The sequence below is a fragment of the Tinamus guttatus genome, unplaced genomic scaffold (genome assembly GCF_059628265.1).
Source record: "Tinamus guttatus ecotype Peru unplaced genomic scaffold, ASM5962826v1 Tinamus_guttatus_pri_ptg000227l, whole genome shotgun sequence".
In the NCBI taxonomy this organism is placed as follows: domain Eukaryota; kingdom Metazoa; phylum Chordata; class Aves; order Tinamiformes; family Tinamidae; genus Tinamus; species Tinamus guttatus.
This window is the reverse complement of record NW_028288761.1, coordinates 3760940-4049297: the sequence shown is the minus strand read 5'-3', so window position 1 is coordinate 4049297 and position 288358 is coordinate 3760940. Positions and strand designations below refer to the sequence as shown.

Genomic DNA, 288358 nt, shown 5'->3' with positions numbered 1-288358 from the left:
GACTTATCATTTATACATGGTAGATTCATACTCATTTCAGAAGTACAGAAAAAAGCAAAAATATGCTCAAATTAGTTTTTTAAAAATTCTTTAAAAATTCTTCTCTATGAGAAAAAAAGTCAATAGACCTGCATTAGTACATCAGGTACTTGGTAACCAGAATTCTCCTTAGATATCAGAAGAAATTTAAGGCTGGTTAGAATATTCATATAACGTAAGGTGATGGTATTTTTTCACTAGGAAGATAAGCATCTATTCTTCTGGGTTTTATTAGTCATTTGAAAGATATAGGGACACATTCACAGTTCAGGAGCTTAAGAGTGGTTCAAGGATAAAAGTTGTCTCATTGCCTGTTTTGAGCATTAATAAATAACTATTCTGTAACCATATATCAACATTCAATTACAGAAACTGAATTCTGACAGGAAAACATTCTCATGTAATGCTATTCACACTGATAGGTTCTAAAGTCAGGATTAGATACATATTATATTCAAACTATCTCCACCAGACAGGGAGAAAAAAAAATTTCAGGTAGAAAGCTCCAAAATAGAGCCTATTTCAACACCAATTAGCACAACAGGATTCTGATCTTCGGTGGCATTTCTGTTGTAGGCATTGCCATGCTACAACTAACAAATGCCATTTATAACCTGGCGAGTGACGTCTCTGCAGGTGATCTCAGCTATTTTCAAAGATTCTTTTCCATCATTGCTGAAGAATAGCAGAGCTAGGCTTGAAGAGAAATTCATGTCTTTGAAGGGCTACCCATGGCATTTCTCCTCTGGCAGGATTTCAAAGAAAAATAACTGCTTCCCTCTAAGGCCCCACAGCTCTTTGGAGAGGGGAAGGCTACTCTAAAGTATGTTAATCCTGAAGCATGTAGTGTTCTGGACTCTGAAAAATCAAGACAAAGTGAAAGGTCTTGTAGGATCTCATAAAAATAGGATGACTTACTCCTGTTCCTCCAAAATTTTTACCTTATCTTTTATCTAGAACCACCAACATATGACTGCTTCCTAAGGTTTCAGAGGGTTTGCGCTACTGATAGTTGGAAGTTGCAAGAGACTTCCTCTTTCCCACAAAATACAGAAAGAAGCTGACAGTTGATGGACTTATTCCATTTATTGCCAACAACATTGTATGCTCTAAACAGTCAGCTAGTGATCTGTTTAGCTTTCTCTCTTTTATGATGGTAAAAAGTAGGATCACAGCTTAGCTAAGGTAGGAGGATAACAAATATTACTTGGCAAGAACAAAGAAAGAGTATAGTCCAAATCCATCAATATTTTTCCCTCTCAACTTTGCTTATTTCCAGCATTAGCTTACAAAAAAAGTTTCTAACTAGACAGTTGCTGACAAGTCCCAGCATTGGCTACTTTTCCTTTGCAGATTATTGCTCCACTGACCAATTTCACTTACCTTCATTCTTGCTCTGATATAGATAGAAGAAATATCTTCAGCTCTGGACCTAGTTCTCTTAATTAACCTTCCTTTCTTACATACATGGTTCTCACTTTCGCCAGATATTAAACATTTCCATAAACAGGTTAGATTTTTGGGCTTGCTACGGAGAAGGCAAGAGCTCCTACTAGGAGCATTTCCTCAGCCCTGACCCAGTGGGTCACAGTGTATCCCAGAGACATACCCACACTGTTTATCATTCTGCTCAAAGCTGCTGTCACAGCAATTAACCACCAAAAAGAGGAAAATTCTGAGACATTCAACATTATAATTACTTAGATACATATGGATTATGTGTAAGAGTCCAGCACTAGACTAAAGTAACATACAGCAGGCAATTTTGCAAACATCCTCAAGCAGAGAAGTGGTAACACTTTGCAAGATACTGCATGCAAATTTTGGTATTATCTTTCTCAGTAAATGAGTTTGACAAAAAAAGTGTCAGTTTAGAGTCTATTTTGTTAGATACATTGTTAAATATATATGCAAACTAAAGGTAGAAAATAATATTTATCTCTAGTGAAATGTCCTGAATATGTTATTGCAACTACTCTGTCTATTGTGGATTGAATTTCAGCCTCCTTACTGTAGCTTGTATGTCTTCAAAATAGGACTGCAAATCTGTGCAGTCTTATGTTATTTACAAAACTGCAGTCCAAACCTTGTGATTATCATCCCTTTTTCCATCCCTCACCCCTGCTGAAAGAAAGTAGGACTGCTTGCACCATATCCCTTAGACAAAATAAACAGGGCAAGAGCATCCTCAAGAGTCCATCTGTGAAAAAAGACAGACCACTGCAGACTAATTCCATTTCTCCTCATCCATTGGCATATCTATAAAATCCAATGATTCAATACCAAAAGCTTCTGACAAACTAGAGAACAAGGCTAGTCAATGATGGTGTCACTAGGATATCAACCACCAGTGACCTTAACCTGTTGATTCCTACCCTGAACACCACATGGCCTGGAGGCTTTTCAGTCACTGGAAGGTGGTCTCAGCTACTTTAAAACTGTTCACTGGGATTAGGTGAGAGGAAAACACACTCGTATATGTTTAAAATTTGACACCAACATCAAGATAGTGTCATTATTATCAATTAAGGTGTCATGTCTCAACTCAGGTGGAAAAAAGGAAATCAAGTAGTACAATAGCATTTAACAGCTGATAATAGTGTTTCTGCCTGATTTGCTCTAATTACACAGATTGAACATACTCTGTGCTAGAGACAACCAGTAATTATTTGTTCTATATACCAAGTATATATTTTTTCCTCAGATTTTTAAGGCTAAGGTCCAAATAAGAGAATTTTATGTAAGAGCTGAATAAGTAGCCTTCCTTCCACACCTGAAAATTTTAGTTTTTGCTTCATTTAGAGCAGATAATTAATTTCAGTGCCAGCTTATTTAAAAGTAACTAAATTGCTTCTAATAGAAGCCCTGAGTGAAATATCAAATTCTTTATCAGGACATTTAATAACTATATATTTTAAATTGCATCCAAATACATTTTGTGGCACAACTGCTGTTTTTCACATTGATTAGTAGACATTTGATGATATTAAATTATTCAAGGGCAATATAATGAGAATTTAATTTTTCATCTATAATATTTCACTTATAAATATATTAAAGGCTATTAAAAATTCTGTGCCTTCTTCAGCCTTTTGGGGGTCTGGGGGTTCTTCCCTCCCATCTCGCAACCACTGCATTTCAGAAATTTTACTTGATCACATTCTATAGTCCCTGAATCATACATAACGCAGCTAACCTTATTCATCCTTTATATATTTATCATCCTCCAGCAGTCCAAATCTTGAAAAGGACTTGAAACAAAGGCAGGTTTTGAACTGTTTTTTACTATCTAGTTGCAATAACTATTTATGTCTCTAGAGCATATAGCTTCTTTTCTCTGAAAATTATCTTGACAGAAGGAGGCCTGTGTGTGGTTTTATGAAAAATATTAATCTGCATTACATTTATATGATACAATGAATCCAGACAAAGCTATTTAGAACACAAGACACTAATTCAGGCCTTTAAAGGTAAGGAACACTTTGGACCTCTTTTACTTGACAGAGTAGTTGTGATGGATAACTGAATAATTTGTGTTAGACAGCAGGGGTAACTACATAAAACAGTTCTGAAAGCCCTCTTACAGAAATGTACACATTCACTTATTAGGAGTAACGAGCTAACTATAAAAACAAATAATGGTGAACCTTCTAATGGAGAATCTGGCTTTAAAACAATTCCATGATTTAGCTCAAGATCTCTCTTGCTTATAAAAGTGTTTTGGAAACTAAATCTTGATTTTTAAGAAGGGTGCGAGCTATATGCAGCTTCCACAAAGAGGCCCCTTAACGTAACTGGCCTGAAGTACAAACCCATGTGCTCCACAGTACTGGATCTGAATCTCCTTTTATTTCTCTGTATGAGAAGCAGACATAATAATATGCCAAGATTTAAAATATGCACAATCTGTCACCACTGTAACTTGAAGGTAAATAAACATTTATGAACAATATTAAACATTCACACTGTGAAATTACTAGAGTGATATCTAAATCTGGAGCAGTGAGAATACTACAAACAAGAAAATAAAGTGTATTTCCATCCATATCCAGTGCAAAGACAAGGAGTCTACACTGCAAACTGCAGTTAAATACACTGCACTTACAGAAATAAAAGCATTGCACTGCAGATCTCATAAAGGCATATTGCAGCTTTGACAGGCCAGGAACCCACCTGCATCCTGAAAACAACTCTTTATTTTTAACATCTGTTATGGAAGTCTTGTACATACCACCTCTACCTGCTGTTGCAGTTATTACATGCTGAAGCCATTTCATGTTGTTGACGATCACAATGAAATGAAGATGACAAATAAAGATACACCAGTAAGTCAACCAACAAGAACTGCTAACTACTTCACTCAGAGGAAATGCACCTTTTTCAGCCTTTATATCAAAGTATTGAGCAGGTTACAAGGTTTCTATCAGGTAACTGGCAACCCAGATTTAATTTGCTATTCTGAAATCTTTAGTTTAAGATGACCCCACACCAAGATGAGGAACATGACAAAAATGAAATTAGGATGGTCTTACCAAAAGGAGTTTCCTGCAGGGAAACTTCATGATCCCCCTGTCTCTCCTAGTGGTCCTCATTGGAAGGGAGGGCACCTGCAAGGCTATTCCACTTCCTAGAAAAAAGTTTGATTTTACTGTAGGAATGGAAACTTTTTCCTGCATTAATGTAAAATAGACACTCAACTTGGCAACTGCTGCCGAAGGATTTTGTTTCTACCCCGGCAGTTCACTGCCCTGACAAGAACGCTCAAGCAGGCAACGTGATGCTGTGTTTTTGTGCTGCACATTCCAGTACTTCTCATATCACCCAATTTTGGCCTCTTTTGCCTGACATCTGAGCTCCTCGCACTCTTAGGCATGCTATGGCTTTAATACGCTACATATTCTTACCGATTAACTCAAATAATTGCAAAGGGAAGGAAATACTTTACTCAAGATTCTCTTCACAAATCACACTTATGTTTATGTAAAAGGTCACAGTCTAGTTCCCTGGGTTCTTAAGTACTTCCAAAGTTTACTTTCTTCCTTTCTTTCCCCGCCTCTTATTTCACTAGTATTTATTAGTCTTTAAAGAAGAATGATCCCCTCTTACCAGTTTTTTCCTTAGTCATCTTGAACAAATAAAAAGTCATTCCTTTTCCTTAGACACTCAGCTAAGATTAGTATGTCTCCTTAAACAGGTGAAATGTCATCTCTTACACCATTCACCCAACAGAAAAAAAAAACACCTGCAATCTCGTGTATGTAACAAGAGACTTAATATTGGCCTTCTTTCTTCATATTGACCTTCTTTTCACAGCAAAAAAGCAACATTGCTCAGTTTTTTGTTCAAAAACTGAGAAATGCTTTTCAGAGGCTCAGCTTGGTCTCCACATAACTTCAAAGGACATGATTTTCCTCATCCAGTCAGACCAAAAACAGCATTCCTGCCTGAATGGCTTGTTCTCTACCATCTACCTCCTGGTGTACGTACGTAGCTCCTGGAAGCACGTCTGCTCAAACTGAACACCAACTGAGGAAAAGTTATCCATCTACCAGCAATGTAAGCTGTTTGCCTCCCTAAGAACACGCTTCCCTCTAGTCACTTGCAATTTATTCTTAGTAAAACACAGTAACAGCTTTCCATCAATATTCTCAGGCCCCCAAAAGCTCTCCATGACATTGTGCTTCCCTTGGATCTAAATCTGCACTCCTATAGAGATTTAACACCTGAACTTGGAGTCCTTTAAAGTCTCACTCAGGGTGATATTCAATAGCCAGCTGTATGCTGGAAAGGGTCTGTTGGTTGCTTGCCTCACCCATTTACAGCAGTAGAATTTTTTTCTGGACTGTTTAAAGAATTGAAGAATATTGCCTCTTTCTCAGCAGAGGACTCTGCCAGCCATGTTTACATTGCACTAATTAAGAACTCAAAAATACGCTCTTTGGTTTAACCTATTTAAGGATATGCATGCTCAGAGAGTGAAAGATTGATCTGAAAATTACAAATGGCAGGCCTGCCTTTAAATTAATTTCAGATAATATAAACCCAAAGTTGCTACTGCCTGATCCTCAGCTTCTCTATACCTTAAATTTGTAGAAATTTCCTAGTTTGAGTGCTTTGCATAATAAATAATTCTGCTACAGCATCTACTATTCTCCCTGGCTTCCAGTTTCTATGAAAACTAGATAACATTCTCCATTTAAAAAAAAAAAAAGCAAAACAAATCACCCACCCAACTCTTTCTTTATTCTTACTTGAATCTTTCAGGATTCAACTTTCAAGCCTTTCTCTTTGTGATTTAAGAAGTAATTTTTAAATTTAAGTGAAGCTTTTATCTTTCCATGACAGAAATTCACCACCTTAGAGGCTTCTTTAAAGTATTGGATTGACTTCAGTACTCCCAAAACAATAACATATCTCCTGTCCATAGATTATTTTTTCTAGATCTTTTGTAGACTTTTTTCCCCCCATTTTTGTCCATACTTTATTCCAGTATTTGCCTCGCTACTCAGACTGCAACTCTCAGAATTTTGTATTTGCACACAAAGAGTATTGGTCACCAAACCACATCTACCTACACTATCATTTTCAATGAAGTTTACTGCAGTAAACACAAGGCTGAGTTACTTAATACATCAGCCAAAATCCCCTGCAGGACAGGCACTATTAATTCAACATTGACTCTGCTTTCTATCCCATGTTAAAAAGTGGATTCTATTTTTCCTGTGTTTTACAAACTTGAGTTAAGCTAGACAGCATTTTCTGTGACACTGCAGAATCCAATTTTGTTGTGTACAGCTAAAAGCTGCAATAACCCTGTTATCACAGTGCAAGTAAACAGCCACTTCTGCTACAGACAGGCTCAAGGCTTCGACATCATTAGCACAGCAATTGCCAGCAATTGCTCCAGCACAGAGTCACTATCTCCAGCTATGTCTGAACATTCTTCAACATTATGTTTCACGTTTTTTAATATAATGTAAAATAATTACAAAGAGAGATTTTTGTTCCATCAGGCAGATACATTTACATACAGATACATTTACATGTATCCAGGCAGATACATTTGAAGAGCTAAGTGAGGAAAAATCCTAAAACATGCATGCAAAATAGGCAGATCTCCAAACTTGTTAAACATAAAATTTTTCAAAACAGCAGTTTTTGAAATTCAGTAGAAATATCATATTTCACCTTCCTGTCTAACTATTTTCATTCTCTGACTCTATTCATTTAAGTATCACATGAGTCTGAATTACAGCCTAGCTAAAAGGCTTCAGTCTTCCCAGAAACTCAGTAGTGACCACACACATTTTGAAATGAGAACTATAGAACAATAGAGCCAACAAGAACCATTTAATATCAATATTCTCCTCAACTCTGCACAGATTTCTACCTGACTTTTCTAACATGATGGGTAAAAGCACTGATTGTTCATTAATTCTTACATCTGATTACACAGTCATTACTTATGTAGGTCTTGCCTTGTTAATTTTTTTCAATCAAATTAAAATTAAAGTAAATTACATAATTCTCCTACTAATGGTAAGGGTTTTTAATTTAACAGCCCTGAGCTGCACATAGCAAAGGAACACTGTTCCACTGCTCAGTTTGCTATTGAAATATCTAGATCAGAAGTTGACACTAGTCAGATTTTTGGAGTGGAGATGTTGAGGGGAGGGTGGAGTCTTTTCTTTTGTTGAATTAAACAAAACATCATTTCTTGTCCACAGTTAAAGATAGGATACTAGCCCAGAGAGATACTGGGCTGAAATGACCATTTTCATGCATTTATGAAAATAAAATCAGATCATAAAAATCACAAATTAGTCTTGTTTTACACAGATAACCTACTTTTCATTCCAGACCACTATACTGACATTTGGAAACATAAAATACATAGGCATATGGAGTTTGTTATTTCGCTTTTCAAGTCACAAACATGATCTCAAAAGAAAACAAGTTAAGATTAATTGCAGCTGATGGCAGTGGCTTGTATAACTTTAAGATGAGGACACTGAAAAATGTGCTTCCTTGGCATTGGGGAGGAGGATGTGCGGACAAATCACATAAGCTGATGAATATCCCTGCTTTAGAAGGTAGCTCTTCTGCCAAGTCATGTTTGTTTGTTTTTAATTTAATTAAGAAAACATAATGCCATTTAGTTTACTACTTTTTTTTCTGAATCAATTACCCATATGACAGACATTTGTAGCTGCATACACAACAAATCTCAGGAGAGACAGTTCAGTACTTCATGATCACTCCCAGGAAAAAGGCAAGCCCGGACTCTATAAAATCTGTCCTCCTGTTCATCAATAAGTGGCATAATATTAAAAAAATAAAATAAAAAACCACAATATATTACAATACTTTGTAGGCATTAATTGGAATAGTATCACCCTTATGGAAACCACAGCAATAATATGAGACAAAGTTTATCACAAAAGATTCAATTTAGTGCAGTCTTATGTAACTATATCTTAGTTTTTCCAATATTCAGGTACTAAAAATGATTTATGCTATCAGTCAGTACACAAAAGTACAATGAATGAGAATTAAGGAAGAATAGAGCATGTTGCTCACATGCAATCATAAAAGTGCAGATTTTGGAGGTAATTATCTCTACACTCTGAGGCCTGAAGGAAGTTAAGAAAATAAAAATGGTAATCTAATTACTTGATCTGAATTATAACAGTGCCATAAGGCATGTTTTTATGCAGAAAAGATTTCTTCAAGATGACAAACTAAGCCCAAAATTCTTCTTTAAGCTATAAATTACATTTCAGAGGACTGTTGTATGGGTACATTGCGCTACAGAGGGAAAAATCTAATATTTACAGAGATGCAATCTCAAAATGGTCACTGAGACCAGAACTGGACATTCACACAAAGGCAAAAGTCCCATAAATTTAACAGACCTTGCCTGGTATCCTAGAGGCAGAGCTGACTTCATAACTCAGAGTCAAAAAAAAGATAAACTGGGGGCAATATTCAGTGTTAGTAACAGTCAGAAGCTAAGAATAAAGAAGAACATTGCATCTCTCAACAGCAATAAAATTTGTCCAGCATCCCAGTGTCTCGCTTTGGAAACTCTGCGCTCTCCCAGCGAATTCACAAGGACTTGTGTAAATCAGTTCATCCAGAGAAGCCAGCATGGAGATGCCAACACACAGATCTTTTAATCTATATGATCAATGAAAACAAGAAATGGACACATAGTATCAATGTATGCCATGACTTTTCATAAGAAAAAACTGTTCCACCAACAATCAGTTTCAGAAAGATGAAAAGATATCCAGAATTGCTTTAAGAAAAACTCCTTTTGGCAATTTAAGGTCACAAGGTGACCAAAATATTTACTAAATAGAAGTAGCAGGACCATACATTCAGTTCTCAACCAATTATATTCATGAAGAAAATAAATGCTTTTAAAAATATTTGGGAGAAAGTCCACTGTTAAGTCCCCACAGTTGTGCCCTAAGGTGAAAACATTAACAACACTTAACTTTGCCAAGAAATATCAGACGACTGTAGGCACAGAACGCATGGCTGAAATTGTTTATTTAGCTACCCTGTTTGCATTGCTGTTTGCCTCCGAGTAAAGCGCTATAAATCCTTGCTCTGCAACTCCCACCCCTCTGATTTTCCCTTTTTAGGGCAAGATGCAGCACAGCGGGCAGGGAGGGCTGTGCGACAACCGCGCGGATCCGCGCGGAGCGCGGGGAGGCCGCACGCACCCGTTGTGAGGAGCCCCGGGTGTTGGATGCGCTCCGTCAATTCACCTTCATCCCGGCAAATCCAACAAAGATGCTATTTTCTTCATTTCAGAAGTGATTGACATTTTAATTATTCTACAGCTGGAAGTGTTAATCACACTATGTAGTGAGGCGATAATTCACAGCTAGTAAAATTTCCTGCAATGATTTTACAAGCATCAATATACAGTTTACATCATTAAAATAAAAAAAACCACACACAACAACAACAAAAAACCACACATATGCAACACACTCCCAGGAAACCTTTCTTAGCATAGATTGTTATCCCTTTCAATCAGATTATGTAAATTGATGATGAGTTACTTCAAGGGGTTCAAACACAGTAACTTTACTTTTTGTTCTTATGTTGATTCATTAATAAGGATACACGCATAGTAAGTAGTCCAGAGCCTTCCTCAGTCCACTGATAACATTTTTTCCACCTATTCTACAAAAGAAGAGAATTTCTCTGGCAGGTTGGGGGGCTTCCCTCGTGCAAGTTTTATAAAGAAAAGCTGTGGTTGCTTTAAAAAACAAAGAAGAAAACAAACAAAAAAAGTCCTTAACAGGATTTCACATGCTATTATCCTTGTCATATACTGACACATGTTTAAGTGCATGCTGTACATCAGGCACTTGCTCTTCCAAGGAAAGGTTTATGAAAAATCATCTCTAATACTCTCTGGTTGCAGACAGTACCACAGATTTTCACAGGTATGCAAGGAGAGATCTCCCACTATGGGATTTCACAGTCCACACACACGTTCTGTGGCATAAGCTGAGGAAGAACATCTTATAGTTGGAGTGACATATTTCTGGCACACAACAGCAAAGTTACTGGGAGGTGCTGGGCCAGAGAGGCCAATGCGAGCCAAAAGGCTTTGGCAGGAGGGAGAAGTGACAAGGCTGCTGCAAACCCCCTGCTGCACAGAAGTGGCAGAAGCCGGTCTCCTAAAATGGGACACGGCATAGACATTCCGGACACCAGCAAATGTGAGCACTGATGTCCAAATAACTACCTATACGCCAGAATATTCTGTTACTGCATAGCAGCTGGGGATAAGAAATCTGAAGTCAGGAGAGTTTCTATGTTTCCACCCTATTTTCTAAAGTACTAAGAAATTAGAATATCATTTTTAAAAGTAAATTGAAAGACCTATGAAATCCAGGCTCCCAAGAGTCACCTTGTCAGTTTTGAGAAGATTAATGTGTCCTTGGCACATTTATGGATGTGCTCTGCTCATCAAGAAGTGTTATAGTCCAGGATAGATAGTAGCCAACCAGATAACAACAGTAGCCAACCAAAGATCATCTCCTACAGAACTATCAATACAAAAAGCTGAAATGAAGCAGCAATACATATATATATATATATACACACACACACACCCCTAATGAATTACTTAAAGAATGTAATCGCTTCACAAGAAACATTTTAAAATCAATCATTCATTTGCTTATTTATTTGGGGTGTGCAAGATGATTTATCTTTTGCAAAACTCAGTCAGTTGGCTGCTGAGAAATTCTCAAAGAAAAACATGCTAAAAACAAATGGCAAAAAGATTCCATTAATTTTCTAAGGAATATTATGGGTGTGGTGAGACTGCTCTGGCAGCCTGCACACGCACGGGTTCAGCACAGGATGGCTGTAACATATCATCATCTATTTCAGAGATAAGAGTTCTTCACTTATTGGATACAACAATCCTACCACACGCTCACAGGTCCACTGTTCTCTCTGAATAAAATGTAAAAAGGTAGTTTTTCCAAGTTTAAGATGGCCCTGTATACAGATGTATCTCAGTTTCTGAGGTTAATAAACGTATCTATCAGATACAGACATTAAAATGAACTTCATTACCATAATAAGCAGTGTTCAAAAAGTTTCATATTTAAGTTACTACTAAATTTAAAATACTATGTTTACATAGCATTTCTTTGGAAAAAGTTTTTATTTATACATGGGGGAGGGGGAGCAGGGAGAGAATGTCAGGGGTTTTCGGTTTGTTTTTTAAACACGGGCCCATAAATGACTTCACCAACCAGCCACACCTGTGAATCAGTCTAACAAAAGGCTAACACAGGGTATCATCTGAAACAACACAGAATTCTCCCCTGTAATGCTTATTTCCTGAATCTGTGGATATCTTTAATACATCAAAGCATAACAAATGTTCTTACATCTTCAGGTGTGTGAATTTTGAAGGAAATCAAGCAAATCATTTCAAAGTCTATGTGTCAGAAAAGCAAATTACCTAAAATTTCACATATTTGTCTCTTATTGAAGTCAGCAAGAATACTTAGATCCTTGTCAATAATTTGCTTATGCAATGATTTGTTATGAACATCTTACCAAAGACCTTGTAATTTATATACTTCTTTTATCCTTTGCTGGATACACATATCACAAAGTATTTTATCTTAGACTAAACACTGATCTTTGAATGTAGTAAAACACACTAATAACAAATAAACTGATGTTCAAACAAATATAGCTCAGGCAATTTGTTAGTAACGCTAACTTTTCACATTAATGGATAAAAGACAAGAAAAGGAGAAAGTTCATAAGTATCATTTTCACACAAGTCATTAAAACTTGTGGCTTAAGAAATGGGTCAGGAGTAGCTTCAAATCAGGCTCGCATGGTGTTTCATTTTCCTTGTGTAAGATGTGGATCTTGGATCCATAAGTGTTCCTCTGAGCCAAAACAAAAGGAGGAGGAAAAAGAGATTGACTGCAGGCCAAAAAGAGGCGGGTGTGATCGTGGGTATATGATTAAGCAGGCCCACACATTTTTTGGTTCTGAAAGTGTATCAAGATCACACTTTTCTTGGCCAAGAAGTATGAAGCTATTGCATTACTGTCTCCTCAGTTAGCGGGATAAGTTCCATGCTCAAACTTATTGATTTATGGCTAGGATTAGTATGTGGGGTGGAACATATCAGTCATACCATTTCATTCCCATTTCATATCAGGAATGACTAAAAAAATAAGTTCTTTCAGATTAATCTACCCAACCAAAGCTACAGAACAGAACTGTTGGCAGGATAAAGGCAGTAAGGACCAGTGGTCTTTAATTTTTAGTACTAATCTGTAGGCTAACTAGGGAAGTTATTTGTAACACCTACCAAGGACTTGACAACAAGTAGTTTAGAAACATATCTAGCATGACATTGTTATTCTTTGTTCACAGAGCAACTAGCAGATTAGGATCACATTCCATGAACATGCCTACTAAGAATGTACTAAAACACAAATTCAAAAAGAAACTTCCCTACCCTGGAGAAGAATGAAGCACTTTTAAACAAAGCTACTTGCTTTAATCCATACAAGTTACAATGGTTAGCAGAACAGACTAACCCATAGGCAAAAAGAAGGAAAAATAACAGAATTAAAAGATAACAGAGAAAATAACAAAAAAAAAAAAAAAGTGAGAAGGAAGCTGAAAGAATATGGGCAGAGAAATAGAATTGCCACCTGATAGGCGATTCAAAGCCAATGCTGCCCTGAAACTTGCACTAACTGTAGAAAAGATCATGAGATCCTTGGGCTGCTTAGCCCAAGCACATGAGCTCTGCAAAGAGATAAGCCATTTCCGTGGTGCTTAAGCAATAGACAAGCCAAGTTCTGTGCTTGTTTCTGTAATTCTCAGTTCCATTTTAAAAGCGAAACTGCCAGCATTGTGTACTGTACAACAGAGAAAATACTTTCTCCCACCCTTTTGCTTCCATATAACAAGTAACTTCATTGTATTTTTCCTCGCATGCTCTCAAATTCATCAAATTCATCAAATGTACAGCTACAAAAGAACATTTTCAGATCGGGTAATTGCTAGAGGATAAAAAGCTTAGCTAATGGCTCTTAGTCTTATCAAAACTTTGCTAATAACGTTTATGTGATCTTCTTGATCTTCTCCTATTTCCAAGAATCAGAAAAATGCCCTTCTGTTCAGATAATCAATTTTAAGAGTATCACTGCCTGTACCCAGGAAGGACACATACATCTTTGTCATCTTGGGCATTATAATAGCAGAGAATAAGTCTCGTATTTGTATATATAGCTATGTATAATGGATAGCTATATTTCAATTACGAAAAGATATTTCTTCGCTTATGGGAAAATCAACTATTTCATTTTATCCATTTCTTTTTTTATTTAAACATGTTATCCAAAGGGTAAAATCTTAGTTGCATTAGTATTAATAATAAAAAGAACATAAATCTAGGAATCCTACTGGAATCAGCTCCAACAGGGTTTATGCTTTGGATGAAGTACAAATTTTCAAAGGGTTTCAAAAGTTTCAGATATATTGTCAAAAATCTGACCTGAAGCGATATAATAAAGATCAGATTTAAATGCAGCAGAAAATAACTCGGTACATAAGTAGTCATATATCATTTATATATCTATCACATCCTCAAAACTAACATATTCTTCAACATACTTGGAAAAAAATACATAGTTGGCCATTTAGTTATTGTCTAAGCATCATAATATCTATAAATACTTACAAAAGATGTTACATTCAGAGCTCTAACAGGGTAATAAAGCTTGCCTTGGATACCCAAAGGTTACTCAACTTTTCACAGTTGACTAAGATTTATAAACCAAATCAGAAAGGTCTTTCATAAATTAGGTGACTCTGTAACTAAGCAAGTAGAACGTAGCTCCAGCCATGGAAATACGGCATAGTATTCACACAACTCTTGTAAATAAGGCACAATGGGGTAGCAACATTACGAATCCAAAATGCCAGGGAAAACAAAACCATAGGGGAAAAAATAACTGGGAAATATGATAAAACAGATTTTGTTCCACTAAAAAGTGACTGAAGCCGCATGCTTGTAGAAAAACAAGATAGAAATTCATCTTCGCCCAAACAGAACCAAGAACAGAAAGCAATATCAGCAAAGTACAAGACAAAAATCATGAAACAAATCCACAAAGCAACTTGAAAATTCACCCAGATTTGAAAGGTTTTCTTCTTTATCATTCTTTAAAGAAAAAAAAGTGACAGAAGAAGAGATCAGAACTCTCAGACTTTAGGATTCTAGATGATTAGAAATTGATTTCTCACCATGATTAGCGAAACAGCAGTTTCTTCTAGATTTGACAGAATACCAATGTAATATTGGCATTCTTTGAGTGCCCTGAAATGCAGATATCAGGCTCATATATAGCTAGAAATTCCTGAAGAGCTTTTAACTTTCACATGGCAAGCTCAGAAAATATGAAACTTGAAAATTCTGAAAAAATTATTTACCATAATTTAATACTCCAACATAAACTGGGAAGGAAGGAAAAGATTGTTGAGGACACAGTAACTGTTGGAAAAGGGTTTTATTTGTTTGTTAGTTTTAATCTAGGTGTAAAATGTAAATCATGCTTAAATTTCCTGCTAAGCATCAATCTAGAAAGTCCTGATTTATTTTTTAATTTTTAAAAGATCAAAAATAGTACAACAGATTACATTTGGAGACTTTCATGACCTAATGGCTGGCAAGATAATAAATAATGCATCTTCATCTGAAATGCAGATTAGACCGTTCTTAAGTGATTAGCAATTTTTAAATAATATACATGAATGGAATGCATACATAACATACAAGACTCCATGGACAGTATTTATAGTTCACCAGTTTAAAGAGACAAAAAGCATCGCAGTTATTCTTCATAGCATGACATTAGAGAAAAATTATTGCTACAATAAATCTGTCTTAATACTTCAACAACTGTGGGGGTTTTTTCCCCCCTACAGTTTTCCTCCTATTCAAAACAGTCCATGAATAGTGGATGTCCTATAACTAAGTTGAAATCATTCAGTGATATTCAAATAATCGTGAATTTTTGAACCAATATCACTGCAAAACATCTGCAAATAATTTGCTTCAAGTATGTACATTGAAACATGCATCACCTTACCAAATTGGCAAAGTTGCATGCTGTCTTTATCTAGCTGAATTACTTCTTTAAATACTACAAGAAAAAAAAAAATCCTCAACTTGGAATTTTACAATAGGATAAGCACAAATAGAACAACTTTCTGCTGATGAAATAATTTGTCCATACAAAATTCAAACACTCTGAAATTAATATTGAAGACAAGCTGAGAATCTAAGAAGCCAACAAAGTTTCAACAGTTTTCAATATGCCTTTTGCATTTTCTTCAGAGTTAAATTTTATATTATGATGAAAGAGAATCAATCTGTAGTTACAGCAGGTACAGATTAATCTCATACTACACCAGACACACCAGAGGATACACCAGGACTGAAATAATATGGGAAACGCGTTGGAACAAATCCTATTACAACATACCAAAGCCATTTACTTAACTGTAGTAAAGAAAAGGGACAGCAAGGGAGTTTTGACTTAATAAATTTTCATTATGATCATAATAAGGCCAAGCAAATCAAGGAGAAAGAGAAAACTCTGCATATAACTGCTGGCAGTACAAACCCTCCCTGCAGGAGGGATCCTGTGCTCCCACTTGCTTCTCCCTATAGAATTTTCAGGCTCTTGCCTTGTCTCAGCATTAGTCTTCCTACGCTGACAGCTTTCATCTTCTTTCACATCCCTTACACTCCTCAGCATTTTTCTTAAGATCTACCACACACATCCCCAAAACTGCTATGCAAAAAAATACACGGTTCAGCGTATTTCCTTTTATAGGTCTCCACAGACATAAGAGCAGCAGCAATCCTACCCCTAAAACTGTTTTTTGTACTTTGGTAAGAGAATCAACTTGCATTTAGTTGTATGTGCTTTCTGTTGTAACATCCCAGCAAAAACAGTAGAAGGAAAAAAGCTTTTCAAAACATTATTGACAAGATGCAGAAAGACTTCCAACATAACAAGAGCTAGTAAAATTAAGAGATACTTCATAAACTCTAACCGTCCAGGGAACAGAAACGTAGCATCCTCCACAAACGCAATTACTGATCTTTGACCAAACTCTGGAATCACTCACAAACAGTTTACACTTCTTTAATCAACACGTGAATGCTTTTCCGTGGGCAGCCAGGCACCACGTTCGGATCTGGAAGGCTGGATAGTTCTACAGCACTGCTCCAAGCACAGAGTTAAAGATATGAACAGTGATGGGTTTTCCTGCTTTTCTGCACAAGCAGAAAGATCAACACTTCCTGAGAATTCACCCTCTGGGCCACATCTGCGCCCTAGAGCACGCAGCCGAGGGACAAGCCATCTCCACCTTGACATCAGCTGGAAATCTTGCCTTACTTGGGGAAAAACAACCCAAACTACAGAAAAACAAAACAAAAAAAGCCCGGGCATATGATCTTCCACACCCAAAATAAAACATGAGCTTTAGAGTCAGGTGTAGCTGATTTAGTCCAGGTCACAACGCAATATAATAGAGTCTGCCTGCAAGCAGAACTCGCTCAGCAAGGGACCCCCAGCACAGGCTGAGCTCCAGCATCCCCACGTGTCCCGCTCCCTCCGGGCTCTTCACATTCCACAGATTGCTCAGGCTGGGCTGCAGCTCAACGTTCATGGGGGTTCAACATGCCGCACGACACCCGCTATGAATCTAGTCTGGAATGTACTCCTTAGCCATTAAAAAAGGAGAGTGGGAGGGGAAAGAGGGCAACAAACCATGATTGATACCATGTTTTTATTGCAGAACTGTTAATGTTACACATGCTGCAAAGAATTTTTCTCTTAGCATTAAATATACAAATGTGACTTTTTTTTTCTCCCCACTCCCCCAAAAGTGAAAGCTCTTTCTACTTGTAAAGCTTTTTCAGTAAAGAGTTATTAAATTACAAGCTTTCCCAAGTGTGTACTACATTTGTACTACATTTTGAAGAAAATATTATCCCATTTTTTCATTCCTATGCCCCTTTCATATAATCAACGGCACAGATATTGTTTACAGCCCATTTTTTTCTCCAGTTTTCCTTATTCTACCTTTTCAATACAGGACTTTTATTCTCCTCCCTTTTTTCATTATGTTTCCTAGAAGAAGCATGTTCAAGAGCACACAGGAGAAGGCAGTAGCACATTTCTTAACACATGGGGTTCAGTATGTGAAGCATTCGCCCATGTCTGCATCACACGGCACGTGCTGAAAGCGCCCTGACTGCAGCAAACTGAACTGCTGCCAAGCAGCCCAGCACAGCTGAGAAGCACATACTTTCTTTCAACAGCCACTTTAAAGCCTATTTTAATGTTTCTTCAAGTGCTGAAAAATAAAGTAAAATCTTGCTCAGATAAATATTATGCTTACTACATATGAAAAGTAACAGAGAAATCCAAATATAAATTTCTTTCTCCTCCACAGAGTATATTTGATACACATTTACTGCCATGAAAAATAATTTCTCAGTAGGAAAAAAATTTAAAAAGGGGGATGGAGGATCTTATACAAAACATAAATTCAGCACTGGTTGCAAACCTGTAATCAACACTACATGACCTTCCTGAAGGGATTACTGCTCCAGCTTTCCTCATTAAATTGTGAGGGGCTGGCTGCCATCAGCTGCTACCTGATGATGATAGGAGGATTTTCCCAGCACATTATAGCAACCAAGCAACTTGACAAACTTCCTACAAAACTGGAATATTGTATCTCTGCAGTATGCAATGGAGTTTTGCCAAAAGCTTAACAGCCCTATTATTTCTCCCTGACAGGCTGTTTTACAGAAGATAATACTTTTTGATTATAGTAAGTCAAAGTGGGAGGTCGCTGGACAGAAAAAAAAGGATATTTACATTGGACCTTTGGCATCATTATAACTAGATAAATGGCAAATACAATGCTTCACTTGGAGTGACACTGCAATTGTTATACTGTACATTTAAAAGATAAAGATAACTTAGCCCTTATCAAAATACTACGCTTTTTTTTTTAAACAGTAAAGACACTAAAAAACAAGAAAAAGAAGCAAGAGGGAAATACTCTCCACAACACTGCATGTGAGTGGGATGAATGCAGCATAAATAGGGCTGTGACAATTCAGACCAGCTGAAGATCTAGTCTTAGCCAAATAAGCCCATTATAAATGATTAACCATGGAGACACAATAGCATATACACTAGCAAATTGGGAGACAAAGGTATTTTAACAAGTAAGATGTACACTGGTAACAAACCCCTCATCACCTATAAATAAATTTTAGACTAAACTTTCCCTCCAAGTTTTTTATCCTAAATAGTCATCTATCTGATCTCTTCAGCGTGTAGAAGGGAGCAAGCAGCACCGGGGTCCTATGAAAAGCAATCCCCATGGAGAGACGATCTATGAGATTCTGTCTAATAATTCATGTTCTCTCCAGAACCACTCAGCTGGACAGAGAGACAGAAAATAGATGCAGAAAGAGCAGGGCTGAGGAGAGGAAATCTAAGAGGAAACAACAGTGCAAACAACTATTTCTTTCAGACAAGGAAGGAGTAGGAGATTGTTTTTCTGTTTGGCATGTCTTCTGTGGGGAGAAGAGTTACAAGTGTTCAGTATACAGAACTCTTCGTTCATATGTCAATATGTACAGCAAATCACTAATTAAAAAAACAATGATTTTAAAGTGGAATTAAGACTTCATAATTATTCTAGACCCACTTCTATTACCAAGAAAGTTAAATCTTCACATTTGAAGTTTCCAAAAACATAGCAAAATAAAACTGCACAGGAAAGAAACAGTGCTTATATCTGTTATTTTAACTATGGGAAAAGAAGAATGGCACATATGTTATAGCTTAACTCTGATCAAATTACATAGGAAATCTGGGCTCATAGTAATGCAAAAGATGAGGAAACAGAAAAATCTATCAAAGGTCGTATGTGAAATGCAAGAGGAAGAACATAATAACCTTTCTGTGTCAGTCTCCAAAGCATCGTGCTGAAGAATTCCTACAGGGAACAGAAATTCCCACAGGGCACCAGATATAGAAGTCAAAAGTGTTGTTTTCGTGGCTGAACCTCCTGTGCTGGCTTTAGTGGTTATAAAATCCATTTGATATCAGCAGAAATGCTTCTGGTTTGCACCAGAATAGCATGTTTACTTGAAAAGTAGTTGCAGGAATTTGTTACTGCAACTCCATTTGCTAGCACCCTCATCCGGATGCTACCACCCACACCACAGACAGCACAAGGAAACATGTTCTTAGCCAGAAGCTTAACTACATTTATTGGTAAAATGCAACTCCCGGCAACAAACTTAGGAATCCAGACTTGGCCTAGAGAAAACTTTACTGTTGTGTCTGTTTACAACTAAATGAGAAGCAGTCATAGGCAAAATGAAAGCATTAAGTTTAAAAGTGTAGAAAAGTCCATAGCGAATGCTCTTACTTTATAGGTCTAAACAAAACCAGCAAGGTTCATGTTCAACTAAAGGACTTAAGCACCACCTCATCGGTGAGATTCCTGAGGATTTTAAATAGAAAACGCTGCTGGGCCTTTCCAGGCCGGGAGGCCTGAGCCGACAGAGCGCCCTCCCGAGCTGGATGGGACCATTTTGAGCTCCAGCATTGGTGTTGGACACGTACAGGCTGCCTGCAGGATCCCCAGGGCCACCTAGACTAGTTCAGACTTTCATCTTGCTCAGAGACACAAACCATGGAAGCTGAAATTAAATTCCTCTAAACGGTTTTCCAGACAGTGCTTTAGAACGGATGAGCCACAAGGTCCTCCTGCCCTGGAGACTCTTTCATCGCAAGAATCAGAAGGGTCCTGACATCTTTAAACAATTTCTTTTCTGTCCCTAAAATATAGTGTTTCTCATACTGTGGCAAATGCACATTGTATATCACTTGCGATGAGAACCAAAATCAAACATCTGCCTTGCAAATTGCTGTACATGTCACACAGCAATTCTGAATATATATTTCATGGTACAGCCCTGACAGATGTAATGGATGATATACTGGTACACAGATAGCATAAAAGATTACTGAACACTATTCATAAGAATAAAAATCAGCTTACACAGAGAATATTCTCTTACTATTCAGATGCCTACTGAATACAACTTTGTTAAAATAATATTTTTATAAAAAAGAAAAATTGTAATTTTACCTGGGAACAATACTCAGGTATCTATTTCACTAATTTTCTTTTAAGTTTGCTTTTACAGTATGTTTTCCACCATGATTACTCTTTAAACACACTACTCACTTTTCAATGATACTTTCAGAGTTATGATAATGCAAAAATAAATAAGCTTAACAGGTAAAGACTTCCTAAAGTTAGGAATTTATAAAGCCTGAACTGCAGAAGGGAAATACCAATTTAGACGATCTTTAAAAAAAAAAAAAAAAAAAGCCACGCTTTCAAAAAAGCCAAGCTTTCAACAGTTCTATAAAAACCAAATTAAAAAGAAAAATCAGTATTTAGAACAGCATAAACACACACATGCCAGGAGAACATGCCACCAAAAGCCCCACATTGTCCTAGTGTCCTGTCTTAAGTTTGTTTCTCCAACTTTGCCCACTTCCTTTAAGTCAGACAGATTTACTTTAGAAAACAATCTTTTGACTAAAAATAGAGTTGAGCATTAAAATGTATTCTGTGAGTCTCAGTTCTTACTGACTGCAGTTTGTCTGAGCATAGACAGTTAAGTTCAGAAATTGTTACCCAAGGCTGACAGTTCTCAGCACGCACTTGCTGAGCCGTAGCTCATTCCTGACCTATACTGCAAGATCAGTCAAGTGTTACTTCTTTTGGGAATACACGGGATGGTTTCCTAAAAAGCAAGTAATCTTTACATGGCAAAGGAAACACATTTTGAGAACTGTTTTAAGTTATGTACTCTGATTAATTTGTGAAGAAAAATTAAATTTAAAGTTATGCCTATACATTCAGATCACATTTTCTTTTTAAAGAAAATTCACCTGCATAAAAACAGCACAAGTGACATGACATGCAGAGCACTGTGTGTTTTCTCTAGATTTTGAAAGTGGTTTGAATTTCACAAACTAGTGAAGTTTGGTCAGTAGTGCATTCATAAAAAGCAAAAGACAGAAAATGTCCTGTTTTCAAGACTCAATTAATATTTTGGTTTCTCTTCTGTCACAGAAGCCACTCCAAGCAGCCATTCAAACTTTGATGGTAACATGCCAAAAATACCAGGAGAGCTGACCACAACTGGCATGTTCTGAAAGGGAAATTGTTTTCTTCAAATCACACTGAACTAAGTCATTGGTTTCTCCACATATACTACTGAATTCTCAATAAATAAATAAAAACATAACCACAGTAATAAAGGGTTTCAAAATAGCACCTGTGTCCACAAAGAGGCAGCTAGATCAGAGACATGCAACTGATCCAAATATTACATACAAGGAGTGAAAGAGTCAAGGTGAGGACCTTCTCACAGACCAGAAACTGAAATTACATCCATCAGGATTAAGTATTTGTCCAAATATTTTTAAAAATTTATTTCCATATGAATAAGTTATTTTTTCTCCTTAAACTGTTCTACTTCACTGCTAAATATCAAGTAAATGATCTTTCCTGAGCCACTAATATTCTATTATTTCGGTCTTCAAGGCTGTCCAACTTTCTACTTTATAACATAATCTGCCTTTGTCTTTATGCTCCCTCCCACATTTTTGTCCTCAGTAAACTTCATTGGCATAATTTGTTTATGCTGAAGTTGATAATAAAAACAAGCAAAAAGACGACACATACACACACAAAAAATCTCTTCAACCTAATCCTCAAGGAATTAGGTGCAACCTCCATCCAAACAATCCTTCATAGTTATTCATCGCTGACATATTTTTAACACATTTCTTATGTACTGTGTACATTCTCTACCAAGGACTATAATTTTTAACCACAGGAAATTAGTAAAGTTGCACTTCGAAGAATGGCTGAGGATAATGTATTTAAAAGTTCTTCTAAATTCCTGTACTGCAACTGCTAACTCATATTCGACCTATAGGAGATAAATTTTCTCTTTTCCCTCAGGCAAACACAGACCAAGTTTCCAGTTGCAGGAAGATTTTGAAATCAAAAAGAAAAAACAACTATTGAAACAGAACCTGCAAAAGTAATTAAAGCATCCCTTTAAAGCATTTAAAGTCGAGTAGAAAGCCAAAGAGCTCCAGTGGGAAACTTCTGTAACACAGAGTTATTGAAGTCAAAAACATCTCCATACTTCTTAATCCGTGCTCTACTTTTTCCACACCTGAACAGAATGCTATTTTGTCAAAAACTGTTTCTTTTCTCCTCACTTTTTTTTCCTTTCTGATCTGGAGATGGCTCAAATCAGAATATGAGAATATTCTTCATAGCTTCATCTTTTCTCTCTATTTGAGTCTCTTCTTTGGCTATAATCTTCTTTCCATAGCAAAACATTCTTCCTGTTTGTACCACTTCTTTATGATGCTAATCTTATATTCAAATTCTTTTCAAAATAAAATCAGGACAGTCACATAAATATGTTTAAACTTATTTTCTTCACTGACACAAGTAACACTACTAGGAAAACAACCTCAGCAAATATCCATCATCCAATTGCCCTGACAGGCTCAGATTCAACATTTTACCTCTCCTTAGGGACAGAGGGCTTCTTAGGAGCCAGGAGGTGGCCTAATTAAAACCATTCAGGACAACTGAGAAGCTGGGATACTCTTATCCATTCACAGAGCCTGTATACACTTCTAAAAATTTGCTTTTTGACCAGAGACCTGAGTGTTTGTAAGAAAAGTTTAATCTGACCCTAATTTAACACAGCACTGTGCTGCTGAATAACTGCTTTGGTAAAGTGAGAAAGGGAACAGCATTATTGTGCATCCAAAGTCAGCATAGGACCAGACAGATTTTCAGCTAATATAAAACAGCATTCATCTCATTAACTTCTTTGGCCCAGAATCATCTTTAGCTTAAAAGTACACACATTGCACACACTTTCCACTACAGAGTTTTTCCACAAGCTGAATCTCTGCCTCATCCACCTCCTTCTCCTGCTCCTCGCGGTCACATCCTGTTGCTGCCCCAGCTGGTCTTCATTATTTCATCCTCAGCAACAGTATGCAAGCACGTCCTGCCCAAAGCTAAGAAGCCTTTTCCTTTTGCTACTTTCCTAGTGCTAGAGAAGACTGAAAGCACCACCTAATGGTATAAATAATATCCTGAATATTAGATATTAAGAAGTGTTTCTTAACTACCTTAAGGAGTTATGGGTCCATATAACAAATTTTACTGGCCATGTTGCCTAGATTGTCAAGTACAAAAACAGGGAATGTTATTTTATTCCACATACAGGACAAGTTGTCCAATATAACTAAGCCATATTTATATAAGGGCAAATCCTTCTATATCGTGTATATTTCACAAACATTCTCATTTTCCAAAAGAGCTTAAGTAAGGAGATCTCTAGTACAGTGGCCACAATTCCGCATCTGCATTCTGAAGAAAACAGAGATCTGTATTGGAGACCAGTAAACAAGGACACCTCTAGTGCTACGTGCATCAAAAACAAAAACATTCTGCTTCATACAGCAATGCAAGAGCCCATCTGTGGGTTGCCTTATATCATCAGCACACATTAATCAGAAATTGAAGTAACTAGAAAGCTGTCTGTTTTCTTACTTTATCCAGATATTACTACTTGGCTTCTGCAGTGTTCCTTGCTACTTTCAAGAGTACAAATGAAATAAATAAATAAAAAGCATGATTTCATTCACAATAGCTTGGATTCAGTTTTGGCAGGACACTGCAAATTGCTGGAGTTGACCTCTGACTCTGAAGCAAGCTGTGTGTTATTTAATTCAGGCCTGAACAGAATCACTGCAAGGCTCTTCCTGCCTTCGTTCCAAGAGTTAGTGATCTGGGCACGTCTACTATTGGTGACCAATAAAACTGACTCTTTTCTAGCATTTGTCAATATATTTTTCCTTACTAAAAGAATCATGCAAGATAACCTGATGATTCTTTTTCACTAAGACTAATAAGAATTCTATCTTCCGATTTAGAATGTTTCTTTATAACAAAGATGATCTTAACACTATTTCAGTAAGTAAAGAAATTGAGACAACAAACAATAAAAGCTTCGGCCATATTTTGCAGCAGGTCCACAGCAGATATAGGAAAAAAATGCAGGTTCTTAGACCTGTTCCAAATGTCTGTTCGTTGGGCAGCTTTGTTTCTCTGTATATGACATATCATCTGATTACTTTAATCAGAACAATAGCAAAATCATAGACCATCTTCATTATTTCCAAGCCTTTGTCTGCCACCCTAAAATTCCAGCAATACCATTCTTATGGTTCTAGCTCCTGGACTTGATCTTAAGACATCTCTTTCCTCTGTGAAGATGAATATGCAGAAAGTAGGTCTCCCTCAATGGCCAGGAACCTGCTCTGCTTGCACAGTGCTTGCTTTAGAGGTTGGAAATATGACACAAAATTATTGAGAGATGCTAACAAGAAAATTTTTCTTCAACTATAAGAGCACCAACAATAAAATTGTTTTAACGTCCTCATGCTTATCATACATGTTAAATTGTGTTCTACAGAACTTACAGCTCCCAGCAGGCTATAACTTTAAATACTGAATGCATGGCAACCAAGGATTCAGACATCATATGCCTCCACAAACACAAAGCAACAGCAGTAGCATTTTTTTTCCTACAAATGTGTTCAAGTAAAATGTGGATCCAAACATGAAAGTACCAGTAGAGTCTTTAATACCAGTTCTTCTAAATGTTGGTATACTAATGTTGACTCTAGGCACTTTCAGGCCTATTTTTTGATTATGTGGGCTTTTTGTTTTGCTTTGTTTTTAGATTTTATACATTAACTCTCTCATTCTGATCCTAGTTTAAGTTTCCAGTGTTTTCTGATATAAGATGAGTCTTTCTTTGATGAGTCTCAACCAGATGAAGCGTGTTTTTTTTGTTGTTTTATTTATTTATTTTAAATGAGGAAAATCTCTCCTGAAATAAACTGGCACGGATTTTTTTTCTCCAGAAGCTAGGAAAAAAAAAGCCTGTGGACTTTTATTACTTGCAACCTACCTAGAAGCCCATTTACATGGCTTTACTTGCAGCCTTTATTTGCACTTTATTAGCCAAGTGATGATTTTTCCATCTCTTTTCTGGCAGATTCATTCCTCTTTGGAATGTCAGTGTCCTTTTTCTAAGACCTGATCCAAGCCAGTTTCAAGTTTTACTAAGGCTTTGCAGTTTATGATGAAAGATATCTCCATGCAACCTACACAAAACTGATCAGTCTCATATTTGTTTATACTTTCTCTTATTCTGATGCTGTAGAGGAAATAGGAAATATTCATGACAGCTAAATGAATAGAGGACTAATTTAAGCTTGGGATCATCCATAAATAGTCAGTGAATTTCATTTATTACACATTATAATATATTTTAAGTATATACTCTGACATTTCTGATTGCTGATATATCATATTGCATACATGCACTAAACCACAGTAATGTTTAGCATACTTAGGACTACTTGTGTATCTTGTAATATATAGAAGTGCTTGCTGTGTTTATATTTAAAGCAGATAACACAGATGGTTTCCCCCTCCACAACTGTATAATAAATCTAAATTGTAAATCTCTATTCATTCTGGTTGTCTTGACAAGGCTCCTTTGAAATTATCACTTTTTTCATTCAAAGATTTTTTTTTCCCCATTTTCCCATGTCAAAAGGAATCTCTTGGGGGACATGGTGGTGGGGGGAAAGTCATTTTAAAAACAAAAATTCCATTCATAAAAAATATTTGTTGATGATAAAAACAGAGATCATCCAGAACTTAGTTTTTTTGGTCTACAAGTGGTGTTTGAACATATATGTTTCTTCCCCTCATTTTAAAATATTTTAAATTAATATAAATTAGGGTAGTGAAACATATTTGATTCATTCTGTAATTATAGCACAAACTGTAAGAGAGATGTTTGAATATTATGGTGTGTTTTCCTTTCAGCCATATCAGTTAATCTGATTGTATGAGATGATTTACAGAATAGAGGAGTGCAAAAGTCTTCTACATTTGGGATCTGCCACAGTCTATTGCTCCACTCCCTTGCCGTTTCCCTAAAAGTCCCAGTCACTACACTTTTTACATTTTGCCTGCTCAAACTTCACAATAAAATACCACAACGCTTCCAGGGATACACAAAGGCAAACAAGGTCTTTGCCTATACAAAGTTAAGCATGACAAGTCAAATGATTAAGACAAAGTGCTCAACTTTGGTCAGGGGTATATCAGAGTAGGAGATATTGGACAGAAACAGCAGTGCTACAGAAATATAGTATGATTAGATGCAGATTGGCATTGCCAATTAAATAAAACTAGGAAGCATAATGGAGCAGATAAATATCAAACCATAAATACACAGAAATATCAGTCTGAAAATACACTAGTCAAAGCTTCAAAAGCTGCATTCACCACAAGCATACTTCTACCCTACTTGTCACTGTATTCTAACTTGAAATCTAGCCTGATCACCATATAGTAACTTTTCTAGAGTTTCTTGATTTGCCAAGCTCAAAGAAATTTACACATTTGGAAAGGTATAAACCAGTTTCTGTTTGTAGATGAGACAACTACAGGGCAAAAAAAGAAAAAAGAAAAAAAAATGCTAACCACCAACACACAACACTACTACAGCTGTGAGTTAAAATGCTCACACAATTTAGATTTCAAAAGCAGAGACACACTTGGTCCTTTGATTGCCCTCCCATGGCCTGGGTGGTACGCATATCCTTACGATTTTACTTGCAACAGATGTGAAACTCAAAACCACAAAATGAGAAGAATACAGTCGTTAGAACACAGGTTTGGCAGACCTGAAAGCATATCAAGGCTGCTGCAAAGAGGAGCTTAGTGGACAAAAAAAAAACAGAAGGAAAACACTTTTCTGACTGGCTTATCATGTCAGTCCTTCCTAACGATGCTTTCTCCTAGAGCATACTGTCCAAATTCAACATAACTTGTCAGAAGAGTGTACATCTCAGACACAAAGGTCCTACACCAGATGCCCAGGAGCATCTGCCCCGTGCTGTCTCTTAAACTGCTCATGTTGTCTGCATCAGCCAACAGCCAGGGGTTTCCATAGACCTTCCAAGCACTCGAGAGGAGCAGCAGGCTCCAGACAGGACACTGGCAAGTCAGTCTTCACCCACACAGCTCTGCCAGCATCTCTCGTCCAGCCAGAATGCCAAACATGCACAGAAAGAACAAATACGGTACCATATCTGATAACCTAGGGAAATCAAGCTACATTATTTATATTACTCATAAGCTATATAGAGAGATAAAAATCCTTAGAAGAACACCAAGAGATATATTACACTTTTTATTGTTTATATTGATGAGTGTCCTATTTCCTTTAAACTAATATTGAATTCAGCCAAGCCTCTCTCAACCTTGAAAACTGGTTATTGTATTATAATGTTTCCTAATAGTAATTTCAGGAAATCTACAGCAGAAATTTTAGTAGATCTATACTCAGAAGTTAATGTCTACATATGTGCACCCACCTCCAACACCCCATACTACCATGTTGCCGGTGAAACAGACATTCACCTCTTGTGAACTGATGCTTACCAAGCAAAAAAAAAAAAACCACCACCACCACACACACACACACACCCCACACACACATCTCACACACTATAATGTCAACGTTTAATGCTGGATTTAAAAGCAAAGTTTCTGAAACACTAAAACTTTCTCAAATTCGCATACTCTGAACTAAGCAATCTACTCTTCAGGTTGCTCTGCTTTTCAGCATCATCAGGGGAGTCTTTTCCATGAGTTTGAAGAAAGCAGGATTTAACTCTCATAGAGGTTCAGCATTAAATTCATTAACACACAAAGAAGAGAACAGTGGAGCGTGTTTATACTAAACATGCTCCATAGAAACCCCTTTTGGGCTAAGTAAACCTCAGGCAGGAAAGAGACAGTGAGGGAGGAGGAAGATACAGAAACATATTCCTAGAAGCATATATTTGGTTCCAGCCTGGCAAATTTTGTCCAAAAACACATTTCTTTTTGAAATATGCCAAAATAGTTCTTTAGCTCATTGGCTAACATTTAACTGTAAGGATTGCAAAATAAAAAGAATTTTGATTTTGTTCACAAAAACTTAAAAAATAATAATCCTTTTGCAAGCATTAAACCATCTGTTATCACGCAGCTGCAGCAGAAGGGATTTGCACCTTTCTCTTATTTAGATTCAGGCTTCATGGTGGGTGTCTTATCCTACAGGTCTACAGTCCCAGGATACTACTGGGCAGGCCATTGCCTTTTCTATGAAACCAAATTGTTCAAATGAAATGAAACCAGAAAAAAAAAAAAAAAAAAAAAAAGAGAGAGAGAGAGAGAGAGAGAGAAATAAATAAGTAGACTTTATCTTAAAAAAAAAAAAAAAAAACACACACACAAAGCTGCCATTAACTTTTATTAATAAAAGTGAAACACTGCCTACACTGATCCAGAAAACATAGTTCACCAAGAGCTCCATTTGTAAATAACTCCAAGATCTCTTTGGCCAAGAAGGAAAGCACTTTCTTTCAGAGTTGCCTGGGTCTGTAGAATACAAGTCTGAATTGACGTCAACAGCATAGGAAGAACGACATCTCGAGCCTGTTAGAAGAACAGCACTGTTAAAGCGTCCACTTTGCACACTTGAGGATACCAACGATGTGCTCAGGAGGGAGCTGGCTGAGCACTGTGGGTGCAGCCTCACGGCACTGCTCCAAGAGCTCCATCTTGAAGATCTGAGGAACATCACCATGCTTGACCCCAACACTCTGCAAAGGAGGAACTTCTTAAATGGAAAACTGCAGGATGAGGATGTCAATAAAGTTACAATATGCAAGTAATTTTTTTCCTGATGAACTCTTAACAATTTTTTCCATGGATATCTCACAATATTTTACAGGCGTATGGCAAAACCTCTACAAACAGAGTTAGGTTAGTGATAGAAGATAGTAAAACACAAAGCCAGATACAATATATTTAGCTTGTTTCAGTTGAGTTTATGGATTTTAAGGTTTACTACTAGAATTTATTGCACAGCAACAAGGATTAAGACACAAAGCATACTATATATGAATCCTTTCACAGGAGACTGAATATACCATTCAATTCCATTTCTCTACTGCCTTAGTTTTAAAAAGAAAAAAAAAAAAAAGAGAAAGAATATAGGTTGCACTACGTGAAGATATGTGCCATTACAAGTTGCTTTAATGATTCCATACTGAGACAGACTGTGAAAGGTCTCCTCACCAGCAAAACATGTAGATGAATTGTTATGGACAGAATACACCTTCCTGTACTCTACATATAAGCCTCTTCTTTCTAGAGCTGGTATATAACTTTCATATACTTTAACCAGTCCATCTTCAAAAGAAGAGTACAGCTAGGGTTTTCCTCTGGGAAAGATGATTTTGACCAATGCAATATTTATAGAATCAAGCTTCTGGGAAGTTTTATTATTGACTACATTCCCAGAAAGAGTAGCAACTTTATATTTTCTGCTAGAGCTGAATCAAAGCTAATACACCAAACTGCCACTCTTCTTCCCAATGTTTACTGGACTGCTTTACAAAACCAGACCAAAGAATTGATAGAAGCAGTTGAAAGCTTTCTTTCTGTAACACCTTTGGTTAGTGAAGTTGGCAGCTTTTCAAGTCATCAGCTAACAAAGTATTTGGTCATCATATTCGACTTCCAGATTAACTGGGCTAAGAGTGGTTCATGGATCACAAAACAAAACCCCAGTTGCCCAACAAGGCATAATTCAAGGTTAAATTAAAAAAAATCGTTATATTCACAATGTTTGTCAATAATTACATATAAGTAAAACATACAACATTTAAAAATTGTCCTTCCAGCTATCTGTCACTGCATGAATCACCTCTATTGCAACCCAGCACCACACTTACTGAGGAGAGTTGCTGTCCTGCTACACCAAGAGTCTCGTATTTGGTAAATTAGTAACAAAATGTTCTCTGTTCAGTGCGTTTATTAAAATTTGCTAATGGAAATCTACCTTTTAAATGGAAAGACTGCCTTTTAAAGCATTTCTTTATCATATGAGTCATGACCCATATGACTGACTTTTCCCTGTGTTTAAATGTGTGTTCTGTTGCTATGATCAATGCAATATGTATGAGAAAAAAAAAATCCATGAACCTTTGCATAACTGATTTTAGTTTCAAGTCCTTTAGCTTCACTCAGGTAGGAATTGGAAACCAGTGGAGATCTTTGCGCATAGCTGTGAAAATTCCATCCGTTCTCTAGTTTTCAAAGATAATTTTAAATAATTTTCCCAATAAAGAACATCCGACTAAAAAAGAAGGAATCTTGAAATCCAAAATATATCAATGTGGCCTCTATCCAAAGCTAATTTTAAGTGGTCTTTTAAAGCTTAACTCTAATATATTATCCTTTCTAACACCCCAGGAGAGAAAATAAAGTCAATCTTGAGCTCACAGCATAACAAAGTCATTGCCTTGACCCAACACTCTATAGTCCCTGAGCTTAAGCCCTGTGTTAATATCCACATCAACCCAGTGGGGAAAGAGTCTTTTGTTTAGTAGTCTATTTTTTACACAGAGGAAACTAACACTTACAGTTTGAGGCCAAAGTGCCTACAAATTTTTGCGCAATGTTGAATATGCTTTTGAAATGATATTTTTCCACGTATTTGTTAGGTATTCAATATCACCTTTTCTACTGTCTCCAAGAACTCTCTTGCCAATGAAGCACTATTTCAGATTGAACATTTGTGGAAGGACAAGAGAATCAGTGTTTCTTCAAACTTCAATTCAAGATGCCATACCGCAGACAAGCCTTGCAGGACAGGCAGGGACAGAATCCAGCCCTCCAAGTTGGATTCTCTGTCATTCTTTTTACCAGGAGACTATTCATTTTGATGCAGCCTCCCATCTCATTTACTCCACACCTCCCTGCCTCTGTAGCACAGGAGGCAGAAGGTCTACAGACAAAAGGTAGCAGTGCTTCATTTCTATAGCAGCTCTACCTTTAGCAGGAAAAAAAAAAAAAAAAAAAAAAAAGGGCTAGGGATGTTTGATGAGGTAAGTTATGATCATGTAATTAAACACTGTATCATAAGCCGTCACCAAAAAGGAAGAATTAGGGCACAAGAGGCGATTTGAATACTCCCACTTTCTAAATTCTTCTTGCTTGACATTGTAACCTGCCCTTCCTCAAATACATCCTTCACATAATCTTGAAGGGATTTTAAAAGCAGAATGAAAGCAACAAGAAATCCATCATGACAAGGCTTGGAATTTGCAGGTCCCCAGAGATCTATATCACTTGAGCTGATGACTGATAGTTGTAATACTCATGGTCTCCTTGCCCTAGCCATGAAGCATCAGAACACAGGTTTCCTGCCTTTCAGTCCCTGTGAGCAAATGCAAGGTGGCAGACATGAGGAATTATGAGGAGGAAGGTTTTGTTTTGTTTTTGTTTTCCTTTCTCAGAAAATAGCATGTACAAAGAGTGGTAAAAGCCATCTTTCCGCCAAGAACTTGAATACTCCTGCTCCAAAGCACAAGACTGCTAGAGCCTTTAATATAAAACCTTTAAAAACAAACAGAAGCATTTTGAAAAACTGTTCTCTCAAAATTCCCTACACATTTATAACTGAAACCTTGCAGAAATGCTCAACCTCAGACAAGCAACCTTTACGGAAAACAGCAGCCTCCCTATCCAAAATGCAACGTTGTAGACATTGAAATTGGTATAGAGGAAGGGGGGGAAATGGAAGCAAATAGAAAAACACTCTAGCTCTCAGTCTGTGTAGTATAACACTCAAGAACAACATACAGCTTCAGCTCACAAGTGATTAATTTTCTGCTCAGTGTCAATTGAGGTAAAATCTTCACCCTGTTGAAACCAGTGACAGAAGTCCACAGGCATTGTTCATTAAATGCTCTCTGGCCCCAGTACAGGTAGGGGTTTTGATTTGTTAAAAAGTATTTTGAATCCTTCAAAACCACCTAATCTTTGCAAAACACAAGGCATTTTATAGTATACTTCTCCTAAATATAATATCTGGAATTAAAAACAAAATAGTTTACCGCCTATACTCCTCCAGGAGGTATGTGGTTTACCTCAGAAATACTGCTTTTATTCTACTATGGAGTTAAGAAAAAAGCCATAAAATATTAGCTTTTGAATTGAATTGAGACAGTTTCTGAAATGAAACCTCATCTCCCTTACTGAATTTAAACATCTATTTTTCTTCTGACCCAGACAGAGATAACAAGTGCACTGAATCATCCCACTTGTTTGTCCATTTTTCACACATTTAAACTTAAATCTCAGAGCCATTTAGCTGTGACGCCAAGGGGAAATGACTGCACAACTCTGATTCTCCAAGAAAAAAAGAAAAAGCAGTCTTCAACTTTACAGTGATTTTTGAGATCATTCTCTCCTTCAAAGATTTTAACAAAAGTCATTTTATAGGATGAATATAGGAAAAGGAGAAATGTACTTAAATTGTTAATAACAGTCACAGACTTTTCCACTATGATTACAGGGGAAAACCAATCATATCAGGTTTTCTTTCAGGTAAGAACTCTCCTTAGGTGAGTCACAGCAATTATTTTAGGACTCTAACAGAAATCAAAAGATCAGAGAACACTCCTTCTGGAAAATAGCTGTATTTTGCTTCATTATACAAGACAACAAAATATTTCCTTACCATCATTAAAGCGCCCAGTCATATTGCAGCTCAAATTGGGTTACTGGAAAAAAATGTCTAAAAAATTTTTGTGACATATTGATGTATTACAGGCATAAGATTGTCCTTCCAATTATAGCCAAGAAAATGTGAATGACTGACCTAATCCACAAAACATAAAAGGAAGAATCTCTTTTCTCAAGCAACAAAATATTTTGCACCTAAGTGTATTGAGTTAAGACCTTATTTCTGCATAAACTTCTAATGCAAACCAAATTGCTAAAGAAATATGGTACAGTATACTTCAATTTCAAAGCTCATTGAGAACTTTCACTACTACTTTGTTTTGTATATCCTCACTTTTGTTTTGTACCTTAAAATGAAGCTGAAAATAGAGGGAATTGGAAATGTCCTTAAAGAAACATGGACTCAATTCAGATGTGACTCATGAATACCCTACCTGTACATGAGTAATTTCAACTGCCAGCACAAGCTGCAAAGAGCAGATGTGCAATAGCCTTTTAAATCACATGAAAGATTGACTGAGGATTTTCTTCCAACCTTAACTTTTTATGTCTAATATGCAACTGTTCTCCACCGTTACACAGCCTAAGCAGAGAAACCCCCAAACTGGTTCCCATACATGTATGGAAGTTATACCACGCTTAGGGTATTGTAAACAAAACAGGAAATTCAAAGACTCTTAAGCTTTCTCCTTTCTGAACAATAAATTTGCAACCTCTTTAAAAAGTAGTCTTGGCAGGCAGCTTACATTATTCCTTTAATGCCACTGGCCTTTGCTTCTAAATCATTAACAGTATCACTGTTCTCAACCATATTACTGGCATTTAATACTTATGGGAGATGGAAAAGTCATGACCTCTTCCATGAGGAAGTTGTTCATCACTGGGTTTTATCCAAGGGGAATGTTAACGATGATACAGAAAAATAGTCAAGCATTTTTCATAAATATAAAAGCCTCTCCTGTTAAAGGATATGTTTCCGGTTTACTATGGGAATTACAGTCAGAGGTGACATATTAACCCTGGTTTGTTTGCATGAACTCTTATTTTCAAATACAGAAAAATAGCTTCAAAATTATTCTACCTGAGGGACAGCTGAGGAACTGCTCCAGCTCGGTCATGCAAGTCAACAGTAAAATCTAAGCTGAACATGAGGGATTGACCAGGCCATGTATTTTAATTTTGCTCTGCAAACTTCCTTTGAGTGGTAGGACTTCTCTTTGCAAGATTCTGGTGAGTAAATACATTACAGGAATTATCAAAATAAGGTTACCCTGGATCGGACCTGAGCTCGTCACACACACTGCCTCAGCAGTGGCAGGAGGAGACACTTAAGTGTCAGCTAAATGAAAAGCTGCTCTCTGAATTATTTGGAGAGGAAAAAAAAAAAAAAGGGAGGGGGGCAAAATGTAATAAAATCTCCTCCTTTGCCGTACTGGAAATGAATTCATTTTCTGCATCTAAAGTGATCACCAATTTTATAGGTGTTCAACAAAGTTAAATCCTTATATATCAATGTAGCTGTTCATGCAAATAGAGACTGATTGCACAATAAGAGCTTCCTGAGTTATATGACTGATGCCCAATTACCTTTGGACATTTGGCTTTGCTGTTTGGGAAATATTTTGCAGAATGCTGACTACTGTATTACAGTATATCCTTCATTTCCATAAATTTTAATGCCTATTTCATCCAGTGCTGTCTGCTCTATTTCAGAATGACCACAATAATATTGAATTATTTAGCAATCAGATTCTGCCTTGGGTACAGTAATTTAAATCTAGCATAACATATGATAGAAGGTACTCTGGTCACTGGCATTTATGTTGCTTCACAAATTAAGGCAAACATGTTCTGCCCAATTTTATTGAGGAGTCTTGGGTGGGTTTTTCTGTAATTTTATATAAATATTAGCTGTCAGGTTGCATCACAAATGAATTTGTGTATGCATTCATCGAAGGTACATTTGTTTACATACATACACACACATGTTTATATACATCACATAGGGCGTATATGTGCGTGCATGCATACACACACACACAAAGCATATAAGCTGCTTCTGCTTTGGTTACTTTTTCCATGACTGGTCTATGAGGTACGATTTAGGGCTAACTATTCAACTAGCACAAAGCCAGTTTATCAGCCTTGTCAAATACACAACACTTTTATTGTTAATGTAAATCATTCACTCTTGTGAGTTGCACTGCAAAGGTAAATATGATTAGACAGTCACCATGCAGTACATTGCAAGTGAGAACAAATGAACAAACCCTAAAATAAATGCAGCGGAACATGGACCTCACACTCCTCATAATTGTGTGGCAGGACACCACACTATCCTCAGAGATAATGACACTCACATCTACCCAAGAACAGAGCACATGCCAGTTCCAGGGATTCCCACAATCAAGATCTTGCTTCACAAGAGGCTTCACTTTGGGCTACAGGAAGCTGGGGAGCAATCATTCCTACAGCAATAACAATCTCCTGAGCTAGGTGGCAAAGTAGTATTGATTTTATATTGATTATTGTGCAAGTGGTTACTGTTGATTTAATAGTATATTCTTCCTTGGTTTAATTAGATATTTCAAAAGTATATTTAAATTCCTTTTCTGGCCTCTTTTGGAATAACAACATATTTACTTTAACTGGAGGAAAGGAAAAAAAAAAAATGAATAGACCTCTTATTTATCAGCAAGAAGCCACTGTGATTGCTGATAAGGAAACAGAGCAGTGAAACAAAGCTGGGATGAGTAAGCAAGAGCAGAGCAAGACCACTGAGAGCTTGTGGTAGAGTATAAGAGAATGAGACCTGCAAATAAACTTCACTCCCAACAGACTATTCCAACATGCTGACAAGGGCAAGTACCCAGAAAGTTCTTTTCATTATTTCTATTATCCCTTCTCTCTGGTGAACTCTTTCTGAAAAGAGCCACCAGAAAAATATGCAAACCTAGCAAAGACCATAATCACCTACAGAAGTGCGCTCGCTTCTCATGAGCGCTCTCCTCCAGGCAGGCTTTGCATGTGCTCCCTGCGCACAAGAACCAACCTGTCAGGAGAGAGGACGGGACACAGCTGCCTAGTTCACTGCACAAGGACCTGTCCTGTTACGTGACGGGGAACGCGCTACTCAGCTCAACTGAGGCCTCCTCTCTTTGTGCAGCATTGCTGAGACTGGCCAGGTCAGTGAAGAGAAATCACCTCTTCCCTCTGCACTCCATCTTGGTCACCACTGAGTCTCATCTCCTGCAAGGACAAACTCTGCCATCTCGTGCAGTTAAGGAGTGCAAGGCAACGGTCACCAAAATAGGTCTCTGATTCACCCTCTCTACCAAAGGTCAGTAGGGAGCTACATTACTTCACAAGCAGAAGTAAACTGTTTGCATTTCCATATAATCACCTATTTCATAGGTGAAAGTATCAATAATAAAAGTTCTTGATTAAAAAAAAAAAGTTGTCTTGGATAACTTGAGGGAGGTTATTTGTGATCTCATAAAATATTACTTTCTATTGCAACACAAGAAATAGAAAAGACAACCACAGACAGATGTCTTTATCACAGATACTACCTGGCTGTTTATGAATGGACACCACTGCCAAAAGATTCAAGTTATCCATACACACAAGCTGAATATCATGCGAAGTCAACATTTGATTATACACAGATCAGACCCACAGTCCTTACTCATAAGAATGGACAACTAAAAAGACCAGTATATGCTAATATTATGGAAGTGTAATGCACTTTTAAATAAAAACACACTCTATGCAAGGTATGCAGAGGCAGTAGCAACTGCTTAACTGGCTAGACAATGCCAAAGGGTGGCCAAAAGTAATTCTTATTAGGGCCATTATCTCTTCCTCCATTTGAAGAAAAGTTCTCATGATATATGATAAACAGATTTAGAGTTGACACTCGGGTAGTGCTTTCATCTGATAAAAGTAAAACCTGGATAAAATAAATCTAAGTTATATTCAGGCACTTCTTAATCCTTGCATGAATCAGAAGAGCTGATAAGAAACCTGCTTTGAACATTTGCCATCCTAATTTTCAGCTACAAGTCCTCTGTGTTAGCCTTCATCCGTGATCTCTAATACAGCAACACTAGTATGTCATATTCCAGGGTAAACTATATGCACTGTTAAGAAAACAATAGACATTACCAACAACATCACAAGGTAGAAGTCTTCAGCACCTGCTGTCAAGGATATGCATGGGAAGGAGGACATATCTGGAGAATGCTAAAGGGGTAATTTGTTTACAAGGGTTTTATTTATTTATTTTAAGCAGATGTAATCTAATAAACAATTTGCCCAGAACACAGTCTGATCCACTTTGAAACCAAGTGACATTTTAAAACTATTGATCATGCTAACCTCCAATATAATTAACATTTATCAACACTTATTATATATTCATTAAGTGTCGTGTTCAGAGTACTTATACTTCAGGGCAACTGTCCTTCAGTCAATGCAGCAAGATGTGCGAGGGCTAATAAAAACAACCAGAAGATGATTTAGTACACAGGATGCAGCAAGATTAGTAAGGCAGACATTTATTACTATGCAAGAAAATCACATTGCAGATTGTGGTTCTTTGAAAGCCAATTCCAGAAGAATTAGCTTGCCTGAAGGAAGTCAAGTTTGTCTCAGATCAGGAACTTCTTTATACACAGCTGCAAACACTGCACAGTTCTACCTGACAGCTACAGCAATAATTTACCATACTTAGAGAAGCAGAAGAGAAAAGCAGCATCAAAGTGAGATAGCATCACAAGGGGAACAATGGAAACTGGATAAATTCTTTTTTGCACATAGATTCCTGGATATAAGAAAAGAGAAACTAGCTCCCTGGGTAAGGGAACTGAAGAGGGGACAAAAGTGTAAGCAGAGGCCTCCTTCCACCTGCAGGGCACAGTTCTGCTGGAGAAGGGGCCCAAACATTTTCCTGGAGCAACATCAATGCAGAGTTGAAGAGCAAGCGGCAGCTTGAACTCCATGGTACATACACCTCCACAGGCTGTTAGATCTGTGTTAGATCAGGCAAAGCTGGCATCCACAATGGTCAGATTTTCATTTATTCATCTTTTTAAGCCAACCCAGTTAAATGACCACTAGCAAGAGGATGTCCAGGATGAGATTACATTGTGACTGAAGAAAGATGACTGGTCAAGGGTGAAGAGAGAGACTGGTGAGACAAAAATAGGATAGGTGATTAACCAAAGCAGCCACCCCAGAGACTGTAGCCAGACAGGAAGGAGGACTCCAGGGAGAGAAGGAAAGCCTAAATGAAACACTGAACATGGCTACAGGCAGAAAGGCGACCTTGAGCAAAACTTTCATAACTTATAGTACAACACCTAGTTAACACAAGGTACTGTGCTCTACATTGGAAAAATACTTTTGTCTAACTTGCAGCAGTGTTTTCAAAGACAACAAATTATCAGATAAGAATGATTCAGCACAGCAGGCTCCAAAAGCATAGAATTAAATACACAGGTATGGATCCCTGGCTAAAACCCAGGTGTGGTAGACTAACATAGTAACACACAGACACATAACAAAAGACAATAGAATTAGAACTAATATATTTTCTGTGCAAAAGGTTGTAGAGGAGCAGGATGCCTTTTGGCCATCCCAAATTGAATAGATTTTCAGGAGAACACTGTAAAAGGGGCATCTTCAAATAAAACTAGTTCCATAAGTGAGAAGTATTTTTCCTACTGCTTTATCATTTCGAGAAGCATTCAGCATCAAAGCAAAGGTCTGGAGAAGATTTAGCCATAACCTGTGATATTCTGTAGAAAATCGCTTTCCACAGAAGTGATTTCCTTTTACAGTATATCCAAATACACTTTTTGCACAGGGGACAGTATTCACTGCAGTGAATCACAGTCATTCAATTATCAAGGCCAAGTACTAATTTTCAGAGAAGAACAGAACAGAGAAAACACTGTTCATGCATTTCTACTCTTTTGTGAAGCTCACTGGAACTCTCTTGGAACTTGTTAGCATTTCTGGAAGGCCAGCTAGCCCTGCTGGATCAGTTTTATTTTGCCCCTAAGTCTTCCTGGTTATACCATGGGCCTCCTTGGTGACCACACTCCTGATACTGTACATTTAAAGAATATTTAACGCAATGCATGTTTTGGCAAAATGGTTGTAAGAGAAATCTTGTACTAATTATGCAGTAACTACCATAATTAAAACTAGATAATGTGCATCCTTTACACATTTTAATTAGAAAGCTTTGAAAAAAATTACATGAGGTCAAAATCAAGGACACTGACAAAAAATTTGGTTATCACTTGCTGTAAAATAAACAGATGTGCACTTTGTATGCACTTTGGCATGCTCAAAAATTTTCTTTTTTTAAAATGTACACAACAGGGTGAGACTCTTCCTGTATTCCAACCTGCTTCTTAGATACACAGTGTATTTCTTCAAAGCATTAAGTAAAATAGAACAGAATTTTGTTAATATTGAGTTAGGATATGAACTAAAAATACCAACAGCTGACCATAGGGCAACTTGGAAAAGGACCAAAAAAATACCACTTAGGGAAAGGATCATTTTAGTAACTGAAATAGCAACACTTGCAAGAAGATAGGAGGGTAAAATAGAAAAGATGTTTAGAAATATCAGTCTGCCTAGTATCCATTGCTTCCTTTTTTTTTTTTTTTTAATGGGAATATTTAACAGAAAGTCACAATCTCACAACATAATCAAGCAGTGAGAAAATAAGCTGCTTTCTTGCTGTTGCTTTCTTTCCCACACCTTTAAACTTCATGCAATTTCCATAGGTACAAATGCATGTGTAAATGAAAAAAATCAGTTACTTGATCAGGCAAGCTTTTCCTCTAAGAGGGGCTTTCAGTAAGAGTCCCACCTTTTCTCATAAAAATAAAGTCAAAACATCCATGATTTCATTTCCTAGGCAGTTCTGCAGATTTCATTATGTCCAAGTTTCATCACGAGAAGAGATGCCAAGGAAAGCTTATATAAATTGGGGAAAAGAAATGCAGATTTCGCTATTCACCCTCAATAAACACCACCTCTCATCTTCACAAATGAAGCAAATCAAATTATGAAAAAACAAAATGCTGATTTCCTCACAAGTAGTAAAAACATAAGAAAAACATAACTGTGGAAGAAATTGCATTTAAGTAGTATACTATATACCTTATACAGCATGTTTTACAAGTCGTCTTTCATTTTACTTCTGCCTCCCTTATGTCCCCCTTCTTGCTGCCAATGGCACACAGGGCTTTTTCTCTTCCATACCAGCACTTAGATGAAGTGTAAAGTCCCCAAGTAGAGCAAGGCAAGGCTAACCCCAATGAACAACTTCACCTTTCTAATGAGACAGCATCCCCTGCCTGCAGGTCTAAAGGCCCTGAGACACCAGGTTTGCGAGTGAGGAATTTCTGGCTGAAGGTTACAAAGACTGGGAAGCAGCCTGGGCAAAGACAAGTACAGAACATTTAATCACAATTAACATTTCTGCCAGCAGGGTTAATTTCAATGTTCTGGCACACCGCAAGGCCGCACTATGATCCGATTGCGAGATGCTCAATACTCTAGCTGCACCCAGCCACATTTATAACCTCCCAGCTCGCTAATGAGCCAAGTGACATTTAAAATAAACAAATAAACAAACCAGCAGACTAAGAAAAAAAGAAACCTACCTGCTCCTCTGAGCTGGGGCTAACTAGATTATAGCACTTGTCTCACCTCAGCCTCCACCTGTGTTTGGCATCTCTCACAGGTGGGGCAGGCAGAGGCTAACAGCCCTCTCAGCTCCTCATTAGCCCCATGGGGGCTGTCATCATTCCGAGGCTGCTTCCAATATTCAAGTATTTTTAATCATATGCTATCTCCATCAATCACAATCACTGCGAGTGCCTTGAAGCCCTTTTCAAATTGATAGTGCTTTTCCAAGATCGACTTGTAAATGTATTTTAGAGCAAATGAGCAACAGCTAGCCAAATGTGACACATTAACCCTGATTTGGGGAAAGAAGAAAGATATGGAGTTGAAAGGATAAACATCTGCTAGTCAAATTGATGCAAAATAAATCCACTGCTATATTCCTATATGCTTTAGAGAACTCTTACATTCCTTTTTAACTGGGAATATTCATATAAAACAGAGCATAAAAGTGTATGCTCTGGTCTCTCAAATCTCTTAAGGTATGTAAAGATTGATTAGAGTAACTAAATATATTTAAGCATCAGTCTCCATCCCTGTGAGCTCTGCAATAAGACAACTGTCAGAAACAAGTTACACATCTTAAGCTGCAGGCATCAAAATTAATTATTTCACAGCAGCGCTTGGCTCAGAAGGGCCCACTGTAATTAGGATAATAAGCATTAGCACATATTGTGATTATTATATCTTTTTTTTTATTTTTTAGATAAAAATTAAAAATAGCAAAGCAATTGTATTTCAATCTTATTAAAATGCATAATTTTAAGTATATTGTAAAGTATATGCACAATCCTCCCACAATTTCAAACTTTGTGAGTATCTACTCCTCTTAATCCTTACACTAATCATGTTGATTCTAAATACAATTAATATTCATTCAATATTGTTTTTCCATAGAGCTTTTAGCTAAGATTAGGAACTTTTGGAAACAAAATGTATTATGCAGGGAAGATAATCATAATATTTGATTTTTAAATGATATGAATGTATTAACATGAAAGGGAAAAAAAAAAAATCAGCTAATATTGCTTTTAGCATTGGGGGCCTGGCCCAGAGCTCACATAAATTAAAATCAGTTCCTCCACCGATAGCAAACTGCAGATCTGTCTGCAAGTGAGATGGGGCCCCAGCTGGGATATAGTTCACTACATGCTGCACATTTACTGCTGCATGGGAGGTGTGAGCTAATGTACCTGTCACATTCTCATCACCTTATCTGAGGCCCCTAACTAAGAGAGCGAACAGATGCTGAGGTGGAAGCAGACACTTCATTAATTGCTTTTTTTAGGATTAGCAATAAAGCGTGCAACATATAACATTTAACCTCTGTGCTCACAAAATACCCTCTGCTCCTGTATCTTTTGATCAGCCACTAGCAACCTGCTTTCCTTCATCTCACTGCACAAAGATGGGAAAGAAGGATTTTGCTTCATGCCAAAAGAACATTTGTAATCACCAGACTTCATGCCAATTTTTAAATGTGATGGTTGTTTGCTTTAGAAAGTCCTAGGAGACAACACTGTCTTCTGGTGCTGGGTGCCATATTTATAATTACGTCTCAGAGTCAATTTATGAAACAATTCATTGACATACAAAAATGGTTTTTTGGCAAGAGGGAAGCTTCTGAAGAACATTCTGCATGTTGTCATTATGCATATCCTGGTACTTTCTATGATATTTATGGTTGTTAACCCTACACTCCAACCATTTTCTCCCCCAAAACGCACAGTTTCTTCCCTCAGATTATACTAAAACATTAGAATTATTTTTAAAACAGCTACCATTTTCCGCTCAGAACTTAGTATGCTTTGAAAGTGAACAAAATCTTTTCCTACTTTCAGAGCTGTTGTAAAGGCTAATTAACATCTCTGATGTACTCTGGTACCTTAGCTAGTGGCAAAAGTCACCGTGAAAAAGATAATTATTACAATCGTCCATGAATTTCCTCAGAAAAATGCGGTAAGGAGTCTTACAAAACAAATTCTTTACAGGTTTCTAATAGGAACACTGCACATTATATGACATAAAATTTGAAGAAAAGAATAATGATTTTCTTGCTAAGAGCTGCAATATGTATTCACTGAATTATTCCCTTTAGAGAGAGAAAGCACACACGGCAAATGTTGCCCGAAAGAAGAAAGGAAAATTCCACTGAGAATTTAATCTGCTGCTTACAATTGCTGGAGTAACAGCTGATAACGCAAATCACACTAACTAATGACACTGTTAACAACTCTTTTGGCATTGGTTTACCCTATTCCTATCTGTGAACTGGTGCTGTATGCATCTTAGTTCTTTATGGATATTACAGATATGCCCTTCAGGACACAAGATCTAAAGCTAAATTAGATCTATTGAATCTAAAGCTAAAGGGAATCTTTTCATTAGTGTCAGTGATCTGTGGACAAGACCTTCTGGCCCAAGACAAGAAAAAAATATACACATGGGCTGGCTGATAGCAGCAGCTCCAGTCCTCCTCCTGAAAAATGAAAAAGAGAATTCTTACAAAGATTGTGTTTCAGAATGGGTACAGAAGGGATGTAAGATCAACTTTAACAGGCTTATATGCTGCAAAATCAGAGCATTTTAATTTAGAAAATTTAAAAGCATATCTTCTTTAAAGCAAAAAATATGAAAGGTCCATGAAGACCCACAGAAGACTTACTTCATTCTATAGTCTGTATGAGAGGAAAGAGGAAGCAAATCAAGAGTCAGATTATGGACACTCAGAATGATGAGATGTCAAGAATTTAAGCTTTACTGCATTGATTCTATTCAACAAAATGAGTGTTTTTAGATTTCTCCACACCGAGTAGGCTGAGGCTGGCTTATGGCAAGCCTTGTACTCTAAATAGTTAGGATAAGTATCTGATGATCAAACTCTGATGTGTTTAGAAATGGTCACTGGAAAGTTCTGAACAATTTTGCTCTAATAAAATTTAATATATTAACTATGATCTTTTTTTGGAATTGGGTTGTAGCCTTGACACAGAATCCATACATAGCAAAGAGTAGCTGAATATTCCAAACCTTGCTCTGATATCTGAATGAATTGGAGCACCACCTACTGTCTTCCCATTCCTTACAAGTTACCAGTCATTCTCCTGACATACCTGTCTTTCAGATGCACCTCCCTTTGCTCTCCTGCCTAGAATATGTGCTTATAGCAGTCTTTCTTGGACTACCTTTTGAAAGCACAGCTATGGTCACAGCACCTTAGATTCTTTTCCACATTTCTTACCTGGATCACCACTCCCATATATCTTCATATGCTTTCACACCACCCAAACTTTTTTTAAAAAAAAATAAATAAATAATAGACTGTATTACAGGAGGGACCTCTCATATTTCTGCATGTCAGCCCTGTGTTTTAATGACTTTATGTTTCACTGTGAAAGAGTTGTGCCTTCCCCCACCAAAAGCATTATGAACATGGCAGTCAAATACACATCTACTTTTTCCTCCAGTCCCTGGTATGTTTTCATATACACTGCTTATTTATTTTTGCTCTGTACAAGTTGCATTTCATAGTCTCACCTCCCATTAAGCTCTTCCCACCGCAGAATCTTGATCTCCATGTTATGCTTTTGTTGCTTCTCTCTGTCAGCCAAGTTTTGCAGTTCCAGCTTATCTCTGTCCAGATGGACTTTGGCCAGTTCCAGCCCCTCGTGAGTTTGTGAGCTGGACTTAGCTAACTTCTCACAATGTATCTCCCTCTCCCACTTTTCTAGGGCTGTATCAGCTCCTTCCTCAGGGTACCTACTATTTCCATTCCTTCTTTCATAAAATATCTTTCATAAAAGAAACCAATTCTCACTGCTACCTCTTAAGCACTCACATCACACTTTTTATCACTTTCAAAAGAAAACGGTTACATTCAGCAATTCCACCAGCTGGGACTCTTCCCTTTGCGTAAGGGAGCATTCAGTCCCTAGCACTATGCAATCCCTAATGGTTAACTAAGAGGATCTGAGCACTTAGCTCTCCCGAACAGGAGCTCCAGTAGTCATAAAAACAGATTCAAGCATCAAAAAAGTTCTGTACATGACTTAGGAACTTTTAACTTCTGTTTGTGCATTTGAGCAGTCACAGGGTGGGAAGAGTGAGCCTGCTCCAACTCTATCCAAGTGCCTGCTGTTGAGTCCCTATCAATATCATCTTCCAGAGCCCTTTCTGTAACCTTTTATGCATTTCAAACATTTTTGTTCCCCAGGTGCCATCTCTCTTTCCTCTCATCATATTTAGACAGCAAAGGTTTACTCTGGATCTATGAACAGCACTTCAGCTTGAGGAAAGGTTCGAGCAAAATCTACCATGTGAATTGGCTTTTATCTGTGATAACCGAGTTACATCTGTTCTTTGCTCACACTCACCCCTAGGGTCAACAGCAGTCCTGGCACAATGTAATGTCTTTAGTCCAAGGAGACGCCAGCACACTATCAAACCACTAACCTGAGGCACATTAAAAATGCTACAGAAGCCTCCTGCATTCTCCATGAAGAAGTACCTAGAAAAGGAGAAAAGAAAACAAAACAATGAGCCCTGATTTGCAGCTACAGGAATCTCAGAGAAAACACAGAGCAGCATGAAAACACAGCAGGTAGTAGTTCACCTATTCTTTAGGCTTATGCCATAAGAAAAGGGAACTTGGAGAATTCAGCTTTGTTTAACATTTGTATTTGATTTCAAAGACAGGAGAATTGATAGCATTGGGGCTAACAAATGGCTAATGTACCAGTCCTGAAATAGGCAGCCTTCTAGTAATAGTTGGTTTTTCTGAAGAGTTCTTTTTCATTTGTATTTTATTCCTGGCCAGTTTTATCACTTTTTTAATAAAATAACATTTTTAAACAAAATCCTATTGCTATTTGTTTCTGCCAATTTTGTTCTACCAAATTTAATTTTGCCTACAGCAATATTAAGTATATGACTTTCACTAGGTAAGGCTAGCATTGTTTCCCATGACATCACTTTCTCTTAATCTAACCAGAATTAAAGAGCTTCCCCAAAGCAGATTTCTTTCTCCCAAGCTGTATTTCAGGTGTTGAAGGAATGTCAAAAAGGGGAATACAAGTTACAAATCAGAAAGTGTTCAATTCCACCACACCTGCAGGCACTAGCAATTTTAACAGAAGTAGCCCCAAGAAAGGTTCAGAATAAGCCTTGGAGATACTGAGGATAAAGTGAAATAAGCATTGATAGGATTTCAGGAAAAGAAAATAAAAAAAAGAAAAAGAAAAAAAAGACAGAAAGGAAAAAAAAATCTAGCTTATGGAACTTCTAACCAGTTTCTCTGTCCTGTTTGCATGAATAGTACAGTGCCTTAAACTTCTGCCATGAGTCCCTGCTATTGATATTCTACAACACCCAGCTGAATTCTTATCTTTAACTAACAAGTTATTAGCACATATCTCTAAGAACAAGGAGAAACATCCCAAATAAAAATTGAGTCCTCTTATTTTACTTACCTTTTCTTCAGTCTCTGAGATCAACAAGAATAGCAGAGAAAACACATCTCAAAGACAGCAGCTTACCACTCAGGCAGAAAAAGATCAAGCTGCCCCCTTCCCCTCCCAGGGATTTTGCCTAATTTAAGACACCTGGGGGTAAAGTTGTTCCAGGCCTTCCACATTGCTTCAGTAATAGGACAATGTTCCAGCTGAGCTTCATCAGCATCTCCTTCAGAGAACAGGTATCCAAAGCCCTTGCAAATTCACCAAGAAAACACACTCTGGAGTGAAACTGAGAATGGGAGAAAAACATTATGTTCCCTCACCTTTTAAAAAAATTGACCTAAGTGATCGAATGCCTTTGTAAATGCAGCTTTTGTCCCTGCTTGCAAGTAGCAAATACCTATATTTCACCTAGTACATTTCTTAAAGGATACATTCTAAAGGGATTTCAACATGTTGAAATTACCCTTTAGATGATTTCAACATCTAACAATTGCTGGCTGGGCAACATGGAATGATCCAGATTTTTTTAGGTTTATTTCAGAAGAGCAAATCAAGAACATCAGTAATTATGATGAGAACTGTTCACCTAAGCCCAGTACTCCAAGCTCCTGCTATCACAGGTAACCACATCAAGAAGACAGATATGTCCTTTGGATAAAATTGTAATATACGGCATGCCATTTTTTACATTTACACCTGAGCATATAGAGAATGTATGTGAATGCACAGATACATTTATACTTAACAACCGTATGTGTCTTTGCATGTATACTCAAGGGACGCTTTACAAAACCATCATTTACTTTCAGGAATTCATATTTTCTAAAGATCCAAGCCTTCTAAATACTATTTGGGTTTTAACAACTCTTAACAGGATAAATCCACCCAATACAAACTCTTTAAAAATAGGAGGAAAAAAATAAATCTGATAATTATGGTACATTCCCCTTTTGTTGCTGGCTTGTTGTTCTCATCCGTGTCTGAACACAATAACAAACCAACCCAGTGCAATAAACCAAACATTACTGTAAACGAGCCAAGGTCATCTAAATTATGAACAAACACGTTCTTGTCATTCATTAAGGTTGCCTAGGAACTAGTTTTACTTTTCTGAAAAAAACAGGCAGCGTTACTGGATAAACAACCCAGCCTCTCCAAACACGCAGTGAGAACCAGAGCTCTGAAACAGGGGTAGCAGAGGCACCTCGACCTGCCAGGCTCACTGAGGGCACTGCGAGACCCCCCCAGGGGTGGCAGGGTGTCCGGCCAAGACTTAAATCAAACCAGCAGCCACCTAAATTAGTTTTTTTAATCATGTGTAGTCATATAAAGAAATATCCCAATTCTCTGAACCATTAAGAAAAAAATTTGTAGAAACAGCTAGGTCTTCTAGACATAGGTTACTCCTGGGAAAAGATGACTCCAATACAGAGTCAGCCTCGCTCATTAGCCTCTTTCTCCCACAGTCCGTTACAGCAATGTCCTCCGTCTCCTTGGGGCAATGACTCAAAGTGTCTTGAGACCCATTTCTGTGCCAGAGACTGGAGGAAAAGACAGAAAAAATGGAGAAGTGTCTTTTTCCTCAGCCATAGCCCTGTACGAGGCTATGCAGAAGGTAAAAAAAAAGGGGAAAGTCTGTCGTTTGGGAAATACAGAGGGAGCAGACTCATCCCACAGCATGTTCATCTAGGTGCTCTGCCAAGCCTACAAGCTGGGGACTTCAAAACACATGTTAGAGTTTAGCCACTTCAAGCTGGACCAAACCCCAAGTTCTGTCTCCAATGCAAACACTCCAAACTGTGCGAGTGTTTGAAAACTGGAAGCTGATAGAGATTCACAGGTTCCGGGAAAATAAATTTGCAGACATCATTACGACATGCTGAGAAGTTGTTTTTTGAAATATTTTGTAGAGGAATAGTTTTTCAGAGGAGTCAAAGTGTCCAGGACCACTACAAAACCATTAAGATGTTAATGATCTACGGTGACTAAAATTCATCTCATATTCAAAGTTCATATTTTTATGCTACAGCTGCATGTGTCATTTAAACCAAGTAAAAGATCCTTCACATGCACTGAAATACCAAAAGAGAAGTTCTCATTAATGTTCTTGGTACAGCAGTAGGATCATTCTAATAGTTATGTTGCTTCAATAAACAGTGTGTTTTTAAAAGGTAGAAATGATCCTTAGTTTTCAATCCTGTCCTAAATAACACTGCTTACTATTGTATAATATATTTACTACAGCATGTATAAGATATTGAATATTATTACCTTTCAAATAAATCAATCCGATCATTCTAGGCCATTTTTTTTCCCCAGATTTTCCCACCAGAGCAGTGACCACCTTTTGCTTCAGTTAGGACTAACATTTTGCAAGGTGGGAATTTCTGGCCAAATGGTAGTTCCCATTTTTCTAGCCATTTACACATGTGCATATTGGGTATTAATTGTTTCCTGCTTCATTCTGGCAGGATGTTACACCTAGTTCTTACAGGTGCGAGTAGTGCCACAAGGCAATGAGGAGTCAGGGTCTTTGGTTCTGCAGCTCATACACACCTTTTAAATAGCACACTGGGTACTTTGATTAGATTTTGATTAAACTGAATGATTTGAGAGGAAGAATTACTTCTGTAATAACATAGGTAACATTCCACTTTTGGAAACCAGCACTTATTTTTAGCAATACCAGCTTAGGAGTGCTTGAACTTGGCTACTCTTTATCTTACTTCATAAAACTGTGTTTGCTATTATTTATAACAACATGATTAGGAGGTGGTGATTCTGCAGTGCTTTGCAGATAGCACTGCTCTGGGCCTAGGGGCAAGGTATAGGGAATAGGTACAGCTCTTGCTTTGCCATAAGCTTCCTCAGGACCTCCATGAAATTACTGAGCAAATAAGTAGCCTAATTCCCCTGCGAGATGCAGATAATAGAACCTCTGCCCTAACCATTTTTATCCTGTGGGAACGGGGCTGGGTTAAGTTGATGACTGCCTGGAATGACTGGGCCTTCAGCCACAACCATCATCCTCACCCCTTAATGTCCTAGGGAGGAGAAACTCATGTTTCTCTGTAAGGGACCAAAGGAAGGTGTTTAATATTGCTCTGTGTTAAAAATACCAGCTTTTACTCACCTGTTGGTTACATTTTTTTCAGAAACAGCAAAAATTCTCTATAACTACAACACAGTGTTTCTTACAAACCATCTTTCCAGAAAACCGGATTCATCTTTTTTGCTTATGTCTAAGAAAAAGTAAGCAACTAAGAAGGACTTAGTGTAATTTGCTATGTAAATTTAAGGGAATTACAGACGTAAAAACTGACTTAACACAATTAGGTTGAAGAGGACAGTTTTTGACACGAGCATTATCATTCGTAAAACCACACACTTTTGAGCCACTTTTAATCACAATGATTAGCTTCAACAAGAAGTAGAGACCCACGCACAAACCTGTTTTTCTTTGTCCTCTTCTTCCAAAATACAGATTTGTTTTTTTAGTATGTAATACATACAGTATTGAAATTTACCACAATGAGAAGTCTTGTTTATTGTTTTGAGAAAAGACATTTTAAAAATTACTAATAACGCATTAGTCCAAACCCATTTTTCAGAGATGATTAAGCAAGCTTTTTGTATTTTCATAACCACAGTCTCTTCCAGAAAATGATATTTTTACGATCAGTAAAAAAATTAAATGAGATTGTTTTTAGTATTTTGTAATTCATAAGAACTTTCATATGTCAACAGCAGGTTTCCAAACCACTCTGTATTATTGCACAGGAAAAGAGTCAGAATACAGAAAGGAGCTTTACAACTTAGATCATTCTATTTCAATATTTAATATACTGCTTTCAAATTTTAACTCGTTTGTACACTGAACATCATTTTCACACACATTTTGCTTCAGAGGGAATGAATTTATTCAAAGGAAGAGTAATTAAGGGCTACATTTATTCAAGAATAAATCACACAGCCTCGCCATGGTCCCAAAGCACACTTTGCCACCATTATCACTGTTTCCAGCTCTAAGGAATTTATGCATAATTCCTTCTACAGAAATACTGTTTTTATCTCAAATTCTATCCTTGTACTACCTGAAAAACAAATGATGCCAACAGCGTGGTAATGTGTGGAAAAGTTTGGAGCAATTGCAACATGCTAATAGAAATGGGAGCCAAACTAGCTGATGATCACAACTGTGTGTTTAATTTTGCAAAAAAACATAGCTTAAATAGCATTTTGGAAAAACATTTAAAATATAATGCTTTGCTTCTAGTTCTCAGAAAGAATCTAGATCCCAGAAAGATCATTGCCCTGATCTTGCAGGATGGTGTAACTTCCACGGGGTAGATTCAATCGACAAAGCCAAGCTAGGAGAATAAAATACCACAATGAAGCAGTATTAAAACCTAAAGCCTGTAAAGTTGAGGAGAAAAGCTTTTAGGGGGTTAAAGAGAGACTGTCTCTCATTCTGTGTGGAAATTCAGAAAATCATCATTGTACTCAAAGGTGAAAAAGAGCAAAACGACACAGCACCACAGCCACAGCGAGGCTGCCCGAACAGAGCGGGTCTCGTCCAGGTGACCTGCGTTACCTGCGAAGCTCTGAGCACCGCCAGGAAGCCGGACCCCAGCGCCACGAGCCCCTTTGGCTGCTGTGTCTGCCCGTGAACTCCACAGTCCAAAGCCGCCGCTGCTGTGGCTGAGCCAGCGAGGAGCAAAACCCAACGCAGGCACTAAACTAACGCTCTGCGTTAGCAACTTTAAAAAGCAAGGGCATGTCATGCCCTTCTCATTCAGTCCAGCTTCCTAAACTCACAGTACATACTGTCAAAATAATCCACCACTTATCTGTCAAAATAAAACCAGTTAAACTTTACAGTGTTGAGGCAATGATTTGAAACGTGGGCTTTTTTGGACTCTTCAGATTTCTCAGCCTCCTCTTTTGCCGTATGCCATGACCATTATAAGCGGTACAATTAAAGCATAGCAGTTGAGGAAGACTAGGATTAACGCATATAGCTTCCTGTAAAGAGATTAACTACCTTAATTATTCAAAGACCTGAAGAGGAAAAAAAAAATGTACATTTCCATAGCTCTGCGCAGGCAGACCTTGCAGATACTAGCACCACAAATGTCTAAAAATGACCTCCTTCACCTGTCACAAAAGACATCTCCCACTCCTGTTTTCTCCTCGACTCACACACACTAATACATATTGCTCTTAGCAGATTGTTCTAGCCTTAGCAAAGACAGTGGATGACAGCAGCAATATACATTCCACTCCTCCAAGACAAGCTGCCAGCACTTTTCCTACAGCTGAACATGTTCGGGATCAGCAAGAATAACCACGTTTGCTTTTTCTTCCATTTTTCTTTTCCTTAACAATTTCCAGTCACTTTTAGCTCTGGTAGATAGATAGAAACAAAACACATACTGTAAATGCAGCGCATTGACAAAAGAGAAGGAAAAAAAAAAGCCTAAATAATAGATGCAGTGAATTGATAATGACTCCTGGTCCCTTTTCTCAGGAGAGGTCTAAATGTATAAACAGGATGTGACTGAAATACTCATGGGAGAAAGAGCGTCTTTGGAAGATAAGTGTTTCTAAAGAACCTTCAGTTAATTCTCTCATCCTTAGGCAACTCCTCAGCCTGCTCAGATCCATGTGGCACAAGGACTTGTAAAACCTTCCGGTACAGGGAAGACCTACTGAATTACTCATTTTATGTTAGACAAATGCATAGCTATATTCTATGCACAATTAGCTATTTTCTGAAAGAAGCAGCAGCAGGAAAGTGTATCAGAACTATACGGCAGAAAAGAAGCAGCACGAAACAAATCTTACAAACTACAGTGTTTTTCTTAAACCTGGCTCGTGAAGTCCAGTGGCATGGGGATGTATCAGCTCTCAACAAAGAAAATAATTCTACATCTCATTCTTGCAGAAGAAAATCTTGAAAAGATATTAAAAAAAAATGTCCAGATGTAAAATATTACTTACTAAAAATGAAAGGTTTTTAAAGGGAATGTTCTTTTGAAGTCCCAGTGAAGATACTCTAAATAATTTACTCTGCATATACTACAAGTGATTATTTTAATAAACATAATTACTGAAAAAGCTATCTATTGTATATGATAGCAAATAAGTTGCTGAGCCAGTCACTTTCTGAATGGTAGATGTTTGACCTAACACAGGCAGTGGAAAGAAACTTGCTTTTCTAAGCCCTTTCTGCATGACAGACAACTCAATTAATTTTTGTGCGAATTTATTTCCAGTAGTTCAATTAAAACAGAATTCTAGTCATTAAGTGTATTATTTATTGGATGTTCCCATAAATCACATTTCTACAGTGACTGCATGTTTCAGTGCTCATCGTGTCAAATTTCTGCTATCAGTATTCTGAGGATTCCAGACACAACTCCTGATAATGATACTTTCCCCAAATTCCCCAAATTACATGAAACATGTGAACATCCACCACAGATAAACAGAAATCAACAGAAAGTGCAGCCAATTCAGCCTTACCTGCATCTTAAAAACAAATAAATAAAGCATTTTTTTTTCATGTCATTCAAGTACAGTCATGTCAGTACAATTATCCACTTTCCTTTTTTGAGGGAAAGGGATGATGAAAGCAATAAAGGAAACAACTGGTCCCAGGCAGTGATTAACACTTTCAGAGTCATTTGGTGCCTCCAGGGAGCCCATGTTTCTCTAAATCTAGCTTTGTGATTTGGCTTCAGTTCCTTTAGCCCAGTTCTAGCAGGCTTGAGAGGCTGCTAGAGGATAAACCCCTGCACACATCCCCTCAGCCCGGCCTGCTCTCCATCAGCTCCATCCTGCAGGCTTTACCACAGAAGAGACTGAGGCAGAATCACTCCCAATGCACTGGCAATATCTCCCAAACACACTGATACTCAGTAGAGTTTTGTGATCAGTGACACACGTAGAGAGAAACTTTGGGGTACACTGTGTGCCATATGTCAGGAGTCCTACGTACAACAACTTATACATCCAAGGGAGTAGAAGAACAAACTTCAGGAGTAGGCTCACGGTCTGCAGAGGCCTGAGCAGCATTTAGTGGCAGTCCCTGTAATGGTAAACTTGTGCACACACGTGTAGCTCATCATTAGACGGTATCTCAGCACCATCGTCAGAGGAGGAGCCATTTACACACTAACCAAGTAGCCCGAGGGCAGAGAGCTGCCAGGAAGACTACTTAGATCATGAGCTCTGTTCTGATGAAAATGCAGATGCTTTTCCTTGACAGCACAGAGCGAGCAAGAGATTCTGCTAGAGGTGAATTCTTGTCTCCATGTAACCCACTCATGGTCCAAATGTGGGACAACAAAGTTCACGTAAAGCTCCTCAGTTCTGTATTTCTGCTTGAATCTCTGATTAACAGTCATGTTAAGCACGTCTCAAGTCCAGATGTTTTCTGTTGATTTACATTTTCTCATCTCTAAGGTTGCTATGGATCCTAACAACTATTACTTTCAATAAAGGTACCCTCCTTATCCTTAAAGGATATTACTGCCGCACTGTCTTCCTTACAAGGGCCTTTGCAAACACACTGGGTGTGTAAGAACAGCCTGGAGAACACTCTGCTGTCATGTAGTTCCCATTGCAAGCATTGGCGCTGCCCGTAACTACGGACAGATGGCTCTAACATAAAACAAGATTCCTCAAATCCTGTTCCTGGCGAGCCGCATAATGGCAGCCTCAGAAATCCTGCCTGAGAAGTTGCTTCATGTCCCGTTTACCAGATGCAGATTAAGAAAAAAAAGAGAGAAACAGAAAAACCCCTCATACACAGAGTGCTATTTTCCTTGCACCAGCGCTGACGTGGAGCAAAGAGGTACCAGGACACTTGCTCCAGAGCGGCCTGTTCCCTTCTGCCCCCTGCTCCCACGGAGCAAATCAAGTTGGCAGCCCGAGGCTCCTGCACGTCCTGGCGCTGAGCGGGCCCCCATCCCGCCAACATCGGCGCGGCCCTCGCGGCGCCCACGAGCCGCGGCGCCCACGAGCCCTCCCCGCGCGTGGGCGGGCGGGGGGCTGCGGGGCCGGGCGGGGGGACGCGCGGAGGGGGCGGCGGGGGGTCTCTCCCGGGGGCGGGCGGGAGGCGGGCGAGCCGCGCTCCGCAGCGACGCCCCTCGCTATAAACGCGGCGGCCGCGGCGCGGAGCGAGAGGCGCCGCGCGGCCGGGGCAGGAGCCGGAACGAGTCCAGCCTGGTGCGGAGCGGAGCGGAGCGGAGCCGTCGGGCCGGGTAAGCGCGGGCAGCGCGGTGCCCCAGCCCTGCTGCCCGAGCGCGGGACGGGGCGCTCCGAGTTTTGGGGGGGCGGGTATCGTTCCCCATAGGCTCCGGCGGGGCTTAGACAGGGTTGGCATGAAGTTGGCAAGGACAAGTCCTTCTCCTGGGCAAAGCGCAGGCATCGAGATGCTGCTCCCCGGCTCGCTGCGCTCTCAGCCCCCCTTGCTTACCTTCAAGACAGCTAAAGGGTCCCAGCTCACAAACTCCTGGCCAGGTCCTGTGCATGAGCTGTGTCTGCTGCCTTGTCACCAGGCTCAAGCTGCAGAAGACCATTTGACAGCAGGCATGGCCCTTGGAGCAGTAGCCCCTTAGACATCAGCCGCTTCCTGACAGCCTGTGCAGCCACCCTCTCACCTCTACTTGGGGCCAGAGGAGCCCCTCACATCACAGTTAATTCACTAAATCCATGATAGAAACTAATTTAAAGCATCCCCCCCCTAAAGCAGGGGATACTGAGTGTTTTTTGACTTGTACAAACACCTCTCAAAGTACAATTTTTAAACTTTAGCCACTGCTTTCTTCTAAATTTTGTAGCAAGCACTGTCCCTAATGAGACTGTATGCCATTTCTACAGGAATGGAGTAATCTGCACTCAGATTTTTTTTTTTTTTAATCACCAGAAGTTAAAATCCAGCTTCCAAACTCATCTTGGATGCTCAAAAATGAAGCAGGGCTAGAGTTCTTCAGCAAGTCCAGGTCAGTTTCTGCAACTTACTATTCTCCTGCTTTCCATACTTTGAAGTGCTTAGATTTTATCAGTTACCTACATCCACAGACCATATATATTCTTATGACATACCAGTAAGTAGGTAAATCAATCAGTTCATAGTATGCACAAACAGTAATTTGCAGGATTAGATTACGCCTATTTTTATATTCCCGCTACCTCCCTGGATTTAGTGAGCTATATGGAAACAAATGACAGCCGGATTCTGTCCAGAGTGTGCTACAGTTCCCTGTAAATTTCCATCACTTAGATGACTTGTTTAGGTTTTCCTGTGTTGTGTAGCATGGGGCTGTCTCCAAATCGGGTTCAGTAAAATTGCAAGCCTTAAAAAGTGATAATACTACGGATTTTTTTTATATATATTGTTATTTTTGGAGCATTTGCCATTTTCTTTTCACTTAGTTCTAGGAACCTGTACCACTAACATGATTAGATTTTGCCTGAACAAGGAATATTGGGTATGGCCTGAAGCAGGTAATTACCGGGGTGATGTAAAAAGGCTCTCACAGCTCTGTTTGTGAGACACAAATGTTGCATGCTCCTCACTATGGCAGTCCCTTCTGTTTGTTTCCATCATAGTCTTTCAAATCACTGCATCTTTTAAAAACTGAGTCCACAAAGTAATTTTTTTGTTCATTTCTTAATTTTAACTTCCTGCCTTTCCAGCAGAATCATGGCATTTCCATACATTTTTTTTCTCTATACAACTGAACTACATAGCAGTCAAAATATCAGTTATGTCTTCACAGCGTATGTTACTAAACTGGGAAAGCAAACTGGTCCTGTACAATTTAGGAAGACAAAATCGTGTTTATCATGAAAATTGGATATAGTTGCTGCGATCCTCCTCTTTTGTCCAGCTAGGAGATGCAAACATAGTTCTTTGCTCACTGGAGGAGGGCACAAGCAACCCTTTCCCAACGGTGCAAGATGCCCTGTGTTCTGCTGGGTACCAGTGCCCTGTGTGGGCTGGACAGCACCTGGAAAGGGTAGCTAGAAAATTACCCTTTTGAAGCCAGAAAAGACCAGCCAGAAGAGCTAGTATCTGCAGCACTGCCCGAATGAGGAGTGTGCTACCTCTCTGTTTAAAATATCACAGCAGCACAACCTGTTTCTATACTTCTCTTAGAACAGGAAAAACATCTGTATTCTTGTCTTATCTCTTGGTTGAATTATACTCAATATCTGATATATTCAATTTCTTTTTGTCACTATTGGTAGTATTCTAAAAAGAGGCAGATACAAAAGATGGAGGTAGTGATTTAACTACATATTCCAGACCAATTCTGTTGAAGTGTAGGGACTGCATATGCACACATGGACATGTTGGAGAGCCTCACACTGAAAGTTTTATTTCAGAGGCAGTTACAGCATTTTCCTACACTTCTAAGTTTCCTGCACTGTGGTAAACTTATCCTCTGTGTTTGTTAAAGGAAAACATTTCAGGGATCCTTTTCGCTGGTACTTTTACAGCTCCACTAATTAATAGGGTAACTTAAAGTTATACAAACTTTCACTACACTGTCCCGGTTAAATTCTTATTATGCAAAACGCGTAGTCTGTTGGAAGTGTTTTAAATAGTCACAAATTATCCTCATTTGGTCACTCCTTTTTTTCCTCCAAACCTTCTTGAGATACAGAGCCAATAGTGTCACCTGGAATATTCATAATGTGTTTTAGTGGTATGACTGCACACATTTTAAGGCATCTAATCAAACTGTGAAAAACCTCCATTTTATTCCTGAGGCCCTGAACGTACAAATCCAACAACTTATCTTGTTTTCTCTCCTGATGATTTCATAAGAGGTCAAGTTCTATCCTGGGTTCAAAAGAGATCATGGATTTTAATGCACTATTACAATCAAATATTACATTTGATTGAGTTTATATTGTACTTTTTTTGGCCAAATCTGGTTATCGTCTTTCAAGAGACACCTCAGTAAGAGAAGAAATAGGCTAAAGCTTAATCTGAATATATTACACCTAAAGCTGAGTTGGAGGAATGGACTATCAAGATTCACTAACATACAAATATATCCACCTGCACAGAATATTAGATATGCCGAAAAAGTGGCCAAATGGCATATTTGGAGAGAAAAATAAATAATAATAAAAAAAACCACAAAAAACTTGCAAAAACTATTTGTGACAAGAAAATTGGCAACCAAGCAACAGAGCACTTCTAGCGCCCTAAGTGCTACCTAAAGAGAAGTCTGGAAGTTTTTTTAAAAAATGGCTGTCTCCTTATCCAGAATGTAGACAGCTCAGGCACATAAATAAAACTGCATGGATGTAGCAAAAAAGATTTATTTTATGGGGGGTAGATCTGTATGACTGAGATCAGAAACAGGGGGGAAAAAAAGCAAACAAAATGAACGCTTAGTTCATCTAGACTATTCATAGCACTTAATACATCTAGATTCTAATCCCAATTAAATAGTAGTTACACTTACTATTACACTTTAGCCCTCTTGCAAATTCTGGGAACTATTTTCCATCCTACAATTTTAAACCATCATGTTACCACGAAGTGTGATCTCAGAATCCTTTCGAAGTTGCCAGGGATGTGCTTACCTCTGGGAACTGCACAGGGTACAGCCTGGCTGCTACGGCCGTAGCAGCTGAGTGGCATGGGCTCCTTTCTGTGCAGGGAAGGGAAAAGTGGTCCATGATCTTGAAGTATATAGCAAGGAGCTAAGGAATTATTAGTTCAGTGCTGTGCTATGCAGGCATGCTGTAAAACTCCCAGTCTTGTTATCTGGTTTTGAACACTTTATATTTTTACATATATTGTAGAGTTTTACATGTTTACTCAAAGACTAGAGATTTAGCTAATCTTGTTTCAGTCTTCAGCCTTATCTAGCTTGCTGTCCATGTTCGTGCCTCGCACTCTTAGTTGTGCAACAGTTTCCTCAGAAATGGTCCTTTGTGCTAATGCTGTTACTGTGTTCTGCCATATGCTCCCCCCAAATAAAAAAATAACAGTTTTGCAGTGTTCCTGAATAGCATCTGCAATCTGTGGACAGTTCCTACTCATGAAAGCTATGTGATTTTTAAAATGCCAGCCTCTGCATTGTTAGGATCTCGTTTAAGAAACTAGGTGAGATAACTGCAGAGCATCACTAAAAGTTTTAGAAATATTGCAGAGTTCTAAAGACAAAGTTGGAAATATGGATCACTGGTAAAGACAGGTAAGAGGGAAAACTTATCCTCCAATCCCCATAGCACCCATAGTGTTGGTTTCTACCAGGCTAATGGGAATAAGCAGAGGCTAATTTCTATTGCTGAGAGTTTTGAATGCCAGCTACTTATGTGGGGTTATAGGTTTCATTGTAGAAGTGCAATCCTGTTTTCAAGGATCTGTTTTCAGTTCTGTAACTAACACTTTATGCAAAGTAGAGATTTTTGCATGTAGCACAGGTTGAGTTCAACCACATTGGAGAAATGAGTGTGCTGCAACATAACTTACCTGCGGAACTTAAGGATGCATCGACCTTGTGCAGGAGGCCCAGACACAGCAATCTGCTGAGTGCCAAGGCCAGAAAGGTTGTTTTCTTGTATACCACTGCTATTGCACAGAAAGTTACTCATCATCTTCTTTCAAATCTCTTCCCTGGGGTCTCAAAAATGCTGCAAGATAGAAAAGTCAGTAAGCTTTTGCTAACCACAATTTTTTTTTTTTAGTTCACTTTTCATCAAGAGGTTTGTCTCATAAAATCTCTTTTACCAAAACACATTATCTACCCACAAGTCTTTGTACTCAAAGCATTTATACTGTATTTTATATCATCTTCTAAAAATCATCTTTTGGCAAAGCAAACAATGAAAGATGTACCTGAGACAAATCTGTGTTTTTTTTAAACATTGCAAGAAATTTAACCAATCTGGCAAATAATAGAAATTATGATACTCATACTCTGCTTTTTACCTCAACTGTAACAAGTAAGTTAAGATGTTATCTTTATTGTAAATCCTAACAGCTGTGGTTGTTTGAGGCAAAGTGCATATGAAATAGAATGGCTGGTCTAATCATTTACTGACTTATCTTCAGATAAATGATAGATTAGACTAAAATTACTTTGGGATTTCAACTGGATCGTAACCAGGGGTAGGAAAATTTAAAGCTCGGAATGGCATGCTGTTACTGTTTGCTGTTGCCCCATCATCTAAAAGTACTGGAAATTTGAGGCTCTCAGATGCCTTTTACAATTTTCATTCCATTTGGTTTGCGCTCGATAGCAAAACTGTCCAGGTATCCACTACATATAAAAATGCTAGCAAGAACACTTGGTTACTATTTGTGGTGTTTATCTGCTTTTATTGTAGTTGAGTAGCGTTTCTCTTATAGGGACGGAAAATGGGTAATAACCGAAGATAACCTCACAGCAGGACAGAGAGATCAGACCGGCAGCGCGTCAGTGAGTGGCATGATTGAAGACGAAGCAAAAAGCAAGCTACAGCAAAAGGTAACATTAGCAATAGCTAAAGAAATTGTTATTGAATTTGGACAAGACGAAGATTTAGCTGGTATTTCACTGTTAGAGAGCAAGGCTTAAAAAGGTCTCTAAAAGGCCAGAAAAAACCCAATGATTTAACCAAACGACCAATTTTAACCAAGTCTTTTCTTACTGCTTGATTCTTCATTCCTCTCTATTTCTGGAGTGTACAAATTTGCTAGCTACTGATACATTGTTGGCTAATGGAATATAAAAATCAATAGATTTAGTATAAGAACATAAATAGAATATAAAACAGCATTCCTGAGTTCCCTCAGTTGGTGGAAAACTGAGGGATACACTGAATGAAAGTACTGTGCCTCAGTGTTTCTAGCTCAGAGACACCCGTGCAAGTAGTAAAACATTCCAGAAAACCACTGAACAGCTGGGTCTTTCTTGATAAATGCAGGAGCTGACTTCCCTAAAAATGTCCTGTTGGCAGTTATCCTCCAGTTAACCCTGCTTGAGCATCCTCACAGCCTGGCCAGACCCTGTGCTCGAAGCAGTCAGCACAGAATGTACAAAAATGCCTGGACTTTTTTTTTTTTTTTTTTTTTTTAGAAACCATGTACAACCCTCTCTGCCAGGGATTACAGCATGGGTTTCTCCTTTTCATCTTATTCTTGATAAAATCCTACTCTTTCTCACCTTATCTTCTTTCTCTCTTCATTTCTTTCCTGCTCCTCTTAGCCCTGCCTAAAAGTTCACAACAATTTTCCTTTTTTTTTTTTTTTCCCCTCCCTCTCTGAGTACAAGAGCTGCTGGGGATAGAGATGTTTCTGACAGCCCTGAGGTGTTGGCAGTTGGTTAGGATTTTCTCTGTCCGCAGGTTTTCTCCTTGGTGTAGGATAATCAGAAGTGACACAGGGAGGGCATAAATAGTTATTTTCAAAGCAGGACTCTAGCTACTGTTGATTTCTCTATGATTTTACTATTAGCTTTATTAACAGCTTTCCTTGATAAAATAATTATAGTTTTCCTCAAACCAGGCCTTAATTCAGGTTTCTCAACAGACAGGCCTTCTAGAGAGCACTTTATGGAGAAGGGTTCAAGAATACTTTAAGTTTAAACACCTTTTATCGCGCTCTTCCATTTTTACCACCTATCTTATAAAAAAGGCATATCAGTACAGGACAGTTGCAGATCCAAGCATCCTCTCAGGTCAATTAGTAATTTTCACAATTAAAATTTCACAAGTAAAGCTCACATAAGACCTTTCAGACTGCACCGTGCTACCTTTTCCATGCATTTGTACCATTGAATTTGCTTGAGAACCAAGACTCTGCCTGATCCAAGATGCGCTGGTCACAGCACCACAGATGAGCTCACACTCCACCTATAACAGTTAGGCACCTGCTGTCTAGCCACTAGGAAAGTTATTTTCTTCAGTAATCTATTGCAACTGGAAAGTGTAAGTGTAAAGTGCTTGGAATGGTCATTAAAAAGAAAACACAAGGACCTTTCACTTCTTGGGTTGTCCCATCCTTCTTGATTTGGCCACCTCTATTGCTGGTCCTCAGTACCTGCAAAGAGTATCTGGGGGTGGACAGGACAGTAAAGGGTTCACAGGTTACCAAATTTATTTTCAAATCAACTAATAAATTTTACTTTGGGGAAAAAAAAAAAACAGGAAACAAGCTGTACAAATTTGGCAGAGTATCTGTTTTGTTGTAATTCCACTAGGTGTGCTGCCTTCCAGACAAAGCACTGGGGATCAGGGTGTCTGTTTTATCATGGGTGATAATGGCTTTCACACTGGCTTGGATTAAGGCGTCTATATTTGACCTCCATTCTTTTTGATTAACCCCTTAGCACCATTCCAGTCCCACTAAATTACATAAACCTAAATACATCGCTTGTATTTATACTTGGCTAAATATCAAATTTCCTTGTAGCCCTCATATGATCTGCCTTAAATAAAAGCTCTGTGCACGTGAAAGCACAATCAGGCCTATATTTGCTAACCTTTACTATGCTACTATTTTCTGTTGGGCTCAGCTGTATTACTGTTTTAAAGTTTTTTTTTTTTTTTTTTTTTGGTCTGTACTTTATTAGTTACCCGTACTGTTTTCTGTTCTGCCTTTGGTTTCCCTTTCCCAACCGTAATGAGGCATTCATTAAGAAGCTTCCATGCTGGTCCCGTGCTTTTAATCTTTTAACTTTTCCCTCCAGGCTGTTACTAATATGCTCATTTAAGGGGAAAAAAATAGTCCTCTTGGAACTGTATTGCTTTAGTGCAAAATTTTCCCACTGTAGGAATATCTAAATAATTATATCTATATATGCATATGTAAAATAATGAAGTGTCTCAGTCATCCTTGTACACTGAATTAAGTCCTGTTACAGAGTTCTGAATGAAGACACATTGAAGATCAAGCTTTTTTTTGAATCAGAAAATCAAAATATCACAATTCTTTCTTTGCACCTAAATTCATGGTGCATTTGTTTTCACTTTAAATCTTGTGCAGTAAGACAAATATTATTTTTCAGAATAAGGCAAGGGGGCATATATATATATCTCAACAAGAAGTTTGTTTTTCATCAGGGGCAAAACACATTGGCCAGCAGGGAGTTATGGGGAACATGGTGCTAAAACTTGCACATTAGTTGGTTTGGTTAACATGAGAGATACTTTAATGATACAGTACTAGTACGTGTCTGTGTCCACATGTAAATACCATACCTGCAAGAGTAAGTATTAGATTTTCAGCTAATTAGCATTACTCAAAGCAAAAATTTCTGCCAGTGATTTTAACCAGAGTGGATAAGTAAGAAACAGGGATGTGATTTGTTAGAGTATTTTAGTGGTGGGGGAGTCTTTTTAGATATCATAGCATGTAACATAGGCTACTCAAAGACATAATAACACATTTATTTCTAAAGCTTGAAAACCTCTGCTGCTCATTAATTATCACTTGTATATGTTTGCAGCAGGGGAAAAAGAAAAGCCCCACCTGCAGAAGGGACTGTATTTTACCCTTGCAAAACTTTCAGATACATCATGGCCCAGCCCTGGTGGTTTAGCTTAAAGAAAAGCATAACTAAGGCCTCACACATCAGAAATTTCTGTTTTGCTGAATAACTCACATTAAGTATATGTGCATAAAATCTTGTAGCACTTTTCTTATTTTTTAAAAAAAGAAAATTTTACAGAAAGACTCTTCCTTGTATCAGAAATGTATAAGAAACTATCCTGTAGAATTCATCACTCATCATGTTTATTATCTGACTTTTAACTAGGGAAGGCTCTTGAGAAGCTTATTTTAAGCATTTGATATGAACTTTCACTTCTGCATCTTCTAGCTTTGCAGAAGAGTAACGTGGTTGTAAGAATGTAGGTAAACGATGCTATGGTTTCTGGATCAATTAAACTACAAGAAGAAGAGGGAAGCCTCTGTTTGGACTAACTTGCAATTGCATGAAGAATCCTTATAATCTCTTACATTTGTCAAAAGTAGCTGTGTCCCCTGGCAGCTGCAGACAGCCTTCTGAGGAAGCAACTGAAGTTTTAAGCATCTTTTATACTAGTAACACCACTGACTTTGTTGGAGCTGCTTACTTCACAGTAAAATGAAACTAGAACAAGGCCTAAGAACCTGTACCTAGATTCTCAGAAAAATCCCTTCCTCCCAAGAACAAGTGATTTGGCTCACAAGGAGCCATTAGCTTTGGTCTTTCCATTCCACTTTCTACCATGATCTCTAATAGCGACAGGAAATACCCCAACAATTATTGCATTTTGCTGTGAGCATATCACTCATGAATTAATCATTTCAGAACATTACGATTCCTAGGTTAGATGCACAACATCCTATTTTCTGCTAAATTATCAACCACTAATATAATAAAGACACTGGAATTGTTCAGCCTTTATCTATTTTTATTCATAGGCTGGCATCTGTATACTTATTCACATCACTCTTGCTGGGCTTTCACAGACTAGACTGTAACAGCCGTATTATTTAGATGTGCAACACTGTAAAACCCCTCTGGCCATACCAAATGTTTTTATCAACCTCCCTATACTATTCCCTATTTTGTCCTCTCACGATCATTGCATTTGGTAGTTTCCACATTCGCAGCAGAATTTTTAAGGCCATTTTATCCTTTTCCACATATTTTCTGCAAGGATTGAAAAGCAAACACACATCATGCATTACACTTCAATACAACTAGCCTCAACAAACTCTGTAAGAGATATGACCATTTACCTTTGTCATCAACTCATCCAAAATAACAAAAGTTGAGGGTGATGGGAGAATTTTCAGTGTCTGAGACAGGAAAGCCCAGAAGAAAAACCACCTATGTGCTTGTCACTTCCTCACAGGTGTTCTGCAGGAGTAGCATTACTTTCCTGTAAAAAAAAAATAATAAAACAACACTCGATGCAAATTTATAACATTTTAATTTGAAGGCAGCTAAAAAGTCTTGGAGTTTTACATGTTGCATGATGTGTGAAGAAGAGCCTTTACACGTGTGTGACCTCTCATGTACTGGGGTCAGCATGGGAATAATAGTTTGTGAGCAAAGAAATAAGAAAGACCAGAGCTCAATGATTTTCAAAACCACAGTGTCTTGTAACTCCTTGTTAAGTTCTGCATGCTCTGAACTACCCTACTTTTTCTCCTGTGAGATGGGAAGGAAGAATAATTGTTGATATTGCTATTTTTATATACTCTGAAGGCATCCAGAAGCTTCAGTAAGGAGGACCACATAACTTTAAAGACAGAGACAGATTAATAGGTCTATAAAATACCCAATAAGTCAAACTGCCATTTAAAATTTGTTCTGAGAAGAATTAAACATCTCATATGTGGCATATGATCTCTGTCCTGTGAGAAAAGGGCTTTCAGCAGTGCTTTCCCTCCCTCTAGCCTTGCCTCTCCACAACTTTTAAAGTAGGACTGAAAATAATTCTAGCAGGAAATAATGCTAAAAGATCCATATCCAGATGCAAACTCCACCAGATGACTGTCAGACTGGAAGAATTCACAGTAGAAGCTTATGGCCCATTCACCTATGTAAATAATGCTGACTCAAATTTTAGGTCTATAAGATAGACCTTAGGCTCTTGTCTCTTGTTTAAGGGTTCTCTTAGATAAGACCTTTAAGTCTTATATATCCAAAAGTTACACATCATCTTTCACAGCTCAAACTAATCTCAATCTTTTTTGTTTTTAAGATTTGATGGCTTAACCTTGTTGATTTCAATTCTCTTGGGTACTTCTAAATACCCAGAAGATAATACATAAACAGGCATCAAAGCTGAAGTTTTCCTATGCATGTATTTCCTCTTTAATGATGGTTTCCTGTTTTAGCACAGGATTTCCAAACTGAGAAAGCAGATCAGTTCCCTTAACCTGAACCTGTATGTTCTTCACAAGACAATGACACTTATGCACTAAAATGTTTTGCTGAAAGTTAACAGTAGTACTGCTTTGGCTGACCATAATAAGGGTTCTGTAGATCAGCCAGCAATAAAGCTCTGGACAGACACATGTAACAACCACCACAGCGCCAAATGAACATTCACTAAATCATTAAGCACTAGTCAAGTTGAGCAATTCTTCTTTGGCAATAATGCCTCTGAATAAAATTTCATAGAAATGTGTATGTCAGGATTTTGCAACCTCTGGGGAGAAAGAAATGAAAACAGAACAGCAGCAAAACAAAAACAACAAAAATGCAAAAAAAGGAAAAAAGAAAGAAAGAAAGAAAAAAAAGCAGAGAAGGATATTGGTAGAGCTAATTTTGTCCAAAGAACTAAGTATTGTGAAAAAATATTTCCAAAGTTCCTGGACTCTCAGTACTACCAGAGCCTAGGCAAAAGAAGTCCACATTGCTAGGGTGTTTTTTTGTTTGGTATTTTTTGTTTTGTTCTTTAAACACAGCTTACAATTCTAGCTGTGAAATTATTACACTGTAGGTTGTTAAAAAGCAAAAGTAGAAAACTTGTCACACCTACACATTGTGGAATTATGAAGCATGGTTTGAAAATGTTATGTTCTTAAAGCCAACACATTTTTGCTTTAAAGAGTTTGTTAGAACTTGCCTTGTTCTTCATTCCACAGTCTGCTCATATCAATGACATCTTCCCTCCACAATGAACTTTGCTTCAGGCCCTTGGATTTAGGAACTTTGACTGGGTCACTGTGTCCCAAAGCTAGTGATCTCTCACATTTCCTGCAGAATGGAGCAGATCAACTCCTCCAAAATCTTGGGATCAGAGAACCCTCAGACCTGCCTGAGAGCAGAGGCAGCAGCAACAGGACTGGCCTTGGGAGAATGCTGTGTTTTCCAAGCCAGTTCCCTACAGATCAGTAGAATAACTTACTGATGCTCCAGATGGTTTTTCTCTCCCCTTTTAAACACAGTTGGTAAAGAGGGGCCCTGGAGACCTCAGCCTACAGTCGGAGTGTCCACTCATTGAAGTCTTAAAGAATTTTATGAGTTCTGAAAACAAAACAAAAGCATATTTTGTAATATTGCATTATCTTCCAATAGTGCCAGTTCAGGGAAGAGCAACAGAAAGTATCCAGAAGTTTAATCTTAGTTACTGTACAACCACAGAATACTTGTGGTTAAAGGGTGGCCTTTCACTTGCACCAACTTTTGCCACAATCCACTGTACAGATGAAAGATTATTCTTTATTTTACATGTTTAAAATTAGCAATCAGCTGGCTAAATATCTCTAAAGTCAAGCTTTAGCCATTCAGCGTGAACTTTATACCACATGTAGAAATGTTCTCCATTTCTACAGAGTACTTGTATTCCCTCCGAATATCTTTAGCAGCTTCAAGATATAACCCTCGTGTGCTTGTACAGTGTTTCCTTTAAATATCCCTTCAATGCACTGGGATTCATTGACACTGTATAACCCTTGGTTGACATAAATATAGGACAAGATACTGATTATTTCTGCTTATCTGGCAAAAAAGGGATATAGTTCATTTTGAGTTCATGGTTCTACTTCACTCAACTACTCCTCTCAATAAAATAAATACCACTATAGCAATCACAGCCATGTTAGAATTTTTTTTCCCACATAGATCAAGATGTTTGGAAGAGTGGATGAAAGCTTCTAAGAGCTTTTGCACTTACTGGTGTTAACAAACCCCTTGGCTAAATAGATCATTTGAAGCAGAGCAACTCCACGATGCCTTGTCAGTGTCCAAACGGGTAATAAGAAACGAGGGCATTATCTGAACAGGCAGAAAGGAATAAAATGGAAAGGATAGTTAGGGTTTCACTATTGTTTTTATTATGTAATTGTTTACACTTCATGAAACAAAGCAGTTGAGGCAGTCAAAAAATACACCCCCTGAATGGTAAAATCTGTGTAGACTCATATTGTCATGTAATTTTACAAAATTCCTCAAAACTCCTTTAGGAAAAAAAAGAAGAGATTAAAAATGGTTCTGAAGTGGTATTTTTAAAAATAAAACATCTCCCTTTAAATAGAAAAATACATGTTTGAGTCAAGATAGCCAAAAAGTGAAGTTAACCTAGAGTTAGTAAAATTATTTTTAATCATTCTGGTTGGTATTGGGGAGAAAAAAAAAATGTAGACTACATCTACATTTCTAAAGTAAACTATAATTTTACTTTCCCTCTAAGCCTTTTTTCCCTTCATTTGTCTCAGAAACCTTACAAAGTTTAAGATGCATGTCTTCTTTGAAAAAAATAAAACATCAGAACATTCTCCATGACTTACTAGCACCAGAATTGGGCTGAGGTTAGCAGAACCAGGAGCGTACTAGGATCAAAATAGGCAGTTGCTATTAGATACTATTATAAAAACTTAAAATTGTTCACTCTGGTACATTATATTTAAATGGAGAAGTCACATTAAGACATTTGTTTTGTGTTTGCATCTTAAAGAAATAGCATTGAAGGAAGAAGATAGAAAAAGCTAAGCAACAACCTCTGAATACAAAACAAAGCAAATATTATTTTAAAATAGGAAATACAGACCTCTAGTGGTCAAAACGTGTAGGATATGAATTAAACTTCAGAGCATCACAGTGGCTAACTGTGGTACTTCATTTTATTCCCCCTGCCTCTACCCCCGCCCCCCCCCCCCAAAAAAAAGAAACAAATAATTTCAAAATAACACCCCCAATTCCTCTATCTAATCATTCTGCATGCATTGATTTTTCCTGGGGAAAGAGTCTTTTCATCTGTCCTTTTCTCATATAAATTTTATGACTAAAAATAGAGCAAAGCTGAAAGCTACTTAGGAAGTAAATGGAAAATTAATGAGAGTTGTCTATGAAAACAAGCAGAAGAGAGATGTTCACGCTTTTCAGAATAAACTGTGAAGACCATCACAAAAAAGGACCGACTTTATGGAAGTATGCTGGGGGAAATAAATACAGAAGTTCAAGGTCAAAGTATATAAACAGAGCTTACATGGAAGGAGTAACTGGGCCACTGCTGGCACAAAGCAAGTAACGAGCAATTTGGAGTTTGGATGTAAAAGGAGCAGCATGTCCTAGAAAGATTACAGCTTGCCAGTTAGCACAGATGAAGCAGCCCAGTTCCAATTGGTGCAAGTTAAAAGCTAAAAGAACCCATGGAGAGACTGGGGATTTAAAAAGATAATTGTTTTGCAAAATAACTTAAAAATACAATTTTATAATCTTAGATTGTCAAGGAAACACCAAAACACTGCCTTTCATCTAGATGATTCATGTTTACAATAGTTAAATTTTAATTAACTTATTTCATTTTGTTTTTCTTACTTTACATAGCAAATAACTATTGTAATTGCTGCTTACTAAAAAAATGTTTTTCAGATCACGACCCTACTCTTGCCAAAATCTTGAGCATAGAGGACATTTCACTTAACTTATGGAGCAATTGAAAGAAACAATTAACTGGCAGTAATACAACTACACAGAAATATATTGGCATAAGTCATGCAGATATATGTTTATATGTTTGTGCTTCAAAAATATCAAAGCATATTTCTGGAGGATCAAGTTAAGCACCTTAACGTAACTCAGAAGAAAGAAAAGCACTCACCACAAAATTGACATAATTTCCACTAATTATGGCAGTTTTGTGAAAGACTGAATAGGAGGCCAGCCATACAAAATGGAATACAAAATAGTAATAAAAACAAACAAAAAAAAGAAAACAAACCAAAAAAGGTCTCTACTGAGCTCCTGCACTTCCTGTTTGCTCTCCTGTCATGCCACCTTTTGATCCAAAATTTGCAAAAGCAGCAACCACTTTCACACTTTTGGATAGGGGTTTTGAAGCTTGCTGGGAACATACTGTCCTTCCAGCATAGCATTAAACACTGGTTGTTATTACAGGAGTATCTCCAAAGCTAAGGAATTTAAAATGTTCCTTAGAGTTCTACATGACACTTAAGGACTTGTGTCCTGCCCGGACCATGAACAGATGCTGTCCATAAGTTTCACTGACTGAACTGTGTTGGAGCCACAAAACCAGGGAGAGGCCCATGTGAAACCCTGCAGCAAGCTGAGCTTTCCCACGTCAGCACAAACCTGCGTATTGAGATGCCCGACGTCAGGCACAGGGCTCCCAAAGCAGCCCTTGCCCTTGCTCTGCAAGCACGGGCTTGTCATAAATACATGAGCACAGGTTTTCTGCCAGAGTATCTGATCAGAGAGGAGCAGCACTGGACAGATTGTTATTCTATTTGATGCAGAGAATATAACCTTATTGCTAAATGAAATGAACAGCAGTGCTAACAAAAAGAGGGAAGAGACTGAACTAGGCAGAGGAATTGGAAGAAGAGATTATTTGCTGCGGCAATAAGCATAAAGAATGGATGGGTGGAATTGCTGTATAGGATAAAAGGCAGTGAAGTAAAGCATTTGGAAACCATCATTAGTTTTCAAAAAAAAATTGAAAAAAGGCAAATTAAGTTCTTGTGATAAAGGAAAAAATATTATGCTGACAGTAAAAAGTGTGTGTAGTATACTGAGCATATCGTACCAAAACATTACACAGCCTCTCTTCTTCCTATGTAATGATTTTGCATAAAAATAAAGTGTATCTTCCTTTTAAATGTGGTTTGTATGAAAAGCAAATAATCCACCCAGCAGATGGAGAAGACAAAAAAAAAAAAAAAAACCACCCTTACATTACCTAATGGTGAGGTGCCTAATTAGTCACAGTTAAGTCAGCCTGAATTTATTTAGCCAGTGTCAAAGCAAATATCAAAAACACATTTCCATTCACTGGTGACGTCTGCTTACCCGTTTCCAGCACTGAGGCTCCCCCAGGAAGCCGCGGCCGGTGCTGGTGTATCCGGGCTCCCGCGCTCCTCGGTGTTTCGCCAGGCAGCGTAACGCGGATCCGCACGCGCCCTGCGGAAGCCAGGAATGGAGCAGTACATAATGGAATGCTTCAGACTGCTCTACCAACTATTATCAGTGACTTATTATGATCATTGTAATTAAAAAAGATAAAAGGTCAAACAAGACAGTAACATACAACAGGGGTTTGCTGCTCACCAGATAATTTGCTTTGAGATTGATGTTGCTACACCATTCACAGTCGCATCAGTTCAATCCTCTTAGAAAAAGCTCCATGTGTATCAGCCGTAAAATTATCTAATTATCGTTACGTTAATTCAGGTCATTCGAGGTATCTTAAATGGAATTATCAATGTGCACAGTTTTGATACTTGCATTTAACTGGCCAGTGGTTTAACCAGCCCTAGTGAATTCTGGCAGCATAGGGTTGTATTAGCCACCTCTTTCTGTGCAGTTCCTAAGAAAGCTCCCGTACTTCACCAGGGGAAGCATTTACTTTGTCTGAATATATAACCATGGCCCTGGGACAAGCAAGTGAACTTCAGCAAGGGATAATGACAGCAAAAATAAGGGTTTAAAATAATAATACATAATAATAAAAGAATAAAATAGAGGAGTAATTCTTCTTCAACCTGAATGGGGCCTTTATCTACTTTACTGTAGGTCTGATTTGCACAGATAGTTTTCTTTTCTAGAAATTACACTATGGTTTCTTACTGCTGTTTTTCTGCTGTAATTTCAATGGGTGCATAAGTGAGCAAAGGAAGTGATAACAAAAAGACCATGCAGCACCGGCATGTAGCTGGGACAAGGCAAATATTTGCAGACCTTGATGCTTCAGAATCTATCAGTTACTGTCAAAACTTCTTGGTCACTTCCACGACCCAGGGCTGAGATAAGAGGACTTCTTTATCTTGCAATCTTTTTATATTGGCTCTCCCTGTCCTACAGATAACACGACCTTCCACAGAGCCAACCCCCATTCACTCTAGCTTTGGCATGGTTTAAAAGTCAGGAAGTTGAGCTCAGGATGCAGAGTACCACACATGGCCAGAATGACATCCATTTTTTTTGTGCCAGCTGTGTTTGCTTGAGTATTTCCACTTCCTTAATATGGTAAAAATAAGCAATGTTGTTTTCAGGCACCTGTTATTATTGAGGTAACTAGACTTAACTCACAGAATGAATTGGAGAGACTGGGAAGAATTAAATGGCAGCTCCTGACAGAAGTTTTGTCTTCAGTTGCATTTAATTACCTATTCCATTCTTAATAAAATTCCCAAGAAACTAAATCTTGAAATAACCCTGTTATCTTTATTGAAATGAATCAGGTTATTAATGCAAGAATTATTCCCAGTCCAGGAAAACATATAGGACATTAGTGACGATAAAGATGCACTGAGCCTGTTAAGAGCATAAACTAATAAAATGGGAGCCAAAGGGTGATCTTGCCCAGAGGCTGGCTGCAGTTCACGCACTTCGGTTCCTGCTCTGCCTCACACGTCCTGCGTGGGCTTTGCCAACACATATCCATGCCTCACTTCTCTATTTAAAAGAAACAATCCATTTGGATGCCAATTTTCCTTAATCTGTTTCAGGCAGCACAAATTTCATTTCAACAAATTTCAACTGTCGGGATGCTGCAGGTAGACATAAACACTAATCTGCAGTAGTAACTGCAATTTTTTCAAACCTCCACTATTCATTGAGAAAAAAAAATCTTCTCTATAGACCTTGCAAAGACTTAATATCCAAGTCAGTTTATTACCTGCTTTCTAAAGTCATAACTAATTAATGAAGTCATTTTGGAGCACAAAGTCCTGAAAAACCCAACAGATGTCCTGTAAAACTGATTTTGTACCATTTTTAGACATCCTTTTTTTTTTTTTTTTTTTTTTTTGGTAATACGCAAAATACTTTAAATAAGCTTTAAATCTCAGGAGCAAAAGTTTTTGTCACTAGCAAATGGCAATACGAATTGATGTTCTCACAGCATCTTTCTTAAATTCTTTTCGTAGATATACCTGCGAAAAAAAATTAGTACAGGCCTGGATTTTCATGCTATATTTTTTCACATTATTATCTAAAATATAATTCCAAGCGCATCATTTTCTACAGAATAGCCAAACTTATGAAAAAGGCAACTACAGAGTTTCAGAATGAAACAGCAATGACGTTAGGAGCTAGTATAGACAACATATTTGTTTTCTCAGTTTTGTGGACCGAGAGTCAGTATACCCTTTGGCTGAGATTGGTATAGGATTTATTTATTGCTTTACTCATATGCCCTGCATTCGTTAACTGTGGTTTATTTGCAACTCCCTATAAAGGGGATGAAAAAGCTCCTACATGCTGCTATAGGTGTTGTATCAAGGCTGTAATGAATAATCTCCTCTTTATACCCATTCCAAATCAGAGAAGATCAAAGGTAAAGGAACTAGTGATTCATATTAGGGCAAATATTTGGCCAGATAAGATCTGGCTCTATCTACTTACCTTCCACATAGAAATGATTCAACAGAAACACACAGTGTGAAATTCCCAGTGAAGATAATGCAAGTTCCAAATAAAAAACAGAATTTTATAATTGAGCCAGTCAATATCTGTAGTTTTGTGCTAAAACAGAATAAACTGCAAGATTACACTTGCAGATTTGAGACTAGGTTACCCCTTCTATTCCAGCCGAAGAGAACACCCTATCCCCATGGATCAGGAACATAGTTCTGTTTTCATGGACAGTGAGGGCAGGATTCTGCCCCAGACTTCTCAAAGGCATGGAAGAAACAGGCAGAGCTAGCAAATGGATCAGAGGATGTTTATGAAGAAAAGCTAATTAAAAGTTTCTATTGTTTTCCATTAAAAGTTTTCCTGAATAAGTAGCAATTAAGGCTTTGGCCTACAAGCCATTTTTTTCAAGTGAAAGCAATAGGTAATGGTTGGTTAATGACAGATGAAATTCTTAATTTACTCTACAATTCCTATGAATTGGAGGTGAAAATGCCTTACGATGATGTAGACTCCCAAGTAGGCACAAAGTATGAAGTTTAATTGAAAACTTTTCCTAAATTAATCTTCTTTTTGTATAATATTTCCTTCCTTTCCCCCTGCCTCCACCCACACCAGGTGTGAACTTCATGTTCTTCTCTGAAAGCAGGCTGTAGAGGAAGAGATCAAAATGGTCCCAAACTATTCTACCGAAGAAACCGTGAAAAGAATCTACGTCGACTGCCCAGTTTCGGGAAGGCACAGTTACATCTACATTATGGTCCCAACTGTTTACAGCATCATCTTCATCATAGGCATATTTGGGAACAGCCTGGTCGTTATTGTCATTTACTGCTACATGAAGTTAAAAACAGTAGCCAGCATCTTTCTGCTGAACCTGGCCCTGGCCGACCTGTGCTTCCTCATAACCCTGCCGCTCTGGGCGGCCTACACGGCCATGGAGTATCAGTGGCCCTTCGGCAACTGCCTGTGCAAGCTCGCGTCAGCGGGGATCAGTTTTAATTTGTACGCCAGCGTGTTCCTGCTCACGTGCCTCAGCATCGACCGCTACCTGGCCATCGTGCACCCCGTGAAGTCCCGGATCCGGCGCACCATGTTCGTTGCCAGAATAACTTGCATTGCCATCTGGCTCCTAGCCGGGGTGGCCAGTCTGCCCGTCATCATTCACCGCAATATTTTCTTTGCCGAGAACTTGAACATGACGGTCTGTGGGTTTCGGTATGACAACAATAACACGACACTGCGGGTTGGGCTAGGTTTATCTAAAAATTTGCTGGGCTTTTTAGTACCATTTCTGATCATATTAACAAGCTATACCTTAATTTGGAAGACCCTGAAGAAAGCCTATCAAATACAAAGAAATAAGACCAGAAATGATGATATTTTTAAGATGATTGTGGCAATAGTATTTTTCTTCTTCTTTTCCTGGATTCCTCACCAAGTGTTCACTTTTCTGGATGTATTAATTCAACTACATGTAATAACAGACTGCAAAATCACTGATATTGTGGATACAGCTATGCCCTTCACCATCTGCATTGCTTACTTTAACAACTGCTTGAATCCCTTTTTCTATGTCTTTTTTGGAAAAAACTTTAAAAAATATTTCCTTCAGCTAATAAAATACATCCCACCAAATGTCAGTGCACATCCCAGTCTGACAACGAAAATGAGCTCCCTCTCCTATCGACCACCAGAAAACATACACTGACCTGCTAAAAAGACTGCTGGGTCTTTTGACACAGCGCGATGTGTTTGGCAATATCCTGTTCCAGAACAGCCTTGTGAACCGAGCAGCAAGAGGGACAGAATTCATCTGCAGTCCTGAACACACAGCTTACTGCTAAAACATTAAACCACTTCAGAGAAAACATGCTCTGTATCTGTAAACTCCTACTGTAATCTGTCAAATCATACTGTAAGGATTTATCAGCGGCCTTTCGTTTTATATTGTGAAGAGGACCGCTAGGTTTCCAGTTTGTGCTTCTTTACTGGGAGCAACGTAAATGGTGGACAGGTACAGGGGGTCTCCCCCAGCATCCTGCCGTTTACTTCGGAGAGGATAGGTAAAACTGAAAAGATTTCTGGACTGGAGTTAAAGGAAAAGCATGTATGACATTGCATGAATTCAGAAAGACCTGCTTTGCACATACCTGAGCCATTTTAGTGTAAGTATCCAGAATTTTGTTCAAGGAGTCAGAACAGGTGCGCTGCCTTTTTTTTTTTTCCCCTCTGTAATTACATACATCATTATATTTATATTATAACTTGTTATTCAAGTGTATGTTACATCTAAAAGCCCAATGTGAAATTTGGATAGAAATTTAAGGACTGTAAAATTGATCCAATTCCCCCTTATGTTATTGTTTTTTCATTTTAAAGTGGCAAAAGTTTATAATATATGCAATAAAATGCAGATTTATTTATTAAGTATAGAAGAAATATATTTCTAGATTTATATTCAAACTTAAAGTTATCAAATAGTTTAACTAGTATGCTCTCACCACTAAACATCTGAGACCAAACTTTGTTCTTGACTTTTATGGAGTTATTCTGTATTTGTAGAAAACCAATCCTAGAATAAGGAATATTTACTCCCAATAAGACTCTATTTGACTTGTATTGAATTACTTCTAATTTACACGAGCATAAAGCAAAACAAAGTCTGGCTCAAACTTATTTTAAAGATAATTTCCTGAAGTTAAAATAATCTTAAGTCAAAATCCAACAAGAGGAGTTATTTCTATAGTTTTATACTTTAAAAAGGAGCTGGGATCAGGTCTGAGAACACCATGCTTTTTTCTGCTCTTTCATTCATTTACTTTAAGGCAGTTTCTTGAATTGTGGCTTTGTTCTTCCAGATGCAAAATGGGAGCAGTCTCTACATATCTACTTTACAAGACCATGGTGAGGATTCAGTAGAACTTCTAAAGCACTATGTGAGCTTTAAGTATAAGCAACATTATTTCAGTATTTTAATGGCAGACAAATAGCTCAGAGCTTGAAGCCTGGATAAGTGTCATTGAAAGAAGCAGGTAAATTATTCTGATATAATGTTTTACATTTAGCTTGCATCTGTCAATGGATGTTCATGCAAGGCAGGCAGTAGAAGTGAGTATGACAACGGTCCTCTGCATTATGAAGAGCACCTAGAGCAGTGAGAGCGCCTCAGCACACAGTGCTGGCACGGAGGGATGACAGAGCTTGCCATGTGGCACGGAGGGATGACGGAGCTTGCCATGTACCTGCAGGACCCGGTTGGCTCGCGCGCAGTCCCCGCTCCGAGCACCACCGTGATCCTTCCCTGGCAGACGTAGCCCTTCCTTAGACATAGTTCAACGTGCTGTGCTTGCCACCTGCTGGATGCAGCCAAAAACGTTGTGGTGTCTCTTTCTACGACAACTTTAAGATGAAAGAGGGCTTTTTGTCTCCTGATCTCCTGCAGGTCCTTGCTCGTGACGCAGCTCCTACAGAAAGAGCTGCTTGCTGGAGGGACAAGTTAGTTATTAAACTTCCTTAGAAGACACTATTCAGGCTTTATTCCCTCTCATCTGCCGATTTGTTTGGTCACCCACACCAGTGTACCAGACAGTCACAGTAATGGTGAATGAGTTACTGCAAAAGCCAGCCATCCCAGCAGAAAATAAAAAGTGTACTTGTGCAAGTGGTATCTAAGTATTTAATTGAAAGGATTCATCCATCACCTGGAAGGAAAACAGACTGGATTACAGCAGAAAACAAACATTAGTAACCTTGATTGCATCAAGCCCGCTCCTGCGCTTTTAGGCGATCGGGCGTCCTACCTGCTGGTGCCACCTGTGCCCATGGGGAGGCCAAGGTGGCCGCGGGGAAGGGCAGGGACCAGCAGCTGCTGCCGTTCCAGCAGGAGACCGGCCTTGAGCTGATAGACAGAGGAAGCAGAGAGCTAAGCTGCTGTGAAATATCGTTGGAAATTTTTTGCTCTCCTAAGGGCAAAGAGATTGGTCATTGGCTGCCAAACACAGTGGGTCAGGGGTTACTGTTTGCCAAAACTAAAAGCAAATTAGTAGGTACAGAAAATTAACCACCTCCATCTACAGATAAGATACAGCAAAGTGAACTCCTGTAGGGAACAGAGTCAATGCTCTGGGTTAAGCCACATACTGCAGCTCAAGGTACCCCACAAAGCCCCAAGCTGGTAGCTACCCAAAGAGCCCTTAAGTCTCTAAGGCTCGAGTCTAAGGCTTGTTTTCTGTATGTATTTCAAATATAAGTAGCAGAGGAGCAAAGAGATCATCTCACTTCGGGTAGCCATTACAGGCATTGGCCACTGTTGTGCAGCCTTGGCCACAGTGACACGTACAGGGGGGCAGACAGGAGAGAGCCAGAGCAGCCTTCAGTGCATGATCCTGCTCTTCACCTGCAGGAAGGAGCAAGACATGGCTCTCTAATACAAAAATTAAGAACTTTATTAGCTATATGTGCTTAAGAACAAACTGTCACTAGCTTAAAGAACACACGAATTAAGAAATGTGATGTTATTTTAAAAGAAATATCCAAGCACTTTTCATTCTCAGGATAACCCAAACAAGATACTTGACAAACTTTGACTCCTTCCCTGTGCTATTCAGGTGGGAGGAACTCAAGCCAATGTTCACAGGGACAGCAAACAGCCCAAAACACAGAAACTGCTTTGTCTGCTCCTATTCTGTCACAATTATATTCTGTTGGCTTGTTTGAATGCAAACTTCCTCTCTGCTGGCAGAATAGTTTCTAAATCACATTGTGTTTGACATAGATAAATAATATTTATTTCTATTTATTGTGAAAGAGTACTTAATATGACTAAAGTTTTATATTATACTCTCTACTTGCTTGCCTATTATGGCCTATCCTGAATCGTGTCTTTTATATACATACACACACATAAAATGTCTGCACTGATTAGCCTGAATTCCAGCAAAATCATTACAGACAGAATGGAGATTAATTTGTTTTTTTTAGCCTAAAAATTTCCTCAGGCTTATACTTCAAGATATTTCAGAGTAAATATCAAGGCAAAAATCCCTTTTCCTTTTTTTTAAACCAAAATCATTATTTAGATGATGATTCTCATAGCCTGCTTGAAACTGTGATGACAGCAGAGAATGCAGTGCGATTCCCAAGTTTGGTTTAGTTTTGCCTGCTTAGCTTCAGCAATGATTTATCTTACTGACCCCCTTTCTAAATATACTCCCAGAGATATTCCCAGAGAGAAGTTCGCCATAGAAAGGGGACAGAAATACTGGAAAAAAAGGAAAGAGAAAAGAAAAAGAAATGGGAAATCCTGAGGCAGGAACTCATCCACTTTGAAAATATCTAGTGTTGTGCTGTATATAAATATTCAAATTTATATTTGCATCGGATTAAGAACGCCTCAAAAACTTCCTTAGTACTTAACAGAAAGATTTCTTTTCAGTTTTTTTCATTTCTTTAAAGCGTCCTGTCCAGTTTGGAGCTTATCGGCCGGTTCCTCCTCGCCTGGCCAGGTCGGGGTCCGCAGCTCTGCTCCTCCAGGTCGCCCGGTGCAGAGCCGCGGGCTGCAGTGCCGGTCAGTGAGCGCACGGCACCGGCCCTGCTGCCACGGCTCAACTAACACACTAACTAACTAACTAACTAACTAACTAACTAGCGCTGGCGGCCGAGCTCAGGCCCCTTGTCACTGGCCTCTGCTGCAGGCAGGGCTAGACACTCACACAGGGCCACACCATGGCAGGGATCCTTTTGGTAGACCCCTGGAGCAAAATGCTTGGCAAGTTCAGCAACAAGAACTAGATTTTTTCTTTTAAATATTTTCATGCAGTCACAATCTACAAAGTGGTGAATGCGAGCGTTTTCTGTTTCAATAGAAATAGAATAGAAATAGCTTGATATTGTAATTGTCTTACTGCTGTTGTTTAAGAGCATAACTTCTGTCTGAAGCATTCCTACAAGCACTCGTCATCAATAGATAATAGCTTTCACAAAAGCGTCTCCGCTGCTGTACTAATCCACCAAAGTAAAGACAAATGTTTCACTGTAAGTACTCAGGCATTATCGGTTTATCTGTAGCTATTCATCTTCGGCAATATCATCCACACCGAAGCACCCACTTTATTAAATGGCTACGTTTCTTATAAAGAGCTTTGAGTCTAAAGGCAGAATGTAAGAAGTTTAACTTTAGAAACTAAATGAAGTTGTCTTAGGGAGAGATTCATCTAGAATAGAGAGTGTCAGAATAGTTAAAACAGGAGAGAAGACCGACTGTTACAGAACAAAAGGAGAAAGTGGCAAATTTATTTTCAGTATGCATTTTTGTTGTTTTTTTTATAGGTACTGAAAAGTCTTATATTAGGAGCTTATGCAAAGATAATAGAGAGAATGCTCCCGCCCATTATTTTTAAATATCTCAAATATTCTCAAGAAAAATGTAAACTCAGCTATTTTTCTTAAATTGAATGAATAACCAAAAAGTGTTTTAGCCAATGCCTCTATGTGAGATACTAGCAGCTGATTTACCACTATAGACATTTCTTTAAGGAAAAAATGTTACACTAGCCTTTGTAACCCCCATCAGATACTGTATGTCCAGAAGAGGAAGACAGTATACTCCATATAGACTTAAATCAACTTTATCTACCTAACCTGAACTTGTCTTCCTGCTTAGTTTACTACACAGTATATAAATACAGAAAACAACCAAAAATATAAAATAAGTTCAAAATTTCTATGTTATACTACTAAATATATTAATGTATAATTTTGAACAGTTATGGAATTGTAAGGGATCTAAATAAGTTTGTTTTCACAAGTTTATTCATTTATCAAAGAGCTTTTATGTGTATAGCTTTTGTAAGATTTCAGTTTTTAAATGTAAAAAACTCAACAATTTGCAGACCTGGAACCCTCTTTCTGTAGGGGGGGATACCTATAAATTGAGGGAACATGTATGATTTGCAGGCTACGTTTCAGGGACAGAACATAAGTACATGTGTACATGAGATGCAGTTTTTTGTGAAATTGAATTATATGATTACTCTAAATGGAAATGCAAAGCAGCATGTAGAAATGCATACTTTGTTGCACACTGGACTGTGTAAGAGTACAGTGTATGTATATGTTCAACATAGGGATATTTCTGATATTCTTGAATTTCTCTGGGTGACTTTCTATATGACTTCAATTTTTACATAAGAGTGTATAATAAACGTCACTGCACTGTTTTAGAAAGACTTACAAGTTTTAGGCAGGTTTATGTCTAATGATGATTCTGCAAGAAAGTAACAATTTTTTTTCTCCACAAAAGCGTTATCTGTAAGAGAGTGATATTTTGAAGTGTCGAAAATATTAAACAACCTAAAATACATTTTAACAAGTGGTGGTTCAATTTAATCTTCACAGCACATGGTTGGCTTGTTTTGTTTCTCACTAACCTCAAGGTAAAGGTGATTTTAGCTTGAGCACCCAGCACAGGTAAGAGCCGAGAAGGAAGGTGGCCTGATGGGACTGCTGGATCCCACTGGGGACAAGGTCCCTTCCCTGGTCAGCTCATACCCCAGAAGCCTGAAGCTGCAACGTGATTTGGTTTTCTTCAACTAGGTGAATCCATTTTCTGTTATTAAAGAAAACTTTGAACGTTTATTGAAGAAGCACACTGTACTTATGGCCCGAGTCTAGACAACATCCTGCCAGGGGATTCACTCCTACATGCTTTCCCCTATGCTTTCTTTAAGCATCCGACTTCAGCATTCCTATGGGACTCGCTGCTAATGTGCTTATCAAGTAAGAGCAGTGCAAAAACAGCCTTAACGCTCACTGCTCATCGCTCATTACTGTGACACATGGGTAGGTGTTGGATTTAAATGGGAAACCTGACTCATGATATTTGCAAGACATTAGAAATATATACAGTGCATTAACAAATAAAAGAGCACAACAACGGCAATCTAAAGACACTTCCGTTTTGACTTCTTGCCTTCAGTTCAGAGGACTTTACTAAACTTCAGTACAAAGTGCAAACTTCGGTATAGATTACATGCAAAATAACTTTTTCCTTACACTTCACTGCTTATCTTGGAGCTGTTTAAAGGCTAAATTTTCTGCCAAGCTAAGTCAAATACTTTAACAAGGATATTCCATGACGGAATACACCTTTATCTCTCCTGTGATATTCTTTGATTGATTCATGATCTGCTTATGTGACAGGAAAAGCTAATAGATAGGGCAAAGCTCCCGAACTCCTGGCCGCAAGGAGATAACCGCGGCCGCGCTCGCATGGAGCAGCCCTGCCCTGAGCACACAGCTGCGCCAGCCCGTTGCACCTACTGCAAATAGAGTTGATTCCTGAGGCCCATAGACACAGAGGCAGTAAAATCCTGCCTGAACACTGCTGTGTATAGGGACTTCCCTAGATTTCACCTACAGTCATACCCATATTATTTGATTTCCTGATGATATGTTATGCTGACTGCTATCTAGCATGCTTCATCCTTGTGTCACTGCTGCACACCCCTGTGCTGCAAATACGCACCAAAATGCAGCATGGCTTCTTTTTAGGATTGTCAGAGGCTCATATTTAACTTACTGCATTTATAATTTACTTATTTTCCCTCTCATATGCTTATTCCCTAATCTGCAGAGAATCTTTCATGTATAGCTATAACTTTGCTGCAACAACAGTATTAAGGACGTGATCTATAGCATGTTCGTTTTAATGTGGAATTCCACAGAACACAAAGGAATCTAAGGCTTTCTTGGTATGTTTTAAATCTGGAAAACATTTGATTTCCCAAAAGTGCTGTTGTGCATTTCTTCCAGGAGGTCACTATCATGTTACAACAAATAAGCATTCTTATGCACAAACTAATCATAATTTAATCACAATTTAAAAAATATAAACTAGTTTCTTTCTATATCTCTGTCTGCTGACAGCCTTTTGCTGGCAGACTCTTCAGCGGCTCTTTCTCCTCCAGCAGGCTCCTCTCAGTAACAGGAGATAACATTTTTTAAACAGAAGAGGAAAAAGGCAAAAAAAAAAAAAAAAGAAAACCCAAAAAAACAAAAAGAAAACTGAGGAAAGATCAGTTACAAACGAAGTCGCTAGAATTGCAGGGCACGCTGATATTTTCAATACATTGAAAATTAGTAGACTTTAAATTAAGAACCTGTCATAATTCCTCTTAAAAAAAAAGCAGAAAAGCCTGTCTGGACTAAAATAAGCTCAACGTTACGTCAGGCCATTGGAAAAGCATAATCAAAGAGGAAACATGCATTTAAGTACACTTCAAATCCTTTAATATTGTACACTTAGCCTTTAAGATTCCTCCCTTTAATAGCAAGCCTTGCATAGATGAGGTGTCAAAGCAGTTCTGAAAACATTAGCCATAACCAAATGAAACTTGTTCTACCGAGCAAGCCAAACTGTCCCAACATTGCTCCCAGAATTTCTGTACTGTTGTACTGAAGTCTATTTGCTTTATTTCCCTCTGAAAGTGGTATTGCAGTATGGATATGGTTATCACTTTCCAGCCTATAAAATGAGACCTTATGCTTAGGGTTATGGGGAAACAGGAAAGAATGCAATCACCTGCAGTACACAATGCAGGAGAGATTTACCTCTATGGGGACTGCTGCTTGGGCTTGGGAAAAAATTATTTAAAAAAGTTATGAATGCCATTTCAACCCTGTTCTCATTGATATCAATGTTGCTAAGCTTGAAAATAATACATACATATTACACACACACTCAAGCTTGTAAAACTATTCATCTCATCATGGCACATGCACTGGGCAATCACCCAGGCTGCTCCACACTAAGGGGTTCAAGGTGAAATGGTGGAAGCAGGAAAGGAGGCATTGGACACAGGTGTGGCAATCCATGAAATAGAGTTATATCAACTGGTTTATTCCCTTGTGCACTTTCTAGCCATCCTCTTTGTTTTTCAGAATGCACAGCATATATTCTTTGTAGCGTATACTAATCAGGAAATTAACCTGATGTTATTCTGTCTCACTACCAGAGAGTTTGAAGTGATTTGCATTAACACCATGTACAGGGTTGCTTAGTAACAGAGACAGCTGAATAAAGCCATAAATTGGGAGAAGGAAGATGAGGCAGGAGGAAATCATAGCAGCATAAAAAACTTTTATTGGCACTTAAGCATATTTTTCCCTGATTGAAGCAGAATTCATGAAACAATTACAATCCCATGACAAAGGCTGGTAATGATTAGCCCTCCAGAACTACTGTTATTTTCTGACAGTTCAGAAGCTGTTTTTGTTTATTTCAGGAAACAAAACATAAAATCTTTTTTGGATAGTCCAAAAATGAAGGCACAGATTAGTGCTGGCTAATTATCCAGTGCCAACATTTTGTTAAAACTCCCACTGCACAATAAGGGACTTGTGCATTAGTTTAGAACTCTAATGAATTCTTGTCACCCAAGCAGAGTTTTTAAAAGCAATAATATGCACTTTGGTACCCATTACTTACATTATGCTGTAGAAAGGCAGAAAACATATAACTCAATTATAGTGAAGGAATTATTAGGGAAAATATAGTTTTTTGTCTAGTAACTAAACACTATTTCTACTCAGTCAAGGAATGTGAAGCATTGTTCCTCGTAGATTAAGGTCATACAACAAGACTTGCACAGAAGGAAGAACATCTACAATTTTTCATAGCAGGGACTATTTCTGACACATCATCACATCATTCAAGTCCTTCTGTGGTCATCAGCTAAGTCCAAAAACCAACCAATCAAACAAAAAAAATCCTTGTAGCAGCTATCTCAAGTATATCTTGTAAATGCTTAATGCACAAGAGCCACATTGAGAAATAGCCTGCGAAGTTTGCTTTTTTTCCCCACCACCCTCTCCTTTTATTACAATTGTTTTCTCATTTAGAAGACACAGAAACCTCATGGTCTTTTTGTTCTCCACTTCACACACCCTTCCCAATTAATCCATGCTTTTCTTCGTCCAGGCACATACTCTTTTTGTTCCCAAAACAAGGCCTTTGATCTTTGTAGTACCATTAGAATCTTGGCCTTCACTTCATCACGTTATTTCAGTTAGACGTATTCCAGCCTGAACTCGAACTCTAACCTCACTAATAACTTGCTCAAAGCTTCAGTCAGTGCCTTGCTCCAAGCCCTTTCAGAGCCTCCCACCCACATGCAACTCCAAATCCAGGTCCTTTTCTATCCAGCAAGCAGATAGATCTATCAAACAGGTAAATATTGCGGATCCCTTCCTCCAGAAAGCAGACCGGAGGTAGGACCTGTGCTCTCAGGAGTGCCCAGTTCCTGGCATCAGCCCCAGGCCCATTGCAGGTGGTATTGGCATCTTTCATTAGCATGAGGCTGAACTCCTTCTCAATCCAAGTGCCTGAACTTGTTCTGTTCAGAACCAGGACACTAAGACAAGTCCTTCTTTATGCATTTTCAACTTCAACTCACCTTAATTCTTCTGAAAGATCCTCTGCACCCTATTACCTCACTCTTTTTTTTTTATTTTCCCCTCCAGGGGCAAGCATACACTAAAATGAGGAACAACAACTAGGTTTTAAAATTTGTGGATATGGGTTCAATTCAATTAACTTCATCCTTTCTGTCTTTAAAAAACTCAATTATTTTATCTAATGTGAGACTTCCCCATCCTCTTTCATGGTATAATTCATCCACTTCCTCTGCTTTGTTGCTGACATTATGTCTAATCTTACACTGGAAAAATCACATAGTCTTGTCTCTTACCATGCATTTGCCCTGTAAGATCCAGGGTACATTTATGATGCTAGATAAGCAGCAAAACTGTAAGCTGGCATTTACTTAATTAAGAAACCCAAAACCAAGACAGCATATGTTTGAAAATCCTGTTTCAGATTTACCAGAATCACTGAACCATCAGAAAACTATATAAAAAAAAATGTGAGTTTATTTTTAGAATAGCATCTGACCTTATCTCAGAATCTGATTATCTACCTTTGAAGATGTCTTTCATGTTTAAAAAGAAAAATCACCACAGCTTAAACATCCTTTCGAATAACCATTTTACAACCTTTCCTTCATGTCATCTCAAGAACAGGAAAAACAGAAAGGCTATAGCTTCCTCTCTCCAAGGTTTGTTGTCTGTCAACTGAAATATGCATTTAGAAGCAAGGATAGAAAAGTACTGCAGAAATGCAATGAACTGGAGAAGTAAGACAACCTTGTCCAGACGAATCCCGCTTGGTTATAAACATGTTGTATGCCCTGCACTACTTGCTACTAAAATACATTTCCTCTCAGGTTTTTTCGAGGCTGTTTCGAAATAACATAAACATTTTGACCACAGATCCTTAGAATAGCTATTTACTATATCACACCCAACACATGGTATCAAGTGCATCTAAAGTCACAACAAATTTGAATTAAATTTCACTGATAAATATAGAGTACTCCACAGTTTGCCACATTTTCCAAGAAATACAAGTTTCCATTAAGAACATTGCTGTGAAAGACACTTCTCTGCAAAGCCAGATACGCAAGCACAAATTAATCAAGCTAAGACAACATCCCATGCAGTGGCCTGAGGGAGAAAACCCCAGAGGATTTCCTAAGCTGGGAACAAAACAATAAGAGTAAATCTGTGAACTAACGCTCAAATCCAAACATAAGGGTTTCATAGACTGAAGATTCACTTCTTCCCCCCTCTAGAACTTTTCAAACAACGCGAGCGCTCTTATTTATCTGCTCCCTGTTGAAAAATACTTGTGGTTTTCCTTTATTTAAGGAAGGAGTGAAACATGCTGCAGCAGGAGGGCTGGGAGGCAACGGGGAGCAGTCCTGCCATCCCCAGGGGCAGGAGGCTCCTCAGGACGGGCACGGAGCCAGGCTGGGCCTCGCTGACCACGTGCGGTTGAGATCAGGGTTTGGCCGTGTCCGTCCTCCCAGCCCCACGAGCAGCGCAAACCCTGGCAGATGCATGAGGAGGACGGACAGGCAGGGGCACACGCTCCCTGCTCAGCACTGCTCACCAGTGTCACACCGTCACCACCATCAGGACAACAGGTACAAGATGGTACCTGCTCGCACGGTTGATCAGCCTGCATTAAGGGAAAGTAATTCAGCCATGCTCACCAGGTTATAAGCTGACAGCACACACATCACCTTCCCACCAATGCCCTACTCACTCTCCAGGCCATAGTGCCTCAGGACCTCACCGTCTGCTTCAGGCCCTTGCACCAGCCCACCATTGCCCAGAGCTCCTCCTTGGGCTGCCATAACCATCTGTCCTTGTCCTCCCACCCCGGGGCTGCTGCTCAGGGCTGCCACCTCCCCCACAGGCCTCCAGCGGCCACCTGAACCCCTGCCAAGGCCCTGCAGGTGCTGACAGCCCTGAGCAGCCCCACCTGGGGCCTCCCAGGCTCAGCCCCACGGCAGCACAGCCGGATCATCGGGCTGAGAGTTCCAAACCTTAGGGAAAATACAGGAAATTTTGGCATCACCAACACTGAAAAATGTTAGGAATACGTAGTTCAAACTGCTGCCAGAAATTACACGGTTTATCCAGCGTGACAGACTGGCTGACTTGGGAGAACTTCTTGCCAGTGTTGAGGGCTTCCTCTCAGATAGAAGATAGTTAGATGGAGTAAGAAATCGTTAGATGTCAGATTCAGGTCTCTCAACTCCTGCAGAAGTCCATAGTGGCAGTCATGCCACTGCTTCACCTAAAATTAAGAAACAGTGCTGGCCTTGTGCTCAGGTTGCAATTTGTGATACCTATGACATAATTTTATAGTGGACAAGAATAAACGTTGTGAATAAACTCAAAAAAAAATAGAAAATGCCTTGGCAGAGCTTCAGTTCAGTTTGAGTCAAGATTTTTGGCTTTTGTACTTCGGTATATTATTACTCCAATAGGTGTTGCTTCCAATAGGCAATCGATACGCTCTTGAACTATGTTAAGATACATTTACTCTCCATCAGATACCGTTTGGTATAGTGGATCCCAGGAGAAAGCTAAGGTGTTATCCTGCCATCTAAGTCTCTGAATATGTGTGGAACTCACAATTCCTCCCCAAAAAATAGCTTGCAAAATCAGATGGTGGAATTTGCAGTTCAAAGAGGTCAGGAGAAACTGCTTTCTGCTGTTCATTACTACATTCTCAAAGAGGGATGAGTCATGGTGACACATTTATGATACATCCCTTGTGTTTTGGACACATGTGCATTACAAAGTTCATCATCTTCCCTGCACAAAGTTAATCCTCTTCCCTGCAGAGCTTGTAAAACCCTTCAAGTCTGATAAACTATTTGGATTCTACAATAGAGAAGTTGTAAAAATTACAAAACCTGCCATTTAATTGACCCTCTATGTAAAATCAAATTCCCTCCTCTCTGCCAGCATCAAAAACGTGGCTCAGCTGCCAGACTCTTTTAGTTTGAATGATATTGAAAAAAGCTTAGGAGAAGCTAAATCAAAAAGAAAAAAAAATCACTTCTTTTTTTTCCTAAAGAAACTTTTTTTTCAGCATTGGACTACTTCAGAACACCTGAAATACATTTTTACTAAAAAAGCATAAACCTTAAACAGCTATTTTATTCATTTTCAATTTGGGGTAACTGGAAAACAAAGTAAATGAACATCTGAAATAGTATTAAAGAAGCTTGAAAAGTCCCATGCAGCTTTCATAACATTCTACTTCCAAAAATATAATGTAACCTATTCTGTAATATGTATTATATAGATTCAGTTACATCCTTGTGACTGCATGGTATTGAGGCCCAAGTCGGCATTTCTCAAATATGGTCCCTAGGAAGCAGACTGTTTCCTCTAAGTTTCCAGATGTTAAACTGCATTAAAGGAAGTACAACATACATTAAACACTTTTTCACATAAGTAATTGCTGCAGTAATGCTAGGAAATTATGTAAGGAATGAAGGTCAGCACAATTTCTGAATAGGCAGAAACATACTACACAAGGCAATCTTTCTCTAACCATGTGGCCTATTGCAGAAATGAGCTTAAGAACTCCTTATGCAAGCCTATTTGAAATGCAGATTTTTATTTTCCTAATACTTTGTGTTTGTCAGGTTGCTTATATATGCTTGTATATTTTGTCTGCGTTGTTCCAATCTCCTAGCCTTTTGCTTGACTGTAGTTCCTCAAGGCAGATTGAATTATAAAAGAAAAATGACACAAATCAAAAGTGTTTGTAGATTACACTGTGGAAAAAAAAATACAAAGAAACAAAACACACCTACTTCCTAACTCTCAATTATAGAAAAATAACATCAGTGAGAAATTGCTACTTTCATAATTAGTTGTCTGAGTAACTAGCTTTTGAAATCCCATGAAAAGCTTTCAGAGTGCATTTGAAATTTGAAACAGTGAAGTAGGTCAAAGTAGATGTGTGTTTAGTCTCTATTATTAAGGAAGCAGGATGGTAGTTGACAGCCACAGAGGACGTCAGTTGTGTGAAACTTGCAGGCTCGTAGCAGTAATACACCATGTAGCAGTGTGTGTCCTGCTAGGTTTGAATGCAAGATATGTCACCAGTTAAATGGACTGTGCTGGTTTTTTCTCTCCTTCTTGGCCAAGCATGGAGTGTTTTGGCCAAGAAACAATAAAAAATACATAGTTAGAAAGAAAAATGATATTCCCGTTAGTCACAAAGATTGTGACTTCATACATTTTTACAGACCCGTATTTGAGAAAAGCAGTGTTTAAAACAAATCTTGAATTAAACAGACGGTAGATAGGATATGCTTAAAATGGATTAGATTATCTCTGGAATAGCAAAATTCTCCAGGAGCATATGTATTGCTAGACACACTATCTCCAAATCCTTAGTACAGAAATATTTCTACAGATAAATGTAAATCAGAAGGAAACTTAACATCTGACAGTACCTTCTTTAACTGTGGGAGCAATTACAGAGATCAAGAACACTTTTTCCTCCCTTTTTCAGTTTCCTGAACAATGAGTCCTTCAGCATATCTGGTTATAAGGCAAGATTTGCTAGAGCTAGATCTGGAAAGAACGTGGCCTCTTAATATCACTGGCCCAGCCTTTGGCACAGAAAAGTATATCCAGGAAGATGTTGTGACTGAAAGCACAAATTCATCCGCCAATATCCATCCTTTGCTTTGTCAGTTTTCCAACAACAGCTGCTAGTTATCTGTCATATTAATATGCTTTCAATATACTGTGCTTGAAGCAGCTGGACTGACTTGAAACCAATTTGAAAAACATGTTTATAGAAAAAGGCGAAGGAAATGACCTGTAACATTGTAGACACAATATGTTCCACATGGGAGTTCCATCAGTCTGGTCTTTACCAACTCAGTTATTTTACTATCATTCATGGTCTCCAGTTTTCATATTGCTGCTGTTAGTAGGGTGTGGGATGTCTCTGACTTCCCATCTACCTCCTGCAAATTTTCAGTGTTCTTTGATGCACAGAGAGGAACATGAAGTAAAGCAACTTCAAGTGAGCAGCTTCACCCCACATTTCTGTGTCTGAAGCGGAGTGCGAGGCCTGGGATGTGGTTACTTAGTAGGGGAAGGAGAGGAAGGAGCGAGCAGGTATTTCCTTTTGCTGCTATAAAGAGACAAGAAAGAGCTTCTTTAAAGGATTGGTATTACTAAACGGTCCAAAAGATACTGATTTTTTTTCTAAGTAACTTCCTCTAATATGGGATGAAGCCTCTCTAACAAAATGATCTGCCTCCCAGCCAATGCTCTTTCAAGTCAGAATTTAGTGAAATATGGTAGTTAGAAAGATTACAGTTTAACACTATTGGGTATTAGGGAGGCATCTCAGAATGTATAGGAGAAGAAGCTGATGAAAAGAAACCATTTTCTCATCTTCCATTCTGCATAAAATTCATATTTGAACTTGAGCCAGAACTCAACCTCTGCAGCAGTGCACAAACCAAGGCACTTCTTGTGTTTACTGCCATTTATCTTTCATTCTCTAAATTTTTGCACAGTAAATTTTATATACTTCCAGTGCCAGTAAACCAAGCTAATCGCCTTAGTTTCATGAAGCTTTGAGACTCAAAAAGTATACCCAAAAGTGCCAAAAGAAAAAAAAAAGAGCAATAATTATCCTTACAACTACTGTATCTTGTCATTCCTCCACAAAGTAATCCTTTAAACAGGTATTTGAGGAGAAAAATATTGTAAGCCTATCGCTGACACTTGGTTCCTCTTTTTTTGAGCACTTTAATTTTTTTGCAGTTAAATTCTCAAGGTAATCCCAATATTTATAGGAAATGTGCTTTAATAGCAAAGTCTCTAGTGGGACTTCCTCTGAAATGCTGGGAACAAGGTTGGTTAGCCATGGCTGGAAGCAACTTCAGACTGGAATAGCATAGAGAGAGAGAGGAATGAACGGAGTACATGCCCACCTCACTGAAAAAAGAAAAAAGGTTTATTTTATCCAGCAAATTGTTTGGCTTGTTTAATCTATCAAAATAAAAACTAGGAAGAGATAGGATTAGTTCTCATAAATACATGGCGGGAAGGAAAGTGAAGCCCTTCTTAAGCTAATGGGTAATTCTGGTACATGAATAATTGACTATCAGCTTACCATGAACAAATTAAGGCCATAAATTAATAAGCAGTTTCTAAACATCATAAGAATGACAACTGGGAACACTTTTCCAATAGGAATAGTGGGAGCAACAGGCTGAACAGCCTGAAGGTGGCACTTGGTATGTCTGTGAACAGGATAACACAGTGTGGGGCCTGAGAAAACAAGGAACAAGGTCGGTTTTGAGGCCCAAGTCCCCTGTTCCAGCTGGGGAACTGCATTACACAGCGTTTCTGACATGGAGGCACATTAGTCTGTGACATCAAAGGTAATAGATACAAGGCCAAATTGTCATGTATACTGAACTCCCTGGGTTTGTAAATTACATTTCTCCTGCTTTTACTCTGCTCAGGCAGCTTAAGGGGGTTTTATCTAAGCTGTACTTAGATCTACACTGAGTAAATGTGAGCACATGCATCTCACAGGGTCATCTAAGCAGGCAAAGATAAAACTTTCATTAATGGCAGCCACAGGTTTCTAGGCAGAACTGCATGCCCTAATGAACTACAAGCAGAGACAGGATGAGGTCTCCCTAGACTAAGTGTCCCTGTCACCTCTCGGGCTCAAACTGGCTTGTTACTTCTCAGGCCAAAAGGAAGCCACATGGGAGGAACGGCACCCCTCCATGAGCTACCAGCTTAGCAACGATGGAATATATTCTTAGTCATGTTCGGAACTAGATGCCTCCAAAATTTCTTCTCTCGAGTTCACAACAGATCAGCCAAAGAATAAAGCAATTTCAGCTGGAACGCAGCAGCTTGTTTTTAAAGACTATTTTAAAGACCATTTCTAACTTTTCTGTTCATCATGTTGGCTGAATTACTCTGTCACCCAGTTTCAACCATGAACCAGTTGACACATTTATCCCAGACCTTACAAATATGTTGTATATACATAAATATGTTGTAACAAATATGTTGAAGCCAATGCACAAACTTTTTAGCCTCTGGCATCTCTATGCCCTGCTCTTGTCTGTACAGAGTATACCTAAGAGACTTAGCACACATTGAAGCATCAAGGTAGAGATCTTAAAGTAGCTGAAGGGGAAAGTTTCCTGCTTCTCAAGGGGGTTGGGGTATGGATGAAAACTTTATTGGGTTTCATTTTTATTCTTTAGCTCTAACAAAACACCACAGTTCAAGCCCAGGTAGCTTGTTTTTCAGTGAGGCAATATTGCACATCATGGCCTGTTCTTGTTTTCCTCGACTGAATAACAGAATCACCATTTTCTTCAAAATAGCAGTATTTACGCTCCTTTACCTCATTCTGAAAATAGGCTGGGAAGAAGACAGCATACAGAGAGCAAAAACAGCTAATAATAATATATATATATATATATATGAATCAGAAACTAGCTGAATCCTATACTTCATTTATTCTGTTTCAAGCCTTCCAGTTAGACAGCAAAGACAAATGTGAGCAACATACTGAACTATCTAACTTAGACAGGAAAACCTTTGGCAGTGAAAGGGGAGGGCAAAACTCCCCAAGCCTTCCCCGAGCACTCTGCTGCTGAGAAGCAGGCAAAACCCAGCTAGCCACAGCAGAGAAGGAGCCCCATTTTCCCTATGGAATATGTCAGGACATGGGTAATAAATTTTCCCCCTGTACACATTCAGACCTGGGCAAGCTTCCTCACGAGGCACTGACCCCACGGGTGACAAGCCGCCACACTGTGTGACCCGCGTCCTTGGTCACCAGCGGCACGGGAGTCACATGCCAGCTGTAGCATCCACCATGGGGCCTTGGGATGCCTTTCCCACCATTCCCATAAAGTACTGCAATATTTCCACATCAAAATGCATCTTTTTTTGAGAATATATTTTAAACACTTCACAGACAATGCAAGGATTTCTGGTAGCTGTGATGTTTCGGGAGGCAGTGGATCAAAGTGCGGCCTCTCCTCCTGCCTCACCACTTCCCAGCAAATCTGCTTTCGGGGTAGGAGCTCAGAAATGCAGAGAAATGTAAATAGGAAGCAGAGATAAATTAGTACCAAAAAAGCCTCTATCTGAAACAGGGCCTGCATGGTCCCAGGATTTCAGATGGTGTCTGTATTACAAGGTAGAATTTTATAAACTGCTTCTAACACAATTGGTAAAAATGATAGTTTCATTTATACCAAGCAATAAAGCAAAATGACTCAATTTAAACACCCAGGTCTGCAAGGATGCAATAAACCAGAAACCAGACACTGAATTTAAGGCAGTTATTTTGACATGTCTGATGCCTAAATATTTCCACACAAAAGGACCAAAATATTTCCAAAAAATGTTGCTTTCTCATGTTCTGCAGCTTGCTTTTTTTCTCTTTTCAAAGTTTTGCAGAGGTATATGTCCAACCAAATTAATTTTAGATACATTCATGAAAATTAGATTTCAGAGAGATTATTTATGTGATTAAAACATGGCTCCATGGTGGAGTTGTTTGCATTTCATATGTTTTTTGTTTGTTCTGTGAAGTCTATTAGTTCTTGAAAAACAGCAAACTAATAACTTCTTCCGAAGTCCAGCATTATTTTTAGACACTAGATTACATCTATGAATACAAGGAATGTTTCTTCTGCAGAAAAATCCATCCTTTAGACAGACTTCAATGGCTTGAATTTGATTCTTGACATGCTTCCCTTATGATGTTTCGCAAGCAGCTAATATGAGTGTCAGACAGGTTCTCCTCTGAATTTGATCGTTGTTTACTTACAGGCTCACAAAGGAGAAGAGGGCCTAGAATAATTCATCCAGGTTGATTTGCTACATCATATCCTTATGTGAACTATAATTACGATTTTTGTAATTAGTCTGTTTGAATAATGTCCAAATATAGATTATTAGTCTAATTAATTGCTTTGGAAAGAGTTTTATGAACATTTCTGATCAATTAAGAACTATGAGTTCTCACTCATGGATACTCAGAGATAATATTGTTGAATTAACAAATTGATGTGCAGAATGCCCAATTTGCAATAATTGGTCTTTTTGGCTTGGTGTTTTTCACATGAATTTTTTTTTTTCTTTTGACAATATGATATAGCAAACCTAACTCCTGACACCGGTGGAAAGTAAGAAGGGAAGTAATTTTACTGATATTTAATGTATGCTTTCTTCTGGCGAGGAATACAAGGAATAGCTGAAAATTCACTAATTCCAACGGAGTTACGCTTTCTTCTGCAGCATATGAATTTGGCTTATTTTAACAAATGAAGAGGAGGAAAGGTTTTTCAGTTTGCAAGTGTTTCCTTATTTCTTTTTCAATGATCTCCCTGACCTTTGCCGTGGCCTAACAGCGCTCGATCCAGCCTGCCTCTTAGCAAAGGTCACCAGATTTCATAATTCACAGCTGAAGGCAACCACTGAAACACTGAGCTTCAAACCTTATCAAGTCTGTGGATCACAAACAAGAGATACAGAATGAGAATGCTGGTGATTTACATCGTTCATGAAGGTCAATCCATACAAAAAGCAAAACAGAACAGTAAATTACCCAGCAATTTTGAAATAGAAATTCTAGTTAAGCCAAAGTATGGAATCATAGCTATCAAAACTGCAGAATATGGATATGTCCCAAGACATTAGGCATGAATGCACTAAGCATATGATGAATTAAAGAATGCAATATTACTAATATATAAATAGAAAGTAAATACCAACAAAGCCTGGGGCACATGCTTGAAAGCAGATTCTGCCGATCCTGACATCTTCAAAGTACTCTGAAAGGTCTCCAGAATATTTTCAATAATATCACATTTCAAAACTAAGATTAGCCAAAGTTCATATATCACCTTGACAAATAAGTGAAGATAAGAGAGTCCCCAGAATTCAGAAACAAGTCATTGGTCTAGGACACATGGAAGGGCTTTGCTACTTTACATACATGAGCTGTGTTAAGATTTGAGCCTTGAGGAATTTCTCTGTGATCTTTTGCAACACAATAAACAACAAATACAATATTAAGAAGATAATAAATTTGTGAATCAGGGATTATAAGAATTCACAATATTTTGTCACTAAAAGATACTAGATTTTTTTAAAGTATAATTGAACAAACTGATTCATGAAATCTGTATCTACTGAGAGCCCATAGAAAAAAATATATTATTTACACTCAGGCTGTTCGACTCATTTTGACAACAAACGGGATGAAAGACTTCATAAGAAAAAAGATGCTTGTGAAATGCTAACACCGATATGTATTTTTTCCTTTTATCCATCTGTGCTTTGCTTTCATAAGCTTTTTCAAAGTGGAGTACCACAGTATTTCTATTCCTGAAACTGAAATAAGAAATTACTAGGAAAATGAATTTCAGCTGGAATACAGCCAATTACTAGCATCAAAAGTTTCTTTAGAGCTCATGTCACTAAATACAGGGAATGGTCTCTATGAGTGACAACATCATACAAGGCTTGATTTTTAGATGATCAAAAAAGAGAAAATCATAACAAAATTGCAATAAATGATAGCCACTTTTTTCAGTTGTTCTCATCATTATGTATTAGAAAAAAACATGGTCTGATAGAAATTACTATACACTTCCCTACTTTCCTTTTGGGCATCAGTTGTTTTTGTTGTTGTTGTTGTTTGATTAAAAATAAATAAATCCTCTTTGTTAATAGTTTCAAAAGAGAACTAACACTAGCCTTTGCATTCAGTATTATGTAGTAAAGGCCAAGGTTTACTCAGCCATGGCCAACTGATGTGCTGTTGGCTTGTAATCAGACAATAAAAGGAACAGATGGCTTAACTAAATTTAATTTACTATTTTATTTATCCTTATGCTGCCCTGTTATCACACAAATATTGAACATTTATATAATATAGTTAGAAAACAAGACAGTGTTTAGAGCTAGATTATGAGCTAATCTGACACAAAATCATCAGTCTTGAGATGCAACATGAACCACTTCAGAAAGATTCCAGATTGCTTTTTCCTGACGGAGTCTGTGATGGAAACAGCAAAGACAGCCATCAGAAATTGTAGTACTCTGCAAAGCATGCCAGCTCAGTAGTAATTGATGGCAGCAATGCTGTGTTAGTGATTGTTTAGAGAAAAAAAAAATATCTCCAACTGCATGAAAAGGCACAAAGAATCTCTTAAAAGTAAATTCAAGCATTGAAATCTGGCAGTCTTCTATTTCCAAGATGCTTCTCAGAGCTCAACAGGGAATGATGACATCTGCAATTTGTTTGATTACTTCTTGTGATCATTTATTCTTTGGAAGTTCTGGGCTTGATCATCTCCACATTATTGTCTTAGAGTGTTCATAGGACCAGACTATTTTATCTAATATCATAGATCTCATCATCTTAAAATTAAAACTTCTGAAGACTTTGCAGTATTGCTTTGGCACTCTGTCAGAATAACCCCTGCTGTCATCCTTCTTTGGAGACTAGACTCTAAATAAGGTTATTGCCGGGCAAGAGCCTGCAGTGCTACAAATTAGGTCATTAATTGTAAAGTAAGTTCAAACCCTGTGATTTGGTAAACATGGCTTTTGAATAAATAGGCTCAGTGCAATTCTGGAATCTTAGGAACATATTCATCACGGGTTATACGGCTAAGCATAGACTCTTGCATTTGTTTAAAAAATATAGGATGTTCTGTATATAAAGTGATATTTTGTTATATCATTAAGCATAGCCTCCTACATTTATTAATATACAAAGATACAAGATGTTCTGTATATAGGGTTGCTGCAGCTTTGCTAAGCTGATTCCAGAAAAACCTCATAAAAGCCAAGTGCTCTCTGATGCCACCTTAATTCTTAAAACAGTCAACAATTCTATTTTCTCCACTTTGAAACTGTCACTTTTCTGAGAAGTATATACTTATTTTGTAATTTTTTTACTTATTATGTGGTATGCGTATATGCAGATTTCTTGCTCAGAGCCCAAATGCAGTTATTTTGGGGTCGAAGAATATGTTCAAGAGCATCTGTGTCCAAACCCCTGGAATTTGGCCACTCAGGCATAGCAAAGGACAGAACCGAACTCCTAAATTCTGTTCTTCATATATTTATACACTATTATATTTAGGAACCCCCTGTCAAAAACATCAATCACCTGAGGACACAGCATCAACAGACAATTAATGTTACATTTAATGCCAAGAACATATTAACAAAAAGTAAACAGATGGAAGTGCAGCGAGGCAAGTACACTATTGTTGTGTAAATAGTTGAAGCACATGAGAGGCAAATCTGAAAATGTTTTTGTATGACCACATTTCATTTAATCTTCTCTGTATATAATTTAATGTGCATTTAAGCTCCAATCTTTACATGATTTGCTTGGATGATATGCAGGAATCAATGATTTATGTACAACCCCACTATGACAATGAATTTCTGTGCCTTCAGTTCCTTATAAATCTGGCTTACTCAGGACTTTGAATAAAATGACTTGAGTAAAGAACAAGTTCAGTACCTTTCTTTGATGGGAAAAAAAGAGTGATAATTCATACATACCAGCTGCATTTCCTCACCCTTGTGAGAGTTTGAGCCAGACTACTCAGGACAGTGACAACCTTGTGTCATTGAAATGACCAGTCAAACAGCAACTATACTTGACAGATATCTGCCTTCACATAAGGCAACCATAAACTATTACAAAGCAAAGCTTGTAATCCAGCAACCAAATGATTGCAAAAAATGACAACTGAAATTGTTTTTTTTTCTGTCTGTGAATTTTGATGAACAAAGTAAATTAATTTCACTTTTTGATAAAAAGCATTTATCCAGTTCAGGAAGTAATATTTCTTAACTACCCCTGAGACTTGCAACTGTTTTCACAGGTGTGGAGTAAAAACACATTATAAATAGCACAGAGAAGGTCATCAGTTGATCAGTGGTTTTTTTTTTTTTTTCTAGTGTATAATCAATAAAGCAGTACAGAACAGATTATAAAAGCAGCCTAGAAGAGCTGAAAGCACTTGATTTTCTTAAAAAAATAATAATGTGGGCGCTTTTGGTTCTCATAGGTACTGCAGCTGTTTCTGCTCAGCTGCAGGATCTTGCCTTTGATGGGTAAGAATAGACATCAAGTTTATATTTATAAATCTCGCTTTGCAAGAACAAAATCCTTTCAATTGACCTGCCTGTTTCAAATTCAATCTTCCTCTCTCCTTTCAGCCAGAAGGTGTTTCGTGTGATTCCACAGAATGAAGAACAGGTGGAAATCATCAGTGCCCTTGCCAGCAGAATGCAGGTAAAGAACTTGGGCAAGGGGCTACACTACATTTGCAAGGAATCTTTCTTCTTTTGTTTCACTAATGGATTTCTCAAAAAAAACCAAACAGTTATGCTGCTGAATTACAGCCCCAATCTCGATTTTGTTCAACTCAGCTGGAGTATCTCTCCAGAAGGAACTGAACAGGGTGATAAGGCCACTCAAACACACTCCAATTCCTTCCTAGAAAGAGCAACTAACTAACTTGGTCTGCATGTCAAAGTGCTTACCAGTTTTTATTAACTAGAAAGAAAAAATCCGAAATGATATATTCAGTAGGGAGTACTTTCAATAATGGATTAGAGGAAACATAGACATTCTGAGTAGCAGCACTTTTTCCATTATAGGCAAAACATTTTGCTCAAGTAAATCCTCTAAAAATCCATGCACTCAGCAAACTGAACTTTTCTCTAGCCTTTAGTCTCGCATGCCATCTTTTCTTCCCTGACGATCCTTTAAAGCTTTTTCTCCCCAGTCAAGCTGCATGTCTCTTAATGGCCTTGATGTAGATATATGATGACACAGTGACATGAGAAAAAACAATAAAGACAGCAAATGTGTTTTCAATATCCTCTTAAGCTTTGATGTTGCAAAATAGCTGTTGGTGAAAAAGACACCATTATCTGTAGGATGAAAGGATAGTATTTTAAATGAATACAGATGTGGAGGACTATTATCAACAGTATAGCATGCTGGAAGAGTATTCTATAGAAAAATATGTTATTGGCATGTTACTGCCTCCTTATCCTAACTCAGAAAATTAACAAACCATGCTTACTTTTACGTGAATACTATAAAGAAATTCAGCTGAAGGACTGTTCATTTTTCTTTTCTTTTAAACAAAGAAAAGGTCTCTAAACAACCATTGTTACACAAAGCAATCCGTCAGGACTGACTTAATAATATATCCTGGAATGGTCGTCTTGCTTGAAAACACATAGTTTGTAGCTATGCCCCCTCATCCTTACATTCATGAGGTGAAAAGCTGAGAAGGCATTAGGTTGGCAAAACAGCTTTACTTTCACCTGTAATATGGACTTTGAACACAGGGGATTTGAAGCTGACTTGAGCAAAAATAGGGGAAATTCTAGCAGTGTTGTCCACTTGTGCACCACCCTCTGAAGGCACAGTTCCCTTAGAGCAACATCAGTGATCAGAGTTGGCTCAGAGTCCTAAACACACTTGCAGAAGCAACAGTCTCTCCTAGTTGATTTATGTACTCCAACTTTATGTTGGGAGTCCAGTGTTGTCTAATACCTATAGGCTAAAAACTTCAATCAAACCTGTAAAATGAATGAAAAAGGCTGTAAAAGATAGGGTTTTTATTATTATTATTATTTTGCATATCATTCATAAATCCGTATCTGTTTGACATGCTGCAGTCATAGAAAAAAATGTACAGGGTATGCAGAGCAGACCTGCTCATTAAGAACGGGTAAAACTGACTATACAGTGTTCAAAACTCCAGTCATCTTTGCATCAAAAAGTCTCTTTCAAATGAACTTCAGAATATTTTTACTGAGAGCTACCTGCAAGTTGATTTAGGCTGATGCCTTTTTTTTCTCTCTCTATTTAAATTTTAAAATGAAAAGGTAACTTTATGTCACACTTGAGATAACAGATTACGATGAAACCATATTTTAAGCAGCGTCCTATTTAAGTAACGGCATGGTACTTAGTATGATCAAGATGTAAAAAAAGAACAGATTAAAAGAAGGCAATTAAAACATAAAAGAGGCTAATTATCTCAATTGTAAGAAAAGAAACCGCTCGTTGCTTAAACTGGGAATATCAATTTATTATAGTATATGTAGATATCTGTGCTGCCTGTTTATATTATTATAATCCTGAGGTAATAATTTTATGCTGAGTGCTGAGATACCATGGAGAAAGTATATTTAAATATTTTTTTCTCAGATTAGTAACATTTATACATGCAAAGTACGCCTTTTTAGACTCAGGAAAACATACACCCTTTATATATGCATTCACTTGCTACTTAAGCCTGCTAGCAGCAGCTCAGAGGTGGATCTCAATATCTGTGCAGCATAAATAGTGCTCTAGTTACGCTCATTCTGGGCCTGCAATTAACTGTGATGCCCCAGCTATCATCCTTAAACACATAACCCTTACAAAGAAATCAAGGAAGTGGACTTTTACCTGTCAGAGCATCCCAAGACTGTAAAATGAGCACTGTGCAAGATCAAAGTAGTGTCCATTAAGTAAAATGGAAACTCCAAATCGAGACAGTCCAAAGAAAAAATGAGAGTTAATACTTGGCATTTATGCATTATTCTTTGAGTGGACTTACAAACTTTCTGGATCCTGTCTTCAAGTCACTGTGTGCTGCTCCCTCTTGATGCCTCGGTTCGTTCAAAGCTCATAAGCATGAACTTCAATGCTTTACATTGGGACCTTCATGAAAATGTCCCTGCCATCTCCAGAAACGTGGTTGCAGGGCCTGACCAAGTTTTCTTGAATGATTTCCAATGACACGTTGCACTGATACTTCTGGCAAGCAAGATCAGATCACTGCAATATGACGGGAAATAAATTTGGTATATTAATCGCAATCACACATACATCCACCTAAAAAAATCTCAGTTTTTATATATATATTCATTTGGCCTCTTTCAGGTTGACTTTTGGCAGCCAGACTCTGTCACACAGGTAAAGCCAAAAATGAAGGTTGACTTCCAAGTTGAAGCTGACAAGACTTTTGAAGTTGAAAGTCTTTTGGCACAAAACAAAATGGAGTATAGGTAAGTTTGTTCTCACTGCTGTATTTTAAATAGAAGGAGATTAAATGCTGGGAATCTTTTCACAGTTGATAGTTCATCATCCTGTCACAACCTTCCTGCCTCCTGCAGATGCCTCTTCTGGCATCAGCTTTCCTATGATTTTTCCAAACAGAGGGTAGCTGCTCTGTTTTAAGGGGAGAGGTGAAACATTGATGGTGAGAGGAAACTGGAAACAAAGACATATTGCCCAGAAATCTTCTCTGAGTGAAAGCCCACTGCAGTATGTTGGGCTGGGACAGAGTGGCACAAGAAACCTTTTCCAGTGAAGATAAAATGCAGCAGAGGACTAGAAAGAGCACCGGAAAGGTTCGCACAGGGAACACTGAGGATTCGAAGCTAGAAAATCTCAAGGGCCAGCATGAGAGACTCCCCACAGAGATCTCTAAGCTGGAAAGCAATAGCTGGAGCAGCAAAAGAAACCAGTGACAAGGAAAAGTCAGCTGCCAGGTGAAGGGAGTGGTGAGATCAGATTCCTAGGACAGCTATTGGCTTACTCAAGTCACACAGCAGCTCCATGGCAGGCGTTTCTCCAGAGAGAAAGCTTTTAATTGCCTTAAATACTGCTTTAGTAGAACCACAGCATAAGCAGAAGGAACAGACCACACTGCCATTACACACATGCCTAACAACAGCAGTGCTGTAGCAAGTAGCACTGATGAGAGAGTACGGAGAAGAGAGGGGAACCAGGCAACAGCTCACCCTTGATATCCTCCAGTAACTGTGCAGCCGTTAATCCTGGATGAACAGTTGACTTTGGGCCAGTGTGGGGAAAGGAGGACTGGCTTTCTTCATTATTTTTTTAACCCCATTGAGCATTACAAATTGGCTTGGTCCAGCTTGATTAGCAGGCTCCTTCCATGTGCAATTGATATTCTTTCAACATCACAATTTCCAAGTCAGTGATAGTTCGTTAGATTGTCACGACTTCATTTGGCAGACAGAGTGGGAAGTTTTTGGCTCTCAGCCCCAGGTTGTTGCCACTAGATCAAACTCCTTTGTCCTACATCATGGAATTGTTATTAGACATAGCTTTTATGATCTACTAAATCTAAAGATAATCTATCTCTAAAATTACCAGTTTAACATTGTGTTAAACATGTCAGATTTGGATCCCACTCAGGGGAGGAAGTCTAGAAACATAGTACAAGAGATTGTTTTCAGCAGAGCCACAGCCCACATAGCGCATGAGACTCCAATTTCAGTGGAATTTCCTTTTTGGCAAAGGAGGAGTTACTCTACATGTGCTAATATTTCCTATAATTTTCAGAAACTCCCTCAGGTCCATGCACAAATCTTTCACTTGCAAAGGCCATAATGTCTGTAAGGTGTCCCTGACAAACTTGAGCAGAGTGTCCTTGTGGCAGCCCCAGTAGTTACAACGCTTTTGAAGTGTAGCTGCAATGCCTCAACATCATGTCAATGTAGTTGTTTGCACTGTTTGTTCTGAAAGCTGGTAGTGCCTCACAAATTGGCCTCCCGCTCTTACATCCAAATCACAAGTGATCAAGGACGTATCCTGAAGCTAGGAGTAAGTTCTGCAAGAACATTAAGCACTGGAAAAACAAGAGAACTTCACTTTTTTATAGACAAGGTTGAAATATAAGCAAAACGTCCTCTCAAATATGCTTGCCAATGAGCTGTGTCTTTGTTTCAATCTCTGGGAAAGGCTCATGGGAGAGATTAATTCAATGGCACACAGGATATTGCGGTTACTTGCTGTGGTACTTTGCTACTTTAATAGCTCATATCACATCCAATCTGCAACAGAGCTAACAAACCACTCCCAAACTCTGGAAGCTTGGCTTGACAGGGAAGTTTCATCAGGCAAACATCTGCATGTTGCTCCCCAAGGTTGTTACATTGCTGCAACACAGTTGTCCTTCAGGGCCTCTGGTTCAAGAGAAGGTCCTTTCCCCCTTGCAGACAGAGACAGCCCGGCAGCATGAGGTCGGTATGAGGTAAAACAAGGCTGATTTCATATGCAGATCCATCTTTGTACACACATGATCACTTAGCATTGCCGCTCTTTCTAAACCAAACCATCACCATCCTGAAGGTCTGTTAGTATCAAAGTAAGTAGATGCTAGTTCAGAGGAACCTATTGCTCCTTGATCATTCTGGCAACAAGGATGAAGCAAGAAGTAGGTTGAAACTTGAACCTAATACATATTATTTTCAACTGCATAATTCAAATCCTTTACATCTCACTTCACAATCCCTGTGGCCATAATTCTGGAAATGAAGCCCTAAAATATCTACCTTGTGCTTGCTCTTTTGCTAATAAATGCTATGATTCTCTTCACACTTTTTGTGGTGCCTTATTGCAGAGTTTTGATTGACAATCTGCAGACTGCAATGGAAGCTCAATTTGACAGCAAAGTTCGTGCTTCTGGTCACAGCTATGAGAAGTACAATGAATGGGAAACGGTAAGGTCGGAGTTTGCCACCTGTTTGACTCTCTTCTTAGCTTGTGCAACCAAGATGGCTTCTGATATGCTTCCATCCTTCTCTCTTCTTCCTCTGTTTCATCTATTAATATGACTCCTCTAAACTTTTCTTTCTCTTCCATTAGTTTTATGACTCATCATAGGGACATAAAAAAAAAAGTATGAGATTTTCCCTCTCACATCTTTTCTTCCAAAAATACTCAGTTTTTGTGTTAATCCTTGTTCTACTGACCACCTGATTTTTCAAAAAGAACATTTGCGCTTCTTCTCTTGGTGGTATTTATATATATTTATATAAATCCTACAAGAACTAATCAATTTTCCTTCTCCAGAACTCTTCTAGGAACAAAACAAACAAAACAAACAAACAAACAAACCCCAACAAACTCTCCTTTTTCAAGGCTATATAAAAATAAGGCTATATAAAAACCTCCTTTGATTCTGCCTAAGTTATTGGCATGCTTAACCCCACCAACACTGACAATGTTGACCGCTATTTCTATTATTGCCTTGCCAGTCTACGTGCCTCTTTCTGCTGTCTCTTGTCTTTTTTAGATCATAGATCTTTGAGCAGAAAACACTTTGTGTGTATGTAACCACTTTTTGTGAGCTTCCGAAGGCACATGAAGCAAAAGAAAATACCAAGTTCCCATAACAAGACATTAAATGATACTTATACTTCCCTTAATATGCAAACAGGACAATAATTAATTAATTGAAGGAGATTTTTGTCTCTTCTATAATTGGCATTGGCAGCTGATCCTACAAATTCCTTTCCAGTACTTCTGTCAACAGTTCAAGGATGAAGAGAAACCATGAAAATGAAAAACATGACAGCATGTAGAAGATTTAAGGAACACAATCTATTTTACTTAACAAGGAAAACTGTCGTCTTTAAGGGCTGACAAGGTCATCATCTATAAGAACTATACAGGATCAACATTCACTACTGGAAGGCTTTTTTGATTCACCAGCCATACTCCAGTGGCTGAAATTGGATTTAGACAAATTCATATTAGGAAAAATCTTAATTCAGGCAATCGATCGATGGAATAGCTTAATGAGGTCTGTAATGGGGCACTATCACTGAAATAAAATTAAGAGAGGATATATTTCAAATAACATAGTTTTAGTACAAGAAGGATTTAATTCTTGGAGGTCTACAAACTGTATTAAATATTGGTAAGGTTTTAGATACGCAGAAGGACCTTCTGACTTAAAGCCTGTGCATTAGTTTTTCTGAACCTGAGAATAGAGACATCTGTAAGTTTAAATTCCGTATTAAACAGATTGCTGCCTGGACTGCTGATATTGCTGCTGAGAACCCAGACCTTGTCTCTCGCAGTGTAATTGGGGAAACATATGAAGGACGGCAACTGTACCTTCTCAAAGTAAGTGTGCCAGACTCTTTTCTCCTACTAACCTCCTTAAGATTTTGATGTTTATTAAATCATCACTAAGGCTAGCATATAATATAAATGTAAACATATAATATAAACTTTGTATAAAATCAAATATATTTTGTGCACTACTTCTACTGTGATTTTTCTCACCTTACAGTTTAAGATATAAATTTAAAAAGAAAAGCACGATGCATTAAGTGCAAGTTTAAGCACATTCCTGTGAGCAGTGTAAATTATCAACTTTTATATTCCCTCCGTGTGTTGTTTGCAAAACTATTTACTCTAAAAGGATAGATGAATGTCAAACTCTCTCACAATTGGCAACATTTTTTTTTTGTATTTTCACCAGATAATTTTTGGCATAACTCTTACGAATAAATGAAATATCATTAATTAAACAAAGATGAAAGGATAAAGAACCTGCACAAATTTACAGAAGCATTTACTATGATTTTACTATAATTTAGCATCCAACAAAACAGGATCAACAATTAGAGCTATTACTGGAAATATGTAAATAGTACAGAATAATCAATAATCAAACTGCATTATTAAAAAAATATATGTTAGGGTTGGTTTTAGTTGGAACATCATGGTCAGCTACAGCTGACAGCAACCCAAAGTTTTACTCTTTAGGTCAATAGTCTGACCAATAGTCTGTTCTGCAAACAAAATATTTTGTTCAAGACCTTTTTTGTTGTTTTGTTTTTACCTAGGTGGGAAAAAGTGGTACAAACAAGCAGGCCATCTTTATAGATTGTGGTTTCCATGCAAGAGAGTGGATCTCCCCTGCTTTCTGCCAGTGGTTTGTGAAAGAAGTCAGTAAGCTTAATAATGAAAAAATATTTTACAAAACTCAACTATTTTGAAGAGACTCTTAAGTGAGAGTCAAGGGCTGAAGCCACCACAGATTGCTTGCCTTTTTTTTTTTTTTTTTTGTTCTCTTAATACATACCTTCACATCCCTTTTCTCACCTCAGATGATCTTAACTGCTGCCCCTTTAATCTGAGAATTTTAAGACTCCTTTAGCTTGTGTAACTAAAAGGGTTATCTATAGATAACACTTAATATATAGATTTCTCGTTGCAGTTGTAGTCAGAGAAAGGCTGGAGACAAGCTAACAGCTCTAGCAACATTATAAATCAAGTCATACTCTTTACAGAATCGTAAGGCATAAAGAATAAGACAATTGAGGGCAATTTCAGGAGGTAATGGATTGTATGCTGGGAAGGCTCCATAGCTTCATGTCCTCTTCTGCCAGCGGTCAGGCTTGCACAGCAAAACAGTTGAGAGGATGGGATCCTACCCGGGAAGCAAAGGCAGGGTGCACTAAGGGAACACATCCAAGAGACAAAAATAGCATCCATTTACATCCCTTTGAGCTGTCACTTTAGGTTGCACAGAACAGTTTCTAAAACTTGGATTGGTATATTTTTAAAAAGACTCATAGGTAGAGAAATTAGCTGGGGCACTTCAGCCTTTGAATGAATCAGTTTTACAAACAGTCTAAAGCTTTGTAAGAATTCCTGCTTGAAGTTTAAAAAAAAAAAGAAGCAGCACCTGGCATTTAAAACCTGAGTAAAGGGAAGCTAAAGTACTTGAGTGAGCCACGCTGGCACAGAAACTGGGGGCAAGCGTAATCTCTGTCTTTTCAGACAGCCATGAGGTTTCATGTAAGGAGCAGGGGAAATTGAAAGTGGCATTTCAGTGGAGTCAATGGGGATGTGATTTCATTACCTCCCAATCAAGCTGCAGACAGTATGTGTTATCATTTTTCTCTTAGCAATTCACGTCACCACAGCTGACATTTTCTCTGTCTGGCCGCTTAATTCATGGATGTACCTGACACCAGCAGTGGCTTTGCACAGTGGTTCCAAGCAGGGCTAGGCAGAAGTGCTTTATGAGTAAAGTCCTCTTAGATTCACCTGAAGGTCAGAGAGGACTTCTAGATCTGAAAGTCAAAAAGCAGAAAAATAAGACACCTCCCTTCAAAAACAAACAAACAAACAAAAAAAAAAAACAAGCAACCCCCCCCCTTCGCTTCTAGTGTTCAAAACCCACTTTTTGCACCATCACATTACTTAATAACTGATCCAGACCCAGGCCTCTTGATACACAGAGTAGCTATTTTGTTTTGGTTCTATGCAGGTGTCACCTCTGTCTTCTTCTTTCCAACTAGGCCGTTGAGACCTATGGAAAAGATAGTGTCTTGACCAACCTTCTTGACAGGTTGGACTTCTACATCCTGCCTGTTCTAAATATTGATGGCTATGTTTACACTTGGACAACTGTAAGTATATTTTTATTTCTCAAAAGTATTGCTGACCTAATAAACTGCTAGAACTGTCTCTTGATTTTGATACGCACTTAACCATTCTATTTCAGAACCGCATGTGGAGAAAGACACGCTCTAAAAATGCTGGCAGCTCCTGCATTGGTACTGATCTCAACAGGAACTTCGATGCCGGATGGTGCAGTAAGTGTCTCCTAACAGAAGGTGTAAACTTCCACTCAGAGGTACAACAGTCAGGATACTTACATACGGACTTTCACTGCATATGGTCTCTCTCAAGCTCCAGTATAGTGTTATGGAGAAGCTTATCTTCGATTTTGGGCAAAAATCAGACTTGGTTACAAGGGTCATTAGTAAAATTATTTCTCCAAACACTGCTTTATTTTGATTGGTTTCAGTCCTTGGGAGAGGGGTTTCTCTTAACTGCTTCCAGCTGGCTGGTTCCTGGGAACATCCTAGAAATGGGGAAAACTCACAAGGAAAGGATTGTTCAAGTGCTCAAGTGCTTGGCTCATATGCCAAGTGACCTAGATAATAGAGGAATTTACATCAATAGTCATGTCCTTCCAGGTATGCCTGCAGTACAGGAAATATTTCTTGAACACTACCCAGCATCTTAACTATCCAATAAAATATTCTCTCCCCAAAAATGGCATGTGTGCCATCTTTTGCATAATTTGGTAGACTTTTCAAGGCTTAGCCATGAATTTGGTATACCATCACCACACTCCCAAAAAACAGTTCTTGTCTCATTAAATATGCATTAAATTCATCCATTTTTTTTTCCCCCCTCCAGCTATTGGGGCCTCATATAACCCTTGTGCTTCTACCTACTGTGGCAGTGCACCTGAGTCTGAAAAAGAGACCAAGGCCTTGGCTGATTTTATTCGTGAACATCTTTCTTCCATCAAGGCATACTTCACTATTCACTCCTATTCCCAGCTGCTTCTGTTTCCTTATTCATATACTTACCAATACCCATCGAATTTTCAGGAACTGGTAAGTAGAAGCTCTTTGTCGTTTTGATATAATGAAAAGAACAAGTAAAAATCATCACTTGCTCTTTAGGTCAGTATAACTTGATGCAATTTTTTGCACATCTGGAAAAAATGTGTATTGCCAGTTATTGGAAATACTTTAGATTTTTCACAGCAAGAGAATCCCTTAAAGCTTCGAGATATTTCAAGTATGGATAAACTCAAGAGCCTTCTTCAATTTCTACACACAGAATGAATTTGCCCTAAGGACAGGCTTAGCTATACAGAAAGCTACTGCTCTACTGTACTGCTCCTTCCCAATTCAAGAGGTTGTTGTGTATGGGGCTCCAATACATTACACAGATATATTATGCTTTAAGTCAGAATCACAGCTTGATAGGTAACAACTATGCAGAAAGGATCAAATTAGTATCAAAAACACATAATAATCTCTGCCTAACAGTTCCTATTGTACCTTAGCTCAGTAAAAAGGTGCAACTCCTACTGAACAGAATGATGCTGTTTGAGGCAGTTTTTGTCAAAAGTAAGATGAACCAGCTAGATACACACAACAGATGGAGAAAGTTTCAGTTCTGAGGCCTTTCCAGAAAAGCTTACACGTAAATACATGCAAAAGGGAAGCATGAACTTGTTGCTTTAAATAACAATAACTTTCCTATCCATTCAAGCTGAATGCCATAACTTAAAGCCACTAAGAAAGAAAGGCAGTTTGGTATTTGATTTCTTTTTTATTTAAATCCTTCAAAACAGAAGTTAAGAATTATTGAATGTGTGTAAAAGTTGTAAACATTTTATAAGGCCAAAAATCAACAATCATAAATAATAAAATGACTTCAGTTCTCTGGCATATTAGCAATTAGGAGCTGTTGGCAAGGAAAACAACACAACAAAACAAATCTTAGTTCTCTCTGTTTCCTGGATTCTGCCAGAAGTCCAAGACAACAACACTCAGTTTGCTGTGGAGGTTTGACAGATTTATGAGCGCTCCCAAATAAATGTCATGATTCTGAAGCATAAATGCAAATTGGGGCCAACAATCATAGAATCATAGAATGGTTAAGGTTGGAAGGGACCTCTAGAGGTCATCTAGTCCAACCCCCCTGCATAGGCAGGGCCACCTAGAGCACAGGCAATGAAGTTTCTTGTTACATTTTTCTGCAGTTTGAAAGAGAGAATGAAATTTTGTTTTCTTAATTTATATGTTCCAGAAAATTTTAACTGTAATGATTTCAGGGAACTGTAGCAATTTTCTGTCTTCAGTTTTTATGAAAGCTTCATATTTCACACACTAGTTCAATCTAAAGTAATAAGCAACTATTGAGCAGCTTCATTGTTAAAATCAAAAAAATCCCCCTGTTTGATACTCGCATGACTTTCTGCCCAATTTTCTGAATCAAGAATAAATGTGGTGAAACATAACAAAAAGGACAGCAATATTAAATAGAAAAAAGTATATACTGAAAGCTTGTACATATAAACATATAATGACAGTATTAAAGACAGTAATACAGTAAATATACGCTTACATGTTTTTGAATTTTGATTAAACTAAAATTATCCATTAGCAATTTTCTGTTTCAAAAATAGTAAAAGGTAAATAATCATCCAATTCTGCAATTTTTACCAATAACAAGCTCTCTTTTCTTAGCATAGAGCATAAGTCTCCCATTACCCCTCAATCTAAAAAAAAATAATAGTAGGTCAAGAATACAAGCTATACAAGCCTCTTCAATCATTTGATTTTACTTCATGTGAGTTAATCTTTCCATTGTCACTTTACCTCATATTTTAAACCTGGTACAATGATTCCAAAGAGAGTCCTATCATTTTCTACTGCAAAGCAATCACTGATCTCACCACCAGTGAAAGGTGACCTGATGAGAATACTCATGTCCTAATTGAAGGAAAATATTCCCTCTAAACATTCCCTCTTTTGGTGATCCCAACAAAAAGACAGCAGGATCTCAAAGATACTTGATTTCTGCAGTACCTGATTTTAACAAGGGGAGAATTTTTGCCAAAGATTCTTCTTTTGGAGAGCAAGATCACAGTATCATCCAATCAACATTGCCTGTAGTTGGGATAATTAAGCTAAAAGGACTCAATCTAAGCCTCAGTGAATTAAATAGAAAGACTGACTTCACTGGCCTCTGGGTCAAGTTCAAGTGCAGCTTTTTAGGTTACTTCAAATAACTAAGACATTCATTTGAGCTGTGACTAAAGAAATTTGAGATTTTCCATTAGCAGTTGTATTTAAAATGAGACAGCTGAAAAGGCAGCATTATATTGTGGGCCAATGACTGTCCTTCTCAGAACTTTAAAACATGAATTTAAAGAAATGCCGGTGAGTTGGAGTCTCAATCATGAAAGAAATTGTTTTGACAAATAAAAGGATTTAAAATCACTCTGTAAATTAAGAAGCAAAATTTATAGTGCCGCTATCTTATCTTAGAGGTTATTTTTACTTTGACAGATCTAATAAATTAAAGGAAATATAGTTGTGATTTCTTATCTTAGTGAGCAATTGGACATGTGGTTAAACAAAACTTTATAAGTTTGCTTATCATTAACAACATATTGTTCCACTGTATTTAATTAAGGTAAAGCAATACCATAGAGCTAATGTTGAATTCCAGTGTCTGAGACACAGAAGGGCAAAAAAATTGAGTAATTTGAGATTGAAAATATTTAATTTATCAAGAGGGAAAGAGAAGGCTTGCACATTTCTTGCTTACAAAGCCAGTGAACTGCATGTCCTTGGGGCAAAACAAACAAACAAACAAAAAACTCTTTCTGCCAATAGCCTCAGAAAGTTAAAAAAAAAAAAAAAAAATCACCGAAGGCATAAAATTGTTTCTGGTTTGTCAGGTAGAAAAGGGTATTCTAGGAATCCCGGAGGTCCTATACTCTCCACTCCACTGCTATGGCAGAGCAGAACAACCTCAAAGTTACTGTAATTTACTTTGAGTAAATTACTTAGGGAGGATTAGAACTATCCCTCAACCAGCGCCTCTCTCTGTAAGAGAGTGGAAAAAGTAAACAGAATTTTTAAAAAGAGTAAAAAAAGAGGGTAAAAGTCATGCATGTCCCTTCTCCTCACATGCAAGAGCAGCTTTGGGATCCTCACGAGAATTTCCACAAAACTTTTCTGCATGTGTGCAGGGATTTTCTTTTTCTCTCCTGGGAAGTTGCACACAAACTTTCGCTGTTATCCAAACAACACTTGAACAACAATAAACACCCAAGACAGAAGAATCTAGGTCATGAATTTCTCAGAAGTTACACAATATACCCATGATGACTCCCTGAAAGAAATAAGTGATTCACCACAAAAAAAGTACATTTTGCCTGCTTCACAATCCTCTGACTCATTTTTTTTTAAACTATACCCTTGGGTGTTACTCTGCACAGAGAAAGCATACTTGAATCCATCTCCTAGAGAGAACAGAAGCATTAGTGCTTCACAATTAAACAATTCTGCCAAGACTAGCATCTCTCTGCACCCAGCAAAATTCTTTTCCTTTACTATTTTTGTTTTCTTCCTCTTGGAATGAAGTCCTTTCTACCTAATAACATTTTTGATAAACAGTTCAGCCATATTTTTAATTATTTCATATTTTGGCTTTAGTTTCCTATTAGGTCACTCTATGCTTTCCTAATTTTCTGCCAAAATAAATCTATTTTTCTCAGTTCTTGCTTGTATTGGAATTGGCTCTTAACTATGACTGGATAGAGGAAAACACATCATGCTCTTCCCTTCTTTCCAGATTCAATTACATCTCTCAGTTAAACAACAAACTCAGTGCCAAATACACCTCTGCAGCTAGTTCATTCGCATTGTTAATTATATATTAGCATTGTAACTGTTGGATAAACTACAGAATATTATTAATTTGCAACCCAGGATAATTTGTTGGATACAGGATTTCGGTCTGTGCTACTTTAAGCATACTGTCCGCATTGGTTATTGCTTAAGATAACTGAAACTCACCTTCTGTACTGGGTTGATCTATCATTTCATTTCCTCTTGGGCCTTTAAAATAGAACATGGGATAAATCAGAAACATGCCCAGAGTCTGTGCAGCCTGCAGGAAAGGTGAATTTTAAACATACTGCACAACTGACTATTAGTCTGATTATTTAACTCAATGCCTGGGAGCAAAGTCCTTTCGCTCTTGATTTTATCCTTGAATGCCTTAAGATATATGAATACCTTCAGTAAGGAACTTTTGAATAGCAAAAATTCTATCATCCAAGAGACACAGAAAAGCAAATGAAGAGTTGTGGTCGTATCTCTGCTGCTTCCAACTCCTTCCCAATTGCATTACTTGCTGCAAGTAAATAGAGTCATCAAACTGCATCATCAATAATAATCATAGCAAACACTGAAGCAGATAGAAAGACGATGTTTAGAAACAGGCTTGCAAGAAAGCAGGATAGCACTCCAGAAACAGTCATCCTGTTGGCTGGTTTCTTTAGACTCCTGGGACAGATGCTTAACAACAGAATAGGGAACTAAATTAACCATCACATGCACTCCTTGGAGGTGCATCTGTCTTTACTGGCAGCACAAGAAGCCTCAGAAAACTCACTTCGCTGAAGGTAAAGCAAGACAAGTAGAGTTTTCAGCCTTAGGCAATTTAGTTTGCAATCCAAAGAGGAGAAGAGACCGAGAGCAGGATAGTTCCAGCCAGTCAGTAACCACACTCCTCCAGTGCCTGCCAGAGTATGATGGCAAAGGGAGTTGCCTGCATGCAGCAGACACATAATCAAGGTCCCTGGGGTGTTTCTAAACAGCTGCAATTTTCTGGGGCAAATACAAAGACCAGAGAGCTGCTCCGCAAAAAAAAAAAAAAAAAAAAAAAAACCTATTAACAGTCAGAAGATGGTTAGATGGATAAAATATCTTATTAGCTCAAACCTCCAGATATGGTGTGAAAAATACATACTGGCCTGCTCTATTAAAAGTTTGCAACTAAAAAGATAGGTTTAAAGGGTGAAAATTATGTAAAACAATGACATCTGAGAACATGACTCTACTGTCTCCCTGGCCAGTGCACTTGGTACACAAGATTAAGCAAAATTTTAGGAACTGCTGTATAAACACAAATCATCAGCCCAGGGAATACTACCTTCTGCGGAAACAACCAGCTCTGCAAGTTCAGCTGCAAGTCAGAAGCTGAAAAGCCATTTCTGCTCCCAGTTAAAAGGCATTAACTTGGAGTTGCTTCTAGGGCTTTAGGATGCCAGTTGGCTCTTTGCTAGTTTAAGTCTCTGCAGAATTTCCCTCACAAAAGGATTTCTTGACAGTCAAAAAAGCTCCAAAACATAAAACTAGCTAAACTAGTTACACACAGGGATTTTGAAAATCAGTCAGGAGTAAAGAGTATCTTCACAGGTCAAGAAGATAGACATGACTCTCCTTGCAGCTGTTTTCTAAATAATATTCAGGCATGAGAGTCCAAATTGTGTCTCAAAGGATAAACAGCACTTTTTGGAAAATGATGGATATTACTTGGATACCTCTACAAAAGTCTCCATGTAATTTCCTCTGTAAGGATGACTTTGCACTATTTTTCATTGCACCACTTTTTTTTTTTTTTTTTTTTTTTTTTTTTTTTTTTTTACATTTTGCATTGAGACTGGGTAGTATTTACTCCCTTTTTATTATTTCAGCTGTTTTATATTGTGAAGAAAAGGTAACTTTAGTTCCTAGAAAGCCAACTTGACTTTGGGTCATAAGTTTTGAACTATAAATAAATTCAGAAACTATTTGGGATAGAGTCACATAATAAAAGAAGAGATCAGATATCAAAACTCAAGCTCATTTCATAATGAAGTCATGAACATACAGTCACATCTTTCACTTATTGGAAGGGGTCATTTCCAATATCATCGCAAATCCCCAACCTGGAGACCTTAAGGAAGCTGTTTATTTGGATTCCAGGGTCTTAACAGCTGGAAATTTCAACTCCCCTCTCTCTACAAATCTTTCTTTTTACAACTTCCTGGCCCAAAACAAAAAATCCCTCAGGTAAAAAGATTTCCTGACATACACTTTCCGGTATCCATTCTTCTAAATTTGGCAGAGAAAGTAACAAATGATTTAAAGCTGTCCCTTGGCATACCACTTTTTTTGCCTAAAAGCAACTCTGCTGTTCCCAAGATACAATTTACGAAGTAGAGAACAACTACTATTCATGAAGTCCCAGCATAGTATGAGGGTATTTTTCCAAGTTTAATTTCCATTTTGCCTAAATTTGAAAGAGAAAGAATCAGTTTGCATATTTAAAAAGGGATTTACTATTGAGAAGAAATTTTACTCTTAATCTCAGTGACTGATTAAAGAGTATATATAAATAGATAGAAAATGAAAACATGGTATCGCTAATAGATACCAGTTTCCAACCTCTGCAATTCCCTCAACATGTGTTGAAAACTATTATGGATTTAAAAAGACTCACCTTGCTAAAGTTTTTTTTTTTTGTTGTTTGTTTTTTTTAATGAGAGTGGAGAGAGCTCAACTATCCCCACTGCTCTGAATCCAAGATTGTGAAACGTGCAGTAACAGCTTTCCTCCTACAGCCATCATTTGTGTTCGGACAATAGAGAGGACAGGAACAAATCCAGCAGCCAGATACAGACAGTTTTAGAGATGCAAGGATAAGCTTCAAACACACTGTGGCCAGCCTTGCTTAAGTATTCTTTATATGAAAAATTGCCCACATTCCTCAAAGCAGCTCCCAGAATGCTGGCTGTTCAAAATCCAATAGGAATACTGTGCGTCTCCATTATTTGGGAATGGGGAAACATGTGCAACCCTGTGATAACTAGGCTTCCAGTGTTAATCCAACATATTTGTGTTTTCTAAAATCCAGGAAAGCCTTCTCAGTAAACTGCAATTTTGCTAAACACATTGCCCAATACCTTCTTGAGTAATTCACACAAACACTCAAAACCAAAGGAGAAATAGAGAATATTTTACAATATCTCAGCCACTGGGAAGTAATCCAGCACATAATTACAGAAGGGGCTTGAGGAAATTCCTGGAATAGTACACCGTTCAGCTGTAAGTGATAAAGAGATGGGACAATCCATTCCTTATTTCTATACTGAACATCTGTTTTCAAAAATCATTCATATTTATCATCTGTTAGTAATAGTTTTTACGTTTTATTACCAACATGCTATACTATGAAGAACTGGAAAAGCCACATGTTCCAAAGAAAAGTCTGTAATTATCCTTAATGCAAGCATACAAAGTTCCATAGTGCCAACGATGGGCCTGATCCAACCCTCAATGAAATCAGTGGGAGTTGGATGAGTCCCTCTATGCACAGGAAATGAATTGAAATTAATGAGACTACACATGGTTTCAAGGTAATTTATTCTTTTCTGCCTATTTATAAGACCTTAATCTGTTTCCACGGGTATCAACGTTCAACTTCACTGACTAAACTGGCTCTGCTCTGAATTTATAGCTGCATGCATAGGAGGAACAGAAGGCCTGTTGTGAGTCCACATTTAATGTACTGAGTTACCACTATTTTATAGATTTCTTGTTTAGTCTTAGTTTTGTACAAGTTTCTTCTAAAACGTGGAAGCTCCTGTTTTCCACCCGCCTTAGCTCTGCAGGCTGGGTACCTCTCCATGAGAGTTGGAGAGCGAGCTCTTTGCTGAGCACTGTTCTCACAGCAACAGAACAAGCTGTGCCTTGGTAGCTACCAACATCCAGGTCATTCCAAGAGGCAGACAACAGCTTCAAAACAACAACTTCTCAAATATGGCTATTCAATTTATTCATCAATGCACTTGCTTAAATTCACTCAGAAAGCTTCTGCAAAGCTGCATTTACCACTTTTCTTTCCCTACAGAATTCCATTTCTGCAACTGCAGCCAAACAGCTGGCTAGTTTGTATAACACCGAATATATATACGGCCCAGGAGCTGAAACTATCTGTAAGTACTGGCCTAAATATATTAGTAAGTTCTACTAATTGCTACTAGGGCTATTAAATGCAATTTTCCAGTGGCTACTGTTACTCTTGCTAAGCAGATGGTTTCATTTTTCATAAGCATTCCCAGAGATATGTAGGCAAACTCAGTTCTAATATATAGCCTGGTATATACGCCTTTAGGATCATGGAGATGAGTGATCCCTATAAGGCAGTGATGTGCATAGATGGAATTCTTAAAACACACACAGTTTAGATTAAAACATAAAAGTCTTGAGCTTATTCAGGCTTGTTCAACCTGAGGTTTTGTGCATGACCAGTGTCTTCAAGTCAAAGCAAAAACACAATGTGAATTCTAAAGACCGCCTTTGACACAGATAATTATTTCTTTTATTTTGCATAATGGTCTGAGCCATCTACTGATCACAATTCAATTCTTGTACTGTTCTTGGAAGTCAGCTGCCAAATTGTGCCTTTTGCTATCACAGCAGCTGAGTTGAGATTGCCAAATCTAGTTTTCTAGAGCTTTTCTCTCTCCTATATTTAGGATTTCTTATTTTCCATATACACAAAACCCAATTTCTTTCCCCATTCCTTTTTCTTTTTAAGAACCTAAAAAAAGCACTTTATGTGTGTATATATATATATATACACACACACACACACACACACATATATATATATATATAAATAAATCAGATTTGAGGAGCAAATCCTCTCAAAATGTTTTAGTGATGCTTAGCAATGCTGGAGACACTACAGTTAGCAAAAGAGACTGCTTTCATTGCACTAAAATTCTGGAAAAGGAGGAGACCATTCTTTCTGAAGAAAAAGGTGGAGTACCAGAAGCCAGTGAGACAGTATTTGCTCTGTGACCAACCTTCCCTGAGCAGTTCCATGCAAACTTGCCATTCTCCCGTTTCTCTGGTTGCTTGCATCTATCATTAGCTGGAACAGAGCTCTCAAGCGGCCTAAATCATGGAAGCTTTCCATGAGTAGAAGAAATCAACAGCTCCTGGAATATTTCTGTTCATCTGTCCTTTCTGTTTTTCTCACTAAGCAACTTGGCTCTTAGAGATATCACATTTATGTGATAGTTAAGTTTTTCCAACTAAGTTTTATTTCCATTCTTTATCTATAGATCCTGCTGCCGGGGGCTCTGACGACTGGGCTTTTGACCAAGGCATCAAGTACTCTTTCACCTTTGAGCTCCGAGACACTGGAAGATACGGTTTTCTTCTTCCTGAATCTCAGATAAAGCCAACCTGTGAGGAAACTCTTCTTGCTGTTAAATATCTTGCCAATTACGTCCTTGACCACTTGTACTAGAATGGAGTTCTAAAAAACTATTAAAGCTTTCTCAGAGAGGCATCTTCTTTATTCCTTCCTAACAATGGGGTTTTATTTCTGCTTTACTTGGTACTTAAGACATATCTTAAGTCCATCATATACTAAAAAATAAAACTCAATAAAACTGCTTAATAAAACTGTAAATGGGTTGAGAGAAATTATATATTTCATTAAAGCAACTGATATAGTCAAGAAGAAAAGCCAGATAAATCATTCTAAAAAAGTACGCCTGTCTATCCACTTGCCTACTTTTTCAGATCCAGGTCCTTAAATGTAAGTTTTAAATTATTTCTCCTCACAAGATTTGACTCAATATTTGTTTTTTATATGTAATCATCTGGGTATTTCACTGCTAATGACTCGCAAAGTGCTTGAAAAATTACTCCCATGATTGCATTAAACAATAAATAAGCCTACACATCTGTTGACTGCATCATCAGCACAACATTGAGAAAAACAGAGGCACAGAAAGGCATTTACCCCAGCAGATTGTACTACTGCTCTCCAGAAAACTAAAATGAACCACATCTTGTCTAAAATAGTGAGACCATGTAGAGTTTAATGCTCTCTGCCTTTCGAGGGAACTGAAATGGATAACACTTGAATTAATGTGCGCAGTTAGTAAATTTAGAGGAAAAAAAAAAATGAACACAGTTACAAGTTAGCAGAGAGAATCAGCAAATATTTTCCACTGCATAATCAATCACAATAAAAATCTAAATTCTACTTAAAAGAAGCTGTGTGAAAAGACCAGTGTTTTCAGAAAGCCTCCTGTAGGCCACATTCTTCCCTGCCGCAGCTCATTTAGATCAATGTGACCATGTGCTTTGATCCAGGAGATTAACTTACCTTTCAAGAGTGGTGATGTATATAAAACTTGCAGTATGAAGACTTTACCTTCCTTTATTAAAAAGAAAACTCAAAATCTACCAGAAGAGAGATGAAAACTCTTTAAGTGCATATCTCAGTAATGAATACGGCACAGAAGACATAAATGTTAAATGAAACATTTAATTGTAAAATGGATCTAGGACATACAACTGGAGGCGTGGGGGACAAGGAGGCATGACCAATTTCATCTCCAGATTCAAGTAATCTGCACAAGCATCTTAATCAAGGTTAAGGTTGCTTTAATGATTCAAATGATCTTTATACAGACTTGATAGGCAGAGCACTAGTGCTTACATAGCCTGAATGCGAAGCAGAATCATCCAACAATTCATTGCCTTAAAGACCATGGTAAAAAGAAAAAGTTCCTTCATGTTTTTCCAAAATAGCTTATACGTTCTTATAAACTTCTTCAAATCACACACTGCCAATTCCTTGATCTATCCATTACTGAAAATTCCTAGTTTGCAGCCAAGGTCACCACTAGTCCTAAATGAACTCATTATTTAAGCTGGATATTTATAAATCCTGAACATTGAAGACCAAGACATGATAAATCAAATGAAGTGCTATAAACTACCCTCTAAGTGAGAGTTTAAGGTGCTCTCACTCACCACAGGAGTATTTCCCCAAATATTCTCAGAGTCCTGCTACTTCTTAGAGCCCCACATTTTTCTACTGTCATCAGCAGGTGCATAATAAACAGTCATAAAGACCAAGCTCAGCAATAAATGATTCAATACTTCCTTTGAGAGAAGCTGTGCAAAATGATTCCCTTATGACCAGTTTGTTGTACAGGTAATGTGGGTCTCATTGGGTCACACAGAGAGAGTGATAAACAGCCACCAGGCAGCCTTCTTGTGCAGCTGCAGAAAATGTGCCTGGCATTTGTTAATGCTGTTTAGCATCTGGAACACGGTCTGCAGAAAGATGGGAAAAAAAACCCCAAAAACTCTTACGTCAAGATGGTGCCTGGCTGATGGCCCTGCTGTTGCTGGAAGCTCTGCCTAGGGACTTCCTCTGTCCATTGGCACCCCTGGAATAATGCTAGAGCTGACAGGTCCCTAAGTGAGGCACTCAAAGCAGAGTTCATCTTACAGAGAAAAGGTTTCTCCGAGAAAATCACTAAATTCAAACCATCTTAGCGCCGAGCTAAGCACTCTCCTCCTTGTCTCTGTGGAAGGGAACAGAAGTGTCTGTTCTTGGCAAATACACACGCACTGTATTAACATTGCTTCCATTTAGTCAAATCCCTGCAACCCACTCACACTGGTACACTGCCTGAGAACAAGCAAGAAGCCAGAAGGTAAGTGTAACAACTAGCAGAAGGGGCTAGGTTCAACTTAAAATTTTGATATTTAGAAAAGAAAAAGAAAGGAAGGTGACTACTAGCCCACTCTGATTAGCCCAGCAGCAGTCACATTAAACTAGACCTCAAGACATGCGACTGATCCATCTGTTCCTGATCGGTGATGAAACAGTGCCTGTGTGTGAAAGTAGCACGTACCAGCGAAGACAAAGGGCATCCTGTATGGAAACCAAAGTGGGGCAGGATCAGCAACACTACTAATAATAAACAGAACAGGATGCAAGCAGAACATCCTGACCAGAGCCAAACATGTCGCATGAGACAGGAAAATAAATCACCCAGAGGATAAAATATTTTAGGTGATTTCAACTAATAACAACCAAGAAATTCTCCCAACTAAAACAATTGTCTAATACTGGAAATCATTATAGGCCTTAGCTGATTACAAGGTGAATGGTTAATGCCCAGCACTATTCATTTCTAAGAAGATTCCATGTAAGAGTCCAAGCAACCAAAGAAATACAATTTAGGAGTAGGTCTGCACTGCAGTCATTTCACCCAGGAAGTCCAGCAATGTTATTGTCACCCCAGATAACTTAAAACTGTGACCCACTTAGGCAGGACGTGGCAGGCACTTGCTATATTAGCAAAGCCAAATCCCAGTAAACCAGTGATATGCAACTTCTCTGTGCCTCTTGCACAAAAGGCACTCACTACCACTGCTAGGCAACTACACAGAGGCAGGAAGTAAAAGCAACTAAAAGTGATATATCATCTGTGCAACCAGAAACACAAAACAAAGAATATATGGGAGAATTTTATGTATGAAAGAACATTCTGGTAGCAGGTAGGCTGTTAGGACGTGTTAAAAACAAAAAATAAACAAAAAAACCCCCACACACTCAATGAGCGGAAGCAAAGGTTCAGCCACAAGTCACATGCTCATATTGCAGCATCATTTTCAGAAATGCTGAAACTCCAACGCGCAAAATTGACTGATGATACGTTTTCAAAGACAGCATTACAATTGCTTACCTTGAACCAGTTTCTCAGTCTGAACCAGTGCTTACAGAGAACCAGATGAGACACGGAAAGAAATAAAAATCCACTATATGGATAATACGGGTGCATTTGTTAACGTGTTTAAAAGGTGGGCGTTTTAGTAACTTGAAAGAAAAGTTTTCAGTGTTCTCCAAACAGAATCTTTTTCCTGTTTTCTAACAACAAAATTACCCACAATGGAACAGTATATATTTTACAGATGTAAAAATATAAATAGAACCAACCTCACAGATGATCTGTGATTTTTCTTTAATTGCACAGTGTAAACCAAGTCTTCACTTTGAACACTTATAAACCCACACCACAATTCTGTAGCATATGAGAATATTTTTAACCATAACCACGTTTGTAGGAAAAAAAAAAGAAAGAAAAAAAAAAGACTCTGCAGCCCTGGCATACTCCCTACTAGGTCACTAAAGCAGAGGGAATGGGAGTCCTTTCCCCCCACTTCCTTAAGAAAGGAAGGATCCATCTTTCCTAAGAGGGAAGGATGTGCCCTCTTAGAGAGGGGAAACTTTTCCCTCTCTGCTTGATTCAGGTCAACCAGGGACTGAGATTTAATATCTCCAACCAGAGATATCAGCTCATTTATGGAGGGAATCACGGTTCACACGGATCACGGTTACAAGGGTCTGACAAAGGCAGCACTACACAAATTCCAGATTCTTTAACATACAAGGCAGGTAACTATACACACAAGAACAAATTGTGGTGCAGTCCCAGCAGCTGTGAGAGTTAAATACCCGCCTCTGGGGCAGATATTTCCCCTTGCTCAAGTTATCAAACAGCTACTGACACACAGCGGTAAGCCAGAGCACGACACTTCTGTTCTTGATGCTCTATGCTCAACTGCATCAAAACTCACGCTTAAATTAAGCCAGAGCTGCCCTTCCTGCCCTGGCAGCTGTGTGGCTAACGGGCGGTCTCTACACGTGCCCAAGGACTGTGCTGCTCCACGGACAGATAACTGCTCTTACCCTTGTTCTCACATGAATGGAAATACTGTTCACAACCTACAGGCTTCAGGGTACAAAAACAGAACATCTTCTTTTCAAATTGAACTAGAATTTCTAATGACACAGAGATGTTTTATGCTTTCCCTCTTTCAGAATGTATCCTTGAATCATGTCTGAAAAGCAACAATATAATCCTTACAAATGAGGCATACCTTTCCTTCATTTAAAAAGAAGACTGAACAGAAAATGATGCTTTATTTCTGGCCTTTGCCACCACCCTTTCTCTACAGTCGCACTCTCATATGTCTACTATAAGTTATACCGTCAAAGCAGTGGCGGCTACAACACATTCATCAATGTTAGGTAATAATGACTATTTTAAAAGAGATTTTTAGAATAGTTTTACAAGGTATGTCTGTACATTTATGAAACATTAAATTCTCATAATTTAATGAAATCCTCCTCCCAAACAGGCTCTATGTGCCAATCACACCCATAGGAGAAAGGAAAATTGTGACACTATAACTATTGTAACAGTGTTGAGGTGTGCAAGGAAAAGCATCCCGACTAAGCTAATGTGCAGACTGTTTGGGGCATTTGCGGATGTAATGCGTAAAAGCTCCCTCCAGTCCTTGGGAAAACACTTCTCTTTCTGGAATAAAAGAATCAGAAGGGGGAGAAAAATCCACAAACAAACAAAAAGTGCATCCTCTGTGATCTAAAAAAACTGCACACAGAGCTTCTTGGTTCTGCAGTGCTTTGGATACAAGGCAGCTACACCAAAGCAACCTCAAGCTGTTTGACCATTTTCTCTCTAGAGAAGACTTTAGAAGACTTAACTCTGTGACACAAAACACTGTTTCCTCCAGAAATTGCAGCACTGCACTAGCTACATGGTGAAATGACATTCTTCGAGCAGCTTTGCAGATTAACCACTTGGCTTAACTGATTGCCAAGATGCACGCAGCACACTCATCTGGAAGCGAGACACGGCTTCTCATGACATCTTGTGGCAGTGTGACAAGCTGACAAGCCTTCTGTTCTATTTTCATAAAAAACAACCAAAGCTCTTGCAAAACAGTGATATTATAGATACTCAAACACACAAAAAACACCAATTTGTAATCAAATGGCAATGATCAAAGTAGCAACCTTTTATTCCACTTAAAGTAGAAACATTGTTCACCCTGAAAATGTACAAATACACTTAAAGGATAAAACAACTGGAGCGTTATTTTAGACTAATGAAAGAAAACTGGAAAACAACAAAAGTTCACCATGTTGCAGTTCAAACTGCAAGTAACCTATATCTTTAAGACAGTATCTAATAATATAATAATGCCTATACTGATAGGAATGAAACAAAGTTTGCTGAAATCTTTTCCTCTTTCCTCTTTTCCATGTAAGTCGATGGAAGAGAGGAATTTTTGCCACCAAATATGTTTCAGAAAGAGCTTCAAAGTAATTAAAAATAACGGAGCACATTTTTTCAAAAAGAGAAAATATGCACTTTAGACTCTCACACATCTCTCTCAATTAAAGCCCTGCTCTTGTTCCAATTAGGAAAATCAGTATCATAGAATCATAGAATCATAGAATGCTTAGGGTTGGAAGGGACCTCTAGAGATCATCTAGTCCAATCCCCCTGCACACGCAGGGACACCTAAAGCACGTGGCACAGGACTGCATCCAAGCGGGTTTTGAAGATCTCCAGAGAAGGAGACTCCACAACCTCTCTGGGCAGCCTGTTCCAGTGCTCTGTCACCCTCACTGTTAAGAAATTTTTCCTTAAGTTCCTATGGAATTTTTGATGTTTCAGTTTCCGGCCATTTCCTCTAGTCCTATCAGTGGCCACCACTGATATCTCCAGCTTAAATTGAAACTGCAGGGGAAGACTGGCGTGAGAGGGAAAAGCTTCACTGTCCAGAAACTTTACTACAAGCAGATTCAATTAAGCTAATTTATGTTGCATGTAAGCAGAGAGATACCAAAATAGCAGATTTTATTTCCCATTCGTTTTCAAAGGAACTCTTCTGAGGGAATATAGCCTTTTAATAGTTAAAAGACTATAAGTGTAACTACATGGTTATAACTATGTAATAGCTAAAAGAACATAAAATGTGGTTCAATATCATCCTTATTAAAAAAGGTCAGTTTCAGAAGACTTAATCAATAGGCCACTTCACAAAACAACAACAAAAACCACACACACACCAGCAACAACTCAAAACACAGGGATGGCTCTAATTACAAACAAACAAACAAAAGACTGAAGATATGGTCTTATATGTGGAAATATACTCAGCCTCAAGGCCCTGAATAACGTGGTTTTCTCAAGCATTCACTCAGGCTTAACGCAAACATGCACTGTTTTGGACTGAAAATAATTCAATTTCTCTCTGTGCAGTTTGGCTTATCACATCCTGACTCAACCCCTTCCACAACCCTTGGGACAGTGGTAGATTTTGCTATGAGGGCTGACCTTCTTGAAAGAGAACAAATCAAAATGCAGCCAGTAGAGAGCACTAGAGAGCAAACAGAAAGCTGTTGGGAGGCCAAGAAACTTTCAGTCAGAACTACTGCTCTTAAGCAATCAAGAAGGGGTTTTCAAAAGTGTTTGTCTCCTGTAAGATTCTGAAAGCAGTAAAACCCTAGAGCAAGAATAATTCATACTTGACCTTTATATGTGCACATATCTACATGTCTTTCAGATTGTGCACTCTTAGGTTACTTTTTTGGCCAAATTTAATCACAGTAAAAGAACCGATAAGCAGCCAAGACCCTTCAGTCGCCAAGTGATTCACGTATTAAGCCATGGAGTTATGGAGCACCTCAATACATGAACTCATCACTGCTTTACACACCTGCATGGCAATTCCTTGCACGTGTTCCCCGAAGAAGCTTGTGGTATTGCCCAGAGCCTGTACCGAGCCCCAAAAGATCCATTACAATCCAGAACTGAGTCTAGGAAGCAAAGTTCTTTATGCTGCAGCAAGGAGGAAAAAAAAAAAAAAAGCTATGTTGCAAACATTAACAGGTACAAAACAACAAAAGCCACCATCATCAGTCTCAATCACCTTCTACTTACAGAGAGTAGAAAGGCCAGGAGTTCCTCACACACTTGGAAGAATTTGCAACAGCAGTGACTTTTTTATTCTTCTTTTTACACCTTTCCAGGAAGGTGTAGAAATTATGCAGCTGTAAGAAGTTGAAAGCAAGTCAGAGGTGATTCCAAAGACACCTCAACCCATCTAACAACTGACTTTGTAGGAAAGGTAGTTACTACCCACCCTTTCATCTCCTTTACATTCCAGTCTGCACAGACCAGCTGCCATTTGAGGGCATCAGATGGTGCAGAGAGATTAAGGAGAAGGAAATCCCAGAGCATCTATCTCTGAGGTACTTCATGCAACATAATCATTACACATTTTTCCATATAGCTATATACTACATAGAACAATCTGACTACATGCTAGGAGATGCTAGACTCTTAGCTAGCTCTGAAGTTGCTTGTCAAGAAATGACTATCTCTCATGGGGATCTTTAACCTAAGAGGGGAGGTTCTGGAGACTGCCCCAGCAGTGTGGCTGCTGGTAGGTAGTTATATAATTAATCTGCCTCGGTTTCCCTTGCAGAATAACAAATGCAAAGGGGAATGTGGCTTTTTGATGCTTGCAGAGATTACTTTCAAGACTTACCCCTAGAGTCTGGTTTGTTGGTCTGCACAATTTACAGAAAGCTTTTCGTTATAGTACTAACTGACAGGAGCAGTTTTCTCAAAGGATTTACCTTTGTGAAGTGACCTCCTTTGTGTGTACCCGGCGTTGAATGAAGCAGGTGGTCGGGCTACAGCTGATATCCATCACTTCAGTTCTGGGTGATGCTGTCTTTAAAGGTAAAGGTTAAATGTTCTGACTAGCCCTGTGAGGTAACATTGTTCTTTTGCAATATTTGTGGTGCTTGGATAATCACTTAGGAGGAGGGTTAATTTTTAATTATTTTAAAAACTAGTTCCATGACTTAATCTCAGGAGAGTGTGGCACCAGTAAGTTGCCTCATTTCTACAGTTACAGGGATAGGTACATAAAAAAAAAAAAAAAAAATCCTTGCTGTTTAAATCAGTTCTAATGACAGACAGCTTGTCTTTGCTAAGTATGCTGAGTGTGAACAGCCAAAAAAAAACACAACCAACCAACCAAAAGTGGGAAAACTCCACTACTGCATCACTGCCAAGACACCATTTAATATGAGAATGACTGTCTTGCAACACTCACAATGAAAAATAACTTTAAATCTCATTGTTGTAACAAAGCACATCTTGAAAACTACTTGCCCCACATGAGGGACTTCTACATCAGCTTAAATACTAGTAACTAATTCAATTTCTGTTCTGTAATTCAAAAGTAACAAAAAGGAGCAGCATTACACAAACAGCTTTCAAAATGTTTCAAGACTGAAAATCTGGTCAAAGCAAAGGACTATTCACACTCTCCAAATTAAAAGACACTGGAATAAGGGATATGGTCAAGAATCCAAATACAGCTTTTTTCTCTCAACACTTCAATGAAAACAAAACTGAAACCCATCCATTTTACTGTTGCAACTTTATTTGAAAGTGACTTAGGAGTTTTTGAGACAAGGCAAGTTTGCATACAAAATCTGATACAGTGAAAAATAAACTTCACAGGTTTCCTAAAGCAGATTACAGGCTGTAAACTCATCATCAAATGCACCGTGCAGGGAAAAAAAAAAAAAAAAAAAAAAAAAAAAAAAAAAAAAAAACTTTGCCAACTCTTGTTTGCAAACTAGGATCAAGCAATCCAGAAAAACCTAATTTTACTCTACATCTTTGTGATAAATGTACAAAAAAACCTCAACATAAGCAAAGTCTTTTTGCAAATATCTTATGGCGTTTCCAACTTAAAGTAACAATTGTGACAGTTGTATGCAAGAAATGCATCAATATTTCCAAAAATATCCCCAAGGAGAAAAGATCAAGTTTTATATACCTGATATTTTAAGAAGAAATAAACAATAAAATATTTGGAAAACCTTTGTGAATTGCAGTTTCAAAAGAACTAAGAATTCTATAAAAACAAACAACCCATAGCAGCTCCATTCCAACTCTATCTTCCAGCAGGCCAATTTCACAGATATTATGAGCACAGATTATTCTTCCTATGTCTACAGTACAACAGAATCCAATCACTGACAGTGGTGACAGGATCCAAGGTGGGGGGGAATCCTGCAATTATTTCATAATTCTCACCACATGCTCAGGAGAAAGCAAGGCTCTCAAAAGCGGGTTATTATTATTATTATACCTTCACCTGCAATCAAGCTACTTTCAACTAGAAAAATCTCTTCTGAGAACCGTTATCTCTGTTCTACATACATGGTTCCTCAAACACTCCATTTTCAGGGGTAACTGTAAAAATCGGCTCTATGACACCTTTGTAGGTACATAGAAGATATCGTTCCTCAAACACAACGGCTGTAGAGAACTACCAGACTAGCACTGTAACTTAAAAATTTCCTGTTCTTCGCATTCCACAAAGTCAAATGGATTAACAAATGACATGCAATTCCATTTTACTCTGTAGAAGACTCTGATGATCTGTCTTCTGCTATCTGCTACGGTTGCTTCTTACTTTATGGTTCCTGGACTCATTCTGTTCTGCAGCTTGCTTTGTTGTGACCCTCCTACATATGTACTAGCTCCACAAAGAAAGTGCACCCATTGACATAACTGCTCTAATCCAGTAACCTTAATAAAATCTGCAACTTTAAGTTTTCCCTAGAATTTGCTCTTCTATCCCCTTCAGACTCCTTAAATATTCCTTTCATCTTTGAAACATAGAGAAACCTTCTTCTGTACTCTGTGATACTAATGTAAACAAAATCCAGTGACAGAATGATCAAGTTTTCACCAGTGGAAGAAAGCACCATAGTGTTGAATCTTGGTTCTATTTTCAGGAGTTAAAGCAGCAGTTAGAAACTAAAGTCTTGTGCATATCAATGCTTAAAACCCTGTTCAAGTCCTCTGTACTAATGCACTTCTGCAATACTTTGGATCCTGATAGTGTAATTAGGCTTTAAAACGGAAGAAATATTGAACACCCTAAGTGACCACAGCAACACTGACAGTAGTTTCTGTGAATTGCTAGTTACTTAAATTTGTGTGCAACAGATCTATTTCATGGCTCATGACATTTACAGTGCAGCTTTAGTTCTCCTGTGAGGCTGAGGAGTCATTCACTGGCATTGAACAGTTTTGCCATAGCCGCCTCTTCCTGCATCATAGTCTTGCCGATACTCATCCCGGACCTTACAAAGGAGGAGGAAAAAAAAATCCAGTAAAGACATCAAGAAAAACAATTCAGAACATATCAGACAAAAGATAAAACACATCACACAGCATCCTAGAAGACTATACAAAGCTAATTTGTGTTTTAACAGAGCCCCAAAGGATTCTTTACCAAGACAGATGATGAAACAGGGAGAGCTTTACGCTGTAGCAGTGAAAGCGACTGCTACCTGCTCTGCTCCGGGCAAGCTAAGTGTTACCCTCGTGTTCATGACAGCCTTGTACTTTCTGGGATTATTTATCAGCATTTCCTCCCCAAAAGAGCAAACACTATTTCTGAAAACAGTCCGAGTGTGAGGAGAAAGCATGGAAAGGAAAAGTAAGATTAGCTCTTGTTCTTCACGGGTAACATTATAATTGAGTATAGCTCTCAGAAGTAATTACTTAATTTATACAGCTAACTTTAACAGTAAATCTTAAGTTACTATTTCCTAAGGTGTTTTGAGTTTGTTCATTCAAAAGCAAGGGTTTTGACAGAGTCACCAGTGTCTTAAAAACTAAGGCTGTTCCACAACCTACCTGGCCCCCTGATCTTCCACGACCATACTGTCTACCCTCCTTAAATCCTGCATCCCAGTCTGTCCTTATGATCCTGTCATCAAGCCTGGTTCCATTGATGTATCGCATTGCATTTTCAGCATCTCCTCTTGCATAGTACCTTAGACATATGTTAAAGAAAAGAACTAGGCTTCTATTTTCAAAACATGAAAATAAAGTTTATACCAAATACTCTCCAAAAGCAAGTGATTGCTTGTACCAAGTTCTTCCTCACTCACTTTTAAAAGCAATTGCTTTTCTAAAGATACGGCGCTTGAAGGAAAAAAAAAAGAAAAAAAGCAAGTAATTTGCAAGTGTCCAAGCATACTAGAAACACAGGTCTTACATAGTTCTTTGCATCATGCTGATCTCTAATAGCATGAAAATCTATGATCAAAGACGGCACAGGAAGCCCTGGATGCTCTACTCAGGGCCCCCTTTTGCCACTCCATTAAGCTCACTTGGCAAAATGACTTTCAAGAAGACATACGCATTACGAAATCAGTGCTTCACAGGTCTGCAGAATTACAGACACTTTTCACAGGTGTTTCCACAAAAAAAGAGCTGCTCGCTGGGGCATTTTGAATACACTTATGCTGTGGATACCAACCACCCAGATAAGTGCCTAGCTTACACTTCTGGACTGACAGAAACTTACCAGAAGCAGCCCCTCCACCTAGTAGCCCATGTTCACCCCTTCCCACCCAGGCCACGCACAGGCCCTTCAGTGACTGGGCACTTGGGGCAGGACCCCGGCTCAGCCCCCTCCTCGCAAGGATACTCCACGAAGCAGAAGCCGCAGGCGGTTTTCTTCACTTTGTCCAGTCCCATGATGATCTTCTTCACGTCGCCGCTCTTGCCGAACAGCTCGTGGATCTGCTCCTCCGTGGTGTAGAACGAGAGGTTCCCCACGTAGAGCGTGCAGCTCTTGCGCAGCAGCCGCTCCTGCTCGTACCGCGTGCCCTGCGCGCCAACACCGACGGCTCCGGCACCCGCAACGACTGCGCCAACGGCTCCAACGGCCGCAACGGCTCCAACGGCCGCGCCGCCACCCCCGCCCCGCTCACCCGGAAGTGCTGGTCCCGGTACTGGCTGAGGTCCGCGTACGAGTCACTGCGAAGGATGCTCAGTGTCCCCCCCGAGCACATCTTCCTCTTCCTCTTCTGCTACTGCTGCTGCTCTTCCTCTTCCTCTTCCCCTTCCCCTTCCTCCTCCTCGCCGCCTCCCCGCTCTCAGCGGCGCCCGCCAGTGACGCAGCGACGCGCGCGAGTCTCGCGAGAGGCGGGCGGCCGAACGGGAGGGTCTCGCGAGAGGCGGGCGGGGCGGCGCGCAGCTCTCGCGAGAGGCGCGCGGGCGGCGCGGGGATGGTGCTGCGGCGGGTGCTGTGGGCGCTGCTGGGCAACGCGCGGCTCGTGGAGAAGCTCTCGGAGTCGCGGCCCGTGCGCGCGGCCGCCCGCCTCGCCGCCGCCGCCATCGTGCGCGCACAGCTCGGCGGCCGCCGCGCGGCGCGGGAGCTGCTGGGCGGCGAGGAGCTGTCCCGCCGCCTGTCCCGCCTGCGCGACACCTTCCGCCGGGAGCTGGAGGAGGGCGCCCGCCGGCGGGGCTGGCCGCGGCCTCCCGGCAACGGGCCGGGCCGCCCCGGGGCCGAGCCGTGAGGCCACAGCGGTGGGAGGAGGCGGCCCCGGGTCACAGCGCATCGGCCGGAGAGCCCGGCGAGGCCCGCGCCGGGAGGAGAGCGGCGACCTGGGGACGGGACGAGGCCCGACAGCGCCGCGAGCTCGGAGGAGCCCAGCTGCACCCCCTGCAACGCGCCGTGAGGTGCCCGTCGTGCTGCCTTCTTCACAGCCAGAGCCCCGAGCCGAGGATGGAGAGGCAAAGCTGCCTTCTGACATGACAGATTTTCATTTCACAACTGGTTTACACTTGCACGAAACGCGGTAACAGAGAAAATACATTGACACACCGCTCTGGCTACCGGCAATTGACACTTTAAAGTCATGATTAAAGAACTTAAAATAAAAACAGTTCCTCGTGGGCATTGTCTTCAGAGTCGCTGTCTGTACAATGGTAATATTCTACCTTGACGTTGCAATCTTCACACCAAGAGAGCTTTAAAAATCTTGATGATGTTGCTGGTGGTGGATAGGATGACAGTCCATTTGACAGGTAGGTGAAGAAAAATCAGAAACGGAGTAGCTGGCTTAAAGGCCTGTCTTGGATCAGTGTTAGCAAGGAGTGGTGCCTTTTAGGTCTGAATTGGTGATCTGTTGATCTACCACAGATTATCTGCAATGGCATAGAAGTCATCATGCCATAGGAATGATTCTGCACCAAGCACTCCTCTTATACTGCCAGAGATGATGGGGTTCATGGAAGCAATTTTCCATGAGGACAGGAACAGGAAACTTTTAACAGAGGGAAGCGCAAAGTCCTGCACCTAGGGAGATATAACCCTATACACAAGCACAGAAAATAATAGTGCAGAGAAGAACCTGGGGTCCTGGGGGACAAGAAGTTGACCATGAGCCAGCAATGTGCCATGGTGGCCAAGAAGGCTGATGGCATCGGGAAGAGGCGAAGGTAGGAGATCCATTGCCTCAGCCCTGGTGAGACATGGAGCGGTGTGTCCAGTGCGAGGCTCCATAGCACGAGGGAGACATGGACTCCTGGAGCGAATCCAGCAAAGAACAGCTAAGAGGATTAAGGGCCTGGAGCCCCTGTCATATGAGGAAGGGCTGAGAGCGCACGGATCATTTAGGCTCTGTAGGAAAGGCTCAGGGAGAGAGATCTTATTGCTATTTATAAATATCTGAGGGGGAAGGAATAAAGAAGATGGCCCTAACTCTTTTCAGTGGGGCCCAGTGACCAGATGAGAGGCAACAAGTAGATACGAAAACCAGGAAAATACATCTGAATCCAAGGAAAACTTTTAAACTGTGAGGGTGACTGAGCAGTAGAACAGCTTATCCAGAGAGGCTGTGAGGTTACTGTCCTCTGAGAGATGCTCCAGAGTCAGCTGGACACGGTCCTGGGCAACCCGTTCTAGATTACTCTGCCTGAAAGGGGGGATTGGACTAAATGATCCCCAAAAGCCCCTTCCAACCTCACCCATTCTGATTTTTGTAGTCAAAAACATAAAAAGATCAAATCCTGTAAGTTTTCTGATTGCTTAGCTCCTTAACTGAGCTCTGTGCACCACTGCTTGTGGCAGGGCTGTGAAAAGCAGAGAGAGCAGTACCAAAGGGAAGCAGTGCCAAAGGGAAGCAGTGCCAAAGGGAAGTACTGCTCCATCTGCAGCTACACAACAGGCTTCATGCTCCGAAACAGCAGCCTCAGCTTGCAAGGTGCGGCACCTCTGTCCACACAAAGGGAACTGGGGCAGTAAACATTCACCAGGCAAAACAGCACTCAGATTTTAGGATGTATCACAAGTGCCTGTGCTGAAGTTTCTTATGTATTCCAAATCAAATTCTTTCTTGAAAAGGGCTACCCAAGAGTAGCATCAGACAATACTGCAGTACTGCTAGGTGCATTATGACTGCAGTTGGTCTAATCACTGAGAGTGACTGATTTTTTAAGAGCCTAAAAGTATAACAATTTGGGTCAGAGCAACTTCCGTCTAGTTTGGACTTCTCTCTCCAGCAGCTTAGTTAATGCAAATTTGCAACAAAAACAAAAACACAACCCACAAACCCTCTAGCAGAGGATCTAAGATACACAAAAATACAGTTGCATGTAGAGAACTGAGCTCAAATCAGTGTTTTGGCGAGTTCTAACTTCCTCTTTCATTAGGAAAGTTAAAAATGCTCGTAAGACTTCACAAGAACTGAGTGACCCTCAGATTTTTAGCAGGTTCTACCCAGAATTGACAACACTGGTGAATATTAAGAGCAAGAAGAAAAAGAATAAAGACAATAAGGGGAGTTCACAGTGTGAATGTGCGTTTGTGAAGAGGAAGATCTCATAGCACTTTTGGTCACAACCAAAGTGAAGCAAAAAACTAGGACCTAGTTCTCTTGAGGTCTAAAGATTCTGTTGAGCTCTGTCTAGTTGCAGGATGTATAGTCCTAACTGACTTCTCCAATTTTCACTAAGTAGAAAGGATAATTGGGGTGGATCTTCCATTGATAAGTGTGGAAATATTAAAGTCTCATTCTTGAACGAGACACCACATTTTGTAATTGTGGATCTGACTGTACCAGGAATTATAATAAAAAAATGGCAATCACTGCAGGTAAAATTGTTTGCTTGCTGCCGTACTGTTTGGCAGAGTTTTTCTTCTTCAGACCCAGCCAGATCAATTATTTCTATATTTGTATCTCCCTTCTTGATATTGAGCAGAGACCTTGGAGGCATGTAGGTGTGAGCAAAGAGGAGAATATAGCGTCCTGGATGGTTTGAGGACTCCGGAGAATGCATGAGCTGCTCCAGGTGAAACAGGCATGGGATGAGGCCTCCCTGGTGTAAGCATCCAAACAGCAGAGCCCCAAGAACATTGAAAACAATAATGACAGCTTTCCACCTCACAGCTCTGCTCTGTGAGGCACCGAACAGGACTAATGGTAAGATAAGAGGAAGCAGAAATCGAGGTTCTTGGTGACTGAAGAGGGAGAGGAATGCCAAAGGAAAAAAGTAAAACAACAACAACAACACTGAGTTGCCATCAGAATGCACTAATATCCTAGACGACCCATGGTAATATGACCTGACCTGCGGTAATATACAGACATATTTCTTTATCATCTTAAAACCAGCACCAATGGCCAGAATATGTAGGATCCCAAAGAGCATTATCCCATTGACCATAAAATGTGTAACTCGTGGGTGACTTCCATGTTGTGCGAGATTATGAGGATTAAGATTATAGTGCAGAAAATTTAGAGGGGTCACTATTATTTTCTGATTTAACTGAGCTATTATATCAAATAGACTGTTATTTTCAAAGCTGTAGATGTTGTCTAATCTCATGGAGGTAAAATACCAAGTGTCAGCCATTACGAAAAAAGCAGCAGTAAAGCAAGCACATGGGACTAGCTTCAGAAAGTGGTTTATGCCAGCTTTGATGCTCTTTTGAGAGCCAATATTTAAACCTACCCAATAAAGTAGCGGCATTAGAGCAAATGCTAGAAAAGTTGGCCTGTTGAAAAACCCAGCAACAGTTACAATTCCTATAAGATGGTTACTTGTAGGCTCTGCTGAGCTGCCACCAGACCTTCTTGAGGAAACCAAAACCATCAGAAGAGCAAACAAAAGTCCTTCGAGCGTATTGGCAAAAGTCCTCGTATAAAACACCAGTGTGACATGTGATCCAGCAAGAAGTACCAGCGCTTTCCATGGATCTGCTTCCCAGAAAGGAGCTAATCGATACACACTATAGTCAAGTATGAAAGAAAAGACTGTGAAGAGAAGGCGAGGTGATACAAGAAGGGTGTAGCTGTTGATGCAACCTGACCATACGTCCAGCTGCTGCAAACACTTGATCACCCAGTAGGTAACTCCAGAGGTCATTAATGGGAAAACAACTGTTCTGCAAGGAGAGCTGGAAAGGAACTCCCAGGGGTAATAGACGTGCAGGTTTAAAATATCTCCTACAGAGAGAGGGAGGAAAAAAGAAAAAAAGAATATAATAGATTTTATTCAGTGAGCAATCATGTGTAGTAGGGATACAGAGGAGGTGAGATAAGAGGCATCATGATGCAGAGCAGTCTCTAAACTTTTGAGACTATCAGCCCTAAACTTTTTAGGAGTGTTCCATTAATATTTATAAAGTTTCAAGGAAAAAAAAAAACAAGGTCAAACAGCCCTAGGCACCACTTACTAAGGTAACAGCAACAGAAGCAGTCACCTAGAATTTTAGATCAGCTACAAGGTTCACAAGAACCACTTTGTAACTAAAAGGGAGTATAAACGAGGCTTGTCAGTTCTTCAAGTTACCCATTTTCTAAGCAAATTTCTGCTTGATATTTGCAGTGTGGGACTGCAGGTGTGTCTAACATATGATGCTATGTGGTGGTTATATGGTTACATATTTCAAAATACAGCGTTATACTCTGCCCAGCACACGTGCTACAAGGGCTGCCAGTGCAAATGTGGTCCCAGAGTGGGTCTGTTGAGCAGCTCCCCTGCACGCGGGACACGTGTGCCCGCCACACGTGCTGAGTAAGGGCACGGGGCAAGCGTGCTGGCTGCATGGACCAGGGAAGCTCCCTGGAAGTATGTTCTGGCTCCGCGCGCTCGCTGTGTGTCCTGGACACACCTGCCAGGTAAGCAGGATGGTTGTGAGCACCAGGCTGAGTGCACTGGCCACGTACACCAGCTGTTTGCACCGAGCAGGTGTAGGTGGTAAGTGCACCAGCTGTGTGTAGTGGCTCGGTGCTGCTGTGCACGTGTATTCCCCAACCCCAGCAGGCGAGCACGCGGGCTGTGTGCACGGCCAGGAGCACCATGAGTGCGCGGCTACACACACCGGAGCAGCGTGAGGGCTGCGCATGAGCACACACCCGCCGTGCATCCGCCGAGCGCGCGGCTACGCACACCGGAGCACCGTGCTGCTCTGTGCACCCCCTGAGCACGCAGCTACGCGCAGCGGTGCAGCATGAGGGCTGCACATGAGCTGTGTGTCCCCTGAACATGCAGCTACGCGCACCGGAGCAGCGTGAGGGCTGCACATGAGCTGTGCGTCCCCTGAACATGCAGCTACCGGAGCAGCGTGAGGGCTCTATGCACTCACTGGTGCATCCCCACGAGCGCGTAGCTACACGCACCAGCGCGGCTCTGCACGCCCGCTCTGCACCTCTCTGAGCGCGCAGCTCCGCGCACGGGCAGCGCATCCCCCGAGCGCGCGGCTCCGCGCAGCCGCCCCCCGCCGAGCGCGCGCCGCTGCCGTCCCGAGCGGTGCTCGCCCCGCGCCGCCCCTCGCTCCCCGCCGCGGTACCTGCCATGACCTCGGGCGCCTGGAAGAACTCGTCGGGGTGCAGGTAGGCGGCCTGCGGCAGGAGGCACCAGCCCAGCCGCAGCGCCGCCAGCAGCGCCCACAGCGCCGCCATGGCCGCCATGGCCCCGCCGCGCCGCCAGGGGGCGCCCGCCTGGCCGAGCCGGCCCCGCGGGGAGGGCTGAGGGGAGAGCTGAGGGGAGAGCTGAGGGGAGAGCTGAGGGGAGAGCTGAGGGCAGCGGGGCAGCGCCACGAACCCCGCGGGTCGGCTGTCAGGCAAAGTCCGAACAACTCTCCTTTCCTTTCGTTACATCTCCTTTATTTACACAGCATTTGGTTTTACCAGCCCCTTACATTGCAGTGACTCTTCATCACGAGGTAGTGGCTGCAGTGAGGAGGACAGTGCCAGCCAGCAGCAGGGCAGCACGGGCTGTACCAGCAGCTGTGGATAGAAACACAAACCGAATGCTACCAGCGGGACGCGAAACGGTTAATCAAAACTTTAGTACCGCTTCGCTAATATCAAAAACATGTTCCATGCACACACTAACAGATTATCCTATGCAGAAGGAGCACCACCAAATGTTTCTTATAGACTGCATCAAATTAAAAAAAAAGTGTTGAAGTTGACCTCTCCCTGAAGCAACCCACAGACAGTGTGCTGCTTGGGGAAAAGGTCGGCAAACGCAGAGGATGGACATCGTCTTGGCTCTTTAGCAATAGCCAGTCCCTCCACATCTTCCCAGCCTTTCTTTTCCTCCAGTAATTTCAGATATTCCCCCTACTTTCCCCTGCTGGAAGGTGGAGGACCTTGCTGCATTCTGGAATGCAAACGGCATCTCCCTGACAACAGCCTGTCCATCTTGGCACACTTACCTCTTCTGACAGCTGAGCTCAGGAGAAACTGCTGCCCACAGCAAGGGAGATAAGCAGGGATGGAGCAGTGGGCGTCAAAGCGCTCCCCACAAGAAGGCCAGATTCACTAGGCAAGATTTCTGATGCAGAAAGTCTTCCACAGATCAGAAATCCAGTAACCACCTAACAGCACCCGCGAATCATCCAGCCCAGGAGGAGATTCCATTTTGGGGAGCACACATACACAGTGTGGATGGTTGCTGTTCCAAATTTCAACCTAGCCACATGGACAGGGCGCTTCCAGCCCCAGCCCGCTCCCCTGATGAGCAGATGCTGTTAGCACATGGAAGAAGCGTTCAAACGTGAGCACAGCATGTTGTCCAAACAGCAGCTTCTCTCAGGAAACGGTGGGAGCCTGGCCTAGAAGCCTCCAATTTGGGCCATGCTAATTCAACCCTTGCAATTGACAGAATATCAGGAGGGTGATGCCAGTAGCCACTAACAGGTGTCTTATTACCTGCCCGAGAGCATGATGGTGTTTGCATCCCTTCAAGGGACTCGATGTATTCACTGCCCAGCCATTCTGCATACGTCCTTCTCTCCTTTACTGGCACAATCCCAACAGCAGAATCCTTAAAGATCAAGTCTTTTCCTTCAAAAGCTGAAGAATCAAACATTTCGAATCCATTTTCATTGCTGCTATTTCCAAAAAATTCCTAAAAGTAATGCAAAATTTTCAGTACTTTGCAAGACTAAATGCCACGCTTCTCTAGTACAGCAAAGACAACAGTGAGAACTGCTTCACAGAGGAGAGTTCAAGCACAGCTGCAGAATTCAGGTGTTTGCTTTCAGAAACTCCACTGGATTAGCTACAGAATCTGCTCTTGGCAAGTACAAGAGCAGCATTTGGGTTTTTGGTCCTTGTCGCTATATATAAGGTGCTGTATGTTTAAAAATCCTTGTGTTAAAGTGTGATTATGTAACATAGGACCTGGCTTCATGCAAATTACAGAAATGACTGAAGCCTGGCACGGAGACAGATAATTTAAAAGAAATCCTGGGCAACTTCAGCACTGAAAAAGCTCTCGCTTGAGGTTGCCAGCCATGATCTGCCTGGATGCTTTACCACGTACATTACTGCAGCACAAATATACCCAGTCATGTTCTGTTCCCATACACTGTTGCATTCCTTAAAAAAAAATAAATAAAGGTTGAAAAAGTGTTAATGTACCTTATTTTAGATTTTAAAGTCAGGCAACTTGGGAGAACACTTTAGGCTAGGCAGAAACCAGTGGCTAGGCAAAAAGTTGAAATCTCTTTTGCAGGAGGGTGGTTTTCTCGGGGGATTGCAGGGCTTGCACTTCACCTTTTCTTCCCCCTCCAACAACATAGCTTCCCAGACATGCCCCACACATGCTGCCAGTCCCATGACTGAGGGGATGCAGTGTGGCTCTGTCATCTTCACTCTTGGTCTGTATTACATCTTATTTAACTACCACATAAGTTAATACCTGAGCTTTGTCCAGTAGTCCGTATATAGCAAAAACGTTGGTGTCCGGGTGTACCATAATGGCCTGTGCTGGCACCTGACCCAGGTGGCACTCAGCAAACTGAGTGACTTCAGCACGGGCACCATTTAGACACAACAACTGGAAGTCACTGGACTTCAAGTTCTGGGCCCAACTGTCAGTATTCTTACCTGAAAGAAGAAACTAGTTACTGTGACTTAATGCTTTACAGCAAAACAGTTCAGGAAAAACAACTGAATGTAATAGAGACATGTAAAGCTGAGTACCATCCGTGTTCTCAAACACTGTCGAGTGTTTCACAAAGGCCACATCCCCATCGTTCTCTGCCAAGCACCTTTAGGAAACGAGAGAAAGTGCAATTCAAAGCATCTTTATTTCAACCACATCTTCACTAGTAACTGGAATTGCATTTTTTGCCTGTACACTCTCCCAAAGAAATACACTGGACGCTGTTACAGTCTGCTTCCCTGCAGGAGGAGGGCTCTGCTGCACACACCACTACCTTGGGGGTGAAGGTCAGGAAAAGTAATTGCTACTTACACACTCAGGGGTTTCTAAGTCCCAGCTTTTTGGGTATGGCTCCATATGTAGGTATCAGCTGTTACACAAAGCATTTATTCAATTTTACACTGTTTCTCTCTATACTTCTAATAAATCTTGCTTGGTAGAGGTCTTTGAAATGTGAGCACTGGTCATAGTTTGTACTGCTCAGAAAGTTGCCATTACACAGAGCCACCAACGGGGAAGGACAGCGGGGACCCGGCCCCAGCCCCGTTACCCGCATGCCACTCACAGCACAAACTCACGGGCACCAGATCCTGGCTCCAGGCCGCCCGCTTCCCTGCCTGGGCTCTGCAGGGGTGACGAGGCTCTTGGGAGGCTCTGCCACACCACATTAAAGCGAGGCTGGAGCCCAGTGACAATCCGCTTGCTCCTCGCTAGGCAGGTGGCTCTGCCAGCAGGCGCATGGATTGGGCTGTAGGTCGCCTGGTTGGCTTTGGGCCAGGGCACTGGCAAAAGGCTTTGGCAAACAGCACTGCGTGGTGGCGAGGGCCGTGTCGGAGTTAACTCTTGTCTTTGAGGCTTTGGGTTTATTTACGATGGAAGGACAAGGCTATGAGACAGCTCCAAGCAGGTGGCCGTGCACGAGGAGTCCCTCGGCAGCCAGCATGCCCGAAACCCAACCACCACGTGCTCACGTGGTTCTTCCCAACCCAGCAATGCCAACCACATCTATTAATTACCTGAAGGCTCCGCTGTAGCTATAATAACGTTCTTGGCTACTTGCGCTGCATATATTTTTCCCATTATCATCTCCAATGCAGAGCTGACAGAGTTTTGATGGGTAATTGTCCAGGTTAGCAGAAGGAACACAGCTAGCGGAGAAAAACTCACTCACAGCTGCAGAAAACAGACAAACAAAATAAGCAAAAAGCACAAAAAGGGGTAGTTATGCTGTCCTGAAGTTACAAACTCGTAGAGGTTGTAACTTCTTTTGTAACCACATTTTCAATGTGACGCCTCCATTTGTGTACCCCGGCAATACAAAATATAAAATTTCAAGGAATTAAATTAAAAATACAACACATCATTACACATAAAAACAGATAGGCTTAATACAGAGCTATGACATATCAGAATTTACTTCTTTAATTGAAGTATATAATTAGAATGTTACTGTGCTTTTGATATGCCATTTTGCTATCTTACCTTGAGGAATATCACAGTCTCTGGGCCTAATAATTCCCCTTTTAATTAGCACGCCAATGGGGATGTTCCAGCCCGCGGTTCTGCCCAGCCCCGTGTGACAGGACTTCTTCCCTTTCAGGTCACCGATGGTGAAAGCATTGGAAGAATTTCGTTTCACTAGGGCCACGGCGTAGTATGTGTTGCTGCTGTCATCGGCTTGGGGAAACGAACAACCAGCATTAGAGTCCTCCTTAAGTATTCCTGCTGCTCAATGGCAACGTGCACTGCACTTACCCAGCGCCAGATTCCCAGCTCGTGCAATATGAAGGAAAACAACACCAACCAGCTGGCTATGAAGTCTGAGCACATATGGAATTTTTCTTTACTTCTAATACTCTAAAATGTTGCATTCACATACAGCCTGTATACTGGTACTGCCATGCACTTGAACTAAATAATCTAGAGATGAACACCAATACTTTAAATGCCATGAAAGAGCTTTTATTAATAACTTAAGCACATCCGTCTTAAAATGATACTTGAATCACTAGTGACATGGCAAAACTGTTTTAAGCAGCGAGCTATTTTACACACCAATTGTTTCTAACTAGAAACATAAACATTCTAGGAACTAGAAAATACAGAAGTGCTACTTCTGTATTTTTGCTTCTGCTAAATCTTGTGCATGAATGTGCATTTTTCCATTGCAAGTAATGTTTGTGGAATTGAAAAAAATAAAAAGGTGAAGGATTCATCAGCTGTCACACCAAGCTTGCCCAGTGTCAGGACAGACAAAAGTTGGTACAAACCCACTGTAGAAACCCACTCCATATTCATTTTCCTCCTATATTCATGATGAGAGAATAATCCTTGGCAAACAACTTTCCAATCAGGCTCGGAGGTGGTGGTTTTTGAACCCTTACTATTTTTTCTTTTATTTTTTTTTAATCCTGAAAAAATAAGGTGTATGTTTATGTTTCCTGACCTTACCAGAGTAACTTTCTCCAGCAGCTGGTACAAGGCCATATTTCTTCCCAGCTGTATAAATATCAGCTCCACTCAGAGCTACAGCATCAACTTCCTTTTTCTGAAAAATCAAATAAAATTTAGGGCTTTTGTGCTTCCCTGCTACAACGATGACACCTCTAACATCAATGCATGTCACATCTCAGAGGACAAGGCTGGTAGCAAAAGAGCTACCATCTGCCGAAGAAAACATGAGAAACGGACAGGAAGCCTCATTAGATTTCAGACACAGTGGTTTGAGCTAGACGAACAAAGATGTTCTTTACACAACTGAAGAGCTTTGGAGGGCTCCACCTCACCCGTACCACGTGAGCTGCAGATCCCCTCCTGAATATCCAAATATTGTCCACCACTTGCCTAAATTCCCAGGCCTCTGACCCCACCTACCCAGCAGAGAGCAGCTTGTGTCGATTTGCTCACTGCACTCCTACCTGGATCAGCTCCATGCACTCTTCTTTTGTCTCAGCTGAAAAGCACTGGATTAATGGATTCAAATTCTTTTTCTGAAAGGCAACACCCATTTCACTGCATTTCCAAATCTCCTCAGTGGATACAACACACCAGTTCATGCTCTCTGGCAATGCTGCACAAAATTGGAAAGCAAATATTAGAGTTTACTTCCTTTGAGGCAGACAAGGAGGCATCCCCCCGCCCACTGTTTCTCTCCATTTCTTCAGCACAGACTTGCATCTTCTCCAGGAGCCACAGAGGTCTCCAAATTAGTGCTGTGTCCATAGTGCACACCTATGCGGAGCGAAGGAACCAGAACTGCTGCTATTGCTGAGCCGCAGCCGCAAGGTGCTCCCTGTTTGCAGTCTGCTCCCTCAAGAGCGCAGCCCCCCTGAGCAGACTCAGCAACCTCAGAAAAAGCAAGTCCTGGAGATACCGGCTTTGTCCCAGCCCAGAGCAGGTCTGGGAGACTCAGCTGCCATCACTATGAAGCTTCTTCACACAGGGATTCTTACAACCTGTGTTTCTATGTCTGTCAAATCACGTGCCAAGTCACCTCCACATTCTTCCGACTGTGAAACACTTCCAAGGGCAACAGAGGGTTTCTCCACCTTGGGAAAAGGATCCCCTTCATCCTTTTATCTACACACACTATCTGAGGATTCACACAGCAACTAATTGCTATTTGCCCTCTTTAACAGGTATCCAGAAAGAGTATCCACCAGGCAGGAGCAGCCGCTTACTACCAAACGCAAGGCTTGTGTACACAAGAGTGGGCAGAATATGCACGTATCTCACAACGCTGGAAACGTGCCAGCTGCACAGGAAACCATTCTACAACGTGACACTGATTCTGGGTCACAGAGCGCCCTTCCTCTGAGCTATGAGATGAAGATGGCATCTCCCAGTAACTCTCCAAGAACCAGAAGACGATGAAGAAGAATAAAGAGGGTTTCTGTTATCAGCTATCTTTGTTCACTGGTACAGAGAGGAATCTAAAGACAACTTACAGCTGGGGTCACAGCTCAGGGCTCGCATGGCGTAAAGATACTCATCCCCCAGCCAAGCCTGGTAACTCTGAGCCGTGATCTCAACGAGCTCGGTGGTGGCGTCTCGGAACAGAAGATTCTGGGCACCGTAGGCTGCCGAGTCAAACAGCTGAAACTCGGCATCTGTACCACTAAATCTTTGCTGTTATGGTAAAGGAACAAAAAGGTCATGTCAGGTACGTGTCCCTGTATGCAGGTGTCACATGGGAAGTCTCTGACAATATTAGCTTTGGGAAGGGGAAACCATCTCCTGCCTCCAGGAAGGACAAGCAACAAGCAACTAGGATTTTCTTCATGGAGGACTCACCACCTAAAAATGAGTGAAAAAATACTCCCCCAACAAAGTTTTTTTTTTCCATGTCCCAGACTCTGTGAGGGCCAAATACAGCCTTCAGCCCCACTGTGCATAACCCCCTTCAGGACTCTCCACCCAGAGACTGAGTTCTCCCTATCCCCTATCAAACTCCTCGCAGAGCAGGGGGTGCCCATCACCTCTTCACTTTGACCCAGTTGGGTGGGAGGATCCACCTAAAGTGCAAGTCACTGAGGAAAAAAACAGTGTCCTACTTGTCCCTGGTTCAGGAGCTCGAAGATAGCGGTGCCATCTGTGTCCGGCCGCACAACCACGGCGCGCGCTGGGACTCGGGCCAGGTGGCAGGTTCTCCACTCAGTCACATCAGCTGTGCTGCCATTGCGGCACAGAAGCTGGAAGTCACTGGAGCGAAGCTTCTGAGCCCACGGAGAAGAGGCTTTTCCTGAAATCAAACAGAAGATACTTATCAGGCTGGTGCTCATGATGGGCGCCAAGTCTGTGCTAAGCACTGCATGTGCACATGGAGCAGAATAGGGCTCTCCTGAACATCCTTGAGCTATTCCTGCTGCTCAGTGTATCCTGTGCATCTGTGTGGTCCCGTAGGCTTGCACCTCTGATAAGGTAAGTGGCTGAACATTTATCAGACGCACGGAACTGCACTGGGGTCCACAGCAGCATCAAAAGTGTCTCCGAGTCTAGGACCATATAGGACACTTCCCCCACCCCCAGCAGTTAATGACAGTCCGACAGGCTCATGATATTTAAATGATATTATGTTCAAGGCAGAGTTCAACAAAACAGGGCCTGCCCTTTCTCCTGGTCTCTGCTGAAACCTCTAGGTAGGAATAAGCAATCTCTATGCTTATAGCAGCCCCGGCCTGTATAAAACCCAGAGTTTAAGGGCTGATGAATCTCCTTCCAGAGGAAATTAAAGATCCCACCTCTAACCTAGACTGAAAGTAAAAAAAAAAAAAAAAAAAAGTGGAAAAAGGGCTCACCTATCTTCCAGGCACATACATATGTGGACACATCTACTTCTATTATAACAGCGTTTTTGCTCACTCTTCAATTCCAAATAGCTCCAACATTTGACATTGCACTGTCTTTCCAGCCACTGTACTGCAATGGTAGTTGCCATTTACTGCAGCGCTCGCAGCTGGGCTGCTAAAACGGCCCCTGCCTTCAGCTTACTCACCGTCCGTGTTGTCAGGCACGGTGCTGTGCTTCACGAAGGCAACTTCTCCCGCACCCTCAGCCAGGCACCTGGAGGAAGCGCAAAGCCGAGGCCGGTTGGGCACTGCCGGCGCTGCTCCCGTGCCCCGGGATTCGCTGCGGCAGCTGCTGACCTCCTTCCTACCCGTGTGGGGAGTTTAGCTCAAGGCAGGGGCTAGTGGCTGCCAGAGCATGAAGTAACTATCACTGTCATTTGCTGAACGTGGACAACATGCTCAGGGCTGCTGAGGAGGGACAAGGAGCTCTGAAGGGTCACCAGGCTTCACCTGCAGATACAAGCTGCTGAAGCGAACAGCCAGGCTCGTGTCCACGAGCGCTGGGCAGAGTGAACAGCAGCAGGACTTCCCTGCCCAGCACAAGCATTAGGTACCCAGTTAGCTTTAATACTCAGGTATTAATTCCTGAGATAGTGGTTCGTGATTACTGGTGTACAGTCCCTAGGCTTAAATCACGACTGTGCTAACAAGCTAGCAGATTATCTGCTGGAATCCAGTGCGAGTTCCCTGCCTTCAAGTTCCTGCCAGAGAGACCCAGACACTGTGATAATGGATATAGCATAGAGATAAAAAGTTACACCCTATAAAATACATAATGTATGTACATTAATACAAGCTTTTAACATTTTACTGCTGTTAGAGACAACAGTTCGCTTTGTTCTGTTGATCGGGGACTTGCAGTGAGTTCCATCATGCATTTCAAATAAAGCCCAAGAAATCAAATCTTGATTTCCTGGGGTTTAAGTAAATTTCTTAGCATCACTGTTATAAATGTATGTTTGTGAATGCATACCATTTGTACCATCTCATTTCCTAACACTTAATACAGCTGAAAGTCACAATATGCCTGTCTTAGTAGCAGTAGTGATTACTAGCAGTGGTATTTAGTCAATTAAATACTATACAAGCAGAGAGATTTCCAAAGGTTTCAATTTTTGAATTCTATTAAATCAAATACTACTTGTGTAAAGAACAATGGCAGTCCCACTAGGTCTGCACTTTTAGAGTATTGTTTTTCTTATGCTATGGATGAAGAAACATCAGGATATTACACATTTATTCATTTCAGCAAAACTGCAGCAAAGAGCCAAGGACCAAGAGCAGAACCCACGATTCCCACGAGCCAAACCCTTGGCATGTAACTGCCAAGGCCTTCTCTTCTCAACAAGTTTCCCCAAAGGTGGTTGTGCAGGATTTTTACCTGAAAGCCCCACTGTAGTCATAGTATTGCTCCTGCGCATTTGCTTCACAAATGTTCTGCCCAGACGCATCTCCCTTACAGAGCTGACAGAGGGATTCCGTGTAATTTGTGTTCTTTGCTCCAGGAACGCAACTTGCACTGAAATACTCACTAACAGCTACAAGTGAAAGCAGAGTGAGATGTTTTTAGCAACAGGTAAACAAGATCCTACAATCCCATTTTAGCACATTTATACGCTACATGTCTAAACATTAAAAGGGATAATTCAGTCTGTTTTTAAAAGATGACTTCCAGGTTAACAAAGCTTGCACTCTGCATTGGCTCCGTGCTGGATCTGCTCCATCTTACACAGAGCATGGGCACCAAGAACCAAACAGCTCTCATCCCCCCCCGGCCCCTGTCCCCATCAGTACTCCCAGGACACACACGGAGGCTGCGCTGAGGAGCAGCCTGGCCCTTCCATTCCCACCTTTGGGCAGGTCACATCCCACTGCCGCCAGGTGTCCGCTGTCCATGAGATAACCCACGGGCACGTTCCAGCCTGCCGTCCTGTTGATGCCCGTGTGGCACGAGCGGACACCCCGCAGGCTGCCGATGGTGATGTTGGAGCTCTTCCTTACAACGGCCACGGCGTAGTAGGAAGTTCCAATCTCTGCGGCAGAGGGAGAAACAGGAGCAAAGGAGCCTAGAGGCAGCACTACAGTGTGATGCACTGACTTGGGGCGTCTCTTGGCTCTGCTCATCGAGAAGACACATTGTTCGCATCCTTGGGGAGAACCGGCTGACCTTGGGTATCACTATTGACTTTGCTGTGTGAATTGTCCTTTCTAAAACGCCACAGTAAGCTGCTCTAACTTTGAAGTTTGCCCTGTAAATTAACACCAAGTAGATTTAATTGTAAAAAGAATTCCCATATTGTCTATTAATTTGATCTTTCAACATAGCTGTCACTGCAGCATCACATATGATTTCATTTTCATTTTCTTACTGCGGGACATAATTCATACAGGCAAGGGTTTATAGTCAGAAGTGAACATAAGCTCCTTTAATCTGACACAGGCCACTGAATTTCATTCGGTTGTCCCCGACTGGAGCTCGCAGCTTGACTGACAAAGCTGTGGGTCACGCGGCCCGCAGGAGGCTGCGCGGAGGGACACCTGAGGCCACAGGGCGTGAGGCAGCGGGCGGCGCCGGGGCTGCTCCCCCAGCCCCGCTCCCTCTCCCAACGGAGCGGTGCGGCACCCGGAGACCCCATGTCATTTGTGCAGTTTATAGGATTGAGACACAGCCCTGGTAACAGTTTACCTTCGTATTTTGTATTTCATTGATTTACGTGCAAAGTTTGGAATAGGGAAGACAGTAAGCAGTAAGACAGTAAAGAAGTATTACAGAAAGAGCTGTTTTGACCTAAGCATTTCACAGACAGCCCTTGGTCTCCCATTTCCCTTCCAGTCTGTTATGACAAGAACATCCGAGAGGGAATGTGACCATAACCTCACGTTTATGTTCTTCAAGAGGACCTTAAAATAACACGGAAACAGTGAAAATGCATAGGAAAAAAAGCTTATATAACAAATCCAGAAGTTATTATGTCTGAATATACCTTGGTCATACACTTCCCCAACCACAGGTTTCAGCCCATGCTCCTTTCCAGCCTGGTAAATTGAAAGACCACCCAGTGTCACTGCATCTGCCAAATCATCCTGTGCAAAACAGAAGGTTAAGATAAATGTTGAAACACAGTTATTAATATTTCTCAATAGTCAGAGGCAGTGTATTCATGAATTTGAGAGAATAGGCCATGGGATGCAATCAGTCTCTATTTGTGAACTTCTCTGTCTCCAAAGTCCTTTCTAGGGCACTCAATTTACTAATGAACACTTAAGTATGGATTTAAACACCAAAATCCGCTTCCTTCAAAAAATAATGCAGCCCGACCGCTCTAGCCGCCTCACTAGGCTTCACAGTTTGAAGGAATCTTAGGAATGGATCCTTATTTTCTTCCTCCAGCTCTGTGACAAGTCTGGAGGCTCATCAAAGAAGCAAAGGAGTTTTGTTTTGTTTTTTTTTTCTCTAGCTAGTGCCCCAAAGCTTGAAGATTTAAATAAAAAAAATATACATATTTCTGAGCTCACACACAGACATTCTGAAGTGGTGTCTTCTAGAGCTGTAAAACACAAATGCCAAAGGGCATTTTCAAGACAACACTAAACAGGCCAGCTTGTTCCCCGAGAGATCAGCAGCCATACACCTTTGGGGCAAGGCGAAAGGGGACGTGGAGACATGGACGTTCCCTTGTAATACATTGTCTGAACAAGTTTATATTAACACTAAGTAGAGCTGTAGCAAACAAAAATTCTGCTCTCCTCTGATATTTTCCTCCCTTTAGATTAGTATTTATTACAAGCAATATTTACTCTGCTGAATTGCTTGTTCCTAAAAAACACAATTTTATTCTGCACAGCAGAAAATTTTTTTGTTATAAGTAAAACAGCAGTAAAGAGGAACCAGAGCACATGTTCCTGCAACAGGATTTACAAATTCCTTAGTGCAATAAATAGCTAACGTAGGCAGAAATCAAGGATCATCTGCACGTGATAAAATGAAGAACTAAAGGAGGAAATTACAGGCCCAAAAGTATCCCAAGGAAACAAGGAGAGAACAGTGTAGATAAAACCCTACTGCTGACTAATGCAACCAAGTAGCCTTGGTTGTGCCTTTCAGAAAAGAAGCATCTGAAAGGACTGTCAAAAGAGAAAGAGGGGTAATCTGGGCATCCACTGCTGCGAAGGTGCCCAATGACCTTATTTTTTCAGCCGACTAACATGGAGCCGCCTGGAATACTGCTACAGACGTAGGATTACACTGGATTTTAACTAGCGTTGGCCAGGCCTGCCCGCAGCAGCAGGGGTTAGGGAGCTACTAACACATCTCTGATGGCCAAACCCGGCTCTCCCTGTGCACTGGGCCAGGGCAGGGCAACGGGCAGAGAGACAAGTTACTGCTGAGAAAGTCCAGAGCAAGTCACCGCTCTGCAGTTCTAGGCTGACACCAAGTTTCTTACCAGTTTGCTTAACCTCTAGAGCTCAGCACTGCAGGGCCATGATTTACCCCACACCCTTGGCAGCTTCCTGAGCGTGGGCTCAGGTGGGGTAGGACTCTGCTCCCCAGGTGTCCTGCAGCAATTCCCTGCAGGCAGAGTCGCACCAAATGCTTGCCAAGGCTTTAAAGGATTACCCCAGAGGGCAGATGTTGGTATTGATGCTGGTACCTAAATCAGCTTCAAAGCTGTAGTTTTAGCACAGCTCGGCAATTATTGCTTTTGTACTCAGCAACTGCAGAGTATTTTTTTGTAACAAGCTTTTAACTAGCAAACCACGGGTTCCAGATAAGATTTTTGACAGACACACATGCACTGGTAACAGTGTTTGTTAACTATTTTCAGAATGGCTCAGTTTCTGTGTGAATTGCACAGGGAAGTCTAACGAGCTGCTGAAGAATAGCTTTGCTCAAATTAAATATTGAAAGGCTCTTCAGGTTAAATTTTACAGCATTTCTCAATTTTTAAACATCTTGAAAGAAATGACTGTGTACTTTACCCACACGCAAACACAGCTCACAGAACTAAGTCCAAGCTACGGGGCTATAAACGGTGTATCCGCATCCTCCACTGCTGAATCCCATCCCCTTTCTGTCCTCAGGGAGCAGAGTTCAGCACAGAGGCGGATCGGGGTCTGCGCGGGGAGCCTCAGGCATCCAGCACCATCAGCAGCGAGGAGCGCAGCCCAAGGCCAGGCCCCTACCTGAAGGGTTACTGACTGTCAAGCTTTAGCCCAGCAGCTGTGGACACATTCCGAGCACTCCGAGTTCAGCTCATCAGGAGTTTTAGCAATTTCCCTGCTTTCTGCAGCGGATGACAAATGCAATTCTGTGCATGCTGTGTTTCAGAGGCAGTCACTCATCAGATCTTTCTGTAACTTATCTTGCAGAGTCTAACACATCCTTTTCTGGGGAATGCAGCAATCAGCCAAGTGGTTTTAGGAAACATAAGTCATTAAAAAGTATTTCCTATCCAAGCCTCATACACTGATATCTACTCTCCAAGTTCTTTAATACTGTCTTGATTCCTTCAGTCAAAAATGGTACTTATCAAGTGTTTATTACTTAACAGGCAAGCCGCCTACTTTTCCTACAAAACATTACAACACAGCAATTTTAGAAATTCATCCTCTTTTCTGGCCACATCAGTACCTGCCACATCTCCCTCCAAACCAATAGGCCAGGCCTATTTTCCTGGCCACAATCCCCTTGTCCTTGACTGCGTCTCCCTCACTGATTCCTGACTCTGGGACACGTCCACAAAGGAGGACCGTTTATTAGCAGATCCAGCCATCCTCCCCTGCCACCCTCTGCCAGAGACTCCCTTCCAAACCCTGGGTGCCCCGGCACTGGGGAGGAGGGGGACAGGGCCGCGCGGCGGGAGGCCAAGGCCCGCGGAGCCTGCTGCGGAGCTGCTCGGATGCGCGCGGAGCTGCGCGCGTTGCCCGGCACGTGCAGAAAGGAGCGCGGCGCTGCCGGCCTCCCCGCAGCAGCTCACCTCGACCATGCGCGTGCAGTCAGCGGCCGACTCGCCCTCCACGCACAGCAGCGGGGGAAGGATGGCAGCCCCGGCAAAGGCCGCGCTCATGTCCCTGCACTTGGACAGCTCCTGCTGGGACACCGTGCACCACCGGACACGTTCCAGGCTGGCAGCTGGGAACAGAGCATCAGGAGAAAATAATTAAAAACAAACCAACAAAGCTTTGTGTAAATAAATAAATTAATTAATTAAAAGCTTATTTAAAAATTACTGGAGATCCAGACTTTCACTCCCCTCCTCCGTCCAAAACAAGTCAGGCTTGTTCTACACTGAGATTGGAGAGAAGGCTTCTCCTTTCACTCAGATTAACAGTAACAGGAGCAATGAATTTAATTGGATTAGAAACAGGATAGGTTCCAATTTAGATATAAAAACAAGACGGATCTGTTACTAGCTAAGCATAAGTGACACAGAACAAGTTAGAGCAGCCAGACCATTCTTAAAACTTGGTAAAATCTGGTATCATCATATACGTCCCAGGGAGCTGCGGATATGGCCAAGGTTTTGAGCTATGAAGCTGCTCTGTGGCACACAAGGCAGAGCCCTGGCCCCGAGCAGCTTCTCAGGGTTGTTTTCTGGAGCTACCCTGCAGATGCGTACAGCACCAAAGGCAAAATGTGGTCAAAATTGAAGAAAAACACACTACCATTAATTCTAACTGGTCAGAATCCTCCTGACCAGATTATAGGGTCTGACTTATCGTGCAGACAGATGGGGACACACAAACAATAGACTCTGCTACAGGACACTCCTTAGAGAGCATCATTCACGGTGAGAGCTACTGCACCCCGCTGTCTGCCCCAGCCCTGTCTCCTGGCATACGCATAGAATGCTTTCTGCTGAGTAAAACATGTTCAAAATATTTAAAACGATGCACTAAGAGAGCAAGGATCATCCAGAAATGACTCTGTATCAGCAGGACCAGCCCTTCCTGGAGCCGTGCCCCAACACATGCAGTCCTAAGCACTTAAAAACCTTCTCGCTGGGTTATTCTGAAAACTAGAGAAGTAAGAGTGTCCCCTTCAAAACACTTAAGATAACAGACCCTCCCACAGCCACTAGAAGGAATGTGCAGCTTCCTACAGGTTAAGTAGGGGGGGGCTCCATGAGTCAGTGGGAAAGGTGTTTTCCAGGAAGCCAAAGCAGGACTCTGAGCTGCACCTTGTTGCTTGCACAAGCATATACCAATCACCACGTGCAAACGCTGCAGCTGTGCATAAAACGTGGGTGCAAGATGTTTATGCTGATCAATAAATATGGATGATTTTTGTAATCAGTTGGCAGGAAATTCCAGGGCTTTGCTTTCTTGTTTGCTTGCTTCCTAAACTGGATTCTTCTCTATGTTACTTTTCACACTGTGCTTTTCTCCTGACTCTAACTGGCCCTCTGCTTCCCCACTATTGCCATGCAGTCAAAACACCACATCAAATTTTGCTAGTTAACATTACTTCACTTGTATAGCAGTGTGGGGTAGTAAAGGGCATCTCTTTCAACCTGAAACACCCAGGGACCGCAGGCCAAGCAACATCATTGATGCCACAAACCTTGTTTTGCACCAGATCCTGAGGCAGAGAGTTGGGCTGGCTGTTCCACTGCAGCTCAGAGCCACCTCCGCTGCTCTCAACAAGCCCAGGTCTCACCTGGCCTGCAGGAAGCTTCACGGAACGTGCTCATAGAGGAAAAATGGCTTCTCACTTCTTTTATTTTTTTTTTGTGCTGCAGCAATGCCAAAATGCATGGCAGAGTTATGGTAAACAGGAAACTCATGGAAGCTTAACATCTACCTTATCATCCTGTCTGAGATTGTATTCACTATTCATTTCTTGGGAGCAGAAGGAATGTAGCTTTTCGGAGATAAAGGTGTTTTTTGGTTTGTTTTTCCCTCTCCAGAACACAAGCATTGGGAAACTGAATTGCTTTCTGAGCATCGTGGCACGCATGGCAAGGTATCATCCTTCACCTTCAGCTCTCTGCAGAAGCAGATAATGTAGGAACTGCAGGAGGACTTGCAGTCATGCAAGTCTGACATATATGATCATACACCTTCATTTTGAATTGGTTCTGATTTTCCTCACATCATCAAGCGACCAACCGCCAAGGCAGCAAGCCACAACCAATACTTTCCAGAGGACACTTACCAGCATGGAAGAAGAGAAGGCAGAAGACACTCCTGGAGCTCTTCATGGTGAAAGCTGGGGGTTTTATGCTTTTTTTTCAGCCTTCAAAACACCCAAATGCCAGTGCTGTGCACGCCTGCTCTCCCCAGTCTGCTCCGTGGTGGAAGGCAGCAGCAGGCAAGGGGTGAATGCACTTTGCTCCACGGTTTATCTTGCTCGCTCTGGCACACGTCACCTCCATCACATGGGAGGGGAAAAAAAAAAGGATCTACCTCTCTTCGTGCCAACTCTAAACTTGAAAGAAAACAAAACAAAAAGACTAGCATATGACAAAATACCCAAGTCACAAGTGAGGTTGTCACTGCTTTATCACCACCACCAGACTTGGATCAACAGCTACACCCCAACTCACAGCAGCAAGGCAGGGCTGCATAACGAAGTCCTCATCTTAAGCAAGGGCTGTGTGTCGTCTCTCTGCGATGGAAGCTCAGGAAACAAAAACGGGTCCAGCTAAGCCAGAGCTGACAGTCACTTTTGTCCACGTTCTCAGTGTTGTCATGAATCACATAAAGCCATAATGAGAAATGCAGGCTTTTATAATAATGAAGTCTGTGAACTCTGCAGGTGCTAGGGACACATCTCCTGAGATGTAATAGCAAATGCTGGGAAAGAACCCAAGTAGCTAGATTAAAAAAAAAAATAAATAAATAAGTTTTAATGAAGAGTCAGGAAGGTTTCCCTCTCCCAGGAAACGTAAACCCTCCTGACGAGATCTCTATTCGAAGCTGCCGTGGCTTTCGGCCTGGCTTCAACTGAGTCACGTGTTCGTTGCTCAACGCACTGCAGCTCCCTCTAACACCCCGTTCAGGCAGAGGCGCCTCCTGCGCTCGCCACAGCTCCTCAGAGCAGCACCAGGAACCCAGGGGCTACCACGGCCACCACCGACCCCACACGCACCTTGACCACCTCGTCCTTCAGCCTCCTATGGAGCCATTAATTTACCTGCTGCTTTCAGGAATAACTGACTCAGCTCCTGGCTGGGATTTGGCCAGGGTACTATGTTTACTGTCTAGCACCTCTAAGACAACACCTGAATCTAATTCAATTAATTGCTGTTTCACAGAAATTAATATAAAATTAACAGCAATTAATATAAAATCTCTAAGATCACAAAATACAGTCAAACAGATGCCTCAGGGACATCAACGTTTTTGCCAGGGTCCCAGGGAAAAATAAAAGCAATCAAAGAGCAGACAATCCGGAGTTCTCTGGGTTTGTTGCTCTCTACCCAGGACTACTTTTCACTCTAGCACGATAACCACACAAGATAAGTGTGGCGGACTTTAGCCTGAGAGTAAAGTAGAATTGGTGGCAACTAGCTAATACTTGAGAAATGTTTGAAAGAAAAGTGTTATGGAAATTATTCAGCCAATCCTACCTATGGAAGAATAATGCCTCACAGATCTCTTCAGCAAAACAGGAACTAAAACACTTTTTGACAGGCTAAAAGAAGAGGTAGGAAAAATAAAAATGCATACTATGTAAAAATCTCCAACATGATTATGGTTTGCAGATTTCTCAATATATAGACATTTCAGCAAAATTTACCAAATGAATGGAATAACTGGTCTTCAAAGTATTTCATTGCACACCTCGAATGACTGGTCTTCTGAAGCAGCAGCCTGCAGTGCACAGTATTATCTGCAAAAACTTCCAGCAGTGCCACACTCCTGGCAGTTCCAGAGGCGGAAGGATTCTCCGAAACGCAGCACACGCCGTCTGCACTAGTCCAGGGAAACACAAACGGCTTGGGCCCTACCTGAGCAGCCTGTACTTACTGCTCCACAGAACACCAGAGGATTTGTCCAGAGTCCAAACCTGCATCTAACATAACAACTTCACTAGCCCCATGTGGTCAGTTCTTTTCTACCACATTATTTCCTTTTACAGTCTTGACTCCTGCATCACCTGTATTTCTTATAATTAAAAACACATTTGACAACCATATTGTACAATAAAGTTTATTAGCTGTTCTCCTCTTTCTAACAAATGGAATGGATAGGGTGGATTATTCTTTACAAACCAAAGCTAATTTGGTTGAGTGACAGCACCGTGCCTGCCATTAAGTACATCCCTCTTACAACCACCAGTCTGAAATAAGCCATGGCAGGTACCAAATAACACGGAATTCAGAGTTTCCTTACTGAAGTTCAAACCACATGTTGCTACAATGTATTTATAACATTCAGCACAGAAGTCTGTGCTTTGCAAATGGAAGTTCTTGTACCTATGCAATCCGTGAATAAACACAGAAAAATAAAATGTAGTGCTGAGTCTGACTTCTCCCTTTGGTTAAAACATGCATATTACAAGAAAAAAGTACAAACATCTGAAATTTTGTAGAAAAGAGGAGAACTTGCACATATTTTGTTCTTTTAGCTAATATTCCCTGGACTTTTTTGCCCAGCCACCATAGCCCACTTAATTTCATGTGATTAAGGAAGGTAAACTCTAATCTGCATTTTTTAGCTAAAACAAAAAGCTAGGAGTAGGTGGTAAAAGAAAAATATATATTTTTATATATATATATTTATACGTGTGTGCAACTATGTAAAGAAAATAATTCCCATAGTTACAGAGTTTAGTTAAAGAAAGTTTAATATATATATATATTTATTATAACAAAATAGGCAGTTATTGTGGGTAAAATATTCATTAAAATCTGACCCCTAAGAACACACACATTTTTAGGCTACGAATCACACTCTCATTGACCTAAGATCATCTCTGCAGCTGTTTTCTGTATTACTGCCAATGGAAACTTGGCATTCCTTTGTAAAATACAAGGTTTCCTAGCACCTAACATGTTTTAGGCTCCAAAGTGTGATGACCATTATCTATAAACAATTTTTTAAGACACTATAAATAGTGTTGCATGAGGAAGATTAAAAATGTTACACATCTTTGTCCCTAGCAATTTTATTGGCAAAAAAATGAAAAAATAGATTATAAGAATATCCATATGAAATTATGAAAATGAATATCCCTTGAGAAGTAGTAATGGGAGTTAATGAAAATGTTAACTCAAGATTTAAAAGTTTCTCTTTAACTGCCTGGAAAGAAAAAAATATCATGACAAAAAAAAAACAAAACTCAGAAAATAAACCTGAAATTGATTGCCCTGACCGAACCATGCTATTAAAGGTAAGCGTGCAAAGTGGCTCATGATTTACAACTTCCATGAGTACAACTCTTCTTGCAATTGTTATGAAATTTTAAAAGAATGTCTACAAAGCTTTTTTGAAAAAATCTTTGAAAGTTACTCTCCCTTAAACATTAAGGAATTTTATCAAGTAATTCCCTACCCCCCGACCCACCCCAAACTAATAGCTGGTCAGGCCATTCCACTGTCTTCTTTGAAAAATGGCAAACCAACAACACACAATACAAATTATCTGAACTAAGAGAGACACCAGATGTAAGCGTTATGGGAACTGCAGAATGCAATGGTTAGGACATGAACCACGCTGGAGAGAACTAGAGGCAGGCTCCACTGGAAGGACTTAAGAGTTGTCAGATGTAGTGGTGGATGTCAGTTAGAAAATGCAAAATAAAAATCCATTTTCATAATTTTTCCTTTGCTGGAACCCAGATATAAGGGCCAGACTGTTCCTCTATGATCTGTTTCACTTGGTTGTAGATCTCCTCCAGGGTGTCTCCTTGGACAATAGCTGTAAAACAGAACAGAGCAAATGAGCAACCATCTTCTCCAGCTGCGCAGAGCCACCACGACCTTCCAGGCTCTTCTCCCTCCACAGAAACGAAAGGATTTTAGACAGCTGAAGGAATGGATGCCCAGTGGGATCTCGGGGTTCTGGTGGGACCCAAGCAACTTGCTGATGCTATTACAGGACGCCCAGAGCACTCTGCTCAGAGGCCTGGGGTTCAACAGTGACCTGTACTGCAAATCTACAGGGTTTTTTGCCCTTCTAACTTCATGTTAGAGTTGGTCTAAGTCAATTCCTGTCTTCCAGCACTCTTTTCGGTGCAGCTTCCACACACGCTTCCAACCTAAGCAGGCAGCACAGAGTGCAGGGCTGTGTCCTCATGCAGCCAAGCAGCACGAAGCTGCCTTTGTGGGTGGGAGACGGGCGAACTCCTCGGCTGTGCTCCGAACTGCCACAGAAGCTGGGGGACTCGACGGTTTTGTCTCTGCTTGGACTAGCTTTGATCTTGGCCAGAAAGAGGAATAACTCCTAGAGTTAAGTTTTCCAGTCAGTAGATTCTAGTTTTACAGGCAACAGGCCTTCCTTACACAGTTTCTATTCAGATTGTGCAAGTTGCACGCATGTTCTCCAAGGCCAGAAAATAATTAGAAACGAGCCACTATGGATACGTTCTGACATATCAGAGTAAAGTACAGCCTGGTGAGAATGAGGATAAAGTCTGAGCTGTTCATACAACACTTCAGTCTGAAATAGCAACCATCATGAGATAACTGCTTCTTTTTAATTATGATTGCCACCTCAGTGTTCATAATCCAAGAAATAATCTTCAGCAAGAAAGTTAATTTGGGATGCGCACCAGACGCGCTCTTTCATGCATTATTACTGATGCTTCCGAGATTGGCTTTCATGCAAATTGCTTCCTTTTTGTTCCTAGTCATCATTCCCATCTCTGAAGAACTTCCTCCCCGTCTGCAGCCTGTTGTCGCGGGGCCGGGGGAGGCGGTGGCTGTTCAGTCACCACAGCTCAAGAGCACAAGAGCCCACGGGGACGCTCAGAGCTGCCTTGCCAGGGCGGGAGGCCCTAAGCTTCAGGATCTGGCTTCTCTCTATTGCACTTCACTATCCCTCCTCCAAAGCCTAATGCAAAGCTGGACACGCTCTTCATATGCTTCAGTGCAAAGCCTCAATGTATTTAACCCTACTGTGCTCAGGAAGTGGATTTCAGTTATCCCACATGATGTGGTATTTTTAAGAGACTAGAGATTATTCACACATTCTGTTTTACCAGTGGAGTCATATGAGCAGCAGCCTCCACATGCTAAGCAGTAGGTGGGAATGGAATATCTTCAAGAACCTCAAATCAGAAAAAGGACTTTTACCCTAAAGTGGATTATCAAGGACAGAAACCTGCCCATGGGATGTTGCTATCTGCCTTTGTCAACAAAGCTTTATACCTCTGACAAGCAAGAAACATGGCCCTGAGCAGAGGAGCTCATAAAAAGGTCCCAACTTGAAAACATCTTGAATTATGTCCCTTAATTTCCTGAAGAACTGCTAGCCAAGATATCACTGAGACAACCTGGCAGAACACCAGTAACTAACTACTAAATATTTAATTAATATCTATTAAAATGAGATCATTCGATGGGAAGTAGACACAAAATCGTATTTGCTTCCTGAAAACAAACCTGCCATCCTAGTAAGTCATTTGGAAAGGACCTCTATAAAAGGAAGAATTTGCAATATACTTTGAGAACCTCAGATTTTGGGGCACATGCAGATGAAGAGCTCTGGGAGGAGTAGGACAGACAGCAACAGCACTGGGGGAGAGAGGTGGCCAGAAAGGGAAGGACTCGTTTAAGGGGGGGTGCAGGATGCAGAGAACAGGGAGGCCGGGGCACGAGTCTATGGGCTCCTCCATCTCCCCCTCCCAAGAGGAGCTGCCAGCCTCTCCCGTATCTCTGCCCAGGGAGAGCAGATGGATCACGGAGAAGCTCTGCATTCACAGCTCTGCCCACATGAGAAGTGGGAGAAGGAACTGGGAAAGGGAGACATGTCACAAAAGGAGGTAAATGGGGCAGCAAGTTCTGCAATACTACAGGAGAATGCACCAGGGAGGAATGGTGTCTAGGACAGGAAGAGACAAGGCCTATTGCTGCTCTCCCCATGATCAAGCTCAACCGTCCCCACTCTCAGCCTTCTCCTGATACTGCAAGTCACAATGCAAAAATTTAGCACGGCTCAAGTGCTTGCAGCTGATCCCTTGTTGTTCCTGTTAGGACCAGGCATGCACATATCTGATCTGCTGGAGTACCATCATGCTGTACCATCCCATTTCCAGAATGTTAATTACCAAAATTCTTTGCTTCCTGGATTCAAAAATTAGAAAGTAATATCATTTGACAGAGAGTTTTTCTGGGCAACTAAAAAAGCTTTAAGCGCTCGGTAGATCAAAAAAGCAAATAATTACATTTCAATAACTAGAAAAATAGTAAAATTCTCATGATTTTAAGACCTTGATTAAGCTGCAGATAAAGTTTTACATTTACTGAATTCACCAAACTGATTCCAATGTAGAAGTATGAGGACTGCTCAGTGCCTCAAAGCAATCACAGACCAGACTGTAAGCAAGATTCAGCCTTATCTTAATGCCCTGGCAATTATAGTGCAGCAAGCAATAAAATTTCAATTTGCAGAAGAGAACAGTCTCAAACAAAACAAACCTGTGAAGTGTTCAGTAAATTCTTGTTCCAGTTTCATGGCTCTCTCAAATGTCTTCCTGGCTTGGTCTTCTGTTAAGCGTTTATTCATTTCCCTGAGATTAAAAACATTACACATAAAAAACTACTCTCAAGTATTTGGCATCTTTAGAAGTAAAATTTAAAATTGCTCTCAAAGCACTAAACCTAGTAAAAACAGTCTTCCAAGAAACCTAAGTAGACACTCAGTGGGAATGAGTTTTTCTGGTGTTAAGTTGCCTAGAATTCTTCGTAGACAGTGGGATTCATTCTCAAGGACCCTTGATTTGGATTTGAAACCCAATCTGTAAGTCTCAAGAAATTCAACTCAAGAAGTCACATGAACAAAGCTAATAATAAAATGTTGTTTAAAATGCAAACGTTATTTTTTTTCCAGCTTGCTTTTCTTCTGCAAGCTGGCTTTGAAGTACACTGACAGTTTCATACAATTTAGCCTGAAGTGCTTGCTTTTACTCACATGATGTTTTCCACTGTTTTGGGTTTAATAAAAATGGAGATAGGGTACAGCTGGGCAATCTGCAACCTTTTGATCGCATTACCAGAAACATCAAGAATGCAATGTTTACCCTAGAAAGCAAGAACGAGAAGGGAAAATGCCATTAAGCAGATTTCAAGTCACAGCCATGCATAGTACAAGAATTCAGAAGTGAAAATGTGACTCCACTGAAGCCAGTGAAATTGGAGCATCCACATTAACATTATCACGATTTCACTGCACTGCTCTGGGTGCTGGGATCATCCAGCATGTGAGATGTTCTCAACTCTTCATCCTTCCTTTCTCCAGAGGTTGCAGCCCAATCAACAACACTGATTCATTCAAAGGACCAGCTGTATTTCAAACCACTATCTTTTAAGGATGTGGCCATCTCACAGACTCACTTTAGACCAGAGCCAGATGACTAAATGGCATATCTGAGTGAATGACCATCATTGGTGCCACAGGAATTTGCCACTATCAGAATATTTAGACAGATCTTAATACAACTCCTTTCCTTCCCCCAAGTATCATGCTGTATAACAACAGATTTGATATGGTGAATGTTTGGACTGATTTTTTCTAATTTTTCAAAAGATAAAATCAGAACCCTTCCAGGGGCAGCTGGAACAGAACGCAGCTGCTTTCCTCTTTCCTTCCACACTCCCACTACAAGCAATTCTCTGGCCCTCAGGGGATTTTCATGCCACAAGCTCTCTTTACACAGCTCCTTGTATCTTGACATCATTATCTCCTTTTCCTCCAAACCTGTTTCTTTTCTTTCTTGGCAGCACATGAGTGATTTGGGCGAAATTCCTCCTAAAGAGGAAAGAGAATGGGGAAGAGGGGAAATAAGAGAAGACAGCCCTTGGGTGACTAAAATCAGAAAAGCCTTTTCTTTAGTAGGAGATCTAGTACAAATGGCAGAATTTGTGAGCCAGGACATAAACCCACAGGCACCATAAAACCACATATCATGAAACACTCTTCTTGAACCTCTGCAAGTGCAATCCTTCGAAGACACAGCAAAGAGCAAGGAAGTAGAAGCAATCTGAAATGACTGAAATATTTCTGTTTCAAAGCAGACGGAATCACTAGAATCATTTAGCTCTGATCTCTCGCACAGTTAATTCCAGCAGCTCTTACAGAGTTATTTTCCAGCATAAACAATGCACAGCTGCTTGCATTCAGCTGGGGATTAACTGTTTCCCAGTTCCATGGGAATCATGTCCATGGATCAGGATACTAACTGATACCATCTAAGGTGTTAGTATGTTCTAGCAGCGTTTTACTACATTTGCTCGCCTGTCCACATCTTCCATATATTAACTCTTCTTTAAAAGCGGCAAATGCCCTGAGAAATGAAGAATGAATAACACAGCCTGGTCCATTTTCCATTCTGGGCACTTAGTATTTAAGGCACTGAAAAAATCCAAATAAAACCAGCACTGATTTACCTTTTCTGCTACTTCTCGCACTGATTGCACACTCGTTCCATAAAGATGATTATTGTACTGGCCAGCTTCAATGAATTTGTGATCCTGAATATCCTTCTCCATTTGCTCTCGAGAAGTGACAAAATGGTAATCACGTCCATCCACCTCATAATCTCGTTTTGGTCTTGTAGTATCTTTAGAGACAAAATACTATTTTTTAAAGAAGAGCAAAAAGACTTTTCCCCCTGTAATAGGCAAAAACAGTCTTCCATTTATACTGCAAAACTGTTATTAACTGATAAAGGACAAGTGGTCCTACAAAGCTTAGACAATAAAGCTTTAACATTTTTTTAACTCAACATAGAGAGGATAAGTAACAAGAATAATCCACTTAGAATTACTTTAGTATTTGCTGACACTTACGTGGAACACACGAGCCAAATTTGTCTGGGAATTCTGAGATCAGATCATCATTTATCCTGTCTTTCATGGGTCCCAAAACAATCACAGGTCGAGTGTAATTGACTATTAGACACAGAACAGCAATATCAGTTACATTAGAGCAGATTGCAAAGCTTTAAGTTTCAGCAAAACAAGTTTTAATCTTGTTAAAGATTTACAAGATCGATACTCTTGGGATGTAGGGAGGAGGGAAATCAAATAAAAAAAAGAAACACTGAAGGATATACAACAATTAATACCAAAGTCAAGGTGAGATACTAGATTTTCACCCTCAAAACACTACTCTAGGCGTTGACTAAAACTACACTGACTGCACTAGTGACTACACTAGATGTGACTAAAAATCAGTTTTGCATTACGAGATCTTTGAAAAATCCTGTTTACAAGTAACAGACTTGATTTGAACAAAAGTAGCAAAAGGAAAAAATCTGAAAATCTTTACACTTCAGCAAGGCACCAAAACAGAAGCAGAGTTCTTGAAATTCTAGTTCTCTATTGGGAAAATATATATATATATTTTTTGCTTCTAAAACAACTTAAGCTTAAACATCCATGCATGACGATATTCAGCTGCAACTTCTGTAGCTACTAACAATCTTTTTAAAGGAGCTTAAGTTGTTTGAAAGCTATAAATGGTTTTGGTTGTATTTAAGAAGTCAAAGATATCTAATTATCATGTATTAGCCTACAGGAAGGCAGTAACATCCAAGTAACTAAGCCTTAGAATACAATTTCAGCTCTACACATTTTATTTTTAGGTTGAATATGTCATTACTGCAGAAAAAACCCAAATTATATAAAGTTTGACCTATAAAATGTTTTCATACGACTTCTGAAAAACAGTGCTCTTCGATACTAACATATTGATTAAAAATGTCTTGGATACAGTAACTGTCAATTTATTAATTCAATAACAAATATCTTTGCATGAAGGCTTAGGGTGGCTCACTAGTGTCATCCATGATTTTATCGAAAGCCTGTCAAAATCACAATTCATACGACCTAAATAATTTAGTTGCTATTAGTCTTGTGTAACAAGTTACTGATGAAGTGGAGCCCAGGCAATAAGCTTAACAAAGTGGAGCAGAAAGTCTGTACATGCATGTTCAGTAACAGTATTAAAGGCAACTGGGCCAGATCACTCATGGCATGAAACCAAAATGAAGCTGCAACCATTAAGAGACGTAGACACGACAGGTATTTACTTCAATTGCCACAGTATTTTATATGGAATATATATCAATTATTCTCAAAAGACATCCCTTTTACAGATTAGCTAAAAATATATGAGGTATGTATCATGCCATGAAAATCAACTGTTCACATCTCTGAAGATCAATAGGAGTAGTAAAAATACTACACCCCTTTATACATAGTGCAGCAAAATCAGATAGAAGTGACAAGATCCCATCAGAAATTACTGAAAAGTATCTTATTATAATGTGTGACAAAATAAATTATTTTTTCCTACCAATTTCCATTTTGATTTTATCTCATTAGACATGTATCAGCCGAAATATTTTGATAATTCAGAGAGTGTTTATTTTATACTAAATGAGATCGACAAACCTTCTTGTTGATTGACTGGTTCGTATGACAAAACATATTCCTCTTGGCCGCCTAGAAATGTAAATGCAAAGAAATACCCATGTGTTATTTTCTAAGCCAATATATGTAAATAGATTCTTTTAATGAACCATAATGAGATACAGGCATCGCGTAGTAAAATATACATAATAATGATGCAGGACGTTTTCCAAGAGCAATGAATTATAAAAAATCACACAGAGAAGCCAAACAAAAATGGCAAAGCATAAGCCACATACAGCAAAAATAATTTCTTTGGATGTGTTAGCATGTCAAGCTGACGTCAAGCACAAGAACTTTAAAGCATTACTCAAAAGCTGTTATAAATTTCTCCCTGAACAGATGCATGCATACTATCATTCACTGCTAGAGGCAAAGCCACCTTCATCACAAGCATTTTCCATACTAGGACGTCAGTATTTAAAATAACATTTTTATACTTTTTATACTAATCTGAAAATCATGTTTGGCAAGGTATGCAATGTTTTACGACCTTTTTCACTAAATGCCACTCATACAAGAACCTCTGAGCACTCTAATTCTACAAAATCTCCAAACTGTGATTATGTTTACTAAATAACTACGACTTCTTAAAGATGAACTTAGAAACAGAGAATGCTTTGTATTACTCTCAGCTTCAGAAAGTAGGTAAGCAGTGAATGAAACTAAGTAAGTTTTGACCCTTTGAGAGCTGCAAGCTTTTCAAAAGCTGGTGAAAGCATCTGAAATATACCTCAGTTGCCATCTCTCTAAAAAACATTTTTAGTCCAACAAAATGTCTCAAAGTAAGATTTTTTGAATCCTAAAAGTAAATCCCATGATAGCAAAGAATTTAGAATTGAAGATGCAAGTTCAAATTCTATGTCATCACTGTGAACTTTGAATAGCGTCCCAATAACTCATTTGAGTAATTTTTGGAATGTACTTTGGAATTTGAGAGCCATACTCATAACAAGTAAAGGAATGTTATCCCACTCTAATACAGAAATAGATGGAGGGAAAATCTTTTATAAATGCAAAAACTATTTATATGTATTTTCCTTATTCCAAGGCAAAGACTACGGATATTTTAATTCTGAATTTTACAATCTCATTAAGAATAATGAGATCTGTGTTATATGAAATAAATCTGCATTCAAACTCATCACAGCAATACAGTAGCGAACATTTTTTTTTTCCCCAATTATTGCAAGTGAGGAATACATTAAGACAGACATGAAAACATGCAACCTGTATACCTTAATATCTCAAGAAGTCACTCATGCAAATGGATTTCAGAAAGACAGTATATACTTTCAGAACCTCTTTTGAGCTAGGGAGAGGAGTAGTGGATCACTCAACTATCAACTCATCTACAAAAGATCCTGCTGACATGTAAATAACTACTTTTGGGGGTAACATCACCGCAAGATCAGCAATTCATTAAGCAAAATGTTAAAGAGATAATACAAGTATATAGCATTCCCTGATTGAGGGCAAAAAGTATATATTGTCACTGCTTATCAATACTTTGGAAAAACGAAGATTAATAGAATGAACCTTTTGAACAACCGTACTCATCTGTAATCAAGATAACTTTCATAATAGACAGCAGTAAGAAGAAATTAAAAGAATCATTTTAATAAAAGATGCTTAAAATTACACATTCAAGTAAGAAACTACATGACATTCATAATAAATTACGGCTTCTCAAGCAATAACGCCAAAAAACCCCTACCTAGAACTGGCAATAATGAGCTTTAAAGATAACTAAAACAAGCTCTGACAGAAACCTAAAGAAAAATACTAGTAAAGCCATAAATTTAAGAAGAAACTGTCACGGTGAAACAGTTTTAATGATATGTTCTTACATAAATGACTAACTTAGAAATTTGAACAGAGGTGCGTGTATATATATATATACATGCATTTTTAATGACAATTACAGTCTACAACACTATCAGCATTGTGAACACCAGGGAATTTTTGTGCTTATAAATCCTCTCCTCAAGTGTATTCATCAGTATGGAAAATTCTGCTGCACAGCTCCTTGTCTCCGAGCAGATCGACAGCTCCCAAACAAATACGGCCGCTGGAGAAGGCTCTCCTCATCACCCCCAGAACAACAGCCTCCCAACAGTCGTTTCTGCAGCAGCGGAAGCAGGAGCTGAGCACCAAGCCACCACCGGCGCCACGCGGCGGGGATGTCACTGCTCTTTCACCCGCCACCTCCTCCACCTTCTCCTCATCCTGCTCTGCTCCATCCTGGCTTCCTTGCTGAGAAGCTGGCTGGAGCTCAGCAGCAGAATGGCAGTTCACATTTGGTCCAAGACAGGACAATTTCTCCCTCTTTTTTAAGGCATTGCATAGAGGTATCACACAGCAAATTACCCAGTGTGAACATGTAGTACTGCTGCCGTTTGGGTAATAAAATAGCCAATTCAGTCCAGAAGTTAAAAAGATACTATGCCTTCAAAATGAGAGAGTCCACCGTGCTAATCTGTCATAACTGACTCTAGCACTGAATGTGTTACATTCTTTGAAGACAATTCAAAGCATCCATACTCAATAAAATTGGTTAAGTGAAAACTGAAAAGCAAGGGTAACACATTTGCTCATTTCTCTTTCACGTATTAAACGTGAATATCAGCTGTGAAAAGTTGTAGGCAGATAGGTTACAGGTTATAGGTTACACAGTTTTGTTACAATCCCAGTATTAGCTTAACTAAATAGAATTATGCTTGTCAGAATTATATCAGTTTTAGTGAACACACAAATACAGAGAAAAGACAGGCAAACAAAACCAAAGGAAGAGGTACTAAACAAGGGTTCTAAATAAACAAAGAACTTAAAAACACTTACGGTAACTACTTTCACTATCGCTGGCATTAGAGGTTACATGCTCTGAAATTGCAACACAATGGAAAAATAAGGAACACACATTGATGGCATGAGTCCAAAAGAAAACAAATTGACAAAAATAATTCAGATGAAAGACAATACTGATACCATTGAAATGCTGAAATCAATACATACTGCACATAAATGTTTTAAGGTACTTCTCATACCTCTCAGGATCAAGCTTAATTTCATACAAAAGGAATGGATGTTAATAAAAAGGAAAAAAAAAACATTAAATAGCACATCAAAATAAGATTATGAAAAGTACACTACTTCATATTTCATATGCAACCCTGTAATTTTGGTGTTTCCACTTCAAGATGATTTTGGTTATGCAAAAAACATGAGATTACATATTTAAACTATATTATTTAAGTAAGCAACTAAGATAATTTTATGAAGACTCAAGGAGCAGAAAAAAACGGAATATATTTTAGTCAATTCAATAGCAGATACTATTTTATGGTATATTTAATAATTTATTTAAATTGTAGTGCAAAAATTTTTTTTTTCTGATTGTTTAACTTTTTCCTCCCAATAATGCTTTAATTCTCAAAAGTTCCTGCCTTCTACTCTGGTGCATAAATATAAATCTCTCAGCTCTTGCAAACTAATTAAAAAATTTCACAAGCTAAAGGATGCTTGTATTTACACACTTTTTTGGGTGGGTTGTGTTTATAATACTACATGATAAATGAACATTTCAGTTATTTATGATAATTTAATGCAATTGAAGTATTTTCTGGTATCAATCTATTCTGTCATCTGAAAATTGTACAAGTCTAGGTGACCAATACAGACTTAGATATTCTTGAACCTTATTGTAATGAAGCAATTTTCTTGCCACAAAATGACTCTATTTCTATTGATAAACAGAAGCATTTGCAGGCTGAGACTGCATAAAATAAACATGTGTTGATATACAAACTGAATACATAGTATCTTAAATTCAGTATGGTTCTTCCACTACAAGATTGAAGAGAAGGAAGCAAAGGGACCCTGAAGGAAGGAATACAGGTATGAAAAAAGTATACTTTTAGTGATTAATAAGCATAATAAAATTGTTACAGGTATTGTAAGTAAATTAATTAACCTTTTAGTTTTATTTTTTTAATTGAACCAATATGATTAAAAGGCAAATCTTTGACTTGACTGAACTCTTGTTTCCATGACGGAAAGGCAAAGAAATGTTTTCCGGCATTTGTGAGCAGCAGCAACTTGGATCTACTGTCATTTCATCTGCAGGTCTTAGACAAACACCCACATTGGTGTGGAGAAGGGAAACAGAGCTGTTTAAAAGCCTGGTGGCAGAACATGAAGGAATTGTCTTCCAAGGAAGACAGTGGGCTAGTCAACTAAAAATAATAAGTGCTGCAATGATCTCATAACAGGCACGACTTATGAGTATGCAAGACTGAAACCTGAGCGCCAAAAATAGCACTGGTCATGAACAGCCCAAGTAATATTAAGCAAGATTAAGGCAGTTTTAAGAAGTCTGGGCTGAAAATAAAGACTAGAAGCAAACATTTGTTTTTACAGCAGAATCATCACCAGGTGAAATTTTTAGATCATGCTGTAAAGGAGTTCAAAGTAGACAGGATCATAAGGCTGTAAAGCTTGGTTATGGTTGGTTCTGCTCCAGATCAAGAAATCTAATTGCAACCAGCCTCAGTATCAGTACTTCGGTTCAGTGACTGAGACCAGTATAGAAGTGGGCCACTTATTCCAGGCAACTTCAGGAACATTGTGCGTAACAGAGGACAAGAATGAGGACCTATGCAGAATATTATCTTTAGTGGCATTTCTGCTGGTATCCCATTAACACAGGACACATTTAACATCTGTGATCAAAGCAAGATCTTAGCATCTTTACTTGGCCTGCTCTTTTAGGACAGTAGTGGTGTTTGTGAGCACAAACAGGTCTGCTGGAGTCCTCAGCAGCTTTCAATCTTATGGCGTTCAATGGGACAGAAACACATAGTTCTGCAGCAAATATAACTAGTGCTTACTGTCACCTTCCCAGGGGATCAACAGTGGTTTAAGAGTACTCTAAGAGTTCAGATAAGTCAGAAAAGCCTTTAACTCTTCTGTTAAAAGTTTTAATAGCTGTAAACATCAGTCACCTAAACAGAGTGTTGAAAACAGAAACTAGTTAAAATATTATGTCAGTGCTAACATTATTGTAAAAAGACATAGGTTATTTATAAAAATAAAAACACAAACCAATGTAAAAATGACATCCAAAGCATATCAACAAATTTACAATCACAGGTTTTTACAAGGACAAACAGGTGAGCATTAGTAAGCTTCAGAACAAAAAAAAAAAAAAAAAACATTTATGTGATAACATGAACTCAAAGATGTTCTTGAAAGCAAAAATCCCCAGAACATGACAAACTAGAAAAAGCTTATGAAACATTTTTAGAGTTAACCTCCTTATGCCTGTAGAGCACCAGTCTCAAAGAGATCTGCTAAAAAAAAAAAAATATCAGATGGAGGTTAAAATAACTTGGGAGTATTTGGATCACTTACTCAGGCCTTTTGATCCCATGTCGTCAGGGACCTCCTGCAGAGTAGTCCCCAGAGGGCAAGCAATAAAAAGACAATCACAAAGAAAATAATTGTCAGTAATATATAAAATTGGCGCTACGACAGGAGACAGTTCCCTGAACATCACAGGAGAAGAAACACCTATCGGGTTTACACAGACCGGCACGTGAAGTGCAGTCACTGAGGCACGTGACACAGAAGGCAGCTTGGAGTCTGCACTTCCCAACTGAGGCAACTGCAATTGGAAAACTTTTTTTTTTTTCCAGAATGGCCTGCCTTTTGCACAACCACTCGGAGATGCCAGCTTAGCAAATTCTTTTCTTGGATGCTGCGTGCCCTCCTCAGAGGCCACCATGAGACACCATCACTGACAGCATCGCACAGCGATCATCTCCACCAGTGCAGTGTGTGCCACCACCACACACCGTTATCCAGTTTATGCCCAACTGGGAGGCTCTTGGGTTGGAATTTCCTTTGCCAGCACAGGTGCTTGGTTGCCTGGACGGATGTGGGCTGTCAAGCGCACCTCGGGTCCGTTGGCCTGTTGCAGCTCGTGAAACTGTCTCCATGGTAACACCCTACTGCATCTAGTCGGCCCTTCTACGTGCGTGTGTCTGTCCGTGGGTTCCACATACTTACGGTCAATATCACTGGTTTCCTGCTCACTCTGGTCCTTGTTCTTGTAGAAGGGAAATTTTCGGGAAAAGAGGTTCTTTTTACGCTTGTCATTGAATGACTGCTGAAGAAGAGAAGGAGGGGCAAAACAGAGGATGTCTAATGGCTGTGTGAACAAAGGCCCAGGCCCAGCCCTGGGGAACTGACTCCTACAACCGCCTTCTGCAGCGCACACCGCGACTCAACAGCTCACGAGAGACAGAGACGGGGACCAAGGACTGGCTCACCCCCTCTTTCACATGCTCACGACCAAGGCAACTGGCAAGCTGCCTTCGCCTATAGGGTCTGCCCTATATTGCACAAATTTTAGCCTTTTGTGAGTGCAAAGAGAGGTAAATAATTAGGCTGCTAAGACAGCCAAAGTATAATGAGCTCCAAAAAAACCCAACTAAATCATTGATATGTTCTAAAGGAAGGGTTAATAATTAAAAACAAGCAAAAAAAAAATCCCAAAACGCCAAGGCTTTACACAGGCTTTTGCAAACAGCTGACATGGTAACAGCACAACAAAAGTATTTCCCAGCATTGCCTGTATGCAAAGGCAAAACTGTAAATACTTTGGTGATAACTAATACATAACATACCATACAGTAAGGAAAAAGAAAGTTAAGAGCTGCCATTGCACCAAATTACCTTAGGGTAAAACTAAAGAAAGTAAGAGTGAAATAGGAAAAAAAGAAAATAAAGCACGTCTAGCAATTAAAAAACTGTTTTTTTGCATTTGTTTCAGTCTCAGTTGCAATTCATTACAAATTCATCAGAAGAAAAGATTTTGCTCTAGGAAAGTCTGTATCCCAATACCAACTTTCAAAAGATACCAACTTATTTCATTCATTCACTGTGGTAATTATTTTTCAGGAGTACATTAAAGGAGAACTATCACAGGAAAAAAAAGATTTTATTCAGCCTCATCTGATACTGACTATTATAACTGCTGAAGAACTTCTCTAAGCGGATAGGAATTTTTCTCAAGTCATGTGCGTATTTGAATTTAAGCTATTATCAGGTTCCTTGCCTGAGCAATGAAGAATTATGACATATATATACATAAATGTATGTATACAGGTGTAAGTAAGCCAAATTTTAGTAGTATTTGTCATGTCTTCTCCTGACAACATTATATGACTGCATCACCTTTAGCTTGCAGTTTTATGAGAAGTAAATAAAAAGAACCTTAATGCATAAATAAATCAGTAACACCTTTTTATTGTAATGAGGCACAGCACTAACACAGCTAACCTGAAGCTAGCTGAAATCTCTTTTATATCTAGGCATAAGTGAATCATCCCACCAGCTTTGCCAGCACATGAAGTCTGAAGTAGTTGTGGCATCTGGCTTGCAGAAATGCTGTTATTGGAGGGGATGGCAGAAGAAAGTGCCCACCTTGGTTCTGAGACCCTACGCTGCACAGGGAATGTTTACTTCTAAGCCAAGTACATCTGACATCCAGCAGGAAGTAATAAAACTTCCACAGAATCATTTTTTTCAATAGCTGCTTTTTAAAAGAATCAAGATACTTTGCAATCATAAGGACTGTACTAACAGCTATTTCTAAAATATGCAGCATGATACTTTTCAAACAATTGCGTGTCTTGTTTAATGCTGTGTGACCTCACCTTTCCCCTGTTATACACAATATGGTTGCAGAAAGTTATACTTGCTGCCTTTCCTGCCAGCATTTAGCATGGAATGACATACAACAGCAAGCAGGAGTGGCAGAGGACTAAACATTTTCAAATGGTTGGAGGTGTCTCCAGTGGAGTACAAAATTAGCACTGGGTCCTCCTAAAGAGATGCCCACGGTGCAACACCCAGGTTGCATCCTACTACAGTATTAACATCCTTCGGGCCATCAGTTTTAATAGAGACTTGCATGGAAACACTGGATCCTGAAAAAATATCCAGTGATACTTTTACCATTGCTGTTTAAAATATTTATTTAAAATAACCAGGTGTTGAAGAGGAACATGGTACAATGAGAGCTTGAGGGGTGACAACACTATTGAGCTCTGGAAACAGCAGTACTGGGTTAAATAGGAAATCCATAAAGCCTTTAATTGGCTAGTATCTGTGTTTGACTAACCTTGGCACCCTACTGAATGAGCTGCTGAAAGAAGTTTTAAACCTGACATATGGACAAAAAAAAAGTGTCAAGCCAGGAATTATGGTTGGCAAAGGGAAGATTTAGGATTCTGGCCCTCTTGTACCTCTACCTGACATCAAAATACCATTGCAACTCATTTCTCACACTCACAAACATCACAGTAATCTACAGAATAAAGGCAACAAGGAAGTATGCCCAAAGGAGAAGGTTTCTGCTGAGTATATTGAGAGACCCTGTAATGTGAATTTCAATAGCTAAATGTCTTGCATCTGTCCCATAATTGTCCCATAAAGACAAGTACCTCAGTTCAGGCAAAAGAATAGAGGTGACAAGTGCAACTAAATTGAAATGGCACAGTTTAACTAAGTTTCTGCAATTTGGAAGACTAAAATTAATGGAACGGCCAATTTATTGTACTTCATAAAACACAAACAGATTTATCTTAGTTTTGAAAGTGGTTTACCACACTTATTCTTCATTTTTAACTTTCTGCAGAGCAAAACTTAAAACTTAACTGAAATAACACTTATTTTTATATACTGCATGTATAATGGTTAGTCAGTTCCAATGAAAAAAGAGAAATTAGCAGAAATATTGTACTGACTTTGAAAAAAAGATTAGCCAAAAGATTATTTATAAAAGATACCAGGATTATAAAAAGATAGAGAACTGCGTATTAGCTGAAAACGCATACTAATTGTACTAAATTTTTCATTAGGCCACTGCAAATCATGAAAGGCATCATAAGCAAGAATACATTAAAACAGAGCAGCACATAACGCAGTTAAATGTGCATAAGAAAGGGAAAAACAAGAAAGAAAGATAGCCATCCAATTTCCTAAGTATTATTTAAAGTGAAGGAAACATGGATTTTAATTATATTTGGGGTTATACTTTAAGGTTTAATGTAGAAATTTTGAAGAACTGTTCAGAGTTAGTATTTTATATTGTCCATGGAGTACAATCACAGGCAGACACTGGAACACAGAGAGTCCATGAAAACATGTATGTCAGACAGCTTACAGCAAACAACATCAACATGACAAAACCAGGAAGAATATTTTAGAAAAGAAATGATAATGTTAAAACATTTACAGCTGAAGCAAAAGATTGTGAAGAGCATAAGCGTGTTTGCAAAACGAAGTGCTACTGAAGACACGGAACTGCAGTTGTGCATCAATGGCAAGCGTAGTTGCTTTTCCACTCCATATTCCAGGCATTTTTGGTGCTATGTTAGTACACAGCAATTGTGTACTACCACTGCTATTGTCAATAGGCTACTCCAAATAAATATTTAACTGTTTACAGTTCAGTGGGGGACAAGGTATAAAAACATGCAGTTATGCTTCAAAGGACATTAAAACATTTCATTAATTATTTAATGTCATTGAAATAATCTCAGATATTTAATGCATTTTCCTTTATGTGACTTTCATCTATTGGGCATGCCAGGTAACACGCAAGTTTACCACTGTAATAAAAGTAATTTGTGAAATGCAAAAAGGTTACATCCTATAAAATAAAGACTGAATTCAAATATGTATATGACCAGCTTAAAAATTATCACATCAGTTGATAAAGGTAATTTACTGCAGTATAAATATATGAATGTACTAGGACACAAAAAAACAAAAAGCAAGTGATCCAAAGGAATCATGAAGGCTATACTAAAACTGTACACCAGAAAAAGTCACTGAAGGTACTGGTTTCCCTTTTAGTGAATACTTATATAAGAATACTTAAAATTTTATTAATTTATTAAACTAAAGAGGGATGCAAATATGAATCTAAGTATCTTTTAAAGTATATCAAGATTAAAAATTGAAGCTTTAAAACTTTATCTATATAACGTTGTGATTTTTAGATTTATGAAATCAATATAAATAAACTAAGGGACAAAAAGGAATCCCTAGAGTTTACAGTAGTTACTAATGTTACCACATCAGTGCTATTGGAAAAGTACCTATTTAAAAAATGGCTTCCTAAAGAGCTGAAAGCATATCTTAAAATTTGGACTCCTTTACCATTATAAAATTGCTATAATTTACGTTACAGACATGCCCAGCGCCACGCAAGTTGTTACCCTGCCCTCTCTCTTTACCACTGACCTATCACACGTACTGGGACAGGCTTTCTGAACCATGCAGTAAACTGGACTATGAAATTAAAATTAAAAATCAAAAATTTAACTCAGATTTGTTTTGGAATTGGTTCTTTTTTCACCTGAATTGGTTACTTCATATGATTTGGGAACAGCCACATCACTACCTGTCTGAATAGGGAAAAGGGTGGAAAAGGTAACACACTACCCTCTCTTCCCCTTGAAGAGGGAAAAAAAAAACCCAAAACAAACAAAAACCACAATTTGGCAGAATTTAATTTTACTACTAAAAAGTGAAATTGAGCTTCCACATAAACCATGAAAAATGTTACCACTGACAGCAGCAAATGTAATGAGCACTTCATAAACTCACCCCTTTATCTCCTCTTGTCTTGGAATTGAATTTCACTGTCTTTAACCGGGCTCGTTCTTTTTTCTCAACTCTACCAGAAAAGGACAAAAGTTGAATTAGCAAAATTCCATCTTGAATCTCCAAGTGAATCTTGGACTAATGGAAGACAACAGGAGCTGACCAGTAACTTCATCAAGAAAGTTGCTTATGTTCTACTACTGGCTATTCTTACAGCTACCTCAAACAACGTCTGTGTCAGCAATCAGCTGGCAATTAATGCATTCCAGCCATCTACAGTTGTGGGATATGATCCTGGTCACTAAAGTAATTGTGGGGTAAGTTACAGATGTGTAAAAGGAAATGTCAACGAGATAGTTTGTATTCATAAGCTTTGCTTTCCCCCTAGAAATTCAGATTAGGTATGTCTGACAGCAGGTTTGCACTCCTCTCCTAGGACATCCTGCGCGATTGTAAGGGGGAAGAAAGCCTCAAGTTCTTGAGGCCGGACTCAGGCAACAAGATCACACTGGTAAGACCTTTATAGTGCTCTTTTAAATCAGATTTTATCAAACTATCAGGATAAATGGAAAGAATACGTCCAATGCTGAAGTCAAAATTTAATAGCAAACATCTCAAAGCCAATATAAATATCGTCACGCACCTGCGTTTGCTTGGGATAACTCCAATTTCATCACTTTCGCCATCTGGAGTTACCTGCCGGGCCTGCCACCATTCATCATCAGAAGCATTAATGACATGGAGAATATCGCCGAATTTAAAGTTCAGTCCTTGACTTGGAAGGCCACTGTCTTTAGTCTTGTCATAATCAAAGAGAGCTCTATATTGAAAATAAAATAAAATAAATAAAATAGAGGAGCGTCAATTAGGGAAAATTTGAAGTAAGCTGTGTTGTTTAAAAGTGGCTGTATCATTTGGACAGTTGCTTAAGACGCAAATGCTGAATACTCCCTCTCTATAACATATAGAGACTATAACTATATAGTATTTTATAATATGCATATACATATACACACACACAACATGTATGTTTTTCATACTGTACAGAAAATCAAGAAGAATAGATACCTTCTGCAATTTAAAGGTGTACTTGCATAAGAAAAATCACACATTTTCTTGGGGAAGGCAGCATGAGACAAGTATTTTAAGTATATACTATTGTCAAAAGTTCTACCACATTTGTCAATTTATATTGAATCATAAATTAGAATTATTTTAGTTAAAATACATGGTTTCCATTTAAAGCAAAAGTCCATCTCTTGCCCATAGAGTTGCAGGAAAAAAAGCAGAGAAATACAATCTGAGCACAGCTTAGCCTCTATGGTACAAAAAGGTAACTGTAGATCACCCTATGTGCAGCTTTTTGGAAGATTTCCTACCATTTGTTAGAGAATCTCAATTTTCTAAGGTCAGACTCCATTTGCAAATAATGGGCACTAGCAGTACCCGAGCACCAGATGTCTGGCGACTCTTTTAGCACCATTTCTTTTTCTTTCGCTAGCAAGGCTGGTTTCTGCAGCTTCCATGTTAGCCACAGCCACATTCCTTCAGCCTCCTACTGCTTCCTTTTTAGTTATGATAGCACAACTGTCTGGAAAGGCATGTGGTAAGGCATACTGGGGAACTAATGTGGGTTCAGACTATTTCTTTTCTCCCTGCTGGGTTATTTTAAATCTGGATCAGTTCCCTGAAGAGGTCTACAGCACATTTGTCTCAGCACAACAGAGAGTTTAGCAAGGATGTGGAACAAACAATGACAGGAACCCTTTTTAATCAAACCCTGCAACCATACGAGATGCTCCTAAAACTGTACCTTACATAGGAGTCTTATTTTATCCTTGCAACTAGTACAATAACAAATTTTAAACTGAGAAGTGCCTACCTGACACAGGGCAAAGAAAATTCCTTAATTTGTTATTTTAGCAGGGAGCTTTGGCAGTGACACACTTCCTAAAGGGCATCCTATCTGCATGGAGAGACCTACTAGGCCTATGTATCCTTTTCTCCTATACTTTCAAACTCTCAGAATTTCTTTTATGCATATAACTATCTGCAAGTCAAAACTGTTCGCACCAAACTCTATTACAGTTTTGTCAATTTTGTCTTTCTAAAGCACTGAACTGTGTTCCTTTAGATTGAGACTTTATTTGTTCAAAACCTAAAATAATTGCATGCTTACACTGAGATAACTGAGCATTTTCAGCTCAATCAATTCATCTGTCCACATTAGCATACAGTCTACTGCAGAATCAGAGTTGGTTGTGATCCCATGTCTTTTGGGGGTCACAAGAAGTCTCAAAAGTTCTTGACTGCATTTTCATTTTAATGAATTACTTTAATGCATCATGAAAACTAATTATTTCATGAGTTATTCTGTTAGCATTCAAGCAACGATTTGTCCCAGCACTGCTTTTAAGATTAGTTTCAATATAAACTTGTAAGAGCTCTGCTCTGCAGCAAAAACCATTCCTCCGCCTGCTTACTACGTGAGAAGATAAGAAAATTATACAAGAGTGAAATGTCAGAACAACACAAAATATAAAAAGCACTTAATATTAGAAATTGCGTCATGCTGTTTTATAGTTCCGCTTTCTTCTGGCCTCATTTATGCTTAATTCTATATGAATAAATTAATGAGGAATATTTATATTAAAGGTTTTGCTTTTTCTAATGCAATTTCTCTCTTGGTTATCAAGGAAATTATACCATAAGAAAATGCTATCAGCTGTAGAAATAATATTAGTTAATATAAGCTGTGAAAGGCAACTAAATCAAGTTTAGAGATGATTATAAATATGGACTGATGAACTGAAGAAAGGTTAAAATATGAAAAAAACAGAAAGACAAACTGGCATAAGCAAGTTATTAAAACTTCATTCACTCAGTAATAAAAACACTTTTTTTTTTTTTTTAATTTTAAGAGAGGGCAAAAAGCAAATAACAGCACAGCTCTTCAAAGTTCTTACAGTGCTCTCAAGGGATATTACTACTTTTTTCAACTATATTACATTAATCATAAACCAAATTAAGTTTAATTTTTAATATATATCCATCATAATTTTTAATAAATTCTAGTCAAATTGGTTAAGTTCAGTAAGCGGTTAAAAACTTGAACACAGAAATAGGCAGTCTCTCAGAAAGCAGACAAACACACATCATGGGCAAGAGGTTGACTACCTGACATAAAGGGATCTCTTCTGGCTGGTTCGCAAAGATCCTGATCCAGAACTAATGCTACTGTTCATCATTTGCTCCCGTAAATCATGTATTTTAGCTTCAAAACGACTGTATTCTGTAAGAAGGGGAAACACTGAAATTAATTTTTTGATTTCTGATTAATTTCCTGCAATTAAATGCTTGAATTTCAGCAATGATAGTACTCACACAAATGTTGAAAATATAAGAAAATAAACATGTTACTGTTGTAATTCAAGAAAATCTTTCAAAAACCAAGGACTACAACTATCGTTTGCAATTATAAAAAAAATCTGAGTCTTTCCATTTACCAACATTAACTGAAATGGAATTTGAAAGAACTCTGAAGAAACATAAATAACACAGCAAAATATCCATCAAAGACTTCACGTTTTTCAATATATAGTTTACAGTGACTACATTTTTCATAACTAAAAAAAGTTAGCTTTACGTGAATTATCACATTCAAAGTAACAAAATGACTGATGTGGATACATTTTAACTCATTACAAAAGAATATAGCAGAAGATATTTGAAACACATGTTTATCACAGAGAATTATGTACTTTAAACATAAAAAGTGGGAGTTAAGACCTGAAAAACAGCGCTCAATAGAAACCTTGGTCTTTAATCAGATAAAGAATTTAATGCTAAAGGTGGGAAATATGCAAAACATTTTTTGAATAAGACAATATTCTCATGGGATCCTAAAAAAAGATAGAAACACGGAATTCTGGCATGAGTCTCAATCCATCTGTAAAAGGCATTAGACATTCAAACTCCTTTTACATGCTTATGTACAGTGCTAATCCTGGAAAAACGGATTGTGTCCTTAAGCAGCACTGTGCACTAATAAAACTAACCTAAACACATTTGACTTGAGATACAAAGGCAGTAAAAGAGTAAGAGCTTCTTCAGGAAAAACATTTCCTGAAGGGAGGTACTTACATGCTGTCAGCATAACATAGGAACTCAAAACAAGTAAATTTTTCCTTCAGTTGACTAGCTTAGACTTCAGGATCAACAGATCTACTTCTCAAAGCTTTCTAGTTACAGAAACGCTCTACAGCCACCACCTTCTCGAGGAGCCCACGTGACACGAGATTATAACGAGTGAACACGGAGAGCCTGGGTGTGAGCACCAAGCAGCTGCTCAACAGGATCCGCTTGCACCGTCCTTTCTGCTGCACCCTCATTCTCTGTGGGCATCGAACTTGCCCTGGGAATGTAGGACTGAAAGAGAGCCTTAAACTACAAAAATCTCAAGGAAATTTCTGAATTAACTTTCTTTTGACAGTCATGATGAGCACGACAAGTGTGGTGCTTTAACACCATGAATGATTGATCACATCACACTCTGTAGTATTTTCTCCCCATAAATTCAGACAATGACTACAAGGATTTGTAGACCAACCAGAGGGGGGGAAAAAAATCCAATATTCCATATGTTATAGATAAGTATGCCACAGACTAGTTTCTGGCATACCATTTTATTGATCAGCTATAAAGCTAAATAACTTAGCAGTAACTGTAGCAGTAACAGTTATAATGAAGCCTATCCAAATTATGGCAATCTGAAGTTCCTTCAGTTATCCCGACTTCGGTCCTTCAATATCAAAGGGTAGCAGTTTTTAAGACATTACCTCAGTTTTTCAAAATACTGTCAAATGTTTTGAACTAATGAAGTCCAGATGAAATATTTTATACCATCACTAATAAAGATAGATGTAGGTGAGGGAAAAAAAAAATGAAAATGTTTCCACCACTATTGATGCTATCACCACTAGCAGAAGAATTCAAGATGACAGGATGGTACCCAAAGAGGCAAGTGAGAAAGTCGCAATCTTTAGAAGGCAACATCCCAAAGAGGAAGGGCCCAGACACAGAGAGAACAGATCTGTTCTTCCCTTGCTGCTGCAGCACCACAAGGCCTTGGGCAAGGCACTGCATTTCACTGTGCTTCTCCCCCTTCCCCACAGCAGCTGGTCTTGATTACTTAGATGGTAAATCCTCAGAGACAGACTCTGTTTTTATGAAAATAATCTGACCAGGATTTCAGACAGCACTTGCATACCTCCAGCTAATTTGTACAAATGTGTATGTTCATATTATAACCCTGCTTAACAGCTGTTACCTCCTGTTCACAGCTGAATGTTGTGTAACAATGACTAAAAGGAAAGCAATTTCATCTTCAGATGACAACAAAGCTACCTGCTTATCAGGAAACATGTACCAAAATATCATCCACATACAGGAAGAAGTTAGGCAATACAAAAAACTTTCATAAAGTTGGAGATACTACAGGTAAAGCAAGTAAGAATAAAGACACTTATCCTTAGTCTCTCTTTCCAAGCAAGAAGCACCCATATCTGAAAAGAGCTCGAAGCCTGATCCCCTAAGGTAAAGGAGAAAGTGGTGTCTGTCCTTATGATTAAACTGAATACTGGCTCAAACTTGGTCTTCTAAGCACCACCACCCTAAGCAATAGCACGTATTGTGGATGGGACAGACATTTATTAGTTTTTAACCTATAAATTCACTAGCAGTAATTCAGTGCATCACAAGAAAAATCTTCACTTTTTAACATGCTAATATTTTCTGACTAAGACTCAGTGTGCCCCAAAATCCTTAATCTGTTCTAATCATATATAACATATAATCTAAATTAGTTAACAACGTAAAATATTAATGGTTTCCAATTCTCAAGCTACATCACAGCAAAATTAAAAATATGTATATATACATATACTGATTTTGCAGTATATGTTCTCCTTCATTTCTCACAGGCGCATATACACCACTTCTTACATGCATGTTTGTCTTAATTTAAATCTTCCTATTGATCACCAAAACACCCAACACATGAACCTATAATGGAGACATCTGCTCATTTTGAGTGCAGCTCGGCAAATGGTCTGGGTTTTACTCAGGGGCTCAGAAGACCAGAATTTAAAACCCTGCAGTGACTTTTTTTTTTCTTGTGATATTGGCCACACTTCATTTTCTTTCCTGTTAGCAAAACCATAATAGCTCTATTCTATAAAAGCTCTTAAACAGCACAGATGTAAACAACATCAGTCACACTAATACTGCTAACATTCACTTCCCTTTGCCCAGTATCTCTCAAAAGATACAGACAAGTTTGCATTTATGAAGACCTCCAGACCCCTTTGCTGTTTAATTTACATGGTTACATTGCTCTGTTCATTAAAGAAGTTATTGTCAAAACATCTTGTCAGGAGCTGGAGGTGGTTGTGCGTTCAAAAGTTATTTGGTTCTTGGGGAAGTTCTCAAACTGGCTGCCAGGAAAGCTCTGTTGTGTGAATGTGAACTGTCACAGTAAAGAACTGCATTTCACTTGAGAAATGATCTTTTAAGAAAAAAAAAAAAAGCGAAAGACTTAAGTGCTAAGTTCTAAACATTCTACAAGAATGGTAGTGTGGATTCTAACATATGAGGTTTTTTTTCCAGTATGAAAGAAAAGTAAGGATGGAAAACATTAGGTAATCCAAGCATTTTCTTGTGCTACCACCTGTTCACACTCTAAAATATCTGTAGTTCTTCACACCAACTGTCAGAAAAGACTTGTAAGTTTCAGTTAAGAAAGTTGTCTCATCTTGCAAGAATCAGATTTTCTCCAGTACAGTAGGTAAAGCAGCACTTACAGGGGAAACTATTGCTTAGTACTGCTCTATTCTATTTCATTGTAAATATTACCTGCACGTTGCTGCTGCTGCTTTCTAGAGTAACTCAATTTCTCTCATCAGACCTCCTGGGAAATAAGTGATAAATAAGAGACAGGGGCATCTATAGCAGTAAGCAGGAGAGTACTTTCTACAGAGAGGCTCCTGACATAGCAGAAAAAAAAAATCAAAAGAAACTAATAGGGCTGCAACATAGAAGGTTCTAATGTTCAAGAAAAAAGGGTACCAAGAAGTGCCGCATTCAGAAGCTTAAAACCCTGCACAGTTGGAACGTGCCGAGTCCCTTCACAGTTTACTGATGGAGAACAAACTGAGAATTTGAACTCTGCTTCTGTTTCCAAGAACTTGTGTAAGAACTGGATGGACAAGTGCGTCAAACCATCACCAAGTCTAGAGCCAAAAAGTAGGCCTTTAAAGTCCTGAAAAGTTTGATATTAAACAGAGTGAAACTGAAACGAATGCTGGAAATGGAAAACCAGACAAGACTCTTGATAGCATCAGAAGACCAGCCAGGGTGGCATGCAGAGGATCAGCACCACCCCTGCTGACCAACAGACACGTGGCCTAATCAGCCATGGTTGAGCTTGGGCACTGCAAAGCGAAGTGGGGGCTCCGTGTAGCTCTGTGATTAGGAAGAGTTGGACAGTAGTTGTCTTCAGCACCTTCCATTAAAGAACAGTGATGTCATGTGACAGCATATGAAATGTAGAAAAATAGTTGCAGGAGAACAGGCAGAAAAGTGACCACAGCTGCTCTGCCTTATGTGCTCTGCAGCAGAGGACAGGGACAGCCAGCAGCTGGTAGCAAGACTGGAATTCCCCACAGGAGGCTTGTACCAGATATGTGACCCATGTGAAGTAAAACAGTATTTCCTTTTACAGAAACACACCTAAGAATGTAATGTTTTGAAACAATCTCTTCAGTAATACCTTACTGTCCTTCCTGTTTATTAAACACAGAAAAGATGCAAAGAAATTGCAGAGAAAGAGTATCAAAGTATGAAGAAAGATCAGAAGAACAATGGTAATGTTTTAGTTTAGTGAGATTTTTCCAAAGTTTCCAACAAGTTTACTGGTGGGATAGCACTTACAGTCATAACACGAAGCCACGGCAAGCAGAGGATGTGCTGCTTCAGTTAACAACATTCACACAGCAGCAATACTCCCCCACTCCTCCAAGCAAAAATAAACTCAATTCTGATTTGCATCTATTTGATTGTTAGGAATGTCAGGTACTTACATCTAGGTTCAAGTCTATATCCTAAAATTACCGTTGATAAGCAGATGCTGCAGAACTAGGTAAAAAAAACTGTTTTTTTCTGTCTGCAGGTATACCAAGCAGCAGAAAAAAAGAGGAGGGATTGATTCAGAAATCTCGGAAGGCTCCTCTGCTGCACAATCCCTAAAGTGATATTGCCTAGAAAACTACAAATACTTCCAAATAACTTCTACTTTAACAGAATCCAAATTTTAAGAGAAAAGGTCTGAGCAGTGAAATACTCATGACCATCTATCTCATGAGCAAAATAAGGACAGCGCTAGACAGACGTACAGGCATTAGTCTATATAGAAGGGAAGGACAATCCATTTGGTATGGACCACACATCCTAGCAAAGAGGAGCAAAGGAGTAGCAGACTACCACAAGGGATGGAAATTTAAGAGGCAAGAGCACAGAAGGAAAAAAAAAAAGTCACAGAAAGGAGGAGGTGGGAGTCACAAGAAACAGATGGCAGCAAGGCACTGAGAAACAGAGATTCTCATATATACTGAGCTGCTAAGAGCCTGAAAATGTTCCCTTCAATTAAAAAAAAAAAAAATATATATATATATATATATACACACTCCTTGCTTCCCTTCTTCCCATCTGTCTGTGGGAAGCCCTCTTTCAGCAGGCCTCGGTAGGATCTGTCAAAGCAGGTCTCCTATGATGAGAGCTGTCTACTGTTCTTCTTTTTTACTCTCAAGATATTCAAAATTTTCTGTCATGCTGCCTACAGACCATGAGAAACGGAGCCCTGCAGTCAGTTATGACGACCATCACACTGATCTAGTATTGATCTTCCATCTGTTTTCAGGTCTAGGCTTATGTAGCAAGACTGGCTCATTTGATGTCTAGCATGGCACATAGCAAAGCAAAATGTATTTGAGCTTTAGTTTTGCGTCTCTTGATTACTTATAACATTTTTGACAAATCCATAGGTACCACTCATGTTTTGCACACCCCTTTCTGCCAAAGGGCTACACGAATCTTTGCACAGAGGCTGTGGTGTATACCACGCTTAGCACAATTACACTAAAAAAGAAAATATTAAAATGTATGGATTAAAAAGCAGTCATGAAACATTCTAGAGGAGCAATTCATCTGCTTCATGGCTAGTCTCTTTATACTAACATGAACCAAGAGAGACTGCAATACATTGCACACACTTCTGGTGGCTTTTACACATCCTGGTGTGTAATGAGCTTTTACTTCATTCATCACTTGAAAAGACCAGGCCGCAGAATTTCAAAACAGTCAGAAAAATAGTATTTAATTGAGAATGCTTTACACAAACATGGCAAAATTCACAATGAGAATAGGTCTAGTCACTGCTGAAGACTTTTTCCCCTGCTCTCTTAAGAGCTGAAGTGAAGTTTTAAAGGATTAAAAACATGTCTAAATCGCCTTATGGTAATGTCTGGCAACACTATTTATAACAGAAGCCTTTTTATAATCTTAATGGGACAGATTTTAAAGGTACTTTAACTAGCTAACCTGGATTACTTACAAAAGAGTAGATCCAGGTACAAAACAAGCAAAAAAAAAAAAAAAAAAAAAAAAAAAAAAGGAACACGTAAGATGGCCTTCCCCATAATAGGGTAAACTGAGATATTCCGGGAGTTTTCCATTTTGTGAAACCAGGGTGCTCTGATCTTATCAATCACTCTTGGTTAGGATCCACATTCTCAGCTAAAAGCAAATCAAGCTCATTATTAGATACGAAGCAAAAACAAAACCTTAGTTTTGTAAAGAAGCCATTATTGGTTACTCTGGCTGGAGTTCTATAAAAGCAGAACTTAGAAGACAGTTCAGGAAAAATGCTCAGAAAATAATCTTAGCTTGTATGTATGAAAGTGGTAGCAGTTTCCAGAGATTAAGTTATTTCAGTTGTTTCAAGTGTCACCAGAAAACAGTGCAGAGATGAAATGACACGAACAGAAAAACTGACCCAATACTGGCCAATGAAAACAAGATCCAACAAAGCTTTTTCTTTTTAACTTTTTCTTTTAAGAGTCATTTTTTTCTTTAAGAGACAAGCATGTAAAATGTTAAGTTGTTATACTGGAATCTTTTTCAGTAGATACATTCCTCCAAAAGAAAAATACATCATTTGGTTTACAGAGCATCAGGAATTTTGATTAAACTATTGTACTGTATTGAATACATTTTCCACAGAGAATTATTTACAAAACTCTCAGTTTAACAAATCTGAGAAAGCATGCATAAGCTGCATGCATATGAACAATACAATCTCCGAAGCAGCATTTCTACAAAAAACTTCAATCTTCTCTGGAGGACTTGGCTTCACTTTTTCCCGATTTCACTGATCTGCCCAGTCACTTAAGGGGCCGGGCTAATCCGATCGCCTGCCTCGCTTCCCTTTCGAAAGGCAGAGCAGATGTACCACGATGGGATTCATCAGCTGAACTACAAAAGGAAGATGAATGCTGATTTTAAATTCCAAACAGGCACCTGAAAACCCACACTAGGAAAGACTGCAATCTTCATTACAACTATGCTTTTATTGTGATACATCAAGTGGATCCTAGAGAAAAGGAAGGTGCTGCTACCCCTTCCTATCATGACATGTCTATCTGAATTTTGCCTCGGTTTTGGGAAAAGTCTCAGGTGAACCATGAATGAACACTGATGACAACACTTGCTGCCTACAACCACATGTTTTCTCTTCCAAGATTGCTCAATTAACATAAATGTAATTAGCAGTATATAAAATGGGTACTTAACTACCCAGTTCTAATCTGGAATAACTAAGGAAAAATTAATTTTGCAGGTAAAACTAACGCCTGGCCCAAGCAGGAGAAACAGACTCAAACTAAGACAATGAAATAAGAACAACTGCAAGTTCCCCAGCACTTCTGCAAAGTGCCCCCACCTCCCAGGCTCCTGTTCTCCCAAAATGGACGTTGCTCTGCAGCACCCAGCCCTAGCAGGTCCATCAAACCTACTGGTCTCTGCTACTACTGAGATGTATTTATATCTGTATTATATATGTATATATAGATATATAGATAGATCTATATGTATATTTATATATAAAAACATTTATATACAAATTATAAATAAATATACATATGTACCACAAAAGTATGTATAGGTACAACTTAGTCCATGAAAAACAATTTACAGTAATAGATCTCAGGTCTCGTACGTTATATGCTGTATTATGCAGCAGAAGTCAAACAGCTCCAGAAGTCGTATCTGATGAGAGGCTCTTCTGTAAACAGAAAAATGCCTTCACATTTCCTATTTGGCATTTAGCTATGCCAAAGAGGGGTGGTAAGTTGCTGAAATTTCATTTAGTATAATAGAAAACTTTTGTAAACTATCTACAAATATAATTAGAATTCTTCAGCGAAAACTAAACATGCCCAAAAGGACAATCTTAGAAATGAGACTGCAGCTGTTTTAAATTCATTCTGTAACTAAGAAAGACTTCTGATACTTTAGGGAAAAAGACTGGCCATTATGTGATTTGAACTCTGGTATAATGAAAGTAGTATCATTTATTAGCCTACTTTGAGTCCAGCAGGTACTATTTGGTAAAGCATGTTATCTCCCTGGATTTGAGGAGACTGAGATACAGAAAACACCATCCTTGGCACGGCGGGGTTTCATCCTCCCCTCATCCCCAAATATTAATGTTTTTCCCAGATTATTTGGACTTTTCTGTGAATCTTTTCCAAGATCCTCTCTTCCCAGAGCCCGCAGGTAAAAGACAAGCAGGGAATTTCTGATACAATTAATGTGGTAGAATGTTACAGCATAAATCAGCATTCCCATCAAATCTATGAACATAAAAGCTGTCATGTGCAATTTCCAGGAGTGATGTGAGATGGTCCCAAATGTCTTCCAAATGCTCTTATCATAGTGAATCTATTTACTCAGTTATAATGAGCACTGATGGATGTCTAGAGTCTCCTTGATCTGTCCTAGCTGTCAGCATCTTTTACTAAAACCCTCCTGGAACCGTGCACATAAGGAACACACATGAACGATGCAAGCAGTTATAGCTGACGCTCAAATCAACTGACGTATTCCCTCTTTGCAAAGGTATCTGGGAAACACTGAAGATGAACAATAATTTTATGAACTGCACTTGCTTACTTTTTTTTATTTTTCAACCTTTACTTGAATGGCATAAAATTAGATATACATAGATCACTTCCTAAGGTAACTGAAAAAAGTGAGAGGAAAAACATGAGTAGCTATAACTTAGAAAATCTGAAGACCTACTACATGCATATTTACCAAATACATTCAACATGAAGATTAGCAGGATAATAATTTTTATTTAGAAAATCCAATAAACTAGACTGAGTTGCTTGCCTCTAATGGATACAAATCTTTAAGGAAATAATCTTTCTTTACTGCTCCCTAAGTTATGAATAGTAAGTATTTGATCCAAGTTACTTTCCACACCAGACCCAAAAGAAGCTGATAGCTGAAGGTACCCTCATCTTCTCTCCCTGACTGAAAGTCAGATATTAGTAGAGCTCTAGAGACACGCTGTCCGTGTGCCGAAAATGAGCTAATATCATTTGGCGTCTGCAGAACCCACAAAGATTAGGATATTCAGTATTAACTGCAGGCTAATCTGATCAGAAGAAATTACTGGATAAACACCAGCTCAGAATGAAACAGAGGAACAAAATCCTGACTGTTTCCTTAGGCAGCTAAATCAATGCAACAGAAAAGATACTAATCTTTTATCTTTCTGCTGCCAAGAAGGGAAAAAGAAAATACCCAAACAACAATGGGAAGATGAAGACAATAACAGAAACCACAACGATGTTTCTCTGAAGTTCTGGATTTTCTGGCCTGTTTTTCACTGGCATTACAGTGTGTTGACTTTTACCAAAAAAGTCTAACTTCTGAAGATGACCAAAGCAAGCACAAAAATGAACAAGTTGCGGCATCAACTCTGGCAGATGTGTCTATCTGGTCACTTGTAATTATGCTAAGAGAGGCTATATATATAGGACCTATATATATTGTATGATACAGTTTCTTCTTTCCTTTGAACAGGGATTAGGCAATGGCAGGTGGAGGACACTACAGCTCCTCTTCCCTCGAGTTTCAAATCCTAAAAGTGAAACTCGAACACGCACAGAAACTCTCTTACCTTCTGGACGGTACTGAGCAACAATAGTTACTGCTTGGCCTGCATTCTTCAGGGCTGCTGCTGCTTGTTCATGGGTTGCTGCTTTGAGGTCTACCCCATTTACCTACGAATAATACCAAAAAACCCTTTTTTTAAATTTATCATTAACATGGAATATAGCCACATGAACAAGAATTAACTGAATAAAAATCAGTTTCCATGACACATGAGATCCCCCCCTTTACAACATTACAATCCAGTTAACGCAAACAAGGATTATTGATCCAAATAAACCATCACAAGAAACCACTGCAACACACCTAACATAGCACTTCACAAATTTGTATGATTACACCCAATCATCTTGCTTAAGACCTCCATTCTTTTTAACAACACACACAGAAAAATACTCTGTGGTCACCCTCTCTACTTTCCTTAACAGCCCCTTAGGAAATTCCTGAGCCAAATCTTAGCTACAGACCACTAGATTCAAAAGACAGAGACAACCCTCATCTTCCATGGAATTGCCTAGCATCATTTTCAGTGTATCAGATATAAAAATGTTGCGGGGGGGAGGGGGAGGGAAGAAAAAGAAACCACAAAAAGAAAATCCCCACACACAAAGCAGAACCACCCCCCAAAACACAGACCAACCTCAGTATCAGCATTTTAACAGTAGCAGAGCCAATTTTTTTTTCCTCTTAAATAGCTACCAAATCACATCTTTATTCTTCATAAACTAAATCATTTTAAGAAAAACAAAATGTGTAAAAGCTTTACACATCTCGGTACGAGCAAACAGAACAGGCTCTCAGGCAGGGCGAGAAGGGTCTTGCTGTGCTTACCAGGGAGCTCAGCAGCTACTGCAGAGAGCAGAGCACCATCTTTCCCACACTACTGACAAATATCTCTACCTTGTTAAAAGGTTTGTTTCTAAAGGCTGAAACCTCTTAATTTAGGCATATGCACCCTGACTACCAGACTTGGAACAAACATCTTTGAGGTAGGAAAGTGCTATTTTCATCAAGTTATAGATAAAAGATATAGACAGACAAAAGCTTCAAAGATAGCTTGAAATATAGCGGTTACTGTTCCATTGTCCCAAATTTAGCATAGTTAATGAGATTCTTCTGCATATAATCCATCTTAATATGCAGGAAGAGGGTGATTTTTCTAAGTAATAAAGAAGCAGCAGCAAGGAATCCTACTGAAATTATACGATCTCCTTTCCTAAGCTCTCCACTCAGGTCAGCAGGCCCTCCAGCAAGGATGAAAGAGATGAAAATTCCTTCTCCATCTTCTCCTCCAACAATGTTGAAACCAAGACCTGTTGATCCTCGATGAAGGACAACTTTTCTAGGCTCCCTGGAGTAAAAAAATAAAAATAAAATAAAATAAAAACACATACACACACACACAGAGTCTTGGTCACTAGTTATGAATAAAATAATGAATTAACAGCTCAAGAGCCTTATTATAGCTTGGTATTACTCTTCCGGGCACTGTTCATCATCTTTCCCCCTCCAAAGTGACATGGGGCAGAGCTATAACATGGCTATGACCCAACAGAAGAAGTGTGCGACTACCTCACACCTGTAGAAAACTCCAGACCCACATTCTTTCCCATAATATCATAGAAGGTTTGGCCTAGATGCCTTTATCTCAATTTCCTCCCTTGTACAATACTTAAAGAGGTACTACAACTCTAATCTCATTATTCATACAGCATTTTAACTCCAAAGGGAGAATTTTACAGTCTAAAATTAGCATGACATGCATCATTTGTTTAGTGTTCACCAAGACAAACTTCTTACATAACTCATGTACACTGAATAATCTTAAATAGATTTAAAAACTTAAAAAGTGAAGCTACTCCTATTATTTAATATTGATTATAGAAGCAAAGCACTCATACAATTTTAATGACAGCCTCAAGTTCACTGCATATGCATATCTCAATGCCACATGAAATGATGCATTATTTCTCAGTTCATTAAAGTACACTAAGCCACTACAGAATTCCCTGTCAAGTGAATGATACATATAAGCATAACAACCAATAAAAATTCCTTTCTAAAACTTAAAGAAAGGATTATTTTGGAAAAGCATGTCCTTGTCCGTTTCATTACGGTTGATCAAGCAGTAAATATAGCCAACAAAAGTTGAAGAACTACACATACACTCTTTCCAATATCAGAATTTACTGCTTTCCTAAATACATTTGCAACTTATTTACAGCAACTGCAGCTGAAAAATAAACAAAAGACTTAAACCAAGTTGTTTGATTTATTTTATAAAATCCCTGCCTGCCCTGGATGAGGAAAGGAAAGAAAAAATACTCAAGAGGCTAAATCATTAGGTAAGTTCACCTTCAGTGGAGAAAATGAAAAATATCTAACCTGCTACTCCATCCACTGAATGAAAAGCATGGATAGTTCTGGAAGCCAATGAACAATTTCTAATATTTAACCACAGTAACTGTGTACTGCATTTAAAAAAGCACTGGAGAGCACTAAAGAACAACTGAGACATTAATTATTACTTTTTAGGATGTGCTAAAAGGTCCGCAATAAACAGAACAATCACATCCATACCTTAGTTTGATCTTTGAAAATATTTTTAAAGTGTTTGAAATGTTTTTAAAGTGACTCTTTGATCAGCATTCCCACACAAGGAAGGTGAGAAAGTATTTAAGGGAAAAACACCTGAAGCCTTCTCCAGGTAGCTCTAGATTCCAGAAGAAACCTAAAGGGTTTCTTTACAGCAGTTTTAGAAGAATGAAATAAACTCAAGCTCAGTAACGCTGTCAGCAGGACTGAGTCACCTTGGCTAATGTGTCCGCCTACCCACAAGGGTAAAATAACTATGAAAACCCATATCCAAGCCTTTCTCATCTCCCAACACACTAGAAATAATCCTCTAAATTATCAGGCCATGTATATTCCAAGCTTGGGCAGATCCTGCCTCAAACTTGACTGTTATCTGTATCAGATGGCAGTAGGACACTGTTTAGTTACCACATTCTGAAAATGCAGCTTAACATCTCTATACTTAGAGAACAGAGGGGTAACAAAATTAGAAAAACCTCACTTGAACAGTGATGGTAAACAAAAGATTAATACAATCTCCTATCAAATCAGTGAAGGAAGAGTCTACTAATAGAAAAAGATTAAGAGCTTTCCAGCCTTTTTGGATTTAATAATCCATCAAAATAAAACCCCTTCTGTAACAACAAAAAAATCTCTTGATTTAAATTAAGCAGTAATCATTAACCCGCGATAAATTCAGAACACAAATGCCTCATTTCTGGCCTGAACCAAACTGCTTAGAGGGCGCCCTCCTGAATGGAGCTAGGAGCTTTGTGGAATGACCCCACAGTCAGCACCACACTACCTGAAGTCACAGCTATCATTTCTGCTCTGGTCACCCCAAAAATCTCAGTCAACTCTTGAAGCACTTGGGCAACGTCTTCTGGCTTTAATCTTATTCTCAGGATCATATCATATACAAAAAGAGTTTTCCTCCTTTGATCCGTACTTGTGCTAGGAGACCACAGATTTACATTTATTTCTTCTTTAGCATCTTGCCCACAGACGCAAATTGGGAGCTTTTCTGGCCGAGGAGTCCGACGGGCAGCTCGTGGCTCCTTACCTGGTGATCTCCTCGTCGCCGAGCATGCCCTTGGGAATGGGGGAGTAGCGTCCCGGCGACGCCGGCGGCAGCGGCTGCCCCAGGTAGGCGGATGACGCGATGTGGTTGTCCACTGGCTGCGAGTAGGCTTCAAAAGGGCAGGGGGACAGACAGGCAGGGAGAAAAACAGTGAAAAAGAACTCGAGGAAGTGTAAAACAGTCTCAAACTGCATCTCACTTGCAGATGGAATGTAAACATTTAAATGATACGTTAAAAATACCATATTTTTAAGATACTCTATCACGCTGCACATTCTACGTTCTCCTCGCACTTGAAATCAGCAAGCAAATTTTGAGGTCTGACTATGCTTTATACAGAAGAGATGTTTTTTTGAAATGAGAAACGCTAAATATTTGCAGGAGAACAAAGACTGGAAAGTTAATCGGTTTTTCAATTATGTTTAACTTAACTGAATTTAATTTAAAATTTCATTTTCTCAGAGTGTTGTCACAGCTTCAAAAAAAATTTAAAAAAATTTTAAAGCCTCTTCCTTTGCAATGCTTTGGTACAGACAAGGCAGACAGGTTTTGCACCTTAAAGACTCCAGCTGATGCAAAGCACACTACAGTGCCAGGCAGGACAAGTGTGGAAGCAGCTAGGAGGGTGCAGGTTATTTCTGGGTTGGACACATCCATGCTTTGCAGCTATTCAGACCTAGTCATAGTGTGACAGGTCACACTATCTCCTAACACAAAGTGTATCGTACAACTGAAAATCGGTGTGGGTGCTTCAGGCCAAGACTGCATTAGACAAGAACAGAACAGAGCAAGTCTGTGGAATTAAATAGCTGGTCTTGACAACTTGCTAGGTAGACTGTTGGGCTGGAGGAGGAAGGGCTACTGAAGGCCTGTTAGGGATTGTAATGCTCCCAGGTTGCATTTTCTAGCTTAGTTTCATCTAAAATTATTTGAACATGGGTCTTCAGCAAAGCAAACCTTTCTGAAGAAGGCAATTCTGCAATGAAAAGAATCAAGGATCCTTCTTCACAAAAGGAAGTAATCCAAGAATTAATTATTCTAGTACTTGACAATTTAATTTAGATTATGTAACTACAACTTTTGGAGGACTATTTTCTGCGTTTAAGGAAACACTAAAAGCATTCTAAGACACGAGTTGTACAAGTTCCCCGGCTCCTCAGCACCGCAGGCAACCTGTGAGCACCCAGGCTGCGCGGAACCTGTGGCCAGCAGCGCGGAACACGAGGGAAGCTCCCCAGGCAAAGAGCCACAGCGCGTCGCGCACTGCGCGCAGCTCCCACCTACCTTCCCAATTAGAAGCTTCTGCAATTCCCCTTCAATGCCTTATTTTTCATAGGTAGCTCACCATTACGACTACCAGTTAAGACTGAAGGAAAGCTAAAAGAGTCTGATCATTGTTTTCTCTTTACAAGAAACCTTGTAATTTAAGGGTGGTTTTGCTCTATCAGACACCTTATCAGAAAGGCTATAGAACAGGCTCAGGGGTTAGTGCACAATTAAAGGGAACCCTAACCCAGCCCTTCTCGCCTCACTAAAAACTAAAAAATAAAAAAGAAGAAAAAAAATCCCACAGCTGGGAAAATAAAAGACCTCAATGGGATTGAGGACACTCAAAAAAAAAAAAAAAAAAAAAAAAAAAAAAAAAAAAAGGCAGCATTCAGTGGGGAGACTTTGACAATAACCAGTGCTTTTCAAGATGCGGGATTCATGCTGACCTCACACTCACTGAGACACGGGTTGCTTTTGGTAGCAGCTGTAATGCATGGGCACTTCCCTCTCGGTCCTTGTGTCCTCTGCAAGGCCTTGAAGGCAGCAGATTCTGCTCCCTTATTCTGCATGTGTCTGGGACAGGACACAGCTTATCCACGCACTGACAGCAGCTCCTGACAGCTCACAGTCCCTGTCTGAAGTTGTTCTCTTTTGACCACAGTGGGATCTGTGCAGCACTGATATTCTCACTGATTACTAAAGAGTGCAGCAGCACAGATCTGCCTCGCAAAAATTTGTAATAGAAAATATGCTTCTTTTAAAATACCTGAAACTGTATTACATTCAGAAACGTATGCACCATTTAATATCATATACTCATACATTTAAAATTGTATCTTTTTACCACATAAATAAATTCAGCTATCAAGTAATTTAACAAATTATTATTTTAGACCTCTTGACTATTGCACATCAGCACTGGCTACATCCTGTTAATGAAGTTCTACCTGTGCTAAGCATTTTGCAAAGTTGAGTCATTTTCCAGAGTTAGCATTCTCCAGCACTACGGAAGCTAACATACAAGAAACTGTTTTGGATGAGCAGAAAATTACAAGCATAAGATTAACTTGATAATTTATATTATAGCTGAAGCAACAGAAAAGTCACACTCTTGAAGAGAATTTCCATTTCCAAATCCACTCTCCCTTGACATAATTCTACACCGAAAGATGATGAAAACTTCCTTATTATCTGCAAACTGAAGAGACCAATCTTGAGTACACTCTCTAAAGTGTGAAATAAAATAAGAATTTTATTGCAATTTTCTGTTATTATATACTCTTCTCTTCCCATATTTATGTCACTTAAGAAAAAAGGAATTTATGCCTCCACCCAGAAAACTGATTATACCTCCCCTGCAGCATTCTGAAACTTCTTATTGCACTGTGAAAATAACCGTACCAATGCACACAGAGACAGACAATAATGTAATAATCCAACACGGACTAGTAGTCAAAAATGCATCATTCATACTGCCTTCAAGGAGGGCCTGTAAGGGAAATAAGTCCTTCTGGTCTGTCAAAAAGATGTAGATGTTTTTCTGAGTTTGATATTCTAAAGTAAGTACCGCGCAGTTAAAGTTTTACTTTAACAGGAAGTTCTGGACATGCTTAGTGATGGCTGACTAAAAAACCTGAAAAGCATTTAGACCAGTAAATTACTTCACTGGTAATTCCTGGGCTGATTTTTATTGACCAACATTTGTGAACAGATTACTGCAGTAATTTAAATTCCCTTGATGACTTGCTACAGCAGACTAACAGGATTATCAGCCACATAAGACAGCTGGATGACATCAATCCATAGGTCCATCCACTGTGGACTGCATTGATGCTCTTCTTCCACAGACAAGTAACAGAGCTTTTATGGAATTTCTACGTTTCCAATACTGGAAGATCTCATTTTTCAGTCTACAAAAACTGGATGCCGCAGCAGAGAACAGCACTCAAATGGCAACGTGCCCAGAAATAACAGTCTTCCATGAACTGTGTTCTACATGAGTCATAAAATGGAGATTCTTGTAAAGTATCTGTATAAGCTAGCATACTTCAAGGGGGAAAACAAATCCTACTGAGATGACAATCAGAAACAGGGCAAACAATCAGCTATTGCAGCCTGTCAAGAGCTAGATGAAGCTTTCAGCACCCACACGCTGCACACTTTGAAGCGTAGCCGTCTTCAGAGCCATAGCCCATAGCCACAAGCCACGCTTCTCACACACACTGCAATTGGGATGGGATCTGCTGAATGCTCAGGAATCAGACAGCTCCAGGTCCGCTTTAATGACGACTTTGACATTCGTTTCCCTCAAAGCAGCCGGAAACTGTTCATTAGCTGTGATAAATACCAAGTGACTGAGGACAGTTTTCTGCCCCAGGTGCACACAATGAAACACACAGGAGGATTTGCAAGCTTCCTGACAGGCATTGCCATAAACCACAACCTCGGGAACTTCTTGATCAAATGTCCCTGGACTTGAGGACACCAACCTCACTACAGAAATGTCACATTTCAAATGATTTGAGTGGCCACGTGGATTCCATGGGGCCATCTCTTGCGCCATCTGAACACGTGACAAAACTGTGCTTTTGCATAGCCAGTGCTTTTACTATAGGAGCTGTAAAAGAAAAATGAGTTTACAGAAAGCCTAGCTACTAGACTTTGTGAATCTGGTGCCCAAGAAGTTCTGCCTCGAACACTCTTTAGCTCTCACTTTTAAATACAGAGCACAACCATAAACACAGAGAGTGAGGCAGCTCCAGAGGCAAACCTACACCAATTCTGGGAGAAAGTGTGAAGACAAAGAAACCCTCACTTTGATGTTCTGTGGATTCTTGAATGAACTCTTGTGTTCACACAAGTTACGATCAGTGCAGGCTGCAACATGTCCTGCTGAGCAGACAGTACAGCCTCGAGCCTGGCGACAGGTACTGATCACCCCTAGTTGTTTCTGATAAAATAATTTTTTTTTTTCTTTTCAACAGGGACAGCCTGTGCAGTAAGCAGCCTAGGCACATACTGATGCGGTATAGAGAGGTTTTCATCTCAGCAGAACTTGTACAAAATGAGCATGTCCATTGGCAGCCTCTGTGTAGGTTTAGGAGATAGAGTAGCAAAAGGAATACTACTTTAGGAAAGGACCGAATTCTTAAAAACTTGAATAAGACAGGAATTTGAAGGACAAAAATATGAAGAAAGGTAGCAAACACATTTCTGAACAGCTGCAGGTAAGTCTTTAAAGGGAAATAAATATGTAGAAGAACCAAGTCAAAGAAAAACTAAACTTACAGTTTGTGATGTCTGGTGGGGCATAACTATCATTCATGAACATACTGGTGGGCTTTGCAACTTTCAGATAAACAAAGTCAGATGTGTTTTTTAAGGCAGTCACTGCTTCTTCATGAGTAACTTCTTCTAAGCAAACACTGTTCACCTAAAGAAGAAAAAATAAACATATTTTCAGTTTAAAAGTGATAGCTTTTGACATGATGCTCAATGTAGAAGTGAAAAACAATCTTATTGCAGGCTGCTTTACATTTCAGGCATTTAGACTCTAGAAACTAACAGCCAACATCAGTAATATGTTGATTAATACAGGTTTTTGCATGAAGCACTGTGCTGAGGTACACATTTCAAACTTCCTGAAACGACTATGGACCACAGTGCAGATTTAATTTTATCACTGATTTTGTGGAAGAGTGATATCTTAATGACTTCTACAATAAAATCTGCCAGCTCCACTGACAGGTAGCTTCACTATCAAGTGCATCACACTCTCCTGTGAAACCTGCAAGTGAACGCTCATAAAAGAAACTGCAACTCTAACTTACAGCTAAAAGTTTGTCTCCAATCTGAAGTTTGCCATCCTTATGGGCCGCTCCTCCCTCTATGATTTTGGTTACATAGATGCTGTTGTCTCCAGGTATATGTTGATTTCCTACACCACCAGCAATACTGAAACCAAGACCTGCATGAAAATGAAGCAAGTACTCAAGAAATCTTTTAGCATTCACTAGACTCTTAAAATGAAAAAACAATGCTCCTGTATCGCATATATACAGAACTGTTTATATATTCACATATGTTTATATATATATAAAGGAGTCAGCTGAATAAACACTTTGCCAGCGAACTTCTTGATTTTCCAGAATATTCTAAAAAGAGCAGTAATATTTAGAGTTTTGACAACAAAACTAACTGATTTAGTTCATGTCTTGTGAAATACATACACAGCAGCTAAAGCAGCAGTATTTATAACTGCAGAGCTATTTTCCACCATTTCCACTTACAAAAAGGCAAGAATATTATTTCCTAAATGTTTTTAATCTCCCAAGATTTTTCTAGATATTTCACCTGAAATAAGGTAGTTATTTAAAAACTAAATAACAATAGGAACATAATTGAGCTACCCATTTTTACTACTTGAAAGAAAAACATGCACTCTACAGGAACAGTATTACAGCAAGCATGCATGAGAATGCAGGAGTGTTTGAGGGGCTATGGTCTTACCTTCTTTATTTTGCATTTCAGAGCTTCATACACAAGGTACTGCTTTATTTTGACAAAAAGACATTCTAAAATCAACTCTATCTGGCTTATGGAACACAAGCCTTATACTTCTTACATACCTTTAGGGCCTTTTACAAGTTTTATCTCCACTATTTTTTCTGTGACTGGTTTTCTCCTTTTAACATACAATCGTACAATTGATCCTGCTTCTTTCAAGGCTTCAACTGCTTTGCTGTGCGTCACATCACGAACATCCACCTCGTTTACTCGTAGAATACAATCATTAACCCTAGAGACAGCAGTGTTCACAGTCAGCTGCTGTATGGTAGCACACTGGACACATTAGAACCATCATAGTACTTATCTCAAATACACTAATAAACACATTAACACAGTAAGATGTATAGAATTTTCTTTGAAATTATACAGAGTCAAAAGAAGGCTTTAAAACTAATTATTAGTGCAGTAGTTATTGCATAAAAAAGTAACCAGAAAACATTTAAATTTACCATTTTGTCCACAATTGAAATGCATGTGTTTCAACTTAGAGTGCTTTAATCAGAGCTTTGCTTAAGGTACCTTTTGTTTGGGAGTATCAGAAGCTTAAGTCAGGAACTAAGAGGGATACAATGAGAAGACACTGGTTCTAAACCAAGATACAAACAAATGAACTTCCTGCGCTGCCTTCCTGTGTTTCACAAGTTTTGTGCAAGTGCTGGCTTTCTACTTCATTCAGCCAGCTGCTGAATTCCTCCTGCTATTAAGAGTTATAAAGGAGTACCATATCACAACTAAATAAGAGAGAGAGGACAGAGAAGGCAAACTATTGATTTGAACAAAAATTATGCCTTTCAAAGATGTGCTACCTGAAAACTTGAAACACAGAATGATGATATCAGAGTACTATTATTCATCACAATTAATTTACTGATTAGGTAATCTGTACATAGATACCAAGAGCTACCTGCCCTACACGTTCAACTTTTTCCCTCATTAATAATCAGTTAGAGTAGAAACTTTTTCATTTTGAAGTTTATCACAGAAATGGACAAGATCTGGCAATACAAAATAATTTTAAAAGATGACACGAATTTTATTTTGGAATACACTGACCCAATCTGATCAAACTGCATTTAAATGCCAGGTTTGATTACTATATTTGGGCAGGGACCATATAAACTGTACCAGAGAAATATATTAAAACAAACGTGAAACATGCATCAGTGATCAAAACAGAAAGATTTGAGTTGTCTTTTACAAAGCAGTAAAAAAACAAGAATATAACTACTCCAAAGAGGGAAACAAATTACAAAAGTGGTCTTAAGTGAGGGAAATGATCTGTTAGTATTTCCTCTCCTTTGTTCCTATCAGCAGTCTTTCAGGAAGCATTCTAAGACAATGTAGTGAAGGAATATTAGCCATGAGCATCAATGCCACTTGAGGCAGGCAAGTCCAAAACTCCTTTCCAAATACAAGTATCAGTCACTCGGCGATGCAGTGTGCATCTACAGCTGCCCAATCCTCAGCAGTGCCAGCTTTGTGGCACTGACATTCTGACAGGATTCCCCAGCCAGTGCTCCCCTGCCTTCCAGCACTGCCAGGAGCCTATCTGAGCACCACCTCAAAGCAGCCCTGCTCTACAGCAGGTCACTCAAGACAGATGTAGCACCAGGCTACCCTGTCACCCCAGGGATGCAGGTGCCTCAGAACTAATCCTTCCGGATACTCTATCCGGGACTTGCCAGAAGTCCTAACCAGACTGCTGAAATGCATCTTCCCCACTGCATTCTTTCTATCTCCTCTGCTAAAACTAATCTTAATTCATGCAGTATTTAAAATTGTGCTGTGACAACAAAATACAAGCTTATTCAGCGAGCGCATTAGTATTAAGTCACATAAACATTAACTAGTACAAGACCTGAACTCTCCAGTGGAGGTAGAAGAACCAGCATACAAGAAAAAAGGAGGGTAAAAACATGGTGGATGCTCTCCAGCACTGCCTGCTGTTAGCAATAGCTCATCCAACCATTTCTGCTTGGAGCTCACCATTTTGATGGATTCTACAATCTCTGCACAATTTATAAAGTGAGACAGGAAACATCTATAACCTACTTAGAGAAATACAATGTAAACTTGGATTCAGTACAGCTTAAAAATGAAGTGCATGAGGGAAAAATAATAATGAAGAAAGTTATCTTAAACTGGTAGAAGAAAGTCATTTAAAGATGCTTAAAGATGCAGAACAATCCACTACTGAGGTCCCATCAGGACTCAGTAGTTTCATCAGAACTAGAAGATTTAAACGTACATTTGCAGTACCAGAGGCATGGGGAGTGCAATCAAACATACCCCATCATCATTTAAGTGGTATTGATAAACTGTACAAATTACTTCCTGGGGAAGGGCACATTCAAAAGCACAACATCAAAAGTTCACCAAATTAAGGATTATAGAGCATTTGGCAAAATCAATGTATACCACAGAACAGAGAAGTTCACTTAACTACGGATTTATTGGATTAAAAAAAACAACTTGAGTATTTTCATTATTTATTTAAATAATAAAAACTTAAAAGTTTTATGTGATATCATAAACTGAAATCTAGAAATGTTTATTCTTCTGATTGATAAAAAAATAGCAATACAACACAAAAACATATCATACCGTAATCTTCCATCCTGAGCAGCTGCACCCCCAGCTATAATTTTTGTAATGAAAATGCTTGCATCATCCCCAATATGTGGGTTATCTGTTCCACCTGCAATGCTAAAGCCAAGTCCTGAATTTCCCTAAAGAAAGGAAAAAACATTTTTATGAGGGGAAAATAAGATGATCCTTTTCTAATAAAAGTTAATATGTTTGATTCAATACAATACCAAATTTCTATAATCTTTAACTGACAAAAGTCATAAAAGCCATCATTAAAAAACAGCTGACATTTTTGCTGCTACCCTTGCTCCTGTCAAAAAGTTTGTTTTTCAGTAAACATCTAAAGGGCCTGTGCCCCTCAAAAACACTACAGAAGAGCAGCTTCAGGATTTCTGGCAACTTACATTTGTCCTAATTGTCAATAAAGCACACACAGACTGAACTAACTGCAGTTTTGTTATCAACACAATATCAAACCACCATTATATTGCAATAAAGATCTGAGGGCAAAAGTCTCTCTCCCTTCCATATATCTATATATATATATATATATCTGTGTGTGTGTGTGTGTGTGTGTTCATTCAACATTGCATGTGATTTTTTTTTCATTTAGGGTAAATAATTTACCTAAAAAATAAATAACTTTTGGATTGCCTTTTAACAGCATACTATCAATAGGGTTTCTTCTTCTTCTTTTTTTTTTTTTTTTTTTTTAAATATTTAAATATCATGAGCCCAATTTCAAAACAGAGTACAGGAAGATGTTTGGTATATTACCCTTTCAAGAGTAATTTCTTCATACTCATAATCTGCATCTGTGCCATTGACCTAGAACGAAAGAAAAGGTTATTTTACACTTTACACAATTTTGTTAGGCTGGAAACTCACTCCCATCAAATGCCAACTGATTCCCACTGCTCAGAGCTCTAGAAAAGGACTGTGATTTTCCCATTCTGCTCTACATTAATTATCAGACATCCCTCTTTTCCCCAACTTTATCTCTCTGTACTGCAATTTAAACCACATCCATTCTAGACATAGCAGATTATTATCTTCCTCTTGCCCCAGCACCTCAAATATGGTCTGTCCTTAATAGCTTGTCCAATGGAAGGGGAAAAAAAAAAAAAAAGATATCTTGCTTTTAACATGATATTTCTCTTTTCAAAAAGAGAAAAGGTCCTGTCCTTATGAATACATGAAAAATATTACACACAAAAACATGTGCTAACTGACCCAGTCATCTAGTATTACAGCATCTGGGAAATGGTTCAGGATGACTGATCAGTGTGTGGCTTCCCTTCCTTCCCTCTGCCCCCAGAGCTGGAATATTGGCCATTAAACACAGCTGTACTTAGGGCCACCAGGTGAAACAGAAGGGGAAAAGCCAACCCTATTACAGCTAAGCACTCTCTCATCTATTCCTATTAACAAAACTCTGCAATCGGTTTTTAAAGTACAACATAAAAAGAAGCAAAATAAGTTCTTCAATATTTTCAGCTTTTGCGTTAGCTCAGTTTTATAGACCTCCCTTTTTAAATTTACCTTCACAGTGATTCTACTTAACGAACAAAAACACAAGCAGGAGCAAAGATGCATCAAATGATAAAAAACAGAGTCCTGTAAAACATTTTGCCAGTTTTGTAGTGCTCCCAGGTCTACTGAGGCAAGCTTTACCTGAAGGGAATTTTCCTGGATGAAAGGAGGTTCCTGTACTTCTGCTCTAACTATGTTACCATGAAAATCCAGCAACTTCCTTTGACTATGAAGACCTATTTAAAACTCAGCAAAACATGTTTAGAAATTTTTCACTTGTATTGACATGGAAATGCTGCCTAAAAAGTTGACTTGGATGGCATGGCTGGTCTTTTTGCATGCTACCAACCAGAGTTGTATATGTATTTCCTTGGGCTTTTACAAAGGATTAAAAAAAGCAGGCTTATTTGTGTTATTATTTTCCAACGCAGTATGAGCTTACGTGACAGGGTACTTGCTCAGCAGCTTTACAGTCCAGATAGCTGGACAGTGAGGACTGTGTTCTGACCATTTGTCCCTTACTGACTTTTTTTTTTTTTTTCTTTTTTCAACAGGAAAAAAAAAATGTTTATTTCCTAAGATTTTGCTTATTCTTGATTCTGATCTCGCAGGAATTATTTTACACATCACCTAACATCTCCATAACCTACATGGCAGTGAACCTGGAAGGCATCGCTTTACTCATCCTGCTATCATTACATAGCAGGTTAGATTACAGATGGCTACGGGATTGTTTGTTTTACCTTCACTGTAAACTGATAACTCCAGGATCCTATGATTTCAAGTGTCAATTCGTTTTGTTAGTTCAAACTTCCTTTCTAGCTTCTATTAGCTACTGTCCTCCCAGTGTCCCTATCAGATGGAGCTATTTGAAATGCGATTTTTTTTAATTCAATTTTTTCCTCAATTTAACATTTGTGTGTAGAAGGAGACACCTCAGTCAACACTCTCCTAAATCTCCCTTGCATCACATCAGTAGAGCATCCCCAGCTGCTGGGATCCTTTTAGTCAGAGGTAACTTCATTCATGGCCTTGAGTCTTTGAGTCTAACCTTCAAGCTAACCCTGTCACTGTACCTGTCTTTTTATTCTCCTATTTAATCTGTTCATTCATGCTTTTGTCTGTCTTGAGACCCTGGAGCTTCCTTCAAGCGATGTTTACAAGCAGCAATGCTTTTTACAAAGAAAACATTGATTCTCCTTTACTTGCTAATACCAGTTCCTAAAGCAAATTCAAAATAAAGGAGCTAGTACAGATACCAACACTGTGTTTAGAAAAGCAACAGGAAAGTGGGATACAAATATCTACAGTTAAGAAGGTTTTCTGAAAACTGCAACCGAAGTGACCTGTTAAGTACCGATCGTTACCGAAGGTGAACTCAGTATCCAAACAGCTACATTTTGTGCTGTCCACACAGCGCTACTCATGGAACCTTCCCTAGGAATCTGCCGCATTTTTTTCTTGAAACATGATTTTAGATAAACATTAAGATATTTGAAGCAACTGTGCCTTGTAAAAGAGGCAAAGCAGGCTTTATTAATCAGTAACAGACCCAGACAAGTATACATACTAAATATTACATAAAGTTGCGATTGAAAGGAGACAAGCTTACGTATGTTGAAGACTCCAAGGAATCTGTATTCACCAATACTGGAGGGGGATTTGCCTTTAAAAGACAAACAAATATTATAAAAGAGAAAACAATTCTGAAATGGAAAATTATCCACTATTCCATGTGCTTAGTTTCTCAAAGTTCTGTTAGGATGCAGCCTTAACTAGAAGAATCTGAAAAACTGACCTCTTCTGCAACTTGTTCTCAGCCTCTTGACCTGTGCCCAGTTCTTTCACCCCACAAAAGCTGCCATTCAAAACTGCATCTGCCACATCCAGAGTTCACAGCTTTCTACAGTACTTTTTAATTGCTTATACTCAGGTGTGTCCAAGAACAGAGGTAGTCCCTGCAGGTGCCTGTAGGAGCCCCAAGGCACTTGCCACTTGGCTCCTGCTGATCTGCTTTAACCCGGCCCCATCCATGGGCACAGGCACTGCCCCAGCTGTGCTGGGGCAAACAGCAAATAAAAACAAATAAGAGTAACAGGCAGCTACATCCTTCCTGCCTTCATCCAGGACAGAATGGCTCCACCTAAAAGCATCAAGTGAGAACATACAGAATATCCTAATTTTCTTTTCCTCCTACAGGAGGAAAATACAGAAATTCTACAGAATATCCTAATTTTCTTTTCCTCCTCTTACTTTAATGTTTCTTCTTTACCTACTTCATACCTTTGATTATACCATGATTAATATGCTTAGATATGAAAATATAAATATATTAAATAGAATAAAAGCTGCTGCAAAACAATAAAAAAGATAGGATACAGTAACAGCTCATTTTCTCTCTGCCTCTTCTGCTTCTTCCTTAAGGAATACAGCAATAACAGAAAGTCTCATGTTACAAGTGGATGCCAGGATTCGGATCCTGTATTTTCAGGAGCACTCAATGAGAAAACACTGCAGAGAGTTGACAGCAGCTATTGATATAAAATAGCTAATGATGCAGCTTCAAGGAGTTGCCAATAATTAAAACAAGTACAGATCCAAAGCTAACTTTTCTTTTCCATAAAAATAATGGTATTTTGAAGGATAGCAGGAAAAGAAACATTTTCAGTTCAATTTATCCTCATTTATTTGTTTTAAATTTCCACCCAGCAATACCAGTAACCCACAGACAGTCTTCATAGGTGTTTTGAAAGCACAACACAGGGATTCCAAGTACACTGCCCAACTTGCAGTAAAATTTTCTCTCTGCCTAGTTGATTTTGTCAGAAGCAGTGTTCTGTTCAGTTGTTTGTTTTAAAGCAACTTTTGCAAATGCCTGATTCAGAATGAACTATACAACAGAAAACAAGGTGGAAACAAGGTAGCTCCTGTGGGAAACAGACTTCAGAAGTTTTTTGTTTGTTTGTTTAAAGCAACACTAATACTTAAAACTTGCAAGCATTTGTTTTCTTAAAAGCTATTCAAAGAAAGTAAAGGCCAATCCCGCAGAACTACTAATAAAACAGTCACAGAATCATATACTCGTATTCTGAAAATATCAACACACATGTAAGGAATTCTAGTGTATTTCTAACTTAGCTATTTCATGGTGTTTCAGACCTGTGTGTGACTAGACTAGAAAGCAAATTTAAACAACAATGAATTAAATCAAATAAATAAAAAGTTAAACAAATTAAACAAAAAAGAATAAAAACCTGTGGTATGGTGGATGGGATGACAGTGGTCTCGGCAGGGACTGGAGGGACAGGGATCACAGGGACAATGGGAGTAGAGGAAGGAACAGCTTCTGTGGGCTAAAAATCACCAATAAAATGTCAAAAAAAGCAAAACAAATAGTACTCAAATTTAACAGCTGCTTTTCAATTCTCAATAGCATACTGATTTAAAGTTGCTAAACAACTGAACAGACATCCTTAACCACATGGTATAATGATGGTGCATTCCCAACAATATGTGAACATCAAAGACTCCAGGAAAACATCCACACCATTTATTCCTACCCACTTACCTTGCAGTGCAGAAGAGCAAGACTCTGGGGTCCCAAAGAAAGGCTTTTCATGGCAGTTGCCAGACTCAGGCTTTATAGGGGCTGCTTTCAAGGCAGAAGCCCTTCATAATGATAGAGTAGTGGAAAGAGGAGGAGAACAGTCTTTCAAACTCATAGTACCCAACAAATCTGGCTCCTCATTGATCAAGGGGAGAAAAAAAATGTGTTTCCTAAACTAGCCAAAATTAAATAAAAACTTGGTCATCTGAGCAGAAGATCCTAACACTCCTTCATCCCACCTCTTCAGGGATCGCCATACAGGCTTATTAAACAAACATATAGCACAACCCCCTCATCCTAATGAATCATAGAATCATAGAATGCTTAAGGTTGGAAGGGACCTCTAGAGGTCATGTAGTCCAACCCCCTGCACACGCAGGGTCACCTAGAGCACGTGGCACAGGGCTGCGTCCAAGCGGGTTTGGAAGATCTCCAGAGAAGGAGACTAACCTGAAAGTACAAAACTCGTGAAAAATATGTGGCCAGACAGAATAATCAGTTTAATGACTGAGAAGAACAAACTCACACTGCAAGCTTTATTATATGTCAATCACAACTTTCTTATATACCAAAGGCTCATACTGAATCAAATTCTCAAGAAACTGGTTTGCTAATTCTGCTACACATGAAACAACCCGTGTTAAAAACAAGAGTAGGAGAGACAGAATCATCTTCTGCTTTCTCCTTTCCCTTAGCTGAAAGGAACTGCACAGCAGCAGCAGGTCAGTTATGGCACAGCTAGGGCTTTACACGATTGCAAGAAAGCAGCTGACTGCTGCAAGAAAAGATTTCCATTTGGGAATTTTAGTTAAAATAATCCTTAAAAAATTCTGCCGACATAGGCTGCAAGGGAACATGATTATACACAGCATTTGGGACTAAACACTGATTCAAATAATTTGGACATGTTAAGATACTGGTTGTCAGCAAACTATCAGAAACTACTGGCACCTATAAGCCAAAATTACAGACTGAACTATAGATCAAAGTTCGTATGAGTTAGTTTTTCCAAGACATTGATCTTGAAATACTCCGAAGTTAACAAGACACACAAGGAAACTATTAAATCTCGAAAATAATCCCAAAACATTAAAGTATTAAAAGTATTTTTAAAGTTTGGATGTTTTAATAGGCAAGGCAAAATATTTCAATAGCACAAGCCAAATTAAAGATCAAAAGCAAGTACTAAAGAAATTTAATATCACCCAGGAGCAGCAGCCCCTACTAGAAATATACATTATATTTACACAGGTGTTTTCAGCTCCAGGCCCAAGCCAAAGGGAACATCTGATAAAGTTGCAGTTAAAGATGTGAAAACATATAGGAAGATGTCTGGTAACTTGAAATTTTATTACTAATGACACATATTTTTTTTATCTATGGTCAGCAGCAGATTTTTTTAGTACTAAAAAAAAATAAATGGAATATAAATTTGTCTAAAGAACTTATAACTACCATTTCCCAAGGGGCACAACACGTGCTTAGTGCGACACTCAGGCTATATTACTTAAATTTTACTATTCATTTTAAAATTCACACATTACTCAGGTGAAAAAACAGCCAAATACTTCCAAGTTTTCAATTAAACAGGAACAGTAAAAAGCCTGCCTTTAGTTTTACAAGGCCTCTTTTGCCTCACACACCCTTTCTCTACCTCACACTTGATACAGCCCGAGCACTGCGTGAAGCCACACAACATGTGGAGGGGAGTTGAAAGCAGAGCAGCTCCCACAGTGAGCTGCCAAGGTCAGCAGCAAAACCAAGGTCTCCTATTTGAAGGGGGCTCCTCTCAATCAGCAAAGCAAGGGCTTAGGAGAGGGCTGCCTGCCTCCGCCGAGCACACCGGAGCTAGGGGAGGTGTGGATCAGTACCGGGGCGCACGCAAACACCCCGTGCATGAGGACAGCGCGAGGCACCGCCTCAGGCCGCAGCTGCGCCCTCGCCACCCTCCCTGCTCCCCCAGGGCCCGGGCAGCGCTCAGCAAACAGCCTCCCACCCCCGGCTGGGGGCTCACGCTGTTCCTGCCCTTTTCAAACACCGAAATCCCTTCCCCTTGCCCCGCAGAACTCGGTCTTTAGACATGGGAGGTCTGCAGGCCATAGAAAGCATGCGGATGGGGAAGAAAGCCACGCCGGAAGGCAGCTGGGAAGGAAGAGGGCACTACATAACTCAAGAAAGAAGAGGACCCAGGCGACCTGTAGTATCTGCTTTTTCTGCTGCCTCATCACATCTCCTTGGAAAAAAGCCTAGTCAGGACCAAACCTGCTAAGGTGAGCTGAGGAAGAAAGGTCAGCAATGGAAGAACTAGCCCTGCTTCCAAACACAGCACCCAAAAAACTGTCTGATCACTCAAGAGAAAAAACCATGCAAGAAACCTGCAGGCTTCTAACTGCCACAGCAAGACTCCCTTGAACATCTTTGTAAACAGGGGGACATTAAATGCATTTTACTGTAAAATACGACCAGTCTGACAAGCGGCTCTTGAAGAAAATCAAACTGCCTGGGATGTCACTTCCCATGCTCTGCTTGCCAGGAACCTCCAGCAAGGGACATTATTAATGTGTAGGGATTCTCCTAACACACACACTTAAGTAGTTTGGCAAAGAAATGCTTACCCCCAAAATAACTTTAAACAGCATCTCTAATAGTGTTTAGTAAGTCTGGTTTAAATGGACACAAACTAACCTAAGCTACAAAGACAGTACTGGACCTACTAAAAAGTTTATTTTGACTGTACATGAACTACGTTACACAATCACAATAGATTATCACATAAGCGAATGCATCACTTGAGCAACAACACAAACAGCCTAGCAAAACACACCAACACCTATGCAAAAATGTAAATCTGTTTAAATACCACACTAATACTTGGAGAAGAAAAATAAAGTAAAAAGACTTCCCTCACCCAGTGGAAATTAGTACAGAGAACAAAACTCCGAGAACAGCACAGAGCGGTAGATACACTTTTGATCAGTGTTTTTTCATAGGCAGTTTTCAATTTCCAATATCACATTTTTGATTTCCGATTACAAAATAGAGAAAATAAAGAATTGAAACAGCAAGTCTTTAAAAATGGTAAGGATAAAACTACAGAAAGAATAGCATTGTTTATTCACTTTACATCAAACCTACCTTGTTTTCATTTCCTAAAGAAGCATAAAATCTTCTAAAAACGCTTATCTGTAAGTACTGAGTACAATACATACCTTTTCCACAGAATAATTAGAGCATGAGCCATCAGACACCCAACCACTAGTAGCTTTTACTTTTGCTGTGCTTTTTGTAGGGCTCTTTTTTACACTGTCACGTAGGTTGGTAAATTTTCCTCTATGTTTTGAAGAGGCCGGCAGAGTGGCTGAGCTAAAAGACGCGTGAACGTTCAGCGCCTGCTGCGGCTGCTGGAGAGGCTGCTTTGGCTGCACGTGAAGATTTTGACGCGTTTCCATTCTGGAGCTCCTTGTTAAACCAGTTAGCTCGAGCGTTTCCACTTCATGCTCATCTATGGCACCACCACGTTTGTGGCTGTGACAGTAAGCAGTCATGAAACTAGCAATACAAGTAGTCCGTTTGGAAAGTAAAAATTAGGAGGGTGAAAGCAAATATTGGCTCCTATAGAAGTTTAAAAAACATATATTTTCTGGATTATGGTGATAGGAAGAAACTCTAAAACGCTGCTGTACCTAGCCCTGCATTTTGTGTAGTCTATTTAAAGAACACCATTGAACCACCACCCAACAGTCAATTTGTGAGGCATAAATAATCAATGCAACGCACAAAGCACTGAATAGATGGCAAAAGTCACCTGACTTTGCTTAAACCTAAACTATGAAATGTTAGATGATGTCCTACATAAGCTCCTGCTATCCCTAAACATCTTTATTTCACAACCTCTAAGCTTCTCCAGGTTATGCACCTACTAAACGTGCCTATTCTCCATCATTACATACTGTGGCTGTGGCTTAAAGAAGCCAGTGATGAAAAGCAAAGAATTGTGAAGAGCAAGATATGTTGTGCAATATACCAACAACAAACTTGCAGCAAGGAATAATTTCTTCGAATCACAAGAAAAAAAAAAAAGTAGGTTTATTTCCTGTGTTTCTAGTATTAGAGTGGCATTTCAGTGAAATACAGTAGCTTTTTTCAGAGCAATTTTAAGATGGAGAACATGTCTATGAATGAAGAACTAATAAAATGCAATTATTACAAAGTACCTCAGTTTTTAAATGCCATAAACTCTATGCCATATTTTTATCCTAAATGTCAAAACCAAGAACACCAAAACTCTTCTTCCGCCGCCACCTAAAACAAACACGGAAACAGGAATGGGCTTGTTGCCATCATGCTGACAAATATTTAACTTCACCAGCTAATTTTAAATCAACTATTCTAAAAAAAGAAAAGGGTCAGAGGTTAAGTCCCCAGAGCGCGCATGAAAATTGACAACTAATAGAGAAATCCATAGCACTGGCCCCATGGAGGGAGGAGGCGGCGAGAGGCGGCGGCCGCCACAGCCTTCGTGCCAGCGCACACAGCGGGAGCAGTCGCGCTGCGTCCCCCTGCCTCCTGCCCTATGGGTCTGTTCTAGAAATCCACTGTAAATCGGAAACTCTGGCGCTGGCTGAGGTAAGAATGCAGGACACCAACCCCTAAGAAAAAAAGCTTGATTGGGTCAGCTGCACACACTGCATTTAGAGAGAACAAAGCAGTTTTATCAGTTCAGAGCATTAAAATATGATTGTTTTTCATGCCACTATGCACATCCCTATGCTAAATCTGAATATTTAGAGAATACGAGTCAGCATAATTTTGCTAACAAAATAAACTTCAAATACAGACCTAAGTACAAACCTCTCTAGTTATCTATAGCATGAATATTAAGAGATAAATAGGAACTGACAGATGCTCCTCTAATCACCAAGAGCTGCCATGTCTCATCTTCTACCCAGAATGGATGTAATCAAGAGCTGCATAACATATCATTAATGCAATGTTCAGGAATGCAGAGACAGAAAGGTTTCTGGTCAGCGACAGGAAGCTGAAGATCTGCTGGCCACACGAACGCTTGCGGATGTGGGTGTGCATATGGAAAGTACCAAGGGGCAGCGCAGCCTGTGTCTGTGCAGGAGGAGGGAAGCGCATCACTGCGTCCCTCCAATACAGGTGGACAAGTGAATTCTGGTTTTGCTGTTCTAGACAGCCGAAAAAATCCTGAATTTAATTACAGGAGTACAGAGAGAGAATGGAAGATAAGCATGTAGTGAATGTGTATAGGGGCAAACCACTCAGAAACTGCCTATGCATTTTTTTCTCCTTCTGTAGATTGAACTATCTACATAAGCCTTAATACTGGGCAACTCTGAGACATGTTCTCCAGGCTTCATGGATTACCAATAAAGAGGCTGTATCTTGTTTAGAAACCTCTATGAGTATCATGTTTGGCTATAATGTGTCCAAAACACAGATCAAAACAAGCATTTTTCAGAGACATCCAAGACTGCCTGTGATCTAACAAGAGTTCATACCATCCACTGCACTTGTGTATCAGCACTCTCAATCTTCAACCCAGTGTGACAGTCTAGATTTCTAATTCCTGAACTATAGAAAGGAAAAGGGTTTTCCTGAAAGGTCTTTTCTTTTTCTCCTTATTGGCGGGGGAAAAAAAAAAAAAAAAAATCCCAAACATGTGATGTTCCAGATGCAGAAAGAATGTCTCACTCCTGAAGGCTTTGGGATTGGAGAAAATATGTAAGGCAGACCAGCCTCTTGATTAAAATAAGCTTTGTATCATGCCCAGTGAGGACATGAAGGCAAGTCTTTCTGGGATGAGCATGTTGGACACCATAGTCTGAATGCCAATGTCTGAAACCCAGTTGCCTGCTTCCTACCATATCATCCTCCAAGCAGTCAAGGGGAAAATGCAGGCCCGGAGAACATTCTTGGCATAAACAGGAGGAAAAGATGCACTAGCAAAGCAAGAGGGAAAAGGGAAAGCAGTGAGGGCAAGAAGGGGGATATGCACAAAGATCAATCGCTTGAGTGTCACAGCCTCTGTGACTCTCTGGCCAAGGACTTCCCATGCATAGCATCTAAGGCAAAGCCTGTCTTGCAGCCACACCACTAGCAAAACACCCTCTGGTAGTACACTACAACACATGCCTAATGCAAAAAAAGGGTACATAACTTAGAGCACAGGTTTGACAAGATCAGCTCTTGACTGCAAAGAGCCTGAACTGGCAAGTGTCCTCCACAGACTCTAGAAACAGGTTAACTCAAAAGCAAGAACCGCTCTACTCTTATACTAAGCCCCTTCTATGTGATTGAGGGTGACAGAGCATTGGAACAGGCTGACCAGAGAGGCTGTGGAGCCTCCTTCTCCGGAGATCTTCAAAATCTGCTTGGATGTCACCCTGTGCCCTGTCTTCCAGGTGTCCCTTCTGGACCAGGGGGTTGGACTAGATGATCTCCAGAGGTCCCTTCCAACCTCAACCATTTTGTGATTCTGTGACTCAGGATCAGGCTGTGCTTTGATGTTATTTACACACTGTGAATATATTTCAACCACAAAGCTGAAACATCAATGTTTCATTCTTTTAGGTGCTATGTAGGAAATGTGTGCAGATCACTTTCATTAGACAAGCTATTTCTTTCTGAAAGTTCAATGGATGCTTCTTTCAACAGCCTCTTAGAAGTCAGACAGTCTTTTAAAAGCGATGCATTCAAGAACCATTGTCTCCCCATTTTCTATAACACTTATCCAGTAGCTGGATAACAGCAGAAAGTGAGGAGGAAAAAAAGCACTAATACCTACAGCAGCTCTTCTTTCAAGACTCCATAAGCCTAAAGAAACTCCATTATTTCAAAAAGCAACACTAGTGTCTAGAAGAACCCTCTGAAAACAATTTGGTATGCACTTCTCTTGTAGGCTTTGAATAGATAGCTCACAATCAACAGCTCTACTCACAGCTTGATTGTTAAAAAACAAGCTCATTTTCACTGCACCATTTTGGAAACCAAAAAACAGAATCTCTCTCAAAGTCAACAAAACCTTACAAGCAGCAGGACAAATACCTTTTGGATTCACTATCCAGTGACAAGGCTGAAAACAAATTGTGTATTTTCTTTAGATATAAGTAATTCAAAGTCTGGAATGCTTTTATATCTTATATGTGAACTAAACCCTCAAATGCCACAGGACACTTCACTAGTTTAGCTGGCTCTTTTTTCTTCTCCCTCAGAGCTCTTTGCATCCATATTCCTCCGAATCCCAAGTGACAGTGCTCCTCTCAACACACCTGCTGGGATGTGCAGGCTGCTTCGCAGGGTCCGAAGGAGAGAAGTGCAAGGCACAACTGTAAGGCATCCTCCTTGATCACCCTGCTACCTGTACACTGCCCAGAGCATCCCAGTCTTAGCATTAACATCACTGCACAGCTCCTACCACGTTCTCCCTGAGGCGGTGCCATTTCATGACCTGCTCAACTCCTTCATTAATAGGTTATTATATAGCAGCTTTACAAAGATGCTGGGAATGGACACTGCACCTTGCATCTGTAGCACCGCCTCACCTAAGTACTGTAACAAAGATGCACAAGTCTCATTGACCCCCAGAGAAAAAAAGGCTCCTGCACCCTTGCAGATGAACACAACTAGTCTGAACGCTGCGACTGCTTCAGAATTCATTTCCTCACAGTTAACTATGGTTTCTGAGAGTCACATGTATGTGATCATTCTATTTTAAAGACACACAGCTGGCATGGTAGATTGGTAGATGTGACTAATCTTTCCCCCCTCCCCTTCTCAGTCAACAAATTGATTCTCTAACCTAGTTTCCTCCTCAAACCCCACAGCACTTTGCAATGAACTGAAATGAACTCAAAAATCCGTACTTAAAACAGAAACAGAGAGCTTTGAAAGTGAAAATAATGACAGCAGAATACTGGGCAAAAATCACAAAACAGTAAAAAAAAATCTGAACTGATTTACAAATGAGCAAATTATTCACTTTTTTCTTTCCTTTTTTTTTTTTTTTTTTTTTTTTTTTTTTTTTTTTTGGTAATCTTCATGTACAGCACAACCCAGCGAGGAACAACTTGCACCAAAATTACCAGCAGAAAAAAGGCAGCAAAGGCAGGGACAGAAAGAGGCTTTTACTTGCTGAGGTCCAGGAAGCAATTTTTAGTGCAGAAGTTAAAAATGTAAAAAAAGTGTTATATCTATGAGCAAAAGGATGGGAGAAGCAGACTGCTCATCCGTTTGTGGCACAAGCTGCAGCAAAACCAAGCTTACCAGACAAATGGACACTTGCAGAACAGGGAACATGGAACTCACCCCAATCACCAGCTCGTTTCACCCTGTATCCAGCGGCTGGCTGAGGAGTTAAATCTTTCGGGTGCCAAGAGTTTCTTGCAAATATGAACAAGCCTCGAAGTTTCAGCAACCAGTACTCAGTCCTGTCCCTCTCAATCTAAAAATGAACTGTAGGCTTAATTCTATCATGAACAAGGCTTCCCAAAAAGGATAACACCAGCGTCCTCCTTTCAAGTCAGTATTCTAATGATCATTCCAGCTCAAACTAATTTTTGAGTAGTTTGACCTTGCCAGACCTCTCAAGAACTGTTCAAATGATTCAGCCAGAGTCACATTCCACATTTATAATACATTAATTTTAACTTTGTATAAATTGTGGAAACACTGCAGAGCCGACATAAAAGCTCAAGTAGTGTTTCAGCATCAGAAAATTTTGGCTAAGTGCTTTAAAGCATTTCTTAAAGTGCTTTAAAACTGTATTATAGACAAAATAATAGGAGCTTTGGAGTGTCAATATTTTCAGCTTTTCAGATTCAAGACTTAAAAGGTATTCTGTGGTAGGAAAGTGAAATGTGATAGATCGTGCTTGCATCTAAAAACACCATTAAATCAAAATATACCCATAAAGACTAGTTATTGTTCATCTGCCTTCACAGAAATTATGCTTCTTACGGGGTCAGAAAGCGTGTAAATCCCCTCTCCTTCCAAAATTTCTCAGAGAATAATTAACTCTCCCTAGACAGCATGTTTATTTGCTTCTTTATATATCACTGTAACTGGAAAGTTGACCTCTGTATCTAGTTCTGATACTAGTAAAGAACTTCAGTACTAGAAATATATCCATTAACTGTCACTTATGCTCCTCTTCAAGATTATTTTTTTGTTTTTAATTCAGTACATCTATAAGCAGGCTATAAACTACGAAAATGATACATTTGAACTTCATCTTATGCAAAGCATTGTTTTTTCCTTAGGTATCAAAACACTCAGCCTCACTTACTTAGAGCCCCCCACACACCATCTGCAAGGGTACAAGCTTAAAACTAGGTTCAAGAAAGTGATTTAAAGAAGCCAGTGAACTCAAGTGAGGCAAGCACTTCACCAAAAAGAGCTTATTAAAATAATATTGGCTTTATGAGCAATCTATTATCATTATAAGAATAAAGAAAATTGCCTTGAATGACTGGGGATGTGCAAGCAATAATTTATTATTTACCTCAGTAATGTGAGATAATAATAATAATAATAATCAGACAAGAAAAACATTTATAACTACCCTTTAAACATATCCTGAAATAAACATTGGAAAACTCTGGAATATCAGTGACTTCATTTTCCTGTGGAGTATCTTTACCCTAAAGCCATTCCTTCTTCATACGTACGTGCTTCGTACACAGAAGTAGCATCAGCAACTGACCCGCTCCCACACACCCCACCATGGGCACCACGACGCTTCCCGGAGCTGCTCTTGCTCTCCACGGCCTTGGCCTTTTCTTTGCCCTGAGCTAAGGCTAAAATCTGCACCATACAATCACCTCATCTCATTTTCTTCTTACACCATGGAAACACTGGGAGCTACGTCTAAATTTGCTTCCATGACAACATTTGGCAATAACACATTTTCAAAACAAGCACCGTTACACAACACAGGCCGTCTGTACAGGGAGTCATAAGCGTCCCACAGCATTTCAGCAAAACAGGTAGTTTGTCAGGTCAGCCTCCAGAAAATTAAAATACTATAGAAGTTATTATAGACTTAATGCCTAGCGTTACTTGTGCAAACTCTCACTGCACAAGTAGGTAGACTAAATTGCTTCTTACAATACTGTTTGCCAAACATTTCTAAAGATTTCAGTACTTTTCAGTGTAATTTATGAAAGAATATAACTTCATGCAGCCTTACAACAGAAAACAAATATTTATTTGTAAGCTTAAGTTTACGTCATTGACTAAAACCAAGATGCTTTCAAAAGCCAGTGCCAGAACACAGAATTTCCTCCCCTCATTAGGCTACAAAACGAGTAGAACTTGCTCTTTTGCTCTTCAGTTCCTTGCCACAGGATGCTGTTGACCCTACAAGTTTGACAATACCATGCAGTGAAAGCTGCCAGAGGAGGAACTGCACCTATTTTACCTCCTTTTATACTCCTCCCTAGTCCTCCACTTGGGTTGCTGTTGGAAGCAGCACGCGAGGGCTATCAGATAGAACCACTATCAAGCACGGGACCCCAGCCTGATGATCTCTGTATTTCTTTTCCAGCAGAGAGAGATAAGTGTAAAGGAAAGATATCTTAGTATGGTCTACATCTAATTGTAGTTTTCCAAGTTGAAGGACAAATACTAAGACTTGAAGTACAAGACAGATAAAAAGGATCAGATAGAGAAACGGACAGAAGAAATAACACTGCTGTTCAACTAGTTCAGCTCTCAAGAACTAGAAAACAAAACATGCTTTCCGCACTGGCTACTGAGGCTTATACCCAAATTAGTAACTGTCAAATGCATTTTGAAAGCCAACATTACAAGGAAGTATGTGAAAGGAACAACGTATGGCATAAAAATTAGCACCAGACAAAAAGCAAAATGTCAGCACTCCTGCCATTTCTCATTTATGTCAGAATATAATGCAATGTATACATTGATATCTGTTGTCTTTCGAAGAAAGTTAGCAAGATGCAATGAGAACTTTTCAGATTTTAGCATGCCCAAGGATGGGCAGGTAAGAATTCATCCGTGTTAGATGTTTCCCTAATCACGTTCTCTGGCAACTCTTAAACAAAGCATTACATCCTTCCCAGATGCAATCCAAGATTCATTCCTGCCATTTTCATCATCTCATGACTGACACTTCGCTCGGGGAATAATCTGCCCAACCATCGGAAGGCATCTTCGTAGGAGACTCAGACTTTAAGGTCAGATGACTGTGATCAGCAAGCCTGACACGGAAAGGCGAGAGAAATTCAGATTCCTGCCTCACACCCATAAATTCTCACTGAGCGTCAGAACATCTTTCAGAGACTGATCCTATTTTTATTCAGTGTAATTTATTCAGAGGCATCAAATGACAACTCACTGCAGACACAAGCACTTTATTCTAATAGTTAATGCCGCTCTCTGTTAAAAAATATACTTTACAAAACCAGCAAGAACCGCCGTTATGGATGAGAGCAAAAGCTCTACTAGCCCAGATCCCCACCAACATCCAGCACTAACATATGGGGAAGTAGGATATATGCACAGTAATGCTGTCCCAAGAAACCATCTCAGAGTGGCAATCAGCAGGTTAAGGACCTCCTCAATTGCTGTCTTTGGTAGCTACCTGGTTCCTCTCACTGCAGGTTCATCTAAGTCCATTTTGCACTCAGTCTGTTTGAACCTTCTCTTCTCCACAGCACTGAGTTGCATAATTTTAGCAGGAGTGTTTCTTCATGCGGTATATGGCTATGTAACAGATTTAGTGTAGGAAATCTGTTAAATCATTTCTAATTGGGAACCTTCTCCCCTTCACTGGTGCTTTTTATAAGCCTCTGTTCTATCCTCCCCTCAGCTGTTCCTGCACTTAACAGCTCTGGTCCTCTTAATCTGTGCCTATCAGTAAGTAGGCTACTCCCCTATTACATTTACTACCCTCTTTCCTTTTTACTTCTCTTCTATTCGTGTAAGACGAGGTGACCAGAACTCCACACAGGGCTCACGACACAGGCACCCCAGAACGAGCGTGTGTCCGCAACAGCCTCCGCTCCTTCCCAGGGAAGGGCTCACAACCTGTGACCTTTCCACTGAGGTGAAGGTGACGTTTTCAGAGAACCATCTGTGACAACCCCAAAAGTCTCCTTCTGGGAAACCAATAGCTAATCTATACCCTATACAATACGGCAAATCAGACCTGCTCATCTGTAGCTCAAGAAATTACAGCTTAGTTTTGTTTTTTGGGTTTTTTTGTTGTTGTTGTTGCTGTTGTTGTTAAAGCATCCTGTTTGCCTTTTTTTTTTTTTTTTTTTTAATATAATTCCAGGAACACCAAGACAGTTTAAACAGAAAAGGTCACACACTATACAACGTACAGTTCAGCCATATTAAATACAACATTCCTTAAGAAATGTTGAGTAAATGTCATCTTATATTGGTCACCTGAGCCTCTTACCAAATGAATTTTCATTCTCTTCTATTGGCAACTGATTTTTTTTTTTTTTTTTTTTTTAAATATACAGAAATCAGTCACAGGAACTACACCAAGTTCAAGTGTGGGACAAATTTTTTTATACACCATTTCTTGGTTTTGGTTTGCGGTATATCTTTATTTTGCCTCACCCCTCTTATCTAGGAATATAATCCAGGGCCATGGCTCTGGTCGTCCTCCTCAGATAGTATTGCACAGCCACCTTGCATAGCACAAGATCCAGGATTCAACTGCTGAAGTGCTGGTTCTGCAACAAGACTTGAGGGGCTGAAACTTTAAGTTAGATAGAGAATTTACTTCACTGTGTTTACTGTTTAAAGTGAATAGCAGAAATAAGAGTTGAATTAAAAGCAGTGGAGTGGTAAAAAACAAAAGCATTAACTTTTTCAACAGTTTTGGGTTCTAAATAGCTGTTTAATTTTATTATATTTTGGATCAGACACTGTGATATACTTCGATCCTCTTCAAGTTACAAACCTTATTTGATATTCTGTTTCACTTTATATAGGAACCACTTATTGCCCTGATCTGTACATTATGTTCCACTCACTTTTGAGATAATTACATTAATCTCTGTTAAAATTAAGCTTTCTAGTTCATCCATATCAGTTTTTCTATATTTGTCTAGCTTCTGTTCCCAGTCTTGGCATTTAAATGCCTTTTCCTACTTAATAAACAAGCTTTCTGGTGTCAGAAATCTATCCCCATATATTTATTTATAGTCAGTGATCAAATCATCGTGACCTTCCTTTGGATAGGCCAAGCAGAGGTTCTTAAGTTTCTCATTTTAAAGAAGATCTTCCTGAAGGCAATCTACAGTTACGAGCCCTTTCCTGAAAACTCTTTCCTGATCCATCAACATCCTTTCTCAAGCCAGGACTTCAAGGCTGGACACCACGTTACAGCAGCACGCAAGGTTTTCTCCAAAGGAAAGAATGGGCTCTTTTATCACGCAGTACATCACACTGCGTATTCCGACACAGCTGGTCAATTAAGGTAACTACAACTTATTTAGTAAATAAGCTTGCTTTGGAGCAGCACTGTACACGGGATACCCATCATCCCCGCTCCCTTGAGGCAAACTTACCTTTTATCCAAACTAGCCCCCCTCTGCTGGGAGACTCGTAGTACAGCTCGCTCGGCTAACAGCTCCCTGGAGGGAAACGGCCTAGCCCAGCGGCGGGCGGCAGCACCGCGACGCGAGCAGGCCCAGGCCCAGGCCCAGGCCGCCCGCGCCGCTCCCGCGGGACGGCGCCTTCCCGCAGCTCCCGCAGCGCGGGGAGAACAAACTGCAGACTGAGGCCAGGCCTCAATCCTGTTCCCTGCCTCTCGGACAAAACATCGGAAGACACAGTAAAAGCCTGACAGCTCCCTAAGTACTGGCCTCCAAAAACATTATCTTTCACACAGAGGTTAAAAATTAATGGCAACCTTTATAAAAAAAAAGGTTAAAAACTTAAGTTGTCTTCAAACACATGAAGAAAAAAATGGACAAGTATTTCTATTTGGACAAGGTTAAAAACAGAATTTGACCTATTTTGTCCTGTCCTTTTTAACAGTTACGAGAAATAAGGGTAAGGAGGTTTTTGTTAAATCACTGTGTAGATTCATCACTTCGCAAAAAACCCCGTTGCAAGAAAAACTTACAATACGTACTGGCAGCAATAGCTTAACAGAGCAATAAACAGAATATTCATAAATGCCAAGATGAGCTTATCAGAGAGACAAAACAAGTCAAATATCTGCTACCTGGAGAATATATTAGTTCAACTACATTCTAACGTGCAGCCAAACATTAAAAAGAAAAAACAAAAGAGAATAGAAGCAAATTCACAACTCAGATGAGGGGCAGAGCAAGCCGGGTCAACAAGAAAAACACGATACATGCAGGGAGATGAAAACCAACACCAACCAGAGTCACATGGAACAGCGACAAAAGCACAGAGACACCCTGGGGAATGCCAAACGGGAAGGCAAGACCAGAGTGCAGAGAAGCAGAAGCAATAACGTGGTTGTGATACAGGATCGTTCCATAAAGATTGCAATAGAAGAGGGTTGTCATTCCCTAGAGCTAGTGCTTCCCAAATTCCTCCCTCTCTACCTCATCTCTGCGAAGGAAAAGGTAAACAGTCAAACTTAAGTGCATGTCAGCACGGATCAGACTGTTGGCATACATATTCTCAGAAAATGGAGGTCAGTCCTATTGGTGAAAGGGAGATAAAACCATCACCACTTAAGCACTTCCTTCCGAACCAGCTTCCAGTAGGCAGTATTTGTACAATATGAATGCACACTGTGCGTATGACTCAAGGGCCAGAAAACACTACTGGGCTACTGCTGAGCAATGGCCATTTGAAGGGGCAGTTACAGCCCCAAACAAAGAAAACAGTAGACCGTAGTTTTACCGGTATATCCAGAAGTTACAGACATTTTTTTCCTTTGGCAGACATGACATTTGCTGGTGATAGTCTGCGCAAAACCAGAGAAGACAGTTCCTCAACAGGTACAAGTCAGGGAGAGCTTGCTAGGTGGTTGGTGCCAGTATTAAGAGGCCTCACACAATTCAGCCTCAGGGTTACAGTTTTCTGAGCTTCGTTAGCAGCCAGTACCACCTTATCAGCCCTTCATGTGAAGCAGGAAGGTTCCTAAGCTTTTCACAGAAATGAAGTTGAGGGTCCAAGATTGCTGGGTTAGCATGAACGTAGTATCTGATGGAGTGGCTACATCCCCCTCACAGTCTGGTGATGGATTTGATGCTGTTTCCCTTCTTACAGATGTACCCGTGACCAGCACTGCCCTTTCCAATCTAGCCCTGCTAAAACTTCATTACATGGTTTGGTCAGTACAGCACCTGCTGTTCTAACTCTGATCTGAATGACTTCTCTTTGCTTCTAATTAGAGACACCTTTTAGTGCTCCTGAAGTTATACATGAAACTACACATTGCTTATTGGAATAAAATGGGGAAGGCACATTAGGCAGATAGTACCTTCCTCAGGAAAGGAAAACATCCGCTAGGCATGTCAGTCATGGAGTCACTATATGATGGGCAAAGGGGTGATATTCACTGTCATGATAGTAAGCTAGACAGGAAGCACTTCTGTTGCACATGAGATGAATCCTAGAAAAAAGGTGGAGCTTTTCCCAGCACTCTCCTCTTTCATGGACCTATTAAAGTAACACCTACATACAGAAAGAATATACTGGGAATGCCTCACAATATGCTTGCACTTCAGCAAACAGTAGCATGCCGAACACTACTCTGATCTCTTGACTTAGCATCAAGGTGTAAGCAACCACAATACACAACGCTGTGTAGGTCTCAAGTATGTCATCCCATAGTAAGCAACAATTCCTGTTTCATTTATGTTATTCTACCCCCTCTCCAAGACCAGTTGGTCTCATTCACATCATCCATCTCAGTGAGATTCTTAAGGAGAAGAATGGAGAAGCACAAAGTTCATCAGAGACTATGTGCTTACCTAGTATTCAGGATTGTTTACTCCAGGTAGGACCATTTCTGAGCACCGCCAAAGAATTTTGACAAAGGGAAAAAAAAAAAATCACATGTTCATACAGAAAGAAGTACAGGAAAAAAATCTTTTTCAGTATAAATGGAAGATCAACAGCATAATTGCTTGACCCAACATTTTAGGAAGTGATCGTTATCCAAAAAGACACATTCAAGTACCTTCTCTGTTCTGGAAGACAGGGAGAAAGTACAGGCTGCAGCAAAGGTTCTAGAAAGGGAAGCAGATGATTCTGAAAGGAGAACGTATAGGAAATGTCCTGATAAATGTTTAACATTAGGTAACAGTACAACAGACTCTCTGTTACTGGTCCTAGAGGGGCTGGATACAAAGTTTACCAAGATTTTGAGTAAAAAGACTAAAGGGTTAAGAGTTAAAGGAGACGCAGATATCATGTCAGTCCTGATAGATGCAGATCATTCTAAGAAGATGAAGTCATGTTTTCTAATAATATCCATGACACTTCTGCTGCCTTAACTTCTTAGCACTAAAAGAATCATCTCCAATATCCTTAATCATAATTGAGAGCTTTCGACATTGCAGACCAAGGTAGAAGAGGAAGAGGATGGAGTTCCCTCTAGATTCGGTCTGCTAGCTTCTAGCAGACACTCATTTACTCCTAACTGCATAACTGAGACATACGCAGCAGCTTTGCAGCAGGGCAGAAACGCTGCGCTACTGGAGCCGTTAGAGCTGTTTAGTAAGCTATGGCAAGGCAGGCTGGCCTTTCCAAACACTTAACCAATACAAGCCTCAACTGATAAGGCAACTAGCACCATACAAAAAAAATAAGTTAGCGGGATTATACAACAGACCTACAGAGTCCTACCTCGCTCAGAGGCTTCCATTCACTGCGCTTCCCAGTGCAAGACACTGCTAGTCCACCTGAGCCAGTTGCTGGAGCTGAAGGGGCTGCATTACCAGGGGCTTCACTGCCTGCCTTGCTTGAAGGTTCAGAGTCTTGGGCACAGCGCAGACAGACAGCCCCCGCAGTAGCAGTACTCCAAAAGCAAGACATTTTGTGGCCCCTTTTTCTTGCCTTATCAGATTTCTGACTCATTCTGGAAAACCTAATTTTCTTGAGAAACAATGGAATAGAAACATGAAGAAATTGTGCACTCAGCTCTGAAGTGAGAGGAGAGAACATGCAACCTAGAACCTCTGCAACTGCCGTTCCCTGGGCAGCCCCAGCCCTGCTTCTCGTCCTCAGTGGTTCGCTGCAAGTGACTCGCCCAAGCAATGCCCCGCGGGTGCCAACAGTGCCATCCCATGCGTGGTGTCGGGCCGGAGCACACGCACATACCCCCGCTTCAGGAACGTCCAGTTGGCTGCGCGAGAGCAACGACAGTTGGCTACGCCAGCTAACACAACCTACGGGACATTACCTAAATCATGATATGCGTTTTTAAAGTTTATTGATTTAAAAAAATGCTTTTAAAATTGCATTTGTTTAACTGGCAAGAATACTTCACCACATTGGGAAGCTGATATTTATCTCCGTCATATATAGCTAAAAAAAACTGTTTACAGGAGAAACCCAAGGTTTCAGAAACAGTCACTTGAGGCCTGAATTTAGATTGGCAAGTACTCTGTACAGTCTAATTTCAGTCTATTGATCAGAGCACAAAATGCTTTCCTCTCCAAGCAAAACTTCGTACCGTTTTTATCCTGGATGAAATGCCATCTTATGGGAAATGAAACCAGAGGACCATTTTTTTTTTTTTTGAACTTTTAGATGGATTCACATTGTTACAGATGTGTTATTATCCAAGTAAAACCAAAACAACCAAGGAATTTTTTCATGTACCTGAATTCATGTTTAAAATTCAGGAATTGCTCTGCCATAATTAAAATCAACTTAACAGATCCTATTCAAAGCTGTTTCCTTAGGTGCTAATTACAATATTAACAGCAACACTTTTCAGGCAATGCACGTTTACATTTTAAACTCAGGAATTTAAAGACAACCTTTAGGTCCACATTTTTAAAAAATGCTGAGATTTCTATGTATTCACAAAACAGTTAGTACTTTTTTCTTTACTGTATCACCTGTTTAAATCCATAACATATATTGAATAATAATAACAAACCCTGCAAATTGAAGAACTTCACACTATGCAATAGCTGACATAATGAAGTCCCATTTTCACTTAAAACTTGAGGGAATGCTGGAGCAATCTTGCAGCCACACTGAGATTTCCTATCTTTCCCAAAATACAACATCATTAACTATGAGACTGTCCTGAGATTGTCAACTAAATTATTTAAGCTACTAACAAGTGTGTGTAGCTTATGCTTAACTTTTGCAGTATCTTCCTGCAGCAAGCTCCTTAAAAAAAAAAAAGTTTAATTTTTGCTTGTTTAAGCCATATAATTACACCAGAATTATCTGTTTTATCTCCTGTACTCTTAAGCATGTTTTAGGGTCTGTACATCTAAAACTACAAAAACACTGTAATGCATATCGAGAATAAAGAAAGAAGGGGGAATACTGGTGTAAGAAAACAACATTTGCAATCTCTGAACCATAAAACCTTGATTAAGAGAAAGAGGCAGCATAAGCACCTGCTTATTTCAACTATCATTTAAATGCATTTTAAAAACTGATTTCTTGTCTAATTACACAAAATTTCTTTGCATGTTGGAACTGTGTTCATAGTATGACAATGAATTTAATTCTTCCAATCAATATTCTAGGATCATTTAAAAAATTAATCAGGACTTTAAAGGGAAGATCTAAATAAAAAACTGCCTGAATTCAAACAGCTGGCCAAAATTATTTGAAAAACTCTGAAAGGTGAGGTTCAGCTTTTCAATATAAACCCCAAAGAAATTAGTGGGAAAAAATGAAAGCAATTAAAAAGCATTTTCTGCTGATTTATTTTTTTCCCCAAATATGTTTTGAGATGCATAGAAATGAGAAGTAGGAATCGGGACAGCATATTCAAAGAGCTAAACGATTTTACAGCACATTTGAAGAGCTAAATGTTTTTACAATATCAAACACCAGCATATTATACTCTTTTACCTTTTGACAATACCATAAAGGCACTGCTGGAAGAACTGCTTTAATGCCATGTGACTTCCACACAAACCATAATTTCCAAGTCTGAAGTGCAATGTGGGCCAAATTGCTACCCAGAGCTGAGGTTCATGGCAAGACCCTGTACTCACTGGTATCACAAGAGATGCTTTCCAGGGCTCAGAGAAGACTTTAGGAGAGAAGGACTGCCAGGGATACAGTTATCTTGGTTTGCTGTTGTCATACGCATATCTCCTGCTACAGCAGTGCTTAAAAATAGCCAATATTTTTCATTTGCAAAATAAAATCTTATTTAAGCCCATGTCTTAGCACTCCGCATTTGCAGTGGTATCAGCTTGTTGTATGTTTGGTTCATCATCCTGTTCCATTTTCTGCCATAGATTCCACTTTTATTAAACAAATAAAATAAAAATCTGGTGACAAAAACCAAGAGGCCATCTTTTAAGAGAATTCCCTAATTCTCCTCATTGAAGAGTCAACTCTGAGGCTTAGGGAACGCAGGAGGACAAAGGGAGAAGGAAAGGCCTCGAACGCTCACGGCTGCTCGAGCGGCCTCCCCGGCCGCGGCAGGACGGGGCAGCCGGGCAGGCGCCCGTGGGGCGGCTCTCCCCGCCGTGGGGCGGCTCTCCCCGCCGCGGGGCGGCTCCGAGCCCGGGGCGCTCCGGGCACACACAGCGCCCGGGGGCTCCCTGCGTGGGCTGCAGCAGCGACGCTCCCAGAGGCGCCTCGGGCCCCGCGCGCCAGGGCTGAGCACAAGCCGGGCCTCACAGCGCCGAGTGTTGCTGCCGCCTGCAGCTGTTCATTTATTTCTTCTATCTCAATGTGAGGTGTGATATTATGATAACATTAAAAGAGAGGTGATGAGCAAATAAAGCAACTTTAATGCTTGAAGATGAATTACTAGCTTCACCCCTTGCTAGTGCTCCAGGCCACCAGACACACTGGCAAACAGTCTTTGGGCATAAACCTGACGCTACTTGCAGAGCCAAGCAGTGCTCTGGTTTGCCACCAGCCTCCTCTGGGTCTGAGGCCCCTCATCAGTCCATGCTGTTCCCAAAACCCCACATCCCGCCCCTCACGTGGCTGGGCCAAAGGCAGGAAGGGGCACGCGGCCCCATTTCCAGGCATCACTTCCCTTGTGCTGCTAGTAGCGGAGAGATTCGCAGCCCACCCCAGCAAGCCAAGGAAATAAAGGGACAGCCAAAACGGGCGCTATCCAGCAGATTCCCCCAGGGAACTTGCAGCACACCACTGGAAGCAAGAGACTAGTATTTTAAAAACCATCAGTTTGGTTCTGCACACACTAAAAAGCCTGCAGCACAACAGTATGTATATATAAAGCTCACCACTGTAAGCACTTATCTTAAGGGACAAGGCTGGAGATGAGCCTCGCTACACAAGCCACTATTTATTATTTGGATGCTGCAAAGCTTAAAGAGCTGGACTGTAGCAAGGTGATGGCAATGCCTCTTAGAGGAGCAAATCCAAGTGGTCAAGAATTTCCAGACTAGTGTCTCACGAAACAAAGCCTGGAGAGAGCAGAAAACAAAGCTGCCCTGTAAAGAGCAGTTTGAAAGGCCTGGCCCTGCGGCCAACCCAGCTGCAGCGCGCGGCCAAGGCAGGCAGAGCAGCACATCTGCAGCCGAAAAGGCTTCCAAGGCTCCTATGTTCCAGAGTACTGTATCAGAATATGTCCATTAAGCTTTCACAACCATTTCAAAACATTACATGTTTTTCCCCCTCCTTTGGGCACAAACATATTTAATTTTTTTTTTCCTTTAAATACAGAGACCATCAGACTTGCAACCAAATAATTTTGGCCAAGGAGAAAAATAAAGCGAGCAGTACGGTATTCTCAATCACAGATTGGGTCTGATTGGGACCTTCAGATGCTAATCTGGTCCAATTCAAGAGGACTACTCACTGCTGTACTTAGCACCAAGTTTCTGGCCCTGTCCGACTGGTCATGCCTTCATATGCTCCAGGATTACAAGTTCAGGCATCAACAGATAAGTGGAACGACAATAGTTATTCAGAGAGCTACTATTATACCTTTTGCCAAAGGGAAAAAAAAAAAACAACAGTACCTAAAAGCTGTTACGTCTGCTTAATGCAACTTATGTTTGTATAACGGCTCATGGTAAACTAGAGGATCTCTCTTCTTTTAGTGATGCAAATCTATGACAATAAGAAACTACAGAGTCCTCCATAAAAAGTCCTCCTGCTCATCATTTATTCTATGTTCACAAACAAGAAGCAGAGAGCAACAAGGAGGCTTCCAAAGGAAGCGCCTGTTTATCATCTCTGAAACAGTTTGCAATGCAGCAGACCTACAAACATTATTACTACCACCATTTCCATAAACAGTACTTCTTTCTTTCTATAATTTTCTGCAGCACTCAGGTTAAAAATGGAGTACCATACATCAAGAAAGTTATTTTACTGACTGAAGCTAAAAAAAAAAAAAAAAAAAAAGTAATTATAAGATCTTAAAGAAATCGAATGTCGCATTTTTTCATATATCCTTCTTTTTGGCATTATTCACTGATACATTCATCTGCTAACAATACTGATAAGTTTAAACTCCCCTTAACATCCTTGTTCTCCAGAACCCTCCCCACATCTGCATACTTAAAGGAGAAGCAGGAAAAGTAGGTTTGATTTGCAGTATTAATAAAAAATAAAAACAGCATAACTGGCTCACAATAAAGTTGCAAAATATTATGCTTTTTGCAGGCTGCACAGACCAACATTAACGTTTATTCTATACGTAAGACATTCCTAAGTGTTATTTACAGATTGTGCTTGTAGACAAGAAAAAGATTAAAAATCACAAATAAAGTGTTACCAGTTAGAATTTGATTGCTATATACTCTCTGTAAATCGTTTAATCCTTTAAATACTCTTCTTAATCAAAAATGGTATTTGGACTGTCATCTTAGGTAGTACAAAATTCAATGATGTAATAACTACTTAATTCCCCTCATGGGGTAAAATGCAAACTACATTTTTCAGTCTCATTAAAACACCTCATGACTAGATTTATTAGAAGATCACCACTTGCAAAATAACATTAAGGAGCCAAATCCCCTTCAAGTATTTTCGTTCTCATGCATTCCTACTAAAAATTATACTGAGCCCTGTAACCTCAAAATGAAAGCAGGCAAAGACCCCTTCATCTACCGGAGATACACAGGAGCACGCACACAAAACACACAGCTATTCCTGCCCAGCAGTAACCAGAAAACATGCAGATACTTCAACAAGTGACATATTACCTGGGTGGAGCTGGCAGCAACAGAAATACAGTCAATGAAGCCACGTCTCCGAGTGAAAAATGCCACAATCTGCTGCCAGCGGGACGGCTCGCTCCGCAGCTCGTCCGCCGAGCCCTTCTTTGCCCACTGCTTGGGCTTGGGGCCTATGGAGCTATGGCTCGAGCTAGCGTTGCCCCGGCTGGCACGGGAGTAGAGGAGCGTGTTATTTCCGAAAATGTAATTCATCTCTGCAGCTCTGCAGGTGGTTGCCAGGCAGTCTTACTTCCCTACCAGCTGCTGAGTGGTGAATGATCAGGAAAAAAAAAAAAAAAATGCAGATAGAATTACAGCAGCAGCATTTGCAAAGCCCGAAAACAAAATTCTTGACAGCTGATGCTGTTTTTCTTCCAAGCTTTTCCAGCACCTACATCTTTCTCTACCTGCAGTGGCTCCAGAGGATGCTCATTACTGCAATATTAATTATAAAAAGCAACAAACGTTTCTTATTTTTCCTTTTTCAGAACCCACAGGATGGAAAGCTCCTCTTCCCCTCCCAGCTATACGGGTTATTTAAGAGGAACTGGGAAGCAGGTAACTGCGGGTTACAGACCCCCAACTCTGAGGATGCCCAATTACAGTTCCTGGGTGGAGAAAGCCCAGATCACAAATTCACAAGTTCTAGTCACTGCCCGTAGTAAGATCCAATAGCATCTTTTCACTGCTTACATAAATTATAAACATGAACTAAACGAGACAGGGATGCATGCAGCGTAACAGCGTTTATTCATCAACTCCGTCTTGGTGAAAACACTCCCCTTAAAAAGGGGCCTTAATATGATATTCAGAAACAATATTAAAAAAAAAAGGTTTGCTATGAGGTTTTTTCCCCCCGATTTTCTCGATTTTCCTCCTTATCACGCAAGGGGAGTACAGAGGAAGGGAAAAGCTCCTCTGTAGCACAGCAGAGACATTTTGTGCTGCAGATCAATGGATTCTAGGGGATTTTATGAGTCAGCAAGAAGATGAAGGAAATTAATGTGAACATCCAGCAGCCACATCTCTGTTGTCCCAATCCTATGACTAATGCGACATGATTATATCATCTATTTCCAAGATTAGCTCTATGAAAACTTTAAGTAGTATGGCATGAGAACAATAGAAATAAATGTATTTCTAACATGGCTCTACCAGATTTCTCAAAAGTGCATGAATTAGCAAGAAAAAAAACAAACAAAATAAGCTTAAAAACCCTGCCCCAAATGATTTTTTCCTAATATTAATGATTTTCTCATAAAAATACTTTGATTCAATGCAAATTACATGAACATTCCTGCTTAGATGTGGATTTTTTGTGCTGTCTGCAGGAGCAAGAGAAGTCTCAGGGAGTGACTATCTAAAAGACTACTTAGAATACAAGTTAACTCGATTCATGACGTGCATTTCCGGGGAAGTTGCCCAATTCCCCCACATACCTTTTTAGCTGAAATACACTCTGCTGCCCAGCAAATCTTTAGGGAAAGCTTACATTACAACACACGCAAAAACACATATATTAAAACTGCACTAGCAAAGATGAGTGCGCCATTTACTTAATCACTAGTACACCTTAGCAGCACAACACACTGACATACTTGGAAGGCACCTTTCAGACTGACCTGATTAATTTGGACAAACTACAGAAGCTTAGCAGTGCAAATCACTAAGTTAAACAAGGTCCGACTTGCAGAGCCCTTAAAGTTCTGCTCATGAGGCAGGTTATGGAGGTACAGAAATCTCTTAAACTACGTTGTCCATTTAAGAGGATAGGATTTGTTTAATAATATAGGGCTTTATAACCTTGGGATGGTATCCATATGTGTAATTATTTTGGAATAGCGAGAAGTGCAACCTCCCGGCTTTAAGACTTGCAAATTTGACATCTTGACATTCTGGAAAGACTTTTTCTTCAAGATTTCTGCTGTCAACAGTCACAGAAAGGTCCACAGCAACGCACAGATTCCTCTCCCACCTCCCCTGCACCTGAACACTGGAAACCCCAAGACCATTCGTAACGGGTGCCCTGGCCCAAGGACCTTCCCGAGCCACCTTCCAGGCACACAGCACGAGCACGCTGCTGCACAGAAGGCTCTGAGGAGCTTCCAGAGATGCTGCTGCCCAGTCTGCAATTTGCAGATTAAAAAAAAAAAAAAGCTATTCAGTCCGAAACCAGAAACTCAAATTGTACATACACAAGAACATCTGAGAAAAACACTTCTGTGATAGCCTAGCTTGCCTTCCTACAAAACAGAAATTACAGGCCTAATTTCCTGCCTTTAAAGGCACAATTTCACCACTATGTTTTACCTAAGCTAATTGCTTCCCAGGCCATATTTTGAACAGACCAAAGCCAGATGAACTTTTTTTCACACATCTGGTCTGAAAAACTACACACAGCCCTGGCCGCCAGGAAGAGCTTGGGAGAAGCCCTGGGAACAAGGAAGGGATTTGGCTCTGATCCCTCTATGATGAATTCAAACTGTAGCCACTAGGGAAGCACAAATACCCACAGTCAATAGCGATGAGCAAGAAAACCAATTAATGATTACCTATTTTATGGACAGAACACATGGCATTCTATGTACACAAGTAGGCTCTAGACAACAGCAATGATGCAGAAGCCCTGAACACATCTAACTTAATTTGTCCACAACATTAGTAAAACCTACAAAACTCAAACACTGAGAGTTAACAACAAAGCTTTGCATTATCAAGGCTTAACTGCTAGTAATAACTAGGAAAACTTCAGCATTGAAGGTGAATTCATCCACAGAAGGGGATTTTCTTCCAGGCTTAAAGGAAATACCTAGCCTGAATGATACCTATGAATTTATTACTTGAGAAACTCCTTTACCTCTAGTCTTAATTAAAAATATTCAGAACAAATTACAAATTACTATTAATTGGGAGTCTTCATAAAAAGAACCAAAGTGAAAGGTTTATCATACAATCTTAAACATCAACAGTGCTATACATCTAGAAGACCTGAACACAAATAAGAATTAGTGTACTTTCAATACATACATTGTGTATGCATGTGTGTATATACATATATATACACAATGGAGAACTCAGCAGTTAGGCCGCAGCACACTTCGAGCTGGCAGCTGCACGAGGCAACTGCTTCACACTGTGAACAGCAACACCCCAACACACAACAGGCCTTTGCCAGGGGCCCGCTTCTGTTAATGCTGTATCAAGCGCCCACAAAGCGAGACAGGGATAACTTCACCATAAAGCATGATTCCCACCCACCCCGTCAATGACCTGTGGTGCCCCGACAAAAATACTTCAGGTATTTGCGCTCTGAAAAAGCAGGTATAGGCTCTCCTGAAAGCAACGAGCAAAGACAGAGCTTGTTTTTTCCCCCCTTTTTTTGATGCAAGAAGTCCCAGCAGGGCTGTGCGGGAGGCATGAGGTAATCTCCCTGGGGACACAGGGAGGCTGTCCGTGCGCAGACACCGCCTGGGTGTCCATGGCAGGACGTGGGGATGCCTGGGACGATGCAGTTGCTGTGGTCTGTACAAGCAGCAAAAGGAGGACCCGCACTACAGGATTTGGAGCGTGGAGACGTGAGTGCACACCAACAAGAATGTTGTATACACAAATGGCAGCCTGAACTACGTGCATTTTTAAAGAGCCTGAAACATTTAAAAATCTCATGTAATTTATATTAATATCCTGCCAAACAGAATATCAGATAGTATGCATACTTTACAGAAAAACGATCAAGAACTTAAACACAGGTAAGAATTTTTTTTTGGCGCCACTTAGCTTTTGCTTTAAAAGTTAAAGACAAAACAAAGAGCTATAGCTAAATTAAATTCTTAAATACCAGGTTTAACAGTAACTTTCCAGGCAGGAAAAGACACTCTTAAAAAAACCAAAGATGCATATTAACATTTCCTTTATAAAGACTTCAGAAATCTATGCTTAATAAATATTTACTGTCCTAACAAATGTAAGTGTATTAACAAGCCTACTCAATATTATGCCTCAAGTGCCCCAAGCCAAAGTCCAGAAACAGTCTACTCCAACGGGACACTGTGGCAAAGGAATAATTAACCCTTTCTGCCAAGATATGGCAGAACGCTGAGCTCAGCATTTAGGTGAGACACAGGTCTGGAAACTTCCCTCAGATCAAGCCCAATGCACACAGCCAATAGCAGAAAGCATTCTAGCTTCAAAACAAGTTTACTGCAAAATTATTCTAGAATAAGAGGCATTTCTAGCAAAGATACTGAGCACAGAAGTTCCCTGAAGAGCAGTCTCGCTGTGCCTTGGATGACTTACCAAGCAGTGCAGGCGGAAGCGCCCGCTCTTCCGTACGCTCCTCACGAACCTCCTGCCCATCTTTTTGGCATGCCACACTGACACAAACATCCTGTGTTTAATGCAGGTTTATTTATATTTTATTAATGCAGCAAAATGAACCCAACTGCACTGAGAATTCGGAGGGAATGAAGGGTATGACCAGTTGCTGAGATGACTTGATGATTAGTGCATCTTAAGTTTTAACGTTTGCATTAATCCACATTCCATCTGTTGCAGTTTTTCTTTTTTTGTCTCTGCTGGTAAGTTGTTGAGCAGATCCATGCTGAGAATGGCCAGATTTTATCAACTACTGCTTAACATGAGATGGGGACTAACTGCTCTAGACATATTTGTATATTCTTCATTTGGAGGAACTCTGAAAGCAGTAACCTACCAAGAACTTGGGTGAGACATTTGGATTAAAAATTGCAGAGCTCCTCCCACCAAGAGCAGACACCAAAGCTGACACCAGCCCTGAAATGATTATTTGTAATGACACATATAAAACCTCAATTTTGGGGGGGTTGTTCGTTTTACAATTTCCACCATCTTCCTTATAACATCTATGCAAGTCAGAGGACTGACTTCCTGATGAAGATGTAATAAAGTTTCGCTTAGGTAAAGACAACAGGTTGCAAGTTGCCTGCAGATTACAAATACATGTCAATCAGCCTTCCAACTCCTAAATAGAAAGTGCATCTTCATGGGAACTTCATCTACCTGCTCAGAGAGGACCAGGTTTGAGGAAATAATACAAACAGGAAAATGTATCAGGGCAGATGGAAAGTTCCAACTCCTTGGGCTGCTGCCCCACTTTGAAGGGGCCTTTGTAGCGTCCCAAACTAAGAACAGTAACCATCAGTACACAGACTTCTCTGCTCACCTAATGAAAAGGGAGGCCTATTTTAACCCAAACTACAAAGATATTTGATCAAGAGTTTTGGGATGAGGGCAGATTAATGGAAGCTATTAATCTTATGAGAACAAGATTCAGAGTCACAGACACAGATGGTTCTTTTGCATTAAAGGAAGCACATGGCACATGTGCACACATATATATAAGCAGCTATTTACCATATTTATTAATTGGAAATAATTAACAAAGGTCCTTCCAGATGAAGAGAAAGGGCAGAAGAGACAGGGAACATGTGCTGTGATATCTTCTTGACATATCCAGAAACAGAGGGGCCATCACTGCCTGAAGGATTTCCAGAGTCAGAGGCTGAATGTAGATCACTGTGTCCACGGGCTGTCAGAACACTACCACCTACTAAGTTATATCTAGGAAATAATCATTTCCTAGTGATCTTCATAATTTTACTCACCATGACTTCAGTTTTATTGCCAAGTGATCTTCATAATTTTACTCACCATGACTTCAGTTTTATTGCCATCTGATTCAGCTCTTTCCCAAAGTGAACAGTCAGACTGATATTTCACTGTGCTGCTGCTCTGGATCTCTATCTTAAGCTTCTCTATAAACCATTTCTATCTTGATAGACCTTCTGTGGTACGAAACCACACACAGTCCTCAAGATGCCAGAACAGTGCAGATTTCTACAATGAGACCATTTTCACTTCTGTTCCCTACTGCATCTCCAGACATACCCTGCACTCCTTCTGCCTTTGGGCCTTCAGGTGATTTTCCATTACTCTATTATAACCCATAGCCTTCAGCTCTCATTCCCCTGAGAAGATGAAGTGAGAAGACCATCTCTTTCAAGATCCTTCTTGTAACCTCTCATCATGATTACTTACCTTCTCACTGTTTACTTGCCCCTGTTCTTTTCTTTTTCAACCAACTTACCATCAAGACTTTTACCTTACTCTGTAACAGCTTAATTTCTCTAAGAGCTTTTTTGAGCAATGCCATTATGAACACATGAGAAAACCTAGAATCCTGCATCAATGAGATAATCTCCCAGTAGCTACGTGTTCCAGCAGATCAGCGGGGCAGAACTTCTCTACAGAACGGTCTTCACCTCCTCAGCAGTACTTTACCCAGATATTTGCTGATTCTACTCTTTAGAAAGAAGAGGTTTTCCTGACCTCATAGAAATGAGACTGACTGAGCTTTAGCTTCTCATCTCCCTTCTGCATGTCCATAAGAGGATGGACTAACATGGACTAGCCTGACCAGGGCTAATATGGAAATTCAAGGGTCTTTCACACATGAAAGATAGTTGAAACAGTAAATTCTGTAGGATTGCAAGGAAAAAGAGATGGGCATAATCTGGAACAGAAGCTCAATTAATGAGCAACTGAAGGTAGCAACATGGTGCATATTAGTGGGGTTTTGATTTTTTTTTATTATTATTATTATTATTATTCCTATGCAAGCTGCACCTGATTAAGTTAAAATTCTCCTAAACCCAACACTGCTGGGCAAATGGAAAAATAAAGCAGAGGAAGATGCTGACCTGGAGCTAAGCTGCAGGTCTAAAGCTACTCAGCTCCTTATCAGAGCAGCTTAGGACCAGTTATTTCCCCAAGGAAGGAGATTTCTATAATTAAAATTTCTGTAATTAAAATTTTGGAGTAAAACAGTCTTCTAGCTCCACAGGGAACACTACATTACCTTAGTTTGAAATACTTAATTACTTAAACACAGAAAAGCATCAACTCAGTTATATTTGTTGCCAGAATATTAAGTCCCAGTTTCTCCTTCCTGAAATAAATTTACATAACCACCACAAACTCCAATGTTGTGCTTTAAATAAGCAAGCAACAGTAGTCTACATGTCAGAGTCTAAAACATTAAACAAAAAAAGTCTTTGCTATAGGAAGTAAGGATTTTTGCTATTTTATCTGAAGCCCGGGTATGCTGGCAGAATATAATAGTGCTCAGGAGAATAACTGCTCTTTGAATGAGATCAAGCAGGTAGCTGGTAATGAAAAAGGTCATTCACGGAGCTGCCTGCACTGCTCTGTGTTGCCTTTTCCGCGTAGGAGTCAACCGTACAGCAATGATCATTGCTCTGAACGTACATATAACATGCTGAATCACAGGAGAGCCTAGTAGACTTGGTTTCATAGTGTGAACAGAGCCAACAATTAGGAAATCACAACCTCCAAACACTGGTGCTCAGAAGCAGCCACTTCCCACAGCTCTGGCAGCAGCATCACGCCATCCCCGCTACGGCAGTGGTGGCTGCACAAGGCTATGCTAATGACGCCAAGTGTAATAGCTTTTAATTAGCTTATGGCTGGGCTCTCATGGTCAGTCAGTCCTTCAAATTGTATTGTGCCTCACAAAAAAGTAATTTCTAGGTACCACACTAGCCTAATGAGGCCTGTATAAATGCTCCAACCAGAATACATATGTTCAACAGTTAATGCATGCTATCTGGGTAAGAAATCAACCAAATGCAAACGTTCTCCTTAGGCCCTTTAAAGATTGACATTATGGTAAAAAAAATTCAAGAGAAAGCTGCAGGAAAGATAACTGAAGAGAAATGAAGGGAGCTCTTGGGATCAGCAAGCCCATTCTCCTCTTCCTGCAGGCAACCCCACCACGCTTTCCTCCATGAGCTTACCAACTGCTTTGAAGCTTCTCCAAGCAGCAGGCTCCAGCACGTTTTGAGTAGGAAATAGATATAATGAAGCTGTATGAATATTGTAATAGCAAACAGTTTATCAAAGAGCATCTTTATCTCAAGGGATAAAGATGAGCACTTATTACACCAGTCATGCTATATCTTTCAAGTGCCATACATGATTTTCTAGTTTGCTTATTACCTTTTTTCTTTAAAATGGAGCTGCTGTATTACAAGTGAAAATAAAAATAGCAGCCCCAAACAATCACACACAACGCACGAACCTAACACAGGAACATACTATAGTCCCAACCAGGCTCTAAACTTAAGTATTTAACACTGAATTGCCTCCCTATATCTTAGAGAATAACAAACAGCGCAACCTGTGCATGAAATGGAAAATACTTTAAATGAAGCACACTGCAATTTAAGATAGAGCTTTTTCGTCACACTCTGAGACTGGCACGACCAGTCACTTAAAAACCATGTAATATCTTTTCCCCCAAGCTTGTCACCTCGATAGGAAACTCCAGCTTCCACTTTGCAGTTAAGAACTTACATAGCATCCTATATGCAAAAGATTTAGCTCAGAGCTATTCAATGAAAACAAAGGCTAAATTGAAAGTGCCAACCTGAAGGTGAGACAGCAAGCTCCCCTCAGTGGCCCAGCTGGAGCGACGAGCCCTTTCCCTGCACCCCCATGTAGCGGCCCCTCTGGCCAGCACTGCCTGCTGCCCGCGACCACGCGCTCCCCGGGAGCAGGGGCTACGTTCCCACCAGAAAGTCTGGAACTTCACGCTGAAGCACAGCTGCAACTAGCAGCCTGCAAACATCCTTCAGAGGGTTCACAACAAAGTATCAAGGAGGGATTTACAGCTTTGCTGTTTTCACTCTCTAGGCAATTCCCGCCCATTGAACAATCCCACCCTTGATGCAGATGTGCTCCATATGACAAGGTTAAGTAGGGAACAAAGGACAAACTTTCCCAGGTCAGATCTGCTTCTCTGATGCTTGAGACAGCCAAGTTACACAACTCTTGCCTTCTGTCAAAAGGGTCAACTACCCTCAGTTACTCTATACTTAACCTAAAACATGGGATAAACAGCAACGTAGTTGCATATCACTAATTTTTAGGGAATGGGCATGCATTTGTCCTCTTAGTAACTGAAAGCTGCCCTTTGAGAATCATGCTGGAACCAAATCAAGCTGCAAATGCTGATTTAAGGTGTGTGACACTGGAATGCTTTTCTCCTAAGCACAAAATGTAGACCAGGGACTAAGAGGCATCTCTGGTCTTTGCCAAGGCCATCCCTATTCTGCATTTTTGTTCTGCAGTATCGAGGACCTCTACAAGAGCACCAGAAAGGCTGTTTCTACTGCCCTCTGCAGCACTTTTCAAAAAACTGCATGCAACCATAAAGCAGGATTTGCATTTATGTCTGTTCTTAAACTAACACTCCGCACCCAAAGCTGCAGATGCATTTAGTGTTGATATTGTACAAAACAATTTCCTCAAACACACATTTTATTAGGGTACTGAAATATGGAGAAATGTTTATTATGCCCACCAATACACCTAGTTTCCTTACAGAAATCTAGGAGAGAATAAATATAGCTAATCAAGATCTTGTCCACCAGGCAGGAGCTTGAAACACAGTGCAAGAAGCCAACCCAGAACTACCGTTGCTGTTGCTAAATATACTTTCAACTAATACCAGAACTGCAGACATCTCGAGATCGTTAGGCCAAAAGGAAGAAATGGCCAGTTATGCTAACCGTAATAGAGGAACCTTGGGCATCTCCCGCACATTCAGGACTAATTTCTAGCTGCATTTATTCAAACACTTCAGCAAACTATTCCCTAAGCAGAAGAAACTTCATGAGCTCAAGGGAATTTTAGCCTGAAAGTCTCATGAAGAATCACAGGGACAAAGAAATTGTGCACTCAAAGCTCACTCCCCCGAAAGCTTATTCACGAGGGCTGAGAATTCAGCCCACTCTCTGCTTCCTTGAAGGCTACAAAAACACACAGGTGTCTTTTTCAATATTAGTAAGGTTAAACAATGGGGAAGAAAAAAAAAAGTAGCATGTTCAATACCAACACAAGCATTTTTTAAATCCTGGCAAAGCTGGAACAAAGATTATCAAACCACCATCCAATCTGTTCCTCTACAGAGGACTTAAAAGCTCATTTGCAAAGAGCTAGTACATGCCAAAAGGTCTTCCTTACAATGAACATCTTCTGAAAACTCTTAAGTTCAAGGCAACTTGGTTCTTGGATCCCAGCATCACCAGACCTGTCTGCCACGACCCCAAAAGCTTCACACTTGGGGGTCACTAAGTTTTTAAACCAGTCTTGAAGTTTGTTTTTCAGAATACAGTCCAATATTCTTCTTGCTTTGTTCCTGAAGAGATACTTTATATTTAGTTTATTACACTTTTCCTATAGTTCGAGTGAAATATTTGCTGGAAGCAAATTTGGAACTAATTATACAAGATCCTTCTAGGAACCCCCAAACACAACTGAATAGCAGCAGCAGTGCCCAAACGTAACTACATCCGAGACCTTTCCATTACATAGATTTATTATAGGAGTGTTTTATTTGATGTGCTTTTTTGTCAGAATACTGTACTGAACTCTATCAAAAGCTTTAACACCTGTAAAGAAATTTTTACAAAGAAACAATTCTGTAGAAATACAAGTAGATGTATCTGCTACGTTTCTTTCACAAACATCACTATCACAAGAGATCAAAAAAAAGAAAAAAGCCTACCTTTACCGGCGAAATATGGGAGTGAGAAACAAATCCATGTACATTCTCAATCTGCGACAAGTTCTTCTCCGATACGTGGACGAGCTCTGGACCTGTCACCTCACTGCTGATGTGCGGGGAGCTGTGCTCCTGGGGAGGGGTATCTTCATCCTGATAGCGGTATTTCTGAAACAACAGGCACAGAAAAGAATCAGCCTCGTGGTACATGGTAGCTGTCCCCAGCAAACCTTCCTAGAAAGCTTTTCCTTTTACTTCTCTTATAGCATAAGGTAATAAATATTTTATTGTTAAAAAGGTTAATAGCCAGTAGGAAAATGAAAAAAAAATCAAATAAGAGTCAAGCTATTTTCAATCATTTACTTATACATTTATGTGTGCCTTAGGTTTCCGTTGTTAGCGTCCCTGAGAAGTTAGCATATATACTTTGTCAAACTGGAAGGTTTATGAAATGCAACATAATTTGACATTTTGTGGGAAATGGTGACCTAAAGAAAAAATTCCATCCAAACACAGTCTATTTATGAACAGACTAGAAGAGTCCTGCTTGCAGCACTTAATCTGTATGGCCATATAAATATGTTACTCCCCACTGCACAGACATGAAAAGTCAAACAGAAGGAAAGCTACTCATTCAAAAATGGATACCTAGAGAAGATTTCAGTTCAATTTATCATGTTGCTTCATTTTTAATGCAAGTTTTAATATCCCAGTATTTACACAAAACCATGTGACCTTATTGCTCACTTCAAATCCTAACGAATCACAACTGGCTCCAACTGCAGTAGCAAGTTAGTTTTAATATTCATGCTTATCTTCTGAAAAAGACAACACAACTCAGAGCAGCAGAAACTCACTGCCAGCTCATTATTTACAACCCCATCAGCCTCAATAGCTATTTCCCATGCTGATCAGCAAGTCTGCCAAAGGGATTTTTTGATCCCCTTATCATCCCAAGTCTTTTATGTGTCTCTATATATGCTATATAGACACCTATATACAAACAGGTATGCATACACACAGTGATACTGAAAAAACAGAGCTTCTTTTAGCCAGATCCGCTGATCTGAGATCAAGACCTCAATTGAGGCACATTACGCTTCTGAAATGTTAGAAAGAGCAAGGCAGAAGCAATAGGAACATCACCTCCATAAATACTGGCCAAGCAAAACACTGCTACAAGACAAAGAAGTAATTCCCAAAAGCAAAGTGAGAGTACCAGACTCTTTTTAAACAGACTCAAGACACTTCCAGACCTACTTAACAGGAGGGAAAAGGAGAAATGGGGAATGCCGACAGCTGTGAAAGGCTGCAATGGTCACTCAAAAGTCTTAATTTTTCCGATCCTCAGTGCATGGGTCTCTCGAGATGACCCAGTCGCCCAGCAACCCAACAGGGACAGAGCATACAGCCTCCCTTCCTTTCCTTGCAGCAAAGCAATGCTAGATTGCTCAGCATTAGACTTTCCCCAATCAACTATTTTCCGAATGCTAAAAATATTAGGCTTATTTTTAACTTGCAAAATAAAGGAATGACATTGACTGCTGCAGCAATGATGTTAAGCATCAGAAATAGTGTTTTTTGGCCATCACTGACCTTTATTTCCTAACAGACACTTCCACTATCACACTCCCTGTGACCTGGTGATTGGAAGAGAAACCTCAGAGCCGCAAGGAGCACAGAGGAAGCAGGAATTCCGCTCTGCCCGGCTGCCCGCCTTTCCACGAGGGACATGGACCAGACTGGGACCCGCAATGGCCCTCACAGGCTCAATGTTAAATTTGACAATCAAATACAGGACAATGGAATCTGAAAGTGGAGTAAGTTCACAGTTCAGACCTGACAAGACCCTGTCAAAAGCTAAAAGTGGCATTGAGGTTAAAAACTAAGAATAACTTAACACACACACAACGAACAACTACTGTTGCAGGGCAATCAAGACAAACTTTTATGGAATCGTGATTACTTTTAGGCTAAGCTCAGGAAACTCCCTTGATTTCTTCTGAAAGCAGATACATATATTAAAAACAGTTATTTGGACACTCCCAAGCTTAATTAAAGAAACTCTAGATTTATTTGAGAAACATTTATTTACCAAGATTCATCTACTCTATTACTGCCTAAAAGAACAGTTTATGCATGAAGTTTTACTGGGTCAGTGTGTCATTATCATTTAGATTAAGAATAAAAAAAAACTGTAGTGAAGGATTTTCTTTCATATGGGGCACTGACAAGGGCTATAACCATCTCAAAAGAAAAAGAAAATAACATCTTAAATGTGAAATTCTAATGTATGCTGATGCACTATTCAAGATTGGAAAGCATTTCCAAACGATCAAGGTCACCTTGAAATTGCTGAAAAGCTTCAGAATTCATGTTTAAAATAGCCAAAAAGAAGCATGATCATGTTGTAAAGAGCAAACAGGAGATGGGGACACGAGATGTGCACAAACACAACATTCACTGTGCTACTTACTCTGAAAGATACCAAACTGCCCTCACCCTACCCACACATCACACACAGGCATACCCCCCACGACACGTGCCCGTGGGCACGGGAGCGCTCCAGCTCCGAGGCGCATCCATGCGCAGCCAGAGCCGCTCTCCGCAGGAGGGGCAGCCCCTTCATCGCGCAGCATCACCCCGGCCAGCCGCCACTGGCTGCGTGACCCGGCACGGGCAGCCACCCTTCAAATGTGCCCGTGCTACGAGCAGCAGTCCCTTATTTCAGATATGCCAAGTTGGTTGTGCTGGGAGGCACGACTCCAAACCCCACACTGCTGCCATGGCCTCACGGCCACTCCACAAGTGTGGGGCTGCGCCGCGGAGCTGACGCCGGGGCTGCTACGGTCCCAAGGAGCAGCCCCCTTGTCTCTGTCCCCTCCATGGGGGCAACCCCCTGCCCACCCCGGCTCTTGCTTCCCATGGACTTGGTGGCCAGCTGGGTCAGGCACAAGCCCCGCACACCACGGAAAGATGCAGTATTAATTTTCTGCTGCTCTAATGCCCTCAAGTGGCTCACAGCAGGATGAGACATGAGCAGGGCTGGCACCACAGCAAGAAGGGGAGAACAGCCAGAGCCATGAGAGGGGCTAGCAAGAGCCCACTGCTCTGCTCACAAAGTACTGGAGTCCTGGGCACAGCTCTGCTGCTGAGGGACCCTGGCAAGAAGGGACAGTGAGGACTGCGCGGCACAGGCCAGCGCAGAGGACAGGCCCCGGACACCGCACGCTCGACCGCCTCACTGGGAACTTGTGCAGCGCAGCAAGAACCTTCAGCTGTGGCCAAGAAATTTAACTCTTTTTAAGAAGCTTTGCAGACTATTCTGCAATCATCAAGTGCAAACCTACCACATGCTAAACATTTGTCACATACCCTGACAGACATTGTCCTGAAGGCTTCAGCTGCAGGTTTGTAAGTGGATCAAAATGCAGTCAAATTGTTTCTTTTCTGACACAACACAATTACCAGGATTTCTTCTAAAAATCACCCAGGCAAACAGAATAACTCATTGGGGATGAAACCTACCACAGTATTCTGTGACTGGTTTAAAAACAATTTGCTGGTGATAACTACAGAAAAAATATTTAATAAAGTCATGCTAGGTTACACAAGAACAGTGCCCAGACCTCCCCACAGGGATACCCAGGCACCCTGTGAACTGCCCAGGTCCCGGCCTCCCTGTTTAAATTCACAAGCCCAGCAGTTAAACAACACTAAAAATGAACAAAAGTATTTGCAACATAATATGGAGAACTAGTAGAGATTTTTGTTGAAATTTTATAAAGCTTTTCAAAATACAAGATAGATAAAATGCATAATGAAGAAAAAAGGCTTTAAGAACTCATTCAAACAGGGATCTGGGTTTATTCTGTCTGAGCTCCTCTATATATTTTAGATGGAAAATATTTCAAAACAAACCCAGATTAGTGCATAATCTACCCTCTGGAGATTATTAAATTGTGGTTTTACATTTTTAACATGTTCTTCTAATGAAGAGTACAAAAAGAGAAAATCAAGTGAATATGGACCCCCCTCCCAGCCCTGTGGCCTCAGACTGATAGCACACAGCCACATGCAATGGAGTTACCTTACAGATTCAAGCCATACAGAATGTGACACCCACAGGGAAAAGGAGTCCACCAGGCAAACGTGTCCTTAGCTACCTGATGACACAGTAACAAAAGGAAAGGCAGCAATAACTGCAGTTCTCTTCTGCACGGGAAGGGTATTGAAAGCCCGTTCATGTTAGAAGCACAAATCAATCCATGTCTTATGGGACATTTTGGAGCATAATGTTCTGTACACACTCAGTGTTAAGATACTTCTAATATTTGAATGAGAGTGAAAGCATGCTTAAAACACAAGCCATAATTTGGCTTTCTCTCCTGGAGGAGAGGTCCTCTTCTCCAAGTAAAAAACTCTCAAGCAAAGTTAGGAAAATCTGCAGGCAAACTGCATAGTCCATCTACAAGCTTTCCACTGCACAAGTCAAGCTCACACATGGACAAAGCAGAGATTAACAACTAGAGATAAGCATTCAGATTTGAGAAATAATTAGAAGTTCACAGTATCAGATTCTCTCTGATACAGTAAGTAGAGACTGTGGTAAAACATTACGGTTTTAGGCCACAGGTATGCGCCTCTCCAAATTTGAGGCTTGCTCGCACCAATCCTGTATATAATTTTAACTGAAAAAAAAAAAAGAAAAAAAAAAAAGAACCAACTGGAAAGGCCCTTCAAAATATCTTCCCAGCAATATAAGTCAATAGGAAACACTGCGCTGCATTGTATTCAACAGAACAGAGCTCCTGGGAAGCAATACTAGAAAGCAATACTTTGAAAGCAAAGGAATACAAACATTTCAATATCTGCAATTCTCACAAAGCACCCTGCCTCCCAAAAAAAACAAACTTTGCTGCTTGGACTTCCAGACACTGCTTATGAGGAAATAAGCTCCAATAATTTTGACACGGAAAAGCAACCATTAAGTCAAACTCCAGAGAAGCCTGCTAAGGCAAACCTTGCAGTGCAAGAGAAGCAACACATTAGCTGCTGACATACTTTGTGCGAGTCTTTCCAATCCTCTGGTGCTAAGCGCTACATCAGACACAAGTAAAGTGCCTCAGAAGACACAGCATCTTCCTCAGAGAGGAAAACAGAAGAACATAAAGTCACCAGTGCGTTCCAGCCAAGCACTGGCCTGCACACAACTCAGATGTCCTTAAAGGTGCAACTATGAGGTACTGTGACACTAGCACAGTGTGCAAGCACAAAACCAGAACCAAATTCAGAAGTCTTATTTTCCACATGCTTTGTTATACAGCACAGAATCAAGGTGTTATTTGCAGATCTGCTAGTATCTTTGCACCCTCTCGCCCTCTCATTTAAGGATAGGTGCTCAACAGCAAGTTCTTTGTATCATGTTCACTATTAAATACAAGTCATTTTGATATTCTCCTAATAACAAAATAAAAAAAAAAGTGAAGAAAGAAACCCAAAAAACTCAACAAGAAGTTTTTTTCAGATTAACATTTTTTAAAAGACTCCTGAAAAAGCTAACTGAGATGGAGGCATTTTATACTGATATGTCTGCAAGTAGATTGATTTGACATTGTCACATTAATGAAAGTGAAATCAAATGGGAAGCACACACAGTGTCAGGCTGCAGGGAATTCCAGCTATGAGTATTTTTCTCCTTTTTCCAGAAACTTTTGCCTTGAGGGTCAAAGCTTTCTCAAAATTCAAAGCTCTTAAAAGAATGCTTTAATGCCTGCATCTAAGGCATCTTTCTACGGCATCTTAGCCACAGTGTAAACCTCATACTCTGAAATGTCCATAAGGCAGTTAGTACAGCTAAATCCATCAGGAACTATATACAGAAGGACTAGCCTACCTTTCACCCTCCCCAACCCATCAGATTTCACTGTCAAGCCCAACTCACTCACTGTCTTGTTGCTAGTTTCTTCTGAAAGCTGCACCTCGTAGGCAGCATGGAAAAGCCCATATTCCCAAAATCCTGGTTTGCTCCTCGCTCCCTATGTTGTCTTTGGACCTCCATCACAAATAGATTAGCTCCCATGTGGGGTACCAAAGATCAGATTTCCCATCTGTCAGTATACTCATATGTTGGATTTTCTTTTTTGGCATTCATCCATTAACATTTGTATCTCACTTCTTATTTTAAAGGAGGAATTTGTGAGCCATTGTAGAATGGACAATTGGTACAACTGTAAGAACTGGGCAGATTACAGAAAAAAAAAAAAACCACACACACACAAATGAAGCCTTGTAGCAAGCAATTAACTATTTACATTGAAACGTGGAAGGTCTGTGGTTAACACAAGAGAGACTTAAGTGACATAAAGACACATGCTAAAGTATGTTCAGGACTTCTTGACTTAGCACAGAATTTGGTATTACACTTTAAGCCTCCATACATGACATACTGGATGATATGAAGTACGAGGTCAGAAATAGAGATTTCTAAAACAAAACATAACGTTTGAACACCACAGAGATGGGAAGCAGCCTTGAACAGATGTAATTCTTTTGCAGGCTCCTTTGAAGGCTTCAGTTTATTGCATCTTGAATCAAATGGTACACCAGATGCTAATTTGGTCACAGCCTTGCATCATGATACATGCAGACGGTGTTAAACACCTGGGCAGTGCTTCAACTCATGGACATTCGGAGGCAATACCCAATATAAAGTAAGCGCAATAAACACCAGGAAAAACTGTACTATTGTGTATTAATACTCCATTCTGGCATATCAAGGACTAAGACATATGGAACAGCAGTCAAATGGTTAATATTCTTTTCACATGGTCAAGAAAAAAAATAGAAAAGAAGGAAAATAATGTATTCATATAAATATCTGCAGGAGATCAGTTTTTCCCGGCACGGGTAGGACCGAACAGCTTATTCTCCATTACTGCTCTGCACAGGCAGCTGTTCAACATATGCTGTCATTGAGACACTGACCCTTCAGTTCGCAGTAAGCCACAGCATTCAAAACCATACCACCTCAGAAGATAATACCATTTCAGGGTTAATGCTGCACAACTCGGGTATTTTTATTTTAAATAAAGATTAAATAAAAAAATCAGAATAGCAAATACCAGCAGCTCAGAATTATTTAAACCTACAACTTCCAGTTCTTTTGGTATTTGCTTACTATGGAGTACCCACATTACGCTGGTTAAACAGTTTTACTGGACAGAATAAAAACCTCACACTTAAAGCAGGCAGAGAACTAAACATATTTTTAGAATGCCATTAAAAAACCTCATTGCCCTCCAGGTACCATCTGCCTGCAAGACTCACTTCTGCGTCTAATACCCTAGACCCAGTGAGGTTGTGGAAGCCACCGGGCCCCTGCCAGGGGGCTTCCCCCAGCACTTCACCTGCCCCGAGCCACCCGCGAGCAGGGCCGGGCCCCGCGGCAGCCGTGGCTGCGCCACCTTCCTCAAGGGCTCTGAACCACCAAACACCCGGGACTAAAATCGCCCCCATGCGCGAGGACAGCAGCAAACAACCCTTGGCTGCATCCGCCACCATGACTGAAGTGCCGTTTCTGGATATTTTCAATTTGCTGTTTAAGTGAAAAGCATCTCTTATCTGCAATTCAAATGGCAGAATTAAAATCATATTTTCACCCTTACTTCACAAGACTTTTTCCCCCCAAGCCAAGTTTTACACATGAGAATGTGTTCTACCTAAGGAAAGAATCTGCAGTTCCATAAAAAGAATAAGGAGGAAAAAAAAAATACTAATTTTACAGCAGAGTTTCCAGTTTGCAACAGTAAATAAACATGTTTACAATTAAAAACCTTTGAATACTAGAAGGGCAAGTAGATACAAAAAAAAGCAGCAAGTGATCTCCAGTGGAAATGAAGCATTCTGCTTCACATTTCATAAAAATCATTCACACTGTCAAAAGATCCACAAAAATTCAGACTCTTCCCTCTCAAACTAGGTAGCATTTATGCAACATCAACAAGACTGTGCTTTATATATGCACACCTAAACCACAATATATACTGCGGTTTCCATGTATAAAAAGAAATGTCCATATGCATATGAGTTTTATCTGCATGTATATACACTCACAGAACTGCTCAGCACAGTCCAGCACAATTTTGGGGGTAAAAATGAATGCTGATTTTACGCAAAATAACTTCTGGAGGCAGAGATTTCTGCACCTCAGCCTCAAAGTAACTTTACACACATAACAAGCCATTTTAAGGAGTCTTCCCAGCAGCTGGGGATCCCCTCATATCCTTCACATTATCTGCTGATCTTCCTGGAAAAGCACTTTTGAAATGACATTGAATATATTCCATTTTCTACCCTAAAAATTATCAAATTACATGTTTTACTCCTCTAAAGCCTGAACAGCTGATTTAGTCCGAAGATGACTAAAAGCCCGAGGGCACCGTTAAACCCAAACGTGCCACTAGCAATCGCTTCTGTCAGAATGATGTCAGGAGGCATTTCCAGCCCTGCATTTCCGCGCAAGTCCCCTGTGTATTCAATTCTTTACAGCTGAATAAAACGAAAGCCAAGTGCAATAAACTGATTACATGATGATTAATGCTGATTAATGGGGAATGACGACATTTTACATGCAGCACAAATTTGAAACGTTGGTCAAAGGGATCTTTAACCAGCAAGCACAGCAATTCCTTACTCCTGTCACAAGCACTGAGATTCCTGAAAAATCACCTAGTGCAAGGAACAAGACACATGCTATTTAATTGAAATTTAAAGCATAGATTAGACACAGCGACAGTCATTAATATGCTATTAAACTTGCTTTCTACTTCCAGGAAAGCCCTTCCATAGACCCACCTTACATCCAAACATTAGGGATAGCGTGTTGTTGGTGCACGCCACTTTACAGTGGCAGAGCATCGGCGAGAAGCAATCCAAGTTTTTGATGCTCGGTGACATCTTTCCAGAGCCCGGGCACCTCAATCGATCCGCAACCGAGATGGCAGAGAAACACCTCTGAACCCGCTGCCTGCAGCCTGCCGTGGACATTTAATCTAGCTCCATGGCACGCAAAAATCAGCCTTTACATAAATAGGCGGGATCCTTCAGGGGGAAAGAGCAGCAACAACGGAGCTTCCCATTGGAAACGGCGCAGAAACCAAGAGCGTGTCCGTTCCAAACGGGCAAACCCGGGCGAGGGGCGCGCGGCGCTGGGGGCGGCGGGAGGCGACACCGCGCGCGGCCCCGCGGGGCGGGCTCCTCCCCCCCCCCCCCCCCCCCGCGGCGGCGGCGGCGGCTCCTCCCGCCGGGGCGCGCAGGGCCCCGGATCGATCGCGGCCCTCCAAGGCGCCCGGCGCAGCAGGGCCCCGGCACAGGGCGGGGAGGCTTCAGCCGCGCGGCGAGCCCGCGCCCTGCCGGGGGAGACAGACCGCGCCGCAGGAACGCGGCCGCTCCAGCGACTGCCGCTGCCACGAGCGCCACAGCGCAGCCCGCTCCCCTCCCCGCCGAGCCTACGGGCGAGCGGGAATAATCCGGCCTCTGCATCTCCGCAGCTGGGCGGCTGGGAGGAGCTCCTGCTCCCGGGCTTCATCTCGGGCACCCGAGCTGCTCGCAGAGCAAAGCAGTTCACGGGGCGGGGGGAGGATGAGGGGAAAAAGGAAAATTAAAATCCTTAAGGCTGAAGTCACCACGGTCAGTCACCTAAGGATATTCTCATCGTATGCTAACGACTCTCTAAAATCCAAATTCTTTTTCAAAAAACTGTTTTGATCAGGCCCTGTTGTAAGAATAAATAAAAAGCAGTAAGGTATAAGTTGCAAAGCCCCTACAGCAAAAATAGAGGTTTTAATACATTGAAGCATATCGCATGGCAGATATCATTCACAAGTGTGTCCTTCCAGCAAACCTTTCAGCAGAATACCATATGGAATCTCATATTGGCCCATATCACATCAATTTCTTAGTTATAGTGAGTGGGAAAAAAAAATACACTATATACATTTAGGACTCTGAGTTGTCTTGCTAAATCTCCTTCTCAAAAAGACCTGCTTAAGGTCACCCCTCTAGCAGCCTGCTGTCCCCTTCGTCATTTCTTTTACTTGGGGGCTTAACCCAAGAAGCTTCTCAGGATAGAAAGTTTCATACAGTGTAGATTTAATGCAACACAGAAGCGGTAGGCACGCTCAGAGCACCAGAATCAGGAAGCCTCATAACTTACACGAATCATCTTTATATAAATGTGCAGACTGAGGAAGCCAAAACTAAGACAATAAGATGGCCGGGGGGGCTGGCTCAGCCCACAGCAAACCTCAAAATAACCCTCATTGCCATGAAGGCCTCTTCCTTGGTAGAGGATGCAGAGCCTGGAGAGGACAGCGTTTCCATACAAATAAGTGTAGTTTTCCTGCCACTTTTGAGCCACGTCTTACACTTGCTCAGCAAATGGTCCTAGACCTGGTTTGCTCCAAGAGGACATTGCCTGCATGGGAGAAGAGCAACGGGGGCAGGACCAAAAGGAAAGTGACAAATGTTCGGGTTAAACATCATGGAACAGAGCCAAAGATGACAGATCGGTACCACGAGGGAGTACAGGGAAGATGGACACTGGCCAAATTTGACCTGCTGGGACATTCAAATTTAAGGATAATGTAAAGTAGAAGTAATGTAAAGGAAGAACCTCTGGAAAAAAAAAATCCTATTTTTCTGCAGCTGGATGGAGTTGCATTGTACAGGCTTTTGTCTGCAGAAATAGGACAGCACAGACCTAAGTGCATGCTCAAACAGCACTCAAAAAATGGAATGAAGAAGGGAAAGACACGGTGCAGACACCAGGATCTTCCCGTCCCCAAACCCTTTCCTGTGCCCACAGGTCGACACCACAGTTCATGGCCATAGCTCCAAGCACCCTGCAATAGTGTCACTCCTTGCAGGAGCAAACAGGCGAGTACATGGCAACCTCATGACAATAAATAAAGGCAGGGAGCCAAAAGCAGCTTCCGACTGCTGCAGAAATAGCTCCGCGCGATGCACAGAGTATAAGCTGTAATGTGCCACGGGCACAGAAGAATCACTAAGAGGAAAATATGGTGTACGCATCCACAAAGGATTCCTCCTCTAAGAGAGAAAACAGAAGAGAAAGCTCAAGTAACTTCAGGCAACCACAGCTATATTGTGGATGGAGACAGTGTACAACATCTGAATCTTTCAGCCATATATTTGCAGCTGTAAACAAATAAATGGTTACACTCCAAAACTGCCCTGACCTTTATACAAAGACAGAACTTGGAAGTATCATATCTCACCATGCACATGGTTACAAAATACAGCATTTAAGCTTGACAATTTAAAATACATTCCTGTGCAGCTCACTGACTAAATCTTGAGTTTTATTGTAGTCACAATCTCTTTTTTGAAAAAAATATTTTTACTCATTGAGGGCTTCTAAATATGGAGAAAATGTTCAACTGCATATTTCAAAAACCCTCTGTTCCATTTAGAGGAAAAAGAAAACACATCGGAACATTTAAGAATCTCTTTCAGACCTCTAAAGAGATACCTCCATATTTATTAATTTTTCCTCGCATTCAAATTGAAGTTTGAGTTTATACTTCAGAACACACACACAAAAAATCCTTAATTACCCACAGAAAAAAATATTTACATTTCACCTTTTAAGCAGTGAAAGTAGAGAGAAAAATCACCCAAAGCTACAACCATTTTCAGGCAGCTTTCTACTCTGTTATGAGGTCTGGCAGGATGGGTCCCCTTCAGTATAAGGTAGCTTATCTGGAGTGAGTAGTAATTTGTCCTTCAGATCTAGTCATCCTTAGGGCAAACATTGTAATGGCATCATTAAAATGACAGTTAACCAAGCAACATATAACTTTAAGAAGAGGTATATTATCAAATCCTGTATGTCTACTATCCTGAGAAGGCTATAAACTACAGAGAAACTTCAAGCCCTTAAACTATCATCTCCAAAAAGTTTTGTTGTTAGCTCAGATTTATACCACAAATTGACAGTTCTGTCATTCCCTCCAAGGTTTCAAACCTCAGCAAAATCCGCTCACACACCCAGAAACTTCACCTGCTTCTCCTCTCCAGGACCACAAGCAGTCGAGCCACTTCTCTTGCTTTCATGCAGGTTGGCTTTTGTTGAACACAGGAAAACAAGGACCTAAATTCTCTTCTTGCCTAAGACAGTTGCATTCAACACACAAGAGCTTCAACCAGAACCATCTTAAGAAGCCAATTCAAAACTTAACAGCTGATGTGGCATCAATAAAAGGGCTGTTACCATGCTACGAAAACACCACATAAAATGAATTGCTCTTATTTCAAGTTTATTCTGCTTGCTTACTTGAAAATAAGCCATGCTTCATGCTTATATATAGTCCCCAAATACCAATGAGAATATCCATATCATAATCTTCCATTAATGAGCAGGACTAATTTGTTACTCGCATCAAATGCGAAAGCTGCTGCTTCCAAGAGTCTCCAAGCAGTATCAGTTAGGCAGAAATTCAAGAGTTAAGCAGCATCAAAAAACTGATGCCCTGTCCGAAAACATAATGTCCAGCATTTTCCCACTACTCTTGATTGATGTGAATACAAATAGCTTTTTTTTTTTTAAGTGAAAAAAAAAAAAAAAACCTACCACACACACACAAAAACACAACACTGTATTGGCAGATAAAGCAGGTTAATAACCAGTGTAACTGCCTTATAACCAGATTCTCATGCGTAAAGCTTGGCACACTTCAGACTACCCTGCAGAGCCCAGGGAAAGGCACGTGGTAGTTCAGGTTTCCTCCATCCGCACGTTCTGCCACATCCAGGTTAACGGAGGTGAGGAGCCAGCACCCTGTGCCGCTAATGACATGGGCAAGTCATGAAAGTCTATGTAGACAAACTGGCAACTGTTCAGAAGGGAAAATCGCTAGGAAAAAAAAATAATCATTTGCACAGCATTTTCAAGCGAACAGGCTTATTTACTGAAAAGACAATAAGCTGATAATTTCCCTTGCAAAAAGATAGCAGCTACCCTAGAAAGGGCAGCTCCCTGTCCTGTCAGCTCAGCAGGCAAGTGCATTTACAGGATGTAAATCAAGAGCCACTGCTGCACCTTCAGTGCAGGGCAGGAAACACTCCTCACTTCCCCTTTCCCAGGGGCTCAAGGCTCTCGTATCCGCAAACTCAGCGCTGCCCACATGGTCAGAGCCCCTGAGAGCACGGAAATTCAGACCGAAACTTTTCCATTGATGTGGAAGGACCAACTGCTGCAATGGCAGAAAAATATTTTCTAGGATAATCAGCATGTTGCAAATGCAGCTTTTTTTTTTTTGTCTTAAAGTTCCCAATATGTCAGAAGATACCACAGCCCCAGTAACTCTACAAGGAAGGTAGAACATTTTGCTAGCAACAGGAATTTAATAGCAGCGTCTTTCAATATCTGCCCCACAGTGGCATCTGAGCCCAGAACAAGACCTGTGAGGACAAACTTTGCAGTGAGTGTTCACGATTTTCTCCCACTTTATTTCAAGTCTTAAATTGCTAAGCAGAAGACAGATCTAGGTCAGCACTCTGGTGAGGTTCTTCATAAACCTTGATAAGTGGAGCCAAAAACAGATGGGAATGCTCTCCTTCCCCGCTGAATGGTCATTACCAGGAGCAATTATATCAACCTGCCTTTGGAGCTCCCTCCAGCACAGAATAGAGGAGAAATCCACTGCCATACGAGGAAGAACTGGAGGCGTCTGCGCTATAGTGTACTCCATATGCCAAAATAATCAAGCTTCAACACAGAAAATGCAAGATACTGATGCTCAAGAGCATTTGGGAGCAAAAATTCACAAAAATAGACCTTTCCGACAATTAGCACTGGACAGAGCTCCAGGGAATTTAAAACATGATTTCCAAGGAAAAGGAGCTTTATATCACCATAGCATTCAAGGGTCCTCTCTCAGTCCAGCCCCTCCTCTGCCTCTTAGTAATTCCAAACTCAGCTAAACTTACGTATGGAGCAACAGGCAGCTCTCAGGAGAGCATTAAGAACACTAAAGCTAAAGCAACTAAAGCCCCGAAAGTCCCCCGACTTGCACCCAGAGGACCGGGGCTGGGCAGGCTAAGCACATCCTCCCCCATAGTAGCTTCCCGCATGGATCCATTCCTTAGATTGGGACAGGAGTCAGGGCTGATTCAGTCCATCATGCAAGAACCATCCGTGGGGAGCTGAGGGAGGAGGAAGGTAACATGTTCTAAAGGGTTATTGCAGACTGAAGGATGTTCACACGCTCTCCAGCAATTGAAGGATTGCTCATCATCTTAGTCATTCTGTTTTATCTTTTGAAAGACAAGAGCTCCTTTTGGAGCAGCAGTTTTCAAGAGTGAACCACTTTAAATGCTCTGTGCAACACAGCCAAGAAAAACAGCTCTTAGGGACTATCAATCAAGCAACTGTGCCTCCCCTGGAAGATAACAGCCCGTAAGTCCATAAGCAAATAAAAACTAGGGTGAATATACAAACAACATAGGTTTGTGGTGAAATTCCATCCTGCTCTAAAATCTTTTCTATACCTGTTGACGCTTCCCTTATACAATATACAGAAAAGACAGCATCTGGGGGTGTTTCTGCCCAGTGCTTTGACGCAGCACATTTAGAGCAGACGACTCTCAGGAAAGAGGCAAAATGCTCAATAAGGTGTTTCTCTCTCCGCTGCCTACAGCGAGAGGGTTATTCCTAAAGACAAACACAAATCAGACATCCGCTGCCTTACAAACAGTAAAGACAGGCTGCGGCTCAATTACTGAAAAGCAGTTTACTGAGAGCAAGACAGAACTCAGGCAGCAGCGACACTCCACTGATGCACAAGCACCTGCCATACTCTTCTGCATAGAGGGAGGACTGTCACCAAATTTTATTTTAAAAAGTATTTTTAAAAAGTCTTTGCATCACAAATCTGGTTCTGTGCTTAAAGGCGAACATTCTTGCTCTGTATTTCTTCTGTCATTCTAAAATACTTGAACATTTCCAAGCCAGGAATGACTTCTCCCACTAAATGGAAAAATCCCCTTAAGACAACTGCGAGCCTTCTGGACAGAAGAATTTGCTAGCCTGCCTTCTGACTTGATGCATTTCTCCATCTCAAAGTGTTACAGGAAAGGGCTAAAAAGGCTGTCCCGTCTAGACAGGAAGGGCATTAGTCATTCACACTTTGTTATTAACTGAGAACAGATAAGAACAGGGCTGCTTGGGCTGGAATCAACGGGGCTGTTTGCAGGTCATTGACACTCCTGGAAACCAAAAAGTTTTGAGAGAGTTGAGAAAAGGCACAGGGGAGACAGCCAGGAAGAGATAGCTAGGAAAGGATTTGAAGGGTCCAAGCTATCTGACAGAAACCACTTCCATAGCAGAAATGGCTGGCATGAAAATTGCAGGACCTCAGCAGCCTTGGGGACTGGGCCAGGAGACACCTCAAGCAGTTCAAGAAGCTGTGCCACGTTCTGCAGTGAGGGGAGAGATCAGAGGCATGCACGCACACAGACGTAGGCAGCTGAATTGGAGCTCTGCTGAGATGGATCTGACCATTGTAGACAGTAGGATGAGTAAGAGCCCATGAACAATAAAAAAACGGCTAGGGCAGAGCCAATACAGCTGAAGGAAAGTGAGTAACAACTCTCTCCAGCTGTTTAAGATGCATTTTTCCAAGCATTTCTGCTTAGAAATGCAAATCATTTGCCTTTCCCTCCCTCCGCCAGAACATCAGCATTTGAGCAGAAGCACAAGAGACAACCCTTGCCGCAGTAAGATCACCAGCAAATAACAGACACGCTTTGTGTGCATCTGAAGCTGACTTCTTGCAGTAAGTGAAAACTCAGGTCTCACGCTAGCTCACGAGCACCTTCCATCAGGTAAGCCCCGCAGGATGCTCGATCCGCGCGCGGCCGCTCCGGGGCTGCAGGAAGGCGGCGGGAGCGACAGGGGGCAGCATGGCGCCGTCCTCCGCGCCGCCCGGCTCCGCGCTCCCCGCGCCCACGGGCCCAGGCTGCACAGGAGCCCCCGGGAAAAGCAGCGCGCTCTGCAAAGCGGCCGCTTTACCGAGCCTGCAGAAACGCCCCAGCCCCACTCTCTGCTATTGTGCGAGCAGCAGAAGTAAAGCAAACAAAACCCGAGAAAATACAAGCTGACCACCGCAAAGCTTTTCATCTTCTACATTAGTCAGTCTGCTGCCAAAAACTGCATTCCAAAGTGGTGTTTGTAGGGTCCTTTTCATTACAGTGCCTGTATTACATAAACGAACATTTCAAGTAAGGGCAGAAAAGATGAAAGTTTCTAGATTGCCAGGGATTTCAATTAGGAAGCTGAAATGATTATTTTGAAATTATGCTTCCCTATTTCAACCCTCAAAATATAAAGGGCTACAAAAGAAAGCACTTGCATTATTTGAGATAAAAAAACAATCCTCATCTTTGGATCCAACCCAAATTGGATCATTCACCTTTAAAATAATGCAACGCAGGACAGATTTTTTTGCTAGGTCTCACAACCAAGCTAAATCCCTAATGAGCAACCTTAATAAATTATTCTTAAAGTGATCCAACACATGGAACTGGTTTTGTCTCTATCAGTGGTATGAAAAGCTTTTAATGGAACCAATTATTTTAGCAGCAAGAAACCTATTAATTTCCAGCTTCAATTTCTTTGGACTTACTCATTCCTGTGTTAATGTCTTGCCATTTGAAAACTATCCTGCCATTTGAAGACTATCCTACCTCAGTAATTTGAAAAAACACCTCTCCTTCCGCCCTGTAGTCCAGGTAAGTTCTTCAGCCTCCTCCTGCCCTGCTGCACCTCCACGTTCCTCAATAGCCCTGCAGGGCTTCCAGCCCTGTGGCAGTAATCAGGGCTGCCTTTAAGTAACCCTGTGTAAAACGCACCTTTCTGCCTCCTCAGAAATACTGCAGTGGTCCCCGAGGTGTATGCCACAACCAACTAAAAATCAGATCAAAAGAGGAATGACAATCACCATGCTACTCTATCTATCTCAGACTTGATGCTCTTCCCCCATTCACCTGCATTTGTTACTTTACATACAACCAGCTGGGTACATCAGACACTAAACCACCTATTGAGAATAAAAGAAATAGGGTCTCAGGCCACCAATCTAGCCTGTCCCAACCCCCCTGCAGGGCCTTGCTACCCTCAGGCAGATCAGCTCTCCCTCCCAGCTTGGTGGCACCTGCACATTTGCTGCGGGTGCCCTCAACGCCCTTATCCAGATCCAATAAAGATATTAAAGAGACCAGCCCCAACACTGACCCTGGGGAACCCGGCCCGTGAGCCATCACCAGCTGGATTCAACTCCATTCAGCACCACTCTCCGGGCTATGGAACCCCAAGATCTTCTGCATCCTCAATTATTCTGTTTCCATTTATATGTAACTGGAGCAATTTCAGTATAATGGTTTTTTACATCTGCACTACTGATAAGTAAAGCTAGACAAGATATTACTACGTCATTGCAAGTGTTCTTCTTTTGATGCAAGAAACTGATCATTACCCGCAAAATTCTTAAAATTGCTCTTTTGCAAAGCAACTCTACATAAGCTAGATGATAGATAGTTCCTCCTTCAGATACTTTTTAAGACCCATATCAACTTTAAAGTGATCCTATTGTGGGATTGATTTCAGAAAGTTATTTTCCAGTCTCCTACAGCAGTATTCACCACCTCCTCCAACCTAAATATACTCACACCATGCGATTTACTGACTAGGATGAGAAAAAGCCTTATTATAATTCAACTGTTGGAAATACTGGTATGTAATGCCTTTTTTTTTTCTTTTTTTTTTTTTTTTTTCTTTTTTTAAATCAGCTCTTCGGTCAATTCCTAGTCAAACATGTCCCAAACGAGATCAAATTCATTTATCACATATTTGTAGCATTAACTGGCAGCTTTTACTTTTAAAACAAGGGGAAATGTAACTATGAACTCAAACACAAAGGCTCTAAAATCTAACGAAACAACCCACAAACACATCACGTACCTAGGCCAGCTATGCAGTTTATTCTAGCATCCACCCTAACAATTCAGAACTTCAACTCCTCAGGCAGAGGTTCTGATGAACAGGTTGGCAACTGAGCAAGGTTTCAATGAACCCTGAACCCCAAGGCTTTAATCAATGAAATAACCTCACAGGCCTGCAGATATTTAGGAAGAGCAAGCAGGCATGTGCGAACAAACACTAGCTCTAGAGGTGCTCTGCATATATAAAAAAAAAGTATATATACACATATATATGCATTGCAAGATGTGTCCCCTTGTCCTGTATTGCAGGCATCTAGTGAGACTGGACAAGCCCATGTAAGAGATGGCCACGAAAGGGTCCTAAATAGACAGCAGTCACTTAGCCCAGCAAGTTCTTGAGTCAAACATTGCAGTAAGATGACACTGAATTTATGAAAAGCATAAATTTATAAAAATGTATGAGGCCACAGGCTAGTGCAGTGTGGAGCAGAGGCAGCTCTGCGGGGAGCTTGTCACAGCCGATCACGATCTAACAGCAGGTTACCCAGAAGACGGAGCTTGGCCCTTTATCACAGGACACAGCAGGAGAACACAAGACCATTTCCCAACCAGGACGGGGCTGAGGAACGTGGGGGAGTGGAGGGGGCTAAACGCGTATAAAAAAAGCTGTTTTTAAACTATGTCCATGACTAAGTATTGGGACAAGTTGCCAAGAGAGGCGATGAAATCTCGTCTCTTATATGTTTACAAAACCAAGTTGGACAAAGCCTTAAGCAACCATGTCCAAATGTGATACGAAGCCTGCTTTTAGCAGGAAGGTGGACTAGATCACTTCCACGCCGGATACTGGGGTCATACATCACATACACTTGTCCTCTCCCCATGGCATCTGGTTTTAGCCAGACCTATCTTCAGCTTTTGAATTAACACTACCACCAAGCAAGGTGTCAAAAAACAAGGTATGGGCTAGACAGACACTGCTCTGGCATAGTTCAAACAACACGATTCTTTGTCATCGTTTTGTATCTTTTTTTGTTTCAAAACACTCTTTTGCACCATAATTTTACTCCAAATATAATTTGTAGAAATGTTAAATCACCTCTTAATTCAATTGTTTCAGTAAAAATATAAGACTGAAAAAAAAAAAAAAACAAGAATGACTGCTCAAAAATGGTCTTCTGCAAGAAGGATTTTAATATTCTGTATTTTTAATTGCCACGTACCCATTTAAGACTGTTACTTAAATAAGTCATTACTGTAGGCACAGCCCACATGCATGCTCTTAATAGTATCCATGGTTGCAGTGATGCAAATTTGCCTACCTACACCAAAGCAAGTGTGCCCACATAAGGGGGAAAGGACTGTATTAATCAATTCCTTGCACTAGATTAAACTGGCTAAACCTCAGAATATAGCAGAGAGTGGTATACATATGGTGGCCATTAAGTGAAAGGGTCTTTATTCCAAGTTACAGGAAACAAGCTAAAGCTGAATAAAGCTGAAATCTTGTCTTGAAAACAAAATAAAGCTGAAATTCTGAAAGATCTTTCAAATGTTTTAAAAATTCACCTTATTCATCCGTTCCTTCTTTGCTACTCAGAGAGAAGCAATAAACCGATTCCAAAAGACTTCCACACAAGTCAAAGCAGCACCTAATCCTATTTCCAACTCTCTTACACATTTCTCCTATGCCGATTTCCGAATTGCTTTACCTGTGTCACATAGACATGCCTTCCTTTACACAAGCAGATTCATACATGACAGTGAAGAAACCATTTTTCCTGAGCATACAGCTCCCAATCCACTGTAAGCACAGACACATCCAGCACAAACAGTCCCTTCAGGAGTTTCACTATCAACAGCTTTAACCCTCCCAGGCAGCAACACTGAACAGCCTCTCTTAAGCGTTAGTGCTTATACGACCAGGCTGGCCACAATAAAAACAAACAAATGCCTTTTTATGCAAAGCACATTTTCTGTTGGCCCAACTTTCTATATAAATTATCTCTGGAAAGTAAATAAAGGCATGAGAATAATCTGAAGTTACATATTCCTTAACAAAATTAAGGTAGATAATTACATAACCAAAATTGTGCAATGAATGTCTGTTCCTGCTCTCACTGAACTATAGATATTTCAGATGAAATAAGACAAAGATGCCTCAAAGGAATGCAGCTGAAGTCAAACTTATGGTTTTAAAAGGCATGTTTTACTTCCAGAAAAAGCTTGAACAACAGAAAGAATTCTTTCCTGGTGACAGACAAGGTGAAGTCAACCACCTAAATCAGAAATTAGCCCATGGTACTAGGGATTGTGCTTCTTACACACACACACAAACACACACACACACACACACACACCCCTGCACAAGCGATCACTAAACCCACAAAATTTTCCTAAAGAGGTTTAACTTGATAGTACTTCTTCAGAAGGTTTGTATGAACTGTTTCCAAATGCTTTAAAAGTGCTAAAAGTGGAAGTAGTTTATTAAATGATTTTTTTTAAACTTACAGCTATGTAAACAGCTAAGAGAAAAACAAAAGAGAAGAGTTTACTATTTACAGGAAAAAAAGTCTTGCAAAAAAATAAAACTCACTATTATGCATATTTCACAAGCATGCTGCTAATCTACTGCCAGCCTATGAATCATTTTATTTTAGCAATTATAAGTGGACTATGTTAATACCAGTATGGCACAAAGCTTTAGCCTAGCACAGAAGTAACAGCACTAGGCAGCAGTATGTCAAGTTGGCAGAGCATTCAAACATATCCATCCCTAACAGGACTTCCCTAGATGCATCTTTTTTGTCTTTGATGGTTATTTTAAACATTTGTTCAAATAGGTTACGCAAACCAGCATTTAGAATTCCTCATTTCAGATTAAAAAGCAAACTACTATTTTAAAGCATTTAAAGAGTGAATTTTTACAGTGCAAAGAGTCCCTGACAAATGTTAAAAGCATAATTAGTTCTTACAGGAATGAACATCCATGCTGCTCTTAGCAACAACTACAGCAATTATTCTGGCAATTGGTGAAGTGTTTTTTTTTTTTTTTTTTTAATCACCACTAGAAAAAATATCATAATATTTTCACTACTGGCAGGCAAAAATAGAAAGAAAAATTCAAAAAGAACTTCCAAGATCACAGGCATTAATCAAAAGGCAAATCAAAAAAATATCGTCTTACCTTTGTTGTTACAATGCATAAGCAATCCATTCTTTCAGCATAGCAGGGATTTTTCCAAACATTTAAGAAATTTACTTTCAATCACAGCTGAACACCAGCTCAGCAGAATGAAAAAAGTATGTTCAAGAGCCAAAACAGCACAATCTGTGCCACATCTCCCTTTGGATTTACAGCAGAGGTAGAAACAATGAGGAGGGAGGAAAAAAAAAAAAAACAACACTAAAACAAGAAGGCTTATATTCAGAAGAAAGCTAATTTATTTTGATCATCTGTGCCTAGAAAGAATCTACATCTATCCTTGAAAATATCCTACGAGAGAGAGCAAATCTCATTCCATACCAGTTCAAGGCTTCCTCATACTCTATTTCATACACTCCTCTTTCAGCATTACCTAACACATGAGAGTCACACAGAATCATTTGATTAAATGCAAAGCAAAATTATTTCGCAGCCAAAAGTCTCAGATCAGCTTTTCTTAGGTGGTTACGATTTCTAAAATGAAGCTCTTGTTGAAAAAAATAGTTATGGTCGCAAGCAAGTCTTACTCCTCTCACGTCATGTCAGCATTTGCAAAGTGCAAAACAACTCATTTCTGATGCAGTAATGAATGGAATATTCCATGTAGAACAGGGAGAAAAGAAAGTGACAAGGAAGAGGTAATGCATATTGCAAAAGAAATGCTATTTTGAGCCTGGAATTAACCTAGAATTGCATCTCCTTTTGCAGGGCTCTCAAGCCGTGACAAGGCAGAACGTGTGCGAGTTGGGTCTGTCCCCTCAGCCTGATGAACACAGCTGGGGACAGGCGTGTGCTTCAAACCTTGTCTGTATCATTTCACTTCTGGCTCAAGAACTACAACCAACCAAAGTGATTATACATTGCATCAGCAAGCTCTAGACCAGGGTAGGGATGGACCTAGAACATTCTCGATATTCCCTTTTGGTTTAAAAAACAAGTTTTAAAATCAAGTCCAAGTGGTCTATGGGGCATGTTCTTTCCACTCTTCTCCCTCAAAAAGCTGCTCTTCACAGCACATCTAGTGCAATAAAACTGAATTTAGCACCAAACAAGACTGCTGCATGCCTGCTGCAGCACTCTGCACTCGCACGCTTTTTGCACTGCACTTGTGAACAACTGTGTTGTGATAGCTGCCCATCACCCAGCACAGTTGCTGCCAACCCATGCAAGGCTCAGGAATAAAGCAGCTATCACACATACACTAACATCGAAAGTCAAACCTATCCACAGGCTAAGGTTTTACCTTGTGCGTTCAAGTCAAGCCACAGGTATTTTTTTGTTATATTTACATTTCCTAGTATTTTTTTTTTCTAGGAACATTTATATGAAGTTTTCATTGCTGCCAGGCATCCCAATTTCCCAAGCCACCATTAAGATCGCTTACGTGGATATCCTAAACAGAGCACTTGAAGTGCAAGCATCCAAAAAGGTGAGACAGACTGAGGAACGTGTTTTTTTGGGTGTCTGGACACAAGTCCAGCACCCTGCCAAGAACATCTCCTATAACTAGTTCAATACAGATACACACGCAAGGGAGAGGCAATTCTAGCAGCTCTCTGCCCAGCTCTCTCAAGGCCAAACTTCAACAAAGCGCCAGCTGCATCACATGGATGTTAATTCCCAAGAGTGAAAATTGATTCACCAGCAAACAGGGCCCATGGTGACACCAAGTCCCCAGAAAACAAAGAACCACACTTAAAAACTCATACAGCAAAAAAAAAAAAAAAAAGTTTGTTGCAAATACCAGTGCACATTTTCCTGAGTACAGACCACAGGTGCCTAAATGCTCAGGAGGAGCTGCACAAACACAAGCATTCCCTAGGCCAAAGACACAGTTTCTGCAGACTTTTCACTGAAAATAGTGCCTATATGTGCAATAAATGCTTTTGAAAATAAGAGTCATACACTTATAAGGTCTAATTTCTTCAATCAATCCACAAATAAAAGAGAGAACACATGGTTATTCAAATGCTAATTTATTCTCATATTACATGAAAAAAACCTGTATCTCAGTTGCCACAGGTATAACCAGAGAAGCAAGCTCGGCTCTGCTTTGCAAGGGCAGCTCCTTGTGCAGCTTTGGCACCTCTGAAGAGGCATTTCAAAGACCCAGTAAAGATCAAGCACCAGCATGACCACAATTATCTTTGGCACCTTTAGTTAACTACAGGATTAAAATTACAGGATTCTGTAACTTAATATATCTAGCTCCATTAAAACCTGGATGAAGAGTCTACATTACAGGTTTGGTGGGGTTTTTTTTTTTTTTTTTTTTTTTTTTGATGATCGTCCTTTCAGTTTTGAAGTCAGAAGTACTTAAGGAAGAAGTAGTAGAAATGCCATATTTTTATTGCTGGTATGTACATCTTTAACTGACCACATTTCTTTTTTCCTCTCCTTCTTGCATTTAATCTGACCACCAGCCTGCAGCTGCAAAACTTCGAGCTTTAGTTTGAGACTTACGTTCTCTTACTTGTACAAGAGCCTTCATTTCAAGAATGAAAATCCACGGTGAACCAAGTGTCATTCTCCTACTGTAAAGTTACCATTTGGGAACAGCCAAGACTGCTAAGTGGTCCAAGGCCACACATTGTTAGAGACTCAACAAAATGACTCATACTGGGCAATATACCCCTATCGATGCAAGTATAAAGTAGCAGGAAGGCAAAAAGGAGGACACAGCATATTAGTAGACCAACCAGTACTGAATCTTTTTGACTGTTAAAGCAAAGAAGATGTCTGAAGGAGACTTCTACCAACGATTCACAGAGAACATCTACAGCAGAGTCACAAATTCAGCACCTCAGTGTGAAAATCTGCTTGGTAGAAACTCCAGCTCTGTCTATTGAACAAGGGTGTCTCAGACATGATCTGTCCTCCCTACAGGTGGCACTGCAGATCCCTGCAAAAAGGGCCTAAGAGGACGCTCCCTCTTCCGATATTTCTTCCACAATATTGCTAGCAATAAGCAATCAGAAAGTCAATATATCATGCTGTAGATTTGTCAGCTGTTTTGCTGATGAGTTTGCACAACTAAAACTTGTCACTTAATGCCCATAGGGAAAAATATATATATAGGCCTTCCATCTTGGAATTGATCCCTTATTTATCTTTTGTTCATACCGAGCATTGAAAGGATTAAGATGTTAACATTCCCTTCCCGCTTATCACTCTTGAATCTTACCCTGCATCACCTTTTGTGCTGTAGACTAAACCAAGTTGTTAAAGAAGCTTCCGGGAAATATAAAGCATGGAAAAGAAAACAGATCCCTGAACAGGAAATCTGTTGCTCTAACTTTCTCTGATACAATATTTATGGGAATTAAAAATTCCAATCTTTTTGTGCACAAAAAGCAGTGAAAAAACAGTACTAAGCTACCTAAGCTCCATTAAAAGTCCTCAGGCAATCTAAGCCTGCGCACCACGATTCTGTGTATACACACGACCACACATTGCTAAGAAGTCATTCCCAAAGTCAGCTGTGTTCTTGTAATACAACCCGTAATCACTGCAGGGAGCCCTTATATACCACCCTTCGGCAACTCCCATCTCACAAATACTATCAAACTGCCAGCTGGAAGAACATTTGCTTGGTTCAGAGTAGCTATACCAAAAAATAATCATTAAGGTAAAAAAAATAGGATTTGTGATATAATATCAAAGGCTACTAAAATCACAAACAGAAAAAACATCATATTCCTTTATCACATATAATCTTACTAGCCTAGCACCACAAAAGAATAAAGCTAAGTAAATCTCAAAGTCTACCTGATATGTTGATCTGGTTACACCAGGTTAATGAACTAAAATTGAACTGGGCAGCAGCCCTGCAAGTGCAAAAACTGACAGTTTTAGTTTAAAAGAAAAAAAAAAAACACACACACACAAAAACAACATGCACTTCAGAAACGGCTAATATGAAAAAGCAGCATTTCTCAAGTGGCATTTTAACAAAATAAAAGATAACATTTGCTGTAGGTGACAAAGACTGAGAAAGTTCAGTTTAGCATCAACACTGACATGTGTGACTATGCTTTTAAATACTGAAAGTAAATAGAAGATATCTTTCATATACTGAAGGTCAAACAACTGTCTGCCTTTCATGTGATCCTTGAGACAAAGGCTCAATGAAGATAGACTTTGCCATAATGGTCCAAGCCTGGGCCACTTAGAAGAATCACAGAGTAACCTATCATTTATCAGGCTCCATTTAGGTAGCACTATAGACCACAACCATTGCATTGTACCAAAGAGCTAGCTGCAAGCAGTAAATAGTTCAGCAGAGAACATACACTGCTGTCAGCAGTGAGACTACCTCAGTTAGGCCATTCTTTTTCAGCACACTTGTCATGTGGATGACAATGTGCTGGTTGTCACTGGCTCATGTCATTGACAAGCCCTAGTAACACTGGTAGTTCACTAGCACATGAAGAACAAAAAAAAAAAAAAAAAAAAAAAAAAAGCTTAGATACACCTTCAAAATTAAATATTATCTGTGCATATATCTCTATACATCTATGGGGAGATTTCTGAAAGATACCAGGACACCACCACTCTTAGTTCACAAGTTGTTTTTTCCTTTGTGGACTTCTTAATAGCAAAAGAAGTAAAATTCTACTAGAAGAGCTTTCCATTTTTTGGTGGTGAGGGGCTGGATAAAGATCACAAGGCTATAATGATTAATATCCAGGACTTCAGAATATTTCCTTTATAAGCACTAAACATCAGTATTAGAGCTATAAAGCACCTTACCCTAGGGTTTCTGTGTCACAATCAAGGCTGCTGGCACAAGAGGCACTTATAGCAACATCCCCACAGTCGCATAGGTTTCGTAGGGATGTAAATCTGTTATTCTATCACACAGGTCCAAGATATATTAGAGGAAAAAAAGTTAGGCCATTTCTGACAGACACAGGTAAGCTGTCCTTACAGACCTTCGCCAAGGGAGACTCCCACGCACACCTATTCTAGTGCTTAGAAAGACTAAAAACAGTTTTAGCTAAACCTATTACTGTGGTGCAAGCATTAATACATCTTCTAGGGGCACAAAATATACTTACCCTCCTTTTTGCAGTGGCCTAAAAATACTCCAGCAAAATCCTGTTTCACAATTAGGTGTTCAGTTCTTTTAGGCAACACCAATTTTAGATATCTTGATTTCTTTCTCAATCCTCAGATTCATAGTCAGTCTCAACTTTAGTTTTTCTATATCCTGTTTGTAGCACAGTCCTCAAACAAACCATTTCCTACTTTGTGACAAAAGTCAGCACAATTCTAATGTTTCTTTTAAGCTTCCTCTAAGGAGTTGGGCAGTTTTCATAGATGTTTCAATAAGCATAAGCACTTATTTTCCTCTGAATCTACTTTCTTCTCCTCTTAATCTACTTTCTTAAAGCTCACTCAGCACAGCCTGACCACTTTACCTTGCTAGGTAGTGCAGCGTTTCCCAGCCTTCCTGGAAGTTGCAGGGTTAGCCCTCTTTTCTCTATGGCTTTTCCTGAGCTCTGTTACTATTCCACAAAATGCATCAGAACTGCTGCCTTCAGTTCCCAGTAGAGCAATGCCAGCACTGAGGACACAATTCAAAGTTCATCTCTTTGGAGTCACCATATGACTGGTGTAGGAAATACAACTAACATTTCTAGTTCAACTTGGGCAGGGAAAGATCTTGATTCAGCAAAAATGTACACCTGCATGCATTTCTCAGCTCCAGTTTCTCACAATTCACTAGTGAAAAAAATTATAGCATCAAGAGATAAAAAAACACTTCTAAAACACCACTCTAAGTAGTAGAGAGTTTCTTATGAACATACTGAAAAATTCACTTATCGAAAAATAGAGCTTAAGATTTTCCAAAATTATTCATGAAATCACGACTGAAGAAACATGGTATGGATGGCATAAGCATACTAAATCCATTAGTGAGGTTTTCAAATCCAGAGCATAAATCCAAGTTAGCAGAGTTCTAATGGAATGTTTAAGAAACAAGTTTATAAATTTAAATTAGAAAAATGCACAGACCTCATATCCAACATTTCAATAGTTAAACCTCATAAAACTATTAATCTTAAGACTAAGAAGTTTTCTGTGGAATTAAGTATTTTATAAAATGAAGGAAAGAAGAAAGTTGACTTAATAGCCTCAAGCAGAAAAGTAAGCAGATTTCTAATAACATACCTCTACACTCGGGCTAAGGCTGCTTGGTAGTGTTTCTGATGTCACTGTTGTGCTTGGAAGGCTGGAAAAGTCCCAAGTATTCACAGGCTGTATTGGTTCAGAGGGCTGAGAGTGATCAATACATTTTGGATTGTCCAGTAAGGTCACTTCATAAAATTCTTGAATATCTAGAGATGTGAAAAAATGATGAAGTTAGAATGTCATAATAATTGAAGCCTAATTTTAACCTCCTTTTCCTCCTGCAAAAGGAATTAGATACCTACTACTTTTTCAAGTACTTCAGAATGAAGCTGTATTACCAAGACAGCCTGAACCTCCCCACTGGACACTCTCTCCCCACCCTCCCTTACATCTGCACCTAAATATTGCTGCTCGCTTCAGGTTCTGCTACTAGTAGCAGAGGTGCAGCAGGACCACCAGAAGCATGTGGAGTAACTGCAGCGAAACAGTGGAAGGAGACTGTGTTTATATCATGGTAGTTAATTTCAGCTAACAAAGCCTTTCATTATCTGAAGTCTCTTACTCAAGGCAACATTTTAATGCCATTTATATGGCAGAAGTTTTACTTAAATAACCACAGAAGCAGAAGTGTAGTGATAAAGTCTGCTGTTAATCAGAAGTTAACCATACTGAATAAATAGGAACAGGATGAAACTTCAACAGATGAAGTAGAAGTTATATTTAAGGACTACTAAACAATTTTTTCTACAACCTTGGGGAGTCAGCCGAAAACTTTCGGGGAAAAGGAACCTGGATGCACTAGTTTTTTCTGCTATTGGGAAGCATCAGCAAAAAACATACCTAATCAAAGATGTTTCTATGGAAGTATAGTACCTGGCATTTGCTACAACTGTAATCATAGCTGTAAACATCCACATTCAAACAAAAATTAACCTATACATTTACAAATGTAAATGGAGAGAAAAGAAGGAAGAACTTATGTTGCAAAGCCTCTAACTTATTCCTAAAAGTACAATCTGCAAAACAGGAATTGTAACCCATGTCCCTAATTACACCACTTCACAGAAGACATATTTAAAACGCAGCTTGAGAAGTGAAGAGAATCCCGCCATAAACACACAAGCTGGAATGAAAAGTTCTCTAATCTACAACCTTGTAGCTTTTCAACAGCTGTCCAGAAACCGAAACGGTGGCACAAGAACTAGTTCCTTATTAGATGGAGTTGGGCCACAAGAGAAACAGCCTTGAAGCACCAGCCCTACATTAACGCTGCTTCTTGCTGCCGATTCAGACAAGCACAACTCTCCAATTCCATTTATATCATCTCTCTGAGCAGGAGTCACATTGCTATCAACTGCTTACATTAATTTTTAAAGTTGTACACTTTCTTAGCGCTGCTGATTGGAAGAAATAGCAATGAGGGTTGCTGAAGATGTTATGTGACCTAGATATACAGAAGCAAAACAGCTTAAGAGATACTAATTGCCTTTAAATCTATTTTTCACATTAGTTACCTCACTTGCAAATTTCTGATGTATTGATGTTAATGCAGCTACAAGACAATCAAATGCACTAAGTAAAGCCTCTTCTCTAGTAAATGATGCTTTACGTATTAAAATAGCCAGTGTTTTAAGTTGATTCTTTAGCTGCAATCTACAGCAACCAAGCCAGGAAGATTACTACATTATTTATGGGAAAGGGTTATTTGTGCATGTGTTTTACAAGGGAAAATCTAGGGCACCTGCACTTAATTCTGCTCCTATTCAGGTAAATCGCACTGCCAGGGAAGATGGCCATTTGTTTGTACTGCAGAATGACTTGTTTCATAAAGTACATTAAGATACAGAAAAGACAAGTCCATAAAGTGTACAGAACATAAAGGACAGCACAATATATTCACTATTGAAAGATGTCAAACATATGTACACCAGTTAACACAGATTAGTTTTTTGTCCTGACCTCTCTGCAAATCCATAAAAAGAAAGTTTTGGGGAACTCTGTGACTACACAATGTTGACTTCTATTTACAGTTTTACTCTATGAAATGCAAATGTTAAACACTTGTGAATACAGGCAGGCAAAGAACCCTGAACGCATTAACTGTGCAAGGATTGAGTGCTGGACAACTACATTTTTGAAGCAAAACACCCAGGGCACACTGTAATCCAAGCTAAAAGATTTCTCCTTCTGATTAATTGCTATGGATCAATCCTCAAGAACATTGCTTTGTGTGCACACATTTAGAATATGTCATGAAATCATTCAAATCTCTAGATGCATTCTTAATATACACAAAGTTAAAGATCTTCACAGGTCTTAAAAACAGGTGATGGTAAAAAAGATTTTTTAGGAAAGTTTATGCTTACAGTCACTTCTCAACCTGAATGTGCTACTGAACATCCCATCTTGCTCCTCCCATATTAATTCTAAGATGGACTGTATTTCCTATCCTGAACTAAGGTATAGAAAAAAATAATTCAAGTCAGATCAGAGATCTCAGGACATGGAGCAATGTTTCCAAAAGGCCAGAGAGACAAGGAATGAGAAACGGTAGGCAAGAGGGGAGAAAACACATTGGAATCACGCCAGGTCACAAGTTAAAAGCAACACAGCAGTGAAATCAACAGTATTATTGATGGCAACAGGAGTAAAATTCTATACAAAGAAAGCGACAAAGCAGCAAATCTGAAAAGTAGGACTGCTGGGCATTAAGAAGAAAGCAATTATTTTTTATTTAATAGAAGACTGTAGAACTGCAAAAGCAGTAAACAAATTCTTATGACCTCTCCTAAATCAGGTTCCTTTGGTGACAATCAAGAGCCTCCATCAGCTCTGCACAGAGGATGTCTCCGAGCACTAGGATTCCATCCAGCAACACGATATCATTCCTTCGGATAGATTTCTCCCTTGCTCCTCAGCAATGAGGCATAAGGTCTCTGCTTGCCATTTCCACTTCTACGTGTGGTGCCTGCAAGAGCCGTGCCAGGCAGCTCAGCACCCTTGTGAATGAGACTCAAGCCCGCGGAGCCCCGCAGGCCTCCTCACAGTCTCATAGCTGGGCGTGGGCACAGCCTCACTCCCTGCCTACACCTCCTCTGCAGAAAGCAACAGAGTTTTAGTAAAATCAGTCACAGAAGTCAAGCCAAGCAGAATTATTCTTGCGTTCACTTATACTTGAGTTTTTCCAACACCTTGCAAAGTTAAAGATGGGATACCTATAACTGCATTTTCCTAAGGGGAAGGTGACTGCCCAGGCCTCCAGACTTGTCTCGCCCTGCTTAGAAGTTTACTTTAGCTTTGCTCTTTAAAAGCAATGATTTAAAGACCAGATATTTTGACTTATTTAATTTGTACAGCTTTTACTTCACTTTGAACAACAGTGTAATGAAATACTTTTTAAAATGCTTACATAGAACATACATAAACTACACGTAGTTTCTATAGAATATAGATTGTACAGGAAAACTCTACATATTAAATAAATACATTGTATATATTCATATACTATAAGCACAGAAAACAATAGATGTTGCATGACAGTTGTCCAAAGCTAAGCAAAAGACATATGTATCGTGTGCATACTCACACACACATGTATTTCTGTAACTGATGGGTATTAATAACAAGCAGTTATTCTGCATGAAATGAATTGCCTATGACACCAGGATAAAAAGCAGCCTAGAGCAGCACAAGCATAAGATGACAGCAGAGGCCTTGAAAACACATGCACAGGGTGACAGCCAGGCCCCAGGGCTATAAACAACTTGCTGATCACTAATTACTGGCCAAAGGAGAGTAGTCTTGAGAACTGAGCAGGAACAGGATAAAGAGAACAAAGAGCAAGCATCCAGCATATGTAAAATGCACTGGGTGTACATAAAAACCTAGCATAATTATAACAAGCTAAATGCAACACAGAATTACAAACTAATGAGGGAAAAACAAAGAACAGAGCTTGTCGGCTAACAGAAACAATCAACCTCACGAAGACACACCACTGAGGAAGAAGCAACCGTCCATAGCATCAATTTCCCAGGGAAGGGCTTCCAGGACCAGTCAGTCTCCCATTGCCCTTCCCAGTCAACCCCAAAGTTGAGGATATGTATTTATAAATCAGAAAGGCAGCGCCAAACACCAGAGAATAGGGTGGGTAACAGAAAGCTAGTACATACCAATCGTATAGAATATGAAATGTTATTTGTTGCAGCGATACCAATACAAGATCCTCGTTAGGCTGTTAAGACTTTAATTGGACCAGGAACAAATTCTTGGCTTTGCATATGAGGCATGTTTCCTTTTAATTGCATCAAGACTTCGAGCATGACAAATTGTTGGGAATTCAAGCAACCCGTTTGATAGCTGGAATGCAACAAAGTGCTCTAACTAGGGTTAGAGACTTTGCTTAAAGAAATCCCATGAAATTCCAGGCAAGTTCAACACAAACACATTTACTGCAACAGACCATCCTGGATGGACACTGTATGTACAACAGGCGACTGATGCCTTGTGTGCTGTACACTCATACACAGTTCTACACTCCTACCACAACACACACTAAGCGTAACATTCATACCTGCAACACTGACTACATCTACATTTGAGATTTTTCACTCTTAATGCATTTAACATCTTTGCACACAAAGAATAGGTACTCTGCGAAGTTTGTTTGTTTTTTTGTCCTCCAGTTTGCTCATTTCTGATAAGCTCTCAATTCATACTTTGCATTCTAGTAAAGAGTCCACTAATCCAGAAAGATCTTTTGGGGATTTTTATGATAATCCTTTCTGGCTATTTAGTTTATACATCAAATGCAACTAATTCCTCCTAATGGTAAAAAATAGTGGCTAAAGAGGGAAGCAGCAGTGATGATAAAAAACTGTGCACAGGATCGCTTCCGCAGCTGACCCACATGAAAAATTCTCCTCAGGTTATTGATGCACTAGCAAATCTTCGAGAACAGAGGTAATCTTGTTAAGCAATAAGCATTCATCACCTACTCTCAGCTCTCTTCAACCAAAAAAGTATTTCAAAATGAAATGCATTTAATACTAAAACAGAGGCGTCCTTATGCACTGTAGGCTGCAATTCATTCCTAACTTCTTTTGTTATTTGTGGGGGTTTTTTTTTCCACTCCCCAAAGGCCTTCCTGAACAAGAAGGACTGCTCAGAAGAGCTTCCTTTCCTCATCTCCCGCCTTCCAAGGAAAAACCCATGCTGATTTCGGTATAAAACACGAGAATACAAGGGTGGCTGTATCCAATCTAGTCTACCACACTAACTACGATCAAAAGAGACATCTAGAGAAAAAGCACACAAATGCAACAAGCGAGTGGTAATACCTCCTCAAATGTCCTCTTAGGTTCCTATCATTTGCTTCTCTAAATTGTCTGAGCCGCAGAGAGGTGTGTCTATTTAGTAACCAGGTGATTCCTCTTCCATGAGCTTGTTCAGATCTCCTCTCCAAATCTAGCATTCACAGCATCCTGTAGAAAACAGTCCCACAATTCAGTGGGCATGAAACTGCTTTTGTTTGCTTTAACCTACCCCCTGAGAGCTTCATTTGAAGTCCCCTAGTTTTTAATCTAAAGCCTGTGCAAATACAGCCAATGCTTATTTTTCTGCTTGCCATTCATTATTTTATAGACCTTATATTTTTTCCCCATTACCTTTTCTACAGGCTAGAGGGTCCAAACTTCCATAGATATTCTTTGTATGGCAGCCACACCCTACTTCTTGTCATCAGACCTTCTCATGAGGTCAGTATCTGTTCCAGATCAGTAAGCTGGCTCAGAGTCTTTTATTAAGAAAGCAGGCATTTTTTTTCCCTGCTGCATCTCACATCACATCCATCTGCACTTCATTTCCCTGGATATTTTGCTGCCCAGGCAATTTCCTAAGTCTGCCAGTAGTTTTTTGCCATCCACCTTAACTTTACTAATCCAAGTAATTCAATGTCACCAGCAAATCATGCCCTTAGTGCTCCTTGCACCTTTACAACTCATTCACAACCATGTTGACCAGCAGAAATCCCAGCATGAATCAGTGGAAAGTTACTCAAGCTCCCTCTCTCCCACTAAAAACTGACAAGCTTCTCCTACATTTGTTTCTTGTTTTTCCCCTTTAGGTTTGCTCAGCCTGTGAAGACCCGGGCCACCAATTTTCAGATAACAGATAGCAACACCCTGCGGCCTGGCTTTATGGCTCAGACCTCTTATGAGATTAAGGTACTTGGATATCACGCTCTTACATTTCTAAATGGGCATTTCCACAACAAGCTCCTTAATCTGCTCAAGTCTCACAGAATCAGCATATGAATATGAGAAGAGGCTTTCAAGCCTTTTTGAGATCCAGCTAAACAGCTAAGTCTGCACTGACATGGATGAAGCACTTCTTTCCAGCAGATGTTCAACTAGAAAACAAACCAAATTCAGCCAAAACTAATGGAAGCGAGAAAACTACCAGATATATTTGCACCAACTTCCAGGCTTATATGCAAGCTAAAGGGAAAGCATTTCAGCATCAGTCTTGTTTGGAAGACCTCTGCCCATGCAATAGGCTTCCCAAGACACACAAATTATTAAAAAAAAAAAAAAAAAAAAACTTATGAATTCTTTCAAAAAGTTTACTTATTCAGCTTAGTGTTTCACTTCATGAATCCATCCACATGAATTTCTTTGCCATTTATCACTGGTCTGCCTCATATCAACATTCACTCATCCATACAGAAGAGATGCAAATGTGCATCTTCCCAAATATAGGCATTTCATAAACATACAGGTCTGTTAATCTGACCATTCATAGATTGTCCTGAAAAGTGTGCCACTCCATTACAAATTAAGTCCTTGGTTTACTTATATTAAAAAAGTATACTTTGTGATTAACATAAAGCTCCATATTCCTTTCCCGAACCAATGCCCAGAGATAGTTAAATATTCTCTTTGTGTATTCATCTCTCCTTCCTGCCCCCCACCCTCCCCCACTTCTGGAGAAAATAAATGTCTGTATTCATGCGATGAAATGTGAAAGCCAGACTCATCACAACCTCTGTAAAGCTCCATTCAGCTTTTTTGCTTTTTTAAAAAATGAAATTACTACTGTGCACAATCATAGAGTCTTAAAAATACAAACTGTAATGTAACCTCCTTCCCAACCTATTCTGTTCTACGGCATCTTTTGCCACAAACCACAGCATCCACTTTCTCCTCCTCAGCCCTTCCACTTGTTTCAGTGCTTCCCTACCCTTTAAGTCTCCATTCTGCAATATTTCCTTCACTATTCTCCTCCTTTGCCATTTAAGCTCCTAAGCTCTAGTAGATGCTATCTCGCAGTTCTTACATAGATGCTCTCTGGTTTGCACTCAGCTGAAATTGCTCTCATCTAACCTTAGGTCTAATTGTTTGTTCTTTTTCTTTTGGCTGCTTTTCAGAATGAGCCACGTTGCACTCCTTGCCAGCCTGTCCACTTGTTCTTTCCAAGCTGTTCATTCACATTTTCCTCTGCAAAATTGCTCCTTCCAAGGTACCTACACAAGGTCTCTTTTCAATTTTCCTTTGGAATCCCATAGGGTTTTCTCTTCCATTTTCAGAGCTAAGATAGGAAAAACTTACAAGACTTGAAGTTGTCATCAGAGAGCCTAAAATTGGCATAATGATCACCTGCTGCCAAAACCCAAATATTTTCCCATTTAATATCACCTCATACATACTTACTGATAAGCCCCAGCATGAAAAAAGGAAAGAAAAGAAAAACCCACCTAAAAAAGGACTCAGAATTGTTTGCGCTCTCCAAATATTTCAAACCTGGTTGCAAATCATTTGTAGCCAATGTATTAAAATGCTTTCTCTTCTTAAAGGTATACATTTACTCCTGACATTGGCAGTAAGAAATTTCAGAGGTATAAATAAGGTGCTATTAGTCACTTTTGTTTGTAGGATGTCCCCCAGCTAGTTCCATTACTGGACTGCAGAGGATTCTCTCCAAAGGAATGCATCTGAAATCAAACTGCTTAGGGGATAAGTTCCCTTTAGCTTTCAAGCTAAGGTTTCACACAGATCCAGGGCACTGCTTTAAGTAAACAGCACAAGCATCAGTTTCTTATACCAACAGAAAATTGATACCGTTGACAACACAAAAGTAGTTGCCACCAAATACTAGCATCTTCATCTGTGGTAACATTTATATTTCCTAGGGCCAAATTCTTAGACTAGTCTCTGAAATGGAACTTAAATCTGCAGGGTTTTTACAGTTTTTCCTCTTGGCATCTCTGTTTTTGGCTGATCTTTCTAATTTCCAGCCAAAATAACTCAGCTTTTTGGGGACTGCTGGGAAGATATTTGCACATGACAAAGTTCCTATACACACTTTAACAGAGAGCTCTAGAGCCTCCTCTAATTTGGAGGAGGAACATAAAGTTAATGAGGGTATTATAGTGTCAGCCCTACCCCTTCTGCAATCTCTTAACATTCTTCCAAATTTGGCCTAGTTATAATACAGGAAACCATCTGTGCAAAGAAATAACCAGTCAGATGCTAGATCCTAGCTTCTTTGAAGCTTCCACCTGCATCAAAACAAGCTCCATCCCTCAAAAAACAAGCAGCCAGGTGCTCAGGATGTACCCCGGCATAACTAGGCCCGGGCATTCCAGCCGCAGAGCCGAGCGAGATGTTCCACACAACTGCTCTGCCCGTGCTGCTGGGATCCCCATGGAGACAGGTATAAGAACATTAACTCCTTTCTTGTGCTTTCCCTCCTCTTCTACACTGCACCCAGAGACCAAAGCAAAGTCTTTGATTCAGATGTTGAAGAAACTGGGAGCAAAGCCCAGTACAGAGCAGCATAAGAGAAAATAGCCAGAGCAACTAAGAGACAGGTGAGAAAACAAGGAAACAATGTAAAGGAGAGGGAAAAAAAAAAAAGGGGGGGGGGGGGGGGGCAGAAAGCTGCTACAACACAAGAGGGAAACTTTCCCGGAACCTGAAAACTAGAACAGTTATTCCAAATTTCAGTTCCTCTTCAGCTTCCAGATGAACAGCAGATTTGTTGACAGTGTTTTCTTGCGGAAGCCCCTTTTAATAGTAGCAGTGTAAAGAGGATAATACTGTAATTGATAAATTCTACAGTGCAGCTATTCACTGCTGAGTACACAAACAGCACAACCACAACAAGGATAATCTTCTGCCATGATACTGTTTATCTGCAAATCAGCAGCTACTCAACCCCATGTGCTATTTTAGGCTACTAAACAGCACATAACCCAAAAAATTCAATACATTGTACTACCATACACACATACATATAAAGCACACAAAACAAAACATCAAACGCAGAACACAACAGCAGCAGGGGTATACTGTACATAGCAGCCCCAAGACTCTCTACACCATCAAGTTTCAAGTTACATTACAGACATGGATATAAAATGACAAGCAGCTCTGTAAAGAGGAGGAGCAATGAGATTGTTTTGCTCATCATTAGCCCCTTCATGAGGGGGATGTCAAGTTCTTTCTAAAGTGGGACATTCTTCAGCAATAAGCAATGTGCCAGAAGCATATTAACAGCAACAGAGTAATTAACACGAAATACCATGAGGGTCTCTTCCCTCCAGGTAGATTTAAAAAAACAAAACAGAAAATAGTTCTTTGTGGCCTTTGAGGCCACAACCTTATGTCAATTCAGGCTGAAACCAACTCCAGCAAAAGCCTCGGGAAGGAAGCGGTACTAAGTATTGTTGTACCATCTCCTTAGGAAGCTTGGCTGGAAGCAAAGGGATAACTCGAAGCTGTAAGAACTTGAACATCCATATATGTTTCAGCTCCAAATAAGAGCAAAGATATTCTGTTATTAAAGTTGTAGACAGACAGGGAGGGGGAAAGTCATAAAAAACAAGAGTTAAATTCATAGATGATTTAACCAGATTCTTGAGGTACTTTTGAAAATTTCTGGATTTGTAATATAAAAATTCTTCAACTTAAGTCTGAAAGTGGAAGGCAGTCCCAAGTAGCCTTTCTCAAGTTAACTACAGAGCAGTCTTGCACAATAACACAAACCCATGACTGAAGTCCTTTATATGGCCTGATGGCCTGTGTTGATTTGAAAAGTTAACTATGACACCGTGCCATGTGCTGTATTAACCAACTACACCCCTGAAATAAAAGCTGATACTGAAGTTTTCTCAGGGCAAGTACTTTTGGTTTCAGTTGCACAGAAAAACTTCTGCTTTAATCACATTCCATTTCAATTCAGCTGGCAAGTACAGAAAATAGCTCCCTCTCAATTAGCAAGTATGGAAATAAGAGAGTGAGGATAACTACAGGGATGGCACATGGAGCATACTAGAGATCTAGGGCCTCATGCTACCTGACAGTTACATGGTCAGATCGCTCCACGAAGCACTAACTTCTTCGCCGTGCTGACCCAGTCCAGTCCTCTTCAGATCAAAATCTAGAGTCATCTCCCTAATGCAGTTGAAAAAAGCCAGTGCGGACAGAGCCAAGACAGCCAGAGAGCTGGGGACAGCAGGGAAGGAGGGAGCACTATGTTCCTGTAATAGTCACCTTCAGGCAAGCTACAGATAAATCCAAATTAAGCATTTAACTTGAAGCAAACATCACAGATATTCAAGACAACACTTGTCTTTCTCTAAAATACAAGAATTATTAACACTGTCTTGCTAGTATACTCTATCCAATTAACACATTAATCCAAATTAAGGTTAAAAAAATTTATTATTACAGTGTGGGGAGAGGTTCCTGTTTGATTTGGGGTTTTTTTGGTTCAGCGAGAATTACTGAAACCACATTTTTTTCCCTCAAAACTTTCCGCATTTCCATTTTCCATATTAATGTTAAGAATAATCAGGTCACAAGCAACATCCATGATGCAGGTCTTCGTGCAAATTAACTCCAAGTAAAATAAATTAGATTGATGTGGGGGAGGGTGATTTTTTTTTCTCAGATTTGCCATTTTAAGCAAAAAAATGTTCACATATTCACAGACATAAAAACATGGTTAAAACAAAAACACTCCCACAGAATAAAAAACACTTAAGGTGGACAAGGAAACAGAAGGCAAGAACGGCAGCACAGCCAACTCCACTGCCAGGGTTTGCAGAGACCATTTTAAAATTCCCTTTTTGTGACACCTGTGCAAATGTGAGTTAGTGACTATAAGGAAGGGAATATTTTAGAAAATGGTAAACTGCCTCATTTTTATAAACCAGTGCTATTTTTAATTTTAAGAGACTCCTTTCACTTGCTCAACCGCACCAGGAATTCCATTAAACACAGACAGGCTTTAATTAAAAGAAAAATTGGTTTACAAAAAGAAATCAACTTCACATACTTTTTCCATAAAAGTATTAGACTTATGTACACAAGCATTTCCCCTCAAACTTTCCTTTTTTTTAAAGTAGAAATACAGGATATGTCTGTACCTTTAAAGAACCTGTATCTTCTCAAGACAAACAAGTGTCTAAGCTATAAGTAAGACTTAACTGCATGCAGGAGCATTACCTCAGTGTTTTAAGATAAATATCAAAATTTTTACCAAACCAAAACTACATCCTATCTCACCTCTCCAGATGCAAGTGTTTTAGTTGTGTCACTTAGTAAGCTGACCCATCTCATCAATTATCAGAATAGCAATAAAAAGCTATTTTAATTACAACCATGAAAACATAATTTAGAAAAGATACTATAATTCTGAGATGGTACATCAGGACTTGAAGCTAATACTACTTCACACACCATTTTAATCAAAGGCCACTGGTAATCATTTAATTAAAATACCAGACAATATTACACTGGGCTACCAAAAAGCACATGTCCCTGCCTTCCCGAGCATTGTCACCTGTCACTGACAGGCAACTCTTGGATATACTGCAGCAACTTAGCAGAAAAGCGGGGAGAGAGGGAAGAAACAATGAGGATGCTTTGCTTTTACTATTTCTTTTAATGCAGAAACAAGAAAGAGCCTGCTTTCTCAAAGTAACTACATGAGAAGTAACTTCATAGCTGAGCTTGCAACTTGCTGTCAAATCAGACTTGGATGTTTAGTTTACAGGCATATTTCTACTCCTCAAAAAACTTCTACTTAAGAACCAACACTGAAGTAATGATATATATATATATATATATATATATATATATATATATATATATATCTTTATTCCAGAGATTTCTAAACTGCAGTATAACCAAAAGCTTTATCCAGCCTGCTCACAGTTGCCCATAAAAAGGTAGCAGACAAGAGCAGGCTGAAGATTCACAGTAAACTGCACCATCCTCCAGATATCATCTTGTTCAGGGAAACTCCATGCTCCACCCTCACTCCTTGCCCCACCGTGCAGCAGGCACACCACGAAAAGATGTTTCCAGGAAAAACAACAACCACAAGCGACCACTCTGTCACTACTAGAGACACTTGTTATGTATTTTTATGGAAAGGAGAGGGTAAAAGGTGAGAGACTGAAGTTGAGAGCACAAACTTCTTGGAAGCAACTCTTCTCTGCTACTATTATTCAGAGCAACAGTTTGCAACAGTTTGGAAACGCTCCACAATAAACAATCATTCAATCTGTAAATGCAAAGTTAATACAGCACATCCAAGAGGCATAAACCTACTGTGTATGCACAGATCAGCCATACTCAATAAAAGAGGGGTCAAATGGTCGCACCATGCAACTTCTTGTAAGAAGAGGAAAGGTTACACAGCCCATCCAGCCAAAACCACCACTCCTGCTTTCTGTTTTTGCAGAAAAAAGCCAGAAAATATGAAGAAGCAAAATTTACCAGTACTAAGTGCAGAGCTGATGAGACAACAAAGATCCATTTGTGGATATTAGAAGGTGGTGTGTGTTGCAATTTACAACATCCACAGCTGATGCCCTGTAACTGACAAGAACCTCTCTCAGGGCAGGGGAGGAAACACAAGGTACTTCATGGATCTTCAAGAAAAGAAGAGGGATGGCAACCAACAATAACACTTCCAGGAAGAAAGTAAAGAACCTAACTGATGTACTTTATGTTTCTGATGCAGGCCTTCAGCATGTCAATCCACCAGTGAAACCCTCATTAAACACATCTCACAAAGGCTAGCCTAGTTTTTCACCACAGAGCTAGCTACCATTGACTGACTACTGAAGACAAATGCAAAAGGCTTCTGAAGTACAAGATGTTTGGAACTGACCTCTTTTCACAGCTAGCTTTCAAGAACTATCAAGAACTTATCTGATAAAAACACAAGATGACTACCCTCTGAAAAACTACATGAGAAGAAAGAAATGCTCCTCCAAAAACCCAAACACACCAAGCACGGAATGCATATTTATGTTTTGCCTGTTCCCACGTTACCAACACAATTTAGATTCAAGGAAGTTGCAGCACTATGAAGTAATATGCATACTCATCTTATAAACACCTTACTGCATGTTTGGCTAAATGACAAGTAACAAAAGTAAACTTACGGTAGTGAGAATACTTGTATCTAATCAATGAAGTAATCTGGGTATGACTTCTTTAAAAGACAAGGATACAGAACTTGACAAGTTTTGCCAGTTTAAAGAGGAAAATATTTATTTTTAGCTGACATAAAGATAACACCTAATCAATGAGAAAGTGCATCTTGCCACTCCCCCGCAGAAGTTTCAAAAGCAAGTCAGGATTCAGTAAGTTCTGTACACGTTCAACCTTTTTTCCCAAGCAGACACGTGCAAGAAATCCAAAGGTGTGTACAAGCAGTTCAGCAGTACTTACGTGAGTCTTACACGCTCACAGCACCACTGTAGCTAAGAACAAGCAATGCTTTCCTCCTGCTGCTGCATATTAAAGCAGTAGCAAAAGAGAGAACTGCAGCCTCCCCTGAAAGAGCCGAGTTTTCCTCTCAATTCGCTTTAACTCCACATGTATCAACTTTGCAATGTTTTCAGAGCGGGAATATCTGCACAGTTTCTACCTCAGAGCAAGACCACACCGGTTCATTCATTCATTCACCTGTTACACACAGGCTGGCGGGACAGAGCACTGCGCCAAGGCGTTGGGATACGCAAGCGCTGCAGCCGGCGCTGGGCAGCCCGTCCCAGAGGGGCCGCCCGCGCGGATCGCGCGGCTCTAAGCCGCTTGCGGCGGCCGGGGGCGCGGGGCAGCTTATTTAAAGCGCCGCGCTCGCAGCGGCACGTGCGCGGGCTCCCGCCGCGAGCAGCCGTTACCTATGAGCGCCTGGAAGAGGTTGCTCTGGAAGATGCCGATGACTCGCTCGATGGAGCTCCGCAGAGGGCGATCCTCGGCGCGGCGCAGCCGGGCGCGATACTCCTCGAGGAGGCGCAGGGCGCGCTGCGTGTCTGCGGGCACAGAGCGGACACGCGGTCACGGCGCGACACCGGCACCGCCGCCCGCCCGCTTCGCCGCCCGCCTCACCTTGCTTCCTGACGGGCATGGCGCGGCCCCGGCCGCCCCGCCGGGGGCGCCTCCCCCTGCCGGCCGGGCGGCGCCGGCCCCGCTGCCTCCCTGCCCGCCCTCCCGCCCGGCGAGCGGCCCTGCGGGGCTCGGGCAGCGGGGGCCGGGCTGGGCGCGCTGAGCCGGGCTGGGCTCGCAGCCGCTGCCGCCGCCTCCCGCTCGCGCCGCTCGCAAATTCCAAACTTTCCAGGCAAAATGGCGGCCTGGCGGCTGTGGGGAGCGCGCCCCCCCCCACCACGTGACCGGGCCCGGCGACCGCCCAATCAGCGCGCGCCTCGGCTCGGGGCCGGTACCTAGCGGGGGGGGGAGGAGGCAAGGTGAGCGCGCGCCCCCCCTTAAAGGGGCCGGCGCTGGGGTCACCGCCCCGCCCCGCCCGGCCCCGCCCCGCCGCGAGGCCACGCCTCCCGGCGCAAGGCCACGCCCCCCTCCGCGCGCCCCCTGCCCGCCCGCCGGCCGTTAGCGGCGGGGGGAGGCGGGTAACGGCCGCGCGGCTGTGGCGGCTCCCGCCTGCCCCGGCCCGGTTCGGTCCTACCTGTTGCGCCGTTTCCCCGCACTCCGTGGCACTGTCCGCACTCCGCGGAACGGGAGCGCCCTGAAACGCCTCTCGTGGGGCGGCTGCTTCCTCAGGCAGCTGGAAGCTCCGCCAGCATATTTCATCTGAAAAACTACAAAACCTCACACACAGGCACGCATATGGGGGTTATAAGAGAGGCTTGAAAAGCAAAAAAGAGTTAAAAAGTGTTAAAAAAGTTAAAAGTTAAAGTTCAAAGCCATTCCTGCTGATGCACTTTCAAGCCAGCTCAGTTTACACTTCCTTTGATTCAGGCACAGCTGGAAACACACGAGAGCTCAAACCAGGGAGTTAGAAAGCGGCTTCTGGAAAACTCGTGCCAGTTTGAAGCGAACGGTCTGAAAGTCAGAGCCAGGTTTGGCTGCTGGTCCTAATGTTAAAATAGGGGAAACTTGCGCTGCAGGAACTGTAACTCGGATCTGGAAAAGGCCTCTCTGTCTCCAACCTTACCATGTTTTGGAGTTAAATTTGCACTCGGGATTTCCCTCCCCCTACAGCTACACGCTATGAAATCATTCACATACCTTACTGAAGACAACACATTTAACATATACTGACACACATCTCCCATTTTACTCTTGTCGTATCTTTATTCTTGGAGAGTTTTGACACTAAGCGGTATCAGTTCCTGCATACCTCTAAGGGAAGATGTGCCAAGAGGGAGTACTGGCAGGCGCTTCCATCGTTTGGCCTCATCAGTTTTCACTGTTTACAGCAGCAATAAATGTACTTTAAAGGGGCTGTAGTTCTCTTGATGTCAGGGTAATGTATACAGAGGGAGAGGAAGAGCAGCCTATATTTAGTTAGCAGAAAGGAGACATCTGCAGCAGTTAAGAGTGGTTTGCTGAGTGACAAAAAATTCTATTATTACAGAAAGAAAATGCAATCAAAGGAATCCCCATAACAAACTATTTTTTTTATAAATAGGATTTGATGTTTCTAAGTGATTTTGGTTGTTTTTTTTTAAATAAAAGATAATCCCAATATATATGGTCATTGTGCTGGGAATGGCGAAATGGTGACACTCTGAGACACTACTTATCACTCATTAGTAATGCTCCAGGGAAAGCAAAGCAAAGTTAAAAAAAAAAAAAGAAAAAGAAAGAAAAAAAAAAAAGAAAACATCAAAGAGAGGGTCAGGATGACGGATCAGCAAGCCAGGAAGCAATTAGGTGAACCCTATTGCACCTCAGAGAGCACTCTTGGTTCCCAGCATTTCTGTTTCAGTTCTTGGACTATTGTTGACTGAAAGTGGTGGAACCAGATTGCACAGTACTAAACTTCAGAATATAAAGTGTTTCTGAGAAACCAATGCATATAGAAAATATCCCATGAACAAACAACTACATTTATGTTTGCACACTGCAGTAAGAGTCTGTATTATAAAACTACACTCCCTCACACATGCTATTTTTCAGGCTGCAGCTTTCAGGAAATAGTTGCTTTGTAAAGGGGAGAAAACTAGGCAGAAATCAGAGCATCATGTATGGTTTAAGCAATATCGTTTACATTAAGCAATTGTAGGCAGCGTACTGAAAAGCTTATACTTAATTTGCGACTGATGTGGTCAGCTTTCAAGTGAGCATTACGCTGAGCTCAGCGTATCCTGGCTCAGGTCCAGCATGGCCCTGGGGATGAGGACGGCCGCAGAGCGGAGCCAGCAGCAGCCCAGCTCCAACACAGCCTTCTTGCCCTCAGCAGCGGCCGGGGGGCCGGCAGACCATTGAAACCCTCTGCCTACGACTGAACGTTTGGCAAGGGCAGGAGGGCAGCTGCAGGGCACGTCTTGCCCTGCTCCTTCAAGGAGATTCCACTCAGGGGCATACGCTGTGCAAAGCACACAGCTTGGGCAGCCGGGAGGCAGCCACAGCACAGGAGTGTTGTCCAGATGTGCAGAAACGTCCCTAACCTGATCCCACCCCATCCATGCGCGAGCAAGAAGCAGGCTGTGGGGCCTGCTCACAAACCCATAATTAAACAATGTTCTCTCATACGGAGAAACTGTCCGAGCTTGTTGGGAGCTGCCTGCTCAGGAAGCGATCAGGGCAGTGACCCCAGCCGGGGATGTGCAGCTGCCTGTGCAGCAGCTCTTCAGGCAAACTCCCTGCCAGAAGCAGCTTTGGAAACATCCCTTTGTGCTCTAGAAGTGTCACCCACACAGCGGGCAGCTCGCTGTGCTTCCCAGCTTCTTACACCTTAGGCAAGGCAACATGACACAGAGCGGGGGACCTCACTGCAGGTTTCCTGGAATATCTTGATGGTCATGGAGACCGCTCTGGTTGGGAATATAAGTAAATCTGATATGCCACTGGCAGAGCAAGTGGTAACTGGACAGGGCAAGCTTAAAGTAGGCGACTTCAAGAAACATCAGCTAGATCCACACACTCGCTAGCAATCAGTGCTGTGATGGCCACCTGGAAGCTAGGCAACAAGGACAAGGGACGTCACCACTCTGCAAAAGTTTGCTATGATCAAAATGACCCAGAAAACACAATAGTAGCACAAGCCCCAACAATATCCACTTAAGGAGGATGGGCATTAGACTTAACTCAGCAAATAATGGTACAATTATTCACTTCAAGTTGCACGTGGGTATATAACTTGACTTACCGCTAAAACAACTGCAGCAAAACAACTGCTGCCCGCGGAATAGCAATGACAGTGGGGGTACTAGTGAAAATACTCGAGAACAAGGAAACTGATGCTTTGTGTGGCTTACATTTGTCATCTGCTAATGCCTAGAGCCTACAGTCACCATGTAAGCACACAGCAAGGATGATTCCACTTTTTTTCATACAGAACTGGGAATTGCTCCCCATAACGGGATCTCTTGACAGCTGCGGGCAGCCTTCACTTCGGTCCCCACGCAGCTCAGTGCAGTGTTTCACAGTTAAGCGGGGAAGCAGTGAAATTAATGAAGCCTGATTTCCCCCGGCTAATAAGGAACGCAGCCTGATGGAAGCTAGCTTGTTCCTCCCACCTCGCCTCATCTGGATTCTCTGATGTCTGCTACGATCGGGTTCTGTGCCACAGCCTCACCCTCCAGGAGCTGGGCACTGGCAGAGTCTTTTTTTTAATCAGTGCTAATTGTGGGGATTAAACACAGATGCAGACAACTTCTTATGGAAAAGTTCTGCTTAAGTGAAAGCACAGCCCGGTAGCGTGTCTTTTTCTTGCTAAAGCTACCAGGTATAGGCAATTCTCCTGAGGCTACAGCTACTCTCTGCATTATAGTGGGTGATTACCGTGTCTCACAGCCCCGTGAGTCCTATACCTATCATATAGAATACCAGCTCGTTCCTTTCCATGGTCTTTGTCCTTGCGAGAAAAGGAGGTGCTGCTTGAAAGTCAATACACTGTGTTCTCAGTGCCCTTCAGTGACCTAAACTATTCCGGTTGTTAAAAATCAAAGTGTTAAGTAAGTAAGCTACATTATGAATTTAATAATCCTACTAGATAGAACTCACAGGGGATCATCTCACACATCTCTGATTCCTTGACTTGAATCTTTCTTCTATAGAGAGTTCCCCAGTAACACAAGTTCTATGTTTTTAATTTGTGAACTTCATTGAGAATTTATGGGGTTTGTGAGCCCTTGTTTGTCCTCATAACTGAAACTTCTCTCAGATTAGTTGGAACTAAACCAGAATACAAGAATCCAGTGACTCCTTTATTCTTCCAGCTGCATGTGACCAGTAGATGAACATATTCCCGTTTACAGGAACTCTAAAAGAGAATTTTGTTTGTTTTTGGTGTAGCTGTGCAGTTTGTGTGTTCTGAGGTTATCTGAACGTTTGTCAAATAGGAATTGAATTGCAAGAGCATAAGTTAATCTGATCTTCCTTTTGCCTTTGTATTAAAATATATCTATTCAGTTCACAATCCTTCAAAAGAGTGATCTTTATTATTCCAGCAACCTCAAGAACTAGAGAATAAAAAGGAATGTGGAATATATAATTTCTCGTTCCTTAAAAAAAATATTCACGTGTTTATATTTACCTAATGACTAGTGCAACTGGAATTTCTATTGACAAGTTAAGCTCAGTTCCTGACTGCACATGCCTTGAGAAAGGCTGTAGAATATCAAAACCGAAAGCATATGAAACAGTATTAGTTTAGCTTTTTAATAATTACTGCTAATATGACACGCATCAACCTAGATCATTTTCCTCCACACTTTCTATAATCAGGACTGTGTTATATAACATCAGCTTAAGAGCTTCATAGTTGACTTGCTGATGTAAAGATAAACATCATTATATAACCTGCCTATTTTAACTTTCTGAGTCAAATTGAACAGTGTGGTGTACTGGACAGAATTAACTTACCTGTGTGAGCACTCGACCGACCTAAGAAATAAACCTTCAGAGAAGGAATGAGATGCTCTTCGGCAGTGCTCTCCTGGGAAGACAGTGGTAGTTGCTTTGGTCAAATGAATATTTTAATCAAATGAATATTTACAGGTGTGTTTAGAAAGTTAATTTTGGAACCTTTTATATGAACAGATATATTCCATTTAAAATCTGTTCAAAATAAATTTAACTCTCCATATCATGTAAACATATAACAAAATCATAAATGAATAAATAACAACAAGGTCATCTAACTCAGATAAGACACAAGAAAAGGCCAGTTAAGCCTCACGGAGGCATTCAGATCCGTGCAAGCAGCAGCTTCTCCCGGCCGCTTTATGGGAGGAGATCCAGTGCTTTTTCCTCCTCCAGTCTGCGGCTGCCCCCGACGCGGGGCCGTCCCGGCTCCCGTTGAGGCGGCCGCGGCGCGGAGGAGCTCCCTGCTCGGCACGAGCGCCCGCGGGCTGCGGCTGGGCGGGGGGCCGAGCGGGCGCCCGGCACGCGCCTCACACACGGGCACCCGCGGCCGCGCGGAGCAGAGGGGACCGTGCCCGGCCTGGGGCCTGCGCGAACAAATACTCTTTGTATCTTGGAGCTACTGACACATGCAGCTCCAAAATAAAGAGTTTGAGAACACTTCTTCTGGAAATGCCTAACAAAGTCATACTTGTCAAAAAGTACCTTCTTTATAAAGAGCGAAGAATCACTTTTACAATAAGCAAGACTTTCTTGCAAGATACCCAGTGTTTGTTCTCACCAAACACTGAGTATCTCAGACACTGTGGGCACACACCAAGGACATGGACCTCTTCTAGCAACCCCAGTCTCTCCTGAGAAAACAGTTTGCCTAAAATCCCAAATGTGCAAACATTGCTGTGTAACCACCTACCTTTTACATTCATGAGATAACTGAGGAAATACCTATCCGCAAACCCTTAGTGGGAGCACAGATAGCAGACTGCTCATCTGGCATTCACCAGAAGTCCTTCCTCCTGCGACATCGACACCTCGCTTGCTGCTCGCTGCACGTCACAGAAGTTTGCCACAAAGAAACTGGTCGAGAGAAGAAGCAAAGGGAGCCGCATGCTCAGTGGTCCCTCAGGGCCACCTCTGGTGCTGAGCGGGTGATGGAATCATCAGGCACATCTTTCCTTTAATGGGTATCTTGCCTACTTGTTTGGGTAGAAAATTGGAGAGGACAAAGGTAAAAGGTAAATATGTTCAGTCACCACGCAAAGCAAAATAGTGGGGCCAAAGAGGAACGCAGCTAGAGCATTCAATAAAAGTTTTGTCTTGTTTGGGATTTTGTGGCTAATTTACGTTGTAGGAGGGAGAGGCTGATGGCAGCTGAAGGTGCAGGATGAGTCCTCCAGCATCCAGGTGAGCAAGAGCAGAGCTGCAGGAATCTGTGAAACTGCATCCGGCTGAGCAGAGATCTGCTGGTGAAGAGCACATACCCTGCGGAGGCAAATCGGAAAGGATCTGGGGTCTCTCCCCTAAGGTTTTCAAAGACTGCAACACATATTTAGAAAGAAAAATTAGAAGAAAAAGGGGCTTCCATTTCCTTCTCTCATGGAGGTAGCTTGGTACACACACAGCTCTCCTGACCTAGTGCAAATGTAGAACGTGCCTCCTATTTCACAGGCTCACTGAGGATTTGCCCTGTTATTAATTAAAATTTCATCTGATTATAATTCTATCACTTGCTGGAAGGAGCATCCACTTCCATTGCTAACAGTTCATTTAGACTCTGAAGATGTTCTGTTATTTAAAGCAAAAGCATCAGTCCAAAGAAAGAAAACTATAGCTCTATTTATGGCATTACATTACAATTCAGATGGGATTAACTAACTCTGCTTCTAATCTCTTTAACAATATAATATGATGAAACTTGCTCTCTGTGTTAATTATTGTTTGCTAGGACTATTTATGCCGGGTACGGCTTTGGCATAGCTCCAGCGAATTTCTGATGCATCTTTGAGCTTTCTTCTGCTTTGGCCTAATGCAACTACAATGATAATATTCTAGATAGCCCTTGCAGGGTGAGGGACATGCTCGTATTTATCTCAGGATGAACCACCTCACACCTTCAATTAATTAGCAACTGAAGAATGCTAAAATCTATCTGTGGTTGGAACTAGATGCAATCGGGTCTGCTCTTTATACATAGCCGCAGAATTGCAAGCATCAAGGAAAAGCTGCGTGGGAGTTGAGCAACCCTCTCAGCTCTCACTTGCTTGGGTCCTTTCATAGACTTCATCTGCGGGGCTGCAATTAGTGCGGGGCCTCCAGGGCTGCTGGGGCCGCCCGGCCCTGGCTGCACCAGCCGGGCGGCCCAGAGGACCCGTCCAGCTTTCACCCCTTCCTGACTCACAGCCCTTCAGGAATCCAACCCGCTGTAAATGTTAGTAAGTAAATGATGTGGTCTAGCCCCAGTCAGTTGGAATTAACCTTTCCACACAATCCAAATGCTTGCTGCTTTTTATGTTTTTGCGGCGAGTTATTTCTGTAAACAATTTGGGTGGAAAGTACTTTTGAAAAATGGGGAAATATATAAAACTCCTCCCAATACCGTGCAGATTTTAACAGCCCACATATGGACCAGCTCCACTGCACAGCCAGTGCCCACAGCAACAAGCAGCCTGCCAGCCCCCAGGCTCCAGCCCCTGCAACAGGGACACTGCTGAAGCCAGGGAAATGGCTCCACAAGGGGCACAGCCAGGATGAAATCATTAGCCTGACCCCTCAACCAGCTTAGCAGCTGTGTAGACCGCAAGGAGAACACAGGCTTTCATTTTGCAGGCAAAACTCAAAACTCTGATTTACACCTGCCTGCAGAAAAACAGACACTAGGAAAGTCCCAAATTCCACTGAGCAATGTTTGCCCTAAAAAATATTTCTGGTGATTTTACTACACTCAATTATATCATATATTATTTTACAGTCTCTCGTTGTTTCTTACAGCTGTTCAAAACATGGGCTCCAAAGGAGCAGCCTCTGCAGCTTTTCTGTCCATACCAGGCTGCAGGACACTCGTGACCCCGGGGGTGTTTATAATGCAAACAGTGACCTCCCACCCTCCCCAGAACAGCCTCCCCCAGCCCAGCTAGGGGAGGTTCTTGCCTGACCAAAACGCTGCTGCACTGGGGCTGCAGCTGCAAGAACAGCCCTGCTTCTGGAGGGCTGCCCCGCTTGGGGCTGCCGCTCTCCCTTTGGGACAGGGCGCCCCGGGCCCAGCAAAACCTCTTGGTGGCGGTGGCTCTTTTCCTTCCTTTCCCAGAGGGGCAAAACTACCTCCTTCCGCAGAGTCCTGGGCCGGCAGAAGGGCAAGGGCTGCCCGGGAGCAGGCAGCAGGTCCAGAGGTCCCGCCAGGGCTCCGCCAGCAGCAGGATAAGGGCACCAGAGCTGGACCTGGTTTGTGCACTGGGATCTGTTGGGGATGACCCACTGCCTTTGGCCTCAGAGCCCGGGCTGCCGCCGTCGGCGCTCTGCCTCCATCCGAGGCAGTTCTCCTAAGACAAAGGGAACCGCCGTGTTGCTCTGCGAAACAAAAAACAGAATAAGGGGAAAAAAAACCCACATATGCGAACAGTTATGGGTAATCAGCTGAAGTTTAGGCAACTGCATGGAAACCAGGCACAGAAACTTCACAGATTTTCGGATGACTCTGGGCTTTGTGCAGGGAACGGGGCTCAGGGACACTGCAGCCTCCTGCAGGCAGGTGGGCAGGTCTCTGAAAACCAAATACCAGTGCGAGCGGCAGGGAGGAGGAGAGATGGGGCTTTTTAATCACACACTGAGCTACTTCAGTGCTGCAAGCCCAGGAACTAGGGATGGAGCAGTGGAGCCTCACAGAGGGCTGGATCCCATCAGCACTGGTGCTTCCAAAACACAGGATCTATTTACAAGAAACTCTTGGGAGCACAGTGAAATTTAATGGGGTGAGAGGCAATTATATTCCCAAATAATTTGTTTTTTGAAGGTCATCTTTGAAGGGCTCTATGGGGCACAACAGTCTGGCAGAAGAGGGACATCATGGGGGACCTGGGCAGGATTTGGGGGGTTGTGAAAGCAGCTGGAAGCTATCTCTGTGAACATTAACGATGTTCAGGCAGCCAAGCTCAGCCCCAGAACAAGGCATCTGCTCTGCAGAGACCAGGAGAGCTGCACCCGGGGCGCCTGGTCCGGATGGATCCTCGAGCACCATCACTGAGGTCACACTTGCAGCTTGCTTGGGTTGGGGATTGCAGGGTGTTTGCAGAAGGGCCTGAGCCCGTCTTGGCCATGTTGTCAAAAACTGATCTGTTGCAGAGGTGGCCTAAGACTTCTGCTGCACCACACTGCATTACCTGGGGTTCTTGTCCCAACAAAGATTCCACCAAAAATGAGATTGGTTTGCCTGAAATCCTCTAAGATTCTGAGAAAGCCTGTGCAGCTGGATGCAAATATCTGAGATCCATGTGGAGAGAGGAAATTGTTCTGGGACATTCAGCTTTGGACAAGCCTATGATCTGCTGCTTGCAGCATGTTAGAAAGCACTGTTGGCACTACAGCGGAGACACCCAAGAAAAGCAGTAGAGCTGCCCTGCTTTTTGGGCAAGAGTTTTGCCCCAAAGTGTGACAGGCAATACCCTTCCATCAGGGCTGCTTTAGCCGTTATAACTGGCTTGGTGAAGGAAAGGAAAAAGAGGCAGCCATCTTAACCCAACAATAGGTGAGAAAAAGATGGAGTGACAGAAAAAAAACACTAGTGCCTGAGCTGTCAGAACATATCTACTGCTAGGGGAACAGGACGGAAGGTGGCTGAGGATGGAAGTCACACACAGTGTCAGAGGCTGGAAGTTTCCTCCCCAAAGCCACTCCACAGGTTCGGACACTGAGCAGTAGCACGTTCGGGGCTGACCGGCCTGCCGGGCCGCAGCGGCGCCTGCCTGTGGCGGGGCAGCTTTCCCAGCAGGACCAAACCCTGGGGAGAGCGGATCCCCCGGCAGGGAACAGCCCCAGACAGCCCAGCCCTGCCACCCCCGTGCAGCTTTTGCACGACGTGGCTTTCAGGTGATGTTAATCTTGCCCCCTCATTGGCGATTTAATTAATTAATTCAGATTAAAGTGATAAGGTTGTCTATGTGGGAGCTCTAGTTTAGCTGATGGTGGGATAAACACAATCTCATTATAGCTCACTAATATTGCAACCATCTCCCCCAGCAGCTGCCTGGGCAGCTCCATCCCTGCCCCTACCCAAGGACACCCTGCTCTGGATACTGCCAAATCCCAGAGCAGCCAGTGCCAGGAGGAGGGTTATCCGGGGCTAGGGCCTCCCTGATCCCAGAGAGGCCAAGAGGGGCTGTGCTGCAGCAGCAAGGCCCATGGAGGCCACAAGCCAAGCAGGAGCACAGAGGGCAAGTCTCCTGAAGAGGAAACTTGGAAACATTTACTAAGTCTAGGATACGTCCCTGGTGGGCATCTGGATGGAGCCTCAGCTCCATGGGACATTTCCAGATGCTCTTTCCATGGCAGGTAAATGGGAGAGCAGTGCCCAGCTAGGGGGGAAGGCAATGCACATTCTAACAGCTCCATGTCCTCCATGGGCAGCTGGGGCCCATCTGACTGGGCCGATCCCAGGAGCTGGCGAGGGGAGGCAGCAGCAGCAGCGGCTCCACATGCAGGCAGGGCACCCGTGTCCCCGTGCGCAGGGCGCTGGCGGCTACGGCCCTGCGCTGGGCTCCGCGTGCCAAACGGCTCAGCAGGGACCACCATGGGGGCTGAAGGTTTCTTCTGCATCCTCTGTGCTAACTTAATTGCTGTCGATTACAAATCCAGC

At 40.3% G+C, this 288358-nt stretch overlaps 7 protein-coding genes across 26 annotated transcripts; 3 read left to right on the top strand and 4 right to left on the bottom strand.

Annotated features, from left to right (window-relative positions):
* The first annotated feature begins 73652 nt into the window (after nucleotides 1-73652).
* AGTR1 (angiotensin II receptor type 1) lies at nucleotides 73653-74833 on the top strand. The gene has a single exon (XM_010223531.2). It carries the CDS (start codon nucleotides 73653-73655, stop codon nucleotides 74691-74693), a length of 1041 nt encoding a protein of 346 aa, XP_010221833.1. The 3' UTR covers nucleotides 74694-74833.
* Nucleotides 74834-97412: 22579 nt separating this feature from the next.
* On the top strand, nucleotides 97413-117059 carry CPB1 (carboxypeptidase B1). Its single transcript, XM_010223529.2, has 11 exons — nucleotides 97413-97579; nucleotides 97685-97760; nucleotides 100419-100543; nucleotides 102910-103009; nucleotides 104319-104420; nucleotides 105149-105250; nucleotides 106613-106723; nucleotides 106819-106909; nucleotides 107523-107725; nucleotides 115599-115683; nucleotides 116821-117059. The coding sequence occupies exons 1-11, from the start codon at nucleotides 97509-97511 to the stop codon at nucleotides 117006-117008; spliced, it is 1254 nt and encodes a 417-aa protein (XP_010221831.2). The 5' UTR covers nucleotides 97413-97508; the 3' UTR covers nucleotides 117009-117059.
* Nucleotides 117060-126611: 9552 nt separating this feature from the next.
* Nucleotides 126612-129304, bottom strand: NCBP2 (nuclear cap binding protein subunit 2). The gene is made up of 4 exons (XM_088525553.1): nucleotides 129216-129304; nucleotides 128930-129111; nucleotides 128131-128269; nucleotides 126612-127571 (listed from the first exon to the last, which is right to left on the bottom strand). Exons 1-4 carry the CDS (start codon nucleotides 129294-129296, stop codon nucleotides 127500-127502), a joined length of 474 nt encoding a protein of 157 aa, XP_088381679.1. The 5' UTR covers nucleotides 129297-129304; the 3' UTR covers nucleotides 126612-127499.
* A 195-nt stretch (nucleotides 129305-129499) lies between these two features.
* On the top strand, nucleotides 129500-129915 carry NCBP2AS2 (NCBP2 antisense 2 (head to head)). Its single transcript, XM_088525609.1, has one exon. It carries the CDS (start codon nucleotides 129513-129515, stop codon nucleotides 129801-129803), a length of 291 nt encoding a protein of 96 aa, XP_088381735.1. The 5' UTR covers nucleotides 129500-129512; the 3' UTR covers nucleotides 129804-129915.
* A 1982-nt stretch (nucleotides 129916-131897) lies between these two features.
* On the bottom strand, nucleotides 131898-133761 carry PIGZ (phosphatidylinositol glycan anchor biosynthesis class Z (Gwada blood group)). Its single transcript, XM_010223533.2, has one exon. It carries the CDS (start codon nucleotides 133654-133656, stop codon nucleotides 132172-132174), a length of 1485 nt encoding a protein of 494 aa, XP_010221835.2. The 5' UTR covers nucleotides 133657-133761; the 3' UTR covers nucleotides 131898-132171.
* Nucleotides 133762-136379: 2618 nt separating this feature from the next.
* Nucleotides 136380-151243, bottom strand: MELTF (melanotransferrin). Its single transcript, XM_010223532.2, is given in 16 exon segments — nucleotides 136380-136443; nucleotides 136445-136650; nucleotides 137446-137633; nucleotides 137730-137797; nucleotides 138708-138864; nucleotides 139174-139368; nucleotides 140143-140239; nucleotides 140610-140761; nucleotides 141639-141819; nucleotides 142245-142432; nucleotides 143186-143253; nucleotides 144421-144577; nucleotides 144890-145072; nucleotides 146024-146123; nucleotides 149018-149172; nucleotides 151198-151243. Coding segments are annotated over 16 exon segments (2205 nt in total).
* Nucleotides 151244-154329: 3086 nt separating this feature from the next.
* On the bottom strand, nucleotides 154330-277618 carry DLG1 (discs large MAGUK scaffold protein 1). Of its 20 annotated transcripts, XM_088525570.1 has the most exons (26): nucleotides 277576-277618; nucleotides 277368-277499; nucleotides 263204-263370; nucleotides 235801-235965; nucleotides 202469-202567; nucleotides 200827-200880; nucleotides 198459-198509; nucleotides 197697-197821; nucleotides 195152-195321; nucleotides 194354-194490; nucleotides 193812-193956; nucleotides 189237-189363; nucleotides 186794-186950; nucleotides 185607-185709; nucleotides 175481-175595; nucleotides 172947-173123; nucleotides 172307-172376; nucleotides 167693-167792; nucleotides 164465-164506; nucleotides 163163-163198; nucleotides 161606-161656; nucleotides 159998-160099; nucleotides 159596-159768; nucleotides 158121-158230; nucleotides 157628-157719; nucleotides 154330-154907 (listed from the first exon to the last, which is right to left on the bottom strand). In XM_088525570.1, exons 1-26 carry the CDS (start codon nucleotides 277592-277594, stop codon nucleotides 154801-154803), a joined length of 2826 nt encoding a protein of 941 aa, XP_088381696.1. In that variant the 5' UTR covers nucleotides 277595-277618; the 3' UTR covers nucleotides 154330-154800. The 20 variants fall into 20 exon arrangements, with proteins under 20 accessions (XP_088381696.1, XP_088381680.1, XP_088381682.1 ...); XM_088525554.1 differs by lacking the exon at nucleotides 163163-163198; XM_088525556.1 differs by lacking the exon at nucleotides 164465-164506 and having other exon boundaries at nucleotides 163163-163183.
* Nucleotides 277619-288358: the final 10740 nt, after the last annotated feature.

Bases quoted from the DNA above. Each gene is read 5' to 3' on its own strand.
- NCBP2AS2 (XM_088525609.1), top strand. From the start codon at position 129,513: ATGGTGCTGCGGCGGGTGCTGTGGGCGCTGCTGGGCAACGCGCGGCTC.
- AGTR1 (XM_010223531.2), top strand. From the start codon at position 73,653: ATGGTCCCAAACTATTCTACCGAAGAAACCGTGAAAAGAATCTACGTC.
- DLG1 (XM_088525570.1), bottom strand. The intron at 202,568-235,800 runs GTAGGCTTTTTT...GGTGATTTTTAG, and splicing joins CCCATATTTCGCCGGTAAAG to CCCACAGAAGCTGTTCCTTC. The intron at 161,657-163,162 runs GTTCATTCTATT...TTACATTTCTAG, and splicing joins TGAGTACGGTTGTTCAAAAG to GCGGCCAAGAGGAATATGTT.
- CPB1 (XM_010223529.2), top strand. From the start codon at position 97,509: ATGTGGGCGCTTTTGGTTCTCATAGGTACTGCAGCTGTTTCTGCTCAG. The intron at 103,010-104,318 runs GTAAGGTCGGAG...CGTATTAAACAG, and splicing joins AGTACAATGAATGGGAAACG to ATTGCTGCCTGGACTGCTGA. The intron at 107,726-115,598 runs GTAAGTAGAAGC...CTTTCCCTACAG, and splicing joins CATCGAATTTTCAGGAACTG to AATTCCATTTCTGCAACTGC.
- PIGZ (XM_010223533.2), bottom strand. From the start codon at position 133,656: ATGACCTCTGGAGTTACCTACTGGGTGATCAAGTGTTTGCAGCAGCTG.
- NCBP2 (XM_088525553.1), bottom strand. From the start codon at position 129,296: ATGTGCTCGGGGGGGACACTGAGCATCCTTCGCAGTGACTCGTACGCG. The intron at 129,112-129,215 runs GTGAGCGGGGCG...GTTGGCGCGCAG, and splicing joins ACCGGGACCAGCACTTCCGG to GGCACGCGGTACGAGCAGGA. The intron at 127,572-128,130 runs GTAGGTTGTGGA...CTCCTTTGTAAG, and splicing joins GTGGAAGATCAGGGGGCCAG to GTCCGGGATGAGTATCGGCA.